Raw genomic sequence first — 288,358 nt, forward strand, 5'->3', positions numbered from 1 at the left:
TGGATTTCATGGAGACAAGATATGTTGGACATGGGCTTTTGTTTTATATAATAAATCTTCAATATCTAATCACATCCTCCGCTTTCTTGGATATTCCTTTCCACTTAACATATTTGGCGACAAGGGAAGAAATGATATAACAAAAAGAGCTCGTCGTCTATTGAACATCAGCATCAAAACTTACATTCTGTGGAGCGGGCACTTTGGAACCCGACTGTGCCGTTGTATGACCTGGAGAAGTGCTGGTTGGATCGGGTCATTCTCTGATGCACTGTTGGTGTGTCACATGCTCCTCTGGTCTTTCCATGACAGTTGGACCATACGTGAGTACATTTTGAAGCTGCCGGTGCTTTGGCAGTGCAAGGGTGTCCCATACACCCATTGTCGCTTTCCTTGAGCTTGGGGTTAATTGGAAGAGTGGTGATTCGCCGCAAGAGTGTCCGTTCTCTTACTGCCAATGCCAATGCGCATGACCACATTGCTGGTGCGAGACTGTCTTGAGCTGCCGAGCTAAGGGCCTGATTTATACTTTTTTAGGGCTGCAGTTGGGTCATTTTTTGACGCAAAAGTGGCACAAACTTACAAAATTAAATTTTATAGTGTAAGTTTGTGCCGCTTTTGCGTCAAAAAATGACTTAAATGCAGCACTAAAACAGTATAAATCAGGTCCTAAGGGCCATATTTGCAAGACTGTGTAAAGACACCCAGCGTGGCTTTTCATGGCCTTGTAGATATGGAGAAAGGAAACGCAGCGGCAGTCGCTGCGTTGCCGCACCCTCCCACAGGGAGACATGCCATGGGTGTTACGTGGGTATTCCCACGTAACACCCATGGCATTTGACACATTCTCAGATTTACAAGGTTTTGTAAACCTGTGAATGCGTCAAAGCCTATGCCTCCCAGGAGAGGCATAATGGAGACACAACAAGGAGTAATAAAATTATTTATTTTGTTTGGTCCTCTTTCTATGTGTGCAACATTCTGCAGCACACATAGAAAGAGGAAACACCTCCATTGATTGCTTTTGTGCAGAAAGGCGTCCCTTCCTGCACAAAAACAATCATCCCCGCAACGCAGGGTGCCTGCATTGGCACATGGCAGCCCATTGTGCGTCAGTGCAGGGACAAAGTCAGGAATGTGTTGTATCTTGTAGATAGTGCACATTTTTGCTATTTTGTTTTGACACAGTACAGCGCAGCAAGAAGGCTTAAAGCACTGCCCTGCGTCAAAACGTTGTAAATATGGCTAAAAGTAAGCATACCATTGTAGAGCCCTGAGCATGCGCTCATACATGGCAGCGTTTTTAGCTTTCCACATATGAAGAATGGTGACATGATCACGTTGTGCGCTTCTTGGCCATATTTATTTCGGTTAAACACCCATTGCACCCATTCCCACCAATCACTAATTGTAGGGAATAAAATTTGAAGGGACTGCCAGTTTTCATAGTGGGAAATACATTCTGACAAATAGCCTTGTCTTCTAATAATCTACTATTGAGCTTCCATAAGTCTTTCATATGCTGGGGGACTGCAGACACAGAAGAGCCAACCTTAATTAAATTATGATTAGAAAAGATAACTGGTATGGTGACAGATGAGGTGATCTGTCCTGAGGAATTGCTGAAAATGAAATCAATGCAGGACTTGGTAGAGGAGTTGGGACTAGACCAAGTGAATCTTGGGTCATTTGGGTGCAGAGCCATGGGGCATATTTATACTCTGTTTGCGCCGGATTTGCGTCATTTCTTTTTTTTAACACAAATCTGGCACAAACTTAACTACATATTTATATTTTGACGCAAGACATGTCTAGCACCCAAATATTGGAGTTATGGTCATTTTTTGCCTGCGGAAAACTACCTTGCGTCATTGAGATGCAAATTAGGCGCTCCCAGGCAAAAAAATGAGTCAAAGGCTCTAGCGCCTTATTTATCCTCCCGTGCAAAAATCACGCACGGGAGGAGGAGGTCCTTAAGTAATTGCGCTAAGCCTGCTTAGCACCATTATTTAACGCCTGGGTCAGGGCAGGCGTTAGGGGACCAGTGGACCTTTTTCCATGGACAGAGACCATTGGAACAGCCCACAGGTGCCCTTCTCTGCCCAAGCGACACCCCCACCAACCCGCACCCACACCTGGAAGAAACCTAAGGATGGGGGAACCCATCCCAGGTAAGTCCAGGTAAGTATTTTTTTTTTTTTTGCAAAGTGCCATAGGGGGATCTAACTTGGGCCTCCCTACATGGCACTGTGCCCAATGGCCATACCCAGGTGACTTAAGTCTTCTGGGCATGACCATTGGGCTGGGGGGCATGACTTCTGTCTTTACATAGACAGGAGTCATGTCCATGGGGGTTGTGTGTGGAAATAATGATGCTAATCAGGTTAGAGTCCTTTTTTTTTACTCTAACCTGACTAGCGCCATTCTTTCATGCACAACCTCCAGTTTCCCCTACGCCTCCCCCACTCGGTTAGCATCAATAATTTTGACGCTAACTGTGCCTTACCCCTGGCTAGCATCATAGCTTAAATATGACGCCTGGCTGGCGTCCAGGAATGGCGCTAGATGGCGGTATACTTTTTTACCCAAACCTGCGCTAACGCAGATTTGCGTCAAAAAGTATAAATCAGAGCCTAATGTATGTATGTTGTAAATTGAAATCAGTGATTAGATTTAAGAGGGTTCTTGAACTGCGATCTAAGCGAACAGTAGAATGAGAAACTCTGTCATTGGCATTGAGTAAACAGTTGAAATCCCCACCAATAAAAGCATTCTTGTTACACAGTAGAAGTTGGGGTAATACACTCAGATTATCATTTCTGTAAATAAGGGAAGTGGGGCAGTATACATTAACAAGGCATATGTCATGGCCATTCCATATGCCATCTACACACAACACTCTGTAGTGTATATCGATACCTGCTTTTTTAATCTAAATTGCAGCCAGACCAAACAGACTGACTGCAGCCCCATCTATCTTGCAAAAGTTTGTCGTTTGTACCTTTAGGGAGAGCACACTCCTGAGAAAAAGATAATATCAACAATCTGATGTTTTAGAAATCAAAAACTGAACCAAATTTAATAGCAGTGGCTAAACATCTAACATTGATGCTGCCTAAAAAGAGCATCCGGGAAAAGTAAAACACTATGGGGCATATTTACAAGCCCTTGGTGCCATTGGAGCTTCACTTTTTGCGGCTCTCCGGTGGCAAAATGTCCTGCACCATATTTACAAAGCGGCGTAAAGCCATGTTTTGTGGCATAATGCTGCCTTATAAATATGGGCCACCCCAACACTTTTTTCTGCGGCAAAGGAACGTGCAATGGGTGTTGCTGAGGACGTACCCGCGCAAAACCCATTGCTTTTTGACACTGCCCCAAATTTACAAGGAATTGTAATTCAGAGGTGGCGTTAGAGTGGCACAACAAGGAGAAATACTTTTATTTCTCCTTGTTTTTTGCTCTTTCTATGTGTGCTACATTTTGCAGCACACATAGAAGGAGCAAATAACCATTAGTGATTGTTTTTGTGCAGGGAGGTGTCCCTTCGTGCACAAAAACAATCACTCTCATAATGCAGGCACACATGCTCCATGGTGCAATGGTGCCTGGGTTGGGGGTAGGCAGCTAATTTAGGGCTGGCACAAGGGAGAACTCAGGGATGTGCCATATTCCTGTAAATATGGCGCATTGCTGGGTTCTGGAAATGATGCAGCTCGGTGCAACAAGGTTCCTTTCAGCACCGTGCTGCGCCAATTTCACAGCACCAGCCGGGCCCATATTAAAGGAATGGCTCAAGCCGAAGCTAAACTTGGGCTAGCGGCTTAAACAAAGATGCTAGCCAGGTGGGGTGGCAGTAAGGTAGGAGGAGGTTGTGCTTCAAAAAATTACTCTAGCCTGCTTGGAGGCAAAAAAATGGCTTTAAGCAGACTAGCAACATTTACTGGTGCACAACCACCAAAAACATGACTCCTTTCTTAGGAAAGGCAAGAGTCATGCCCACCAACCCAATGGGCAGCACAGGGGACAAGTGTCCCCAAGCCATGGCCAATGCACTCTGTGCCATGCAGGGTACCCCAAGTTAGGGCCCCCGATGGCACTTACATTTTATTTTAAAAACATGCTTACCTATACTTACCCTAGTCACTTGGGATTGTGTCCCCAATCCTCCGGTTTCCCTCTGGTGTGGGGGGGAGGGTGTGTGTTCCTGGGCTTGGGGAGGGCACCTGTGGACCCATTACATGGTGTTTAACCATGGAAATGGGTCCACCAGTCCCCTAATGCCTGGTCTGACCCAGGCATTAGATAACGGTGTAAAGCAAGATTTACACCATTATTTAGCCCATCCTCCCACCCGTGCGTCATTTTAGCACAGGGGATAAATATGGGGCGATGGGGATAGCACCATTTTTTAGATGGGAACACCTACCTAGCATCACATTGACACAAGGTAGATGCACGCATCCAAAAAAAGGTCCAAACTCCTATATTTTTTACCCTGCTTCTGCAGGCAGGTCGCTCCCCGCTCCGCCTTCTGCGCCACCTCCTTTCCCGTTTTCTTTTTGCATTTTTTCCCCGCCGCTGCGCCCCCTGTGGCCCCTCCCCCCTCCTCCTCACTGCTTCTTTTGTCTATTTCCCTGCCGCTGCGTCCCTTGCGGCCCCTCCCGCCTTCCCCTCCTCACCGCTTCTTTTGTCTATTTCCCTGCCGCTGCGTCCCCTGTGGCCCCTCCCGCCTCCCCCCTCCTTCTCACCGCTTCTTTTGTCTATTTCCCCACCGCTGCGTCCCCTGCGGCCCCATCCCCCAGCCCTCTCATTCGACAGGCCCTCCCGCCTCCCAGCTGCCACTCCCACCCTCCCCTCCTCTTATGGCAGCCGTGGCGCGTCCGCGCCAAAGGCAAGCCCTTCTGCACCCATCTGTGCCTGGACCACGCCCAGCGCCAGAACCCCTGGCCCTCTCAGACACACCTACTCCCCGCTCACCCTCCACTCTCTCAACCCAGGCCCCCGCCCCACATGCACCACATCTAGCCCCACACACACTCATGGCCCCTTCACCTGCCACACCTGCCACTTCTCCTGCTCGTCATCCCTCACACCACACACCAACCATGGTGACCCCACCTTCAACAAACACAACACCCCCAACACAAGACTCACCCACCCTGCCCCCACCAACCAACCCCGCAGCACAGCAGCCCACAACCAGAACACACCCCGCAACAACACCCTCACGCACCACACCAACGCCACCCACCACAACCACCTTAACTGCCTGCTCCTCAACATCCGCTCCCCTCACAAACATGCCATAGAACTCTGGGACCTCATCACATCACACTCACCTGACATCGCCTTCATCACGGAAATGTGAACCAACCACGCCTCAGAACCCGACATAGCCATAGCCACCCCCAAGGGATACAAACTCCAACACAAAGACCGCCTCAACAGGCCAGACGGTGGCATCGCCATCCTACACAGAGACACCATCAAGGTCACCACCAGCTCCCAAGACACTATCGACAACACTGAACACATCCACTTCCTCATCCACATTAACAACAACTCCACCCTCAGAGGTACACTAATCTACAGACCACCCGGACCATGCCCCGCCTTCTGCGACACCATCGCCGACAGCATCAGCTCGCACGCCCTCACCTCCACAGACTACATCATCCTCGGTGATTTAAACTTTCACTTAGAAAACCCACAAGACCACAACACTGCCTCCCTCATAGACAACCTCACCAACCTCGGACTCAAACAACTGGTCACCGCACCCACCCACTCAGCAGGACACACGCTCAACGCAATTTTCACCTCAAGCCAGCACATAGCCTACACCCACACCACCGAACTCCTCTGGACTGACCACTGCTGCGTCCACTTCTCCTTCACCAAACCCCCCACACACTACCATCAACACGCCACACCCTACCGCATGTGGGACAAGATCCCCACAGAACGACTAAACTCCCAACTGGCCCATAACCCCCTCCACACCAACGACCCCAACACAGGAGCACACAACCTCTCCAAATGGATCACTACCTGCGCAGACACACTAGCCCCCTCAGAAAACACATTGCCACCCGCAACCTCAAGAACCCCCCATGGTTCACCCCTGAACTCTAAGACTCCAAGCGCACATGCCGCCAAGCTGAGAAAATATGGAGACTAGGGGGCATACTGATACTCCATTTGTGCCGAATGTGCGTCAAAAATTTTGACGCACAATCAGCGCAAACGTTGCCCCATATTTAAACCCTGATGCCCGAGCCCGCAGACGGCAAAAATCCGCAATGTGCGTCATTTTCTGGATGCGGCAACCCGCCCTGCGTTAATGATATGCAGGGTAGGCGTTCCCGTCCAAAAAACGACACACACACCCGTGCGCCGTATTTATGCTTCCGGGCAGAAAGGACTCTCGGCCGGTAGGCGGAGCAAAAAAATTACGCAAAGCCCGATGTGCGTCAAAATTTAATGCCTGGGTCAGGGCAGGCGTTAAAATGGGGCAAACACACTTGTATTTAATCAGAACACACAGAACAAACAGCAGAGCAGCAGAGCAGCAACAGGGAGACATGGAGGTGATTTTTATTCAGCGTGCACGTAGACGCAGAGCCCTGCAGCAACAACAGCAGCTACAACAACAACAGCAGGGACCCCAAAAGCAGCGCAGAAGGCAGGAGAGGATATTCCGCCCAAGAACAACCCTGCATGGCCTCAGGGAACACGACATCATACAGAGGTACCGGTTGAACTGGCAGGCCATTCAGCAGCTGCTGAGAAATATTGAACAGCAGTTGGCCCCCACTTTGGTGACACCCCACACCATATCAACAGAAACAAAGCTGCTTGCCGTACTTCACCTGCTGGCAAGTGGCTCGTTTCAGACAACTGGTGCCCTGGTTGGTGGAATATCACAACCATCATTCTCTGCATTCCTGCCAAAAGTACTGGATGCCATCATTCGCCTGACACCCCGCCACATCGGCTTCCCTAACACACTGCAGAAGCAGCAGGAAACTAAACAGGGGTTCTACGCCATCAGTGGCTTCCCACACGTCCTTGGTGCAATCGACTGCACACACGTATGCCTTGTGCCACCTGCTGCAACAGAACACCTCTACCGCAATAGGAAGCACACACATTCAATCAACGTGCAGGCCATAGTCGATCACCAAGGATTGATCAGCAACATCGTGGCTAAATATCCTGGGAGTCACTCTACCATCAACCAACACTTCCAGGATGGACGGTACGGCAATGGACTACTTGTTGGTAAGGACAAAAATCAAACTTATATACACACTGCACAGCAACCCTCTAGGACAAACAACACCTACACCACAATAGCAACACCTAGCCAGGAACACACTGAGGTCCTCACATCACTAGCCATGTTTCTGAAGTCACCATTGAACCTGACACACATTGGAATTTACTCCACAGCTTAATGTGAAGACATTAATGAGTGTGGTTGCCTAAATGTCACCTTGCAAATTGGAAGTGTCACAATAACCTGTATATTAATACATTGCATAAGTCTTAAGGTATGGGATGTCCAGGGTACTTTCATATGAACGTGTTAACTACACTTTCATGTTTTAACTCTGCATGGAACTATCATCTCACCCCCAGTGAAGACACACGGACACGTGTATCACAAGTCACAATGCTAGGGAGGGCACACTGTTCTGAACATCCAAATACATACTGCTGACAAACGTTTAGCTAACAAACACTTGCTCAGCCAAGGAAAAAAATCAATGCAAAAGTTTTCTCCTACAAGTATAGGTTGTCACATTAGTACACAAAAGAGTCACAGACAACACAAGACAACTACTGCCATCAAAGGTCTGTACAAGAGTGCCTCCTACATCTAATTGATCCCATTCTGTGTTTCTCTTTCAGCTGATCAGGGGTATGGCATCCAGCCTTGGCTAATGACACCATTTGGGAACCCGACTACTGCTGCAGAGCGGGCATACAACGACGCCCATAAGAGGACACGCAGCATTGTTGAGCGGACCTTTGGGATCCTAAAGTCAAGGTTGCGCTGCCTTGACATCACTGGCGGTAGCCTACTATATTCCCCAGAGATGGTCTGTAGGATGATACTCACTTGTGCCATATTGCACAATATTTGTGTAAAAAGGAACATTCCCCTCCTTGAACCAGACCCAGACATGCCTGAAGACGACGAAGAGGAGGATGCTGGCCTGCAACAGGAGGGGGAACAACCAAACACGGCTGCTGGAGTGCATAGGCGCCAACAGCTTGTAAATAATTTCTTTTCATAATTTCTTATATCACCACTTATTGCACAATTGTAAATAAACACAGATAACAAACACCACATCATGCTTTGGCCTATTCATTTCTGCCCACATTTAGTTTGAATTTGCTGAAGAAGAATGTCGTCTCATTGAGCAATAATGACATAACACTCATCACACAAAAAATATACACCACAAATGTCTGCACAGAGGCTATGATGTTTCATGATACATTACCATCCACAGAGGCCAACAGGAGTACAAATGTGGCAATGACACATGCCTGATCCTGACACCTGAGACAGTCTCTCACTCAGCACAAAAATGTAGCTCATTTGAAAGTCTCATTACACGTGTTCAGTGACAGGGTGGGACCATCCATGTGTACGTGACCATGTCCTCAATGGCTTCTATCAATTTTTGATACAAACAATACCCAATTGGAACAAGATTAGCTGGCACTAACTCATGAGGAGACCTTGAAGTTACAGTGACAACATACACCCAGACAGTTGATAGTGGATCTACATTGGACCACACATATAAACATATGTCATCCAATCAACCAAATATTTGCAAGCAGCCGATCACAGTAGTGTCCCAGTTCAAACCTAGCAGGAAGAATGTAACATGCCACTAAACCAGGTAATGCATAAAGGGCCACATACATCAACAACCTATTTGTCATCAGCACATGAGGAACGCCGAGATTTAGCAAACATAGTCAGTGCAAAATGGTATGTCAGATTGCTCCAAATAATCAATAGGGCAAACATCAAATGGGCTAATGGGATGATTGAATGGCTAACAGTGATTCATACCCTATGGCCTTCCATGAGCCTGCTGCTGCAGGTTTAGCATAACAGAATACATGAAAGCCATGGATAAATTAGCAAATCTGGAAGGGCAAACCCTAGGGTGCTGGGGGCCTAAATCCACCTCTACCGCCCCCCAAATATACATTAATTATGTACATGTGAAGTAAACACATGCATAAGGCGCATGTGTGGCCTACATGTCAAAAGTCAAACACAAATAAGATACACAAAATCATTATTAGGACATGGTTAGCCCTATAAAAAGTGTAAGTGACTATTGCACTCCCTGTTTGGACTATAGATAAATGCATTACCGTGATAAATGTGGACACATTTTTGAGAAGGAATACATCCTGGTATCCCATTCATCATTTCAAAATAGCCATCAGCAATTACCCAAAATATGTGTACAAATATGGTTAATAAACATTTTGAGCAATCAGAAATATTACAGTGGGAATGCCTTCTATACATCCAATCAGGGACATGTGTCATAGCTAACCACAAATGTGTATCACATAGCACCGTTTGGTCATGACAAAGTTCCTTTCACAACTTGAAAAAATGAAGACATTTTTGTCAAAATGCGTCATATTTCCACGCATACAGCATGGGCGTCATAATTTTTTGACGTACAGGAGTGCACAGAATGCAGAGTCAAAAAATATTATATGAAAAATAATAAATTAATAAGCTACATTACATGTCCACCATATTGTCTATGAAGCGTCATATTTCCACGCATCCAGCATGGGCGTCATAATGTTTTGACACAGAGGCTATGATGTTTCATGATACATTACCATCCACAGAGGCCAACAGGAGTACAAATGTGGCAATGACACATGCCTGATCCTGACGCCTGAGACAGTCTCTCACTCAGCACAAAAATGTAGCTCATTTGAAAGTCTCATTACACGTGTTCAGTGACAGGGTGGGACCATCCATGTGTACGTGACCATGTCCTCAATGGCTTCTATCAATTTTTGATACAAACAATACCCAATTGGAACAAGATTAGCTGGCACTAACTCATGAGGAGACCTTGAAGTTACAGTGACAACATACACCCAGACAGTTGATAGTGGATCTACATTGGACCACACATATAAACATATGTCATCCAATCAACCAAATATTTGCAAGCAGCCGATCACAGTAGTGTCCCAGTTCAAACCTAGCAGGAAGAATGTAACATGCCACTAAACCAGGTAATGCATAAAGGGCCACATACATCAACAACCTATTTGTCATCAGCACATGAGGAACGCCGAGATTTAGCAAACATAGTCAGTGCAAAATGGTATGTCAGATTGCTCCAAATAATCAATAGGGCAAACATCAAATGGGCTAATGGGATGATTGAATGGCTAACAGTGATTCATACCCTATGGCCTTCCATGAGCCTGCTGCTGCAGGTTTAGCATAACAGAATACATGAAAGCCATGGATAAATTAGCAAATCTGGAAGGGCAAACCCTAGGGTGCTGGGGGCCTAAATCCACCTCTACCGCCCCCCAAATATACATTAATTATGTACATGTGAAGTAAACACATGCATAAGGCGCATGTGTGGCCTACATGTCAAAAGTCAAACACAAATAAGATACACAAAATCATTATTAGGACATGGTTAGCCCTATAAAAAGTGTAAGTGACTATTGCACTCCCTGTTTGGACTATAGATAAATGCATTACCGTGATAAATGTGGACACATTTTTGAGAAGGAATACATCCTGGTATCCCATTCATCATTTCAAAATAGCCATCAGCAATTACCCAAAATATGTGTACAAATATGGTTAATAAACATTTTGAGCAATCAGAAATATTACAGTGGGAATGCCTTCTATACATCCAATCAGGGACATGTGTCATAGCTAACCACAAATGTGTATCACATAGCACCGTTTGGTCATGACAAAGTTCCTTTCACAACTTGAAAAAATGAAGACATTTTTGTCAAAATGCGTCATATTTCCACACATACAGCATGGGCGTCATAATTTTTTGACGTACAGGAGTGCACAGAATGCAGAGTCAAAAAATATTATATGAAAAATAATAAATTAATAAGCTACATTACATGTCCACCATATTGTCTATGAAGCGTCATATTTCCACGCATCCAGCATGGGCGTCATAATGTTTTGACGTACAGGAGTGCACAGAATGCAGAGTCAAAAAATATTATATGAAAAAAAAAAAATTAATAAGCTACATTACATGTCCACCATATTGTCTATGAAGCGTCATATTTCCACGCATACAGCATGGGCGTCATAATTTTTTGACGTACAGGAGTGCACAGAATGCAAAGTCAAATATAATTTTCATATTTGGTTCTCATATTTGCCAGCAAATTACAATTCGACTCTAGAACTGTAAACTCAGCCTCACACAAATGTAAGGGAACAATGAAGAAATTAGTTTTGACTGTTATGCGTCAAAAAATATGACGCACAATCTGTATGCGTGAAAATATGACGCATAATGGAAAAATAAAAACGGCGGCCATTTTATGCAGGAAGTGATGTAATAGGATATCCTGTTTACATAATCTGTACTGTGAGTTTACTTTCACTTTCACTTTGCAGTCTCAGACTCTTCTAGACTGTGTGGCTGTGTGAAAAGTGTTGTCCTGTGTTTTACTGCTTTTGTGTCCTGTGTACCTTGTATATTGTGCTTTTGTGATCATAGTCTTGTTGTCTAATATTGTCTTAGTCTGTTTTGTATACTTTTTTCAAATCCAGTGTTTCTTTGTTTTGTCTGTGGGAGTCTGTTCTGGGTAGTTTAAATTTGGGGTTAGTTGGGCTATTTTTCATAAGTTTTCTTTTTCCTTCACTACTCTACCTTTCCCCATTTCCCACTTTTACTTTTTTGTCTAATTTTTCACCTTTCAAATTGTAAATATGTCAGGTAGGCCTCGGCTTGCCAGGATGGGTGTGGAGGAATTGGGGGGATTCATTTGGCTTGTTTGCCATTTCCTCCTACTCATGCTGGAGGCTGGGGGCCGTGTGATACAGGGGTATCACACAGAGGCACGTAAAGTCCAGTGGGGGAAGGTGCGGCATCACCTGGTCCGGGTCTATGGTAGCATTAGGAATGAGCATCAACTCAAGCACCGCTGGGCTGATCTGATATCCAGGGAGCAGGATCTGCTGGACCACCTGGGAATCAGGATTGGTGGCCATGTTGGTGAGTACAAATCAATTTCATGTGAATAATTGAAAGCTCTGTGGGGACATGTGATGATTGTTACCCAATCTGCTAGATAAGTAGCTGACTGTGTGTAATGCTAGGGAAACCTAATGTGTATTTGTTGCACAATGTGTAGGAAGACCAATGCTAGCAGTCAGATGGCTCATGTTTTCAACACATACCGGATGCCTGTAGCTGTATGTAATGTAGTGTTGCCTTTGTGTCAGACAAGCGACACGTTAATGCCTCTATTTGAACTCTACAGGTCATAACTGCCAGTGAAAAAGTGATGTTGAAACATCATACCTACATATGTAGACGCCATAGCTAGACAGAAATTTGTAAAACCATGATGATGCTATAAATGTGTGGTGCCTTTACGTCACATGAAGTTAGCTATGTTGTTCATATGTCACATGTGTGTCTGGTTGGTGTGTGTTGAAAATGTCCACATAGCCTGTTTGAGTTTGAGGGGTCATGCAGTCCTCAAGTAACCAGCTTTTGGATGTCTCTCTGGGATGCACATGATGAGATGAATGCAACCCGATATTGTTGGCGCATACTAATGGAGGTGTATCTTTGACACCACATGACTGTCCTGGCCACTGCATGTGTGTAGTAGGGTGTGTAACTGTAACAGGAGACTCATCCAATGTAAATGTTGATTAAAAATTTATCCATGCAGTATGAGCATGTGTGAAAGTGTATCATTACGCATGTCATATTCACACAGTGTCATAGTAACTGCAATTATTTGTCAGTGCACGGAGTCTGAGTATATTCTTCCTTTCATGCTTTACAGGTGGACCTGCACCGTACACCGTGGGAGAGGTGGCACATTTTGAGGACCCTGATACCTACAGTGAGTGTGGCCTGAGTGCTATATTTATTGTTTGCTAGTGATGCATGATGGACTACTGTGTGTTCAACAGAATGCAAGATTTGATGCGCTGCCCGTTCATTGGCATTGTTGCTTTAGTGGGATTTCAAATATCACTTCTGTTTCTGTAGACCAATACTTAGCCATCTTTCAGATTTAGGGGCTGTAGGTCATTCCAGTCGGCCCGCTGTGGGGAGTGGGATGAGTCATGTGGAATACACTGGTTAATGTAAGAGTTGCTCTGGGACTTGGCTTGGACTGAGTCTGCATATCAGACTGACATTCTCCCAGATAGCTTCGGCAAAAGGCTTGTATTAAATATGCAGCTTCCTAGTTGAGGATGGACTGTGTACACTGTAGGTTGGATCTTCCGGGGCAATGTACTTCCACAAGTTGAACTAGAAGTGTGTGGGACTAGAGTGCAATGGCCTAGGTGTTCATTCGACTCATGATCATGGGTGTTCTTGCTCCTCTCTGTGTGTGGTAAAATATGCCTCACTGGTAGTATGTGATGTTGGCCTGAGTCAGTGCATTTTGACATGTGTGGACCTTGGATAGGACAATGTTTGGCTGACTCCAAAGTGTTGCTAGCCCTTCATTGGTGTTGTGTATGGAGCCAAATACTTGTTGACCTTTCTATACAATCCTGGGTGTGCATTGAATCTGGGATTGTTGGTTGTTCTTCCCACCCCACCCTCAAAGACTGCCATGTGATTGGGAATAGGGTACCTAGGACTGTAGCAACCAGTATGTTACACATACTTGTGACCTTTTGCAACTTTGTTTAGAACCTAGTGTACACATTCGGTTATGTCCCATGGGTTCAATATTTGCAAACAAAAATTTACAAATGGCATTGAGTGAGGGTTGTGATAGTTATCACATAGAGTGACATATGTAGTGAAGTCAGTATGCGGAAGAGGTTCAGCCATAATGTCAGCTGCATTAGGCATTATTTGGATGAGAAGTTTAGGCTGATGTCACCCATCATGTAGAGACATGGATACGCTAGGTGTGAGATGGTTTTATGTATGCAGGCTTCACATGTACTTCCTCTGAGACTTTCAATGAACTATGTTGTGACAATTGCAGTAACAAATACAGTACCAATAATGTGCAAATTACCCATTGTGCTATTCCACCCAATGCATTTCCCATGGTAAATATTTGCCATATCTCTTCACAGCTGCAAACATGAGTGCCGCAGATAGACACCAGTTTGAGAGGCGTGCCATGCGATACCGGCACATCCTGCAGGTGCAGTCGGGGTACAGGAGGATGGCCCGCAAATACCAAGCAGATCGGGCCTCTGGGGCATGGTGGGCCTCACCACAGGGTGGCCCTACATTGCCCACAACAGCCACCACCACCACATCCACCAGGTCTCCACAAGTGGCCCCAGCAACGGCAGGGACAGTTGACCCTGCCTCGTCATCAAGACCTGGACCCAGCCATTTTCAACACCCAGGACAGTCCAGTGGGCATACAACTACTGGCACAAGGTCCACCTCGGCCAGCACACAGACTGCAGCAGACCCTCCTGTGGACCCAGCCGCATTCCTGGCATTAAGCCGTAAATTGGACAAAGTTTTTACAAAGGTGGACAAGCTAAGCCAGGATGTGGCATATATTAAGAAAAGGGTTCGGTCCATCAGGCGGACCCTACGGAGGGCCAACCTCTAGGACTTTTGCCATGTTTTACTTTTACCCCTCCCCTCTCTCCTCTTTCCTATTTTGTACTGATAGTTGGGTTTTGGGGATTAGTGTTAGGTTAGTATAGGTTGTTAGCTTAGTTAGTGTTAGGGAAGAGGGTGGGGGGTCCTTATTCTTTCTATTTTTCTTTTTTGTGTGGGTGGGTGGGTGGGGGTCAATGTTGGGATTCCTGTTTGTTTAAAAAATATATATATATATATATATGATTGTTTAGGATAGTATAGTATGTGTGTAGGTTAGTATGTGTTGTCCTGCATGTGTCCTGTCTCATAATGGTGGGTGGGGGGTTGATGTTTAGATTGTTTCGTTATATGTGTAGAGTAAGTTTAGCTTAGGTTAGTTAGGGACAGTTGTGGGTTAGTAGTAGTCAGGTTAGATTAGTGTAGGTATGACTTTTCCCTTAGTTGCCCCTTGTGTGAATAAATAGTAATAAATATATAGTTAACCCTTTGCATGATGCGTTAGGTGCTACTTTATCATGGCCTTGACATCAGTGTAGGTGAATGTTTTTCTATGACATTAGTGTCCTATGCTACCCACCACAGAAAATTGAGGTTTAACATGCCAGCTACCCGTGTGCTAACTTGGTAAGTATCCACCATTTGGGAGACCCACCATTGATAGTTTGCATCGATCACCAAGGTTTTGTGTTGATGAGTAGGTATTCTACATCACAAAGTGTGCTTCCAGACTTGTTATTGTGGGTAATTTAATAGGTCGGACTGCAGTGTGATGTTCAGGGAGATCTTTGTAGATGAGGTGTTGTTAACACTCTTGTCTTGTTGCCTTCATTGCTGACCTAGATCATGTGTGTAATAATTCAGCATGACTTTCCTTCATGGAAGTATACTCAGAAAGGGTGATTGATGCAGTGTTTTCTTTTTTTGTTTGCTTAGATCTTGCTGCATAATTTCATGTTTTAGTATTGCATGGTGCCTACATTTCTCAGCCACCATTAGTTGACTAGAATTGCTATAGATGGAGCATTATTCTGTCCAACACAGCATGATTGTGTGTGGTTTGTCCCTTCATCAGTTATTTTCCTCAGGATGGTAAGGCTATGATGCAATCATGGCCACTGCACAGATGTATCAGACTACATGATGTCAGGACAGTTGTATTGACAAGCTACATGGTTGCCACACAGGCACTTTAGAGTTATGTACTGCACAGTTGATGTGTGAAATAACACAGAGACATATTAGGTGTGCAAGTGCTATTTATTGATAGGTGCTGTAGTGCAAAATGTCCATTGTCCATGTTTGCTGAGTCCGTTCTGGTGCATTCTTACATGGTGATCCTACAGAAGGGGTGTGGATGATGCTCCTGACATGCTGGGGTGATGTCACAGACAGTGCAGAGGGACAGGAATTGGCAAATAGTAGGAGAGAGACATTCACTGGCAATGGTGACAAGTCATACAGTGGATTGCAGAACAGTCATTGAGTGTAGTTGTAGTGAGACTGGCATTTGACAAAACGTAGGACCTTGGTCAAAGTAGGTCATGGTGCAGGGACTAGTGCTTCCGGGTACTCTTCCGTGGGAATGTGATCTGTTCCATGTCTTCTTCTTCTGATGTGTGTGGTGCCTGGTTTGTCCTTGTTGTTGTTGGTTGTGAAGGGGCAACACACACCTCAGTGTTAGAAGACGTGGAGGCAGACATCCCAGGGGCTGCTCCCTGTGAGGTTATTAAGGGCAGTACTGCTGCAAGGAGGGCCTGCTGGTTTTTGAGAATAGCAGCCACATCACGATGGTAGGCAGTCAGGTCGGCCCTGAGGGGTTCAATGTTGCATTCGTGCACACGTTGACTGGATTGCAGTTGTAGGTGTTGTGTCAACTGGATTACAGCTGTGCTGATTTCCTTCTGTGTTTTCGCAAGTTCCTGCAAGAGAGATGTTAGGGCTTGCATAGCAGCTGCCTGATCTGCAAATGACGTCATGCACGAACGCACCCCCTCAAGGCTGGCTGCCATGTTTTGCATCCCCACCCGCACCTCCTTGGCCAGCTCCCGCTGTACACCAACTACAGTTCTTTCAAAGCTGGTGCCAGTGTCGTCAGAGTCCTCAGCTGTGTTGGAGCTGGCAGGTCTTACAATTGGGGTGGTGGGTGGTTCTTCTGTGATGGCTGCTTGTTCTGTGCTCCTCCTTGTGACTGAAGGTGGGGTCTGGAGGGTTTCAAGGACCTTTTGGATGGTCTCCTGGGAAATGTTTATGGACTCGTCATCCATGTCATCAGGGAAATCAGGGACAGGCATATCGGCAGGAGATCCATGTTCCTCTGCAATGAAACAGGGTACAATTAGTGTGTCTGTGTTGTGACAAATTTGCCATAACATGCAAGCCTTTTGATGACTTTACTTTGTGCTCTGGTTTGGTATTGGTATCTGCTGTCCTTCATATGGGCATTGTTATAGGCCTATGGCCCACCTGTGTGTCACATGTATGATATTGAGTTATCAGACTTGTCTGCCTAATCGCCTCTAGGTGTTGCTTTGTACCAATTTGGGAATAGCCATCTTTTTGTCCTACTCGTCCCTCCGTGTATATCTATTCTTATGGAGAGACATTTTGTTGCGTGGGCTCACATTATCCTAAATGAGACTACTGGATTTCTAGGCAGCAGGATAGCTAATGGTGTGGGGGACTGAGTCTGACCCACTTGTAAATAACTCTGTCACCCTAATTCTTTCTTTTTGCTCTGGCTAACTAGCAGTGCCTCATGTCTCCCACAGCAAAGACATGATTAGTCAGCCGAGCGCATGACATCTTTGGAACTTCTCAGGGAAGTCGTGGTCACTCAGATCCAAACCAATTCTCTCTTTTCCAGTATGATCTCATATACAAACGACAAAGACAGTATTTGTTTTATATGATGATTTCATAAAACAACTGACTTTTAGATAATTAGGTGTGAGCCGCAATAACCCAAACAATACAACATGGTAGAATTGAAATAGTCATCAGGAGAGTAAAACATTAGAACAAAGCTATCATGGTGCCTAACAGTTTCTACTCTCCCTCTGCTTGTTCTATTTAGAGCACAGCATGTTAAGCTTCTAGCTTGCCTGTCTGAATCACTGGGGAGACATCAGCTCTCATACCTGAGCAATTGCCTGTGATCTGGTTCAGCATCTGCAGCAAGGCAGGCAGCGTCTAGTTGTGGTTCTCTGTTCGGAAACTCCCTCTTGCGTGTATTGGGTCAAGGAAGTGATTTTATAACTAACATGTCATCGTGATCACAAAATGTCCCTACGCAGGAATGCCAAATCTAAACTCCTACCACGTCTATCGGCAATGTACCAGACTGTATCCTTGACTGAAGCACAGAGTGAATATGTTATGGAGAACTCCAGTGCTGAAGTAGGCAAAACAGTGTGAAATGAATAAAAAACAACACCATAGAACTGGCTATTTGCTAAATAACTGATACGAAGCCTAATAAAAACCATTTAGTGCAAAGTGCAGAGAGGCTCTAAGCTGTTAGCAAATGAATAAAATACATTCCGGGCAAAGTGCACAAAGGCCTAAAGCCTGAAGCTAATGCGCAAAGTATACGTAAAACTTACCACACTACACTTTCACTGGCTGTGGGTGTTGTGATTGCCCTGGCAGCACACTTGCCTCTCAGGACCTGCCCCAAACACTTTTTATTCACATTGACCTAAATGTAATTGTTATGTGGCATATCCTATGCATGCCAATGTTAGGATGTGGTATGGATGTAAACATTGTTGATGTTTCTAGATGATGTTGGGTAATGTGTGTTTAATTGGATTGCCCTGTTTATCGTATCAAAGTCCTATTTGGTTCTCAGACTGTGCAGGTGTGTTTCAGTGACCAGTTGCATGTGTCCCCTCCTCAATGTTTTTGTCTGAGCAGTATGACATTAGTGATGTTGCCTTGTTAGCCAGGCACGTGAGGGACCCTGACGTATGCAGCATGTGTGTGTCCTTAGTGCTGTGTGGCTCCTATTGCTGTTTACTTTGGCTGATGTATGTGTCAACTATGGGCATTGGCATTTGAGTGTACTGGTGCATTTGTCTTATTTCTAGAAATGGTTGCAGATGTCATCCTCACCCCCTAATTTAGGTATGTATGTTCCATGGGGAGGTTCCTGCCATTTGCTACTATAGCTGCACAGAGATCAGAGGTGTTATTGTCAACTGTTGTCGCAGTTACATTGCAGTTGTTGTTTTGGCTAATGGATTACTGATAGGGACCTAGTTGATGTAGGATACATTTTGACTGACGAGTGCCTGGATGTAAGTTTGACGTAGTGGCCTTCCCACCTGTCGCTGCTTTCCCTTGGCTCCATTGTTGTCATTACAGGATGGCCCCATGGGACTGTTGTTGGTGCTGTATTTTGTCGTGCCCCAGCTTCTGTCTGTGCTGGCCATGCCCCCCTGCCGTGCACCTTTACCCATGCCACTTCATATATATGCTGACTTACATGCATTGTGTAGTAGGTATTCCCCCCCCCCCGGTTGCAGTTATCATTATTGTATTATAATTCCCCATGCGACTTACCCTGCATGTGCGTTGTGTCGTGGTAGTCTGCGCTGTCCTGTCCTTGAATCCCTGTGACGATCTCCTCAGGGATGACGGCTGCAACCATCTCCTCCATGTGGTCCAGGGCCTCCTGGTGTGCTGGACTCCCCCCTCCAGTCTGCAGTGCTGCCTTCCTGTTCCTGGCCATTTTTTCTTTTGTCCTACGTTTGCAGTCATGCCAGCGTTTCTTACACTCGGTGACTGTTCTGCGTTCTTCAGCCACACTGTTGATCTTGTCCACAATTTTTTGCCATATGGCCTCTCTCCTACTGATTGGCAACTTAGAGGTGATGAACAGTTGGTGCTGGTGTTCCGTCACCTCTTTAACCATGATTTCCTGCTCCTCTGCACTGAAGCAACACTTTCTTTTTTTTCGATAAATGTCCTGGTTCCTGTATGGATATTCCTGGCTGGTTCCTGGTCTGCTGTCATCTTCCTGGGGTCTGTTGTGGCATCTGGGATCCATTTTGGCTCTCCTCTGCTGAAAGGGCGAATTTGACGCTATTGCGTAAAAAAAAAGGCGCTTTCCGGGTTGCGCTGTCGTAAATCGACCCACAGTCATTTGCGTCGCGTTAACGTTGGTTTCCTTTACGACTTGACGCCGCTGTGTGCGTCACGAAATAATGACTCCCACCTGTTGGTTGCGCAGCCGTGCGTCAAAGTATAAATTTGACGCCCGCACGGCGCATCGAAATGGCGTTAGCCGGCGTTAAAATTTTTGGCGCAAAGCTGCGCCAACGCAGCTTTGCGTCAAAAAGTATAAATATGGCCCTAGAACCTTCCACAACCAACTTTTCCACCCTCAAAATCACCATTCGCACCCATCACCAACTCATACGCACCGCCAAAAGAGATCACTACAAGACACGCCTTGACAACAACTCTCAAAACAGCAAAGAACTCTTCACCATCATCAATGAACTTGCCAAACCCAAAGCCAGCAACATAGACCCCACACACACACACAGCCCCTATGTGACGCCCTTTCCAACCACTTCCTCCACAAAATCCTGGACATCCACAACAGCTTCATACCACACACACCCACCACACATACCCCTCACTCACCCAACCCAACCCCCACTCAGGACCCCCCCAACACACTCTCCACATGGACCCCCACCACACACGAAGAAACCGAAAAAAACATGAACTTCATCCACTCCGGTTCCCCCTCCGACCCCTGTCCACACAGCATCTACAACAAAGCTAGCCCTACCATCGCCCCCATACTCTACAACATAATCAACTCCTCTTTCGACTCCGCCACCTACCCAGACCCCTGGAAGCACGCGGAAATCACTGCTCTCCTAAAAAAAAAACAAGCCGACCCAGAGATCCTCTCCAACTACCGCCCCATCTCCCTCCTCCCTTTCCCCGCCAAGGTTGCAGAGAAATTAGTCAACACCCGCCTATCCCACTTCCTCGAAGCAATTAACACTCTTGACCCCTCACAATCTGGGTTCCGCAAGAACCACAGCACTGAAACCGCCCTCATCGCATGCACTGATGATATCAGGACCAAAGTCGACAAAGGCGAGACCGTCACACTCATCCATCCTCTGCGCAGCCTTTGACACCGTCTGCCACCACACACTCCGCACACGCCTCCTCAACATATGAATTCACCACAAAGCCTTAGACTGGCTCACCTTCTTCCTCACCGACCGGACCCAGAGAGTCCGCCTTCCGCCCTTCCACTCCAACACTACCAAGATCACCTGCTGAGTTCCCCAAGGGTTCTCCCACAGCCCCACACTCTTCAACATCTACATGATCCCCCTAGCCAACATCCTCTGAGCACATGGAATCACTATCCTCTCCTATGCAGATGACACCCAACTCATCCTCACCCGCAACCCCACCACCGCCAAAACCAACCTACAAGCCGCTCTCCTCAACACCTCCAACTGGATGACCACTATCCACCTCAAAGAAAACCGAGATCATCATCTTCTGCCCCAACAAAACCACATGGGACGACTCCTGGTGGCCCACCGCCCTAGGACCGCACCCACCCCTGCAACCCACGCACACCACAACCTTGGCATCATCCTCGACCCCTCCCTCTCCATGACACAGCAAATCAATGCTCTAACCTCCTCCTGCATCCACACACTCCGCACTCTAAAAGAATCCTTCAAATGGATTCCCCCAGAAACCAGAAAGACAGCCACCCACGCACTCATCAGCAGCAGACTGGACTACGGTAACGCGCTCTATGCTGGCACCACATTCAAACTCAAACGCAAACTCCAGAGAATCGAGAACACAGCCGCATGCCTCGTCCTTGGCATCCCCTGCCACGAACCAATCTCACCACACCTCAAATCCTTTCACTGGCTCCCCATAGACAAGAGAATCACATTCAAGATCCTCATTCATGCACACAAATCCCTCCACAACACCCGCCCAACCTACCTCAATGAAAGAGTTAACTTCCAGACTCCCACATGCAACTTCTGATCAGCCAACCTCGCCTTAGCCACAGTCCCCCACATCCAATGCACCACCACAGGAGGCAAGTCTTTCTCCTACCTTACCCCCAAAACCTGGAACTCCCTCCCCACCGACCTTCGCAAAACCAAAGACCTACTGGTCTTCAGAAAGAACCTCAAGACATGGTTGTTCGATCAGTGACCCTCCCTGTCCCCCACCCCGTTTCCCCTTCCCCAGTGCCTTGAGACCCTCACGGGTGAGCAGCATGCTCTACAAATTTTTTGATTGATTGATATTTTGGCCCATATTTATACTTTTTGGCACAAAACTGCGCTAACGCAGTTTTGCGTCAAAAAAATTAGCGCCGGCTAACACCATTCTGAAGCGCCATGCGGGCGCCGTATTTAATCACTGACGTTAGCTGGCGTTAGCCGCCGGCGCTGCCTGGTGTGCGTGGAAAAAAACGACGTACACCAGGCAGCGCCGGCGTAGGGGGATATGGGGCTTGGGCGTCAAGAAATGGGGCAAGTCAGGTTGAGGCAAATTTTTCGCCTCAACCCGATTTGCGCCATTTTTTTTCACTCCCAAACCCTATAGAAATGACTCCTGTCTTAGCAAAGACAGGAGTCATGCCCCCTTGCCCAATGGCCATGCCCAGGGGACTTCTGTCCCCTGGGCATGGTCATTGGGCATAGTGGCATGTAGGGGGGCACAAATCAGGCCCCTCTATGCCACCAAAAAAAAAAACACTTACCTGAACTTACCTTAATGTCCCTGGGATGGGTCCCTCCAGCCTTGGGTGTCCTCCTGGGGTGGGCAAGGGTGACAGGGGGCGTCCCTGGGGGCATGGGAGGGCACCTCTGGGCTCCTTCAGAGCCCACAGGTCCCTTAACGCCTGCCTTTTGCAGGCGCTAAAAAACGGCGCAAAAGCGGCCATACGTCATTTTTTTTGACCCGCCCACTCCCGGGTGTGAATTTTGCCCGGGAGTATAAATCCGACGCACATGCCTCGGAGTCGATTTTTTAGACGTGAACGCCTACCTTGCATCTCATTAACGCAAAGTAGGTGTCCACGCTAAAAAATGACGCAAACTCCATGGACTTTGGCGCTAGACGCGGCTAACGCCAAAGTATAAATATGGAGTTAGTTTTGCGTCGAAATTGCGTCAAAAAAAACGACGCAATTCCGGCGCAAACGGAGTATAAATATGCCCCTTTGATGCTAGACGTGTCTAACATCGAAATATAAATATGGAGTTAAGTTTGCGTTGATTTTGCGTTAAAAAAATGACACAAAGGACCATATTTATACTTTTGGACGCACAACTGCGCCAACGCAATTGTGAGTAAAAATTTTTACCGCTGGCTAACGCCATTCCAATGCACCATGCAGGCGCCTTATTTATGGAATGACGTTAGCCGGCGCTGCGGACTGGTCTGCGTAAACAAAAAATGACTCACACCAGGCAGCACCGGCGTAGGGGAAAATGGGAGTTGTGCGTCACAAAATGGTGCAAGTCAGGTCTGAGGCAAAAATCAGGCCTCAAACTGGACTTGCGCCATTTTTTTTTACGCCCAACCTCCATTGACATGACTCCTGGCTTAGCAAAGACAGGAGTCATACCCCCTTGCCCAATGGCCATGTCCAGGGGGCTGATGTCCCCTGGGCATGGCCATTGGGCATAGTGGCATGTAGGGGGGCCCAAATCAGGCCCCCTATGCCACTTAAAAAAATACTTACCTGAACTTACCTTTACTTTCCTGGGATGCATCCCTCCATCCTTGGGTGTCCTCCTGGGGTGGGCAAGGGTGGTAGGTGATGTCCCTGGGGGCAGTGGAGAGCACCTCTGGGCTCCTACCATTCATATTGGGCATCAAATCACCAAACAGAACATAAATATGCCCCAAATTTATTTCAACTGAAGTACAAATATAGGACTTGTCACCATAGTTTTAAGTGAAATCTGTTCTAAAATATCCCACAAAACAGAGTTCACAGAATGTTTAGATTTTTTTATTTAAACCATGAAATAAGCCTTTGAAATCAAAGACTTTCCAAAAATTAGCCTTGACGATCACCGTCATTCATGTACATTCGCGCCAATCAAGTCATACACACGCGGTGGTCAATGGCTTTACAGCAATTGGGGTACCACCTAGAGAGGGTCGCATGCAATACTAAACCACTTTCTGGAAAGGGTGATTTTATGAGTCTTGCCATGAAAAAATGGAATGTGATTGAGAGTATGCTAAACATAGCCAAAGATTAAGAGTCATTTTTTCAGACTGCTATGCAACGAATATAATGCGAATGTGTTCTGAGCATGTAAATACTGTGCATAGGATTGTGGGTAGGTGGCACTGAACAAAGGACTGTGGGTAGGATGGCCCATATTCGCCCCTCTCCCCCCATTCTGAGCTTCTTTTAATGTTAATGCTAATCAAGGCGCTTAATATGCTGTATTGCTTTCGTGGAATTAGTAAATTAGGCTCCTGGGCCTTAGCTCTAGCCTGCAGTGTTGTATCAGGCTCTACGGACGTCTGGAAACGGTGCTCGATATTACACCCTTGCGCTGCACGTTGAAATGGCAAATCTGGTGACCCCGAGGATGCTGCACCGTTCAGACACTTGCTCAACATGGACACCTAGTGACAGGATGCAGTACTGCACCCTTGCGCTTGTTTCTCTACGTGGACACCTAGTAGCAAGGTGCGGCACTGCACCCTTGTGGTCTCTGCTCAGCAGGGTCATCTCGTGACAGAGTGTGGTACTGCAACCTTCTTTTAAAAGGACACATACACCCTGCGGTACTGCACCCTTGTAATGGTTGAGTTAGTGTCATTTTTTAACACCTATATTTTACGTTTAATCAGCTTTATTGGAGTAAAGTAGATTAAGTTAAACAACAATAATGGTAAGGTAGATATTGAAATACAGAAAATAATATATAAAAAAGGAAAGCTGTTTGCAATTTTATATAGCAAAGGGAAAGGAGAATAGCTGAGTGGAGCGAGGGATTGGACTCATAAACCAACAATTTGAGACTTAGGCCCAGATTTATACTCTTTGCAGCAAAATTGCGCAAACACAGTTTTGCGGCATAAAGTATAGCGCCGGCTTCCTTCATTCCAAAGCACCAGCTGGGTGCCAGATTTATGGAATGATGCAAGCTGGCGCTAAGCTTGGGCTACCGTCAGAAAAAAAATGACTCCAGCAGGGTGTAGGTGGCGGTAGGGGTGAAGAGGGTTTTGCATTAAAAAATTACGCTAGGCTGGTCAGGGGCTAAAAATTTGCAGTTAACCAGCGTAGCGTCATTTCCTGATACACAACCATCCTAACACATGACTCTTGTCTTAAGAAAGACAGGAGTCATGTTCACCACACCCATGGCCAGCACAGGGGTCCAGGGTCCCCTGGGCATGCCCACTGCACCCAGTGCCATGCAGGGGGCCTCTTGTTGGGCCCCCAGTGGCACTTTAAAACTAGAACAAAAATGCTTACCAATACTTACCCTACTTACCTGGGATGGGATCCCCCATCATCTGGTGCCTCTCTGGTGTGGGTGAGGGTGTTCCTGGGGCTTCGGGTGGGCACCTGTGGGCCCATTCCATGGTGTTTGACCATGGAAATGGGTCCATATGTCCCCTAAAGTATGGTCGGACCCAGGCATTATTTAGGCCTGCCTCCCACCTGTGCATCATTTTTGCACAGGAGGATAATTAAGGCGCCACAGGCTTAAAGTCATTTTTTGGACAGAACGCCTACCTTGCATTTCATTGACCCAAGGTGGGACCACGCATCCAAAAAATGACGTTAAACCCTATATTTTGATGCTAGATCGGTCTAGCACCAAATATAAATATGGAGTTAAGTTTGCACCTTTTTTGCATTAAAAAAATTACCCACAAACGGCACAGAGTATAAATATGCCCCTGATTACTGAAAAGTAAATAATATATGGGAAATACATATAGAAGACAATAAAAAAAAAAAAAGATTCTTAGTAAGTAAAAATGTCATAAAAAATCATAGAGTAAAAGCAGAGACTGTAATATCTTACGGAAGTTTAACATTTTCAGAATTAGAAGAGACAACTTGTTATTCGGCATGAGTAGCTAAGGCCCATATTTATACTTTTTGACGCTAAACTGCGCTAACGCAGTTTAGCGTCAAAAAGTTTTGCGCCGGCTAACGCCATTCTGAAGCGCCATGCGGGCGCCGTATTTATTGAATGGCGTTAGCCGGCGCAAGCAGACCGGCGCTGCCTGGTGTGCGCGAGAAAAACCACGTACACCAGGCAGCGCCGGCGTAGGGGGAAAATGGCGCATGGGCGTCTTAAAATGGGGCAAGTCAGGTTACGTCGAAAAAATCGTCTTAACCCGACTTGCGCCATTTTTTAACGACGCCCATCCCCCATCAACATGACTCCTATCATTGTAAAGATAGGAGTCATGCCCCCTTGCCCAATGGCCATGCCCAGGGGACTTCTGTCCCCTGGGCATGGTCATTGGGCATAGTGGCATGTAGGGGGGCACAAATCAGGCCCCCCTATGCCACAAAAAATCATTAAAAAAATAATAAAAAAATACTTACCTGAATGTCCCTGGGGTGGGTCCCTCCAGCCTTGGGTGTCCTCCTGGGGTGGGCAAGGGTGGCAGGGGGGGTCCCTGGGGGCAGGGGAGGGCACTCTGGGCTCATTTTGAGCCCACTTGTCCCTTAACGCCATGCCTGACCCAGGCGTTAAAAAGCGGCGCAAATGCGCCGTTTTTAGCCACGCCCACTCCCGGGCGTCTCTTTTGCCCGGGAGTATAAATACCACGTAAAGGCCTGGGAGTCATTTTTTAGACGGGAACGCCTCCCTTGCATATCATTAACGCAAGGAAGGGGTTCACGCTAAAAAATGACGCACATTCCGGGAACTTTGGCGCTATTCGCCTCTAACGCCATAGTATAAATATGGCGTTAGTTGGCGTTAGTTTAGCGTCGAATTTGCGTCGAAAAAAACGACGCAAATTCGGCGCAAACGGAGTATAAATACGGCCCTAAATGTTTCATTAAATGTAAACAATAGATGTCTCTGTTTACATATGGTTTACAAAAAGAGGCAAATGCAATATCTAGTCTAATATCAACAATTTACAGATCAGCATCAATAGTCATACAATGGATATCATTTACGAGGCCCTTTCGCCACCAGAGTGTCACTTTTAGCGATATTCTGGTGGCGCAATGCCCTGTGCATATTTACATGGTGGTGTTAAGCCACTTTTTGTGGCTTAACTCTACCTTGTTAATACAGCCCCTTAACATGCATCGCTTAGCCGCATATTTATATTTTATAAGCGCTGCATTTGCTTCATTTTTTTGATGCAAAAGCAGCCCAAACTTACAAAATCGAATTATATTTTGTAAGTTTACGTTGCTTTTGCGTCAAAAAATGATGCAAATGCGGTGCAAAAAGAGCATAAAAATGGGCTTTAGGGGCATATTTATACTCTGTTTGCACCGAATTTGCATAAAAAATGTTTATGGAAATTTGACGCAAACCCGACACCATATTTATACTTTGACCCCCAACCCTGCGAACGTCAAAATTCAGCAGTGTGCGTCATTTTCTGGATGCGTGAAACCGCCTTGCGTTAATGACATGCAAGGTAGGCGTTCCAGTCTAAAAAATGACTTCAAGGCCTGTGCACCTTAGTTATACTCCTGCGTCATTTTGATGCACCGGCGGGGGAAGGGCCTTAAAAAGTGGCGCCCAGCCTGATTTGCGCCATTTTTTTAACACCTGGTTGAGGGCAGGCGGTAAGGGACCTGTGGGCTCATTTCCATGGTCTCTGACCATGGATGTAGTCCACAGGTGCCCTTCCCTGCCCCCAGGAACACCCCCTGCCACCCTCGCCCACCCCTGGAGTACACCCATCCCAGGTCAGAGAGGTAAGTAGAGGTAAGTATTTTTTTTATGTGGCTAACTTGGGCCCCCCTACATGCCACTGTGCCCAGTCCCCTGGGCATGGCCATTGGGCAGGGGGCATGACTCTTGTCTTTGCTAGGACAGGAGTAATTTCAATGGGGGTTGTGCGTCCGGTTAGAGCCATGATTTTTGACTCAAACCTGACTTGCACCATTTTTTGACGCACAACCTCCATTCTTCCCTACGCCTGCGCAGCCCGGTTAGAGTAATTTTTTTTTACTCTCACCAGCCCGCAGCGTCGGCTACCGTCAAACCATAAATAAGGCGCCCGCCTGGTGCGTTGAAATGGCGTTAGCCGGCGATACATTTTTTGACGCAAACCAGTGCTGCTGTGCTTCAATAAGTATAAATATGGCCCTCAGTGTGAAAGGGGTGTGCAATGGGTGTTGCTGTGGGTGTTCCACCGCAACACCCTTTGCATTTTGATACTGCCCCAAATTTACGATAAATCGTAAACCTGAGGCAGCACCTAAATCACTAAATAATGATGATTTGCTATTTCTAAGTGTACTGTGATGCAAGGGTACCTGTGTTGAGTCCAGGCAGGTAATTTTAGCACCAGTGGAAACACATAGGTGTGCCATATTTGCGCAAATACAGTGCATCTCTGCTTTCCTGAAGTGATGCAGCACTGCGTTGCCAATTTTGGCGCATCGCCACACCACTTTCTTGTAAATGAGGCCCTATGTTTTTCCTTTATCATAGATTGAACAATATTCCCACCTCCATTGCTAAATTCTCTAACAAATCCTGTTGGTCCTGTAATCATTCTCATTGTGATTTGACACGTCTTCTTTTTTTGTGTCCACCTACCGTGTTTTTTTTAATATGCCTCACTGTTTGACATTCTTTCTCCATTGTTTCCAACAACAACTCAGGCACTTGCAGCTTGGATTTCATGGAGACAAGATATGTTGGACATGGGCTCTTGTTTTTGTATAATAAATCTTCAATATCTAATCACATCCTCTGCTTTCTTGGATATTCCTTTCCACGTAACATATTTGGCGACAAGGGAAGAAACTATATAAAAAAGAATCAGGAGCTCATCCTCTATTGAACATCAGCATCAAAACTTACCTTCTGTGGAGTGGCCACTTTGGAATCCGACTGTGCCTTTGTATGACCTGGAGGAGTGCTGGTTGGATCGGGTCACTCTCTGATGCACTGTTGGTGTGTCACATGCTCCTCTGGGCTTTCCATGACAGTGGGACCATACGTGAGTACATTTTGAAGCTGCCGGTGCTTTGGCAGTGCAAGGGTGTCCCATACACCCATTGTCGCTTTCCTTGAGCTTTGGGGATAGTTGGAAGAGTGGTGATTCGCCGCAAGAGTGTCCGTTCACTCACTGCCAATGCCAATGTGCATGACCACATTGCTGGTGCGAGACTGTCTTGAGCTGCCGAACTAAGGGCCTGATTTATACTTTTTTAGCGTTGCATTTGTGTAATTTTTTTACGCAAAAGTGGCGCAAACTTACAAAATTAAATTATATATTGTAAGTTGGTGCTGCTTTTGCATAAAAAAATTACTCAAATGCAGCGCTAAAAAAGTATAAATCAGGCCCTAAGGGCCATATTTGCAAGATCGTGTAAAGACACCCAGCGTGGGTTTTCATGGCCAGCGGCAGTCGCTGCATTGCCGCACCCTCCCACAGGGAGACATGCCATGGGTGTTACAGTGGGTATTCCCACGTAACACCCATGGCATTTGACACATTCTCAGATTTACAAGGTTTTGTAAACCTGTGAATGTGTCAAAGCCTATGCCCCCCCAGGAGAGGCATAAGGGAGACACAACAAGGAGTAATAAAATTATTTCTTTTGTTTGCTCCTCTTTCTATGTGTGCAACATTCTGCAGCACACATAGAAAGAGGAAACTCCTCCATTGAGGGAGAAGGAGGTCCTTAAGTAATTGCGCTAAGCCTGCTTAGCACCATTATTTAACGCCTGGGTCAGGGCAGGTGTTAAGGGACCAGTGGACCTTTTTCCATGGACAGAGACCATGGAAACAGCCCACAGGTGCCCTTCCCTCCCCCAGGGACCCTCCCACCCACCCGCACCCACACCTGGAAGACACCTAAGGATGGGGGTCCCATCCCAGGTAAGTCCAGGTAAGTATTTTTATTTTTTTTGCAAAGTGCCATAGGGGGATCTAACTTGGGCCCCCCCTACATGGCACTGTACCCAATGGCCATGCCCAGATGAATTAAGTCCCCTGGACATGGCCATTGGGCTGGGGGGCATGACTTCTGTCTTTACATAGACAGGAGTCATGTCCATGGGGGTTGCGTGTGGAAATAATGAAGCTAATCAGGTTAGAGTCCTTTTTTTTACTCTAACCTGACTAGCGCCATTCTTTCATGCACAACCTCCAGTTTCCCCTACGCCTCCCCCACTCAGTTAGCATCAATAATGTTGACGCTAACTGGGCCTAACCCCCGGCTAGCGTGATAGCTTAAATATGACGCCTGGCTGGCGTCCAGGAATGGCGCTAAACGGCGGTATACTTTTTGACGCAAACCTGTGCTAACGCAGATTTGTGTCAAAAAGTATAAATCAGAGCCTATGTATGTATCTTGTTAATTAAAATCAGTGATTAGCTTTAAGAGGGTTCTTGAACTGCGATCTAAGCAAACAGTAGAATGAGAAACTCTGTCATTGGCATGGAGTAAACAGTTGAAATCCCCACCAATAAAAGCATTCTTCTTACACAGTAGAAGTTGGGGCAATACACTCAGATTATCATTTCTATAACTAAGAGAAGTGGGGCAGTATACATTAACAAGGCATATGTCATGGCCATTCCACATGCCATTTACACACAACACTTTGCCTTTAACCACATGATTAACCTTCAGAATGGTTAAGGTGGAATCACAGAATAGTATACCGATACCTGCATTTCTATCTAAATTGCAGCCAGACCAAACAGACTGACCACAGCCCCATCTATCTTGCAAAATGTTGCCGTTTGTATCTTCAGGGAGAGCACACTCCTGTGAAAAATATAATATCAACAATCAGATGTTTTAGAAATCAAAAACTTAACCAAATTTAATAGCAGTGGTTAAACATCTAACATTGATGATGCCTAAAAAGAGCATCAGGGAAAACTAAAACACTATGGCCCATATTTATACTTTTATAGCTTCACATTTACGCCTCTTTTTGATGCAAAAACGGCGCAAACTTACAAAATACAATTGTATTTTGCAAGTATGCGCCGCTTTTGCGTCAAAACATTATGCAAGTGTGGCGTTAAAAAAGTATAAGCATGGGCCTATGTGGCATATTTACAAGCCCCTGGTGCCATTGGAGCTTCACTTTTTGCGGCTCTCCGGTGGCACAATGTCCTGAACCATATTTACAAAGCGGCGTTAAGCCACATTTTGTGGCTTAATGCTGCCTTATAAATATGGGCCACCCCAACACATTTTTCTGCGGCAAAGGAACATACAGTGGGTGTTGCTGATGACGTACCCACGCAAAACCCATTGCTTTTTGACACTGCCCCAAATTTACAAGGAAATGTAAATCAGGGGTGGTGTTAGAGTGGCACAACGAGGGGAAATACTTTTATTTCTCCTTGTTTTTTGCTCTTTCTATGTGTGCTACATTTTGCAGCTCACATAGAAGGAGCAAATCACCATCAATGATTGTTTTTGTGCAGGGAGGTGTCCCTTTGCGCACAAAAACAATAACTCTCATAATGCAGGCACACTTGCTCCATGGTGCAAGGGTGCCTGTGTTGGCGGTAGGCAGCTAATTTAGTGTTGGCACAAGGGAGAACTCAGGGATGTGCCATATTCTTGTAAATATAGCGCGTTGCTGGGTTCTGGAAATGATGCAGCTCTGTGCAACAAGGTTCCTTGCAGCACTGTTCTGCGCCATTTCCCTGTAAATATGCCCCTTTGTACATTATCAAATTTTGCGTGCGTCTAATTTCTTACTTTTCTTTTTAATCTTTTTCTTCTTTACTTGTATAAAGGTAGTCGCCATGTCCGGACCCCTAATGCCTGGTCTGACCCAGGCATTAGATAAGGGTGTAAAGAAAGATTTGCACCATTATTTAGCTCCTCCTCCCACCCGGCATCATTTTTACACGGGATAAAGATGTGGCTATGGGGATAGCACCATTTTTTAGATGGGAACGCCTACCTACCATCACATTGACCAAAGGTAGGTGCACACATCCCAAAAAAGGTGCAAACTCCTATATTTTGATCCTAGGCGAGTCTAATGTCAAAAGATAAATAAGGAGTTAGGTTTGCATTGAGTTTTGGGTAAAACACAAATGACACAAATTTGTCACAACTGAAGTATAAATATGGTCCTTGGTATGGTATATTTCATCTTTTGCAAAATGCCCCTCAGCATTGTGGCCCATATTTATACTTTTTGACGCTAAACTGCGCTAACGCAGTTTAGCGTCAAAAAGTTTTGCGCCGGCTAACGCCATTCTGAAGCGCCATGCGGGCGCCGTATTTATTGAATGGCGTTAGCCGGCGCAAGCAGACCGGCGCTGCCTGGTGTGCGCGAGAAAAACCACGTACACCAGGCAGCGCCGGCGTAGGGGGAAAATGGCGCATGGGCGTCTTAAAATGGGGCAAGTCAGGTTACGTCGAAAAAATCGTCTTAACCCGACTTGCGCCATTTTTTAACGACGCCCATCCCCCATCAACATGACTCCTATCATTGTAAAGATAGGAGTCATGCCCCCTTGCCCAATGGCCATGCCCAGGGGACTTCTGTCCCCTGGGCATGGTCATTGGGCATAGTGGCATGTAGGGGGGCACAAATCAGGCCCCCCTATGCCAAAAAAAATTATTAAAAAAAAATAAAAAAATACTTACCTGAATGTCCCTGGGGTGGGTCCCTCCAGCCTTGGGTGTCCTCCTGGGGTGGGCAAGGGTGGCAGGGGGGGTCCCTGGGGGCAGTGGAGGGCACTCTGGGCTCATTTTGAGCCCACTTGTCCCTTAACGCCATGCCTGACCCAGGCGTTAAAAAGCGGCGCAAATGCGCCGTTTTTAGCCACGCCCACTCCCGGGCGTCTCTTTTGCCCGGGAGTATAAATACCACGTAAAGGCCTGGGAGTCATTTTTTAGACGGGAACGCCTCCCTTGCATATCATTAACGCAAGGAAGGGGTTCACGCTAAAAAATGACGCACATTCCGGGAACTTTGGCGCTATTCGCCTCTAACGCCATAGTATAAATATGGCGTTAGTTGGCGTTAGTTTAGCGTCGAAAAAAACGACGCAAATTCGGCGCAAACGGAGTATAAATACGGCCCTGTATTTGGTATATATTCCAGTTCAATCTATTGCTAAACACACTTTTCGAGCTCTTCCACACAAAGGGGCATATTTATACTCCGTTTGCGCCGAATTTGCGTCGTTTTTTTAGACGCAAATTCGACGCAAAACTAACTCCATATTTATACTTTGGCGTTAGACGCGTCTAGCGCCAAAGTTCATGGAGTTTGCGTCATTTTTTGGCGTGAACACCTTCCTTGCGTTAATGAGATGCAAGGTAGGCGTTCCCGTCTAAAAAAATGACTCCGAGGCATATGCGTCGGATTTATACTCCCGGGCAAAAATGACGCCCGGGAGTGGGCGGGTCAAAAAACCCCGCATTTGCGCCTCTTTTTAACGCCTGGGTCAGGGCAGGCGTTAAGGGACCTGTGGGCTCAGAATGAGCCCAGAGGTGCCCTCCCCTGCCCCCAGGGACACCCCTGCCACCCTTGCCCACCCCAGGAGGATGCCCAAGGATGGAGGGACCCATCCCAGGGAAGAAAAGGTAAGTTGGGGTAAGTTTTTTTTTTTTTTTTTTTTTTGGTGGCATAGGGGGGCCTGATTTGTGGCCCCCTACATGCCACTATGCCCAATGACCATGCCCAGGGGACATAAGTCCCCTGGGCATGGCCATTGGGCAAGGGGGCATGACTCCTGTCTTTGCTAAGACAGGAGTCATGTTAATGGCGTCTGGGCGGCAAAAAAAAATGGCGCAAATCGGGTTGAGGCGATTTTTTTGCCTCAGCCTGACTTGCCCCATTTTTGGACGCCCAAACGCCATTTTTCCCTACGCCGGCGCTGCCTGATGTACGTCGTTTTTTTTTTACGCACACCAGGCAGCGCCGGTCGGCTAACGCCGGCTAACGCCATTCAATAAATACGGCGCCCGCATGGTGCTTCAGAATGGTGTTAGCCGGCGCTAATTTTTTTGACGCAAAACTGCGTTAGCGCAGTTTTGCGTAAAAAAGTATAAATACGGGCCTTATACTTTTTGACGCAAAACTGCGCTAACGCAGTTTTGCGTCAAAAAAATTAGCGCCGGCTAACGCCATTCTGAAGCGCCATGCGGGCGCCGTATTTATTCAATGACGTTAGCCGGCGTTGCCTGGTGTGCGTGGAAAAAAACGACGTACACCAGGCAGCGCCGGCGTAGGGGGAAAATGGAGTATGGGCGTCAAATCGCCTCAACCCGATTTGCGCCATTTTTTTTACGACGCCCAACCCCCATTGAAATGACTCCTGTCTTAGCAAAGACAGGAGTCATGCCCCCTTGCCCAATGGCCATGCCAAGGGGACTTCTGTCCCCTGGGCATGGTCAATGGGCTTAGTGGCATGTAGGGGGGCACAAATCAGGCCCCCCTATGCCACAAAAAAAATGAAAAAAAAATACTTACCTGAACTTACCTTAATGTCCCTGGTGTGGGTCCCTCCATCCTTGGGTGTCCTCCTGGGGTGGGCAAGGGGTGTCCCTGGGGGCAGGGGAGGACACCTCTGTGCTCATTCTGAGCCCACAGGTCTCTTAACGCCTGCCCTGACCCAAACGGAGTATAAATATGCCCCACAATTTCTCTATTTTAATCCTGAAACAAGTCTCTGAAACCAGAGACCTTCCAAAAATTAGCCTTGACGATCACCGCCATTCATTTCCATTCGAGCCAGTCAAGCCAAACACACGCGGTGGTCAACGGCTTTACAGCAACTGCAGGAACAGCGGGAGAGGGTCGCATGCAATGCTAAACCACTTTCTTGAAAGTGTGATTTTATGAGTCTTGTCAGAAAAAAATGGAATGTGATTGAGAGTATGCTAAACATGGACAGAGATTTAAAGCCGTTTTTCAGACTGCTATGCAACGAATATGAAGGGAATGTGTTCTGAGCATGTAAATACTGTACAAAGGATTGTGGGTAGGTGGCACTAAAAAAGGATTGTGGATAGGATGGCCCATATTTGTTCCCTTCCCTCCATTTCTTTTCAGGCGACGCTGGGCTTATTTCATGTTAATGCTAATCAAGGCGCTTAATAAATTGTATTGCTTTCGTGGGTTAATAAATTAAGGCCCGTATTTATACTCCGTTTGCGCCGAATTAGCGTCGTTTTTTTCGACGCAAATTCGGCGCAAAACGAACGCCATATTTATACTTTGGCGTTAGACGCGTCTAGCGCCAAAGTATGGGCAAATAGCATCATTTTTTTGCGTGAACGCCTTCCTTGCGTTAATGAGATGCAAGGAAGGCGTTCCCGTCTAAAAAAAGGACGGCGACGCAAATGCGTCGTATTTATACTCCCGGGCAAAAATCACGCCCGGGAGGTGGCGGGTCAAAAAAACCCGCATTTGCGCCACTATTTAACGCCTGGGTCAGGGTAGGCGTTAAGGGGCCTGTGGGCTCAAAATGAGCCCACAGGTGCCCTCCCCTGCCCCCAGGGACCCCCCCTGCCACCCCTGCCCACCCCAGGAGGACACCCAAGGATGGAGGGACCCACCTCAGGGACATTCAGGTAAGTTCAGGTAAGTCTAATTTTTTATATTTTTTAATTTTTTTTGGTGGCATAGGGGGGCCTTATTTGTGCCCCCCTACATGCCACTATGCCCAATGACCATGCCCAGGGGACATAAGTCCCCTGGGCATGGCCATTGGGCAAGGGGGCATGACTCCTGTCTTTACTAAGACAGGAGTCATTTAAATGGCGTCTGGGCGTCGAAAATAATGGCGCAAATCGGGTTGAGGCGATTTTTTTGCCTCAACCTGACTTGCCCCATTTTAAGACGCCTTAACGCCATTTTCCCCCTACGCCGGCGCTGCCTGGTCTACGTGTTTTTTTTCCACGCACACCAGGCAGCGCCGGTCTGCTAGCGCCGGCTAACGCCATTCCATAAATACGGCGCCCGCATGGTGCTTCAGAATGGCGTTAGACGGCGCAAAATTTTTTGACGCTAAACTGCGTTAGCGCAGTTTAGCGTCAAAAAGTATAAATATGGGCCTAAGTCCCCGGGCCTTAGCTCTAGCCTGTAGTGTTGCATCAGGGTCCACGGACGTCTGGAAACGGTTCTCGGTTTTACACCCTTGCGCTGCACGTTCAACAGGCAAATCTGGTAACCCCGAGGATGCTGCACCGTTCAGACGCTTGCTCAACGTGGACAAGTGCTACTGCACCCTGGTGGTGCGTCCTCCTGCTGGACACCTAGTGACAGGATGCGGTACTGCACCATGGTGCTGCTTGGTCACCTGGGACGCCTAGTGACAGGATGCGGTACTGCACCCTCGCGCTTGTTTCTCTACAGGGACACCTGTTGGTAAGGTGCGGCACTCCACCCTTGTGGCCTGCGCTCAACCGGATCTTCTCGTGATGGAGTGTGGTACTGCAACCTTCTGTTGAAGGGACACCTAGTGACACCCTGGGGTACTGCACCCTTGTAATGGTTGAGTTAGAGTAATTTTGTAATACTCATATTTTACGAGTTTTAATCAGCTTTATTGAGCGTAAAGTACGCTAAGTTAAACAACAATAATGGTAACGTAAGTATTGAAATCCAGAAAATAATGTATGAAAAAGTAAATCTGTTTGCAATTTTATATAGCAAAGGGAAAGGAGAATAGCTGAGTGGAGCGAGGGATGGGTCTCATATACCAACAATTTGAGACTGAGGCCCAGATTTATACTTTTTGAGGCAAAGTTGCACCATACGCAAAAAGTATAGCGTGGCGATAGGGGTGAAGGGGGTTTTGCCTAAAAAAATGATGCTAGACTGGTCAGAGGCAAAAAAAATTGCCATTAATCAGCCTAGGGTCATTTCCGGATGTACAACCATCCTAACACATGACTCCTGTCTTAGAAAAGACAGGAGTCATGTTCACCACTCCAATGGCCAGCACAGGGAACCAGGGTCCCTTGGGCATGGTCATTGCACCCAGTGCCATGCAGGGGGCACCTTGTTGGGCCCCCATTGACACTTTAAAACTAAAACAAAAATACTTACCAATACTTACGCTATTTACCTGGGAAGAGGTCCTTCATCCTCTGGTGTGGGTGGGGGTGTTCCTGGGGCTTGGGGTGGGCACTTGTGGGCCTATTCCATAGCGTTTGACCATGGAAATGGGTCCACAGGTCCCTAACGCCTAGTCAGACCCAGGCATTATTTAGGCCCGCCTCCCACCTGTGCACCATTTTTTGCATAAAGGATAAGTAAGGCGCTACAGGCTTAGAGTAATTTTTTGGACAGGAGCATCTACCTTGGATCTCATTGGCGCACAGTGGGTTCACACATTAAAAAAATGACGTTAACACCCATATTTGACGCTAGAGGGGTCTAGCGCCAAATATAAATATGGAGTTAAGTTTGTACCGTTTGATGCACAAACGGCGCATACAGAGTATAAATATCCCCCTGAGTATTAAAAAGTAAATAATATATGGGAAATAAATATAAAACATAACAAAAAAAGAATAATGATTCTTAGTAAGCAAAAATGTCATAAAAATTCATAGAATAAAAGCAGAGAATGTAATATCTTATGGAAGTTTAACATTTTCAGAATAAGAAGAGACAACTTGTTGTTCAGCATGAGTAGCTAAATAGTTCATTAAAAGTAAACTATAGAAGTCTCTGTTTACACATGGTTTACAGAAAGAGGCAAATGCAATATCTAGTCTAATATCAACAATTTCCAGATCAGCATCAGTAGTCATACAATGGGTATCATTTACAAGGCCCTTGGCCCACGAGACTGCCAATTTTAGCGATGTTTCGGTGGCGCAATGCCCTGCGCATATTAACATAATTTAGGCCCACATTTATATTTTTTTTGCGTCGCATTTGCATCTTTTTTTTTTACGCAAAAGCGGCAAAGACTTACAAAATACAATTATATTTTGTAAGTTTGCACCACTTTTGCATAAAAAAATATCGCAAATGCAGCACTAAAAAGTATAAATATGGGCCTTAGTGAGGAAGGGGCGTTCAATGGATGTTGCTGTGGGCATTTCACCACAGCACCCCTTGCATTTTGACACTGCCCCAGATTTAAGATAAATTATGAACCTGGGTAAGCATCAAAAACGAATGTACCTCAGGGGTGAGGTTAGATTGACACAGTGAGGAAAAATACTTTTATTTTTCTTTGTTTTTGCTTTTTCTATGTGTGCTGCATTCTGCAGCACACATAGAAAGAGCAAATCGCAGTCAGTGATTGTTTATGTGCAGGAAGGTATCCTTTCCTGTACTTAAACAATCACTAAATAATGATGATTTGCTGTTTCTACGTGTGCTCCATTCTGTAGCACACATAGAAGTAACAATCACCTTTATTGATTCCTTATGTGCTGGTAGGGACACCTTCCTGCTCATAAACAATAACTCCCTGAAACGCAGGTGCCCTTGTACTGTGGTGCAAGGGTACCTGCGTTGACTTCAGGCAGCTAAGTTTAGTGCCAGCAGAAACACATGGGTGTGCCATATTTGCGAAAATACAGCACATCCCTGCATTTCTGAAGTGACGCAGCACCACGTCACTTTCTGGTAAATAAGGTCCTATGTTTATCTTTTATCATAGACTGAACTATACTCCCACCTCCATTGCTAAATTATCTAACATGTATAACAAATCCTGTTGGTCCTGTAATCATTCTCATCATGATTTGAAGCATCTTTTTTTGTGTCCACCTACTGTGATTAATTTTAATATGCCTCACTGTTCGACTTTCTTTCTCCATGGTTTCCAGCAACAACTCAGGCAGTTGCAGCTTGGATTTCATGGAGGCAAGGTATGTTGGAATTGGGCTCCTGTTTTATATAATAAATCTTCAATATCTAATCACATCCTCTGCCTTCTTGGATATTCCTTTTCACATAACACATTTGATGACAAGGGAAGAAACGATATAAGAAAAATCAGGAGCTCATCGTCTATTGAACATCAGCATCAAAACTTAGTGACCACTTTGGAGCCCGACCGTGGCGTTGTATTACCTGGAGGAGTGCTGGTTGGATCGAGTTACTCTCTGATGCACTGTTGGTGTGTTGCATATTCCTCTGGTCTTTCCCTGACGGTGGGGCCACACATGAGTTAATTTTGTGACGCAATGTGAGGGTGTCCTGTACACCTATTGTCGCTTTCCTTGAGTTTTGGGAATAATTTGAAGAGTTGTGATTCACCGCGAGAGTGTCTGCAGCAAGAGTGTCCGTTCACTCACTGCAAATGCCGATGTGCATAACCACATTGCTGGTGTGAGACTGTCTTGACCTGCAGCACTAAGGCCCATATTTATACTTTTTGACGCTAAACTGCGCTAACGCAGTTTAGCGTCAAAAAGTTTTGCGCCGGCTAACGCCATTCTGAAGCGCCATGCGGGCGCCGTATTTATGGAATGGCGTTAGCCGGCGCAAGCAGACCGGCGCTGCCTGGTGTGCGCGAGAAAAACCACGTACACCAGGCAGCGCCGGCGTAGGGGGAAAATGGCGCATGGGCGTCTTAAAATGGGGCAAGTCAGGTTACGTCGAAAAAATCGTCGTAACCCGACTTGCGCCATTTATTTTCGACGCCCATCCCCCATCAACATGACTCCTATCATTGTAAAGATAGGAGTCATGCCCCCTTGCCCAATGGCCATGCCCAGGGGACTTCTGTCCCCTGGGCATGGTCATTGGGCATAGTGGCATGTAGGGGGGCACAAATCAGGCCCCCCTATGCCACAAAAAATTATTAAAAAAAAAAATATATATACTTACCTGAATGTCCCTGGGGTGGGTCCCTCCAGCCTTGGGTGTCCTCCTGGGGTGGGCAAGGGTGGCAGGGGGGGTCCCTGGGGGCAGGGGAGGGCACTGTGGGCTCATTTTGAGCCCACTTGTCCCTTAACGCCATGCCTGACCCAGGCGTTAAAAAGCGGCGCAAATGCGCCGTTTTTAGCCACGCCCACTCCCGGGCGTCTCTTTTGCCCGGGAGTATAAATACCACGTAAAGGCCTGGGAGTCATTTTTTAGACGGGAACGCCTCCCTTGCATATCATTAACGCAAGGAAGGGGTTCACGCTAAAAAATGACGCACATTCCTGGAACTTTGGCGCTATTCGCCTCTAACGCCATAGTATAAATATGGCGTTAGTTGGCGTTAGTTTAGCGTCGAATTTGCGTCGAAAAAAACGACGCAAATTCGGCGCAACCAGAGTATAAATACGGCCCTAAGGGCCATATTTGCAAAACCACCTAACGCCACTCTGCTTTGCTTTTCATTGCCTTGTTAATATGGAGTGAGAAAAATCAGCAAAAGTTGCTGGGTTGTCTCACCCTGCGACAGGGAGGCGTGCCATGGGTATTACAGTGGGCGTTCTCACGTAACACCCATGGCACTTGACACATTCTCAGAATTATAAGGTTTTGTAAACTTGTGAATGCGCAAAAAGCCTTTGCCTCCCAGGGAAGGCATAAAGGAGATGCAACGAGGAGTAATAACATTATTTCTCTCGTTTGTTCCTCTTTCTATGTGTGCAGCATTCTGCAGCACACATAGAAATAGGAAACGCCTCCATTGATTGTTTTTGTGCAGGAAGGTGTCCCTTCCTGCACAAAAACAATCATCACCGCAAAGCACACACCCTTGTACCATGGTGCAAGAGTGTCTGCATTGGACCATGGCAGCCCATTGTGCGGCAGCACAGGGACAAAGGCAAGAATGTGCCATGTCTTGTAGATACAGGATATTTCTGCCCTTTTCTTTTGACACAGGGCAGTGCAGCAAGAAGGTTTGAGGCGCTGTCCTAAGTCAAACGTCAAAACTTTGTAAATGTGGCCGTACATTAGCATACCATTGGTGAGCCCTGAGCATTCGCACATACAAAGCAGCCCATTTAGATCTCCGTATATGAAGATTGATGACATCACCACGTTGTGCGAATGGTGGCCATATTTAATTAGGTTAAACACCCATTGCACAACAATGGCAATTTCAAATACATGTCAGTGCGACATGTTAATTTTCAAAGACTCAGGGGCATATTTATACTCTGTTTGCACCGAATTAGTGTCATTTTATTTTACTCTAATTTGGTGCAAAACTAACTCCATATTTATACTTTGGTGCAAGACCCCTCTAGCACCAAATTTATGGAGTTAAAGTCATTTTTTGAAAGTGTAGTCCTACTTTGCCTTAATGAGATGCAAGGTAGGCGTTCCTGTGCAAAAAATGACTCTATGGCCTTAACGCCATATTTAGGGGCATATTTATACTCTGCAGCATATTTATACTCTGTTTGCACCGAATTAGTGTCATTTTTTTTTACTCTAATTTGGTGCAAAACTAACTCCATATTTATACTTTGGTGCTAGACCCATCTAGCACCAAGGCCCTGATTTAAACTTTTTTTGCACTGCATTAACGTCATTTTATGACACAAAAGTGGCGCAAACTTACAAAATATTGGCCCTTATTTATACTTTTTGCTGCAAAACTGCACTAACTCAGTTTTGCACCAAAAAGTTTAGCACCGGCTTGCACCATTTCTGTGCACCAGCCGGGCACCATATTTATGGAATGGTGCAAGCCGGTGCAAAGGGTAGGCTAGAGTTTTAAAAAATGACTTTAGTCGGATGGGGCTGGCAGTATAGAAGAAGAGGGTTTAGCACTAAAAAATGGCTTTAGGCAGGTTAGAGTAAAAAAAAATGACTCTAACCAGATTAGCGTCATTTTATGGAGCTAAACCTACCATGCCACATGACTCCTGCCTTAGAAAAGGCAGGAGTCATGCCCACCACCCCAGTGGCCAGCACAGAGGACAGGGGTCCCTGGGCATGGCCATTGCACCCGGTGCCATGTATGGGGGCCCATTTCAGGGCCCCCTATGGCACTTTCAAAAATAAAATGCACTTACCTGTACTTACCTGGGATGGGGTCCCCCATCCTTGCAGTCCCTCTAGTGTGGGTGGGGGTGCCCCTAGGGCCTAGGGAGGGCACCTCTGGGCTTATTCCATGGTGTTCCACCATGGAAATAGGGCCACAGGTCCCCTAACACCTGCCCTGACCCAGGTCTTAAAAAATGACCCCTCCTCCCTCCCTTGCACCATTTTTACATGGGAGTATAAATATGGTGTTAAGGCCATAGAGTAATTTTTTTGCACGGGAATGCCTACCTTGCATCTCATTAAGGCAAGGTAGGTTTCCACTTCCAAAAAATGACTTTAACTCCATAAATTTGGTGCTAGACGGGTCTAGCACCAAAGTATAAATATGGAGTTAGTTTTGCACTGAATTAGAGTTTTAAAAAAATGATGCTAATTCAGTGCAAACAGAGTATAAATATGCCCCTTAGCGTCAAAAAATGATGCTAATCTGGTCAGAATCATTTATTTTGACTCAAAACTGCCTAACATCATTTTTTTTTAAGCTAGCCTACCCTTTGCACCGGCTTGCACCATTCCATAAATATGGTGCCCAGCTGGTGCTAAAAAATGGTGCCAGCCAGTGCAAAACTTTTTGGGGCAAAACTGCCTTAGTGCAGTTTTGCACCAAAAAGTATAAATAAGGCCCTCAATGTTACTGTTCTTGTGAAGAACTTTAACAAATCGTAACCAAAATACCTGGGGAGTTTGCCTGAGTGTTTACAAAAAGATATTTAAGACTGATATTCTTTATACTGGTATTTGGAATTCGCTGGTTAACTACAGATATGTCAAGTATTCAACAATTTGTGCAAATGTAGCCATTTTTACAGAATCGGGGTAAACCACGAATTGTTTGGAATAAGTAGTTCAGGTCTTTCAAAAATTATTTAGTTGCCATAGACGCTGAAAAGTTCTCACTAAAACGGAAAGCAGCTATCCTTTTTTAGTAATGTAGGGTCTGAAGGTCAACACATTTTTGCTAACTTACCTGTTGTGAGACCAACTGAGGATATTGATGATTGTAATGAATATACTGAAGCAATTACAAGACTAAAAAATAAATTCACAGAACAACCAAGCATACACCTGGAAAGATGCAATAAAAAAAAAAAAAACAGACTCAAGAAGAATCTGTGGAAGAGTACTTTTCAGCACTCAGGAATTTAGCTGCAAACTGCAAATTTGGTGCTGCGATAGACATTTATACAGGGGTCAACTTGTTTATAGCAGCAACTCAAAGAAGATCCAAGAACTTTTACTCATCTGTCGAGATCCCACGTTATTTGAGGTCTTGGATTTGGCAAAAGCCATTGAACGGTCTATAGTTTCCAGCAAATGTATTGCTGGTGAAACCACATATCATGCTTTAAATGTTGTTCAGATTTCAGACACAGTTAGGCCCATATTTATATTTTTTTAGCGCCGCATTTGTGTAATTTTTTGACCCAAAAGCGGTGCAAACTTACAAAATACAATCATGGCCCATATTTATACCTTTTTTGCGAGCATTTGCATCACTTTTTGACGCAAAAGCAGCTCAAACTTACAAAATACAATTCTATTTTGTAAGTTTGCGCCGCTTTTGTGTGAAAAAGTGACGTGAATGCGACGCAAAAAAAGTATAAATGTGGGCCTATATTTTGTATGTTAGTGCCGCTTTGGCGTAAAAAAATGACGCAAATGCAGCGCTAAAAAAGTATAAATATGGGCCTTAATGCTTTATCTTCCAAGGATAAAAATTTCAAATTTTCGCAAAAGAGGTTGTGACATGTTGTTTCAGATGTGGGTCAAAAACTCATCTTGGCAGCAGCACATCATGTCTAGCTTTACGAAAAATGTAACAAATGTCACAAATTGGGACATTTTCAAGGTGTTTGCAAAAGTGTTAGGGGTAGTGTTCGAGTGATATCTGTGGACATTCATTCTGATTCAGAGGAATGTTCGCATGACTTATCGAAGGTTGTTCTTACTTTCCACATGGATGCCATTTTTTCAGCCCCCCCTGTCAGGGGAACGCCCCTCCTCGCATACATTATGTCTGGCGCAGCCATAATGTGGCGCAAGGGGTTACAAAGTGGCGCAATGCAGGCATTGCGCCACATTGTAAATCTGGCGCAGTGATGTTGGCCTCGTTGGGCCACATTAGTGTAAAAAATAATTATGCTAATGTGGTGCAAGGAGGCACTAGGCCCTCTTAAATCTGGGTCCAAATGTCATCCAACTATGGTGCAAATCTCATCATCCACTTTGCTTGAAACATTAGAGTCAGGGACAAATTCTGAACTTAATGAAACTACTTCATTGTGCAACTCAGATGAAATAATTGAAGAATGTGTGAACTAGAGAAGAATCTAGAAATGATGGAGTACATCTAAATATTTCTGTGCCATCAACATTTAAAGATTGCTATATGCACTGAACTGGTTGCATTATTTTGATTTCATTAGTTCTATAAACATATTTTAGGCCCTCATTTCAACTTTGGCCACCGCCAAGTTGAATAGTAGAGACATTTGAGTCTTTACTAACAATCTAACCAAAGATAAAGCTGACTTAAAGGAATTAACTGAACCAAGTCTACAGGAAAATGTTGGCAAAGGAATTGCTTCTGTGGGGAATTGGCTTGGCAACCTAGTTAAAGGGATATTAATGAAGATAATACAAGTGGTTCTGATTACTGTGACTTCTCTAATTGGGGTGTGGGGAATATGTAAATTGTATGATGCGATTAAAATGAAAAGATTGAAAAACGATAAGAGGAGGGAAGAAATTAGAATGGAAGAATTGTTTAGGGAAAATTCGAAGGGGAAAGGAATGAATACAAATATAAAGGAGACCAAATTTTGAAGAAAAATAAATATATAACAAAATAAATAAATTTATTTGGGGAAATGTAAGTGTGATGACATATTTAGTCATCAGAGGAGGGATTTTGAGCGCTGAGATTTCTACCAATAAACATTTCATGTATTCTGTATTTTGAATTTGCATAGAAAGAAAATAACGTGCAGCTTGAGAAATGTGCCCACTTGAATGGCAGTCATCTACGGTGTAATGTTTTATTAAAATCATATTAAATGTTTATTCAGAATGCATATGAATGTGAAAATGTAGTAATATGTTATACTTACAATGAAATGCTACGTATTTGTTTAAATCAACAGTAGGCCTCAAGTTAGCGAGGTTTAGGCCTCAGTATTTCACAGCCTTACATTGAAAATTGCAATGTCAATAAAATATGATCTCATGCTTGCTTAATAACAAAGATGCATTGTTCAACTCAGTGGTTTCCAAACTTTTTCATGCTGGGCCCTCACAGCGGGGGAAAAAAAAAAATCTTGCCCCTCCCCCCCAAGAATGTTTTACAATTACTCTTCTAAGTTGGCAATGGTTAAACAAGTTTAGACTTATTTAAACATTGCTTTTAGGTTCTGTTACCTTTTTAAAAATGCAACAAATTGTTTTCTACTTTAAGCAAAGCACTGTTAGCTGCATAATCCTTCTTTTGGCCAGAGCCTGGTGCCCCTCCCCCCTGGATCAATTGAGGCCCTCCAGTTTGAAGACAACCTGTTCTAACTGAAGGTTGACCAGAATTACAATAGTAGCAAAAATGTTTTTCCTGTCTTCACAAGAAACAGTTTTTTAGGAAATGTGTGTAAAACTTGAACATTCTCAAACTGTTACAAATGTTAATTCAAAGCGTAGGAGAAAGCAATGTTCCCGGGGAACTAACAATAGATGTACTGAAGGAAGGACAGAAGGATATAAAAGTTGCTTCTTGACAAGTTGAACGATGTGCGTAAAGAAGAGGTTTCAATCATCAATGTGTGAAAGACTGTTTAGTTATATCTTAGATTTGAAATATAAATGTTATTGGACTAATGGCTAGTGCATGATTCTTTGACCAATGACAATGTGGGACAACTTTAACATAACTGCACTGCACAAAGAGTTCGGGGTTATTATTACTTCGGTCTCACTCAGCACTTGATACTTCACATTTCTCATGCTTAAACTTGCGCTTATTTTTGCGCTCGGTGCTCAGAGCTTGGAGCACCTTTGCTGCCTTTCTAATGGTTCGGAGAACTTAGGGCCTGATTTATGAACACTTAGCACCACCTTTGCATCATTTTTTACGCAAAAGCAGCGCAAACACGAAATATAACTTTGTAAGTTTGCGCCGCTTCTGCGTAAAAAAAAAAAGACGCAAAGGTGGCGTTAACTTTTCACACATCAGGCCCTTAGAGTCTCCGATTCCCAACCATTTTCCCTTTCATGTCCCTATGCCAATGCTGATCGAACTGATGTCCACCCAATGAAGATTATCACAGCTTGCTGACCCATAAAAAAAGGTATATAGAATTGCAAATGCCCCTATTGTTGATTTGTCTTTTGTTTCTAGGTACCAACTGCTGCCTTTTGATAGAGCCATAGTTAGTAGTTTTCCAAATTTGTGTTGACTACATTCTTTTGCATGAAGTCCCAACATGCTGATAGTAATCTGACGTCAACTAAATTGCTAATTGATGTTACTCAATTTCTGAATTCCAATGTGTGTTATTATCATTGCGCAATTACTCTTATTGTTGATTTGTACTTTGGCTTTAGAAGGATTAGTTATTAACGCATTAGTTAAGATAAGATTCTTTAGAAGATTCGGTCAGCCAGTGTTGTTCTTATACTTATGTCATGTGGTTTTGAGACTAATTTACGTGATATTAGCATTGTTAATTTAGGGAAATATATTTTCTAACTGATACTAAAGGTGTGGTTATTCATGACCTAATAGGTCATGGTGTGTGAGAATTACTGACCCCAAAGAATTACTACTGCAGCTGCATCCTGGCACTGCCATTCCCCTCCTGGTTCTTCAGATGGCAGAAGATTCAAATCAGTAGCAGGTACATGTAAAGAGCTTTTGTAGGAGTCCCCTCTCCTCGTCTCCACAGCTCACAGCACTTGTACACACATTCTCCTTTACAGACACTCAAACCTTCACTGTACACATATTCTGCCACGCATAAACAAGCACATACACCAGTCAACGTGTGCACATACACACACAGCTATCACTCGCAGCTACGCCAAAACCACAGAAGTTACAGAGGTTCAAAGCGTCATACACAAATTGCACTTAGCATAATGATTCCACATTAAAGATTGATTTGGTCTGAAACAGAAGAGAAGGGGGCGTATCTATCATGGTTTTATGTCACCCTTGCACCATGCAAGTGGGCACAAGGGTGACACAAAACCTAAGTCAGATTTGTCCAGCCACGCAAGGACAACTTGTGTTGCCCTGAAGTGCTGTTTTTGATGTGTGTGTTAATTTGGCATAAAATAAATTTTTAGACGCTGAAATATTTCCTTCAGAATCAGTATTTTCATGCTATTTTGTTCCTTTAGGAATCTGTCTTTAGAACACCCATGACTCCAAAATGTTTGGCGATAATTTGCTTCTTTTCCACTGACAGTTTACTTCCAAAAACCTGGAGATCCTTCCATAGTTACCAATGCTGTTGGTTTTTACCCTAAATGAGGTATGAAGCTAATGTTGATCCCTGTTACCTATAGTTTTTGTGTGCTATTTTTGGAGATATTTTCTCTAGTGAGAGGCTGGAGTTAGCAACTTCTTTTTACTTCACTGACAAGATTTGGGGTAATTTAAGCTGGAGAAACTAGTTATATCATTAGTACTTGTGGAATTTATCTCAGCATACTCATGTTTATCAGAATTGCACTAAGAATATCAAATCTGTAGAACAACGTTTTATATCTTGGAAGTTCATGAAGTCATAGATTTTTAAAAACATTTTTTATTGATTTAGTTGTTGAACAAAAGATGAAGACCAGAAGGCCGAATAAACAATTAACAATAGAAAAGAAAACTACATAGAAAATCAAAACTGTTTCAAGTACAATTCCCTCTGGCCCCCAGTCCAGCAATTAGCTTGTAAGCAGTACATGGAACTGCATACGTTACTCAATAGCCCACAATCCCACAGTCCCCTCGGCAGCACTCACCCAGTGGATGTTCTAATATCGTAGTCCAGCAAAGAAACTAATGGGCAGATAGGTTCCAGTATGACACCTCGATAGTCTGCCCACACGTGACATATCTTGGGATGTTTCTGAGGGAAACCTGGTGCTTTATATACTGCCACCTCCAACCCCATGCAATAGTCCATCCCACTCTTCCATACCACCAAGGGGGGGGCTGAAGCTTTCCACTCCACCACTATGTCTTGTTTTGCTAAGGTGAGTCCTAAGTATAAGAGGGATAAGCAATACTTATTGGTGCCCAAATCATTGGTAAGAAGTAATAGGGTGCGTTTCGGCTCCATTGGGATTGACCAGGTGAGTACTTCACCCAGGGAGGCTATCACCCCACGCCAGTATCGCTGTAGAGCCGAGCAGCTCTATACCGTATGTATGAATGTGCCCTCTTCTGTGCCACACCAAAGACACATCAGGAGTGCCACCAAGCCCATGCGCCAGAGCCTATGCCACATGAAATAGATTCTGTGAAGATATTTAAGATGAATTAGCTGCAGACGGGCTGCTATTGCAGCCTCTCACGGTGGCCACAGTGCCTCTGTCCAGTTCTCATTTTCAAGGGTCCTCACACCTGTCTCCCACGCAGCCCTGAGAGCCTGAAAGGCATCTGGTTGATTGGATGTAAGTGTTTGGTATATCCGTGCAACTTTATAGTGGCCCAAGGCCCAGTTTACCCTCTAAGGGATTAAATTAAGGCAAATCCTCCACGTCTACTACATAGGGGCCAAGGAGTGGCGGAGCTGGAGATATCTGTGAAACTGATTGTGGTGAAGCTGATATTCTGCTTGTAAATCCTGATAGGACTTTAGGGTAGTCCCATTCATCACGTCTCCAAGTGTGGGGATCCCTATAAGACCCCACTGGCCGAAGTTCTCCAAGGAGGACACTTGCCACAAGGGCATCTGTTCTGTCAGTCTGTTCCACCACCCCATCTGGTGGAGGGAGAGGTTCCACAGTGTTAAGACCAACTTTATCGCCAACTTTATCGCCGGGGGAAGGGTCCTCTCATCGCCCCCTCTACATAAATAAGAAAGGATATGTACATGGCCCTGTAGTGCTTCCCTCTTATCTAGTTTCTAAGCACTAACATAACACAACAGAAATGCACTTCTGAGGTCAAAGAAGACTTTTATTGTTGTTAATTCTTCCCCAACCACAATATTTATGAATGACGAATTAGTAGCTTTCAAGTCCGCGTTAATCAAACAAAATATATCAGTTTGCAATATACACAGCAGGTTATATTTATAAGATATTGAATGCAAAGCAAAACAAATACTTCACCGTGTGGGAACTATCTACAGCTTCATCTTTCTAAGGTCTGCAAGCTGATGACCCCTGTCAGCCGCGAGAAAGAGAGATTCATCTACCCACACGGGATTGCTGGCAGCCTGCGCCAAGCTCCAGCACGAGGTCCGGCAGATTCGAATCTGACTCTCTGCAGCCTGTTACATTCGTTACAAAGGTGTGCCCCCTCCTCTCAGACCTGGGAAACTGAGCAAGCCTTTTGGAGACTGGCCAGGTCTCCAAGACTACTCCTGTTCCCAAGCTCAAGCGAAGAAAAAACAACACCCATGTACTCTCTCTTATCATGTCTAGTCTACTGTGAGAAAAACATCTTGGTTCTCTGGTGCAAAAATACAGATTGGAAAAATACAGCTTGGATTCTCAACTGCAAGATCTAACTCCACGTTAAAGGCAATAGGCAGCTAACCTAAGTATCAAATGCAATGTCAAGTTAAAGGCAATAGGCAGCTAACCTAAATATCAAATGCAATGTCTAGTGTCATGTCAAAGCCAATAGGCAGCTGAGCTGAATACAAAATGCAATGTCTTATATCATGTCAAAGCCCATAGGCAGCTGAGCTGAATACAAAATGCAATGTATAATATCATGTCAAAGCCAATAGGCAGCTGAGCTGAATATAAAATGCAATGTATAATACCATGTCAAAGCCAATAGGTAGCGGAGCTGAATACAAAATGTAATATATGATATCATGTCAAAGCCAATAGGCAGCGGAGCTGAATACAAAATGTAATATATGATATCATGTCAAAGCCAATAGGCAGCTGAGCTGAATATAAAATGCAATGTATAATATCATGTCAAAGCCAATAGGCAGCGGAGCTGAATACAAAATGTAATGTATAATATCATGTCAAAGCCAATAGGCAGCCAAGCTGAATACAAAATGCAATATACAATATCATGTCAAAGCCAATAGGCAGAATATCTAATAGCATGTCAAAGTCAATAGGCAGCTAAATTGAATACATCATGTCAAAGCCAATAGGAATGCAATGTCAAAGCCAATAGGCGGCTAGACTGGATACAGCATGTCAAAGACAATAGGCAGAATACAGAATGTAATGGCTAATGCAATGTCAAAGCCCATAGGCGGCTCAACTGAATACAGAAAGTAATGGCTAATGCAATGTCAAAGCCCATAGGCGGCTAAACTGAACAAAACATACCATGTGCTACTGGTGAACATTGAGCAACTAATATGCGCAGTGGTGAAACACGAAGTCATTGGTCAAAACAAACTTTATCAAATGGCAGTACATTCCGCCCTTTGACCAATGAATTTTTGTTTCACATATCTCCTGTTTCAAACAAAAACAAAAAACATCAGCACAAACAAAAAAAACATTATGATCAAAGCAATCCCTGTAAAGCAATAGAAGTGAATTAACACATTGATTTCATAACCTTTCACATCAGATACATCTATACAGAAAAGACTGGGCAATTTTTATACTCTGAATGAGTCTCTAATTCAACAGTGTTAGCAATTTGATGTGGCATGAGTTCTACTCATGTAAAGATGCACGGTCCACCTGAAAGGTTTGCTGGAAGGTAAGCAAAAGTCAGAGTTCCATACGAGAGGGGAAAAAAAAAAACACAGCTTAGTTCCAGTGGAAGAATGCAATCAAACAAGTTGAACTTGAACTGAAGGCGCAGTTTGCGCAAAATGGATCCATGGTGCTGGCACTTTACTCAGCCAGGTTCAGGTTGGGGATTCGGTCCCTTCCCCGACCCCACACGCACACACCGGAAGGGGGACCACACAGCACACTCAGGGACAGTGGCGAAACATGGTAGGATCTGCAAAAGAAACAAGTATGACTTTTCTTGCAAATAACATTTTTCATTTAAACTGCACCCTTCCTCTTTCTTTCCCTGTTTTATGATCAGCAGGACGTTTTTGGGGCCCTTTGTTACATTCGCTGCAGGTTCTGGAGGATCACTTGGGGCTTCAGCCCACACATCAGCACTGAGGTTTTTATCTGCTGCGCCACAGCTTCCCTTTTCTTGCACTGTCAGAAGGGCTGGGGCAGACTCATTCTTTACCAAACCTCCATTCACTGCACTTTTGTCAATTTGGGCCATTCTGTCTCCAATTTGTATGAATGAATCAGATTCTTTTCTAGGTATCAGCATAATTTCGATTTTTCCTTGGTAATTTGCAGCAATCACTCTCCCTAAAACCTGATCACTTTGCCATTCCTGCCCTGGTAACGTTCCTTTCCCCAACTGCTCTGTGACTGCTTGCATGACAGATTGCTTTTGTGCGTGCTGCACAGTTTTTATCAAATCTAGGGAAATGTGCATCTCTCTCATCTCTGCCCACCTGTAAGTGGCTTTTTCTCTCAGCTGTTCACATTTCTGGGGCACCCACTTAGCCATCCCCACTAAGGCAGAATTCTGGGTGTACACTTCTCTCTCTGAATTTTTCTCATTAACATCTGCAAGGTAATTGAACCAGTTAGGTACAAGCCATGTGGCTAAAACATTATCAAAGAACCAAAAATCAGCATAAAAATGACACATCTCACGTAGCTCTTGCTTTAAAATTTGACACACATTATACAACGCTGTTCCTTCTCCTGTGCCAGAAAGCAACATTTCAGTCAATGAATCATTAGTAAAACAAACATGCTTTTTATCTTCAGTAGACACGAATTCAAATGGTGCACACAACTTCATTGGTAATTCTTTTATCTGTGGTACTCTAGCCCTGTCTTGTAAGTACCAGATCCATTGTATGATTCTAGCTAGGGGCACTATTTTCTTTCCTTGTTCATGATTTACATGTACATAAGTATTTCCTTCTTGCACTGCGCAGAAACCTAAAGTCTGCATTATTTCATTTGCCAAATCACAAGCGCGCAGCTGCATATCATTTTTCACAGTGACCATATACAAAAGTGTTAGGATTTCACTCAAATGAGGGCTATTCTTTTTCCAAAAATCAAACAAGTTAATGAAACTCGGTGTCTCTTGCTCTAAAATCCTTCGTTTTACTTGTGCATTTTGCAACGGTAACTCGTAAATCACATTCTGGTCTCTCTCGTCCGTGTTATCAGTTAAGGAATGCATTTTGTCTGCAAAAAACCCTGGCTCGTACGAAAACTCAGTGCAGCTCGGAGCTGTCTTAACCCCCTCATTACTGGAATGGGACAAAAAAGATTCTTCAAAAACAGCCCTTTTATAACTTTCAGTCGGGCTAATTTGCTCACGTAAATTCCTATTTTCATGTTCCAACTTCCTACATTTCTCCTGCATTTCTCTGTAAGCAGATAAAGGTATCCAGACCTTTCTGTCATCATTACTTCCAAAACACACGTTTTCTACATCAGGCATTTTAGCTACACATGCATTTTCTTCTGTAATTCCCCAAACAGAAAACAATTCACAGTTTTTCTTAGCACCATCAGGCAGTTTATCAACACATGTCTCAGACATGGTCTGCCGTGCTACTGTGATTCCCCAAACAGAAACCAATTTCTGTAATTCTCCAAACAACAAAAACAATTACACTTTTAAAGTGTGCACTTAGAAATCTACCAACTCGTCAACACCCTCTTAATCACCTCTTAATGACCGACCCCACTCCTGGTACCAATTGTAGTGCTTCCCTCTTATCTAGTTTCTAAGCACTAACATAACACAACAGAAATGCACTTCTGAGGTCAAAGAAGACTTTTATTGTTGTTAATTCTTCCCCAACCACAATATTTATGAATGACGAATTAGTAGCTTTCAAGTCCGCGTTAATCAAACAAAATATATCAGTTTGCAATATACACAGCAGGTTATATTTATAAGATATTGAATGCAAAGCAAAACAAATACTTCACCGTGTGGGAACTATCTACAGCTTCATCTTTCTAAGGTCTGCAAGCTGATGACCCCTGTCAGCCGCGAGAAAGAGAGATTCATCTACCCACACGGGATTGCTGGCAGCCTGCGCCAAGCTCCAGCACGAGGTCCGGCAGATTCGAATCTGACTCTCTGCAGCCTGTTACATTCGTTACAAAGGTGTGCCCCCTCCTCTCAGACCTGGGAAACTGAGCAAGCCTTTTGGAGACTGGCCAGGTCTCCAAGACTACTCCTGTTCCCAAGCTCAAGCGAAGAAAAAACAACACCCATGTACTCTCTCTTATCATGTCTAGTCTACTGTGAGAAAAACATCTTGGTTCTCTGGTGCAAAAATACAGCTTGGAAAAATACAGCTTGGATTCTCAACTGCAAGATCTAACTCCACGTTAAAGGCAATAGGCAGCTAACCTAAGTATCAAATGCAATGTCAAGTTAAAGGCAATAGGCAGCTAACCTAAATATCAAATGCAATGTCTAGTGTCATGTCAAAGCCAATAGGCAGCTGAGCTGAATACAAAATGCAATGTCTTATATCATGTCAAAGCCCATAGGCAGCTGAGCTGAATACAAAATGCAATGTATAATATCATGTCAAAGCCAATAGGCAGCTGAGCTGAATATAAAATGCAATGTATAATACCATGTCAAAGCCAATAGGTAGCGGAGCTGAATACAAAATGTAATATATGATATCATGTCAAAGCCAATAGGCAGCGGAGCTGAATACAAAATGTAATATATGATATCATGTCAAAGCCAATAGGCAGCTGAGCTGAATATAAAATGCAATGTATAATATCATGTCAAAGCCAATAGGCAGCGGAGCTGAATACAAAATGTAATGTATAATATCATGTCAAAGCCAATAGGCAGCCAAGCTGAATACAAAATGCAATATACAATATCATGTCAAAGCCAATAGGCAGAATATCTAATAGCATGTCAAAGTCAATAGGCAGCTAAATTGAATACATCATGTCAAAGCCAATAGGAATGCAATGTCAAAGCCAATAGGCGGCTAGACTGGATACAGCATGTCAAAGCCAATAGGCAGAATACAGAATGTAATGGCTAATGCAATGTCAAAGCCCATAGGCGGCTCAACTGAATACAGAAAGTAATGGCTAATGCAATGTCAAAGCCCATAGGCGGCTAAACTGAACAAAACATACCATGTGCTACTGGTGAACATTGAGCAACTAATATGCGCAGTGGTGAAACACAAAGTCATTGGTCAAAACAAACTTTATCAAATGGCAGTACAGGCCCATGACCCATTTCTCCAATGTATATGCTGGTTCGCCTGGAGAGCCATACCACGAGTCATTTAGGGGCATATTTATACTATTCTTGTGCTGAATTTGCATCATAGTTTTTACACAAATTCAGCGCAAACTTAACTCCATTTGTATATTTTGACGCTAGACCCGTCTAGCGTCAAAATATTGGAGTTAAAGTCATTTTTTGGATGTGTGAAACCACCTTGTGTCAATGAGATGAAAGACAGGCGTTCCCGCCGAATAAATTTCTCAAAGTCCCTAGCGCCTTATTTATCCTTCCATGCAAAAAAGGTGCACGGGGGAAGGCGGGCCTAAATAATGGCACTAAGGCTGCTTAGCCCCATTATTTAATGCCTGGGTCAGGGCAGGCGTTAGGGGGCCTGTGGACCCATTTCCATGGTCAAACACCATTGAAAGAGCCCACAGGTGCCCACCCCAAGCCCCAGGACCACACCCACCCAGACCAGAGGGACACCAGTGGATGGGGCACCCCATCCCAGGTAAGTAGGGTAAGTAGAGGTAAGTATTTAAAAAATGTTATTAAAGTGCCATTGGGGGCCCTGAAATGGGTCCCCCTACATGGCACTGGGTGCAATGGCCATGCCCAGGGGACCCTTGTCCCCTGTGCTGGCCATTGGGGTGGCGGGCATGACTCCTGTCTTTTGTAAGACAGCAGTCATGTGGTACGGATGGTTTTGCTTCAGGAAATTATGCTAGGCTGGTTAAAGGCATTTTCTTTGCCTCTAACCAGCCTAGCGTCATTTTTTTGTGTGCAAAACCCCCTTCCTTCATACCGCTGGCCCCACCTGGCGAATGTCATTTTCCTAGACGCAAGCCCACCCTCGGCGCCAGCTTGCGGGATTCCATAAATATTGTGCCTGGCTGGCGTTCTGGAATGTCGCAAGCCGGCGCTATACTTTTTGACGCAAAACTGCACTACAGGTCACTGCACCATGTCACTGTAAGTCACCTCTATGGCAGGCCCTTCTAGCCCAGGGGGCAGGGTGCAAGTACCTGTGTGTGAGGGCATCCCTGCATGACCAGAGGTCCCCCACGAACTCCAGCTCCATTTACCTGGACTTTGTGAGTGCAGGGAAGCCATTTTTTTCGTGTACTGGACATAGGTCACTACTTATATCCAGCTACATAATGGCAACTCCTAACCTAGGCATGTTTGGTATCAAACATGTTGGAATCATACCCCAATACCTTTGCCAGTATTGGTTGTATGATTCCATGCATTCTGGGGGCTCCTTAGAAGACACCCAGCCCTTTCTTCTGTGGACTCTATGTCTTGCTGAGGGTCCCCTTAGGACTCCCCCTGTTGGGTGAGTCCTCCTGGACCTTGCTGGTCCCCAGCATCTCCACTTTTGCTTCACCGCAACTTCTGCCTTTGTCAAGGATTGTTAATGGCTTTTCCATGCCACTGACTGACTGCAATCATCCATCTGAAGTGGGACGTTGACTGCATCCTTGAGGAATTCTTCACCTCCTCCAGGGCTGCATTCCTGAACGTCTTTGTCCTACCATCGACCAACTCCTGTAACAACAGTTGGGTGGGTAGAGGCTCCTGTCCCCACCTGCCTCTTCTGTCACTTCTGGACTTGGTCCCCTTCTTCCACAGGTCTTCGTCTTCAGGAATCCACCACTGGTTTCTTGCAGTCTTGTCTGGGTGTAGCAATATTTTCTTTTTCTTCCTTTTGGTTGGTTTGAGGAAAGTACAGTAAATTACTGGTCGCTGGAGGGCACTGTAGTACTTACCTTTGAGGTTTCCTAGTTCCCCTAGGTACCCTCTACACACTCCACTTACCTAGGCAGGGGTCCTGCATTCTATTTGTTTGGTATATGGTTTGGGCTCCCCCTAGTGTTACTATTGTCTGTTGATATTTGCACTGTTTTCTATTGTTTTTTATGCCTATTTCTGATTACTAATATACATATCTAGTATGTTACTTACTTCCTATTGGAGGTTTACTTCTCTAGTACTTTTTGGTAATTGTGTCACTAAAATAAAGTACCTTTATTTTTGTAACAGGGAGGGCCTGATTACGACCTTGGTGGATGGGATACTCCATCACAAACGTGACAGATATCCTGCCTGCCATTTTACAAGTTCAATAGGATATAATGGAACTTGTAATACAGCGGACAGGATATCCGTCATGTTTGTGACAGAGTATCCCATCTGCCAAAGGCGTAATCAGGCCCTGAGTGTTTTCTTTTATGTGTGTAATTGCTATGTGACTACAGTGGTATTGCATGAGCTTTGCATGTCTCCTAGATAAGCTTTGGCTGCTCATCCACAGCTACCTCTAGAGTTTGGCTTCTAGACACTGCCTACATTTCACTGACAGGGGAACCCTGGACCTGGTATAAGGTGTAAGTACCATAGGTACACACCACACACCAGGCCAGCTTCCTACACTGCTGCACTGTCAAGTGGCTCTTCTGGGACACCTCTTGACTTTCTTTGGAGAGTGATCAGGGCTACAATGTGGACAGAATATCTCTGATGACAAACTCGTCCCTTTCCAGATGCCATTCAGCAGCACATGTTGTGTGATCCCTTTTTGATGCTGTAGAATTAGGGCCATAGTTATGAGGTAGTTGGGTCGCTTTTGCACCACACAACAGCGTGCAGGTGCAGAGCAACTACAAAATGCAATTTATCAAGCCATACAAGGCCACCTTGCTTGGCCCTGAGTGGCTTGATAAATGCAGAGTAACGCTCCAAGGAATCGTCCCATGAGTCGTGCCTGGGTGTTCCCATGCAACAACCATGGATTTTGATGCAGTCCCGGACTTACCATAAGTGGTAGACCTGGGAATGCACCAAAAGTGCTACTCCTCGATAGGTGATGCACAACAAGGGGAAATATTTATATTTCTCCTCTTTGTTTCCTCTTTCTATGTCTGCTGCATTCTACAACAGACATAGAAAGAGGAAAATGCCTAAGAGTATATTTTTGTGTCCCATGCTGCACAAAAACAATCCTGCTTTGAACGTAGGCACCCTTGCACCATAGAGCAAGGGTTCCTGCATTGGCACTGGGCAGCACATTGTGTGCCAGCAGTGGGAAAAGGCGGGAATGTGCTGTATTATTTTAAATTTGGCGCATTTCTGCCTTTTCTCTATCATGTAACATAGCAAGGTAACTTACTGGACTGCTCTGTGCTCCGTGACTTCGACATAAATATGCCCCTTAGTTATTTTTCCATGTGCTTTTCTGCCATGACCTTCTGTCTGAAATATGGCACAGGCCAATGAGCAAAGGCCAGGACCCCATGCAAATTATGTAGAACCTCTGAGTCTGTCAGAGAGGCTTCCATACTTTTACAGCCCAAATGTCATCCATTCAGCTGCATTCTGGATAGATTGGAATGCAACCAGAATTTTGGAAGCAGTACCCAAAAAGATGGCATTTCAGAAATGAGTGTATGAATGAATAAACACATTGAATACTGAGCTCCCATGCTTCATTGTCACAAAACAGACAGATTGATGGGTAGTGCAAAAATTATAACAGAAATTCTTTGGCACCACTGACCCTTGGCTAGGAAAACTGAGCACCAACCAAAACTCCCATGCTTCTCACCGCCAACAGAGGATTGGGTCAGGTTTCAAGAGAGTTCCTGTTTACATTTCCCATGTGTGTTACTTAACTTTGCATTCCACAAGATTATTGGATTTTTACAGGATGTTGTGTTAAAAAAATTCCATCCAGTGTATTACTCATATACATTGGATATTGTGAACTAGGGGCCAGATGTACGAACAGTCCATTTTGCGATTACCTAATTGCGTTTTTTTGTGAATCACAATTAGTTAATGGCAAAATAGAATGTACATGTGTTTTTTTGTCCCTTATTGTGCTCACAATTCATTTAAACTGCAATTTTGAAGGACACAATATGCGATTTCCTTAAGTGCGACCTCAGTTGCTAATTGTGATTACCAAACTGCAAATGTAATTGCAATTTGCGCCGTCCCCCCAAATACACAAAGGGGCATATTTATACTCTGTTTGCGCCGGAATTGCGTCGTTTTTTTTGACGCAATTTCGACGCAAAACTAACTCCATATTTATACTTTGGCGTTAGACGCGTCTAGCACCAAAGTCCATGGAGTTAGCGTCATTTTTTAGCGTGGACACCTACTTTGCGTTAATTATATGCAAGGTAGGCGTTCCCGTCTAAAAAATCGACTCCGAGGCATGTGCGTCGGATTTATACTCCCGGGCAAAATTCACGCCCGGGAGTGGGCGGGTCAAAAAAAATGACATACGGCCGCTTTTGCCCCGTTTTTTAGCGCCTGCAAAAGGCAGGCGTTAAGGGACCTGTGGGCTCTGAAGGAGCCCAGAGGTGCCCTCCCATGCCCCCAGGGACACCCCCTGTCACCCTTGCCCACCCCAGGAGGACACCCAAGGCTGGAGGGACCCATCCCAGGGACATTAGGTTAGTTCAGGTAAGTGTTTTTTTTGTTTGTTATGGCATAGGGGGGCCTGATTTGTGCCCCCCTACATGCCACTATGCCCAATGACCATGCCCAGGGGACAGAAGTCCCCTGGGCATGGCCATTGGGCAAGGGGGCATGACTTCTGTCTTTGCTAAGACAGGAGTCATTTCTATGGGGGTTGGGAGTGAGAAAAAAATGGCGCAAATCGGGTTGAGGCGAAAAAATTGCCTCAACCTGACTTGCCCCATTTCTTGACACCCAAGCCCCATATCCCCCTACGCCGGCGCTGCCTGGTGTACGTCGTTTTTTTCCACGCACACCAGGCAGCGCCGGCGGCTCACGCCGGCTAACGTCATTGATTAAATACGGCACCCGCATGGCGCTTCAGAATGGTGTTAGCCAGCGCTAATTTTTTGGACGCAAAACTGCGTTAGCGCAGTTTTGCGTCAAAAAGTATAAATATGGCCCAAAATCACTTTGTGGTTCAGGTGAATGACCTTCAAACTAAGAAGTACTACTCATTGCCAGCCAGTTAAGCATGCAGAGAAGAAGTGCTACAAACTGCTGGAGAAAGTTGTGTGTCTGGAGGCAAGGAGAACACAAGTCATAGTTATGGCATGCCGGCATGGTGATGAGAAGGCTGGCAAGGAAAAGAAAATTAAAATTTCCTGAAAAGAAGATAAAAATCCGTACAGAAGAATGCTGCAATAGCCATGACCAGCTCTTGGTAAGGCCTCCATGACTTTCTCTGAGGCCCACAAAAAGATCTGGCTGGACATGCACAAAACAAATGCAGTTGACCACACCAGAAGCGTCTTTTGCAACATGTTCTACCAACACGTTAGCCAAGATCTGTGTAACAATCATGACAACCAGTAGATGATACCAAAGTGTTTGGAGGTCTTGAAAGCTCCATGCTACAGGTTCAATGCCTGCAAAAAACAAATATAATTAGTCAACAGGAAGTTACAGACCATCATTTGGATTTACTAATGTGGCCAGACAATTGGCCGAAAATCAAAAGCAAATGGACATCAAGATTTACAGCATGACAGCTGCTCTTGAAAAATTGTATGTCCAACTAGCAGACACTGACACTAACCAAAAATGCAGAGAGAAACACAGTGCAACAAGAATGGACACTCTAAGCCATTCATTCGGCAGATTGTCAGACACAGCATCAACCCTGGGTAGGAGAACATTTAGGGGGTCATTCTGACCCTGGCGGTAAAAACCGCCAGGGCCAACGACCGCGGGAGCACCGCCAACAGGCTGGCGGTGCTCCCATGGGCATTCTGATCGCGGCGGTACAGCCGCGGTCAGAAACGGAAAACCGGCGGTGTACCGCCGGTTTCCGCTGCCCTGGGGAATCCTCCATGGCGGCGCAGCTTGCTGCGCCGCCATGGGGATTCCGAGCCCCATACCGCCATCCTGTTCCTGGCGGTTTTGGCCGCCAGGAAGAGAATGGCGGTATGGGGTGTCATGGGGCCCCTGGGGGACCCTGCAGTGCCCATGCCATCGGCATGGGCACTGCAGGGGCCCCCGTAACAGGGCCCCACAAAGATTTTCAGTGTCTGCCATGCAGACACTGAAAATCGCGACGGGTGCAACTGCACCTGTCGCACCCCTTCCACTCCGCCGGATCCATTCGGAGCCGGCATCCTCATGGAAGGGGGTTTCCCGCTGGGCTGGCGGGCGGCCTTCTGGCGGTCGCCCGCCAGCCCAGCGGGAAACTCAGAATAACCGTGGTGGTCTTTTGACCGCGCAGTGGTATTCTGCCGGCGGGACTTTGGCGGGCGGCCTCCGCCGCCCGCCAAAGTCAGAATGAGGGCCTTAATGTATAAGTGGAAATGGGCCACTTTAGTGATGATGTATGAAGGGGGTTGCAACAAATCATAACAGCTGTTGAGACAATGCAAACTGACCACATTGCAGGTGGCACAGCTGGTGAATGTCAGGAAAGCAAGGACCAATCTTTCATCAATGGCATGTCCACTACAGATGCCATGTCCCAGAGATGCAGCAGCAACCAGACACATGCTGAGACACATCATGAAAGTACACTATCAGGCAGCAGGGTAGAAAGCATTGATGTATTTTTTGGATGTTTATGGTGTTTGCTAATATTCATCTGATGAATTAACAAGCATAGCAGACGATGCTAATTCTTTCTTTTATTGCAATTGAACATAAATTCCAGACAATGAATGGAATTTGTTTTCAGGCATCAACACAGATTTGTGTTTTATTAACATGATCAAATACATTATGGGGGTCATTACAACATTGGCGGTAAAAGCCGCTTACCGCCGTGCAGAAGACCGCCAACAAACCGGCGCGGCCGCGAAATTCCGCCACACCTATTATGACCCACATCTCGAAATCCGACAAAATTCAGACACCCACACAACTCCGCCACACCAAAGGTCAGTGATAAACTGGAGAAAACAAAACCTCCACCGTCACGCCAACAGAAATACGCCCACGCTATCACGACACACGAATCCACGTGGCGGTCTTTCAACCGCGGTATTCCATTGGCGGTACACACCGCCGCGCTCAAAATACACACACTTCTACAAAACACTCCCACATTGGACAATTCCAAATACACACCTGATACACATATACACACCACTCCCACACACCCAATACAATATAAAACACACACCCACATCACCCACAAACCCCTACGACAACTATTACATAGACAAGGCCAGAGAGAGACACCACCATCCACAAACTAGCAGCCACAGGCACTCAAAACCATCACCCACACAACTTTCACGCACAAAACACTACACACCAATACATATCACCACACTTATCACCACACACACCACCCCACACATCACCCACACCACCCCCAATGGCACGGCAAAGACACCCCAGGTTCTCGGAGGAGGAACTCAAGGTCATGGTGGAGGAAATCATCCGGGTAGAGCCACAGCTCTTCGGAGCACAGGTGCAGCACACCTCAATTGCAAGGAAGATGGAGCTATGGTGAAGAATAGTCGACAGGGTCAACGCAGTGGGACAGCACCCAAGAAATCAGGACGACATCAGGAAGAGGTGGAACGACCTACAGGGGAAGGTGCGTTCCGTGGTCTCCAGACACCACCTGGCGGTACAGCGGACTGGCGGCGGACCTCCACCTCCTCCCCCACAACTAACAACATGGGAGGAGCAAGTCTTGGCGATTCTGCATCCTGAGGGCCTCACAGGAGTCGGTGGAGGAATGGACTCTGGTAAGTCAAAGCTTTAACCACCATATCCCCCACCCTACCTGCAGGCTATCACAGACACCCCCCCATCCCCTCCCCTATCACTCCAACTCCTCACAAATGTACCAATAACACAAACCACACATCCAAACACCAAGCCCTGCATGACACAACAAAGCATGGACACCCATCACTATAGCATGCCCACTGCACATACCCATAACACCCCCCTCAACTATCATCAAACAAGCCCCCACACAGGAATGCTAGCACTGGGGTACACGGTCACCCACCCATTGCACACCATCACACACACAGATGCAATAATCATGTTTTTCCACCCCTGCAGGACCCCTACCCAACGTCACCAGACAGGAGGGCCCAGACATCTCCACCCCACCCACAGAAGAGGCCCACAGTGATGACAGCAGCTCTGTCCTACTGGATCCAGATGACCAGTCCGGACCATTGTGGGCCTTGGGACAGTCGGTTCCCCTCACACAGGCACAGCCCACCACAGACCTTCCACCCTCTGCTAACACCAGCACAGCACCCACCCAGCGGGCCCATACCTCCGTCCCCAGGACACGTCAATCAGCTGTGTGTCCACCACTACAGGGAACCCAGGATAACCCACCACCCCAACAACAACAGGGATCTGAGGGCAGTGGGCACACAGTCCAGGGGATGGAGGCCCAGGAACACAGGGGAACTGGGATGGCTGCCGTGCGACAGGGGGCGGACAGGCCAAGGGAACCCACTCTCCACAAGGCCCTCTCCTCCATCATGGGAGCATACCACCACTCCCAGGAGACTATGGCAACGGTCCTGGCCAAGTTTCAGGAGACCCAGCGCATGCAGGAGGAACAGTATTTGGGCTTCAGGGAGGAACTCAGAACCATCAGCTCCGCCCTGGGCACCATCGTAGGGGTGCTGAAGGAAATACTTAACACCAGGAGGGACATTGTGGCACTCCAAGGGGCCCCTGACACTAGCCTGGACGATGAACTGCCCACCACCTCCGTCGGCGCTAATGGATAGGAGGCACCGCCACAGGATCACCACACCAGCACCCCACCCCCTACAGACGGAGAACCATCCAGCAAGCGTCCCTGAGATCCAGGAACAAGACAGAGCACGATGCCAAGACCCCCGCCAAGAAATTAGACCACCCTGATTGTCATCCTTCTGTCCCACTTTGTAACCCTGTCTATATTGGAACTGCCCCAGCTCCACTTCCTATGCCCATATGGGCAATGCACCTGCGAGACTAATAGACTGGACTCTGCCATGGACATTCCTCCACCATCCCCCCTCACCATTTTACAACCCCCTCCAATATTGAGCACTTCAATAAACACCCTTGAAGCACAAAACAATCTGGAGTCAGTCTGTGATTTCGAAATTGTGTATTAGCAATTATAGTGACAAAATGCTTTTTCAAATGTCATGTCAACATACCTATGTCACACAGCTTAAGTCCATGAGGAATCTAAGCAGATGACACACGTTGGAAACCACACCTGTGAAACCGAAAGGTAAAATGACAACTCAGTGACCATACACTGGGTGAAAACGACAGGCAGGATAGAGGTAGAAGTGTTAAAGTACTTGTAGTAGGCAGGAATGTTTTCTCACCTGTGTGTCACTGGAAATATTGCTGGATGAGTGAGTCCCTGTTGTCAATGACTTCTTCCTCTGCTTCCTCCTCATCACTGTCCACAGGCTCCACAGCTGCCACAACACCGCCATCTGGACCATCCTCCTGCAGAAAAGGCACCTGTTGTCGCAAAGCTAAGTTGTGAAGCATACAGCAGGCCACGATGATCTGGCACACCTTCTTTGGTGAGTAGAATAGGGATCCACCTGTCATATGCAGGCACCTGAACCTGGCCTTCAGGAGGCCGAAGGTGCGTTCGATCACCCTCCTAGTCCGCCCATGGGCCTCATTATAGCATTCCTCGGCCCTGGGATTCCTTACTGGGTCAGTAGCCATGACAGGTTGGGGTAACCAGAGTCCCCTAATAGCCACACCCGGTGCCTCTGGAGTTGACCCATCATATAAGGGATGCTGCTATTCCGCAGGATGTAGGCGTCATGCACTGAGCCAGGGAACATAGCATTTACCTGGGAGATGTACTGGTCTGCCAAACATACCATCTGTATATTCATGGAACGATAACTCTTCCGGTTCCTGTACACCTCTTCACTCCTGTGGGGGGGGGGGGCACCAAAGCTACATGGGTCCCATCAATGGCACCCATGATGTTGGGGATATGTCCCATGGCATAGAAGTCACCTTTCACTGTAGGCAAGTCCTCCACCTGAGGGAAAACGATATAGCGGCGCATGTGTTTCAGCAGGGCAGACAACACTCTGGACAACACGTTGGAAAACATAGGCTGGGACATCCCTGATGCCATGGCCACTGTTGTTTGAAATGACCCACTTGCAAGGAAATGGAGCACTGATAGCACCTGCACTTGAGGGGGGATTCCTGTGGGATGGCGGATTGCTGACATCAGGTCTGGCTCCAACTGGGTACACAGTTCCTGGATTGTGGCACGGTCAAACCTGTAGGTGATGATCAAACTTCTTTCCTCCATTGTCGACAGGTCCACCAGCGGTCGGTACACCGGAGGATTCTGCCATCTCCTCACATGTCCCAGCGGACGGTGCCTATGAAGGACAACAGCGACCACAGAGTCAAACAACTCAGAGGTATGTACCCACAGTCTACACAGAACACCATTCATACATAAAATGTGGCCTGTATTTGTGTTGTGAGACAAGGCCTAGGTATGTGTGATGCAGTTGGGGGACTTGGAGGATGATGGCCAAGAGGATCAGGACAAGAAAACTAGCGTGAGGAGGAGAAGAAGGATCAAGAGGATGAAGACCACTGACATCAGGACCAGGATGATCACAGCCTGGAGGTCCAGGGCACAGGGTTATGAGAAGGATGGCCGGGAAGATGAGCAAGAGGATGACCAGACGCAGGAGGACCAGATAAAGGAGGACCATGATAGGTTTGTGTAAAAGCATGAGGGTAAGCAGCATGAAAACCAAGAGGATCAGGACCAGATTCAGTAAGACAAAATCTAGGACAAGGGAACAGGAGAAGCAAGGAAGATGAGGGGTCTGTACCAAGACTACCAGGAGTACCAAAGCCAGGAGGAACAAAATCAGAGCAAAGAGGATTAGAAGGCTCAGCACCATGAGGACCATGAACAGGCTGAGGAGTGCTGGGGGACCACACCATAGGACCAGGGCCCAAAGTACCAGGTGAAGCCTAAACGCAGGACTTGGAGGTAGCAGGACCAGAGTGGATGGAAGATCAGGAGTACCAGGACAGCCAGGGCCAGGAAGACTAAGGGGACTGATCTGAATGTCCAGAATGACCAGGACCAAAACGACGAGGCTCAGAAGGACCCAAATCAAGGAGAACCAAGACCAAGAGTGCCCAGACCATTGGCTGCAGTGCCAAATGTGTTATACAATTCCTACGAGTTTTAGAGGATTGTGTGTGTAACAAGAGAACTTCATAATACAGAGACTTAGGGCCTCATTTACAAGAATCTGACGCATCGCCATTGATGCGTCAGATTTCTTGCGCTTCCCGGACTTGCCCTAACAACATTATGGATGCACAGTATTTACATTACAGAGCTCCATGGCGCACATTTTCACAGATGTGTCAGAAATTCTGATGCATCTGATGGCGCTAAACTCACGGATTGCTGGAGTAGCATTGTTAAACTGATGCAACTCCAGCAATACAAGGAGTCTCCCATAGGAAAATGCCCTGCATCAATTTTAAGCCTGCTCTGAGCAGGCAGTAAAATTTTTACGCATGGCTCTTCCTGTGGGAAGGCCTACCCCTCATTGATTATACCTGGCACAGGTATATTGTGATGCAGGCCTTTAAAAATTTATGCATTAGGCCCAATGCGTCAGTTTGTAAATATGGAGCAGTGCAGTGCGCTGCTAGCACCAACGCTGGGCCAAAACAAAAATGATGCAATAGTAGCTCAAAGGCCTTGTAAATGAGGCCCTTAGTCTACATATTTCATCAGTAAATGTTGGTTTGTTTTGACTAGCTCACAGTACCACATCCAAACCCCCAACTGCCCAGGGTAATACATGGGCCCATATTTATACTTTTTGACGCAACACTGCGCCAATGCAGTTTTGCGTCAAAAAAATTAGCGCCGGCTAACGCCATTCTGAAGCGCCATGCGGGCGCCGTATTTATTGAATGACGTTAGCCGGCGTTAGCCGCCGTCGCCGTCTGGTGTGCGTTAAAAAAAACGTTGTACACCAGGCAGCGCCGGCGTAGGGGGATATGGAGCTTGGGCGTCAAGAAATGGGGCAAGTCAGGTTGAGGCAATTTTTGCGCCTCAACCCGATTTGCGCCATTTTTTTTCACTCCCAACCCCCATAGAAATGCAAAGACAGGAGTCATGCCCCCTTGCCCAATGGCCATGCCCAGGGGACTTCTGTCCCCTGGGCATGGTCATTGGGCATAGTGGCATGTAGGGGGGCACAAATCAGGCCCCCCTATGCCACAAAAAAAAACAAAAAAAAAACACTTACCTGAACTTACCTTAATGTCCCTGGGATGGGTCCCTCCAGCCTTGGGTGTCCTCCTGGGGGGGGGCATGGGTGACAGGGGGTGGCTGATGAAGGGTAATACCCTGAAACCGGTCCCAGGATGCTTGTTTCCGGTCCAGGGAAGACCTGGCCTGGCAGTTCGGGCTGGACTCTTCCCATGAGGAACAGGGTCAAGACTGATTTGCATATGGCTGGGTCCAAACTGGGGTGGCACGGTGAGCAAAAGAACAATGGATTAAACCTAGATCTGTGACTGGGGGTGAGTGTTTGCACTGTCAGCACTCCGTCCATCATCCTTTTGTGTTGCTAAAGTTGCCCTAAGTGGGAAGGGTAGGCCCAGACATGGGTCCCTTGCTCACTGTGCCACTGGATTCAAGCTTGCCTGGCTGATGAAGGTTGATACTGTGGAACCAGTCCCAGGATGCTTGTTTCTGGTCTTGGCAAAAGCTGGTCTGGAATGTCCTCATGAGGGACAGGGTTAAGACTGATTTGCATATGGCTGGGTCCAAAGTGGGGTGACATGATGAGCAAAAGAACGATGGATTAAACCCAGATCTGTGGCTGGGGGTGAGTGTTTGCATTGTCATCACTCCGTCCATCATCCTTTTGTGTTGCTAAAGTTGCCCTAAGTGGGAAGGGTATGTCCAGACATGGGTCCCTTGCTCACTGTGCCACTGGATTCAAGCTAGCCTGGCTGATGAAGGGTGATACCTTGAAACCTGTTCCAGGAAAGAACCTGCGGCCATACTTTTTGTGCATAGGGGAAAATGGAGCTTGGGCGTCAAAAAATGGGGCAAGTAAGGTCTGAGGCAAAATATTGGCCTCAACCATTTGCGCCATTTTTTTGGACTCCCAACCCCCATTGAAATGTCTTCTGTCTTAGCACAGACAGGAGTCATGCCCCCTTGCCCAATGGCCATGCCCAGGGGACTTATGTCCCCTGGGCATGGTCATTGGGCATAGTGGCATGTAGGGGGGCACAAATCAGGCCCCCCTATGCCACAAAAAAAAAACTTACCTGAACTTACCTTAAGTTCCCTGGGATGGGTCCCTCCATCCTTGGGAGTCCTCCTGGGGTGGGCAAGGGTGGCAGTGGGTGTCCCTGGGGGCATGGGAGGGCACCTCTGGGCTCCTTCCGAGCCCCCAGGTCCCTTAACGCCTGCCCTGACCAGGCGTTAAAAAAATGACGCAAAATCGGCTGGACGTCATTTTTTCAGGCCCGCCCACTCCCGTGCGTCATTTTTGCACGGGAGTTTAAATAAGGCGCACATGCCTTAGAGTCATTTTTTAGAAGGGAACGCCTACCTTGCATATCATTAACGCAAGGTAGGTGTCCACGCTAAAAAATGACGCAAACTCCAAGATCTTTGGCGCTAGACGGGTCTAACGCCAAAGTATAAATATGGAGTTAGCTTTGCGTCGGATTTGCGTCGCAGTCCGTCCATCATCCTTTTGTGTTGCTAAAGTTGCCCTAAGCGGGAAGGGTAGGCCCAGACATAGGTCCCTTGCTCACTGTGCCACTGGACTCAAGCTAGCCTGGCTGATGAAGGTTGATACTGTGGAACCAGTCCAGGATGTTTGTTTCTGGTCTTGGCAAAAACTGGTCTGGAATGTCCTCATGAGGGGCAGGGTCAAGACTGATTTGCATATGGCTGGGTCCAAACTGGGCGGGCATGGTAAGCAAAAGAATGATGGATTAAACCCAGATTTGTGACTGGGGGTGAGTGTTTGCATTGTCATCACTCCATCCATCATCCTTTTGTGTTGCTTAAGTGGGAAGGGTATACTGAGACATGGGTCCTTGCTCACTGTGCCACTGGATTCAAACTAGCCTGGCTGATGAAGGGTGATACCCTGAAACCAGTCCCAGGATGCTTGTTTCTGGCCCAGGGAGGACCTGGCCTGGCAGTTCGGACTGGACTGTTCCCATGAGGAGCAGGGTCAACACTAATTTGCATATGGCTGGGTCCAAACTGGGGTGGCATGATGAGCAAAAGAACGATGGATTAAACCCAGATCTGTGACTGGGGGTGAGTGTTTGCATTGTCAGCACTCCATCCATCAACCTTTTGGGTTGCTAAAGTTGTCCTAAGTGGGTAGGCTATGCCCAGACGTGGGTCCCTTGCTCACTGTGCCACTGGATTTAAGCTAGCCTGGCTGATGAAGGATGATACCCTGACGCTGGTCCCAAGATGCTTGTTTCCAGTCCAGGGAGGACCTGTCCTGGTAGTTCGGGCTGGACTGTTCCCATGAGGAACAAGGTCAAGACTGATTTGCATATGGCTGGGTCCAAACTGGGGTGGCTCGGTGAGCAAAATAACATGGATTAAACCCAGATCTGTGACTGTGAGAGAGTGTTTGCATTGTCAGCACTCCATCCATCATCCTTTTGTGTTGCTAATGATGCACATTTCCAAACAGTAACCCTTCCTAGGTTCCAAATGAGGAGGTCTTCTCGCTTGACTGAATTTTTGAAAAACGTGTTAACCTTAATGGATGGATTAAATTTGTTCATCAACCCCTTTTCCTTGGATTCCTTATCTTCACTCAAACTCCAACACGCACCTTGGTATCCTTAACAACGATGCGATTGTCAAAATAATCCTTCCTTTTCAAGATTTTCTTCTTCTCTCTTTCCATCCATTTTATCATTTCCTCTATTCACCCCTTGAGCACCATGCAATCTCCCATGCCGTAACCATTAAACTACTCAGGATTCTTTTCCGAAATAACTGAATAGGAGTAACTCCTGTTGAAGAATGCAAAGTCATCCTGTATGTGCACACTTTTGCTTTGAGTTGTTCCACCCAATTCAAACCGTTAGCTAAGGAATCCTGAATGCTGTTCTTTTTTTATTTTGCAATTTTTTGCATATAAACAACAACCAAAAACTTTGCAGCAGCATATTAGACAATATTAGGATGTGGTTTAGCCACCCTAATCCCCTCAGGGGACTCACCAAGGCCCATTAAGCAAAGTCAAAGCATAACTTGGTCATATGGTTATATGGTTATCTCTGGCTGTAGCCCTCCGCTCTTACGGGCCTGGGTGGAGAGCACAAATCCCCTCTGTGTGCGTTCCACTGTCCCCAGATTCCAGTCCAATTTCTTCAGCATCCTCTGCTCGCGTAGACCACTCGTTCCGCCAGCATCCACCAGTCCACATCTAGTTTCCAGTCCGCCAGTGCCGGCGGGCGACTCGCTTTCCATACGTGGGCAATGTTACGTTTCGCTATTATTAGCCCCAGAGTCATCCATACCAGGCAGGTGAGATCCATTTCACCCCAGATGTTCAACAGGCAACACTTAGGGGAAAGCTCAACGACCTTCCCGTGCACAGTATTGAGACAAGACATCACTGCTTCCCAATAACTCTGTTTGACCGGGCAGCTCCATAACATATGATAAAAGGTCCCTCTCTGTCCACAATGTCAAGAGCAAAGGGGGGTCCCCACTCTGCCCATCTTTGCCAAGATCATGCAGGCATAATAGCTTTTGTGAAGGATTTTCAGCTGGACTAAGTAGAACACAGATCACACAGCCACCTCCCTCTGGGAAGCAAGAGCCTCCTGCCACTCCCCGTCATCAAATAGCCCAGGTCTCACATCCATTGGCTTCTCAAATTCCCCAAAATATCAGAGGCGTTATTAATGAGTTTCCAGTATGAAAGAGAGATGGCCTTCTTGGGAATGTATTCGGTTAGTAATTGCTCTTCGAGGGGGAGGACTCTGGGAGAGGATCACCCCTTTTGGAAGCACCATGTCCAGTGTGTGCAGATTTGTAGGTATGGGAATGTTTCTGTGGGTGCCAGTTGGTATTCTACCTGAAGATCCGAGAAAGAAAGGACTGTGTCATTCCTCAACAGGTCTTCCACCTTCGCTATTTCAATAGGGTCCCAGTTGTGAAAGCCCAGGTGCGTGGCCAATGTGCACAAGCTTGCAGTGTCCCACATTGGGGTGGGGTGGCGTGGCCTGCATAATCATGTTTTTCCAACCCAGTGAATGAAGTGGTTCATGCCAGATGGGGAGGGTTACCACTGTGGAAATGGGGAAGGTCTGGGGCTTCTTCCCTCCATACAGTGCCCAATGGAAGCCCTGAGGTTTCATGGCCTCGTGGTCTAGTCAGTAAGCCGGCTCAGTTTTGGGAAGATGGACCTAATGATTTATAGGTATCAATTGAACTGCTCGGTAATAGGCCCGCATGTCAGGCAACACAATGCCTCCATCGTACCAACTTCTTGTGAGCTTTTTGGTGGCTATGGGGCATATTTAGGGGCATATTTATACTCCGTTTGCGCCAAATTTGCGTCGTTTTTTTGCGACGCAAATTCGGCGCAAAACTAACGCCATATTTATACTTTGGCATTAGACGCGTCTAGCGCCAAAGTAGGAGTAAAGAGCGTCATTTTTTTGCGTGAACGCCTTCCTTGTGTTAATGAGATGCAAGGTAGGCGTTCCCGTCCCAAAAAATTTCTGCGACGCAAATGCGTCGTATTTATACTCCCGGGCAAAAATCACGCCCGGGAGTGGTCGGGTCAAAAAACCCCGCATTTGCGCCTCTTTTTAACGCCTGGGTCAGGGCAGGCGTTAAGGGACCTGTGGGCTCATAATGAGCCCACAGCTGCCCTCCCATGCCCCCAGGGACCCCCCCCTGCCACCCTTGCCCACCCCAGGAGGACACCCAAGGATGGAGGGACCCACCCCAGAGACATTCAGGTAAGTATAAATTTGTTTTTTTTTATATATTTTTTTTGGCATAGGGGGGCCTGATTTGTGCCCCCCTACATGCCACAATGCCCAATGACCATGCCCAGGGGACATAAGTCCCCTGGGCATGGCCATTGGGCAAGGGGGCATGACTCCTGTCTTTACTAAGACAGGAGTCATGTAAATGGCATCTGGGCGTCGTTAAAAATGGCGCAAATCGTGTGGAGGCGATTTTTTGCGTCAACCTGACTTGCACCATTTTTAAGACGCCCTAGCGCCATTTTTCCAAACGCCGGCGCTGCCTGGTGTACGTGGTTTTTTTCCACGCACACCAGGCAGCGCCGGTCTGGTTGCGCCGGTTAACGCCATTCAATAAATACGGCGCCCGCATGGCGCTTCAGAATGGCGTTAGCCGGCGCAAAATTTTTTGACGCTCAACTGCGTTAGTGCAGTTTAGCGTCAAAAAGTATAAATACGGGCCTTATACTCCGTTTGCGCCGAATTAGCGTCGTTTTTTTCGACGCAAATTCAGCACTAAACTAACGCCATATTTATACTTTGGCGTTAGACGCGTCTAGCGCCAAAGTATGAGGAAAGAGCGTCATTTTTTTGCGTGAACGCCTTCCTTGCGTTAATGAGATGCAAGGTAGGCGTTCCCGTCTAAAAAAATTACTGCGCCGCAAATGCGTCGTATTTATACTCCCGGGCAAAAATGACGCCCGGGAGTGGGCGGGGCAAAAAACCCCGCATTTGCACCGGATTTTAGCGCCTGGGTCAGGGCAGGCGTTAAGGGACCTGTGGGCTCAAAATGAGCCCACAGCTGCCCTCCCATGCCCCCAGGGACCCCCCCTGCCACCCTTGCCCACCCCAGGAGGACACCCAAGGATGGAGGGACCCACCACAGGGACATTCAGGTAAGTATAATTTTTTAATTTTTTTAATATTTTTTTTTGGCATAGGGGGGCCTGATTTGTGCCCCCCTACATGCCTCAATGCCCAATGACCATGCCCAGGGGACATAAGTCCCCTGGGCATGGCCATTGGGCAAGGGGGCATGACTCCTGTCTTTACTAAGACAGGAGTCATGTAAATGGCGTCTGGGCGTCGTTAAAAATGGCGCAAATCGGGTGGAGGCAATTTTTTGCGTCAACCTGACTTGCACCATTTTTAAGACGCCCTAGCGCCATTTTTCCCAACGCCGGCGCTGCCTGGTGTACGTGGTTTTTTTCCACGCACACCAGGCAGCGCCGGTCTGCTTGCGCCGGCTAACGCCATTCAATAAATACGGCGCCCGCATGGTGCTTCAGAATGGCGTTAGCCGGCGCAAAACTTTTTGACGCTAAACTGCGTTAGCGCAGTTTAGCGTCAAAAAGTATAAATACGGGTCTATATGTGCAGGGCCTGTGTCCCAGAGCAGGGTGCGAAGCACACAATCAATGTGTCATAAATAAGAGACAGAGACAGAGTAGGGTGTGGTCTGTAGAGCATACAAAAAGTGAGGCAGAGCCATCATTTTAAATAAGGCCGCCCTACCTAGCAAAGACAGTGGAAGGGAGCGCCATCATTCTGCATCTTTGTGTAGGCATATCTGCTGGGGTATGAAATTGTGGTTTTTAAATGTACTTGGGTCCATAGTGACATAGATGCCTAAGTATCGGAACCCCTCTGTGACTATTTGGGTGGAGAATCTGGCCAGCAGGCTCCGAGCCGCACTGCAGAGAAGGTAGGTCAAAGACTTATCCCAATTGATAGTGTAGCCTGAACAGTAGCTGAATTACTTTAGGACATGGAGTATTCTGTCAAGTGTGCATGTGGGGTCCGTTACATACAGTAAAATTTCATCCACACATAGGGATATCCTGTCCTCTCAGTCCTCTGCCCATCTAAGGCCTCGGATCAGGGGGTCACCGCATATTCAGACCACCAGCGGTTCCAGAGCTAGGGCTAGCCATGTCTCGTGCCTCGCTGCAATCAGAATGGCGTTGATGTACTTCTTTTTACTGTTACTTGAGCCAGGGGCTCCATGTATAGGAGGCACAGCCATTCTACAAAACGTGTCCCAAAGCCAAACCGCAGGAGAACCTCGAAGAGGTACGGCCACTCGATCATATCAAAGGCCATTCTTGCATCGAGGGAGAAGACCAGGGCGTTTTCACAGATTCGAGGCACCCAGCCCAGGACTTCGTAAAGATGACGCGAGTTAAGGGCTGTGCTTCATCCTGGCATAAAGCCAGACTGGTCTGGATGGACCAGAGAGGGGATTACCTTGACCAAGCGGGAGACCAACAGTTTAGCCAGGATTTTCACTTCTGCACTGAGGAGCGAGATTGGTCTATATGAAGTATGTAACTCAGGCGGTTTGCCATCTTTGAGTATGACCACTATGGAAGCCAGCCTCTGATCTCTGGGTAGAACTCCCTTATCGCGGCTTTTGAGGACCATCGTCAGGCAGAGTGGGGCAATCGTGGTAGTTGTGAGTTTGCATATTTCGATAGGGAGGCCATTGGGCCCTGGTGCCTTGCCAGGAGACAAGTCATGTATAGCTTGGGTTATTTCATCTGCTGTTATCTATCTGATATCTATTTGATCTGGTAGAGTTTTGTCTAGTTTAGTCAGGACTGGGAGTTCGATATCTGCCAGCAATTCCTAAGCCTTGAATGCTGTAGACTGCGAAGCAGGGGAATATACTTGCATGTAGTGGGGCGCAAATGCATCTGCGATCTGCCGCCCTCCTTTCACACGGTCCCTGCTGTAAGTCACGATTTCTTGGTACCCATCGATTTGCCCTTTCCTTGCCGTCTAACTAGGCCAGTAACTTTCCAGCCCTGTCACCTACTTCGTATAAGAGTTTTTGCTGCGCTATGTAGTGTGAGCGGGACGCGTCTGTCTCGACATCCCTAAACGCTTTCACGTTCAAGGCCAACTGATGGCGCACTGTCTCCTGTCCAGAGCCCATGTGCCTCTAGGAGTGACCTCTTATCTTTCTTGTTGCCTGCAATTAGTGAGATTCACTGACCTTTTATTACTGCCTTGTAGGCCTCCCATAGGGACATATTTATACTCCGTTTGCGCCAGAATTGCGTCGTTTTTTTTGGTGCAATTTCGACGCAAAACTAACTCCATATTTATACTTTGGCGTTAGACGCGTCTAGCGCCAAAGTCCATGGAGTTTGCGTCATTTTTTAGCGTGGACACCTACTTTGCGTTAATGAGATGCAAGGTAGGCGTTCACGTCTAAAAAATCGACTCCGAGGCATGTGCGTCGGATTTATACTCCCGGGCAAAATTCACGCCCGGGAGTGGGCGGGTCAAAAAAAATGACGTACGGCCGCTTTTGCGCCGTTTTTTAGCGCCTGCAAAAGGCAGGCATTAGGGGCCTGTGGGCTCTGAAGGAGCCCAGAGGTGCCCTCCCATGCCCCCAGGGACACCCCCTGTCACCCTTGCCCACCCCAGGAGGACACCCAAGGCTGGAGGGACCCATCCCATGGACATTAAGGTAAGTTCAGGTAAGTGTTTTTTTTGTGGCATAGGGGGGCCTGATTTGTGCCCCCCTACATGCCACTATGCCCAATGACCATGCCCAGGGGACAGAAGTCCCCTGGGCATGGCCATTGGGCAAGGGGGCATGACTCCTGTCTTTGCTAAGACAGGAGTAATTTCTATGAGGGTTGGGAGTGAAAAAAAATGGCGCAAATCGGGTTGAGGCGAAAAAATTGCCTCAACCTTACTTGCCCCATTTCTTGACGCACAAGCCCCATATCCCCCTACGCCGGTGCTGCCTGGTGTACGTCGTTTTTTTCCACGCACACCAGGCAGCGCCAGCGGCTAACGCCGGCTAACGTCATTGTGTAAATACGGCGCCCGCATGGCGCTTCAGAATGGCGTTAGCCGGCGCTAATTTTTTTTACGCAAAACTGCGTTAGCGCAGTTTTGCGTCAAAAAGTATAAATATGGCCCATAGTGTCTGTGCTGGCTCTACTGAGCCTGTGTTTTCTTCGAAGTAGTGCTTCGCTCTTAGACTTTCACGAATAATTGGAATTTGGAGGTAGCAGGGGTTGATTACCAGACAGCGCTGTTCCGAGGGAGGTGGGCCCCCATATGTCAGGCAGATCAGAAAGAGATCAGATATTCCACTCGCCAAGTAGTCGATCTTTTTGATACAAGGGGTCATGTGTGAAAGGACAAGGACATAGTCAATTCATGACACGCTTCTGTGACCCCCGGAATGGAATGTGTATTGCAGCTTGTGTGGATGGCAGATGCGCCACGCGTCTAGCAGCCCCATGACCCCCAGAAACTCCGACAAGGATTGGTGATGGGTACCCGGCCCCCGAGAGGGCCGACGTTCCCTAATCTCACAGTGCGTCATGTGAAGGTACCCTCCCAGCAACAGTTCCTCTTCTGGGAGTTCGAGTATAAGGGTGCTTAGTGTGGCAAAGGCAGTGTTGTGTAGCCTCGGAGGGATGTAAACTATATTAACCGTAGTGTTCTCCCATTGTTCTGAAACTGCTGCGTATCTCCCATCCTGGTCTGCCCAAGTGCTCTGAACCCTAAAGTGTGAGGTCTTTTGCATCAAAATACCCACTCCCCGGGAACCTGAGGTGTATCCTGCGTGCACTATCAGTTTACATCCCCAACGATCTAAGGCTCGATAGGTGTTACCTTGTAAGTGCGTCTCCTGTAAGGGCACGACATCTGGGGCATGCCTTTTTAGATATTGGAGTATCACTCCACTTTTTAGCTTGTCACCCAGAACGTTCACATTCCACAAGATTAACTTAATTTCTGGTGTGGACGATAGAGGAATCCATCACTCGGCGCATCCAAGCATCAGGAGGGGGCAGGTGCCCAGTCTCACTATACCTACCCCTAGGAAGAGCTGCATGTCGTATCCAATCGATTGTACTGCCTGCTGAATGTAATGATAACACTTTTCCTAACAAAACAAAACAACATTCAAACCCGACCCCCCTCCCTACCTACCTGCAAGGTGGATCTAAAACTACCCAACCCCCAAAGCTGCAGAGGTCCTTTTGCCCCAATCCAACATATTCAACTATTGGTGGCAGTTACCAATATTCAGAAGTCCCCAACTTATGCCTCTCGTAAGGAGTGCATTGGCCCTGCTTCCGCTGCTCCATTTGTGATAGCAGGATTGCCCAGTCCGGGTACTACCCAGTACCATCATGACAAACAGAGTGCTGTGAAGCTGTTAGGTTCAAGGGGTGCCGAGCCTTCCCATAGGGGCAGTCCCATGGGAGACCCCTTGTTCAACAGTAAAGGTCGTCGAGCCTCCCATTTCCTGTAGGACTTTTTAGGTCTCAGTCTGCTCTGTTGAGCCGCCCTGTTCTCTGGAATGTTCCTGACTTGTTAGATGATCAGGCCTATTTGTTCCTTGTCACCTTATTCCTGGGTGGGTCTTCTGTTGCAGCGTTCCTACAGTACGCCATCCCTCCAGCCAGTCGAGTGTCTTGTGGTTTCTCAAAGTACCATGTGTTACCCTCAGCCACCACTCGTAGTATGGCGGGGAACATCACAAAATATATTATGCCTCGATCTCGCAACACCTTCTTTACCTCCAAAAAGTTACACCGAAGTTTTTGTATGTGCATGGTGAAATCTGAAAAAAAGGTTATAGTTGCGTTTTCACACTGTACAGGAGTGGCACTGTGGGCTGTCTGCAGAATCACGGCACACGTCTCTGTCTCTGCAGTTCTTCCAACCAGGCCTGTAAGGTGGTAGTCAGGACATGCAATTCCCCCACCTGTGCCTGCAGCTTCTTCGTGTTGCCTTGAAGGGTGGAAGCTGATTCCTCTACATCTTTCACTCGCGTTGCCATATTTCGCAGGTCCGTCCTTAGCAGTGACACTTCAGTGGACACCGAGTCAATCCTTGTTTCCAGGGAAGTGCGAACCACCTGTATAGCCACCATGTCTTGTAACGTGTGGGACCCCCGCCTCAGGCAGAGGACAGTCCGGAGTAGTGGAGTCCAGCAATGTCCTTGCACCAGGGGCTTCTTTTGGGAGTGCATACTTGTCCAGTTTGGACTGGTGGACTGCGAGTCCTCCCTTGCCTCCAGTTATGGCCAGGCCACCAGTCGATGGGCACCGCAGGCCCCCTCCCCAGGGAGTAGTGGGACGATTGGGGGAGCGAGCAGTGCCGCAGTACTCACTGCCCCCCAACCTGGAGTTTTCCTAGGTACCCCCATCGGCCTGTCAGTTTCCCTGCCATGCCACTCGTCCCCACCTCTGAAATGGCGTATCCCGGTGCACCACCACAGTGTACTTTTGGCTCGGGTGGGGGGCCCACTCCGTCACACCAGCCGCTTCGCGCTCCTCTCCGGCACTCAATTCGAGGCAACAGGGCCTCCCAGGGCAACCATGTCTCTTTCTGCCACAGAGCGGCGCGGGGAGGGACCCTGGTTGGCCCTGAGCTCTCAGTCCATCGCCTCCTGGCGCCGCCCCCAGCTCACCACCACCCCCCGGGCCAATCGCCTGCCACGCACCCTGGTGCCAGGTGGAGGGGTGCTCGATTGTCCACGCGGGTCCATCTCGGGAGTACCCACCTTCTGGGTCTCTCCTGCCTGCAGTTGCCGGCTCTCGGCAGCACCCACAATCTGCTGCAACCCTCTGTTGATGGGCTGCTGCTCCTCTCTTTAGGCTCCTGTCTTGTGGCAGGCAGCGGCAGGCGTCCCACCCGCAGCACCTATCCAAAGTCGCACCAGAACCGCTCAGCAGGTCTCCAGGGCTATTTGGACTCAGTGATGAGCCCTTTTACCCATGAGCTAATCATGTTTCAGATGTTTTGAGGCTAAATGTTATGTGGGGGATCGGAGCCGCTCTAAGAAGCGGCCATCTTGTCCCGCTGAATGCTGTTCTTGATGACTTTGATGAAGCGCACAATCATGCCACTGGCCTCTGGATGAAGTAAGGCTGTTTTTTATGTCTTTTAACTCTTTCTTCCTAAAACGTCTCCTTGGTATTAGAAGTCAGTTGAACCCCATTATCTGTCAATAGCATGAAAGAGTAACCCTTTCTCCAAAATAGGTCTTCTAACAATTCTATCACATCACAGGGCATATTTAAGAGCCCCTAGCGCCACCAGAGTGTCACTTATTGTGACGCTCTGGTGGCGCAATGCCTTGTGCCGTATTTTCAAGGTGGGGTTAAGCGAGTTTTTGTGGCTTAACACCACCTTGTAAATACGGCCTCTTCACACACAGCCCTTTGTGTGGAAGGGGCATGCAGTGGGTGTTGCTGTGGGCACATTTTAGTAAATACGGTGCATCCCTGCATTTCTAAAGTAAGGCACACCGGCAGTGCCAATTTTAGTGTGCTTTTTAGTAAATCTGGCCCCAGGTGCCTTCACTGAATTTACAATTTTGAACTAGGGCTACCTGGAGATCATATCATTAACATGCAATGATAAATTTGTCCGTATTCAAAATCCTGGGGGGACCAATTATATCCAGTGCCACATCCACCCAAGGACCAGGCACCAATTCCCTGATCACCATGGGTTGCGTCGTATACTTCAAGATCTTATCACTTTTTGTATACTCAACACAATCCCTCACCACTCTTTCAATCAAAGGATCAATTCCAGGCCACCAGTAACTCTCCTAGACTCTTTCCTTTGTTTTGGTCAGGCGTGGATGTCTCTCACAAGCACATTAAATTAATCTGAACCTTACACTAGCAAGTGGTAACCGCCAACAGACAGGCGGGAGACAATGTACCGCCCACAGTATTACAACCCACCAATCCGCCAAACCATGACTAAACCATTTCTTACATGCCAAAATCCTCTCTTATCAGTACTCCCTTTGTTGTTTGCTGTCCATCCCTCCTTCAGCCTAAAATTGCTTCCAGCAAATCCTTATCATCTTCCTGCTCCCTTCTCTATTCATCTTCACAAATGATGCCACTCGAAATTAAACACACTTCCACACTCTGATCACCAAACTTATCTTCTAAAATCTCTGTACCCAAACCACCATTCCATGGATCCTCCACATACAACCTTGAACAACACTCAGTTATTGTATTCCTGGTACCTGTTAGATACAATACAACAAAATCAAACTCTTTTAGTGTCAAAACCCATCTCTGTATGCTACTTGAGATTGAATGCCTTTTGAATAAAAAATTCCTTTAATGGTTTATGATCTGTCTTGATTTCAAAGGAACTGATCCACACAAACTTCTTGAGTTTTCTCACTGACATGGCAATAGTCTCCTGCTCAATGACTAAATAATTGATTTCAGTCCTTTGCAATCCTCTTGAAATTAACAAAATGGTGTTCCATCTCCCAGCAGGTACTTGCACCAAAACTGAACCAAGTCCCTTTGCACTAGCATCTGTCCTCAATATGGTCTTAGCTCTTGGTTCAAAAGTGTTGGAACTTGAGGCTTCACACAAACGTGTCTTCACCTCCTCAAATTCTCTCTCACATTCCACTGACCACACATATACTGCCCCTTTCTTCAACAAGCTTCTCATACAACTGCATCTTTCTATAATACTCGGCTGCCCATAACAATTCTTAATGTTCATCCTTGTTGAACCGGATAGGCATTTCCATAATCACACTCACCATATCCTCCTTTGGTCAAATACCATCAGCTGTGATTAAATGACCAAGGTATTCTACTTTAGCCACACTGAATCTGCAGTTCTCTAGTTTAAGAGTCAACCCACTTTCACTAAGTTTCCCCAAGACTTCTCATAATCTAATGTCATGTTCCTCCTAACTCTTTCCAAACAAGACATCGTCATGATATAGCTTCACTTCCCTCTCAAAATGTGCTCCTTTGTCCTTTGGAACATTGCTGAGGCAGAAATGAATCCAAACGGCATGTGTAAGAATTTAAAAGCAAACAGCATCATGAAAGATGTTAGCTTCTGTGATTGAGGATGAAGCAATATCTTCAGACACCAGAGCTTCGGACACCAGACCCAGCCAAGCAACACCGAACCCACACCCCCTGCCATCACCCTCAACGCCTGGACCCACATCAACACTGAAGAGACCAAAACCACCATGAACTCTATCCACTCCGGCGCCCCCTCGGACTCCTGCCCTCACTTCATCTTCAATAAAGCCGACGACATCATCGCCCCGCACCTCCAGACCATCATCAACTCCTCTTTTTCATCTGCTACATTCCCCGAAAGCTGGAAACACGCCGAAGTCAACGCCCTACTAAAGAAACCTACGGCTGACCCAAGCGACCTGAAAAACCTCCGCCCCATCTCGCTCCTCCCCTTCCCTGCCAAGGTAATAGAGAAGACCGTCAACAAACAGCTTACCAACTTCCTGGAAGACAACAACCTTCTCGACCCTTCACAATCCGGATTCTGAACCAACCACAGCACTGAAACCGCCCTCATCTCAGTCACAGACGACATCAGAACCCTGATGGACAACGGTGAAACAGTCGCCCTCATCCTCCTCGACCTCTCGGCTGCCTTCGACACCGTCTGTCACCGCACCCTAATAACCTGCCTCCGCTCCACCGGGATCCAAGGCCAGGCCCTGGACTGGATCGCCTCCTTCCTCTCCAACCGCTCTCAAAGAGTCTACCTCCCACCTTTTCGCTCAGACCCCACCGAGATCATCTGCGGCGTCCCTCAAGGCTCCTCGCTCAACCCGACACTCTTCAATGTCTACATGAGCCCCCTCGCCGACATCGTACGCAAGCACAACATCATCATCACCTCCTACGCCGACGACACTCAACTTATACTTTCCCTCACCAAGGACCCCGCCAGCGCTAAGACCAACCTACAAGATGGCATGAAGGACGTCGCAGATTGGATGAGGCTCAGCCGTCTAAAACTGAACTCAGACAAAACGGAAGTCTCCATCCTCGGCAACACCCTGGCTGCATGGGACGACTCCTGGTGGCCCACGGCCCTTGGCACCGCACCGACCCCCTCAGACCACGCCCGCAACCTCGGCTTCATCTTGGACCCTCTTCTCACCATGACCAAACAAGTTGGCTCCCAGTCAGCAAAAGGATCACCTTCCGACTTCTCACCCACGCACACAAAGCCCTCCACGACAAGGGCCCTGAATACCTCAACCGACGCCTCAGCTTCTACGCCCCCACCCGTCTCCTCCGTTCCACCGGCCTCGCGCTCGCTGCCATCCCTCGCATCCGCCGCTCCACGGCGGGTGGGAGGTCTTTCTCCTACCTGGCAGCCAAGACCTGGAACACTCTCCCCACCAGCCTCAGGACCACCCAGGACCACTCCGCATTCCGGAGACTGCTCAAGACCTGGCTCTTCGAGCAGCAGTAACCCCCTTCCCCCTAGCGCCTTGAGACCCGCACGGGTGAGTAGTGCGCTTTATAAATGTTAATGATTTGATTTGATTTGATTTGAATATCTGCTGATACGCTGATATCAAGTCTAAGGATGAAAAATACTTTGCACCATCCAAACAACATAGGATCTCTGTTACATTAGGCAACGGATAATGATCCTCTATCACAGCTTTGTTTAACTCCCTCAAATCAACACACAGGTGGTCATTACAACCCTGGTGGTCGGTGTTAAAGTGGCGGTAAGACCGCCAACAGGCCGGCGGTAAAAAAAATTGAATTACAACCGTGGCGTAAACCGCCAACATACACAGCCACTTTAACACTCCGACCGCCACGGCGGTACAAACACCGCGGCGGTAACCGCCAACAGACAGGCGGGAGACTATGTACCGCCCACAGTATTACAACCCACCAATCCGCCACCTTTTCCGGGGCGGATTCACCGTGAACAAAAACACTGCGGAAACAGGACTTCGAAGGGAAAACGCTCACCTCTACACACCCCACGAGGAACCAGGACGCCATGGAACCCGAGCTCCAGATTCTGCCAGCCTTTATCTTCCTGCTCCTCTACCAGGAGCACGAAAGCCGGCGGCGAAGACAACAGTGAGTACTGCACCTACGACACAGGGGAGGGGGGAGGGAAAAGAGAGTGACACACACACGCAACACACAACACCCCCACCCCCACCCACTACAACACACACGCTAATACATATTGATACATCAGTTACACCCCCTAACCCCCCTTGGAAGAATGCAGGGACAAAAGGAAAGGAGTCAAAAAATTGTGATATATTCAATTACATACATCAAAAATATTTACAAATATATACATTTATACCATATACAATTATATACACCAAGAACACAAGTCCAAGGGAGTCCACCATCATAGTCCGAGGCTCACTGGACCCAAAAGGCATGGGCGAGGCCCAGACAAGATACCCGAACAAGATGGAGAGAACACTGCAAGGGCATCAGATAGAAGTAAAACAGGCACCTCAGGGGGAAGGGGGGGCACCTCAGCCGGTTGAGTGCATGACGCCAAATCCACGAGGGGGCCCCATGCCCACTGTTCAATCCTGGGGAGTGCAAAGCCACAGTCTCTCAAGTCTCTACAGTGGGTGGTTTGCCCACTGTTCAATCCTGGGGAGTGCAAAGCCACAGTCTCTCAAGTCTCTACAGTGGGTGGTTTGCCCACTGTTCAATCCTGGGGAGTGCAAAGCCACAGTCTCTCAAGTCTCTACAGTGGGTGGTTTGCCCACTGCTATATCCTGGGAAGTGCAAAGCCACAGTCTCTCAAGTCTCTACAGTGGGTGGTTTTCCCACTGTTCAATCCTGGGGAGTGCAAAGCCACAGTCTCTCAAGTGGATGTCAATCTCCACTGGTTCTGAAGGGGGCCTTGTGCCCAGAGTGCTTCATCCTGCCAAGGACTGAGGTAGTGGATGTCAATCTCCACTGGTTCTGGAGGGGGCCTTGTGCCCAGAGTGCTTCATCCTGCCAAGGACTGAGGTAGTGGATGACAATCTCCACTGGTTCTGGAGGGGGCATTGTGCCCAGAGTGCTTCATCCTGCTCGTGGCGGCCTCAGTAGCGTCAGAGCTTTTTGCGCTCATGGGCCTGCGGTGCTTGTGGCGGCAGTGTCCTTGGCAGCCGGGCTTGTGGCGGCGGTGTCCTTGGCAGCGGTGCTTGTGGCGGCGGTGTCCTTGGCAGTGGTGCTTGTGGCGGCTGTGTCCTTGGCAGGCAGTGGTGCTTGTGGTGGCGGTGTCCTTGGCAGCGGTGCTTGTGGCGGCGGTGTCCTTGGCAGCGGTTCAGCTACTGGCAGTCCTGTCTGTGGCAGTAGGGCTGATGGCGGTCACCTCCTGGGCAGCGGGGCTGCTGCTGGCGGTCCTGTCTGTGGCAGTGGGGCTGCTGGCGGTCGCCTCCTGGGCAGCGGGGCTGCTGCTGGCGGTCCTGTCTGGGGCACTGCGGCTGCTGGCGGTCGCCTCCTGGGCAGCGGGGCTGCTGCTGGCAGTCCTGTCTGGGGCAGTGTGGCTGCTGGCGGTCGCCTCCTGGGCAGCGGGGCTGATGGCGGTCTTGTCCGCCATGCTGATCTTCCCGGACTTGCCGGTTTTCTTGTGACCCTTCCCCACCTTGGATGGTGTTGCAGCTGTCTCCACAAACTCAACTGTACCCCTGGGAGCGGCTTTGGTGGCTGGTGTCTTTCCCCTCTCCTGCCGGGCACTGTCCAACTTTTGATACTTGACAGGTGGGGTACTCTGTGCTGTGGCTCCTTGCCACACTGCCTGCCCTGCTGCCTGGTGCACTCCATAATTCGGTGACTACTGGCACCACTGGTCCCGCTGATGTTGTGGCTGAGGTGCCAGGTTGGGACCTGGAGAGTCGGGCCCTAGGAGACTGATGGGGTGGGGGAGGTGAGGGAAAGAGGTCAAGGCTGGCCACGAAAAGTTTCTTCGGAACACTGGGACTGGTAGCTAGAGGGGGTTTGGGAGTGGAGGAAGAGGTTGTGGCCGTAGGAGGTGTACGTTTTCTGACTTTGGGTGAAGGTGCATGGGCTGGAGGCTGTCGTTAGGTGGATGGCTGTTGGGTGGGTGTGTGGATGCGTTTGTGTACCTTGGGAGGTGGCTTCACAGACACACAGGGAGAGGACACAGGGGATGTGTGAATGGTAGTTGGGGTGGTGACAGCACGTGAGCGGGGTGTGGTGGTCAGTGTGCTGCTGATGGACGTAGTGGCTGAAGATGTAGTGCATGCAGGTGAGAGTGGAGATGAGACAGGGAGGGAGGAGGGAGACGAGGAGGAGGGGGACACAGTGGAGGCAGTGGATGTTGGTGTATCTGCATGTGTATGATGCTTGCGTGAGTGCCTGTGGGATGTGTGGTGCTTATGATTGCCAGAGCTTCCTTTGTGTGTTGAGGTGTGTGCAAGCTGGTCTGATGGTGTGCTTGGGATAGGCTGGGGTACAGGGGTGTGGGTCTGGGTGGAGAAATTTGGAGGGGGGAGGCTAGAGACAGGGACAATGGCTGCCATCAGTGCTGAGGCCAGAGTCTGAAAGGCTCGCTGAAGGGCTGCCTGACCAGAATGAATGCCCTCCAGGAATGCATTGGTTTGTTGCAACTGCCTCCCTACACCCTGGATGGCATTCAAAATGGTAGACTGCCCAACAGTGAGGGACCTGAGGAGGTCAATGGCCTCCTCACTGAGGGCAGCAGGAGTGACTGGGGCAGGGGCTGAGGTGCCTGGGGCGAAGGTGATGCCCACCCTCCTGGGTGAGCGGGCACAGGCCAAAGGCTGAGGGACTGCTGGGAGGGCGGTGCTGGTAGGGGGGGTGGCGGCTGTACCTGTAGATGCGGGGGGGCACAGATGGGGCCGCCACCGTAAGGGAGCTCCCATCAGAGGAGGAGTCCGTATCGCTGGTGTCAGCTCCTGTCCCCGCCGTGGAGCTCCCCTCGCCCTCCATCCCACTGGTGAATTCGGAGTCCATAGTGTCGCCCTCCAGGGCCATGTGGAATACAGCTCCTTCCTGCTCCGGTGCCACTGCTCCTCTGCCTGATGATGCTAATGCACACAAGTACAGGAAGACCACAAAAAGGGGGGGGGGACAGAAGAAAGACATGTTGAGTGCATACAATACCGCTACCGTTGGCGGACACGACAGACACAGAAGCCCCCTGCACTACGCCGCGCACTTGGGGTCCACTATTCAATCCGTGGGACATGGCTTACAAGGCTATGGCCGATTTCTGCACACATGGATGTCACAGGAGCCTGACTAGGTGTAGTTGGCACTGTACCCAGGTGGGGTGGGGTGCCACAGGGACTGCCTGAAAAAAGGGGACTTAACTAGCAAACTCGGCCTGGCCTAGGGGAACCCACAGCCCACCTCCCCCACCCAGACATCTCCAATGTGCGCTGAATCAGCTGAATGAGAGTGTACTCACCCCCTTGTTGCTGCTGTGATGCCCTCAAGCGCCCATTCAACTCCGGGTACGCCACTGCCAGGATCCTGAACATCAGGGGGGTCATGGTGCGACGGGCACTCCTCCCACGTCGGGAGGCCATCCCCAGCTGGGCCTCCGCCGTCTTCTTGCTCGAGCTGCGAATGTCCTCCCATCTTTTCCAGCAGTGGGTGCTCCGTCTGTGGTAGACCCCCAGGGTCTGGACTTCCTTGACGATGGCACGCCAAATATCCTTCTTTTGGTGGGCGCTGACCTACAGGAATTGTACAGGGGAAAAAGAGAAGTAATTACCAACTGCACCATCACAGTCATTGGCCCGCATCCCTACCCTTGCCATGTGGCACATGCACTCACCGTCGTTTCATGCACGCCTCATTCTCCCCCCCATCTTTCATCCTCCCCACTCCACACAGGCATTGCCCATACAGCATGGTAACGGTGTACTTACCTGTTTGTCTGGAGGACCGTAGAGTAGCGTGTACTGGGGGAGGACCTCCTCCACGAGCTTCTCCAACTCCTCCATGCTGAAGGCATGGCCCTTTCCCAAGAATCACGAGCCATTGTCTCTTCCAGACTGAGGTCACAGCAGCACATGCAGTGTAGGTCCTCTCCTGTCGAAGATCAAGAATTGAGTGATTGAACAGTGAGAAAATGGCGGTCACGTCCGCGGCGGTGCGTACTGTCACCGCCGGCGTACATCGTAATTGGCTCCTGGGACCCATAGGGTCCAATGTTAACCAATGCAGAATTGTGGCGCGGTCTTTGACCGTCTACCGCAACGGTGTACAACGCCAGTGCAGTTACCTCATATCCTATTGTCCCACTTTACAGGTCAGGCTGCCACCATTTCAGGGGCCCACATGGCTTTGTTTTTTACTGCGTCACACATACGTAGGCCTTGGCTAAACACTCATACAGGCAAAATTTTGTTTATGAATAGTTTTCGGAGTAAGCTGTGTTTACGTACCTCAGAGTTGGTTGACTCTGTGCTCGCTGTTCTCCTCCATAGGCACCGTCCGCTGGGGCATGTGAGGAGATGGCGGCATCCTCCGGTATACAGACCGCTGGTGGACCTATCGACAATGGAGGAAAGACATGTGATCATCACCTACAGGCTTGATCGTGCCACAATCCAGGAACTGTGTGCCCAGTTGGAGCCAGACCTGATGTCAGCTATCCGCCATCCCACAGGAATCCCCCCTCAAGTGCAGGTGCTGTTAGTACTCCATTTCCTAGCAAGTGGGTATTTTCAAACAACAGTGGCCATAGCATCAGGGATGTCCCAGCCTATGTTTTCCAGTGTGTTGTCCAGAGTGTTGTCTGCCCTGCTGAAACACATGCGGAGCTACATCGTTTTCCCTCAGGTGGAGGATTTGCCTACAGTGAAAGGTGACTTCTATGCCCTGGGACATATCCCTAACATCATAGGTGTCATTGATGGGACACATGTGGCCTTGGTCCCCCCGCAGGAGTGAACAGGTGTACAGAAACCGGAAGAGTTACCATTCGATGAATGTGCAGATGGTGTGTTTGGCAGACCAGTACATCTCCCATGTTAATGCAAAATTCCATGGCTCAATGCATGACGCTTACATCCTGCGGAATAGCAGCATCCCTTATGTGAGGGGGCAACTACATGGCACCGGGTGTGGCTATTAGGTGAGCACCTGGACCCAAATCAGTGGGAATAGTTGTCTGGTTCTGGGGATGTCCCTAAGAGTTAGTGTGTGTCTAACAGTTGTCCCTCGCCATTTGCAGGTGACTTTGGTTACCCCAACCTGTCATGGATACTGACCCCAGTGAGGAATCCCAGGACAAGGGCAGAGGAATGCTACAATGAGGCCCATGGGTGAACTAGGAGGATTATAGAGCGGACCTTTGGCCTCCTGAAGGCCAGGTTCCGGTGCCTCCATATGACAGGTGGATCCCTATTCTACTCACCAAAGAAGGTGTGCCAGATCATCGTGGCCTGCTGTATGCTTCACAACTTGGCTTTGCGACATCAAGTGCCTTTTCTGCAGGAGGATGGTCCTGATGGAGGTGTTGTGGCAGCTGTGGAACCTGTGGACAGTGAAGACGAGGAAGCAGAAGAAGAGGACATCGACAACAGGAACTCGGTGATCCTGCAATACTTCCAGTGAGACACAGGTAAGAAGACAAACCTGCCTGCTACGTGTACTTTAAAACTACTACCTCTCTACTGTCTGTCCTTTTCTCCCAGTGTATAGTCACTGAGCTATCACTTTCCCTTACGATTTCACAGATGTGGGTCCCACTGTGTGACATCTGCTTTGTTTCCTCATGGACTAGAGCTGTGTGACATAGGTATGTTGACATTACATTTGAAAGAGCATTTTGTCACTGTAATTGCTAATACACTAATTCGAAATCACAGACAGACTCCAGATTGTTTTGTGCTTTAAGGGTGTTTATTTAAGTGCCCAATAATGGAGGGGGTTGTAAAATGGTGAGGGGTGATGGTGGAGGAATGTCCATGGCAGAGTCCAAGCTATTAGTCTCACAGGTAAATTGTCCAAAGTGGCATAGGAAGTGGAGCTGGGGCAGTTTGAGGATGGACAGGGTGACAAGGTGGGACAAAAGGATGACAATCAGGGTGGTCCTATTTCTTGGTGGGGGTCTTGGCATCATTCTCTGTCTTTGTCCTGGATCTCAGGGACCGTTTGCAGGGTGGTACTCCCTCTACAGTGGGTGGGGTGCTGGTGTGGTGGTCCTGTGGCGGTGCCTCCTGTCCACTAGCGCCGGCAGAGGTGGTGGGCAGTTCATCGTATAGGCTAGTGTCAGGGGCCCCTTGTTGTGCCACAGTGTCCCCTCCTGGTGTTGAGGACTTCCTTCAGCACCCCTACAATGGTGCACAGGGTGGAATTGATGGATTTGAGTTCCTCCCTGAAGCCCAAATACTGTTCCTCCTGCAGCTGCTGGGTCTCCTGAAACTTGGCCAGTACCGTTGCCATCATCTCCTGGGAATGATGGTAGGCTCCCATGATGTTGGAGAGGGCCTCGTGGAGAGTGGGTTCCCTGGGCCTGTCCTCCCCCTGTTGCACATCAGCCCTCCCAGTTCCCCTGTTTCCCTGGGCCTGTGTCCCCTGAATGGTGTGCCCACTGCCCCCAGGTCCCTGTTGTTGGGGTGGTGGGTTAGCCTGGGTTCCCTGTAGTGGTGGACACACTGCTGATTGACGTGTCCTGGGGACAGAGGTATGGGCCCGCTGGGTGGGTGCTGTGCTGGTGTTTCCAGAGGGGGGAAGCTCTGTGGTGGCCTGTGACTGTGTGAGGGGAACCCGAGTTCCCAGATGGGCCGGGCTGGTCGTCTAGATCCAGTTGGACAGAGCTGCTGTCATCACTGTGGGCCTCTTCTGTGGGTGGTGTGGACATGTCTGGGCCCTCCTGTCCGATGACGTTGGGTAGGGGTCCTGCAGGGGTGTAAAAGCATGATTATTGCATCTGTTTGTGCCATGGTGTGCAATGGGTGGTTGACCGTGTACCCCAGTGCTTGCATTCCTATGTGGGAACTTGTGTGATGATGGTTTAGGGGGGTGTATGGGTATCTATAGTGGACATGCTTTGGTGATGGGTGTCCATGCTTTGGTGTTGCATGCAGGGCTTGGTGTTGGGATGGGTGGTTTGTGATATTGGGACATTTGTGAGGAGTAGGAGTGATGGGGGTGAGGGTGAGGGTGGGGGTATGTGATGGCATGCAGGGAGGGTGGGGGATATAGTAGTGAAGATTTGACTTACCAGAGTCCATTCCTCCACCTACTCCTACGAGGCCCTCCGGGATGCAGAATAGCCAAGACCTGCTCCTCCCATGTTGTTAGTTGTGGGGGAGGAGGTGGGGGTCCGCCGCCAGTCCTCTGTACCACGATGTGGTGTCTTGAGACCATGGAACGCACCTTCCCCGGTAGGTCGTTCCACCTCTTCCGATGTCATCCCTATTTCTTGGGTGCTTTCCAACTGCATTGACCCTGTCCACGATTCTTTGCCATAGCTCCATCTTTCTAGCTATGGAGGTGTACTGCACCTGTGATCTGAATAGCTGTGGCTCTACCCAGATGATTTCCTCCACCGTGACCCTGAGCTCCTACTCAGAGAACCTGGGGTGTTTTTGCCGTGCCATGGGGTGGTGTGGGTGATGGGTGGGTTGGTGTGTGTTGTGATGTGTGGGGTGATATTTAGTGGTGTGTTGTGTGAGGTGCGTGGATGTTATGTGGGTGATGGTGCCTGTGGATGCTCGTTTGTAGATGGTGGTGTCTCTCTGTGGCCTTCAGTCGCAGTTGTTGTCGTAAGGGTTTGTGGGTGATGCGGGTGTGTGTTTTATATTGTATTGGGTGTGTGGGAGTGGTGTGTTTATGTGTATCAGGTGTGTGTATTTGGAATTGTCCAATTTGGATGTGTCTTGTAAGAGTGTGTATTTTGAGCGCGGCGGTGTGTACCACCAATGGAATACCGCGTGGATTCGTGGGTCGTGATAGTGTGGGCGTATTCCTGTCGGCGTGACGGTGGAGGTTTTGTTTTCGCCAGTTTATCACTGACCTTTGGTGTGGCGGACTTGTGTGGGTGTCTAAATTTTGGCGGATTCCGAGCTGTGGGTCATAATGACCGTGGCAGAATTCCGCACCCACGGCAGTGTGTTGGCGGTCTTTAGCACGGCGGTAAGCGGCTTTTACCGCCAATGTTGTAATGACCCCCACAGTCTCACATCACTGTTCGCTTTGCAAACCATCACCACCGGGGACAACCATTAAGTCACTTCTGTCTCCTGAATGATACCACTTTCTTGCAGTCTCTCAAGTTCTTTCATCTTTGCTTCCTGTTAGAAATGGGGTCTTTGGTTGACAGTCAGGTTACCCCCTGTTCAAGCAAGGACCCTCACTCTAGTCAGGGTAAAAGAGAATCACCCTCAGCTAACCCCTGCTTACCCCCTTGGTAGCTTGGCAGAGCAGTAGGCTTAACTTCAGAGCGCTAGGTGTAAAGTATTTGTACCAACACACACAGTAACTCAATGAAAACCCTACAAAATTACACAACACCATTTAAGAAAAATAGGGAATATTTATCTAAACAAAACAAGACCAAAACGACAAAAATCCGACATACACAAGTCAAGTTATGAATTTTTAAAGATTAAACTCAAAAATAGCGCTTAGAAACAAAAATGCGTCGATGAGATGTTAACACGGCGTCATGACGGAGTCGTTCCCAACAAGCCGACACCAGCGGCGCCGGACACGGAGTTGTGTAGACCCCCAAGTACAGTACCTTTGGTGAAGAGTGAAAACAAGCCGATGCGCGAAGTCGGGAATCGCGGCGTCTGTGAGAAACGTTGAATCCGTGCACTTCGAGCGGCGTTGGTCACGACGTGGTGCAGCGACTTCCACGGAGTCGCGGACTTCAGCGGGGCTGCTGCGGCGTCGGGCCTGTGAAGAGCGTCGCGTTCCAGCGAAGGTCACGGCGTCAGGTGCAGCCGGCGTTACCGGATTCAGCAGCAGCGTCGGTCCGAAGTCGTCCGAAGTCGATTTCCTTGGATTCCACCAGCTGTCCTTTCAAGGGCCCAGGGACTGGATAGGGCACCACCTGTCGGGGCAGGAGTCTCTCCAGAGACTCCAGGTGCTGGCAGAGAGAAGTCTTTGCTGTCCCTGAGACTTCAAACAACAGGAGGCAAGCTCTAACTCAAGCCCTTGGAGATTTCTTCACAAGATGGAAGGCACACAAAGTCCAGTGTTTGCCCTCTTACTCTGGCAGAAGCAGCACTGCAGGAAAGCTCCACAAAGCACAGTCACAGGCAGGGCAGCACTTCTTCCTCAGCTATCAGCTCTTCTCCAGGCAGAGGTTCCTCTTGGTTCCAGAAGTGTTTCTAAAGTCTGTAGATTTGGGTGCCCTTCTTATACTCATTTTAGACTTTGAAGTCACCTTTCTTCAAAGGGGACTCACACCTACTTGTGAAATCCTGCCTTGCCCAGGCAAGGCCTCAGACACACACCAGGGGGTCGGAGCCGGCATTCTCAGAGGCAGGCACAGTCCTTTCAGATGAGAGTGACCACTCCACCCCTCCCTCCTAGCAGAGATGGCTAATCAGGAAATGCAGGTTACACCCCAGCTCCCTTTGTGTCACTGTCTGGTGCGAGGTGAAAAACAACCCAACTGTCAAACTGACCCAGACAGGGAATCGACAACACGGCAGAGTCACAGAATGGTTTAAGCAAGAAAATGCTCACTTTCTAAAAGTGCCATTTTCAAACGCACAATCTTAAAATCAACTTTACTAAAAGATGTATTTTTTAATTGTGAGTTCAGGGACCCCAAACTCCACATGTCCATCTACTCTCTAGGGGAATCTACAGTTTAATCATATTTAAAGGTAGCCCCCATATTATCCTATGAGAGAGACAGGCCTTGCAACAGTGAAAAACGAAATTGGCAGTATTTCACTGTCAGGACATATAAACCACATTACTATATGTCCTACCTTATCCATACACTGCACCCTGCCCTTGGGGCTACCTAGGGCCTACCTTAGGGGTGCCTTACATGTAAGAAAAGGGAAGGTTTAGGCCTGGCAAGTGGGTACACTTGCCAAGTCGAATTTACAGTGTAAAAATACACTTACAGACACTGCAGTGGCAGGTCTGAGACATGATTACAGAGCTACTTATGTGGGTGGCACAACCAGTGCTGCAGGCCCACTAGTAGCATTTGATTTACAGGCCCTGGCACCTCTAGTGCACCTTACTAGGGACTTACTAGTAAATCAAATATGCCAATCATGGATAAACCAATTACATACAATTTACACGGAGAGCATATGCACTTTAGCACTGGTTAGCAGTGGGAAAGTGCTCAGAGTTCAAAAGCCAACAGCGACAGGTCAGAAAAAAATAGGAGGCAGGAGGTAAAAAGATTCAGGATGACACTGCATAAGCAAAAGTCCAACACTTCCCTTACCATAATGGGCACACTTCTCACCTTCCCCTCTTTGGGCAACACACCATGTTTAATTTTACATGAGGCACATTATTTTTCATGTGTCCCAGATCATTCCTGAGTACCTCAGGGAACTGTTTCTCATAACTAGTCTGAATTTGTGAGTTTTCCACTACCTCAGCAACCACTACACCTTCTTTTACCACCCCACTTTCTTTCAGCCTAACAGATGAATTTTCATTATGGTCAAGATACACTGCCAATTCTTTCTGATTATACCAGCTAATTAGTGAGTCACCTCTAACTGATATGTAGATGTTTCCGGGGATCAGCCTATCAGCCAACTCCATAGTGTCCTAAAAGTATCCCATCAACTTGATTAGTCTCCCACCATATTCCTTTGGCCGTGTATCTGTGTGTAACATTTTCCCCATTTGTTTCAAATTCCCTTCAAAAAATGTTTTGGGTACCAATGTTATTTTTGTATCCAAATCAAATAACATCAAATAACATTTTGGCAGCTGATCCATTTGTCTATACCAACTAATGGGGCCCTTTGCCTTGTCTTGGATTTGCAACACTACCTCATCAGATTCCTGATCAGAGTCACATTACCTCTCTCACTTTTTTCATGTTTCTAAAGAATTACAGCAAGATGAATAATGACCTTTCCTTCCCCAAGTCCTAGAAGTAGCTTTCCACCCAGGACATTCTTTGAAATTGGGCATATGCACCAAATTACCACACCTAAAACATTTGCCTTGGAATTTCCTTGCATTCTTTAATTCTTATTGTCGACCTAAAGTTGTTTAACAAATCAATCGGTTCCCTCAGGGGAAGCTATAACAAGACACCTTAGCTTCCTAGGCGAAACAAATACATGTGGTCACAAACAAATAGAAACAGACCAACTCTTTAATGGATACCCACAGACTAGTGTGGGCAATTCTGCACAGACAGACACATTCACATATGGTAAAAATATCCAAAATAATGATTATAGTATCAAAATCATAGACAGAGGTTCTATTTGTGGATGGCCCAGTGTTAGTGAATGGTGTGATGCTTGGTGGGCAAAGGGTGCAGTGATACATAGACAAGAAAACCAAAAATGGTGACCTAAAACTGCACACATTTGTGATATGCAGAGCTTTGTATTCGGTGTTCCACCTAAGGTAATCATTAATTAAAGTCAGCAATCAACACCTACAGTTGGCCCTACCCTGGTTGCATTACATACACACTATCACAATCCCATTTTTCGTCACACACTGTATGTTTCCGAATCACTTCTACACATGCTTGCAAATGATCACACAATTTTGCCATAGTTATGATCTCACTTAATGAGAGATTGTCTTTCTGCCACGTGGCCTCCCTAGCTTTTTCTAGAGCACAGTCCACCATGAATTGATCACGCGATCTCTCATCAGTTGCTGCACCAAATTGCAGGTGGATGCCAGTTTCCTTAATGCTGAAATATACTCCGCAAAAGACTCCCCCACCCGTTGCATTTTCCTCCCAAAGGGATAAAGTTCAAGTATGATACTCACTTTTGGCAGATAAGGTAGATCTTGCTTTTTCAGACATATTTCATATTCATTTAGACTGTTATCATCATCTGACGCAAGATCTGGCTGATATTAAAAAAACTTCATGCTCATCATGCAGACATGCTCTTCATGCAGCCAATGTGTGAGCAGCAACATTTTCCTTTCCACACCCAGGGCCAGATGTATCAAAGGGTTTTACCCATTCTGTGTCTATGGGAAAATGTGTTTGTACATATGGCCCTTAGTGAAGTACCACACAACCTAGCATAATGGTTAAAAACCTTCTGGTTAAATACCTCTGGAATGGTATTGTAGGTTTCATCAGGTGAGGAAAGAAAGAAAGGAGATGCAGATACATTCTGCATGATGCCTAAACAAGAGAACTATGAAATCTTAAGCTGAAAAAAATAGGGGGCACATTTATGAAAAGTGCATAGTGCAGCGCCACTTTCCTAGTGACACTTAGCACCCCCCTAACGCCACCATGTGTGAGCTGTATCTAAGATACAGTGCACCATGTCAGTAGTTAGGGAACTAACATCAGAATCTTTGACTCTAGTTCAGAGCTTTGCAGTATTAGCATACAAAATATTGACGCTAATCCTGCAAAGCCTATTGAGGCCCATTGTAAACGATGGTGGGTCTCCTTTTAATGCCTACTCTGAGCAGGCGTTAAAAGTGCTGAAATAAATGAAGGGTTACAAAGTGACACAATGCATGCATTGCGCCACACTGTAAATTTGGCGTGGTGATTTTGGCTTTGTTGGGCCACATTAGCGTAAAAAAAAAAAAATGACGCTAATGTGGCGCAAGTGGCTCCTAAATCTGCCCCTAGAACTTCCTGTGGAGATTACACACCAACATACCCAATAACCCTTCTTCCAGTATCCAATGTGATACTCCAATCCTTTTCACTGGTATCCAATAGCGTCAAACGTTTTGATGCTATTGTTCTAATACTGCCATGGTGCACCCTATTGAAAATGCGGCGCACACATGGTGGTGTTAGGGGTAGCAGGGGGGTCGCAAGAAAAGTGGTGCTGCATTGGATGCAGAGCCACTTTTCTTGAATTCGGCCCATGGATTCCTGATGCTGGAAAAGAAGTATTGAGGGAGATTGTGAAAGAGAGGCCCTCAATGGCCTCCAAACTAGGGCCCATATTTATACTCAGTTTGTGCTGAATTAGCGTCATTTTTTTCACGCTAATTCAGTCCAAACCTAACTCCAAATTAATACTTTGGCACTAGACACCTCTAGGTCCAAAGTAATGGAGTTAACGTTGTTTTCTGGACATGAAAACCTACCTTGCGTCAAAGAGATGCAAGGTAGGCATTCCCGTCCAGAAAAGGACGATATGGCCTTAGTGCCATATTTATGCCCAGTGCTAAAATCCAGCACGGGGGCCCTAAATAATGGCGCTAAGTTTGCTTAGAGCCATTATTTAACGCCTGGGTATGGGCAGGCGTTAGGGGATCTGTAGGCATATTTCCATGGTCAGAGCCCACATTTGCCCTTCCCTGGCCCTAGGGACACCCCCACCCACACCAGAGGGACACCACAGGATGGGGGACCCATCCCCGGTAAGTCCTGGTAAGTATTTGTTTTTTCTTTTCACGCCCCGGGCCATGACTTGGGGCTCCCTGCATGGCACTGGCCCTAATGGCCATGCCCAAGGGCCATTTGTCCCCTTGGCATGGTCATTAGGGTGGTGGGCATGGCTCCTGTCTTTAGTAAGACAGGAGCCATGTCCATGGGGGTTGTGCACCAGAAAATGGCGCTACACTGCTTAGAGGCATTTTTTTGCCTCTAAACAGTGTAGCGCCAAAATTCGGCACACAAGCTCCAGTTTCCCCTATGCCTCCCACCCTGTTTGCGTCCTTTACAAGGATGCTAACAGGGCATTAGCACCGGCTAGTGCCATTCCATAAATATGGCGCCCGGCCGACGTCTTGGGATGGCGCTAGCCGACGTTATACTTTTTCATGCAAAACTGTGCTAACGCAGTTTTGTGTGAAAAAAGTATAAATCTGCACCTAGGAGTCTGGAAAATGGAACAATGATAGGAGTCTCTGTGCATTATTGCCAGCCCCCTGCCCTGCTTATCTGACTAATCTATATGCTGGATTCTAAAGCCTGCGGTATAGCAAGAGCTATATCAGGGACGGAGCAAGCCGAGAGCCATGTTTCTGTCAGAAAAAGTAAGTCACATTTATTTTCCATTAGTAGCTTATTAATTTCAAATAAATGTTTGGGACGAGAGCAGCAGTTAATTAGAGTAACTGAGAACCTAGGGCCTGTCAGAGCCATCTGTGAGGGGGGGGGGGGTACAAATGAGGATCATAATAAGCAAACTCCTGAGGCTCCATTGGTGAGTTCAAAACAAAGTCATATTTATGACAAGATGTATATGCTGCCCCATAAAATATACTCTCTAAGTTAAATTTCTCATAGCAATCACTCAAGATGGACATACACCAGCAAAGGGGTCCGAGTGCTGACCTTCCAGACAGTTTGGCTATTGCTGGACGTGATCTGGACCGGACGGGCTTGCCTAAGGCGTGACTTTGGTGCACCAATGGTACGCCCGCTGTGCGTCTGCTGTAGGTCTGCACCCTCACCTGCTATCTATGGTGAAAAGCTCCCACACTTCCAACCACCAGAGTGTGACCTGCCCAAAATGGCATGTCTGTGGTGAAAATTAATATAACAAAAAAAGTCACCCCTTAATACTGCACAAGTCGCACAAACAGATTTTTAGCTACTAACCAAACCGGTAGCCCGTTCAAAATCTGTGCCCAAAAGATTCAACAGTGCGAGTTTCACCAGAGTGCAAAATGTGGCAAATTTAAAAGCAGTGAAAAAAGTGAAAACACAACCTGTCACACATCCCTGTGTGCCAGGTTCCCTACCACTGCATGCAATATTTGTAAGTCACTCACCTAGAGAAGGCCCCTCGTCCTAGGGCAGGGTGCATTATATCATAAGTGAGGGCATATCTGCTTGAGCAGTTATGCCCCTGCTATCTCTTTGTTGATTCTTAGACATAGTAAGTGAACAGGGAAACCATTTTGAGCACATATATTGGACACTGGTTATTACGAGTCCTCCAGTTACATGATGGCTTCACTGAAAATAACATTTTTGGTATCAACCATCATGTATTAATAAACCCTCCCTGAATCCAGTGATGGATTTATTAATTCATGCACTCACAGGGCACCTTAGAGGTGGCCCCTGAATACCTACCCGACTGCTAGTGTGTTAACCGAGAGGTCTAAACCAGTACAGCCACCCTATATGGATTTCTGACCTCCTGAGGTGAGAGCTAGCATTCTTGTATGCCAGGAAAAAAAGCCTACTCTGGGCGGAGGTGTTATCACCTTTTCCAGACAAGACGGAGGGAAGCTTCAAAGGCCTAGTCCCCTTTGTAATGCGACCCTGGTCTCTCCAGATGGGAGCAGACCTACCCCCTGCCCAAATCGCCCTTTTTGACAGCAAGACAGGCGGGAAAAATAGTAAGATTAGGAGCTATGCCCACATCATACCAATCGCACCCCTAAGGTGGATAAGTTGATGCGGACACCACTTTTCAAATTACTCCATCTTGTGTTGAACAGAATTGGTGTAGTCTCTCTAAAGTTAGGCAACCCATTGGCTGCTACCTTGCACTCCCTTTAATGCCCCTAAATTGAGTATGTAGGTGGCATCCCCAAACCTATGAACTCAGATTCAATGAACCAAGAGAAGAAGGACAAAAAAGATTTACTTCCTGCTGAGAACAGAAGAAGAGCTGTGGACATTTTGGCATGAAAACCTGCACAGTGCCTTGTCCTACGAGCTGGGGAATAGCCCAAGCCTCATGTAGCCTTCCAGCACTTCATAACCACTGCCAGTCTCCCTTGGAGTAGAGGAGCGACTTCCCTGCAGTCCGCAGGCACCAACAAACAGAGTCCGGTCCACCGCCCTACAACTCCTCGGCCTCGAATGATGCCACAGATGACCAGGTAACTACTGGAAATGTTGTGCACTCTGTCTACTGTTTAGCCAGCTACCAGGTGAATGATTAAGTTTCCTTTGAAGTTATTTGCAAGGCCACAAGCAATACAGTACATCATTTCTGCTATTTAGAAAGCTGTCAGATAACTATTGAAATTTCTTTGCTATGTTCCAGGGTACTGGTCAAACGATATCTAATTTTTGCTAATTAGCCAGCAGCCACATAAATAATTGATTATTTGCTGTTTGCATGGATACTGGGTTAATTTTTCATGTCTGCTGTATTACTGTAGCTGTTTAATGAGTGAAAGTTTTTGTTTGCTTGACTGCTATTTAGTTAGTGGCCATATAAATAGTGAAGTTTCCTTGTTATTTGCATGTTGGCCAGCCAAACAGTGCAGAAAAACTATTAATCCAGTAGCCGGGTAAACAGTTACGTTTTTCTTCTATTTGCATGACTACCAGCCGAACCGTGCAAAATCACTATTGTTTAACCACCGGGCAGCTAAATAGTTAAGTTTTACTGCTGTTTGCATGCCCACCAATGAACGGTGCAAAACCTCTACTATTTATCGAGCAGCCAGGTAAATTGTCAAGTTTCCCTGCTATTTGCACATCCACTAGCTGAACAGTGCGGAATCTCTACTATTTAACCACTGGCCATGTAAATAGTGACGTTTCTCTGCTATTTTGAAGGCTGCTGGCCAAATAGTTAATAATGCCTACTATTGAACCAGTGGGTGAGTAAATAGCAGAAAAGATTAACTTTTTACCCGATGGCAGGATAAGTAGCTGCTACCTAAAAACTAACATTGTTACTAAGTCAATGGGTGACATCATTATTGAGCTGATGTGTGAACTCCACAGATTCAGGCCTCAGAGTCTGGACATTTGCCATAACAACAACATACGGGTGCAGTTGGTAACCTCTACCCCCAAGCTCGATCTCAAGAAGTTCCTGAGACCTGCCTTCCCCTTCACTCCTGCCCTCCCCAATCATAGCGTTGTGCCCCAGTAAGAGAACTCCCTCTTGTGATAGCTCACAATGACACACAGGCTAAGTAGGTAAGAGACAAAACCAAATGTTAGTATCATTACTTACATGCTGCAAGAAACAATTGAGACCATAACATATGATGATTCAACATCCGTCCCTGTCCAGTTTTCCAATTTGAGTGTGATAGCCTTCAGCAGCTCAGAAAAGGGATTTAGTTTGCTTTCTAATAGGTTATGGAGCTTATAAAGCATCTCAACCAGGTCCGATTAATAATGCAAATCCATCCTGGCCTGCATCACAGTGCTACTATGGATTATGCTCACCTTTGTATACACAGGTGTTTTCCTGCGCTTTTCCGCTGGGCCCACCCAAGGGGATTGCAAAGTGCTTTGGAGAATACAATTGGAGGGAGATAACTCCTCACTAGGCTGGGGCAAAGGCACAGATACTTCAGGAATTGCTTGAACTGCACTCACAATTGACAAATAGGGAGGGAGGTTATTGTTGTGGCAATCACCCATGCGAGGCAGAAAGAAGTCTCCTGTGGAAAGAAAGCCATCTCTCAGCAAGCTTGATTTCTTTAGATATGACCCCCTCAACTTTCACCTAAAAACCATCAATTGTTGAGCCTTGCAGAGGCTAGATAGGTGCAGGCTTGTGCTTCCCCACTCTTCACAGAGGTAAAAAGGAAAGAGCCTCTAAAATAAGGTGTCAACCACAAAAAGTGTAATGAGAACATTTGGTTATGCAAGATAATCAGGAGCCAAGAAGGGTGGGCCAGCCTCTACCTGGCGATGAAAGGCAAAGACAGGCCCTCCCTTGGCCCAGACATGTCCTGTGCCGGGGACACAGTGTTAGCACTTCATGTGGTTGTCTGGCACAATGATAAGGCCCCCGCCTCCAGAGACACACCAGGGATTGTGGGCTTTGGACTCTTGCCCTCTGAAGAAGCTTCACATTGAGGCTTTATCTCAAGTATTAGAAGTGTAATTACAACAGTTGCTCGTGTGAAAGGGTTGCATGCTGTTTTGTCCCAAATAAAACATTGTGGATGGGAAGTAACCACGTTGTTTGTTTCTCGCTCTCTTTCTTCTCTCGGAGGAAAATACTCCACAATTGAAAGAGAAATGTTAGCTTGTGCATGGGGTATGGAGAAATGTAGGTAATATGTGTGGGGTTTAGAATTTTTCGTTTGCTCTGATCGTAAGCCTCTTACTTAGAATTCACACATTCTTCAGGAACTGTATGTTTATATGTATGTATATATGTATTTATGTAGGCATTATGAAAATATATGTGTTTCTTCAGTGAGAGGCTAGGGTCCAGGGTGAAACCAAGTAACTTGGCATTCTGTGAAAGTTGAGTTTCGAAGCTGTCAATGTTAATTTCATTGTGGCAAGTTTGTACTGTATCTTGATTAATGTCCTTAGGGAATTACTGGATTCTTCCTTAGTTGGGTTGACCTTTTGGTAGGAGCTGGACATCCAGGTCTGGTTGATGTGCAAGCAGTGTTGAGGAGCATGATGTCTGAAGCAGAGGATAATTTCAAGTAGAATTGTTTATCATTGACTTATTGATGCATCTTGATGCAGTTATCTGTGAGTACAGCACCAAACATTTTCATGTATAGGCCAAAGATGAAAGGAGACGGTATGGAGCCCTTGGCAACTCCACATACCATAGAGATTTTTGTTACCTGGACATGCCCATGTGAACAAACAGGTTTCGATTGGAAAGGTAGGTGGAGAACTAGCCAAGGACATTGCCGACGAATCCCATTTGAGACTACAGGTATAGATGCAGTGGCATGTTTGACTGCATCAAAGGTAGCTGAAAGGTCCAGCGATATCAAGAGACAGGGAGCATTTTTATCTGTGGTCAAGAGGTATCATCTGTGTTACACATTTCAGTGCTGCAGCATGATCCGAAATCAGACTGGTAGAGGTGTTGCTCAGCATTGATGTGGTCTTAGACTTAAACATACACTGCTTTTCCAAAGATCTTGCTGATGAATGGGTTGTTTGTGATGGAACGGTACTTGGTTCGGTCACCAGGGTGTAATGGATGTTTCCTTAGGAGTGGGAAAATGTGTCATGTTTGTTTTTATGTTTATATTGTGTTTGCATTTTTATTTTTTTGCTCTTCCCATGTCCAATCATGAGGATGATGGACATGTGCAGTATATGTGTGGTGTCATCGGAATTCTGTAATGGAATGTTGAGAGGAGTTCGCACAAAGTTGAGGGTAGATCTGGAGATGTCAGCAGCTCTCCAATAACTGGGGTTGCTCCTTTGCAGATTGCTTAAAGTGTTTATTCTGAACCTCGATGAGTCTAAATACTATGCAGCATATTTATCAAGGGTTCACAAACTCACTCAGCAAACACGCCACTGAGCTTTAGGACCTCATCACCACCCTCAACCCCAACATTACCTTCACCACCAAGATCTGACTCACCCCATGTGTGCTCCCGACATCGCCACAGCTGACATATACAAGATTACACACCGAGATTGCAGCAATAAACCCCTGAATGTTTCCATCATTCACAGAAAAAACATCAACTGCACCACAGAGGGAGAAGGCACCATCCACACCATCCACACCATAGAACACCTCAACTTCGAACAGATGGAAAATCCACCATCAGAGGCACCTTCTGTGGGGAAATTGGTACCCTGTTGCAGTACCCTCCACACTTTTTGCTTGGTTTCTGGATGCAACTTGGATTGGGGTGCAGTGGGATCCTGCTAACCAGGTCCTCAGTGCCAGTGTTCTTTCGCTAAAGTTGCAAAGGTATTGATACAATTGGCAACACCTTTAGCTGCCACTATGCGTCCTTAGAAAATGGTACTTCAGTACCCAGGGAATGGGGTACTAAGGGTATGCCCCTGAGGGCAGCAGCACAGATTGTGCCACCCTCATGGGCCATGCATCCACATGCACCCAGCATTGCCATTGCAGGCTGAGTGTCCTGGTGCAATCCTAAAATACAAAATCGACATAGCACACAGCCTGTGTGCCCTGTCCACTACACACTGCATGCAATATAGGTAAGTCACCCCGTTGGCAGGCCTTCCAGCCCTAAGGCAGGGTGCACTATACTATATGTGAGGGCATACATGTATGAGCAATATGCCCCTACTGTATCCTTGCCAAACCTGGGACATAGTAAGTGAAGAGAGCAGCCATTTGGAATGTATTTGTGGACAATGGTCAGAATGAGTTTCACAGCTACATGATGGCTACTCTGAACCCTGGGCTGTTTGATATAAAACAACTCAAAATGATAAATCAAATTGGTACCGGTATTGGATTGTTAGACCTGACAGCCTTAGGGTAGTCACCCCTAACTTTTTGCCTGCCTCCCTCCACTTTTTGGACACTGTTTTTGCTGGTTTTTAGACTCTACGCACTTTACCACTGCTAACCAGTGCTAAAGTGCATATGCTCTCTCCCTTAAAACATGGTAACCTTGAATCATACCTGATTGGACTATTAATTTACTTATAAGTTCCTAGTAAGGTGCACTTTATATGCATAGGGCTGGTAAATTAAATGCTACTAGTGGGCCAGCAGCACTGGTTGTGCCACCCACTTAAGTAGCCCCTTTTACTTGCCTCAGGCCTGCCATTGCAAGGCCTGTGTGTGCAGTTTCACTGCCACCTCGACTTGGCATTTAAAAGTACTTGTCAAGCCTAGAACTCCCCTTTTTCTACATATAAGTCACCCTTAATGTGTGCCCTAGGTAACCCCTAGAGCCGGGTGCTGTGTAGGTAAAAGGCAGGACATGTACCGGTGTAGTTATATGTCCTGGTAGTGTAAAACAACTAAATTCGTTTTTACACTACTGTGAGGCCTGCTCCCTTCATAGGCTAACATTGGGGCTTCCCTCATACCCTGTTGAAGTGGCAGCTGCTGATCTGAAAGGAGCAGGAAGGTCATATTTAGTATGGCCAGAATGGTAATACAAAATCCTGCTGACTGGTGAAGTCGGATTTAATATTACTATTCTAGAAATGCCACTTTTAGAAAGTGAGCCTTTCTTTGCACTTAAATCCTTCTGTGCCTTACAATCCACGTCTGGCTGGGCTTGGTTGACAGCTCCTTGTGCATTCACTCAGACACACCCCAAACACAGGGTACTCAGCCTCACTTGCATACATCTGCATTTTGAATGGGTCTTCCTGGGCTGGGAGGGTGGAGGGCCTGCTCTCACACAAAGGACTGCCACACCCCCTACTGGGACCCTGGCAGACAGGATTGAACTGAAAGGGGACCTGGTGCACTTCTTAGCCACTCTTTGAATTCTCCCCCACTTCAAAGGCACCTTTGGGTATAAAGCAGGGCCTCTGCCCTACCTCATCAGACACTTGCTGGAGAAGAAACCTGAACCAGAAACAATATCCTGCCAAGAAGAACTGCCTGGCTGCTCATAGGACTCACCTGTCTGCTTTCTACAAAGGACTGCTGCCTTGCTGTTGGCCTGCTGCCTTGCTGAACTCTTGTCTGGCTGTGAAAGTGCTCTCCAAGGGCTTGGATAGAGCTTGCCTCCTGTTCCCTGAAGTCTCAGGACCAAAAAGACTTCTCTTTTTCACTTGGACGCTCCGTGCGCCGAAAATTTCGACGCACAGCTTGTTCCGCGGCGAGAAAAACGCCGCACACCGACGCTGATCGACGCGACGCTCTTGGGACGACCGGAAATCCGACGCACGGCTTCGCAAGGACAACGCCGCCCGACCTCTAGAGGAGAAATCGACGCGATGCCTGCCGTGAGATCGTAATTTCGACGCGCAGCCCCGCAGAACGACGCGCAGCCGGAAAACAAGCAGGAAAATCCACGCACAGACCCAGGACATCTGGTAATCCCCGCGATCCACAGAAAGAGACTGTCCGCGTGCCGGAAAACGACGCACGACTCCCCCGTGTGGAAAATAACGACGCAAGTCCGTGTGTGCTGAGGAGAAATCGACGCACACACACCCTTTTTCCACGCACCTCTTCCTTTGTGGCCCTCTGAGGAGATTTTTCCACTCCAAACCAGGTACTTGTGCTTGAAAGAGACTTTGTTTATATTCTAAAGACTTAAAACACTTTATATCACTTTTCAGTGATATCTCTACAATTTCCCATTGCAACTTTATTCTTTTGACCTACAATTATCCTGATAAATATTCTATATTTTTTTCTAAACACTGTGTGGTGTATTTTTGTGGTGCTATATGGTGGTATTGTATGATTTACTGCACAAATACTTTACACATTGCCTTCTAAGTTAAGCCTGACTGCTCGTGCCAAGCTACCAGAGGGTGGGCACAGGATAATCTTGGATTGCGTGTGACTTACCCTGACTAGAGTGAGGGCTTTTGCTTGGACAGGGGGTAACCTGACTGCCAACCAAAAACCCAATTTCTAACATTGGTGATCAGCGGTGAGGATAGGACTTGTATTTGTGCAGTGACATACAGTAGCTAAGTATTTCACTACCTACCCACAGTTGAAGGTCAACTTGGTTTTTATCTCTTTTTGCAAATCCGTTTTGTCTCCTGACAATTTTCAAAAACTAAATCCTCACCCAACATGTCTCTGACTGGGTCTCAGACAGGGGACTTTGACCTAGTCCAGTTGGATACATATACGGTCAAACAATTAAGAGGATTCTGCAGGGCATTGAGGGTACCCACCCAAGGGGCCTCCAGAAAGGAGGACTTTCAAGTGGCGCTGAGGGCCTTGGCAGAAGCCCATTTAGAGGATGATGAGGAAGAGGATCCAGAAAATGGCCCCTCAGAGGAATTTTCACTATCTGTGGATGGTGTTACCACTGCAATTGTGCCCCCTTCCAGACCAGGGAGCAGTGTCTCTGTGCAAAGCCTGACCGCAGAGGAAAGGAGAGAAGAAAGGGAGTTCCAATTGCAAATGGCAAAACTGAAAATTGAGGCTCAACAGGAGGAGAGAAGGGCAGAAAGAGAAGCCAAGCAAGCTGAGGCTGAAAGAGCAGCCAAACAAATTGAAGCCGAAAGAGAAACCAAACAGGTGGAGGCTGAGAGAGCTTTGGCTGAAAAGAAACTATTGTTGGCTCATGAACTGAGTCTCAAGGAGCTGGAGATCAAGGCAAGACAGTCTGAATCCAGCAATAATGGTGGCAGCATACTGACAGGACCTGCTGCAGAAAAGAAGGTTTGTATACCCAAAAATGTGGTGCCCAGTTTTGTGGTGGGAGATGACATAGATAAATGGCTAGCTGCTTATGAAGTTGCACTAAGGGCTCATGAGGTTCCTGAAGGGCAATGGGGGGTAGCTATGTGGGGTTATGTACCGCCATTGGGGAGGGATACACTCCTCACATTGGATCAACCTGATCAAAACACACACCCACTTCAGAAAGCCACTTTACTTGCCAAGTTTGGGCTGACCCCTGAGGGATACCGTCAGAGGTTCAGGGACAGCACCAAACAAACCACACAAACATGGGTAGATTTCTTTGACTTCTCCAGTAAGGCACTGAATGGATGGGTGCGGGGCAACAAAGTAGCTGATTATAAAGGTTTATATGACTTGATTCTAAGAGAGCATATGCTTAATACTACTTATACAGAGTTGCGCCAGCACTTAGTGGATAGCAAGCTGACTGATCCCAGGAAGCTTGCTGAGGAGGCGGACCTCTGGGTTAGCACCAGAGTGTCCAAGAAGGTACCTGGGGGGGACTCCCACAAAGGTGGTCAGGGTTCCCAACAGAAGAAAGAGGGGGGAGATAAACTTGCAGATAAGGAACTCTCCAAAGGCCCCCAAAAGAATTCCCAGGGAGGGGGTGGCAACCCTTCCTTTTCCAAATTTGGGAAAAAGCCAGGGACACATGACAGGTCAGGGAAATCTAACCCCAAATGCATGGAGTGTTACCAGTATGGTCACTATAAAGGCAATCCCCAGTGCCCCAAGAGGGCACCGTCCACTACCGGACAGGCACCTGGGTTGACTAGTGTAGCGCTCGGGGGGGAGATGGACCCAGATAGCTTTGGGGAACAGGTAGAGATTTCCCTAGTGTCCCTGGGAGAAGGAGAAATGGTGCCCAAGGTCCACATGCCCAAAAATACTTCCAAGTACCGGCAGTGGGTCACCATTGATGGGCAGAAGGTGGAGGCTCTGCGTGACACAGGAGCCAGTATGACTACTATCAAGAGTCAGCTGGTGTCAGCAGAGCAGATAGTACCTAATACATTCCACCAGGTCATAGTCGCTGTCAATCGCGAGAGTCACCTACCGGTGGCTCTGGTTCCCTTTGAGTGGGGGGGGGGTCTCTGGTACTCTGAAAGTAGCTGTGAGTCCTGCCATGCCTGTAGATTGTCTGTTAGGCAATGATCTTGAGCATACTGCTTGGAAAGAAGTGGAGCTCAAGTCTCACCTGGAGATGTTAGGGTTACCTGAGTGGGTCTGCATGACCACACGGTCCATGGCTGACCGAGAGGGAAGTCAAGGGCGTCTGGAGCCTGGAACGATGGTCCAGAGAGCTGCCAAGAGGAGGGACCTGGGTCGCGGGAAACCGGCCCCAGAAGTTCCCGCAGTGGCTGACGGGGCTCCTGAGGAGGAGGCTCCCGAGCCAACTGGGGAAGACATTGCCACCCTAGGTGACTTACCTGAGCTTGCTGGCTGGCAAGTTGAGGGTGGACCCACCAGGGAGGAATTCTGCAAGGCGCAGAAAGAATGTCCCACTCTAGAAGGTCTGAGGAAACAAGCCTCTAACCAGGTGGCAGGTGACACCTCTGGCGATCACCACCTATATTGGGAGAATGATCTCCTCTACAGTGAGCTTAAGGTTCCGGCCTTTGGGGCAGCACGTACGCTGGTGGTCCCCCAATGTTACCGAACCTTCCTACTGGGTCTGGCTCACGACATTCCCCTGGCAGGACATTTGGGGCAAGGCAAGACCTTTGACAGGCTTGTCACCCACTTTTATTGGCCCAAAATGAGGACACACTCAGATAAATTCTGCAGATCTTGTCCTACCTGCCAGGCCAGTGGTAAAGCAGGAAAAAGGGTTAAAAGCCCCCTGATTCCACTTCCTGTCGTTGGCACCCCCTTTGAACGGGTGGGCATCGACATTGTTGGTCCCTTGGACCCCAAAACTGCCTTAGGCAACAGGTTCATCCTGGTTTTGGTGGACCATGCCACCCGTTACCCAGAGGCAATCCCTCTGAGGACCGTAACTGCACCGGTGGTGACCAGAACTCTGATGGGGATATTTACCCGTGTGGGATTCCCCAAGGAGATAGTGTCTGACAGAGGCACTAACTTCATGTCTGCATACATGAAGTCTCTGTGGGATGCGTATGGTGTAACCTACAAGTTCACCACACCCTATCACCCCCAGTCTAATGGTCTTGTGGAGAGATTCAACAAGACCCTGAAAGGCATGATCGGTGGCCTCCCTGAGGTCATGAGGCGTAAGTGCGACGTCCTCTTACCATGCCTTCTCTTTGCTTACAGAGAGGTCCCCCAGAGGGGGGTAGGGTTCAGTCCCTTTGAGCTTCTCTATGGGTACCCTGTCAGGGGACCCTTAAGCATTGTCAAGGAGGGATTGGAGAAAGCTCCCAAGGCACCCCCTCAGGACATGGTCAGCTACATGTTGGCCCTCCGCACCCAGATGACCCGCTTCTGGAAAGAGGCCCAAAGTAACCTTGAGGCCAGTCAAGAGGTAATGAAACACTGGTATGACCAGAAGGCCACCCTGGTAGAGTTTCAACCTGGAGACAAAGGGGGTCATTCTGACCCTGGCGGTAAATACCGCCAGGGCGGAGGTTGGCGTAGCACCGCCAACAGGCTGGCGGTGCACCGCCGGGCATTCTGACCGCAGCGGTACAGCCGCGGCCAGAAGCGGAAAGCCGGCGGTGTACCGCCGACTTTCCGCTGCCCATGGGAATCTGCCGCCATGGGGATTCTGACACCGCATACCGCCATCCTGTTCCTGGCGGTTTGCCCGCCAGGAACAGGATGGCGGTATGGGGTGCCGTGGGGCCCCTGGGGGCCCCTGCAGTGCCCATGCCAATGGCATGGGCACTGCAGGGGCCCCCGTAAGAGGGCCCCACAAAGAATTTCAGTGTCTGCTTTGCAGACACTGAAATTCGCGACGGGTGCAACTGCACCCGTCGCACCTTCCCACTCCGCCGGCTCCATTCTGAGTCGGCGTCCTCGTGGGAAGGGTGTTTCCCGCTGGGCTGGCGGGCGGACTTTCGGCGGTCGCCCGCCAGCCCAGTGGGAAACCCAGAATGACCGCCGCGGTCTTTTGACCGCGGTACGGTCTTCTGGCGGTTCCCGCTTGGCGGGCGGCAAGCTTAGAATCACCCCCAAAGTGTGGGTAATGGAGCCAGTAGAGCCTAGAGCTCTCCAGGACCGCTGGTCTGGCCCATTTGAAATCAAGGAGCGGAAAGGGGAGGCCACTTACCTAGTGGACCTCCAAACCCCTAGGAATCCCCTAAGGGTGCTCCATGTGAACCGACTAAAGGCTCATTTTGAGAGGTCGGAGATCAACATGCTTCTGGTCACAGATGAAGGAATGGAAGAGGAGAGTGAACCTCTCCCCGACCTCCTCTCTGCCCAAGAAGGGGATGGGTCAGTAAGCGGGGTCATTCTTCTGACTCCATGACTCTAAACCAGAAAGGAGACTGCTATGACCTGTTGGAGCAGTTCTCCCCCCTGTTCTCCCTTACTCCTGGACTGACCCACCTCTGTGTTCATGATATTGACACCAGTGACAGTCTCCCTGTGAAGAACAAAATTTACAGGTTGTCGGATAAGGTGAAGGCCAGCATCAAGGAGGAGGTCTCCAAGATGTTGACTCTAGGGGTCATCGAGAAATCCAGTAGTCCCTGGGCCAGCCCAGTGGTGTTGGTCCCTAAGGCTACTGCCCCAGGTGCGAAGCCAGAACTCAGGTTCTGTGTGGACTACCGGGGTCTCAACTCAGTCACACGGACTGATGCTCACCCCATCCCCCGAGCTGATGAGCTCGTTGACAGGCTAGGTGCTGCCAAGTTCCTGAGTACGTTTGATCTTACTTCAGGGTACTGGCAGATCACCCTGACTGAGGGGGCTAAGGAAAGATCCGCATTTTCAACCCCTGATGGCCATTACCAGTTCCGGGTGATGCCGTTTGGATTGAAAAATGCCCCTGCTACCTTCCAACGGTTGGTTAACGGGGTCCTAGCTGGCAAGGATGCCTTCTGTGCAGCCTACCTGGATGACATAGCTGTCTACAGTTCCAGCTGGGAGGAACACCTGCTTCACCTCAAGGAGGTGCTTCAGGCCCTGCAACAGGCAGGCCTGACCATCAAGGCTAGTAAGTGCCAGATTGGGCAGGGTTCCGTGGTGTACTTGGGACACCTAGTGGGTGGTGGCAAGGTGCAGCCACTCCAGGCCAAGATTGAAACTATCAAGGCCTGGCAACCACCGCGAACGCAGACTGAGGTGAGAGCCTTTTTGGGCCTCACCGGATACTACCGCAGATTTGTCAAGGGCTATGGTACCATTGTATCACCCTTGAGAGAACTCACGTCCAAGAAACAACCTAGGTTGGTGAATTGGACAGAGGCTTGTCAGAAAGCCTTTGACGCCCTGAAGGAAGCCATGTGCACGGCCCCCGTGCTCCAGGCCCCTGACTACTCCCAGGAATTTATCGTGCAGACAGACGCTTCAGAGCATGGCATAGGGGCAGTCCTAGCACAGCTAAATGAGGAGGGCCGAGATCAACCGGTAGTCTTTATTAGCAGAAGGCTATTACCACGGGAACAGAGGTGGAGTGCTATTGAGAGAGAAGCTTTTGCTGTGGTCTGGGCACTGAAGAAGCTAAGACCCTACCTGTTTGGGGCTCACTTCCGGGTTCAGACAGACCACAGGCCCCTCAGATGGCTCATGCAGATGAGGGGTGAGAATCCAAAACTCTTGAGGTGGTCCATTTCCCTACAGGGGATGGACTTTACGGTGGAACATCGCCCAGGGGTTGACCACGCCAATGCTGATGGTCTCTCCAGGTACTTCCGCCTTAGCGATGAGAGCTCCCAGGAGGTCGGGTAGCTCTCCCCACTTTCAGCTAGGGGGGACACATGTTAGACCTGACAGCCTCAGGGTAGTCACCCCTAACTTTTTGCCTGCCTCCCTCCACTTTTTGGACACCGTTTTTGCTGGTTTTTAGACTCTGCGCACTTTACCACGGCTAACCAGTGCTAAAGTGCATATGCTCTCTCCCTTAAAACATGGTAACCTTGAATCATACCTGATTGGACTATTAATTTACTTATAAGTCCCTAGTAAGGTGCACTTTATGTGCATAGGGCTGGTAAATTAAGGGGCATATTTATACTCCGTTTGCGCCGAATTAGCGTCGTTTTTTTCGACGCAAATTCGGCGCAAAACCAATGCCATATTTATACTTTGGCGTTAGACGCGTCTAGCGCCAAAGTATGAGGAAAGAGCGTCATTTTTTTGCGTGAACGCCTTCCTTGCGTTAATGAGATGCAAGGTAGGCGTTCCCGTCCAAAAAAATGACTGCGACGCAAATGCGTCGTATTTATACTCCCGGGCAAAAATCACCGCATTTGCGCCGCTTTTTAACGCCTGGGTCAGGGCAGGCGTTAAGGGACCTGTGGGCTCAAAATGAGCCCACAGCTGCCCTCCCATGCCCCCAGGGACCCCTTGCCCACCCCAGGAGGACACCCAAGGATGGAGGGACCCACCCCAGGGACATTCAGGTAAGTTCAGGTAAGTATGAATATTTTTATTTTTATATTTTTTTTGTGGCATAGGGGGGCCTGATTTGTGCCCCCCTACATGCCACAATGCCCAATGACCATGCCCAGGGGACAGAAGTCCCCTGGGCATGGCCATTGGGCAAGGGGGCATGACTCCTGTCTTTACTAAGACAGGAGTCATGTAAATGGCGTCTGGGCGTCGTTAAAAATGGTGCAAATCGGGTGGAGGCGATTTTTTAGCGTCAACCTGACTTGCACCATTTTTAAGACGCCCTAACGCCATTTTTCCCTACGCCGGCGCTGCCTGGTGTACGTGGTTTTTTTCCACGCACACCAGGCAGCGCCGGTCTGCTTGCGTCGGCTAACGCCATTCAATAAATACGGCGCCCGCATGGCGCTTCAGAATGGCGTTAGCCGGCGCAAAAATTTTTGACGCTAAACTGCGTTAGCGCAGTTTAGCGTCAAAAAGTATAAATACGGGCCTAAATGCTACTAGTGGGCCAGCAGCACTGGTTGTGCCACCCACTTAAGTAGCCCCTTTTCCTTGCCTCAGGCCTGCCATTGCAAGGCCTGTGTGTGCAGTTTCACTGCCACCTCGACTTGGCATTTAAAAGTACTTGCCAAGCCTAGAACTCCCCTTTTTCTACATATAAGTCACCCTTAATGTGTGCCCTAGGTAACCCCTAGAGCCGGGTGCTGTGTAGGTAAAAGGCAGGACATGTACCGGTGTAGTTATATGTCCTGGTAGTGTAAAACTCCTAAATTCGTTTTTACACTACTGTGAGGCCTGCTCCCTTCATAGGCTAACATTGGGGCTGCCCTCATACCCTGTTGAAGTGGCAGCTGCTGATCTGAAAGGAGCAGGAAGGTCATATTTAGTATGGCCAGAATGGTAATACAAAATCCTGCTGACTGGTGAAGTCGGATTTAATATTACTATTCTAGAAATGCCACTTTTAGAAAGTGAGCATTTCTTTGCACTTAAATCCTTCTGTGCCTTACAATCCACGTCTGGCTGGGCTTGGTTGACAGCTCCTTGTGCATTCACTCAGACACACCCCAAACACAGGGTACTCAGGCTCACTTGCATACATCTGCATTTTGAATGGGTCTTCCTGGGCTGGGAGGGTGGAGGGCCTGCTCTCACACAAAGGACTGCCACACCCCCTACTGGGGCCCTGGCAGACAGGATTGAACTAAAAGGGGACCTGGTGCACTTCTTAGCCACTCTTTGAAGTCTCCCCCACTTCAAAGGCACCTTTGGGTATAAAACAGGGCCTCTGCCCTACCTCATCAGACACTTGCTGGAGAAGAAACCTGAACCAGAAACTACATCCTGCCAAGAAGAACTGCCTGGCTGCTCAAAGGACTCACCTGTCTGCTTTCTACAAAGGACTGCTGCCTTGCTGTTGGCCTGCTGCCTTGCTGAACTCTTGTCTGGCTGTGAAAGTGCTCTCCAAGGGCTTGGATAGAGCTTGCCTCCCGTTCCCTGAAGTCTCAGGACCAAAAAGACTTCTCTTTTTCACTTGGACGCTCCGTGCGCCGAAAATTTCGACGCACAGCTTGTTCTGCGGCGAGAAAAACGCCGCACACCGACGCTGATCGACGCGACGCTCTTGGGATGACCGGAAATCCGACGCACGGCTTCGCAAGGACAACACCGCCCGACCTCTAGAGGAGAAATCGACGCGACGCCTGCCGTGAGATCGTAATTTCGACGCGCAGCCCCGCAGAACGACGCGCAGCCGGAAAACAAGCAGGAAAATCCACGCACAGACCCGGGACATCTGGTAATCCCCGCGATCCACAGAAAGAGACTGTCCGCGCGCCGGAAAACGACGCACGACTCCCCTGCGTGGAAAATAACGATGCAAGTCCATGTGTGCTGAGGAGAAATCGACGCACACACACCCTTTTTCCACGCACCTCTTCCTTTGTGGCCCTCTGAGGAGATTTTTCCACTCCAAACCAGGTACTTGTGCTTGAAAGAGACTTTGTTTATATTCTAAAGACTTAAGACACTTTATATCACTTTTCAGTGATATCTCTACAATTTCCCATTGCAACTTTATTCTTTTGACCTACAATTATCCTGATAAATATTCTATATTTTTCTAAACACTGTGTGGTGTATTTTTGTGGTGCTATATGGTGGTATTGTATGATTTATTGCACAAATACTTTACACATTGCCTTCTAAGTTAAGCCTGACTGCTCGTGCCAAGCTACCAGAGGGTGGGCACAGGATAATCTTGGATTGTGTGTGACTTACCCTGACTAGAGTGAGGGCTTTTGCTTGGACAGGGGGTAACCTGACTGCCAACCAAAAACCCCATTTCTAACATGGATGTATTGCAAAATATATCCTGGGGCCACCTTTGAGATGACCCCTGCAAGTCTAACTAACCCTGGCATGGTTGTTGGCCAGTCGCAACCAGCCTGCCACCACCAGACAAGAGTCTGGAATCCTGGGGGGGAGAGATCCTGCTCTCTGGGTCACAGAACAAAGCCTTTCCTGGGTGAAGGTGTAACACCTCCCTCCTCAGGAATGTGCACTGTCCTTCTAGCGAGCTTCAAAGGGCTTCCTTAACCCACAAGCCTGCTATTAGCATGAGATGGCCGTCTCTGTTGCAAACCCACACATTATTTTGGAGCAACAGCAGGAAAACACACAAAGGACAGGAAGAGTGGTCAGCCCCAACTTGCACCGCCCCTAAGGTGTTGCATGCAAGGTGACCCCTCCATTTCATTTTCCTCCATCTTGCATAGAAGGAGAATAGCCTATCAAGTGTAGGGAAGCGACCTCTGCCCACAGGAAGTGGTCACTTAGTCGGTGTAGACACCCTAAAAACTAGGTACTCCCCTAAACACTCACTAAGTACAGTATTTAGTGAGCATCCCTAGACCTACAGATCAGATTCTAATGATACAAGAAGGCCAGCAACAAAGAAAACCCAAGGCTCAAGAGCTGAAGTCCTGCTGCGCCAAGAAAAAGGTGCCAAACACTGCCTACTGCACAATCGCCGCTAAGAGGTTGCTCTTGACATCGGACAGACTCTACAAACCCCTAAAGAACCTCCACTCTTAAAAAATTGCCAAAGATCTCCATCCAGAGTGAAGGCATCACTCTCCTGCACCAAAGATCAGAAAGCCAGTGAAGTCCAGTTCACTGATAGGCTGCTGACCAAGGAACCAGACACTGCAGCCAGATCAAATTTCACCCAAAAGACGTTGAGGATAAAACCTACAAGTGTGCTAAGTTTGGTGGCACTGCAACTAGGTACTGGTCACCTAACAACAGACAACAAGAAGGACAGTCCACAGTGGACTGAAAAGGGAGCTGGAGGAGGCCCCAGCTAACCAGGACCCCAGTGATTATGCTCTCTCCTTTAAACTTGGTTGCTGGTACCTTTTTCACCCCATATTTGGCATACTGGTACCCCCATGTAAGTCCCTAGTATATAGTTCCTAGGCACCCAGGGTACTGGGGTACCAGAGGATCCCTATGTGCTGCAGCAGTTATTCTGCCGCCAAAGGGTTCTGCAGGCCTGCCATTACAGTCTGCGTGAAATGGGTGCATGCACCTGTTTTCACTACAGGTCACTGCACCAGGTCACTGTAAGTCACCCCTATGAAAGGTCCTCTAAGCCCAGAGGGCAGGGTGCAGGTACCTGTGTGTGAGAGCACCCCTGCACCCCTGTACTAGCAGAGGTGCCCCCACAAACTCCAGTTCTATTTTACTGGACTTTGTGAGTGTGGTACGCCATTTTACGCACGTACTGGACATAGGTCACTACCTATGTCCAGCTACATAATGGTAACTCCGAACCTGGGCATTTTTGGAATCAAACATGTCAGAATCATACCCCAATACTGTTGCAAGTATTGGCAGTATGATACCATGCACTCTGGGGGCTCCTTGTACGACCCCCAGCATTGCTACCACCAGTCTTATGTGGTTTTCTGGGCAGCCCAAGCTGCTGCCACCCCTTAGAGAGGTTTCTGCTCTCCTGCTGCTTGATCTGATCAAGCCTAGGAAGGCAGAAAAAAGGGTTTCCTTTGGGAGAAGGAGGTAACACCCTCTCCCTTTGGAAATAGGTGTGACTGGCTTTTGATGACCTTGGTCTGAAATAATTTATGCAAATCCGAAGTATTTTTGTAAATTGGTCTCGAGTTATTCTTTTGAGTGTGTCTTGCTTTATTGATCCTGTGAGTACAACAAATGCTTTGCACTTTTACAAGATTAGCCTAATGGCTCGACCAACCCACCATAAAAATTAGAGCATTAGGTGGTATAGTTTTTACCTTTGTAAATCAATGTGTGGTTGCAGAGGCGGGCGCAGCAAATCTCGAGGCAAGAGGCGGGCAGGGGGGTGGGACAGGGTTAGGAGGGGTAATGAAAAAATAATTTTAAAAAAACGTACCTATTTCCGTCACCGCCGCCTGCTGCATTGCTCCTCTGCTCTTCTTCTGGTGTCACAGACCTCAGTGGAACACTAGAACAGTCTCTCCAGAAATCCTGGCACCGCTCTCACGCTATTCAGCATTCTGTACATCATCTGTTCTTTTTGCTTTTGTCACCCTAAGTGGGAAGGGTATGCCCAGATGTCGGGTCCGTGTTTACTACGCCACTTGATTCAAGCTAGCCTGGCTGATGAACAATGGATTAAACCCATATCTTTGTGACTGAGGGTGAATGTTTGCATTGTTTAGCATTCTGTCCATCATCTGTTCTTTTTGCTTTTGTTGCCCTAAGTGGGAAGGGCATACCCAGTTGTGCGTCCCGTGCTCACTGTGCCACTGGATTCAAGCTAGCCTGGCTGATGAAGGATGAAATCCTGAAAGTGGTCCAGTGTGCTTGTTGCTGGCCCAGGGAGGACCTGGTTTGGCGGTTCAGGCTGGACAGTTCCCATAGGGAACAGGGCCAAGACTAATTTGCATAAGGCTGGGTACAAGCTAGGGTGGCATGGTGGGCAAATAAACAATTGATTAAACACAGATCTTTGTGAATGAGGGTGAATGTTTCCATTGTTAGGTATTCCGTCCGTCATCTGTTCTTTTTGCTTTTGTTGCCCTAAGTGGGAAGGGTATACCCAGATGGGGGTCCCATGCCCACTGCCCACTGGACTCAAGCTAGCCTGGTTGATATGCTGAAACAAGTCCAAGAATTTTTGTTTCTGATCCAGGAAGATCTTGGCTTGGCAGTTCAAGCTGGACTGTTCCTAGGGGGAACAGGATCAAGACTGATTTGTACATGGCTGGATCCAAACTTGGGTGGCATGGTGGGTGAAAAAATAATGGGTTAAACCCAGTTCTTTGTGACTAGGGGGGTGAATGTTTCCATTATTCAGCATTCTGTCCATCATCTGTTCTTTTTGCATTTGTTGCTGTAAGTGGGAAAGGTATTCCCAGACATAGGTCCCTTGATCACTGTGCCACTGGATTGAAGCTAGCCTGGCTGATGAAGGGTGGTACCTTGATTCTGGTTTCAGGACGCATGTTTCCAATGCAGGGAGGACCCGGATTGGAAGTTCAGGCTGGATTGTTCCAATGGGAAACAGGGTCAAGACTGATTTGTATATGGCTGAATCCAAACTGGGGTGGCGTGGTGGGTAAAAAAGCAATGGATTAAACCCAGATCTTTGTGACTGAGGGTGAATGTTCCCATTGTTAGGTATTCCGTCCATCATCTGTTCTTTTTGCTTTTGTCGCCCTAAGTGGGAAGGGCATACCCAGACGTGGGTCATGTGCTCGCTGCGCTACTGGACTCCAGCTAGCCTGGTTGATGAAGGGTGATATGCTGAAACTAGTCCCAGGATGCTTGTTTCTGGTCCAGGGAGTACTTGACTTGGCAGTGAAGGCTGGACTGTTCCAATGGGCAACAGGGTCAAGACTGACTTGCATATGACTGGATACAAACTGGTGAGGTGTGGTGGGCAGAAAAACAATGGATTATACCCAGATCTTTGTGACTGAGGGTGAATGTTTCCATTGTTAGGTATTCCGTCCATCAGCTGTTCTTTTTTTGCTTTTGCTGCCCTAAGTGGGAAGGGTATACCCAGATGGGGGTCCCAGGCTCACTGCCCAATGGACTCAAGCTAGGTTGGTTGATGAAGGGTGATATGCTGAAACCAGTCTAAGAATGTTTGTTTCTGATCCCGGGAGAACTTGGCTTGGCAGTTTGGGCTGGACTGTTCCCAGGGGCAACAGGATCAAGACTGATTTGCATATGGCTGGATCCAAACTGGGGTGGCATGGAGGGCAAAAAAACAATGGATTAAACCCAGATCTTTGTGACTGGGGGTGAATGTTTGCATTGTTCAGCATTCTGTCCCTCATCTGTTCTTTTTGCTTTTGTTGCCCTTAGTGGGAAGGGTATGCCCAAACATGGGTTCCGTGCTCCCTGCACCTCTGGAATCAAGCTATACCTGCCTGATGAAGGGTAATACCCTAAAAAGGTTCCAGGATGCTTGTTTCCAGTCTAGGGAGGGCCTGGCTAGGCAATTCAGTCTGGACTATTCCCCTGGGGAACGGGTTCAAAACTGATTTGTATATGGCTAAGTCCTAACTGGGGTTCAGTTGTGGGCAAAAACAACAAAGGATTAAACCATATCTTTATGACTCAGGGTGAATGTTTGCATTGTTCATCATTCTGTCCCTCATCTGTTCTTTTTGCTTATGCTAACCCTAGCATGAAAGCAGCGCCACAATTGGTCTGACTGGCTTGTTCTTCCACTCAGACATTACATGTGAGTCTATGGAGTTTCTCCAGCCCGGCTGTGGTACACAGCCGGGTTGGAGAATCCTAAGGCCCATATTGATACTTTTTGCAGTTTTGCGTCCAAAAGTATAGCACCGGCTTGCGACATTCCAGAGCGCCAGCCGGGTGCCAAATTAGTGGAAGCTTGTGCAAAGGGTGGCCTAACCTCAGAAAAAAATTACGTGAGCCGGGTGCGGGTGGCGGTATGGGGGAAGGGGGGTTTGCACCAAAAAATAACATTAGGCTGGTTATAGACAAATAAAATGCCTCTAACTAGCCTAGCATCATTTCCTGACGCAAAACGATCCATACCACATGACTCCTGTCTTATAAAAAACAGGAGTCATGCCCACCACCCCAATGGCCAGCACAAGGGACAAGGGTCCCTTGGACCTGGCCATTGCACCCAGTGCCATGTAGGGGGGGCCGCAAAGGGCACTTTCAAATTGTTAAAAAATGCTTACCTCTACTTACCTGGGATGGGGTCCCCTATCCTCTGGTGTCCCTCTGGTGTGGGTGGGGTGTTCCTGGGGCTTTGGGTGGGCACCTGTGGGCTCTTTCCATGGTGTTTGACCATGGAAATGGGTCCACAGGTCCCCTAATGCCTGCCCTGACCCAGGTGTGAAATAATGGCGCTAAGCAGGCTTAGCGCCATTATTTAGGCCCGCCGCCCCGTGCACCATTTTTGCACGGGAGGATAAATAAGGCGCTAGGGGCTCAGAGTCATTTTGTGGACGGGAACACCTACCTTGCATCTCATTGACGTAAGGTAGGTTCACACATCCAAAAAATGACTTTAACTCCAATATTTTTACGCTAGACGGGTCTAGCATCAAAATATAAATATGGAGTTAAGTTTGCACTCAATTAGCGTAAAACAAATGATGCAATTTCAGCACAAAGAGTATAAATACGGGCCTAAGTGTGCATAGGATTCACATGCGCACTTAGGGGCAAATTTATTACTTCTTGTGCACCTTACCACCCCTCTGATGCCAAAATACGGTGCACCATGGTGGTAGTCAGGGTTGCTAGTGTCATAATGTTTTACGCTAATCCTGCAAAGCACCCGGAGGCCAATTGAAAGCTATGGGAACCTCCCTTTAACACCTGCTGTTAGCAGGCGTTAAAGCAGCAGATAAAAATGACAAAAAGACATCTCTTAGATTTTCTTGCACCAGTTTTTCGCCCCCCCCCCAGTGCCGGAATTCCCTGTTTGCATACATTATGCCTGGCGCAGGCATAATGTGGCGCAAGGGGTTACAAAGTGGTGCAATGCAAGAATTGTGCCACTTTGTAAATATGATGTTGGGAAAATGCCTCTTTAGCTCTGTCTTAGCATAAAACAAATGACGCTATGGAGGTGCTAAATTGGCGCTAGGGGCTCATAAATATGCCCCTTGCTGTCTCAGCCGTGGGATAAAGACTTTGCATTGTGGATACCACTTTGTTAATTTGTAAGCACACGAATAACTCTTTAAATTGTCTTTAGCTTAACTGCATTTTTCTCAGTTGGCTAAAATGTTTTGCAAATTTTTAAAATAATTGTTAGGGCCCTGGTTAGGTCAATGCAACAATAGTTAAAAGTCCTTACTTTAGTTGGCCTTATCCAAAAAGGGGTTCCAGATGTATAAAAAGTCCAGGCTTTAGTAAAGTTACCATGACAGAGGCCATATTTGTGGAAGGTTTTTGCCACTTTAGCGTAATTTATTTTGACGCTAAAACAGTGCTAACCTAACTCCATATTTATATTTTGATGCTAAACCCTTATAGCGTCAAAATATTGGAGTAGTATCTCGCACATTTCCTCTCTGGTAATGTGTCTTTTTTTCCTGTTCAACATTTCTCCACTTTGCTCCTGAGACCAAGGAGCCTGCGCCTGGAGAGATCTTGCAGGCCCTTCACATCAGCACAGCAATCAGAGGTGACATGCACAGACATATAGGCCCGTATTTATACTTTTTGACGCTCAACTGCGCTAACGCAGTTGAGCGTCAAAAATTTTTGCGCCGGCTAAAGCCATTCTGAAGCGCCATGCGGGCGCCGTATTTATTGAATGGCGTTAGCCGGCGCAAGCAGACCGGCGCTGCCTGGTGTGCGTGGAAAAAACCCACATACACCAGGCAGCGCCGGCGTAGGGAAAAATGGCGTTAGGGCGTCTTAAAAATGGTGCAAGTCAGGTTGACGCAAAAAATCGCCTCCACCCGATTTGCGCCATTTTTAACGACGCCCAGACGCCATTTACATGACTCCTGTCTTAGTAAAGACAGGAGTCATGCCCCCTTGCCCAATGGCCATGCCCAGGGGACTTATGTCCCCTGGGCATGGTCATTGGGCATTGAGGCATGTAGGGGGGCACAAATCAGGCCCCCCTATGCCAAAAAAAAAATATAAAAAAAAATATATATATACTTACCTGAACTTACCTGAATGTCCCTGGGGTGGGTCCCTCCATCCTTGGGTCTCCTCCTGGGGTGGGCAAGGGTGGCAGGGGGGGTCCCTGGGGGCATGGGAGGACAGCTGTGGGCTCATTTTGAGCCCACAGGTCCCTTAACGCCTGCCCTGACCCAGGTGTTAAAAAGAGGCGCAAATGCAGGGTTTTTTGCCCCGCCCACTCCCGGGCGTGATTTTTGCCCGGGAGTATAAATACGACGCATTTGCGGCGCAGTCATTTTTTTGGACGGGAACGCCTTCCTTGCATCTCATTAACGCAAGGAAGGCGTTCACGCAAAAAAATGACGCTCTTTACTCATACTTTGGCGCTAGACGCGTCTAACGCCAAAGTATAAATATGGCGTTAGTTTTGCGCCGAATTTGCGTCGAAAAAAACGACGCTAATTCGGCGCAAACGGAGTATAAATATGCCCCTGAATATGGTTTTTAAATGCCGCTGTTTCGTGTGAGTTGTAATGTCCTTTTATCAGTTTCTAAAGGTTCAGGGTAACGAATCTGCTGGGGGATTCTAAGTTCAATTCCACATTTTAGAAAGACACTTTTCTCTTTAAAAACCCTATTAGCAAACTGAGATGCAACCCAGGTTACCATGATGGATTCTCGGGTGGAACTACTTCCTATTTCAGCCCCAGTAAGGAATTCCATATAATCAATATCTACTAATTGGATAGTCTCCAGCGAATTGCTCCCAAAAGTTTTAAAATATTATCACAATTTAGTATATCGTGTGGGCCCCTAGTTTGATTCTGTGGTGAAAAAAAATATCTTATTCCCAGCCCCAGAGCAGTCCCGCTGGCAAAAGTTCTGTTATGGTATCCTGGCTGACTTCGCACAAGTGACTATGCTGGGATTTATTTAAGTTAAGTGGGGTCCTCTCCCAGTTAGACCGTGCTTCTGGGATTTGGGGCCATATTTATACTCCGTTTGCGCCGAAATTGCGTCGTTTTTTTTGACGCAATTTCGACGCAAAACTAACGCCAACTAACGCCATATTTATACTATGGCGTTAGAGGCGAATAGCGCCAAAGTTCCCGGAATGTGCGTCATTTTTTAGCGTGAACCCCTTCCTTGCGTTAATGATATGCAAGGGAGGCGTTCCCGTCTAAAAAATGACTCCCAGGACTTTACGTGGTATTTATACTCCCGGGCAAAAGAGACGCCCGGGAGTTGGCGTGGCTAAAAACGGCGCATTTGCGCCACTTTTTAACGCCTGCTCAGGGCAGGCGTTAAGGGGCCTGTGGGCTCAAAATGAGCCCACAGGTGCCCTCCCATGCCCCCAGGGACCCCCCCTGCCACCCTTGCCCACCCCAGGAGGACCCCCAAGGATGGAGGGACCCACCCCAGGGACATTCAGGTAAGTTCAGGTAAGTTTTATTTTTTATTTTTTATATTTTATTTTGGTGGCATAGGGGGGCCTTATTTGTGCCCCCCTACATGCCACTATGCCCAATGACCATGCCCAGGGGACAGAAGTCCCCTGGGCATGGCCATTGGGCAAGGGGGCATGACTCCTATCTTTCCAATGATAGGAGTCATGTTGATGGGGGATGGGCGTCGTTAAAAAATGGCGCAAGTCGGGTTAAGACGATTTTTTCGACGTAACCTGACTTGCCCCATTTTAAGACACCCATGCGCCATTTTCCCCCTACGCCGGCGCTGTCTGGTCTACGTGGTTTCTTCCCACGCAAACCAGGCAGCGCCGGTCTGATTGCGCCGTCTAACGCCATTCCATAAACACGGCGCCCGCATGGCGCTTCAGAATGGCGTTAGACGGCGCAAAACTTTTTGACGCTAAACTGCGTTAGCGCAGTTTAGCGTCAAAAAGTATAAATATGGGCCTTGATTTGAGCTTATATCTGTACTAACTGATTTTGGGAGGTCTGTAAAAGGCCCTGGGTACTCGGCCTTTTTATATAATCCCTGCCCTGTGTGGGATATCTGCCTGCTAATTAAGTCATGACTTCTTGTTTCAATGGCCTTTGCTGTTAGAGCTACATTTGGTTGGACTTTGGGTATATAAATCAATTAATCACAAGACAGGGTGCCTATATAAAAGTTTGGAAACAGGTTCAACAAACAAAGGGGAGTGAGTGAAGTCAAGCACTCTGGCAGGAGCTGAGTTCGAACTCAAACTCTCCATCCCGGGTATATTTAGACCAAGCCTTAGACAATCTGGGAGCAAAGTCTTTGTGGGACGAGAACCTATCTCCCAATACTTACATTTTTTTTATTAATCGTATTATTAAGAAAAAGTCCTTGGCTATGGACAAGGGTCTTCCAGCTGACCAATCGCAATTCTGGGTTATAATAAATGAATATAAAACTATGAAACATCAGCAGTACCTGGAGTCAGGATGTTAAAAAAAAAGTAAAAGATATATTCATTAAGTATTGATTTGGCCTTCTCTCAGGAGGTTCTACTATTCCCCCATGGCAACGTTTTAGTTCAGACACCATGGAATGGGCAAAAAGATGCCCACCCCAACCCCCAGCAACATCACCACCCATACCACAGGGACACTACAGGAGGGCGGAGCCCATCCCAGGTAAGCTGCAGGTATGTGTGTGTGTGGTGTGCCACTGGGGGCCCCTTACACGTGGCCCCGTGCATGGCATATGGTATGGTGAGCATGTCCTGGGGACATTGGCCCCCTGTGGTGGGCATTGGGGTGGTGGTAATGACTAAACTTAGACAGGAGTCATTTTTTGGCTGCTTGTGCGTCAAAAAATGACTCTAGTTGACTTGCTGCAATATTTTTGCCGTAAACCATTCTAGCATCATTTTTGACCCAAAAGCGCCATTTCCCCTAATGCCATTCTGGCCTGTCCTTAGCGCCATCCTGCATCATTTTTTAAATATGGAGCATGGATGGTGTTATGGAATGGTATTAGCTCGTGTTAGAGCAATTGTGCAACATTTACTTAAGTATGGGCCTTAGGTGGCACAACATGAGAAAGACCACTCCCCAGAAGAAGTAGATGGTGAAGCTTCTGGTAGAGAGGACAATGCTCTGGACAATGGGGGGGAAGGTAGCTCCTCCGTCCCAAGTTTAAGAGCCTCCTCAGAGGAGGTTGTAGCTCTAGACAAATTATTCCAAAGGTTGGCCTTAGAGGCTCAACGTATGGAAATAGAAATTAGAAGAAGAGAGCTGGGCATAGCACTCATCTCTGGTGGCAGCATACTAACAAATAGGGAGGAAGAGAGACCTTTAAACCAAAGATTCCCAATATGAGTTGTCCCCACTACCAAGAAGTAGATGATATCCAGAAATGGTTCATTACCTTTGAAAGATCCTGCATTGGGAGGGATGTCCAAAAAAAGCACAGGAGCACTATATTGTGGGAATTATTCTCAGGAAAGTGCAGGGACAGACTCCTGACACTGAGAAAAACAGATGCTAAATCCTATGACCTCATGAACGGTACCCTGATTGAGGGTTTTGAATTTACCACTGAGGAATACTGCATAAAATGCAGATGGACTCAAAAATCCCAGAGTCAGACCTGGGTGGAATTTGTGGACTTCTCATTAAAGATGCAAGGTAGTTGGCTAGAGGGCAACAAAGTACATGATTATGAAGGGCTGTATAATTGATGATGAAAGAACACCTCTTGAGTAATTGTATACATGAAAAGTTACACCAGTACCTAGTAGACTTGGGTCCAGTCTCCCCCCAATAGTTTGGGTAGAAGGCTGATCATTGGGTGAGCACTAGGATGTCCAAAACCAGATCTGGAGGGGGTGAACAAAAGAAAGAGTCAGGGACCCCCCACCCTTCCGCAGCAAAAAAGATGGCTCACCTTAGAAATAAAGAAAAGGAGACTTTAGGCCCCCAAAAATCTGTCCAGGAGGGTAGACCCAATGACACCTCACAACACATAGGTTGGTACTAGGGTAAAAAATGGGATGCCACTAAGGCATGGTGCCACAAGTGGCAAAAGACAGGACACCACACCAAGGACACTTCTTGTCCCAAAAGCAAACCCACTAGTAAGCCCACAGGGTTAGGCAGTGCAGCCATTAGGGATGACTCTTCAGATGAAGAGGTCCTCATAGCCTTTAACTGGAAAATGGGCCCCAGAGGTGAATTGTAGATTTCAGAGGGGAGTAGACTCTTCCACCACCTACAAGGGAGTGGAATCCCAGCCACTGCCCTGAGGGACACTTGTGCTAGTCACACAAGTTGTGCATGACAGGTTGGTGCTTTCAAACCAATATGTCCCAGGAGAAACTGCCAGGATAAGGGTTTTCCCAGGGAAAGTCACTAATAGGCAAGTAACTGTAGTGCCTTTAAAGATAGATGGGTCCCTTAGCTGGAGATGGGTGGTAGTCAGTAAAGACCTCCCCCTTGACTGTCTCCTTGGAAATGATCTCCCAGAGGCGGAGCCCAAAGGAGGGACTGGTCCAGTGCCAGTCCTCTTCCACGGATTATGGGGGTGCTGCCCCTGCGATGAGTGTAAGTAGGCCCCAGAAGAATACGAAGAAGCAAAAGAAATGGAAAGGTGGGCAACTTTTAACTAAGGCACAAGAGAACAAAGGAGTTTCTGCTCCGTTAGGGTAGAAATCCACTGCTGGATCTGGTGATGCCCAGTTTGACCCCCAAGAAGTCCTGACTAGTCAGGCAACTGTTCAGCCTGAGTTGGTGGATCCTCAGCTGACAGGATACTAACAAATAGGTAGGAAGAAAGACCTTTCAACCTAAGACTCCCAAAATGAGTTATCCCCACTACCAAGAAGGAGATGATATCTAGAAATGGTTCTTTCCCTTTGAAAGAGCCTGCATTGGGAGGGAAATCTAAACGAAGCACAGGAGCACTGTATTATGGGAATTATTCTCAGGAAAGTGCAAGGACAGGTTCCTGACACTGAGAGAAACAGATGTAAAATCGTATGACCTCATGACTGGTACCCTGATTGAGGGATTTGGATTTACCACTGAGGAATACTGCATAAAATTAAGGGAGACTAAAAAATCCCAGAGTCAGACCTAGGAGGAATTTGTGGACTTATCAGTAATGATGTGAGGTGATTGGTTAGAGGGCAATAAGTTACATGATTATGAAGGGCTGTATAATTTGATGATGAAAGAACACCTCTTGAGTAATTGTGTACCTGAAAAGTTGAACCAGTACCTAGTAGACTTGGGGGTCATTCTTTCCCCACTAGTTTGGGAGGAAAGCTGATCATTGGTTGAGAACTAGGGTATCCAGGACCAGAACTGGAGGGTTGACCAAAATAAATAGTCAGGGACCCTCCCCCCCCAAAGAGAAAATGATGGATCACCCTAGAAATAAAGGAAAGGAGATTTTAGGCCCCCACAAATCTGTCCAGGAGGATGGACCCAAAGCAGCTCACAAAACATAGGGGGGTAGCAGGGTAAATACTAGGATGCCACTAAGGCCTGGTGCCACAACACAGCAAAAGACAAGACACCACACCAAGGTATTTCTTGTCCTAAAAACAAACCCACTAGTATGCTCCCAGTGGCAGGCAGTGCAGCCATTGGGGATGAATCCTCAGATGGAGAGGTCCTCATAACCTTTAACTAGAAAGTGGCCCCATCAAGTGAGTTTCAGAGGGGAGTAGACACTTCCACCACCTACTGGTGAATGAAATCCCAGCCACTGCCCTGAGGGGCACCTGTGCCAGTCACACAATTGTGCATTACAGGCTGGTGCTCTCCAACTAATATATCCCAGGAGAAATTGCCAGGGTAAGGGTTATCCCAGGGAAATTCACTGACACGCCAGTAACTGTAGTGCCCATAGAGATAGATGGGCCCCTTAGCTGGAGAAGACCTCCCACTTGACTGTTTCCTTGGAAATTACCACCCAGAGGTGGATCAGAGCCCAAAGGAGGAACTGGTCCAGTGCCATTTCTCTTCCAAGGATTCTGGAGGTGCTGCCCCTGCAGTGAGTGAATGTAAGCCCAGAAGAAAAATCAAAAGAAACAGAACAGTGGGCAACCTTAAACAAGAGAACAAATTAGTTTTTGTTTCATTAGGGAGGAACTCCACTGTTGGAACTGGTGAAGCCCAGTTTGACCCCCAAGAAGTCCTGACTAGTCAGGCAACTGTTCAGCCTGAGTTAGTGGATCCTCAGCTGGCAGGAAAGAGAGTGGAAGAAAGGTGTTCTCTGTAGGATGTAGTGACCCCCCACTCCTTCACAGCAGGCTGGCCCCCTGAACCCAAAGAAGCCTGCAAGTTAGCCCTGTCCCCTGTGCGTGTGGAGCTAAATGTATGGTTCTGGGCACTGACAGCTGTCAGTGGCCTGTGATGGGTGTTAGCCTTTATTATTGCACTGTCCTTGGCATGGCGGTCTGACCCTCATACCAAATAGTAAGCTAGGCCCCCTACCCTGTTGGTCATGGGGTAGTTAACTCAAGTTATGGGTGACCTCTTTGGGTAAGCTAGCAGTCGCCCTGGCTGAGATAGGAACAGGAGAGGTGAACACCTCTGACCCCAAGACAGAAGGGAAAAGTGCAGACACTGGTGGTACAGGTGTACGACATTTCAGATTGTGTGCTATAGCTATTGAGGTGGGTCAGATTCACAGAGAGAATGACCTGGACAGTAGGATGTGAAGCAGAGTAGGCCCTGCAACTCACCAGTCTGTTTCAGTTTTTTTCCTCGCCTGACAGACTAGAAAGCCTCTCCTAGATATTGGCTGAGTTTCCTGGCCTAGGGGCAGGGGGAGCTGTGTGGGAAACTGGCGCCGTATCATCCCCCACTTTTTCCCTGGTTCCTTGATGCAACTTGGACTGGAGTGCACTGGGATCCTGCTAACCAAGTCACCAGTGCCAGTGTTCTTTCCCTAAAATTGCAAAGGTATTGATACAATTGGCAACACCTTTTTAGCTGCTATTATAAGTCCCTAGTAAATGGTACTTAGGTACCCAGGGCATGGGATAGTAAGGGTAGGCCCCTGAGGTGTGCCACCCTCATGGGCCATGAATCCAGATGCACCCAGCACTGCCTTTACAGGCTGAAGCCCAGATTTATGGGGCATATTTATATTCCGTCTGCGCCGATTGTGCGTCATAAAGTTTGACACACAATCAGTGCAAACATTGCCCCGTATTTAAACTTTGACGCCCGAGCCCGTGGACGACAAAATTCTGCTGTGTGCGTCATTTTTTGGATGCGGCAACCCGCCTTGCGTTAATAATATGCAAGGTAGGCGTTCCCGTCCCAAAAATGGCTTAAACGTCCGTGGGTCGTATTTATGCTTTCGGGCAAAAATGACGCACGGCCGGGAGGAGGAGCCAGAAAATGACGCACAGCCCGATTTGCATCAAAAATTAACGTCTGGGTCAGGGCAGGCGTTAAAATGGGGCAAACACACCTGTATTTAATCAGAACACACAGAACAAACAGCAGAGCAGCAGAGCAGCAACAGGGAGACATGGAGGTGATACTAATCCAGCGTGCACGCAGACGCAGAGCCCAGCAGCAACAACAGCAGCAACAACAACACCAGCAGGGACCCCAAAGGCAGCGCAGAAGGCAGGAGAGGATATTCCACCCAAGAACAACGCTTCAGGGCCTCAGGGAACACAACATCATACAGAGGTACCGGTTGAACTGGCAGGCCATTCAGCAGCTGCTGCGAAACATTGAACATCAGTTGGCCCCCACTTTGGTGACACCCCGCACCATCCCAACAGAAACAAAGCTGCTTGACATATTTCATATGCTGGCAAATGGCTCTTTTCAAACAACTGGTGCCCTGGTTGGCAGAATATCACAACCATCATTCTCCTCCTTTTTGCCCAAAGTACTGGACGCCATCACTCGACTGACACCCCGCCACATCTGTTTCCCTAACACACTGCAGAAGCAGCAGGAAACTAAACAGAGGTTCTACGCAATCAGTGGCTTCCCACACGTCCTTGGTGCAATCGACTGCACACATGTACGCCTTGTGCCACCTGCTGCAACTGAACACCTCTACTGCAACAGGAAGCACACACATTCCATCAACGTGCAGGCCATTGTCGATCACCGGAGATTGATCACCAACATCGTGGCTAAATATCCTGGGAGTGTACGTGACTCATACATCTTCCGTCACTACACCATCAATGAACACTTCCAGGATGGACGCTATGGCAATGGACTACTTGTTGGTAAGTACAAAAACCTACTTATATACACACTGCACAACAACCATCTAGAACACACAACACATACACCACAACAGCAACATTACGACAGGAACACACTGAGGTCGTGACATCGCTAGCCATGTTTCTTAAGTCACCATTGAACCTGTCACACATCGGAATTTACAGTACAGCCTAATGTGAAGACGTCAATGAGTGTGGTTGCCGAAATGTCACCTTGCAAATTGTAAGTGTCAGGGTGACCTTTACATTAACACATTGCCTAAGTCTAAAGGTATGGGATGTCCAGGGTACTTTGATATGAACGTGTTAACGACACTTTCAATTTTAACTGTGCATGGAACTATCATCTCCCCCCCAGTGAAGACACACGGACACCTGTATCGCAAGTCACAATGCTAGGGATGGCACACTGTACTGCAAATCCCAAAACATACTGCTGACAAACGGTTAGCAGACAAACACTTGTTCAGCCAAGGAAACAACACAATGCAGATGGTATAGCCTACAAGCATAGGATGTCACATTAGTAAACAAAAGCGTCACAGACAACACAAGACAACTACTGCCATTAAAGGTCTTTTCAATAGTGGCAGCTACATCAACATGATCCCATTCATTTTCTCTTGCAGCTGATCAGGGGTATGGCATCCAGCCATGGACTATGACACCATTTGGCAACCCGAGTACAGCTGCAGAGCGTGCATACAACGAGGCCCATAGGAGGCCACGCAGCATTGTCGAGCGGACCTTCGGCATCCTCAAGTCAAGGTTCCGCTGCCTCGACATTACTGGTGGTAGCCTCCTATATTCCCCCGAGATGGTCTGTAGGATCATCCTCACATGTGCAATATTGCACAACATTTGCATCAGAAGAAACATTCCCCTCCTGGAACCAGAGCCACACATGCCTGAAGAGGAGGAAGAGGAGGATGCTAGCCTGCAACAGGAGGGGGAACTACAGAACACAGCTGCTGGTATACGCAGGCGGCAACAGATTGTAAATAATTTCTTCTGAATATGTTCACCTTCACCACTTTAGTTAACTAATTTAAATAAACACCTATTATAATCACCATATCATGGTCTGGATATTACTTTTTACACACCTTCATCTCTACTTATAATAAGAGTGTTACCTCATGGAGCATTGCTGAGATACTGAGTAGGACACGGAACATCCCAGAGCTTAGGTGATGCCTAACATACAATGGTCACATACACACACACTCTTAATGACATATATGTCATGTACATATCTCCTTTGAAGGCCAATAGCAGACAGTAGGCACATTTCAGTTATCTAATGCACAGTTGATATGTCACATTACCCAGAGACAGATTTGTTGTGTAAGTGCTATTTATTGAAAAGTGCTGTAGTGCTATATGTACATTGTCCATGATTGTGAGTCCATTATAGTGACATCTTACATTGTGATCCAACACAAGGGGTTACCAAAATGCTTTGGTCATGCTGGGGTTGCTGTTTCAGACAGTGCAGAGGGACAGACTTAGCCAATGAGTAGGAGAGAGACAATCACTGGGCTGGGTGACAAGATATACAGTGGTAGCAGAACAGTGCTTGAGTGCAGTTGTTGTAAGACTGTCATGTTTCAAAACGCAGGACTTTGGTAATAGTTGGCCATGTGGCAGGGACTAGTGCTTCCGGGTCATTTTCCTTGTGAATGTGATCTGTTCCATGTCTTCTTCTTCTGATGTGTGTGTTGCCTGCTTTGTCCTTGTTGTTGTTGGTTGTGAAGGGGCAACACACACCTCAGTGTTAGAAGACGTGGAGTCAGACATCCCGGTCGCTGCTCCCTGTGAAGGTCTTAAGGGCAGTACTGCTGCAAGGAGGGTCTGCTGGTTCTTGAGAATAGCAGCCACATCACGATGGTAGGCAGCCAGGTCGGCCCTGAGGGGTTCAATTTTGCATTCGTGCACGCGTTGACAGGATTGCTGTTATAGGTTTTGGGTCAACTGTTTTACAGCTGTGCTGATTTCCTTCTGGGTTTTCTGCAGTTCCTGCAAGATAGATGTTAGGGCTTGCATAGCTGCTGCCTGATCTGCAGATGACATCATGCACAAACGCATCCCCTCAAGGCTGGCTGCCATATTTTGCATCCCCACCCGCACCTCCTTGGCCAGCTCCCGCTGTACTCCAACTACAGTTCTCTCAAAGCTGGTGCCAGTGTCGTCTGAGTCCTCAGCTGTATTGGAGCTGGCAGGTCTTACAATTGGGGTGGTGGGTGATTCCTCTGCGATGGCTGCTTGTTCTGTGCTCCTCCTTGTGACTGAAGGTGGGGTCTGGAGGGTTTCAAGGACCTTTTGGATAGTCTCCTGGGGAATGTTTATCGTCTCGTCATCCATGTCATCAGGGAAATCTGGGACAGGCATATCGGCAGGAGATCCATCTTCCTCTGCAATGAAACAGGGTACAATTAATGTGTCTGTGTTGTGACAATTTTGACGTGACGTGCCTGCCTTTTGATGAATTCACTTTGTGATCTTGTTTTGTATTAATATCTGCAGTCCTTCAGATGGACATTGTTTCAGGCCTATGGCCCACCTGTGTGTCACATGTATGTTATTGAGTTATCAGACTTGTCAGCCTCATCGCCTCTAGGTGTGGGTTTATGCCAAATAGAGAATTGCCACCTTCTTGTCCTACTCGACCCTCCGTGTATATCCATTCTCATGGTGAGACCTTTCACTGGCTGTGGGTGTTCTGATGGCCCTGGCAGCACACTTAACAATCTGGACCTGCCCCAATCCCTGATCATTCACATCAACTTAAATGTAATTGACATGTTGCATATCCTATGCATGGCAATGTTATGATCTGATATGGATGTTGACATTGTTAATGGGTCCTGCTGATGTTGGGTAATGTGTGTTATATTGGATTGCCCTGATAGTCGTATCAGTGTCCTATTTCGTCCTCTGACTGTTCAGGTGTATTTCAGTGACCAGTTACATGTGTCCCCTCCTCAATGCTGTTGTCTGAGCAGTATGACATTTGGGATGTTGCCTTGTTACCCAGGCACAGGATGGACCCTGACATATGCAGCATGGGTGTGTCCTTAGTGCTGTGTCGCTCCTATTGTTGTTTACTTTGGCTGATGTTTGTGACAACTATGGGCATTGACATTTGAGTGTACTGGGGCTTTTGTCTTGTTTCAGGGGATTGTTGCAGATGTCATCCTCACCCCCTAATTTAGGTGTGTATGTTCCATGGGGAGGTTACTGGCATTGGCTACTTGAGCTGCACACAGATCAGAGGTGGTAGTGGCAACTGTTGTTGCAGTTACATTGCAGTTGTCGGTTTGGCTAGAGGATTGCTAATAGGGCCCTAGTTAATGTAGGAGGTATGTTGGCTGACGAGTGCCAGGATGTAAGTTTGACGTAGTGGCCTTCCCTCCTGTCGTAGCTTTCCCATTGCTCCATCGTTGGCATGACAGCATGCCCCCATGGGACAGTTGTTGGTGTTGTGTAACGGTGTGCCCCAGGTCTTCTCAGAACGGGCCTTACTCCCAGGCCGTGCCCCTTTACCCATGCCACTCCATGTATTAGATGACTTCCATGCATTTAGTGGTCGGTATCCCCCCCATGCTCACAGTTGACATTATTGCATTATAATTCCCCATGCGACTTTCCCTGCATGTGCGTGGTCTCCTGGTAGTCTGTGCTGTCCTGTCCTTGAATCCCTGTGAAGATCTCCTTAGGGATGACAGCTGCGACCATCTCCTCCATGTGGTCCAGGGCCTCCTCGTGTGCTGGACTCCCCCCTCCAGTCTGCAGTGCTGCCTTCCTGTTCCTGGCCATCTTTTCCTTGGTCCTGCGTTTGCAGTCATGCCAGTGTTTCTTGCACTCGATGAGAGTTCTGCGTACTTCAGCCACACTGTTAATCTTGTCGACAATTTGTTGCCAAATAGCCTCTCTCCTACTGATTGGCAACTTTGATGTGGCAAACAGTTGGTTCTGGTGTTCCGTCACCTCTTTAACCAGGATTTCCTGCTCCTCTGCACTGAAGCGACACTTTCTTTTCTTCTTAAAAGTGTCCTGGTTCTTGTGTGGGTCCTCCTGGCTGGTTCCTGGTCTGCTGTCATCTTCCTGGGGTCTGTAGTGGCATCTGGGATCCATTTTGGCTCTCCTCTGGTGAAATGGCTGTGTTCGCTGTGTTTTTTGACGCTACTGAGTAAAAAAAAACGGCGCATATCCGGTTTGCGGTGTCGTAAATCGACCCACAGTCATTTCCGCAGCGTTAACGTTGTTTTCCTTTACGACTTGACGCCGTGGTGTGCATCAAAAATAATGACTCCCACCTGTTGTTTGCGCCGCCGTGCGTCAAAGTATAAATCTGACGCCCGCACAGCGCACCAAAATGGCGTTAGCCGGCGGTAATATTTTTGACGCAAAACTGCACCAGCGCAGTTTTGCGTCAAAAAGTATAAATATGGGCCTATATTTTTTGTGCACCGCATTTGCACCATTTTTTGACTCAAAAGCGGTGCAAACTTACAAAATATAATTGTATTTTGTAAATGTGTGCTGCTTTTGCGTCAAAAGATGACGCAAATGCGGCACAAAAAATGTAAAGATCTGGGCCTGAGTGTCCTGGTACAATCCTAAAATGCGAACTCAACATGGCACACAGGCTGCGTGCCCTGCCCACTACACACTGCATGCAATATAGGTAAGTCACCCCCTCTGGCAGGCTTTCCAACCCTAAAGCAGGTTTCACTATACTATATGTGTGAGCTTAAATGCTTGAACAATATGCCTGTACTGTGTCCTTGCCAAACCTGGGACATAGGAAGTGAACAGAGCAGCCATTTGGAATGCATGTGCTAGACACTGGTCAGTACAAGTTTAACAGCTACATGATGGCTACTCTGATCCTTGGGTTGTTTGGTATCTAGGAGCTCAGAATGATAAATCCAAACTGGTACCAGTATGGGATTTATTGCAAGATGTACCCAGGGGCCACCATAGAAGTGACCTTTGCAAATCTAACTAACCCTGGCATGGTTGTTGGCCGGTCAGAACCAGCCCGCCACCACCAGACAAGATTCTGGAACACTGGGGTGAGAGATCCTGCTCTGTGGGTCCCAGAGCAAAGCCTTTCCCGGGTGGAGGTGTACCACCTCCCTCCTCAGGAATGTGCACTGCTCTGCTAGTGAGCTTCAAAGGGCTTACCGGCCTTGAAACTCAAACCCCCAAGCCTGCTGCTAGCAGCAGATGGCCGCCCCGGTTGCAAACCCCTACTTTTGGCAGAAGAAACGGTGGGAAAACCCACAAAGGACAGTAGGAGTGGTCAGCCCCAGTTTGCACCCCCTTAAGGTGTTGAATGGGAGTTGACCCCTCCATTTCATTTTCCTTCATCTTGCATGGAAGAAAAATAGACTATCAGATGTAGGGAAGTGACCTCTGCCCTCAGGAAGTGGTCACTTAGTGGGTGTAGCCACCATAAGTTGATGACCCATTGGTCACTACTAGATACTCCCCTAAACGCCCAGTAATTAAAGTATTTATTGAGCACCCCTAGACCTATAGATCAAATTCTAAGGACACAAGAAGACCAGCAACAAAGAAGACCCAAGGCTCGAAAACTGAAGTCCTGCTGCACCAAGAAAAAGGTGCCAAACCCTGCCTGCTGCACCCAGGACTCCACAATCGCCACTGAGGGGTTGCACACACACACCGGACAGACTCTACAATCCACCAGAGGACCTCCAATCTTTGAAAAACACTGAAGATCTACCTCCAGAGTGAAGGCATCACACTCCTGTAAACAGAACCCAAGAACCAGTTATGTCCAGTTCACTGACCAGCTGCTGACCAAGGAACCGAACGCCACAGCCAGACCAAAATCCACCCAAGGGACCGTGAGGACAAAACCTACAAGTGTGTCACGTTCAGTGGCACATCAACGTCCAGTGGCTGAAACACGCAATATCACTAGGTACTGACCACCCAACATCGGATGACCAGAAGGGCAATCCACTCCGGACTGCAAAAGGACCAGGAGGAAGCCACACTTGAGGGACTTCAGAAAACAACAGGACCTCCCATAGGAGTGCCCCTTCTGACCTGCAAGCGACCTACCTCCTGCTTCCAAGGGCACCTTTGCGTACAGCTCCCTGCTCACCGATTCACTCTGCACACAGCTGCCCTGTGCCCTGCACCGAAAATCCAGGTGTGTTCTAAAGGTACCTCACCCCTTGCGACCTCGACACTCCAAGGCGACCCACCACCTGTGCAGTGCATTTCTGAGTGGTACCCTGCAGTTGCCTTGCACCAGCTCCAAAGACCTTCTCTAGCTTCTCCTGCCAAAACCGGGAACCGGCCGAACTTCTCCAGCTGGTCCATAGGGCCCACTGACAACCTCGACCTACCTGCAAAATGAGACATTGTTAAACGCTTTGCCTGATTTTATATGCATTTTAAAAATATGTCTACATTGATTCCTATGGTATGTAATTACCCACAGAACTAAGACATTTTCCCCCCAAAAAACTTCAAAAATACTTAACCAATTTTGATCATATTGGTCTTAAAAATGTTATAAGAATCTGAAGTATTTTTGTATTTGTCTCAAGTTATTTTTTTTGAGTGTGTGTCTTGCTTTATTGATACTGTGAGTACAACAAATGTTTTGCACTTCTCTTAGATGTGCCTAACTGCTCGACTAAGCTTCCATAAAAATAAGAGCATTAGGTGATCTTGTTTTTACCTCTGTAAACCAACGTGTGGTTTCCTGGACCCTCTGCACACTGTACCTGGTTTTGTACACTAGAGAGCCAGCCTCCTACACCTTTGTGTATAGACCACCTGGGCTTTGCCTCAGCTTCTGCAACGTCATCACCGACTTCCCCTCCCCTCTCACCATAAACTTCAAGGACTACATCTTCCTTTGAGATATCAATTTTCACCTTGATGAAATCAACAACGCCAACACTACTAGCCTCCACAACAGCATGAATAACATCAGACTTACTCAACTCGTCACTGACCCTTCCCATAGCACAGGACACAAGCTAGACCTCATACCCACTTTCAGCAACAGGGTCAAGTACAGCCACGTCAACAAACTCACCTGTACTAACAACTCCATTGTCCACTTCAAAATCTCCAGCCCCCGCAACTCCACCGCTGAGCCGCCCAACACTCCCCTCCGCAGATAGAGGAAAGTATCATATAGCCAATGGGCTGAGGCCCTAAAAGAAACCCTGGCTTAACACTGCATCAACCCTGGACCATGCTGTCAAAAACTGCAACTCCTCGATTACCACCTGTGCCAACATCGTCACCCCCATCATGATTTGCAGATACAGGAGATCCAACAAGTAGGCAAGATGGTACAGCAAGGAACTGGGAACAGCAAACTGCCACTGCAAGTAACTGGAAAGAACATGGCGCACAATCAATGACTCCTCAGACAGGACCATCTTCAAGACCTCCCTCAACTTCTACAAAGAGGAATGCTCTAGCCAACCTCACCAAGTCCAGCTCCAACCACAACAAATAGCTCATTATCATTAGAGAGTTTGCCAAGCTTGCATCCACAGGAAACAGCATCACCCCTCCAAAGAACTATGTGACAGACTCACTGACTTTTTCCACAAAAAGACCACCCCCATCTACAAGAACTTTGAATCCCAGCCTAAGCTCTCAAACGTCTTCATGCAGTCACCAAATCAACACAGACCACCGGCTTACCTCATGTGACCAGCTCAAGGAAGATGACTCTTGACCTAGCTTCTGCAATACTGACGCCTTCTTTTTTTTTACCTTTTGCCCAACTCAGTCAGTGACCTGTTGCCCGTGATCCACATTCTTTTTGCCCTGTTTGTCCTTTGTGTCTTTAGCCCGCATGTGTTTCGCCCAGCACATGTTCATCCCTGATTGGCTAATCAGAGAAGTCTGCTGAAGTTCTGTATTGTATTTGTGGAGTGTTTAGTTCTGTTAATGTTAGTTTGACTGAACCTATTTCGTCGCCTTGGTCAACCCTTGCTGATACTGTGGGCCTTATTTATACTTTTTGGTGCAAAACTGCACTAAGGCAGTTTTGCCCCAAAAAGTTTTGCACCGGCTTGCACCATTTTTTAGCACCAGCTGGGCACCATATTTATGGAATGGTGCAAGCCGGTGCAAAGGGTAGGCTAGCTTAAAAAAAAATGACGTTAGGCAGTTTTGAGTCAAAATAAATGATTCTGACCAGATTAACATAATTTTTTGATGCTAAGGGGCATATTTATACTCTGTTTGCACTGAATTAGTGTCATTTTTTTTTACTCTAATTCAGTGCAAAACTAACTCCATATTTATACTTTGGTGCTAGACCCGTCTAGCACCACATTTATGGAGTTAAAGTCATTTTTTGGAAGTGGAAACCTACCTTGCCTTAATGAGATGCAAGGTAGGCGTTCCCGTGCAAAAAAATGACTCTAAAACCCCTTAACTTTATTCCCCGACTGAAGTTTTTCCTATATGGCCAAATTGATCATACTTTGTAGTTGAATTGCCTGGTATTGAAGTTTGTTGCCTAGTTTTCCACACAATTATACAGGATCCAAAGATCCATTGACTTCATCTAGCATTGATTTCTGTGAAGGAAGAAAATGATCCAGCAACTTTGATCCTCCTCGACCTCTCAGCAGCTTTCAATACCGTGTCTCATCACACCCTGATCAAAAGACTGCGTCACATTGGTATCCAGGGAAATGCCCTCAAGTAGATTGCCTCTTTCTTCACTGGAAGAACACAGAAGATTTGCCTACCACCGTACGCCTCCGAACCAAGGACATCATCTGCAGTGTTCCTCAAGGCTTCTCCTTCAGTCCTACCCTTTTTGGCAACTACATGATCCCGTTGGCCAACATCAAAAGAGCCCACTGACTAAATATATCCTTCGCAGACAACACCCAGCTCATCGTTTAACTCTCAGAAGACTCCGCCAACACGATAATCAACTTCCACAGGTACATGACAAGAGTCGGCTACTGGATGAAGGACACCCTCCTGAAACTGAACACAGAGAAAACTGAAGTGCTGATCTTAAGCAACAACACCACCCCTTCGAATGACTCCTGGTGACCCTCGCAATTAGAATCATTACCCAAACTGACCAACCACGCCAGAAACCTCAGCATAATCCTGTACAGCATACTAACCATGAAGATGCAGAGCAATGCTGTCTCCCCTGCTTGGTTTCTCACACTTCACATGTTAGAAAAAATCTTCAGATGGCTCCCCCTGAACACCAGATGTACCGTCACTCAGGCCCTAATCACCAGCTGTCTAAACCATGGCAAAACCCTCTACTCTGGGATCTCTACAAACCTTCTGCAAAGATTCCAGGCAATACAGAAATCCACTGCCAGATTCACCCTTGACATACCCTGGCGGACCCACATCATCCCCTACCTCAGAAAACTCCAATGGCTCCCTATACAGAAGAAATACAATTTCAAGCTGATGGTTCACACCTACAAAGCACTGCACAACCAAGGACCAGCCTATATCAACCTGCCTGAACTTCCACCCACCTTAAATTCTCTCCCATGGTTTATACCAAAGATTGATAAACTTCCAGTGTTCTTCCTGTGAGAGATGGATGTATGAGTATTAATAGTGTTTTGTGCTTGCATCGATTTTAGCCTGAAGACTGCGGTAAAGTGTGATATTGTGAACTGTTTTGCAGATTCGTTGTATTTGTGTGATTGTTGCGCTTGTTGCTAGAAAATGTCCATGGTTGTTGTTGTTGTTGACGGGTCAGTCATGGCGTAAGATCCCGGGATAACACACAAGTGTAGAAGACACTTGGTTAATTTATTGTCTGCAGTGAGGTGCTTGTCCTGAGACATTGTTAACAGTGCTAATTGTTTACCTTGAGTGAGTGTGGATTGTGGTTGGTGTTAAGTGAATCTGGATGGCCCATGGGGGATCTGTATAAACCAGAGTGAAGTTTGCTGGTCAAGTTCCACTCGTTGTGTAATTGTGAAAGCTATAGTCAGAAAGCTTGTCTCCGTACAGCTTTGAAGTGTTTGAGTTGCTATCTTGTATTGTGCAGACAGGTTGTTAGTTTATTTTTCTTGCAGTATTTTGCATTATGTGTGTGTGAGTGATTGTGTGAGAGACAATTGCAAAATGAATGCGTTGTTGAAAGAAGTGAGTGTGACATCATTGTATGCTGCTCTGATATAGGTCGGTTGGTGTGAAGCTGTGCTGGTATTGGTGGACAGTGCTGCGTTGTTGTTGATTGAGAACATTGAGAGAAAAGGATTGTGAGATTGAAGCTACTTGATGACTCGAACATAAAGTTATTATGATTGAAAATGAAGTTTTTTAAATTGCTAAAAGTGCATTAAAGAAAGGTGTGTTTATTCCAGTTAGAAAGAGTACAGAGTTCCTACCTTAAGGTACCTAAGGTCTTTATGTAGCATATAAAAAAGGTTTTCATGTATGTTTGTGGGTGACACAATGGTGCAAGATTACTGAGAAGGAAGATGCATTAGCATTTCCCCGTTATGTAACTTTTAATTTAAGAATTCTAGACAACCTCTGGCGAGTGCTTTACGAGATGAAACCGCCTCCCAGACCCACATAATTTGAGGCGGGTATTTGAGAACACATAGCAAGACAGAAAGTGAAAAACAAGTAAGACAATAGAGTACAGAAAGCATTAAAGACAATTACTGAGGCACAATGGGATGAAGAGCAGACAGCATGGAGAACAAATGTAATTGAAGGAGTTAGAATGTATCCTGCTATTTCTAGTGATGATGGAGAAAGTACTAAAACTAAGACCAAGAAAAATACAGGAAAAGCAAAGCAGACAGCAAATACTGAAGGTAAAAAGACAGTGGCATACAAGAGTGATTCACAAGATGAGCTTATAAATCTGAATTTGTTGAATTGTCCTCCTCAGTACCATTCAGTTTACGTAGGAGCAAGAAGTGAAGCTGCACAAATTGTAACCTCGAGAATGCCTACTGCTCCAGTTGCATACACCTTGAATCAGATAGTGCCAGGTACACCTGCAAATTCAGTGACACAGATTCCTGAAGTGAATCAACCATTTCAGAGCTTTTTACACAGTTCAGGCTCTACCAACTCGTACTGTGAATCAAATTGTGTCAAAGTCTAATGTAGACAGTCGGTGCAGCCATCTTATGTGAATTCAAAAATCAAGTTGCCAAGGCCCAACTCTCTCTTCCTTTTAGAATGCCCTTTTTGATGTTGTCCTGGGTAATCAGATGGGGTATGGGCCAATATTGTTCTTAGTCATAGTCTTGGGGTTATGAAAGATTGAAAACCCAGTGGAAGAATTCACATTTTTTATTGATTGCAAATTCAAACAAAGTTCCTAGACATTTGATCCGAGAGCCTTGAAGTCCAAGGTTATTTACTGATGTCCATTTCAAACAATTTCTTATGTGAATCCGTCTGTGCCAAATTGTATTCCGAATCAACCTATGCAAATGTTTAGACAAGGTCAGTCCATACCATATGTTTCACCAGCCCAAACAGGACAGAGCTCCCTGTCTTAACAGGACAGAGTGTAGAAAAGACAAATCCTCAGAATCAGACAAATCATATTCGTCTAGTTGCATTAACAGTTCCAGTGACTATAGTTCCCGTTAATCCCTTATATGCCCCAGGTATGTCTCGAAGCAATGCACATTCATTAAATATCCCAACAGTTTATGTTACACCAGTTACATCCATTGGGGTGTCACTAGTTGGTATGCAGGGATCAGTATATTCTAACAACTCAGAGATGGAAAGAACAGGTTGTCTACTGAGTATGTTAACTCCTGCCAAATTGCAGACCCAACCCCATTGACAAGTCAGACAGGATTTACCACTGAGCCTCACCTTGTTTTGTGCCTAGACCAAAGCAGATCCCAAACATTATTTGCAGTATTCCATAAGGAGGAGTACCCTTTAACACGCCAGAGGACATGTTTATTTTTAGTATCCCAAATCAGCAGACATTAGGGGCCAGATGTAGCAAAAATAAAAATTGCGACTCGCATTTTGCGAGTTGATGCGACTCGCAAAATGCGAGTCGCAAAGTGGAATGCCAGAAAAAAAGCGATCTGATTTTGCGACTCGCAGCCGGACTCGCAACGCTGTGTGCGAGTCTGCAGTTTGCGAGGTCGCTGTTTGCGAGTGTGCAAAAACGAACTCGCAATTAGCGAGTGGGTGTCGCAAATTGCGAATACCTTCAAAATTGCTTGCAGATGCAGCAGAACACTCCAGAAAGCATACCAGAACACCCTGGAAACACTTCCTGGCACATGATGATGACATCACAGCCAGGAAGTTAACAAATACACTTGGGAGGAGGGCTCAACAGTGAGCAGTGTCTCTGCCACTCACAGTAGCGTGCTGAGGAGTGGTAGGCACAGCACCATGGACGCAGCAGGGACCAGCCAGGCTGGCAGGAGGGGCAGGAGATCATAGATAACAGCCAGGACAGATTCATGTGGCACATGGCGTTAATGTGCCACATGACTGGTTGGCATTTTCCTGCCCATGGACAATTTCAACTTGTATATAGTTTCTTCATGACATTAATAAAACAGTTATTTTTGTTCCACTTAACAAATGGTTAATAGGAGAGTATGGTGGGAGTTGACACGTACCGTCCAGAATATTGCGTTGCAATGTGGTCCCGTCTCAGTCTGCCTTGATTAGCTAGACTCCTATCCCCATGATGGCGATGTGGTTGTTCTTGCTCTTCATCATCAGGATCTGGGTCTGCAGGGGTGAGAGGTAGCCCACGTCGGGTGGCTATGTTGTGGAGGATGGCGCATGCGACCACAATTTTGAATGCGGTAATGGGGGTGTATTGGAGGGCGCCTCCGCTGCGGTGGAGGCATCGGAATCTTGCCTTCAGGAGTCCGAAGGTGCGCTCTATGAGGTTCCTGGTCCTCTTATGCGCACTGTTGTATTGCCTCTCTGAATCATTGCTGGGTGTTAAAAATGGAGTCATGATCCATGGCCTTAGAGCATATGCACTGTCACCTGTTGGGCACAAAAGTACACTGTTAGGAAGTCCAGATAGTCGTGCACAGTGACCTGTGTGTATGTCTGCAAGGTGTATGCAGCTCTACCTAGGAGGTATCCGTCTCCAAACTCCCCACGTTCCAGGCGTTGATGTATCCCACTATGTCTAAAAATGTATGAGTCATGGGTACTGCCTGGAAACTTAGCTACGATGTCCGTGATGACGTAATGGGCATCACAAACAACCTGTAAGTTGAGTGAGTGGGTACACTTTCTGTTGCGGAAAATATGTTCCAGATTAGCGGGGGCATATTTGAATGTGTGTCCCATCTACACATCCAATTACATGGGGGAAGTGGGCAATGCGGTAAAAGTCCAGCTTCGTGCTGTTAATTTCTGCCTCATTCCTTGGTAAGTATATGTACTGAGACCTGTGCGCTACTAAGGCATCTAGGAATGCCCTGAGGAACCTTGACACTGCACTTTGGGATACCCCACCTGCCACGGCAATGACCCCCTGATAGCTCCCTGAGGCCAAGAGGTGCAGTGCGCATAGTACTTGCACATGCGTAGGGATGGCGCAGCCACGCAGAGTCTTGTGTTCTAGCTGTGGTTTTAGTAAATCTATGAATTCTAGAATGGCAGCGCTGCTAAGGCGGTATTTATCATAGATCTCCTCTTCAGTATGCTGGAAAAGGGTCTGCCTTGTTCTATATATCTTCTCCTGTCTGTGGCCCCTCCTCCTCCTCTGCTGGGCTGCGTAGACTCTCCTCCTCACTGCTATCAGGTATATGTCCGCCATCTTGAGTGACCCAGATGCCTTCTGGGTCTCCTTTTATACTTTGGTAATGGTTACCACCTGCTCTGAGTTAGTGGTAAATGCGACTTGCAAACTGGGCTTTTTGCGACTAGTCGCAATTTGCTAGTTGCAATTGCATAAGGTTTGCGACTCGCAAATTGCGACTTGCAATTTGCGGGTCGCAAAATGGGGTCGCAACGGATACGACTCGCAAAAGGGTCCCATCGCTTTTTGCGAGTCGGAAATGGGCTTTTTGCATCCCATTTCCGATTTTGCACTGTCGCAAATTGCGAATCGGCCCGTTTGCGAGTCGCAAACGTTTGCTACATCTGGCCCTAGGTCCGTTAAGAGCAGCATTGTCGCAGAATACTTCTGTAAGCTTGAGAGGTTTTTCTACACAGCAGCAAAATGATTGGCTGAATAACTTAAGTCCTGAAAGTGCAACAGGCATAATAATAGTTATGGGAGAACAGAAGAGATCCCAGAGAGAGCTAGATAATTGAATGTGCCCAGACTGAAATCAAATTAAAGGAAATTATATTAAGAACATTAGGCACAGCCCAATTGAAAAGGTATATGGGAGACGAACTGTGGTTCACGTGCAAAGACATTACACAACTTGCAGGTCAGGCTAATGAAAGATTAGCTGAAGTAGTTGAGAAATACGATTTTGATTTGGAGAAATTGAGGCCCATATTTATACTGTTTGATGCAAACCTGCCTGGACCACGCTCAGCGCCAGGACCCCTGGCTCTTCCACCCCATGAAAATACACCACCACTGATCTCCGAGCCCCGGACCCTGAACGCACCAACAACCACTGCTGCCGCTCATCCCCGCATACTACCAGAGGACCCTTTCTCCTGATGACACTGCCCCCTCACCTTCAGCAACAAAACTAAACACGTACCCGACACATCAACCGAGACCACCACAACACAACTCCAGTGCATACTGCTCAGTGCACGTTCACTAGTTAAACATGCCACTGAGGTCTGAGACACAATCTCCTCCTTCACCCCAGATGTCATCTTCCTCACAGAAACCTGGCTCAACCCCACCTCCACACCAGACATCGGCACTTCCATCCCCAAAGGTTATTAGATAACACACCAAGACCGAACCAACAAGCATGGAGGTAGAATCGCCATCATCTAAGGGACACCATCCACTGCACAACATCCGCTGATGATCCCACACCAGTAATGAAACACCTCAACTTGCAACACAGACAGAAGAAGCACCATCAGAGGAACCCTTGCCAATAGACCACCAGGATCATGCCCCAGCCTCTGCAATGCCATCCCAGAACTCATCGGCCCGGAAGCAATTGATTCTGAGCACTACCTATTCCTAGGGGACCACCTTGATGACTCCAGCGAGTCCAACTTTGCTGACCTCCTGAAAAGCTTGAGCAACATCAGCCTCAAGCAGCTCATCACTGACCCTACCCACATTGCAGGACACATGCTCTACCCCATCTTTATCTCCAGTGTCAGAGTCAAGTAAATCTACACTACACCACTGACCTGGTCTGACAACTATAGCTTACACTTCGTCATCTCTGGTTCCATATAGCCTGGCACCGTGCCTCCCCGACCAATGCAAAGAAACTGAAAAACACTCTCCGCTCCCACCTCCCAGACTCTACACACGACCCTGAACAAGTAGGAAAGAGCTTCTCCCAGTGGATCACAGAATGCGCCGACGCCATCCCCCCGCAAAGACAGCCAAGGTCAAAGAATGAAGCAAAATGGCAAGCTGGTTCACTGAGGAACTGTACTCCTCCAAATGCAACTGCCAACAATTTGAAAGGAAGTAGCACATCAGCGAAAAAACAGTAGACCTCGCCACCATTAGGACCGCCCTCAGCTAACAAAACTGCCCACTGAAAGAAATCAAGTAGAACACACTAGCAGACCGCATCAAAGCCAACACAAACTATAGCAAAGAGCTCTTCGCTATTGTGAAGGAGATCACTAATCCCGCAACCACCAAGAATGACATCAGATCCTCCAAGGAACTGTGCAACAAACCTCGCGGACTTCTTCCATGACAAGATCTCGGCTATCTATGAAACATGTGAACGCCAACCCTCTGCTGCAGACCGCATCAACCAGCTCACATGCACAATCACGAACCCCAAACACCTTCTCACCCACTGGGAACTCTTCATCATGCCAGACACTATCTCCATCCTGAACTCCGTACACTCAGGAGCACCCGCGGCCCCTTGTCCCCACCATGGCTTCAACCTAAGAAGCAAGAAAATCGGCAATGATCTCCACCGTGTTTGATACCGTCTCCCACCACATCCTGATCAACAGACTCTACCACGTGGGGATTCAAGGAAACACCCTCAAATGGATCGCCTCGTACCTCACTGGCAGAACCCAAAGGATCAGTCTCCCACCGTTCACCTCGGAGCCCAAGAACATCATGTTGGGAGTCCCCCAAAGATTGTCCCTCAGCCCGACCTTGTTCAACATCTATGTGACCCCCCTGGCCATCACGTCAGATCATACAAACTCAAAATCATCTCTTACTCTGATGACACACAGCTCATCTTTTCACTGTCCGAAGATCCCTACACCACAAAGGATAACTTCCACAGATGCATGATGGAAGTAGCGGATTGGGTGAAGGACAATTGCCTCAAACTCAACACTGAAAAAACAGAAGTCCTCATCTTGAGGAACCTCACCATAGACTGGCACAGGGTGTCCAACAGACTAGGCCCGCAACCTCTGCATTATCCTGGATAGCAAACTATCCATGAAGAAACAAGTCGACGCAGTCTCATCTGTCTGGTTCCACACCCTTTGCATGATCCGCAACATATTCTGGTGGCTCCCAGCAGACACCAGAAGGACTGTCACGCAGGCCTTCATCACCAGCAGACTGGTCTACAGAAACGCCCTCTACATAGGAATCACAACATGACTCCTGAAGAGACTCCAGACAATACAGAATTCAGCAGCAAGACCTGTACTCGACCTCCCCAGAAGGACCCACATAATACCCTATCTCAAAAAAACTACACTGGCTCCCAATTCAGAAGAGATGCCAGTTCAAGATACTGACCCAGGCCTACAAGGCCCTGCACAATAAAGGACCAGCATACATCAGCAAATGCCTCACTTTCCACCAACCAACCAGACACCTATGATCAGCTTCCCTCTCCTTGGCAGACACCCCACGAATCAGTTGAGCCAACAGTGGAAGACGCTCCTTCTCACACCCGGCAGCCAAGTCATGGAATAACCTCCCCCTTCAACTCAGGACAGCACTGTCACTCCAGCGATTCAGAAGGTAACTAAAGACCTGGATGTTCAAATTATCATTCCTCCACGCAGCAGCATACAGCTCCAGCACCTCAAGACCCTCACAGGTTATTGGCCACACTCATCAGATTCCTTTGGAATGCGTGAAAACACCCCAACCAACACCAATGGAACCCTCCTTTCATGCAATGTTACGCGTGAAAGTGGTCCATATTTCCAAGGCCAGGAAAAGCCATGCAGGGTGGCTTTGTGTGGCCTTGTAAATATGGGCTGGCATGCTGTGCCACCAGAGTGTCAAAAAAACGATACTCCAGTGGCGCAGTGTGCTGTAGTGCCTCGTAAATGAGGCCCAAAGTGTCTCCGAAAGGCATTGATTGGCCAAGGATTGGCAGGATGACACAAGAATCGAAGGAGCTGATTCATGCCTACTATGAGAGATTGTTGCAAGCCTTCAAGCATTTCAGTGGTACTGAAACCATAGAAGTAAAAAATATGGGTCATTTTGTGATCAGATTTGTGGAGGGTTTGAAACCAGAAATAAGTGAAATGATTCAGCAACATTTTATTTGTTAGAAGAACAAACCGATTGATGAAATCCTGCGGTGTGCAAAATAATGCAGCGATGAGTTGGAATTGAAGCAGAAAAAGTTGAAAGATAAGGTTATGGTTATGCAATTGAAAGCTCCACAGAAAGTTAATTAAAGCCTGTATATGATGGTGAACACTAGTGGAGTGCAACCAGTAGAACAGCAGGGAACGCCTATGATCCAGTCTAGATGTAGAGGACGTAGTGTTCAGGTAGATCAGGCTGGTGTTTTCAATGTTCAGGCTTTGCAGAGGACAAATCTGTGTCATGCATGCAGACATTTGGCCCACTGGAGAAGGGAGTGTCCCCTTGATAATCAGGTAAAGAATAATGGAGTTGCTCAAGACCAAGACAATAATCACATTCAAATTCAGACAGTTGAAAGACCCTGAATACAGAATGTAAATATGCCTCAAGGTCAGCAGCTGCAGATACCGCCAGCTCTGATGACTCAGCAATAAATGGTTGTTCCCCAACAGAATCTAAATCAACTTGCAAGTAGAAAAGTGAATCAGCTAGCATCTCAGTTTCCCCTAATGGATCTGAGTGATGAGGAATTCTTAGAAATTCTTTAAGCAGATAGCTCACTTGACAAGGATTGCATGCTAGGTGCATCCTTAGGAGTAGGTCAATGTGTTTTTTGTGTAAATGCTGGTGTAATGGGTCAATGTTAGAAATGGGGTCTTTGGTTGGCAGTCGGGTTACCCCTTGTCCAAGCAAGGACCCTCACTCTAGTCAGGGTAAAGGAGAATCACCCTTGGTTAACCCCCGCTCACCCCCTTGCTAGCTTTGCACGATCAGGCAGGCTTAACTTCAGAAGCAATGTGCAAAGCATTTGTACCAACACACACAGTAACTCAGTGAAAACACTACAAAATGACACAACACAAGTTTAGAAAAATAGGTAATAGTTATCTAAACAAAACAAGACCAAAATGACAAAAATACAACATACAAAAGTCAAGTTATGAATTTTCAATGGAATAAGAGTCTTAGGCCCTCATTATAACATTGGCGGTATATACCGGCTGCCACTGCGGTGACGGCCGCCAAAAGACCGTCCCCGCAGCTGCCAGCCATCAGCTATATTATGACCACAGCCGGATTTCCGCCAGAAGGATAGTGGAAATCCGCCTGTGGTCATGCTGAAGGATGGCGGTAAGGTGGCGGTGCTGCCACACCAGTAGACCGCTGCAGACCGTATCATGACCCATGATACAGCCTGGAGGTGTTCTGCTGGCGGGCGCTGCTGCTGGCAGTAGCGCCACGTCCTGTCTCCTTCCGGAGGACCCCCTCACAAAAGATAAGTCGGGTGCTCTGACAGGGGAGAGGGGTGTTGTGTGTGTGGAGGTGTGTGTGCATGTCTGTGAGTGCGTGAATGCGGGTGTGTGTTGCAACACACATGTGTATGTGTGTGCATGTATGGATGTGTGAGCGCCTGTATGTTGTGATGTGTGAATGCATGTGTGTTTGTATGTATGTAAGTGTGTGTGGATGTGTGTGTGAATGGATGTCTACATGCATGGTTGAATGAGGGAATGAGTGTGTGAATGAATGTGCATGTGTGAAGCGGGGTCTGGAGAGGGAGGGGGGGATGGGGGGCAACCAGGGGAGGGAGAGGGGGTGGGGAAGACCCCTATCAATGACAGGGAAGGGATTCTCTGTCACTGATAGGGCCCACCAACATGGTTTCGTGACGGTGAAGAAGCCCCAAAAACCATGGCAGTAGGCGGGGTCATGATTCCGCAGGCAGCCTAGTGACGGCCGCCGAGCTGGAAAATGAAGTCTCCAGCCCGGCGGTCGCTACCGCCATGATGGATGGTGTGGTACATTGGCAGTTTGGCTTCAGCCAAACCGCCAATGTCATAATATGGGGAAAAGTACCACCAGCCTGTTGGCAGTACTTTTCTCCATTTTACCGCCATCCCCCTGTGTCATAACGACCCCCTTAATCCTTAGAAAACAGTGAGAATGTTGTTGTTACACAAAGTACCTGTTTGGCGTATAAAATAAGCTGCACGGGCGAACGTGCATCGGGAAAGGGAAGCGATGCGTCGATTACTTACTCACAAGTGAGGCTCTGTGTAATTTCCTTCTGCAGTCAGGTCGGCGATGAGTCGTTTTTCTCCCGCAAGAGAGTGATGCGTTGATTTCCGGACAGGGCACCTCGGATCCACGTAGATTTGGGTTGACGTGGACACGAGGAATGATGCATGGAAAATCTGGTCTCACTGTATCAGAAAACGGCTCCACGTAGGATTTGCTTCGTTAGCAGCCTCCGTTAGAGGGTGTTGTGTGTCGTTTCTCCAGCCGTGTTGCATTGATCTTCAAGTCGCGATGGAGGTGGAGCGTTGATTTCAGCCATGAAGCCTGCGGTATGTTGTTTATCAGCTGTGTCACGGAAGGTGAGTAGAACATTTCCCTGTACAGCGGTCTGTGTGTGGATTTTCAGTTCTTTAATGACAACTTCACCTTTCAAGGGCCCAGGAACTGGAGAGGACACCACTTGGCAGGGCAGGAGTCTGAGCAGAGAGTCCATCTGCTGTCAAGGGAAGTTTTTTGTGGCCCTGAGACTTCAGCAAGAGGAGGCAAGTTCAGTTCAAGCCCTTGGAGATTCTTCTCAAGCAGGAATGCACACCAAAGTCAAGTCTTTGTCCCCTTTCACAGGCAGAAGCAGCAACTGCAGGATTACCCAACAAACCACAGTCACAGGCGGGGGCAGCACTTCTCAGCTCTTCAGCTCTTCTCCTTGGCAGAGGTTTCTCTTGATTCCAGAAGTGATCAAATTTTCAGGGGGTTTGGGGGCTCTTCTTATACTCCTTTCTGCCTTTCGAGGTAGGCTACTTCAAAGAGAAGTCTCTATTGTTTTCAAGATCATGCCTTGCCCAGGCCAGGCCACAGACACACACCAGGGGGTTGGAGACTGCATTGTGTGAGGGTAGGCACAGCCTTTTCAGGTGTAAGTGACCACTCCTCCCCCTCCCTCCCAGAACAGATGGCTCATCAGGATATGCAGGCAACGCCCCAGCTCCCTTTGTGTCACTGTCTAGAGGAGAGGTGCAAACAGCCCAACTGTCAAACTGACCCAGACAGGGAATCCACAAACAAGCATAGTCACATAATGGTTTAAGCAAGAAAATGCCTACTTTCTAAAAGTGGCATGTTCCAACAAACAATCTAAAAACAAACTTTACTAAAAGATGTATTTTTAAATTGTGAGTCCAGAGACTCTGAACTCCATATTTCTATCTGCTTCCAAAGGGAATCTGCACTTTAATAATATTTAAAGGCAGCCCCCATGTTAACCAATGAGAGAGATAGGCCTTGCAACACTGAAAAACGATTTTGGCAGTATTTCACTGTTATGACTTGTAAACACATAGGTACATATTACATCTTTTACATACACTGCACCCAGCCCATGGGGCTACCTAGGGCCTACCTTAAGGGTGCCTTACATATATAAAAAGGGAAGGTTTAGGCCTGGCAAGTGGGTACACTTGCCATGTCAAATTGGCAGTTTAAAACTGCACACACAGACACTGCAGTGGCAGGTCTGAGCCATGTTTAAAGGGCTACTAATGTGGGTGGCACAACCAGTGTTGCAGGCCCACTAGTAGCATTAGATTTACAGGCCCGGGCACCTCGAGTGCACTGTACTAGGGATTTATTAGTAAATCAAATATGCCAATCATGGAAAGTCAATTACATATACATTTTACATAGCAGAACTTGCACTTTAGCAGTGGATAGCAGTGGTAAAGTGCCCAGAGTAACAAAAACAGCAAAAACAGAGTCCAGCATACATCAACAACCTGGGAAACAGAGGCAAAACGTAAGGGGAGACCATGCCAAGGATGCCACGTCTAACACCATGTGTCATTCCTGGTTGACACTTGGGCTACACGCTCCAATGTCAGAACACCAGAAGAACCGAATTTGCCCCTTACTGGGAAAATATTCCAGGTTATTGGAGTTGCAAATAAAGAACTAACCAACCGAGTAATAGAATCTGTCCCTGTAAAAAATAGGTTCATTTGGAGATGAGCACCAATTTGTGGTCTGTGACTCAAGTCCTGTAGGTTTGCTTGGACGTGACCTACTGTGTGAGCTAAATTGTTATATTAGCGGCATATTACATATCACAAGGAATTGCAACATGGACAAATGGTGAGGATGCCATGTAACAAATTGTAAAGCAGTACCCATGTGTTACGTTGTACCCAATGTTGACATGTAATGATTTTCCCAAAGATTTAAAAGATACAATGACATCTGAATTTTGTGATTTTTCAGGAAAAGAGATAGGACTCTTTAAAGGAGTTTAGCTGGTAAAGATAACCAAACTCAGTGTATCTCAAGATTCCTCCATTTAACATAACCCCCAAAGACAATTGCTTACACCCCCAATAAACAGCTTAATTGAACAAGGTATCCTTAAGGAGATAATGGGAAGTCCATGTAACTCTCTCATTCTAGGACTGCTGAAGCCCAGTGGAAAGTACTGCATAGTCAAGGACATGAGAAAAGCAAATTAACTTGTTGTCCCATGTTGTCCCGTGGTACTGAGTCCTGCAGTGATTTTATTCCAAATTTCATGTGAAGCAAAATGGTTCACCATGATTGATCTGTGCCAAGCATTTTTCTCCATACCATTCCATGAGGAAAACCATTTTCTCTTTGCTTTCAGATTCATCAGTCGTGTTTTGGCATGGGGCGAGTTCCACAAGGGTATACTGAGAGTCCTTTGATTTTTAACCAGGAATTGGAAAAGAAACTGGAGTCAATTAAAATGTCCTATCATTCAGCCTTAGTCCAGGATACTGATGACCTGCTTGTGGCATCAAACACTCAAGAAGCATACAGGGGAGGCACAATTGCTCCCTTGAATCATTTAGGAGAAAATGGACATAAAGGCCCTCATTCTGACCTTGGCGGGCGGCGGAGGCCGCCCGCCAAAGTCCCGCCGTCAGGTTACCGTTCCGCGGTCGAAAGACCGCGGCGGTAATTCTGACTTTCCCGCTGGGCTGGCGGGCGGCCGGTCGCCTTCAGGCCGCCCGCCAGCCCAGCGGGAAAGAGGCTTCCACGATGAAGCCGGCTCAGAATCGAGCCGGCGGAGTGGAAGCTGTGCGACGGGTGCAGTTGCACCCGTTGCGTATTTCACTGTCTGCGCAGCAGACAGTGAAATACATTTAAGGGCCCTCTTACGGGGGCCCCTGCAATGCCCATGCCAGTGGCATGGGCACTGCAGGGGCCCCCAGGGGCCCCGCGACCCCCCCTACCGCCATCCGGTTCCCGGCGGTCGGACCGCCGGGATCTGGATGGCGGTAGGGGGGGTCGGAATCCCCTCGGCGGCGCAGCAAGCTGCGCCGCCTTGGAGGATTCAATGGGGCGGCGGTACACTGGCGGGAGACCGCCAGTGGTGCCGGTCCGACCGCCGCGGTCGGAATCCCCATTGGAGCACCGCCGGCCTGTCGGCGGTGCTCCCGCGGTCCTCCGCCCTGGCGGTCTTTGACCGCCAGGGTCAGAATGACCGCCAAAGTGTGCTGAGCAAAACTGCAATATTGCAAGAAAGAAGTCATTTACTTAGGTCCCCACATTGAAAAAGGTGTGCAGAAGGTGTCGCAAGAATCAATTGCAGGAATTATGAAAATGAATCCCCCTGTGACTCAGGAAGAAGTCAGAATGTTCCTGGGAATTGTTGGCTAATGTCCCTATTGTATCACAAACGTTTCCTTTTTGGCAAAGCCTTTACAGAGGCTGACACACATATGTGTCTGATTTGGTACCATTGGATGACAACTACATATATGCCTTCACCGAACTGATAGAAAGCCTATGTTACACCCCAGCTCTGTGAATGCTTGATTATAACAAATGCTTTTCTTTGTTTTGCTGTGAGAAGGATGGATGTGCTCTCTCAGTTTTGACTCAGTTGCATGGAAATGCAAACAAGCCTGTTGCCTACTTTTCTGTCACAACTAATCTGGTGGCTTCTGTGCTGCCTGGTTGTTTGAAGGTTGGTTGCAGCTCTAGGCTCCAGCATTGAACAGTGCGAAGGCATTGTTATGGGTTACCCTAAGAATGTTTGTGTTCTCAATTCCATGAAAATATTGCTAACCTGAACCAAAATACAGTACATGTTTAACCCGTTATGAGCAGGTGCATGTTTAACCCGTTATGAGCAGGTCCTTCTTCCAGCAACAAATGTCAGTCTTAATAGATGTGCCATTTTGAATCCTGCAACTCTGTTGCCTAACTCTATCGAAAATGTCAATGAATGTGTGGATGATGTTAAGCATGACTGTGCTGATGTTACTGAATTTTGCACCAAACCAAGACCTGATATTTAAGACATTCCCCTAATTGAAAATGACTGTGTCATGTTTGTCAATGGCTTCTGGTTGGTAGACAGAGATGATAACCTGAGAGCTGGTTATGCAGTTTGCACAGCCTCATGTGTGTGAAGCCTCCTGGCTGAGGAGTGTTTACCGCCCACAAAGGGCTGGTCCAAACAAAAAGTACCGTTCAGCAGCAGCAGTGGGCTACATATTCACTGTGCTGCTTTTCCTGCTGCAATGTGTCCCTTCAGATGAATCTTCAAGGAATGAAAAAGTTGCTAGCTTGCACTCCACGAATTTTCAATTCTATGAAGCACAAGGAGGCAAGGATTATGCTTCTCTTTCTTTACTACTCTTTTTATAGCAGCCAATAAAAATAGTTCAAACATATAAAATTAGCATAAAACATATTGGCTATATATCCCATTATGCTCTTGGTCAAACCACCAATCCTGTATGAGCTAACCCCTCAAATACCCAAGACCCCCCCATAACTTCCTCTTTCTTTGCAGGGACACAGACCAGAAACTTTTTCAAACACAACTGTAAGCACTGGATATATAATGTTGAAACTGACTAACTTCCACAGAACAAAGAAGGTCTTGCTGAAGCGAACACGAACCAGGACCATTATGTTCATGTGAGAAATCCTGGAAATCTCTGCTTATTCTGGTGTTTGGTCAGCACCTAAACAAAGATAGGATGTAACTAAGCATGAAGATGCCAATTAATTTCATCATGGGTGCACAAATTCAGGGCCTTATTTATACTTTTTGGTGCAAAACTGCACTAAGGCAGTTTTGCCCCAAAAAGTTTTGCACCGGCTTGCACCATTTTTTAGCACCAGCTGGGCACCATATTTATGGAATGGTGCAAGCCGGTGCAAAGGGTAGGCTAGCTTAAAAAAAAATGACGTTAGGCAGTTTTGAGTCAAAATAAATGATTCTGACCAGATTAACATCATTTTTTGACGCTAAGGGGCATATTTATACTCTGTTTGCACTGAATTAGCGTCATTTGTTTTTACTCTAATTCAGTGCAAAACTAACTCCATATTTATACTTTGGTGCTAGACCCGTCTAGCACCAGATTTATGGAGTTAAAGTCATTTTTTGGAAGTGGAAACCTACCTTGCCTTAATGAGATGCAAGGTAGGCGTTCCCGTGCAAAAAAATGACTCTATGGCCTTAACACCATATTTATACTCCCATGTAAAAATGGTGCAAGGGAGGGAGGAGGGGTCAAAAAATGGGGCAAAGCTTGCTTTGCCCCATTTTTTAAGACCTGGGTCAGGGCAGGTGTTAGGGGACCTGTGGCCCTATTCCATGGTGGAACACCATGGAATAAGCCCAGAGGTGCCCTCCCTAGGCCCTAGGGGCACCCCCATCCACACTAGAGGGACTGCGAGGATGGGGGTCCCCATCCCAGGTAAGTACAGGTAAGTGCATTTTATTTTTGAAAGTGCCATAGGGGGCCCTGAAATGGGCCCCCATACATGGCACCGGGTGCAATGGCCATGCCCAGGGGAACCCTGTCCTCTTTGCTGGCCACTGGGGTGGTGGGCATGACTCCTGCCTTTTCTAAGTCATGTGGCATGGTAGGTTTAGCACCATAAAATTACGCTAATCTGGTTAGAGTCATTTTTTTTTACTCTAACCTGCCTAAAGCCATTTTTTGGTGCTAAACCCTCTTCTTCCATACTGCCAGCCCCACCCGACTAAAGTCATTTTTTAAAACTCTAGCCTACCCTTTGCACCGGCTTGCACCATTCCATAAATATGGTGCCCGGCTGGTGCACAGAAATGGTGCAAGCCGGTGCTAAACTTTTTGGTGCAAAACTGAGTTAGTTCAGTTTTTCAGCAAAAAGTATAAATAAGGGCCAATATTTTGTAAGTTTGCGCCACTTTTGTGTCATAAAATGACGTTAATGTGGTGCAAAAAAAGTTTAAATCAGGGCCTTGGTGCTAGATGGGTCTAGCACCAAAGTATAAATATGGAGTTAGTTTTGCACCGAATAAGAGTAAAAAAAAGATGACACTAATTCGGTGCAAACAGAGTATAAATATGCCGCAGAGTATAAATATGCCCCTAAATATGGCGTTAAGGCCATAGAGTCATTTTTTGCACGGGAACGCCTACCTTGCATCTCATTAAGGCAAAGTAGGTCTCCACTTTCAAAAAATGACTTTAACTCCAGAAATTAGGGGGCATATTTATACTCCGTTTGCGCCGAATTAGCGTCGTTTTTTTCGACGCAAATTCGGCGCAAAACTAACGCCATATTTATACTTTGGCGTTAGACGCGTCTAGCGCCAAAGTATGAGTAAAGAGCGTCATTTTTTTGAGTGAACGCCTTCCTTGCGTTAATGAGATGCAAGGAAGGCGTTCCCGTCTAAAAAAATGACGGCGACGCAAATGCGTCGTATTTATACTCCCGGGCAAAAATCACGCCCGGGAGGTGGCGGGTCAAAAAACCCCGCATTTGCGCCACTATTTAACGCCTGGGTCAGGGTAGGCGTTAAGGGGCCTGTGGGCTCAAAATGAGCCCACAGGTGCCCTCCCCTGCCCCCAGGGACACCCCCTGCCTCCCCTGCCCACCCCAGGAGGACACCCAAGGATGGAGGGACCCACCCCAGGGACATTCAGGTAAGTTCAGGTAAGTATAATTTTTTATATTTGTTAATTTTTTTTGTGTGGCATAGGGGGGCCTTATTTGTGCCCCCCTACATGCCACTATGCCCAATGACCATGCCCAGGGGACATAAGTCCCCTGGGCATGGCCATTGGGCAAGGGGGCATGACTCCTGTCTTTACTAAGACAGGAGTCATTTAAATGGCGTCTGGGCTTCGAAAATAATGGCGCAAATCGGGTTGAGGCGATTTTTTTGCCTCAACCTGACTTGCCCCATTTTAAGACGCCCTAACGCCATTTTCCCCCTACGCCGGCGCTGCCTGGTCTACGTGGTTTTTTTCCACGCACACCAGGCAGCGCCGGTCTGCTTGCGCCGGCTAACGCCATTCCATAAATACGGCGCCCGCATGGCGCTTCAGAATGGCGTTAGACGGCGCTAAATGTTTTGACGCTAAACTGCGTTAGCGCAGTTTAGCGTCAAAAAGTATAAATATGGGCCTAGGTGCTAGAGGGGTCTAGCACCAAAGTATAAATATGGAGTTAGTTTTGCACTGAAATAGAGTAAAAAAAAATGACACTAATTCGGTCCAAACAGAGTATAAATATGCCCCTCAGTATCAACATAGTAAGAAGAAACCTGAAACAATTAAGCAAGAAGATACTTAACCCCTTCGCTGCCAGGCCTTTTCCCCCTCCTGTGCCAAGCCTTTTTTCGGCTATTTAGGGCAGTTCGCGCTTAGGTCCTCATAACTTTTTGTTCACATAAGCTAACCCATGCCAAATTTGCGTCCTTCTTTTCCAACATCCTAGGGATTCTAGAGGTACCCAGACTTTGTGGGTTCCCCTCAAGGAGACCAAGAAATTAGCCAAAATACAGTGAAAAGTTTTTTGTTTTTTTTTAAATGGGAAAAAAGGGCTGCAGAAGGCAGCTTGTGGTTTTTTCCCATGAAAATTGCATCAACAAAGGGTTTGCGGTGGCAAGATCACCATCTTGCCAGTTTTCAGGAACAGGCAGACTTGAATTGGAAAACCCAATTTTTCAATAAAATTTTGACATTTTACTAGGACATACCCCATTTTTACTATTTTTTGTGCTTTCAGCCTCCTTCCAGTTAGTGACCAAAATGGGTGAGAAACCAATGCTGAATCCCAGAAAGCTAGTCATTTCTGAAAAGTAGACACAATTCTGAATTCAGCAAGGGGTCATTTGTTTAGATCCCACAAGCGTTTCCTACAGAAAATAACAGCTGAAATAAAAATAATATTGAAATTGAGGTGAAAAAAACCCAGCCATTTTTCTCCACGTTTTACTCTGTAACTTTTTCCTGCGATGTCAGATTTTTTAAAGCAATATACCGTTACGTCAGCTGGTCCCTTCTGGTTGCGGGGATATATAGGGCTTGTAGGTTCATCAAGAACTCTAGGTACCCAGAGCCAATAAATGAGCTGCACCTTGCAATGGGTTTTTATTCTATACTGGGTATACAGCAATTCATTTGCTGAAATGTAAAAAGTGAAAAATAGGTATCAAGAAAACCTTTGTATTTCCAAAATGGCCACAAGATAAGGTGTTGAGAAGCAGTGGTTATTTGCACATGCCTGAATTCCGGGGTGCCCATACTACCATGTGAATTACAGGGCATTTCTCAAATAGACGTCTTTTTTACACACTGCCTTACATTTGAAAGGAAAAAATGTAGAGAAGGACCAGGGGCAATAACACTTGTTTTGCTATTCTGTGTTCCCCCAAGTCTCCCGGTAAAAATGGTACCTCACTTGTGTGGGTAGGCCTAGCGCCCACAATAGGAAATGGCTCAAAACACAACGTGGACACATCAAATTTTTTCACAGAAAACAGAGGTGTTTTTTTACAAAGTGCCTACCTGTGGATTTTGGCCTCTAGCTCAGCCGGCACCTGGGGAAACCTAGCAAACCAGCGCATTTTTGAAAACTAGACACCTAGGGGAATCCAAGATGGGGTGACTTGTGGGGCTCTGACCAGGTTCTGTTACCCAGAATCCTTTGCAAACCTCAAAATTTGACCAAATAAACACCTTTTCCTCTCATTTCGGTGACAGAAAGTTCTGGAATCTGAGAGGCTCCACAAATTTCCTTCCACCCAGCGTTCCCCCAAGTCTCCCGATAAAATGGTACCTCCCTTGTATGGGTAGGTCTAGCGCCCACGAAAGGAAATGGCCCAAAACACAACGTGGGCACATCACATTTTTTCACCGAAAACAGAGGTGTTTTTTACAAAGTGTCTACCTGTGGATTTTGGCCTCTAGCTCAGCCGGCACCTGGGGAAACCTAGCAAACCAGCACATTTTTGAAAACTAGACACCTAGGGGAATCCAAGATGGGGTGACTTGTGGGGCTCTGACCAGGTTCTGTAAGCCAGAATCCTTTGCAAACCTCAAAATTTGACCAAAAAAACACCTTTTCCTCTCATAACGGTGACAGAAAGTTCTGGAATCTGGGAGGAGCCACAAATTTCCTTCCACCCAGCATTCCCCCAAGTTTCCCGATAAAAATGGTACCTCACTTGTGTGGGTAGGCCTAGCGCCCACGAAAGGAAATGGCTCAAAACACAACGTGGACACATCAAAATTATTAAATACAAAACTACCTGTTTTTGCAGGGGGCACCAGCGTTTTTGGTCCTGGGCTCAGCAGCCTTCTAGGGAAACCTACCAAACCCAGACATTTCTGAAAACTAGGCACCCGAGGGAGTCCAGTGAGGTGTGACTTGCATGGATCCCCCAATGGTTTCTTACCCAGAATCCTCAGCAAACCTCAAATTTAGCTAAAAAATCACATTTTTCCCACATTTCCGTGTGGGATCACCGCACTGGGACACATTTCATACCACCCAATGTTCCCCTCAGTCTCCCGGTAAAAATGATACCTCATTTGTGTAGGTGGGCCAAGTGCTTGTGAAAGGGAAGAGCCAAAAACATGTCGATATTGAGTACTGAAGAGGAACAAAGGGGGTCCAAAAGGGCAATTTGCAAAAAAACATTTTTAGGCTGACAAGTGCAGCAGAATTTTTATCGGTATAGATGAGATAATGCTGGGTGGTAGGAATTTTGTGGATTCCTGCAGATTTCGGAAGGTTCCATCACAAAAACGTGGGAAAAATGTGTGATTTCCAGCAAAGTTGGAGGTTTGCAGGGGATTGTGGGTACAAAAATGGTGTGGGGTGCATGTGAAACACACCACCCTGGAATCACCCAGATGTTTAGTTTTCAGATGTGTCTAGGTCTTGTGGATTTTTCTACATGGCAGCGTCCCAAAGTCCATAAAGTGCAGCCCTCACCATTCCAAGTGGGACAATTTTGAGAGTAAGCCAAGTTCTCATGGCCCAAATGTAAAACTAAAACCAAAAATAATCAGAGTGCAGGGGAGAGCTGAAAGACTGTTACCCCCTTCAGTTGAGGTGGGGGTGTAACCAGGCCCATACTGGTTGGTAGCCACCACCCCAATATTTTTAGTTTTTTAAAACTCGCTGGCATCTAGTAGACTTTCTGTCCCCCGGGGTGTGGATCAGTGGTAATTGCCCCATCTGTCCACTAGTGGGCAGAACAACTTTGGCTCCATTTATTTGGGGTGGGGGTATGGCCATACCCCCACCCTCTTATTTTTGGAAAAAAAACTTCCCTGGCCTCTAGTGGGCTTTCTGCCCCCCCCCCCCCTTGTGGCAGATGGGCCTTCCAAAAATAGGCCCATCTGCCCCCGATGGGGGGCAGATATGGCCAACAGTAATGTGCCCCCATAGGGAGCGACCCTTACCCAAGGGGCTGCCTCCCTAAAGAAAACACACGCATACACACACACCAATCCCTGGTGCCTAAGTGGTTTCTGCCCCCATGGGGACAGATTGGCCTAACAAAAATTGGCCGATCTGCCCCCAAGGGGGGCAGAAATGGTCTAAATACAATTTGCCCCCCAGGGGAGCGACCCTTGCCTAATGGGTCGCAGCCCATCTCTAAAAAAAAAAAACTAAAAAAATTTTTTTTTTTTTTGCCCTGGGGCCTATAGGTTTCAGCCCCCCGGGTGCAGATCGGCCTAATAACAATAGGCCGATCTGCCCCCAGGGGGGTCAGAAATGGCCTAAAATAAATTTGCCCCCCCACACCCCAGGGAGCGACCCTTGCCTACAGGGTCGCTCCCCTTGCGTGACATTGGCGCAAAAAATAAGATCCCCGGTGCCTAGTTGTTTCTGCCCCCCTTGGGGGGCAGACTGACCTAAAATCGGCCAATCTGCCCCCAAGGGGGGCAGACATGGTCTAAATACAATTTGCCCCCCCAGGGGAGCGACCCTTGCCTAACGGGTCGCTCCCCATCTCTAAAAAAACAAACACATTTTTTTTAAAAAATTAGCCCTGGCGCCTAGAGGTTTCTGCCCTCCCTGGGGGCATATCGGCCTAATAACAATAGGCTGATCTGCCCCCAGGGGGGTCAGAAATGGCCTAAAATAAATTTGCCCCCCCCACCCCCCGGAGCGACCCTTGCCTACGGGGTTGCTCCCCTTGCGTGACATTGGCGCAAAAAAACAAATCCCTGGTGCCTAGTTGTTTCTGCTCCCAAGGGGGCAGATTGACCTAAAATCGGTCAAAATGGTCTAAATACAATTTGACCACTAGGGGAGTGACCCTTGCCTAATAGGTCGTTCCCCATCTCTAAAACAAAAACAAAAAACACACAAAAAAAATTTGCCCTGACACCTAGAGGTTTCTGCCCCCCCGGGGCAGATCGGCCTAATAATAATAGGCCGATCTGCCCGGGGGGGCAGAAAAGGCCTTTAAAAAAAATGCCCCTCCTGGGAGCGACCCTTGCCCAAGGGGTCGCTCCCTTATGCCTATTTCCTAATAAAAAGTAAATCCCTGGTGTCTAGTGGGCGTTTTAGCAGCCGGATTGCTTTGAGACTTCAAAGGAAAGGAAATTCATTTCCTTCCCTTTGAAGCCTTTCCCGCCTCCTCTGATGGGAGGAGGTCTCTGTGATTGTCAGCGCGCGAACGCGTGCTGACGTCACAGGGGGTGGGGTGTCGGGGGTGGAAGGGCAAGGGATTCCCTTTCCATCCACGACCGGGGGGTGTGGGTGGGGGGCCCATGGGGGAGCGCTAGCGCTCCCCCCGGTTTCCGGGTGCAGGACGAGATCACCTCGTCCAAGGCACCCAATAGGTTAATATAAACAATTATAGTTATATCATCTATCATTAATACCATAAATCACAGAACTCTGTGTCCTTAATAGAACTGAAATTCTTGGCACGTGAGCTAGCAAATTGTTCATTCTGTGTCAGGACAGGAGGCTCAGATTATGCTAGTTTAAAGCAGATTAATTACCACAGATGCCACATCCACCACCAGTTTATATTGGAATCATTAAAAAGTTTAATCTGATGACCAATCGGCTGTTTTTTATTATATCCTGAAGAGAAGTACCAAGAGTTAAAAATTTGGAAGACATCTCACCCTTTACTCAGTGTGTTCCAAACATTTGAGTATCAATAGCAGCTTCCTTCATAACTTCTCTAAATCACATAGCTATAATGGCTGATGAAACAGGTTTGAAAGATTTTGGAAAGCAATCAATACCAGTACACTCGGATCATTTCTTATTGACTGGATTCATAAGCTTTCAAACATTTAACTACACATAATTGTTCATTAAATGGAAAAGCAGGATAATCAATACTCTTGGGAAATGTTTTAGTACGTCTGGTTATGGAAAAAGAAACTCCCTCTAGGGTAAATACTCTACAAGTGTAACCTACCTGCACAACCAAAATTATTTACTGACCTGTAGGATAATCCTTCTGATGCCTTAAGTGACAGAAAATTCACAATGTCTGCTTCCACAGGATCCATGTGCTGTTCCAAGCACCAACCCATCCAGCATCTAAAGGCTGAAGCATATTGTTTCTTGGAAGAGGGGCCCATGCTTGCCTAATGAATTTTGCAGCAGTCTACGAAATTCCTGGCAAACACCACTGTTGCCTCACAGCCTTCAGGCCATCAGGGATAGCTGTTCCGATAGTACCATCGGATGAAGTTCACCCAGAGGTCCCCTGAGCATGTCCTGACTCCAAGGAAGAAGAAGAGGACAATTGCGTGCCAATAACAACAGAATTGGAATCCAGGATTGTGCTTTTCAAACCGGTGTGACGAGAACCACTTCTGTTTTTTGGCACTTCACCTGCGTTGCCACCCTCGGAATCATGACAAAGGCGGGAAGGCATAATTCAGAACTCTTGATCATACCTGAAGAAAGGCATCCAACGATGTCGCACCTGGATCTAGTCTCCATCTGAAGAACCTCCCCAGCTGGTGGTTCTACCAAAACGCAAACAGGTTGATTCTGCAAGGCCTCCAAGTGCCCTGACTTAATTTGAACAACCATGGGTGCAACTTCCAATCCCTGGGATCCCTCAGATACCTCGAATTCCAGTCCGCGATCATGTTGGACTGTCCTGGAATGTATTCCGCTACTACAGAAATCCTGTGATTCTGGCACAAATGCCAAAACCCTCTGGCCATTTCTGCCAGGAGTTTGTATTTGGTACCCCCCCAGCTTGTTGATGTATCGAACCGCTGCGATATTGTCCATCCTCAGCAGAATGCAACAAGACACCTTTCTTGGGGACCCCACTTGAATAGTGAAGGATCCTGCAAGTAGTTCTAGACATTTGGGCCCGTATTTATACTTTTTTTGCGCCGCATTTGCGTCGTTTTTTGACGCAAAAACGGCGCGAACTTGCAAAATACCATTGTATTTTGTAGGTTTGCGCCGTTTTGCGTCAAAAAGAGGCGCAAATGCGGCGCTAAAAAAAGTATAAATACGGGCCTTGATATGCATATCTAGTTCTTGAAGGAACCATATGCCTCATGTAGATACACCTCCACACTGTGTGCCCCAACCCCAGCAGCTGGCATCGGACTATTAGATGACCTCCAGCTGAGATCCGAATATTGCCTTGCCATTCCACACATCGACGTGTCCCGGCCACCATTTCAGTTCTGCCTGGACTTCTGCAGATAGAGGAACGTGTTTGGTGTAAGCCAATCCTTTCTGGAAATGTTGAATTTTCAGCCTCTGCAAGGCTCTGTAATACAGAGGACCGGCAAACACTGCTTGAATGAATGAAGCCAGAAGGTCCACCAACCTCACCATCAGTCGCAAAGACACCATCTGCTTGGATAGGGCCAGCTTCAATTCCTCCTTGATGTCTCAGAGTTAGGACTTGGGAAGTAAGAGTATCGCTCTCTCGGAATCCACTAAAATTCCTAAAAACTCCATAGACCAAGATGGGACTAGACTTGACTTGACTTGTCTTTGTTGATCACGAACCCTAAATCCTGTAATGGGTTCGCTGGCATTTGGAGGTGATCGATCACCATCTTGCGAGACCGCACCATGATCAAGATGTTGCCCAAGTAGAAGATCAGGTGTATCCCTTTTTCTCTTAGGTAATCTATCACCGGCTTCCTGACTTGGTGAACCACTTTTACCTCCATTGAAACTGTAGGAAACGTCTGTGTGGAAGGAAAATGGGAATAGTCAGGTAAGCGTCTTTGAGGTACAAACAAACCATCCAATTGCCTTCCTGGAGAAGATCTTGCAGAAGATGGATTCCCTCCAACTTGAAGTGCCTGTAACAATCCAGAAATTTGAGTCACACAAGTTCAACACTAGCCTGTGACCTCCTTCTTTCTTTTGCACTAAAAAGATGTTGCTGCAGAAACCGTGAGGATGATGTTTGTAATTTGCCACTACACGTTTCCTCAGAAGGTCTTCTATTTCTGAGCTTATAAAAAAGATGCCTCTTGTTGGGAAAAAAAACAGCAGTCTTGGGGGACAGAGTCTGATAAAACTCCAGATGAAAGCCCTAAACAGTCTGAAGAACCCACACATCATGTGACAGCAACCTCCAGTTGTGAACAAACAACTTGACTCTACCTCCCAGAGGAACTAATGACAGGTCGTAGAGGCTTACTTGAGGAGGTGCCGATATGGTAATTTCCCCTCAAGCCTCTGCTGGATCTTGGTTTGATGAATCGAGCTTGAGAGAAGAAAGAGGTTCCTTCTCTAGTGGAATCCTCGAATCCTCCCCATTGATGTCCTTACAATCCTCTCTGGGTGCCTTGGAATGACTGACCGCCTGACGAGCAGCCCCTACCTCACCCAGCCCTGGAAAAAAAGGTTTGTCTAAAACACCTTTTTAAGGGATGTTTGGGCCTGTTGACATATTTACCTATGTCCTTCACAAACTTCCCCCCAAAGAGGAGACTGTCTGCGAAGGGTCCCGCTTCAGCAGATGCCAAATCCATGATTTTGGAATCTATCCTCATAAGGATGGAATTCCGCCGCTTTGTTGAGATGGCACAATTGGCATTACCCAGGAGGCAAATTGCCCGCTGGGACCATCCAGCCAGAATATCAGGACCAATAGCCTCTCCTTTCTCTTTGGCTTTTAGGGTCATCTCTAAAGATTTTTGCCAGCGGACCCACTACATCCAGTAGTTTTTCTTGGCATGCCCTCCATGCCTTGTTCATATCCTTTTTTGGGTCCCTGGCATATTTAGTTAAGAATGTTTTATACTGGGATTAAACTCTTGAGTGAGCGCCACCTTCTCAGGCAAATCAGGTCTGGAGCATTCCGCCCTGAGATGGTTATGCACTTCCTTGTCAAATGTCTTATGTAGTGTATTGTGGAGATAGACCACCACTGCTCGCTCTGGGGCACAGTCTGAGGACCTCGGGTGGACAATGTCCTCTGGGTTAAAAGTGAACCGGGTTGTAAGAGAAAGGAAGCAGCTCAGGGAAGATTGCCTCTTATGTTTGTGACGAAGAGAGTGTTCTTCCTCGGAATTTCCAGACCCAGAAGAATTGGAATCAGACTCAGAACTTGAGAAGGGACAGCTGTGCTTGGACTTGGATGTGCAGTATTCATGATCCTCCGGGGTATTTTGTGCCAAGGAGGAGAAGACTTCCTCATGTGGCCAGCCCCTTGATTTATCTTTGTGCTTATGTGGCACCTCAGAAAGCTCTTCAGAAGATTTAGAGGATGAAAATGTACTGCAACCTCGTCTTTCAGCATATTGCTGTAGCTGGGTGGCGATGGGTGTTAATACTGCAGCCAAAGCCTTATTTATAGAGTGTTGGACGGAGGCGTCCAAGGCCTCAAGGATATCCTCCCCTGCATTCTGTCCCAGCTCTTCATGAGGAAATGCATTGCAGTACTCAGCCTCCTCAAAGGACTCTCTATCTGCCATTAAGGCAGAGGAACTAAGGACCAAGAAGCACTTGGAATCAGGAGGGAGCTGCCCCAAGGTGCAATCAACAAAGTGAGAAGAGGTACTACTCAGCCCAGAAACCAGTGTGACACTGTATGCTCCCCAGGAGTGTTCTGTGCTAGGATTATTGCAGCCCACGCCTACTCTGGGGCCCAGGGTGTCAAGGGGAGCTTGGAAAAATAAAGTGAATGTGCACCCAGCTCAAAATATGTTAAATACCAGCCCAATTTATTGCATCCTCTGGCCAAGGTGTCTGCTTTGCGCTCAAAAGAAACCGACGAGCTAGCGTTGCCTAACGAAACTGACACTGGCTGTCAAAGTCAATAACAGACTAGTGATTATCCCAGTTCTACCAAAAGAGCCTAAAAGTGCCACGCACGTGGTCCGTCGCTCCCAATAATCGGGCCCAATCGGGTTAGGCACCGCTGCGGCCGAAATGGCCAGCATGACGCACAACCGTCACACGAGTGAATGAAGGAAGAAGGGATTATTTCCTCCACCGCGACTCAGTGTGGAACTCAACGCGCCCGATTCGCACGTGAGGAGACAGCACGAGTAACCAGAGAGCAGAAAAAAGGCGACTGCGCTCTCCAAATGTACTCATGTACCTCACCATACCAAGAATAACACACACAGCCCAAAATGCAGAGTTACATGAGCGAATGATAAATTAAACATGAGCAACGAACACTGTTTATCTTCATGCATGAGCAGCAAAGAAAGAGGAAGTTATATGGGTGTCTTGGGTATTTGAGGGGTTAGCTCGTACAGGATTGTTGGTGTGACCAAAAGCATAATGGGAAATGTAGTTAATATGTTTTATGCTAATGTTATGTGTTCAAACTACTTTTATTGGCTGCTGTAAAAAGAGTAGTAAAGAAAGAGAAGCATAATCTGAGCTGCCGGTCCTGATATAGAATTCAATCCTTTATCCGGCGATCTGCATGAAGTATCAGGAGAAAGGCACAAGTAAGGAATAACAGAATGCTAAGGAGCCCCCCTGCGTAACCTTCCCATGTTCTCCTTAGCGTACCAGGGCATGCAAGGGAGATCCCTAGTGTAGTGTAAATGGAATGCATGGTGACAGAGTCTGTGGTGAAACAGCCTGCAGTGCCATGCAGTGGACCAGGATACTCAGGCTGTTGCAGGGGAATAGGATATACAGCCTTCTGATCGAACACTGCGGAAGTGTTTCCCGACACCCGACAGAAAGACTGATTTATCCCAGCATGAAATCATCATGGGGAGAGCCTGCAAATGCACTTGCGAACACTACAGATAACTTGGTGTGTCTATTCAAGTTGGAGAAGCGATTGTACATTTTTTTGACTCTCCGGTGGAGCAGTCTGCCAGCCCATATTTACAAGGTCATGCAAAGCCACCTTTCGTGGCTTTTTATGGCCTTGTAAATGGGGGCCCCTTTCACGCATAAATATCCATGAAAGGGGCGTTCTATTGGTGTTGCTGTGGGTGTTCCCACGCATCACCCATGGAACCCAAAGGAATTTGACGTATTCCCCGATTTAAATGTCTTGGAATGCGTCAGATTCCAACGCCACCTCAGACGTGTCACAGAAGTGACGCAACAGGGAGAAATATCTTTATTTAGCTACATTGTTTGCTATTTCTATGTGTGCTGGAGCACACATAGAAAGAGGAAAATGCCTCTCTTGATTGTTTTTGTGCAGGAAGGTGTCCCTTGCACCATGGCGCAAGGGTGCCTGTGTTGACACATATGGCAGCAATTTGTGCGCCAGTACAAGGGGAGAGGATAGGAATGCATCATATCTTGTGGCTTCAACACATTTCTGCCCCTCCCCAGTGGCGCAGAATAGGCAGCAAGACACTTGCTGCACTGCTCTGTGCCACAAGGCTTGTAAATAAGCCCCCATGGATGCTAGAGATTGTTACATGTGCACACTGTTGTCTTGTCAGTGAGTGAGGGAATCACCTACCGTAGTTTGCCCCTAACCTATGTAATTTCTTGTAGCCTGTTACTAACAGTTTTGTATCCGCAGGAGTATTATCAGTATTGTTTCTATGACCTTGTGTTTTTGATTGCCCCAATCATGAAACATTCATGCAACTTTGCAAAGAAGAAAAACATTGACACAGAGGGGTGTTTCTTGAGGCTACATTGACATTTGGTACAATTTATACCCACAAAATTAATTTGACTCATATTCTTATGCCGGTAGAGAAAAAGTTAATTGGACAAGTTGAAGAAAGGAGAAGAGCTATGAAGACTAAAATAGAAAAGTTAATAGTTTTACAAAATTGGGGAAAAGATGAAAGACATTCATTAGCTGAAATCAAGGATTCCTGGCTTTTGATTAGCAGCATATTGGGATATTATGTGTATATAGACCTTGATGAAAGACTGACACACTTTTTGTAGGGACCAGTGAATGCAGACGTGTTTTTGTTTAAGAGTTTTTGGACATTTTACCTGGGAGTAGTTTTTCCAAAAATGTACCATGTGGGCCATTTTAAATATCCCATCTGGGATGAGAAATCAACACCAGAATCAAGAGAGGTGCTAGTGCTGCAGAGATTGCTGGAGATATTTTTGGTGCAATAATTCCATCAGTAGGTGTGATCTTAAATGATCTTAAGATAAGGAAGTTTTCAACAACAGTAGATAAATTATCTACATACAGCGCAGGTACCATTTTATTAATGGGCACAGAAATGGGTACTGCAAGATCAGTGGTTTTCCAAAATTGCCTTGCTCTAGACATTCTGCTTGCAAAGGAGGGTGGGGTTTGCAAAACACTGCAAGCTCAACAAGGTTTCCCATTCCTGATAATAGTAAGGAGATAATGAAGTGCATTGGAAATATGACAAACTTGAGAGAGGACCTGAAGGAGTGACAGGTGCTGGGAAAAAAATAGCTAATGGTTTCTCAGCAGTTGGAAGGTGGTCTGGAAATCTAGTGAGAGAAATTGTTGGAACCATTTTGAGACCCATATTGATGATGGCTTTGTGTGCCCTAGTTGCAGTTGGTCTTTTCAAATTGTTTAAGAAACTAAGGGCCATATTTATACTTTTTGACGCAAAACTGCGCTAACGCAGTTTTGCGCCAAAATAATTAGCGCCGGCTAACGCCATTCTGAAGCGCCATGCAGGCGCCGTATTTATTGAATGGCGTTAGCCGGCGTTAGCCGACCGGCGCTGCCAGGTGTGCGTGAAAAAAAACGACGTACACCAGGCAGCGCCGGCGTAGGGAAAAATGGCGTTTGGGCGTCCCAAAATGGGGCAAGTCAGGCTGAGGCAAAAAAATCGTCTTAACCCGATTTGCGCCATTTGTTTTGGGCGCCCAGACGCCATTAACATGACTCCTGTCTTAGCAAAGACAGGAGTCATGCCCCCTTGCCCAATGGCCATGCCCAGGTGACTTATGTCCCCTGGGCATGGTCATTGGGCATAGTGGCATGTAGGGGGGCACAAATCAGGCCCCCCTATGCCACAAAAAAAATAAAAAAAAATACTTACCAAAACTTACCTTTTCTTCCCTGGGATGGGTCCCTCCATCCTTGGGTGTCCTCCTGGGGTGGGCTAGGGTGGCAGGGGGTGTCCCTGGGGGCAGGGGAGGGCACCTCTGGGCTCATTCTGAGCCCACAGGTCCCTTAACGCCTGCCCTGACCCATGAGCGAATGATAAATTAAACATGAGCAACGAACACTGTTTATCTTCATGCATGAGCAGCAAAGAAAGAGGAAGTTATATGGGTGTCTTGGGTATTTGAGGGGTTAGCTCGTACAGGATTGTTGGTGTGACCAAAAGCATAATGGGAAATGTAGTTAATATGTTTTATGCTAATGTTATGTGTTCAAACTACTTTTATTGGCTGCTGTAAAAAGAGTAGTAAAGAAAGAGAAGCATAATCTGAGCTGCCGGTCCTGATATAGAATTCAATCCTTTATCCGGCGATCTGCATGAAGTATCAGGAGAAAGGCACAAGTAAGGAATAACAGAATGCTAAGGAGCCCCCCTGCGTAACCTTCCCATGTTCTCCTTAGCGTACCAGGGCATGCAAGGGAGATCCCTAGTGTAGTGTAAATGGAATGCATGGTGACAGAGTCTGTGGTGAAACAGCCTGCAGTGCCATGCAGTGGACCAGGATACTCAGGCTGTTGCAGGGGAATAGGATATACAGCCTTCTGATCGAACACTGCGGAAGTGTTTCCCGACACCCGACAGAAAGACTGATTTATCCCAGCATGAAATCATCATGGGGAGAGCCTGACATAAGTCCCCTGGGCATGGCCATTGGGCAAGGGGGCATGACTCCTGTCTTTGCTAAGACAGGAGTCATGTCAATGGAGGTTGGGTGTCAAAAGAAATGGCGCAAATCAGGTTGAGGCCTGAATTTTGCCTCAGACCTGACTTGCCACATTTTTTGACGCCCAACCTCCATTTTTCCCTACGCCGGCGCTGCCTGGTGTGAGTCATTTTTTTTGACGCACACCAGTCCGCAGCGCCGGCTAACGTCATTCAATAAATAAGGCGCCCGCATGGTCCTTTGGAATGGCGTTAGCCGGCGGTAACATTTTTGACGCACAACTGCGTTGGCGCAGTTGTGCGTCAAAAAGTATAAATATATGCCTAAGGGCCAGATGTAGCAAGCATTGTGCATGGTGCAAACTGTGAAAATCGCAGTTTGTGCCATGCAAAATGCCCATCGCGATGCACATTCACAATTTGCGAGTCGGTACCGACTCGCAAATTGTGAATGCGACTCGCAATTAGGAATGGGTGTCCCCTTCCCATTTGTGACTCACATCGCTATGCTAAATTGCTTTGTGTTCGCAAAAGGGAAGGGGTCCCCATGGAAGGGTAGCATATACTATAGTAACATCCAGCAGTTAGAGGAGTTCAGAAGATCATACCTGGGCCGGCCTCAGAAATTCTGAGATGTCTCATTGAAAATGAGAGTTGGATTATGTGTGATGGCTTGATTCGGCAACAGAGAGAAGACTGATGTAGCAGAAATGTTAGTATTGTCCCTATGTCAAAGTGATCATCCATATGTGACAGTTTATGCGTTATAAATCAAAGCACTAATAGTTTGATTGTAACGTGATGCACTGAAAAGCCATGCTAGTGTGCATTCACCATAGACTAGCTATCAGAAACCTTTGTGGTTTAGAGATTAAATTACGTTAGAAAAATTAATCTGTGATTATGTTATATTTTCTAGTCTAAACTAATATTCTGCATTAAAACAATGTTAGATTTCTGTTTAAAAGTGTTGTAAATGTATATGCATAAATAGAGAAATGTAGTTCCACACAATGTTTATAGAAATGCATTAACAGTTATTTTTCATTTAAAGGTATTGTAACATGAATGCTTATAGAAGTTTATTAATGTTTAAATTGTAACATGAGTGCTAAATGTTTTACGTCTATGATTTAATGTACTGTTTAATTAACTTGCATTAGCCTAAGTGAGGCCTGTTAGACTCTCTATTTGTGACTGTGCAGAAAATGTCAAGTCATCTTGCTAACGTGTACCTTTCTTCCAGATCTCCTTCCCATGAGAATTCTAGCTTGGTGATAAATGTCTAGTGTTTTACACATAGTCATCCTTGAGGATGGAACATTTAGGACTGTGGATTGACAATTTATACAAATGTTGCAGTCTTGCATGGAAGAGTACAGATGCACACTGTTCTCATGACAAACCTGGGAAACCACACCAATGTTTCAAGTTGGAGTTGCATGATAGATTTCTATTGATTGTTACCCTATACTGTCAGGTGGACTGATGAACTGACAAATCATCTTGCCCTATGAACTTTAATATATCAATCCCCAGCTGCAGTATGGTCAGAATCAAAGGAAGAAGGACCCGATGCAGGGTTGGACCATTATTTCCCAGCTATTTGCCCCATCCCATATTGCTTGCTGAGCCCCTTGGACTTTGAGAGGTATTGTCCTCTCTGCCCGTGCCTCTTTGAAATGCCTTTCTGAGACTTAGAGTTTCTTCCCTAACTCAAACAAGAAGACTCCTGCCCGAGCTTCTGAAATGCTGACGCCTCTTTTTTTTTTTACCTTTTGCCTATCTCAGTCAGGAACTTGTTGCTCAAGATTACCTTTTTTAAAATTATTTTTGCCCTTTTTGTCCTTTTTGTCTTTTGCCTGCATGTGTTTCACCCATCACGTGCTAGTCCCTGCTTGGCTAATCTGTAGGGTCTTCCTTGTTTAAAGTATGTTGAACCTTGATGGTTTGAATTGCCTTAATGCTTATCAAAACTGAGCATCGCTTGTTTTCCATTCATCAGATAATTCTGCTGATGTCCTTTACTGTATTTGTTTAATGTTTAGTGCTGTTAATATTAGTTTGCCCAAACCTATTTCATCGCCTTGGTCAACCTTTGATGATCCTTTATAACTTTGTCTTAAGAATTGTGCACATGACTTTGAGTTTAAGGCCCATATGTATACTTTTTTAGCGCAGCATTTGCATTATTAACGCAAAAGAGGTGCAAACTTACAAAAAATGATGCAAATGCGGTGCTAAAAAAGTATAAATATGGGCCTACGCTTGTAATAAAATTACTCAACTTTATTCCAGATTGGAGTTTTCCTTGTATGGCCAAACTGGTCATACTGTGTAGTTGAGTTGGCTGGCAAAGAAATTTGTTGTCTGGTTTTCCACACCCTTATTCAGGGTCCGAAGATCCATTGACCTCGTCGGACATTGATTCCTGTGAAGGAAAAAAATGCTCCAGCAGAACTGATCCTCCTCGACCTCTCATCAGCCTTTAACACCAGATCAGATCACTCCTTGATCAAAAGACTGCATCACATTGATATCCAAGAAAATGCCCTCAAGTGGATCGCCTCTTTCTTTACCAGAAGAGTACAGAAGATCCATCTACCACCGTTCACCTCCAAACCCAAGGACATCATCTACAGTGTTCCTCAAGGCTTCTCCCTCAGTCCTACCTTTTTCAACTCCTACATGATCCCCTAGGCTAACATAATTAGAGTCCAACAACTAAGGCCCAGATTTATACTCTGTTTGCGCTGAATTAGCGTCATTGTTTTATTGCTAACTCAGCACACACCTAACTCCAAATGTATACTTTGGCGCTAGACCTGTCTAGCGCCAAATGTTTGGAGTTAAAGTCATTTCTTGCTAGCGTGAAACTACCTTGCATCAATGAGATGCAAAGTAGGTGTTCCTGGGCAAAAAATGACTCAAAGGCCCAGACGCCTTATTTATCCTCCTGTGCAAAAATGGTGCACGGGAGGGAGGCGGGCCTAAATAATGGCACTAAACTTGCTTAGCACAATTATTTAAAGTCTGGGTCAGGGCAGGTGTTAGGGGACCTGTGGGCCTATTTCCATGGTGAAACACCATGGAATAAGTCCACAGGTGCTCTCCCCAGGCCCCAGGGACACTCCCACCCACACCAGAGGGACAGCGAAGGATGGGGGCCCATCCTAGGTAAGTGCAGGTAAGTAGAGGTAAGTAATTTTGATTTTTCTTTAAAGTGCCATAGTTAGCACTGAGTGCAGAGGCCATGTCCAGGGGACCCTAGTCCCTTGTGCTGGCCACTGGGGTGGTGGGCATGATTCCTGTCTTTTACAAAACAGGAGTCATGTGGTATGGTAGGTTTAGCATCAAGAAATGACGCTAACGTCATTTTTTTTGTGCAAAAATCCCTTCTCCCATACCGCCGCCCCACCCAGCTAACATAATTTTCCATGACGTTAGCCCACCCTTTGCGCTGGATTGCCTCATTCCATAAATAAGACATCCAGCCGGTGTCTTGGTATGGTGCTAGCCTGCGGTAAATATTTTCACATTAAACTGCGTTAGTGCAGTTTTTTGTGAAAAAGTGTAAGTATGGGCCTAGATATCATATCCTACGCAGACGACAAAAGACTCAACTTCTACATAACAAGAGGCGCCAAACTGATGAAGGGCAAACTCCTGAAGCTCAACACGGACAAAACTGAAGTGCTGGTCTTCTTCAGCAACAAGACTTGGAATGACTCCTGGGGGCTTTTACATCTAGGACCATCACCCAAACCGACAGACCATGCCAGAAACCTTGGCATAATCCTGGACAGCAAACTGACCATGAAGTTCCAAATCAACCCATTCTCCTTTGCATGCTTAATCACACTTTGCATGTTACGAAAAGACTTCAAATTGCTCCCCTCTGAACGGCAGACATACCGTCACTCAGGCCCTAACCACCAGCTGTCTAAACTATGGCAAAGCCCTCTACTCTGACATCCCTACACACCTTCTGCAACAACTCGAGACCATACAGAACTCCACTGCCAGACTCATTCTAGACCTACCCATGCATATCCACACCACCCTTTACTTCAGAAAACTCCAATGGATCCCTATACAGAAGTGATGCCATTTCTAACTGATGGCCCACACCTACAAAGCACTGCAGAACCAAGGACCAGCCTACAATAACCACTGCCTTAACTTCCAGCAACCTATCAGACAACTACTCTTTGCCTCCCTCTCACTTGCCCACATGCTTCCGCATTCACCAAAGCAACAGCGGAGTACTCTCCTTCTTCTACGTCTCAGCGAAAACGTGGAACGACCTCCCCCTGCAGCTATGGACCTCGACCACCTCTCGACTGAAATTATGGAGAGCACTCAAGAGCTGGCTGTTCAACTTAGTCAACTGAACCCTTGTGACCCTCAAGCACCTGGATACCCTTTTGGGTGATTAGTTGCACTATAAAAATACATCTTCTGATTTATTGATTGATTGAAGGGTGATGTGCTGCTTTGTGCTACGCAAGAGGGCACAAGGGGACTGTTAGAAATGGGGTATTTGGTTGACAGTCAGGTTACCCCCTGTTCAAGCAAGAACCCTCACTCTAGTCAGGGTAAACAAGAATCACCCTCAGCTAACCCCTGCTTACCCCCTTGGTAGCTTGGCAGAGCAGTAGGCTTAACTTCAGAGAGCTAAGTGTAAAGTATATGGGGCATATTTATACTCTGTTTGCGCCGAATTTGCGTCGTTTATTTCGACGCAAATTAGACACAAAACTAACTCCATATTTATACTTTGGCGTTAGACGCGTCTAGCGCCAAAGTTCATGGAGTTAGCGTCATTTTTTTGCGTGAACACCTTCCTTGCGTTAATGATATGCAAGGTAGGCGTTCCCGTCTTAAAAAATGACTGCGATGCATATGCGTCGTATTTATACTCCCGGGCAAAAATGATGCCCGTGAGTGGGCGGGACTAAAAAACCCGCATTTGCGCCGGATTTTAGCGCCTGGGTCAGGGCAGGCGTTAAGGGACCTGTGGGCTCAGAATGAGCCCAGAGGTGCCCTCCCAAGCCCCCAGGGACACCCCCTGCCACCCTTGCCCACCCCAGGAGGACACCCAAGGATGGAGGGACCCATCCCAGGGAAGAAAAGGTAAGTTGTGGTAAGTATTTTTATTAATTTTTTTTTGGGCATAGGGGGGCCTGATTTGTGCCCCCCTACATGCCACTATGCCCAATGACCATGCCCAGGGGACAGAAGTCCCCTGGGCATGGCCATTGGGCAAGGGGGCATGACTCCTGTCTTTGCTAAGACAGGAGTCATGTTAATGGCGTCTGGGCGCCCAAAAAAAATGGCGCAAATCGGGTTAAGACGATTTTTTTGCCTCAGCCTGACTTGCCCCATTTTTGGACGCCCAAACGCCATTTTTCCCTACGCCGGCGCTGCCTGGTGTACGTGTTTTTTTTTCACGCACATCAGGCAGCACCGGTCGGCTAACGCCGGCTAACGCCATTCAATAAATACGGCGCCCGCATGGTGCTTCAGAATGGCGTCAGCCGGCGCTCATTTTTTTGGCGCAAAACTGCGTTAGCGCAGTTTTGCATCAAAAAGTATAAATATGGGCCTATGTACTAACACACACAGTAACTTAATGAAACACTACAAAATGACACAGCACAGGTTTAGAAAAATAGGAAATATTTATCTAAACAAAACAGACCAAAACAACAAAAATCCACAATACACAAGTCACGTTATCAATTAAAAATCACAAAGAGTCTTTGAGTAGTTTTAAACACACACTAACACTGTTAGCATGAAAATGTACCTTGAGTGCATCAAAAAGGACCCCGCACGGGCGAGTGTTCGTCAAAAAGGGCTTGCGATGCGTTGATTTCACTCATGAGCGAGACCTTGCGTCGTTTCTCCTTTCGTCGGGGGGCGTTGCTTCTTCTCTCCGCAGGAGAGCAATGCGTTGATCCGGTCAGCACTCTCGGGTCCGGGCAGGGCTTGAGTTGTTTTTACACGCCCAGCGGTACTTGCATTGGAAATCCAGCCGCACAATGATCTAAAAACCATGCAGCGCAGGTTTCGATCTTCGAGTCTCCGTCAGCGATGCTGCTCGTCATTTCTCCAGCTCCATGCGTTGATTCTTCGGTCACGTTTCTGGCGAGCGTCGATTTTCAGCTGCGGAGCCGGAGACACGTTGTTTCTTCAGCTGCAGATTGGAGTCACGCCGATCTTTTCCCCGCACGGCGCTCTGTGTGTGGATTTCCTCCTCTTAGGCTGCCAGCTTCTCCTTTCAGGGTCCCAGGAACTGGATGGGCACCACAGGGCAGAATAGGAGTCTCTCCAGAGACTCCAGGTGCTGGCAGAGAGAAGTCTTTGCTGTCCCTGAGACTTCAAACAACAGGAGGCAAGCCCTTGGAGATCTTCACAAGATGGAAGGCACACAGGGGCATATTTATACTCTGTTTGCACCAAATTAGTGTCATTTTTTTTAACTCTAATTCGGTGCAAAACTAACTCCATATTTATACTTTGGTGCTAGACCCATCTAGCACCAAGGCCCTGATTTAAACTTTTTTGCACTGCATTAACGTCATTTTATGACGCAAAAGTGGCGCAAACTTACAAAATATTGGCCCTTATTTATACTTTTTGCTGCAAAACTGCACTAACTCAGTTTTGCACCAAAAAGTTTAGCACCGGCTTGCACCATTTCTGTGCACCACCCGGGCACCATATTTATGGAATGGTGCAAGCCGGTGCAAAGGGAAGGCTAGAGTTTAAAAAAAATGACTTTAGTCGGGTGGAGCTGGCAGTATAGAAGAAGAGGGTTTAGCACCAGAAAATGGCTTTAGGCAGGTTAGAGTAAAAAACATGACTCTAACCAGATTAGCATAATTTTATGGTGCTAAACCTACCATGCCACATGACTCCTGCCTTAGAAAAGGCAGGAGTCATGCCCACCACCCTAGTGGCCAGCACAGAGGACCGGGGTCCCCTGGGCATGGCCATTGCACCCTGTGCCATGTATAGGGACCCATTTCAGGGCCCCCTATGGCACTTTCAAAAATAAAATGCACTTACCTGTACTTACCTGGGATGGGGTCCCCCATCCTCGCAGTCCCTCTAGTGTGGGTGGGGGTGCCCCTAGGGCCTAGGTAGGGCACCTCAGGGCTCATTCCATGGTGTTCCACCATGGAAATAGGGCCACAGGTCCCCTAAGGCCTGCCCAGACCCAGGTCTTAAAAAATGGGGCAAAGCAAGCTTTGCCCCATTTTTTGACCCCTCCTCCCTCCCTTGCACCATTTTTACATGGGAGTATAAATATGGTGTTAAGGCCATAGAGTCATGTTTTTGCACGGGAACGCCTACCTTGCATCTCATTAAGGCAAGGTAGGTTTCCACTTCCAAAAAATGACTTTAACTCCATAAATATGGTGCTAGACGGGTCTAGCACCAAAGTATAAATATGGAGTTAGTTTTGCACTGAATTAAAATTTAAAAAAATGACGCTAATTCAGTGGAAACAGAGTATAAATATGCCCCTTAGCGTCAAAAAATGATGCTAATCTGGTCAGAATAATTTATTTTGACTCAAAACTGCCTAACTTAATTTTTTTTTAAGCTAGCCTACCCTTTGCACCGGCTTGCACCATTCCATAAATATGGTGCCCAGCTGGTGCTAAAATATGGTGCAAGCCGGTGCAAAACTTTTTGGGGCAAAACTGCCTTAGTGCAGTTTTGCACCAAAAAGTATAAATAAGGCCCACAAAGTCCAGTCTTTGCCCTCTTACTCTGGGAAGCAGCAACTGCAGGATAGCTCCACAAAACACAGGCAGGGCAGTTCTTCTTCCTCGGCTCTTCAGCTCTTCTCCAGGCAGAGGTTCCTCTTGATTTCCAGTAGTGTTCTAAAGTCTGTGGTTTTGGGTGCCCTTCTTATACCCAATTTCTAGTTTGAAGTAGGCCTACTACAAAGTAAAGTCTCTTTTAAATGTGAAATCCTGCCTTGCCCAGGTTTGGCCCCCGACACTCACCAGAGGGTTGGAGACTGCATTGTGTGAGGACAGGCACAGACCTTTCAGGTGTCAGTGACCACTCCTCCCCTTCCTCCTAGCACAGATGGCTCATCAGGAAATGCAGACTACACTCCAGCTCCCTGTGTGTCACTGTCTAGTGTGAGGTGCAACCAGCCCAACTTTCAAACTGACCCAGACTGGGAATCCACAAGCAGGCAGAGTCACAGAAATGGTATAAGCAAGAGAATGCTGACTTTCTAAAAGTGCCATTTTCAAACACACAGGTGGTCATTCCAACCTTGGCGTTAAAAGGCGCATACCGCTGTCAGAAGACCGCCAACATACCGCCGCTGCCGCGGTAAACCGCCACGGTCATTCTGACCCACAACACGCAAACCGCCAAAATACAGACATCCACAAAAGTCCGCCACACCAAAGGCCAGCGAGAAACTGGCGAAAACCAAACCGACACCGTCACGGCAACAGAAATACGCCCACACTATCACGACACATGAATCCACGCGGCGGTCTTTCAACCGCGGTATTCTATTGGCGGTACACACCGCCGCGCTCAAAATACACACACACTTACAAAACACACCCACATTGGACAATTCTAAACACACACACCTGATACACATACAAACACCACTCCCACACACCCAATTAAATATAAAACACACACCCACATCACCCACAAACCTCCACTCCTAGAGAATCGGGACCACGCACAGAGAAATAGAGATCCGAGCACCCAGACGCGCATATTACCATCACCCAGCAATATTACCACGCACTTCACACAACACACCAATACACATCACCACACTTAGCACCACACAATCCACCCCACACATCACCCACACCACCCCATGGCACCGCAAAGACACCCCAGGTTTTCTGAGGATTAACTCAGGGTCATGGTGGAGGAAATCGTACGGGTAGAGCCACAGCTCTTCGGAACACAGGTGCAGCACACCTCCATTGCCAGGAAGATGGAGCTATGGAGCAGAATAGTCGACAGGGTCAACGCTGAGGGACAGCACCCAAGAAATAGGGATGACATCAGGAAGCGGTGGAACGACCTACGGGGGAAGGTGCGTTCAACGGTATCCAGGTTCAGCGGACTGGCGGCGGACCACCACCTCCTCCAGCCCCAGAATTTACAACATGGGAGGAGCAGGTCTTGGCGATCCTGCATCCTGAGGGCCTCGCAGGAGTATCTGGAGGAATGGACTCTGGTAAGTCTCATCTTCACTACTTCATCCTCTCCACCCCACCAGCATGCCAACTCATACCCCCACCCTCACCCTCACCCCCATCACACCTACTTCTTGCAAATGTCTCACCATCACAACCCACCCATCCCAACCCCAAGCCCTGCATGCGACCACAAAGCATGGACACCCATCACCAAAGCATGCCCACTGCACATCCCCATCCCCCACCCCAAACCACCGTCACAAAAGCCCCCACACAGGAATGCAAGCACTGGGGTACACGGGCACCCACCCATTGCACACTATGGCACACACAGATGCAATAATCATGGTTTTATACCCCTGCAGGACCCGAACGCCACGTCACCGCGCAGGAGGGTCCACAAATGTCCACTCCACCCCCAGAAGAGGCCCACAGTGATGACAGCACCTCTGTCGACCTGGATCTAGATGACCAGCCCGGCCCATCGGGGACCTCGGGACAGTCGGTTCCCCTCACACAGTTACAGACCACAGCAGACCTTCCCCCCTCTGGGAACACCAGCACAGCACCCACCCAGCGGGGCCATCCCTCTGTCCCCAGGACACATCAATCAGCGGTGTGTCCACCACTACAGGGCACCCAGGTTAACCCACCACCCCAACAAAAACAGGGACCTGGGGGCAGTGGTAGTGTGCACACGGTCCAGGGGACACAGGCCCAGGGAAACAGGATAACTGAGAGGGCTGCTGTGCGACAGGGGGGGGACAGGCCCAGGGAACCCACTCTCCACGAGGCCCTCACCTCCATCATGGGAGCCTACCATCATTCCCAGGAGACGATGGCGACGGTACTCGCACCTTTGTAGGGGCTCTGAATCTGGTAGTCACCACATTGCGGGACACTGTGGCACCACAAAGGGCCCCTGACACTAGCATGGACCAAGAACTGCCTACCACCTCTGCCGGCGCTAGTGGACAGGAGGCCCCGCCACAGGACCAACAGGCCACCAGCACCCCACCCCCTGCAGAAGGAGAACCACCCCGCAAGCGGTCCCTGAGATCCAGGAAGAAGACAGAGTAAGATGCCAAGACCCCCGCCAGGAAAAGATACCTCCCTGATTGTCATCCCACTGTCCCACATTGTCACCCTGTCCATCCTTAAACTGCCCCTGCTCCACTTTCCACAGGCATTTGGACAATGCACCTGTGATACAAATAGTCTGGACTCTGCCATGGACATTCCTCCACCATCACCCCTCACCGATTTGCAACCACCCACCAATATGGAGCACTGTAATAAACACAGTTATTGCACAAAACAATCAGGAGTCTGGCTGTGATTTTGAACAAATGTATTAGACATTACCGTGCCAAAATGCTTATTTACATTGTGATGCCAACATACCAATGTCACACAGCTGTAGTCCATGGGGAAACAAAGCAGATGTCACACAATGGGGCCGACATCTCTGAAATCGGAAGGGAAAGTCACAACTCAGTTACCATACACTGGGTGAAAAGGACAGACAGTAGAGAGGTAGTAGTGTTTAAGTATATGTAAAATGCCCGTGTGTATTCTTATCTGTGTGTCATTGGAAATACTGCTGTATTACTGTGTTCCTGTTGTCTATGTCGTCTTCTTCGGCTTCCTCGTCTTCACTCTCCACAGGCTCCACAGCTGCTACAACACCACCATCTGGACCATCCTCCTGCAGAAAAGGCACCTGTCGTCGCAAAGCCAGGTTGTGAAGCATACAGCAGGCCACGATGATCTGGCACACCTTCTTTGGTGAGTAGAATAGGGATCCACCTGTCATATGGAGGCACCTGAACCTGGCCTTCAGGAGGCCGAAGGTCCGCTCGATCACCCTCCTAGTTCGCCCATGGGCCTCATTGTACCGTTCCTCTGCCCTTGTCCTGGGATTCCTCACTGGGGTCAGTACCCATGACAGGTTGGGGTAACCAGAGTCACCAATTAGCCACACACGGTGCCTCTGGAGTTGACCCATCACGTAAGGGATGCTGCTATTCTGCATGATGTACGCGTCATGCACTGAGCCAGGGAACTTGCCATTAACATGGGAGATGTACTGGTCTGCCAAACACACCATCTGCACATTCATCGAATGATAACTCTTCCTGTTTCTGTACACCTGTTCACTCCTGTGGGGGGGTACCAAAGCCACATGGGTCCCAGCAATGGCACCTATGATGTTGGGGATATGTCCAAGGGCATAGAAATCACCCTTCACTGTAGGCAAATCCCCCACCTCAGGGAAAACGATGTAGCTGCGCATGTGTTTCAGCAGGGCAGACAACACTCTGGACAACACCTTGGAAAACATAGGCTGGGACATCCCTGATGATATGGCCACTGTTGTTTGAAATGACCCACTTGCTAGGAAATGGAGCACTGACAGCTCCTGCACTAGAGGAGGGATCCCTGTGGGTTGGCGGATTGGTGACATCAGGTCTGGCTCCAGCTGGGCACACAGTTCATGAATAGTGGCTCGGTCAAGCCTGTATGTCAGTATGACATGTCTTTCCTCCATTGTCGACAGGTCAAACAGCGGTCTGTACACCGGAGGATTCCTCCATCTCCTCGCATGTCCCAGCGGATGGTGCCTATGAAGGACAACAGCGAGCACAGAGTCAATCAACCCACAGGTACGTCACCACAGCTTGCACATAACACGATTCTCAATCCATTGAATGGTTTGTATGAGTGTCGATGCAAGGCCTAGGTATGTGTGAAGCAGTAAAAAGTAAGCCATGTGGGCCCCTGAAATGGCGGCTGCCTGACCTGTAAAGTGCGACAATGGGATGTGAGGTAAATGCGCTGGCGTGGCACACCGTGGCGGTAGGCGGTCAAAGACCGTGGCGCAAAGCAGCATTGGTTAACATTGAACCCTATGGGTCTTAGGAGCCAATGACGATGTGCGCCGGCGGTCGCGGTACGCACCGCCGCGGTATGCACCGCCGCGGCCGTGACTGCCATTTTCTAACTGTTTAATCACTCGATACCTGATCTTCGACAGGAGAGGACCTACACTGCAAGTGCTGCTGTGACCTCGGTCTGGAAGAGACAATGGCTCATGCCACTGGGGAAAGGGCCCCTGCCTTCACTGCTCAGGAGTTGGATAAACTTGTGGATGGGGTCCTTCCCCAGTACGCGCTACTCTACGGTCCTCCAGACAAACAGGTAAATACACTGGGAGCATGATTTATGGGCTATGCCTGTGTTGAGTGGGGTGGATGAAAGATGGTGGGGAGGGGAGCGATTGAGGCATGCATCAAACGACGGTGAGAGCATGTGCCACATGCAAAGGGTAGGGATGGGGGGCCACTCACATTGAGGGTTCAGAAGGTGATGACTATTCTTCTCCCCCCGTACATTTCACATAGGTCAGCGCCCACCAGAAAATCGATATTTGGCGTGCCATCGCCAAGGACGTCCGGACCCTGGGGGTCCACCACAGACGGGGCACCCACTGCCGGAAGAGATGGGAGGACATCCGCCGCTGGAGCAGGAAGACGGCGGAGGCTCAGCTGGGGATGGCCTCCCAACGTGGGAGGGGTGCCAGTCGGACTTTGACCCCCCTGATGTCCCGGATCCTGGCGGTGGCCTACCCCGATTTGGATGGGCGTGTGAGGACATCACAGCAGACACAAGGGGGTGAGTACACTCTCATTCTGCTGACTTTGCGCGCAGTGGAGGTGTCTGGGTGGGGGAGGAGGGCTGTGGGTATCCCTAGGCCAGGGCGATTTCTGTAGGCTAGGCCCCTCCATAAGGCATGGCCCTGTGCCCCCGCCCCCCACCTCTGTAGGGTGCCAAGTACAGCTATTCATGGCCCTGTGTCATCTATGTGTGCAGATGTCGTCCATAGACTTGTAGGCCATGTCCCATGGATTGAGTAGTCGACCCCAAGTGCGCGGCGTAGTGCAGGGGGCTTCTGTGTCTGTCCTGTCCGCCAACGGTGTCGCCAATGCATGCACTCAACATGTCTTTATTCCCCCCCCACCTTTTTTGTGGTCTTCCTGTTCATGTGTGCATTAGCATCATCAGGCGGAGGAGAAGTGGCATCGGAGCACGAGGGAGCTGCACCCCACATGGCCATGGAGGGCCATGCAACGGACTCCGAATTCACCAGTGGGACGGAGGGCGAGGTGAGCTCCACAGCGGGGACTCGGGCAGACATCAGTGACACCGACTCGTCTTCTGAAGGGAGCTCCCTTGTGGTGGCGGCAACATCTGTGCCCCCCGCAACAACAGGTACAGCCGCCACCCACCGCACCAGCACCGCCCTCCCAGCAGCCCCTCAGCGTTTGGCCCGTACCCGCTCACCCAGGAAGGTGGGCATCTCCTTCGCCCCAGGCACCTCAGGTCCTGCCCCAGTCACCCCTGCTGCCCTCAGTGAGGAGGTCATTGACCTCCTGAGGACGCTCACTGTTGGGCAGTCCACCATTTTGAATGCCATCCAGGGTGTAGAAAGGGAGGTGCACCAGTGTAATGCATACCTGGAGGGCATTCATTCTGGTCAGGCTGCCCTTCAGTGATCGTTCCAGACTCTGGCCTCAGCACTGATGGCAGCCATTGTCCCTGTCTCTAGCCTCCCCCCTCCAACTTCCTCCACCCATACCCTATCACCTGTACCTCTGCCTATCCCAGACACACCATCAGACCAGCCTGCACACACCTAAACACCCAAGGGAAGCTCAGCCAGACATAAGCACCACACATCACACAGGCATTCACACAAGCAACATCCACATACAGACATACCAACACCCACTGCCTCCACTGTGTCCCCCTCCTCCTCGTCTCCCTCCTCCCTCCCTGTCACGTCTCCACTCACACCTGCATGCACAACATCTTCAGCCACTACGTCCCTCAGCAGCACACACACCAGAACCCTCCGCACACGTGCAGTCACCACCCCCACTGCCATTTACACGTCCCCTGTGTCCTCTCCCAGTGTGTCTGTGACCTCCTCTTCCAAGATACACAAACGCAGGCAGCCACCCACCCAACAGCCATCCACCTCACGACAGCCTCCAGCCCAAGCACCTGCAGCCAAAGACACCAGACTTACAACTCCTACAGCCACACCCTCTTCCTCCACTCCCATACCCACTACACCTACCCGTCCCACTGCTCCTAAAAAGCTTTTCCTGTCCAAACTCAACCTCTTTCCACCAACTCCCCCACCCCGTCCATGTCATAGGACTACAGTCAGCACCTCAGCCACGACAAAACCGGCCCCTGTCATCACAGTCTGCCATGGACTGTGGAGTGCCCCACCCTCCAGGGCAGCTAGTTTGGTGCGAAGCCAAGGCACGGGCAGCCCACCCCCGGAGAAACATCCCAAGATAGGCAGTAGCCGGCGCGAGAGGGTGAAAACACCAGGGACTAAAACCCCTACCATGGCTCCTGCAGGAAGTGTAGAGACAGCTGGCACACCGCCCAAGGTGGGGAAGGGCCACAGGCGATCAGGGAAGGCTGGGAAGGGCAGCACGCCCGACAACACCGCCATCAGCCCAGCTGGCCAGGAGGGCCCCGCCAGCCCCATCCCAGGTGGGCAGGAGGCCACCAACAGCCCCGGCACAGCTGCCCAGGAGGGCCCCGCCAGCCACAGGACAGATGGGCAGGAGGACCCCGCCAGCCACAGGACAGGTGGCAAATGACCTCCCCGCCATGGCCAGAACCGCTGAACTGGGCCCTTTATCTCAAGCACTGCTGAACTGGGCCCTTCATCTCAAGTACCGCTGAACTGGGCATACCGTCTCAAGCACCGCTGAACTGGGCCCTTCATCTCAAGCACCGCTGCACTGGGCCCTTCATCTCAAGTACCGCTGAACTGAGCACCGCTGTCTCAAGTACCACTGAAGTGGGCACCGCCGTCTCAAGTACCGCTGAACTGGGCCCTTCATCTCAAGCACCGCTGCACTGGGCCCTTCATCTCAAGCACCGCTGCACTGGGCCCTTCATCTCATGCACCGCTGGCCCATGAGCGGCAGGGGCTGGCCCCCATCTGTGTCGGGCAGGGCTGCACGAGGCACTCTGGGCACCATGCCCCCTCCAGAACCAGTGGAGACTGTTATCCACTTGTGAGACTGTGGCTTTGCACTCCCCAGGATGTAACAGTGGGCAAACCACCCACTGTAGAGACTTGAGAGACTGTGGCTTTGCACTCCCCAGGATGGTACAGTGGGCAAACCACCCACTGTCTGGACTTGTGAGACTGTGGCTTTGCACTCCCCAGGATGTAACAGTGGGCAGCCCACCCACTGTCTGGACTTGTGAGACTGTGGCTTTGCACTCCCCAGGATTGAACAGTGGCCATGGAGGCCCCTCGTGGATCTGGCGTCGTGCACTCATCTGGCTGAGGTGCCCCCCCTACCCTTCCCCCTGAGGTGCCTGTAGTTTTGCTATCTGATGCCCCTGCAGTGCTCTCTCCGTTGGAGTCAGGTATCCTGTGTGGGCTTTGCCCATGTGATTTGGGCCCAGTGGTCCACGAACAATGCCTGCTACAATGCTCGGACTTGTACATTTATGTATATAAGAGTTTTTGATGTGTATATATATTTTTTGGGCAGTAATACAATATATTCCAATGTTTAGAATCATTTCCTTTTGTATTTGCATTCTTCTGGGGGATTTGGGGGGTGTAACTCTGATGTGTTGCTATGCATTGATGTGTGTGTTGTAGTGGGTGAGGGTGAGGGTGGGTGTGTCGCGTATGTGTGTACCCGTAATATTTTCCCCTCCCCCTCCCCTGTGTCGTAGGTGCAGTACTCACCGTTGTCTTCTGCGCCGGCGTTCGTGCTCCTGGTAGAGGAGCAGGAAGTCTATCGCTGGGAGTATGTGGAGTTCGGGTTCCATGCTGTCCTGATTCCTCGTGGGGTGTATGGAGGTGAGCGTTTTCCCTGCGAAATGGCTGTTTCCGCTGTGTTTTTATCGGCGGGGCTACCGCCCCGGAAAAGGTGGCAGATTGGTAGGTTGTGATACAGTGGGCGGTACATTGTCTCCCGCCTGTCTGTTGGCGGTGACCGCCGTGCTGTTTGTTTGTACCGCTGTGGCGAGCGGTATGTTAATGTGGTGGTCTCTGTTGGCGGTTTCCACCAGGGTCGGAATTAAAAAAAATTTCCCACCAGACTGTTGGCGGTTTTGCCGCCGCTTTAACACCGACCGCCAAGTTTGGAATGACCACCACAGTCTTAAAATCAACTTTAAAAAAAGATGTCAGAGACCCCAAACTCCACATATCCATCCGCTCCCAAAGGGAACCTACACTTTAATCAGATTTAAAGGTAGCCCCCATGGTAATGTATGAGAGGAACAGGCCTTGCAACAGTGAAAAACGAATTTAGCTATATTTCACTGTCAGGACATATAAAACACATTACTACATGTCCTACCTTAACCATACACTGCACCCTGCCCGTGGGGCTACCTAGGGCCTACCTTAGGGGTATTACAGTTACAGTTAAAAACTGCACACACAGACACTGCAGTGGCAGGTTTGAGACATGATTACAGAACTACTTATGTGGGTGGCACAACCAGTGCTGCAGGCCCACTTAGTAGTATTTGATTTACAGGCCCTGGGCACGTATAGTGCACTGTACTAGGGACTTACTAATAAATCAAGGGGCATATTTATACTCTGTTTGCACCGAATTAGTGTCTTTTTTTTTTACTCTAATTCGGTGCAAAACTAACTCCATATTTATACTTTGGTGCTAGATCCCTCTAGCACCAAATTTATGGAGTTAAAGTCATTTTTTGAAAGTGGAGACCTACTTTGCCTTAATGAGATGCAAGGTCGGCGTTCCCGTGCAAAAAATCACTCTATGGCCTTAACCCCATATTTAGGGGCATATTTATACTCTGCGGCATATTTATACTCTGTTTGCACCGAATTAGTGTCATTTTTTTTTACTCTAATTCGGTGCAAAACTAACTCCATATTTATACTTTGGTGCTAGACCCATCTAGCACCAAGGCCCTGATTTAAACTTTTTTAGCACCGCATTAACGTCATTTTATGACGCAAAAGTGGCACAAACTTACAAAATATTGGCCCTTATTTATACTTTTTGCTGCAAAACTGCACTAACTCAGTTTTGCACCAAAAAGTTTAGCACCGGCTTGCACCATTTCTGTGCACCAGCCGGGCACCATATTTATGGAATGGTGCAAGCCGGTGCAAAGGGTAGGCTAGAGTTTTAAAAAATTACTTTAATCTGGTGGGGCTGGCAGTATAGAAGAAGAGGGTTTAGCACCAAAAAATGGCTTTAGGCAGGTTAGAGTAAAAAAAAATTACTCTAACCAGATTAGCGTCATTTTATGGTGCTAAACATACCATGCCACATGACTCCTGCCTTAGAAAAGGCAGGAGTCATGCCCACCACCCCAGTGGCCAACACAGAGGACAGGGGTCCCCTGGGCATGGCCATTGCACCCTGTGCCATGTATGGGGGCCCATTTCAGGGCCCCCTATGGCACTTTCAAAAATAAAATTCCTGTACTTACCTGGGATGGGGTCCCCCATCCTCGCAGTCCCTCTAGTGAGGGTGGGGGTGCCCCTAGGGCCTAGGGAGGGCACCTCTGGGCTTATTCCATGGTGTTCCACTATGGAAATAGGGCCACAGGTCCCCTAACGCCTGACCTGACCCAGGTCTTAAAAAATGGGGCAAAGCAAGCTTTGCCCCATTTTTTGACCCCTCCTCCCTCCCTTGCACCATTTTTACATGGGAGTATAAATATGGTGTTAAGGCCATAGAGTCATTTTTTTGCACGGGAACGCCTACCTTGCATCTCAATAAGGCAAGGTAGGTTTCCACTTCCAAAAAATGACTTTAACTCCATAAATTTGGTGCTAGACGGGTCTAGCACCAAAGTATAAATATGGAGTTAGTTTTGCACTGAATTAGAGTTAAAAAAAAATGACGCAAATTCAGTGCAAACAGAGTATAAATATGCCCCTTAGCGTCTAAAAATGGTGCTAATCTGGTCAGAATCATTTATTTTGACTCAAAACTGCCTAACGTCATTTTTTTTTAAGCTAGCCTACCCTTTGCACCGGCTTGCACCATTCCATAAATATGGTGCCCAGCTGGTGCTAAAAAATGGTGCAAGCCGGTGCAAAACTTTTTGGGGCAAAACTGCCTTAGTGCAGTTTTGCACCAAAAAGTATAAATAAGGCCCCAAATATGCCAATCATGGATAAACCAATTACATACACATTTTATAAAGGAGCACTTGCACTTTAGCAATGGTTAGCAGTGGTAAAGTGCCCAGAGTAACAAAAACAGCAAAATCAGAGTCCAGCACACATCAACTGTAAGAGGCTGGACTCGCTTATAGGGGGTACCAATGGTACTTACACCTTGTGCCAGGTCCAGTTATCCCTTATTAGTAGAGTAGTAGTGTTCTAGCAGCTTAGGCTGATAGAGGTAGCTATAGAAGAGCAGCCAAGGCTGAACTAGGAGACATGCAAAGCTCATGCAATACCACTCATACAATATAGGCACTATGGGCCTGATTCTGACCCTGGCGGCCGGTGACCGCCAGGGTCACCGGCCACGGGAGCACCGCCGACAGACCGGCGGTGCTCCGAAGGGCATTCTGACCGTGGCGGTTCAGCCGCGGTCAGAAAGGGTAAACCGGCGGTCACCCGCCGGTTTACCGCTGCCCTTCTGAATCCTCCATGGCCGCCGCCATGGGGATTCAGACACCCCCTACCGCCATCCTGTTCATGGCGGGAAACCCGCCATGAACAGGATGGCGGTAGGGGGTGCCGCGGGCCCCTGGGGGCCCCTGCAGTGCCCATGCCAATGGCATGGGCACTGCAGGGGCCCCCGTAAGAGGGCCCCGCAAAGTATTTCAGTGTCTGCTATGCAGACACTGAAATACGCGACGGGTGCCACTGCACCCGTCGCACCTTCCCACTACGCCGGCTCAATTCTGAGCCGGCGTCCTCGTGGGAAGGTTGATTTGCCCTGGGCTGGCGGGCGGCCTTTTGGCGGCCGCCCGCCAGCCCAGGGCAAATCTCAGAATCACCGCAGCGGTCTTTCGACCGCGGTGCGGTGTTCTGACGGGGTTACTTTGGCGGGCGGCCTCAGCCGCCCGCCAAAGTAAGAATGACCCCCTATATCATAAGAAAGACAATACTCATTGTTACTCAAAATAAAGTTAATGTGCCAAAAAGATCTCAGAGGATATACTCCCTTAGGAGGTAAGTAAAATACACAAAATATACACAACAAACCAAATCAGGTAAGTAAAACAGTCAGAAAGTAGTGCCAACACTGTAGAATACAATAGGATGCAATAGGCCTAGGGGCAACACAAACCATATACTAAGAAAGTGGAATGCGAACCACGAATGGACCCCTAGGCTAGTGTAGTGTGTAGAGGGTCGCTGGGAGTGTAAGAAAACACTAAAGGTGTAAAAGATACCTCACCCCGAGACCCTGGAAAGTAGGAGTAAAGTACTACTATTTCCCCAGAAGCACACTAAAGTTGTGATAAGGGATTTAGCAAAGACCACAACAGACTGCAAAGCACTGAAGACGGATTCCTGGACCTGAGGACCTGCAAAGGAAGGGGACCAAGTCCAAGAGTTGCGAAAGTGTCCAGGGGGGGCAGGAGCCCACTAAACCGCAGATGAAGGTGCAAAATGGCTGCCTCCAGTTGGAAGAAGCTGAAGATTCTGCAACAACAAAAGTAAGTAGGAAGTTCTTCTTCATGCAGAAGATGTCCAATGGAGGATGCAGAAGTGTTTCCTTGGCAAAATACTGCAAACAAGCCTTGCTAGCTGCAATAGTCGTGATTGGAGAAAAAGGGTGCTGCCTGGGCCCAGGAAGGACCAGGATGTCGCCACCTGGGAGAGGAGACAGAGGGGGCCCTCAGCAACGTAGAGTGCCCACACACAAGCAGGAAGCACCCGCAGGAAGTCCTTGAACATGGATTCAAGAAGTCGGAACACAGCTGTAATCTCAACACTACAAAAGGAGGTCCCACAACACCGGAGATCAACTCAGGGAGCTGAGCATCGCAAGACAGAGTGCTGGGGACCTAGGCTCAGCTGTGCATGCAGGATTTATTGGAAATGTGCACAGAACCCCTTGTAGCTGCAGTACACGCAGTGCACAGGATTACTGTCTGGAGAGGGGAGGAAAGGACTTACCTCCTCCAAATTTGGACCGTTGGACCACTGGACAGTCTGGGTCACTTAGGTCCACCACCTATGTTCCAGGGGCCACGCTTGTCAGGATGACAAGGGTCCCAGAGTACAGTTGAAGCTGAAGTTTGGTGCCTGCTGAGGCAGGGGAGAATTGAGTTGACCCACTGGAGATTTCTTTGTGGCTTCCACGGCAGGGTGAAGGCAGGCAGACCCCAGAGCATGCACCACCAGGAAACAGTCAAGAATGCCGGCAGGATTAGACTCTACAATGTCACTGGTAGTCTTCTGGCTATTTTGTTGCAGTTTTGTAGGCATCCTGGAGCAGTCAGCGGTCGATCCTGACTGCTCCAGGTTGGTAAGGAAAGTACCATCTTGCCTGGCATGTTACCCCCATTTTTACATGTTTGTCAGTTTGTTTTTGCCTGTCTCACTATGATCCTGCTAGCCAGTGTAGTGACTAACTGTGTCACTGAGGCTCTGCTAACCAGAACCTCAGTGCTTATGCTCTCTCTGCCTTTAAATTTGTCACTATAGGCTAGTGACCATTTTTACCAATTTCAATTGGCATACTGGAACACCCTTATAATTCCCTAGTACATGGTACCTAGATACTCAGGGTATTGGGGTTCCAAGAGATCCCTATGGGCTGCAGCATTTCTTTTGCCACCCATAGGGAGCTCAGACAAACCTTTACACAGGACTGCCACTGCAGCCTGAGTGAAATAACGTCCATGTTATTTCACAGCCATTTTACACTGCACTCAAGTAGCTTATAAGTCACATATATGTCTAACCCTCACCTAGTGAAGGTTAGGTGCAAGGTTACTAAGTGTGAGGGCACCCTGGCACTAGCAAAGGTGCCCCCACATCATTCAGGGCCATTTTCCTGATCTATGTGAGTGCGGTGACACCAATACATGCGTGCACTACATATAGGTCATTACCTATATGTAGCTTCACAATGGTAACTCCGGATATGGCCATGCAACGTGTCTAAGATCATGGAATTGTCCCCCCCATTCCAAATCTGGTATTGGGGAGCCAATTCCATGCATCTCCGGGGATCCACTATGGACGCCGGGCACTGCCAAACCAGCTTTCTGAGGTTTTCTCTGCAGCTACTGCTGCTGCCAACCCACAGACAGGATTCTGCCCTCCTGGGGTCTGGGCAGCCCAGTCCCAGGAAGGCAGAACAAAGAATTTCCTCTGAGAGACGGTGTTACACCCTCTCCCTTTGGAAATAGGTGTTAAGGGCTGGGGAAGGGGTGGCCTCCCCCAGCCTCTGGAAATGCGTTGGAGGGCACAGATGGTGCCCTCCTTGCATAAGCCAGTGTACACCGGTTCAGGGATCCCCCAGCCCCTGCTCTGGCGCAAAACTGAACAAAGGAAAGGGGAGTGACCACTCCCCTGTCCACCACCACCCCAGGGGTGGTGCCCAGAGCTGCTCCAGTGTGTCCCAGACCTCTGCCATCTTGAATGCAGAGGTGTGAGGGCACAATGGAGGCCTCCGAGTGGCCAGTGCCAGTAGGTGACATCAGAGACCCCTCCTGATAGGTGCTTACCTGGTTAGGTGGCCAATCCTCCTCTGAGGGCTATTTAGGCTCTCTCCTATGGGCTTCTCTTCAGATAATGAATGCAAGAGCTCACCAGAGTTTCTCTGCATTTCTCTCTTCGACTTCTGCCAAGGATCGACCGCTGACTGCTCCAGGACGCCTACAAAACCGCAACAAAGTAGCAAGACGACTACCAGCAACATTGTACCATTGGACCATGCTTGTCGAGATGAGAGGGTAGCCAGAGGACTGGTGTAACAGAAGTTTGGTGCCTGCGTTAGCGGGGGAAGATTCCGTCGACCCACGGGAGATTTCAGTGCAGGGTGAAGGCAGGCAGCCCCCAGAGTATGCACCACCAGGAAACAGTTGAGAAAGCCGGCAGGATTAGGCACTACAATGTTGCTGGTAGTCTTCTGGCTACTATGTTGCAGTTTTGCAAACGTCCTGGAGCAGTCAGCGATCGATCCTTGGCAGAAGTCGAAGAGAGAAGTGCAGAGGAGTCCTGCTGAATTCTTGCAAGTCGTCTGAGGAAAAGCCACTGAAGAGACCCTAAATAGCCCTCAGAGGAGGATTGGGCACCTAGTAAGGTAAGCACCTATTAGAAGGGGTCTCTGACATCACCTGCTGGCACTGGCCACTCAGAGGCCTCCGGAGTGCCCTGACACCTCTGGAAACAAGATGGCAGAGGTCTGGGACACACTAGAGGACCTCTGGGCACCACTACCTGGGGTGTTGATGGACAGGGGAGTGGTCACTCCCTTTTCCTTTGTCCAGTTTTGCGCCAGAGCAGGGACTGGGGGTTCCCTAAACTGGGGTAGACTGGCTTATGTAAGGAGGGCACCATCTGTGCCCGTCAAAGCATTTCCACATTCTGGGAGAGGCTTCTCCTTCCAGCCTTTAACACATATTTCCAAAGAGAGAGGGTGTAACACTCTGCTCTCAGAGGAAATGCTTTGTTCTGCCTTCCTGACTGGGGTGCCCAGACCGCAGAAGGGCAGAACCCTGTCTGTGGGGAGGCAGCAGCGGTAGCTATAGAGAAAACCCCAGAGAGCTGGTTTGGCAGTACCCGGGGTCCATAGTGGAGCCCCGGGGATGCATGGAATTGGCTCTCCAATACCAGATTTGGAATAAGGGGACAATTCCATGATCTTAGACATGTTACATGGCCATATCTGGAGTTACCATTGTGAAGCTGCATATAGGTATTGACCTATATGTAGCGCGCGTGTGTAATGGTGTCCCCGCACTCACAAAGTTCAGGAAAATGGCCCTGAACGATATGGGGCCACCTTTGCTAGTGCAAGGGTGCCCTCCCACTTAGTAACTTTGCACCCACCCTTTAGCAAGTGAAGGTTAGATGGCGTATAAGTCACTTAGTGCAGTGAAAATGACTGTGAAAAAACGTGTGCGTTATTTCACTCAGGCTGCAGTGGCAGTCCTGTGTAAAGGTTTGTCTGAGCTCCCTGTGGGTGGCAAAAGAAATGCTGCAGCCCATAGGGACCTCTTGGATCCCCAATACCCTGGGTACCTAGGTACCATATACTAGGGAATAATAAGGGAGTTCCAGAATGCCAATTGAAATTGGTAAAAGTGGTCACTAGCCTTTAGTGACAAAGATAAAGGCAGAGAGAGCATAAGCACTGAGGTTCTGGTTAGCAGAGCCTCTGTGACACAATCAGTCACTACACAGGTATACACATTCAGGCCACGAGCTATAAGCACTGGGGTCCTGGCTAGCAGGATCCCAGTGAGACAGGCAAAAACAAACTGACATACATGTAAAAATGTGGGTAACATGCCAGGCAAGATGGTACTTTCTTACCTCAACAACCTGGGGAATAGAGGCAAAAAGTTAAGGGAGACTACGCCAAGGATGAAAAGTCTGACATGGACGTAAAACCTTTAATGTGATTTACCAGGCCATGCAACGTAACCTTGGTAAATATGGAGTAATGGAAGGCAGTGCAAGTTCCTACCTTGTGTTACTTTTCCCAGATTTACCAGTACCGGTTAGACATGGCAATGCATCAGAATGCTGCATCTTCCCAAGTGAAGTATAATGAGGAAAAATATCTTATTTTTTCCTAGTTTTTTATTCTTTGTATGTGTGCTGCATTCTGCAGCACACGTAAAGAGTGTGAAAAGCCTCAGAGGGTTGCTTTTGTGCAGGAAGGTGACTCTTCCTTCACAAAAATAATCCTGCCTAGTTTGTGCGCCAGCGCAGGCAGAGATCAGGAATGCTTCAAATCTTGATAGATACAACGCATTCCTGCCCTCTCCCTTTCACGCAGTGCAGCAAGGTGTTCTGCTCTGCTGTATTGCCTGAACTAATGAAAATTAGAACACAGGAATGTTGGGAGCTCTAATAAAAACAATTGAGTACTGCAGGTTTCTAATAGACGGTAGAAGCCCGGAGCACCAACATTCCAATGTCTTTGTTCATAACTGATGCAGTGAACAAAGGACTCACAGAGCCTGGGGGGATTTAAAACCCCTCGAGCTCCGTGAGGCCTTTGTTTTATTTCTTAGAACATTCTGCCCTCTAGTAACAGAATGTTCTAAGAGCCTTATAGCCCTGGATACAAAGGCTTTACTGTCCTTTCAAGTCCAGCTCCTGCTAGCGCAGGTGTATTAATGAAAGGTTTAACGAGTGTTCATGTATTCTGAATAAGGGGTTTGTGTTGAAAATATAATAATGTTGAAAAATAATACACACATTCAAAAATGTGATTACCATGAGTGGCTGCCAATGTTCACAAAGTGTACTTACTAGTAGTTAATATTGTGAAATGTTGAATATATGTTTTTCTAATGCAGTAATATGTCATATTAAAGGTTATGTGGTATGTCCTAGTTTTATTAATTGTAGACTTTAACGTATCAAAGGTCTTGGCCTAGTTGCCAGGCCTCATATCAAAGCTGTATTCCTTAACATTTAATAAATGGCTGTCCTAGTGAGTTAAACTGTGATTTTTTTATTTTTTGCATTGTTTAAATGTGCTCATAGCTGAGAATCCTTTCCCATGAGAACCGAATGCTAGAAGATGCTGTTCTTGCTAATGTAACATTTTGTGTGTAATGTGTGTGAGACTGACATTCTCAGGAGAACAATGGAGATACTGACTGGAGTGGAAGCTGCAACAATATTGTTTCCTGACAAGCTGGTTGATGAGGACATTGCAGGGCAACCAATCAAAGACATGTGAACGGAGTAATGGTAGAATCCATAGATTTGGAATTTTAGTTTTATTGGACTGAGTGTGAACATGCGATTAATTGACCAATGGGGATTTGGGAAGTAGTTTTACTAGTTTCGATTTATCGACTCTGCTCTGAGAGAAGCTATCATCATTGCCCATTTTGTTGCTGGCCGAAAGGTCAATATTTTCTTGTGTGTCCTGACAACAAAGACTTAGGGGTTCATTATGACCCTGGAGGTCCTGCACCGCCACGCCGGCGGTGGTGGCCAGACCGCCGACAGCGTGGCGATGCAGGACTACCACATTTTGTCATTGATAGTGAACTGGCTGTATTGCAGCCAGTTCACCACCTGTGCCACCAGGGTTGTAGGACTGCCTGGCCGAAGGTAGACCATTTTCGACCCGACGGTCCACCAAACAGTGCCTGCGGTATTATGTGCATCCTTATTGTCAGGGATTCCATGGCGGCAGCCCCGCCATGGAATCCCTGGCAGTAATGATCCTGGGGAAAGGAATGCTAATTCCTGTCCCCACTGCAGGACTCACCAACCCCCTCCTCCATGTAGTACCCTCCCCCACCCTGACCCCATCTGAAGCCCCCAGGCCATGAATCCCCCCACCCGATCCCCAGTTTAACACCCCTGATCCCCATTTAAACACCCCCCACCCCTGCATACACACATTCACACACGCACACATAAACTTGCATGCACACGCACACAAACACACACGACACCCCTCTGCCCCCTCCATTTACACAAACACACCCCCCCCATTCACACACACAACACTCAATACTCCCCCTACCCCTCCCCTGTCGGTCAATCACCTTACCTGGTGGTTGCGGTGGTGGTCCAGGAGGGAACGGGGTCCATGGCTCTTGCTCTGCCACCAGCACCCAGCCAACACAACACCGCCACGCCTACTACTAAGTTGTAATAGGCGAAGCAGTGTTGTGTTGACGTGGCGGTGCCAGCAGAGCAACCTCCACTGCACCGCCAACCACCAGTATGGCTGCTGGCGGCTCTCTGCCCAAATTATGGCGGAGAGCCACCAGCAGTCCTAATATGGCGGTCTTGTGACTGGCGGGACTTTAGCAGTCTACGTTGTAGACCGCCGAAGTCAAAATGAGGTCCTTAGGGGCATATTTATACTCCGTTTGCGCCGAATTTGCGTCGTTTTTTTCGACGCAAATTCGGCGCAAAACTAACGCCATATTTATACTTTGGCGTTAGACGCGTCTAGCGCCAAAGTATGAGGAATGAGCGTAATTTTTTTGCGTGAACGCCTTCCTTGCGTTAATGAGATGCAAGGTAGGCGTTCCCGTCTAGAAAAATGACTGCGACGCAAATGCGTCGTATTTATACTCCCGGGCAAAAATCACGCCCGGGAGTGGGCGGGGCAAAAAACCCCGCATTTGCGCCTCTTTTTAACGCCTGGGTCAGGGCAGGCGTTAAGGGACCTGTGGGCTCAAAATGAGCCCACAGCTGCCCTCCCATGCCCCCAGGGGCCCCCCCTGCCACCCTTGCCCACCCCAGGAGGGCACCCAAGGCTGGAGGGACCCACCCCAGGGACATTCAGGTAAGTTCAGGTAAGTATAATTTTTTTTTTTTATATATTTTTTTTGGCATAGGGGGGCCTGATTTGTGCCCCCCTACATGCCACAATGCCCAATGACCATGCCCAGGGGACAGAAGTCCCCTGGGCATGGCCATTGGGCAAGGGGGCATGACTCCTGTCTTTACTAAGACAGGAGTCATGTAAATGGCGTCTGGGCGTCGTTAAAAATGGCGCAAATCGGGTGGAGGTGATTTTTTGCGTCAACCTGACTTGCACCATTTTTAAGACGCCCTAGCGCCATTTTTCCCAACGCCGGCGCTGCCTGGTGTACGTGGTTTTTTTCCACGCACACCAGGCAGCGCCGGTCTGCTTGCGCCGGCTAACGCCATTCAATAAATACGGCGCCCGCATGGCGCTTCAGAATGGCGTTAGCCGGCGCTAAAAATTTTGACGCTAAACTGCGTTAGCGCAGTTTAGCGTCAAAAAGTATAAATACGGGCCTTAGTGTTTCAGAACTTTGATGCTGAATCCTGATGCCTTGCTGGTCGACTGATGTCCTGATGACGAAGACTGAGGGGGTCATTCTGACCGCGGCGGACGGCGGTCGCCGCCCGCCACGCGGTTCCCGCCGAAAGACCGCGGCGGTCATTCTGGCTTTCCCACTGGGCTGGCGGGCGACCGCCGAAAGTCCGCCCGCCAGCCCAGCGGGAAACACCCTTCCCACGAGGACGCCGGCTCAGAATTGAGCCGGCGGTGTGGGAAGGTGCGATGGGTGCAGTTGCACCCGTCGCGAATTTCAGTGTCTGCTAGGCAGACACTGAAATTCTTTTTGGGGCCCTCTTACGGGGGCCCCTGCAGTGCCCATGCCATTGGAATGGGCACTGCAGGGGCCCCCAGGGGCCCCGCGGCACCCCCTACCGCCATCCTGTTCCCGGCGGGAGAACCGCCAGGAACTGGATGGCGGTAGGGGGTGTCAGAATCCGCCGCCATGGAGGATTCTCAAGGGCAGCGGAAAGTCGGCGGGACACCGCCGACTTTCCGTTTCTGGCCGCGGCTGAACCGCCACGGTCAGAATGTCCAGCGGTGCACCGCCAGCCTGTTGGCGGTGCTACCGCCGACCTCCGCCATGGCGGTAATTACCGCCAGGGTCAGAATGACCCCCTGACTCTGCTTGCTGATCTGCACTGAAGATAGGTATTATGAATTAGACTATTGATTATTATGCATATTTGCTTTCCTTTCTAGGGACCAACTGCACTGTTTTGATGGAGCCATAATTAGATGTTTTTTTCCAAAATTGATGTACTAAATTGTTTTGCATGAAGCCCAACATGCTGATGCTAATCTGGTGTTAGTTTAGGATCCTCACTAATGAAATTGTGCTGATAGGGAATAATGCTTCATCTGCTGAATTCGAATGTATATAATCACTTTGACACAGTTGATTTTCCTATTAATTTGTACCGTAACCTTAGAATGAGTTGTAGTTCAAGCTTTGATTAGATTACGTTTCTTCCACTGCTTTGGACAGCCAGCATTGTTTCTGTATGTGTTTCACTTGATATTGAGATTAATCTACATGACCTTAGCATTGTTAATATAGGGAAATAAATATTTTAACTTTTACTAAAAGGTGTGGTTATTCATGACTCAAAGGTCATGGTGCGTAACAATTACTGTCTCCATTGATTATTACTGTTATTGATTGTTGTTTATTATTGATCTTGTGTATTGATTATTGATTATTGCTTTGAATGTACTGGAGCTATGGTAAGAACATCTTGACTGTGAGTCACAAGGTTCATCGACCTATTCGCACTCCCTTATAAGTTTACTTTTTAAGGTCAGACGCGCTAATAGAGATGGTAGCAGAAGTAATGGTTAGTCTTCTTAAGAGCTTATCATAGACGTCCGGTACAGAGTAACAGGTGTTACCAGTGTTGGTAAAGAGAGGTGAAGGTTGTCTCCTTAAGAGCCCATGATAGATGTCCAGAGATAGTAACAGAGGTGAAGGTTCATTATTCTTGAGATTTGGATTTTATTTTTCAATGATGCTAATTAGAGAGAAAATGATATTCCCATCAGCCCGAAAATGACTTTCCCAGAACCCTGGATCGTGCTAATGGTTGTTTGAGGGTGTTCTTGGTGTTCTAGTTACAGTGTGAATGAAGTAGGTTGCACTTGCACAGCTTATGCAAATCGCAGGTGAATTGTGAGGTTTGTGAGGGTTTAGGGAGTTTGCGTACTCCAAATGAAGTTGTAGAAGGAGTGTGCATACTCTGCAGTGTAGGGAAGTCGTCAAACTTCTAATGTGTGTGGTGCTTTTTGCACAAAAATTGTCAACATGAATGCGGAGTATATTGGAAAGTGTATGAGACACTTGGGGCAATATTTATACTTTTTGACGCAAAACTGCACAGACGCAGTTTTGCGTCAAAATTTTTACCGCCGGCTAACGCCATTTCCCCGCACTGTGCGGGCATCAAATTTATACTTTGAAACACGGCGGCACAAACCACTGGCGTGAGTCATTTTCTTACGCATATCAATGCGTCCCATCGTAAAGAAAAACTACGTTAACGCTGAAAAAATGACTGTGAGCTAGTTTAAGACGTTGCAAACCGGATATGCGCCGTTTTTTTATGCAAGTGCATCAAAAAGCAGCACAAACACAGTAAAATGTGCTAAGGAGAGTCAAAATGGATCCCAGATGCCTGCACAGACCCCAAGAAGATGACAACAGACCAGGAACCATCCAGGAAGACCCACTGAACACCCAGGACAGGGAGAAGAAAAGAAAGTGTCGCTTCAGTGCAGAGGAACACGAAATTCTGGTGAAAGAGGTGACGGAACACCAGTTGCCAATTAGTAGGAGAGATGTAATATGGCAACAAATTGGTAACAAGATCAACAGTGTGGCAGAAGTACAAAGAACAGTCATCGAGTGCAAGAAACACTGGCATGACTGCAAGCGCAGGACCAAGGAAAAGATGGCAAGGAACAGGAAGGCAGCAATGCAGACTGGAGGTGGGAGTCCTGCACCGCAGGAGTCCCTGGACCACATGGAGGAGATGGTCGCAGCAGTCATTCCTTAGGAGATCGTCACAGGGATTCAAGGGCAGGACAGCGCAGACTACCAGGAGACAACACACATGCAGGGTAGGTCGCATGGGGAACTAAAATGCACAAATGTTAACTGCAACCAGGTGGGGGGACATACCTACTACACAATGCATGTAAGTTATGATATTCAGGGTGTGGCATGGGTAAAGGGGCACGGCATGGGCTGTACAGAGGAAACCTGGTGCACAGTACTACACAACACCAACAACCTTTGCATGGGGATATGCTGCCATGCCAAGGATGTTGGAAAGGTAAAGCTAGGCCAGGAGGGTACGGTACAATGTAAAACTGGCAGCCCGTCACACGTCAGCCAGTATTCTCCCTACATGAACTAGGGCCCAATTAACAACCTCTGGCCATATCTGCAAGTGGACTATAACTTTGACAACATTTGCCATTACCACCTCTGCTGTGTGTGCAGGTCAAGTAGCTAATGGCAGTAACGTCCCCATGGATCAAACACACACAAGTTAGAGGGTTCAGGATGACAACGTTATCAATCCCCTCAAATCACTACAAATGTCCCAAACCTGTCAAATGTGAATGTCCATAGTTGCTACAAACATCAGCCATTGTTGTAAACATTAGGAGGTACACAACACTAATGCTATACCCATGCTGCATATGTCATACTGCTCAGACAACAGCATTGAGGGGGAGGACATATGTAACTGGTTATAGAAATACACCCGCACAGTCACAGGAGGAAATGGAACGCTGCTAGGACAATCTGTGCAATCCAATGTAGCACACATATCCCAACATCAGCAGTACACACCACCAATGCTGACATCCGTATCGTGCCATACCAATGCTAAGCATAGTATATGCTAGATCTCAGCAACATATAGGTGGATGTGAAAGATCAGAGACTGGGGCAGTTCTAGAATGTTAAGTGTGGTGCTAATGGCATCAGAACACCCACAGCCAGTGAAAGGCCTCACAATGAGAATGGAAATAGACCGAGAGTTGAGTAGGACAAGAAGGTGGCAAATCACAATTTGGCCTGAACCAACACCTAGAGGATGTGATGCTGACAAGTCCACAAGACAGGAACTATGAACAGGAACCAAGATCACAATGTGAAAATAATCGGAAGGCAGGCATGTCACATTACAAATGCCACAACACAGACACACTAATTGTACCATATCTCATTGCAGAGGACGATGGCTCTCCTGCGGATGTGCCTGTCCTGGACTTCCCTGATGACATGGATGACGAGATGACAAACATCAGCCAGCAGACCCTCCAAGATGTCCTTGGAACCCTCCAGACCCCACCTTCAGTCACAAGGAGGAGCACAGAACTAGCAGCCATCACAGAGGACCCACCCACCACCCCAATAGTACGACCTGCCAGCTCCAACACAGCTGACGACACTGGCACCAGCTTTGAGAGAACTGTAGTTGGAGTACAGCGGAAGCTGGCCAATGAGGTGAGGTGGGAATGCAAAATATGGCAGCCAGCCTAGAAGGGGTGCGTTTGTGCATGATGTCAACTGCAGAACAGGCAGCAGCCATGCAAGGGCTAACATCTATCTTGCAGGAACAGGAAAAAAGGTTGAAGGAAATCAGCACAGCTGTAAGAGAGTTGACACAGCACCTACAACAACAATCCTGTCAACGTGTGCACGAATGCAACATTGAACCCCTCAGGGCTGACCTGGCTGCCTACCACAGTGATGTGGCTGCTATACTTAAGAACCAGCAGCTCCTCCTTGCTGCAATACTGCCCTTCATAGCCCCACAGTTGGCAGCTACCGGGATGTCTGACTCCACGTCTTCAAACACTGAGGTGTGTGTTGCCCCTACACAACCACCACCACCAAGGGCAGAGGAGACTACACACACAGCAGAAGATGAAGACGTGAAACAGATCACCTTCACCCGTAAGAGTACCCAGTAGCATTAGTCCCTGCCACATGGCCACCTATTGCCAAGGTCCTGTGCTTTGTAACATGCCAGTCTTGCAACAAATGGACTCAAGCACTGTTCTTCAGCCCACTGTTTATCTTGTCACCCTGCCCTGTGATTGTCTCTCTCTAACTCATAGGCAAATCCTGTCCCTCTGCACTGTCTGACACTTCATCCCAGCATGTCCAATGACATGTCCTTTTGCACATGTGTGGGATCACAATGGAAGATGTCACACTAATGGACTCACAATCATGGACTATGTACAGATATAGCACTACAGCACTTTCAAATAAATAGCACTTACACAACAACTTGGTCTCTGTGTAATGTGACACATCAACCATGAGGGAGATCAGTGATGTTTACCTCCGGTCAATGATTATTGATTGTCAATACACCTGACCTGAAAGAATGTTGGCTGATAACTATGCACAGTGCTCTGGATTGTACCATCATCTGCCCTTCCTGAGGGTTATTTCTGAGGAAAATAGAAACTATACACCATAATGCTGTATTGGACAGAATACTGCCTCCTCAAGGGATGACTAAGCCAGAAAATAGTGCCTTCAAATGTTTGCTCCAAGCCAAAACTAACTTATGTGTCATTTGTCCCAGTTTTTAACTAACACACAACATACAGCATGAAGGGATGTGTATGAGTTTCCATACAAATAAGTCACCAGGCTGAACATAGTATCAAATGATAGGTGTGAGTTATGTATACCATACTACATGATGTCTGACTCCACGTCTGACTCACATGTTTGAAGACGTGGAGTCTACCACTCACCTTATAAGGCTTTGCTTGGACATCAGGCTGCAGGCAGACTTAACACAGTGTCCTCAATAACAAATCTGGTTGCAAAGTAAGTGAGAATGAATACATACTTCACAAATCAACAACACTTTGGGATCCTTAGTAACCTTGAGTGGTGGGAGCAATGGATGGCAGAATCTTAGCAAAGTAGCTTTGGTGTACCTGCCAATGTAACAGCTCAGTCGGGATTAGGTTGCAGCATGGGACACAAAAGCTAATACAAAAGAGGCACTGTTCACTCATGGAAAGGCCCTGATCTACAAGCATTTGACACATACTGTAAAGGGTTACCTAGATATTTATTAAACAGTCAAAACAGAAGCTAAAACCAGGGGAAATACCTTACCTCACCTAAACTACTTGAACTACACACGTTACCCACAACTGTCCCTAACTAACTTAAGCTAAACTTACTTATCACATTTAACAAAACGATCTAAACATCAGTCCCCGCCCCCCTTATAAGACGGGAGACATGGAGGACAACAGATACTAACCTAAATACATACTATCTTATACTAAACAAAGATATATATATATATTTTTTTATTTTTTTATTTTTTTTATATATGTATATTTTTTTTCATAAATAATTTTTATTGGTTTTAGAGAAAACAAAATGGAATACATAAATGCAAATACATACATAGATAACATGGCTCCACTAACCTGAATACTTCCATCTTCAATAAAAATTGGCTGAATGATAAAGTAACTAAAGCACGGTTCCCTGAACACATGGGGGCATATTTATACTCCGTTTGCGCCAGAATTGCGTCGGTTTTTTTGACGCAATTTCGACGCAAAACTAACTCCATATTTATACTTTGGCGTTAGACGCGTCTAGCGCCAAAGTCTATGGAGTTAGCGTCATTTTTTAGCGTGGACACCTACTTTGCGTTAATTATATGCAAGGTAGGCATTCCCGTCTAAAAAATCGACTCCGAGACATGTGCGTCGGATTTATACTCCCGGGCAAAAATCACGCCCGGGAGTGGGAGGGTAAAAAAAAATGACGTACGGCCGCTTTTGCGCCGTTTTTTAGCACCTGCAAAAGGCAGGCGTTAAGGGACCTGTGGGCTCTGAAGGAGCCCAGAGGTGCCCTCCCATGCCCCCAGGGACACCCCCTGTCACCCTTGCCCACCCCAGGAGGACACCCAAGGCTGGAGGGACCCATCCCAGGGACATTAAGGTAAGTTCAGGTAAGTTTAAAAAAAAAAAAAAATTGTGGCATAGGGGGGCCTGATTTGTGCCCCCCTACATGCCACTATGCCCAATGACCATGCCCAGGGGACATAAATCCCTGGGCATGGCCATTGGGCAAGGGGGCATGACTCCTGTCTTTGCTAAGACAGGAGTCATTTCTATGGGGGTTGGGAGTCGTAAAAAATGGCGCAAATCGGGTTGAGGCGAAAAAATTGCCTCAACCTGACTTGCCCCATTTCTTGACGCCCAAGCTCCATTTTCCCCTACGCCGGCGCTGCCTGGTGTACGTCGTTTTTTTTAACGCACACCAGACGGCACCGGCGGCTAACGCCGGCTAATGTCATTCAATAAATACGGCGCCCGCATGGCGCTTCAGGATGGCGTTAGCCGGCGCTAATTTTTTTGACGCAAAACTGCGTTAGCGCAGTTTTGCGTCAAAAAGTATAAATATGGGCCATGATGTTGTGACTCTGAACAGTCCCCTTCCCCCACTTACCGCAGGCCCTGTCGAGGAGCGAGGTGCCTTCTTGAGAGTTCAATTATCGCAAACAGGCTAGCTAGTCAGTGTGTTCTCCCATTTCCCCCAAACTCTGTTGTGTTTGTTAGGGCATCCTCTCGCTTCATAGACTAGTTTTTCGCATTGTGCACACCAGTCTACGCCTCGCCTCCATTTGGCGATGGCCGGGGCTCTCTCAGATTTCCACTCTGTCATAATGTCTCTTTTTGCCACAAGGCACACCACTCCAAGAAAGGTCCGGTCTGCTCTTTTCAACCCTGTCTCCCCGGTGGCCCCCAGCAGGATCGATACAGGTGACATCTCCACTACAGTTTGTAAGACCTCTGAGATCTCCTCTACAATCATTCCCCAGTGGCGCTCTATAGTTGGGCAGGACCAGACCATGTGAAAGAAGTCAGCTTCTGGGTGTGAGCATCAGTGACAATTTGCTGTGGGTCGGAGACCGGCCTGGAAGAGCCTTTTAGGGGTAAGGTATGCTGTATGCGTATAAAGGGTTTGCAGCAGTTGGAATCGAGATGTTATGGCCGCTAACCGGGGGGCCATTAATATTTCCCTCCAATTTGTATCCTCGATGGGGCCAATCCACCCTTCCCATCTTTGACGGAGTCCCTCGAGGGGGGGGAATGTATTAGCGAGGATGGAGCGATATATTTGGGAGATTTCCCCCATGCCCAGGTTTCCCATCAGAACCTTCGCTTCCAGAGGGCTGTGTTCAGGAATATTGTCCCCTGGTCGTATGTGTATTAGCAGGGCGTGTCTGAGTTGTAGGTACTTATGGAATTGGGTACTGTTCAATGAGTAAATTCCTTGGAGCTCCTCAAAGGATCGCATATGTGACCCGCCCCAGATGTCCCCGAGGGTGGATATCCCGATGTTATCTCATTTCCGGAAGCCTTCCAGTGCGGAGACCTCACCCAGCCGCTTCCCCCGCCAAAGAGGGGTCTGTTGAGTGAGGCGGTTCCACCAACCCGTTATCCTCTGGGCCGCCCGCCACCCCAAGAGAATCACTCTGGTCACCTCTGGGATATTTTGCAGGATCAAGCCCCCATATAGTGCATTAAAAATTATGTTATAACCCATTACTTGGAGTTCTAATCTGTACGTTGGGTCTGTCCATCCTCCAGCCAGCCAATCGTTAACCACTAGTAAGTGCATTGCCAAATAGTAAAAGTAGATGTTAGACATCCCTAGCCCCCCGTCGTTGACATCCCTCTGGCATGTGGCGAAGGATATTTGGGGCCAGGAGCCGTGCCACAAAAATTGTCACGCTGTTGCCTCCACATCTTTGAACCATTTCCAGGAGACCGGGAGTGGGAAGTTCTGTAATTGGTAAAGAAATCTGGGGAGTATCATCATTTTATATCGTGCTATTCTGCCCAATAGATTGAGAGGTAAATTCCGCCAGCGTGTGAGATCTTTCTTGGTGCTCTTAATGAGTGGGGCGACATTTAGTTCCCATGCAAGTTCAGGTAACATAGCTATATGGACACCTAAGTATTTAAAACTATTTCGACGGATCGGGATGTTTAGTTGCCAGTCGACACAGTCTCTGGAGGGGTGCGAAGGGACCAGTAGGGATTTGCTCGGATTCAAAGTCAGACCAGAGGCCTGAGAGAACAGGTCTAGAAGTTGCAAGATTCGGGTGCCACTTGTGGCCAGGTTAGAAAAGTATATGAGGACGTCGTCCACGTACAAGGCTACCTGCTCTTCTGGGCCCGCGGGCCTCGACCAGCCCTCTAACAGGGGTTTTCCCTCAACAGCTTCGCCAGTGGTTCAATCGCCAGAGCAAACAGCAACGGGGACAGTGGGCATCCCTGCCGAGTACCACGACGAATAGGGAATGGTTCGGATGCTACCCCGTTCACTTGACTGCGTGCGGTTGGGTTGGAGTAGAGAAGCCTGACAAGGCCACGGAATTTGGGTCCGATTCCATTATGTCTAAGGACTTGTTCCAGGTAGGACCAGTCCACAGTATCAAAGGCCTTTTCAAAGTCGAGTAGGAGAAGGGCCAAAGGGGACCGAGTCAGAATGTTGCGGTGCGTCAGTGCGACGTTCAACTGTGTAATGCAGTGTCTGGTGCTACGCGACGACATAAATCCACACTGGTCTTGGTGTACCAGCGAGGGGATCGCCTCCTTCAACCTGGTCGCGAGTGCAGTTGATAACACCTTAATCTCGGTGTTCAGGAGTGAGATGGGTCTATACGCCGAGCAGTTACGTGACGGCGGTTGGGTCTTCGGGATTAATACTATTGTAGCTTGATCGATCCCAGCAGGGAAACAGCCAGACTTCTCAGCTTCGTTATACATGCTAAGCAGGTGGGGGTCCAGAATGTCTCCACATCTGTTGTAAAGTTCCGACTGGAAGCCGTCTGGGCTGGGCGTTTTGCCCGAGGACAGGCTGGATATTGCTGCCGTAATCTCGGCCAGCGTTAAGGGTTCATCCAGGTTTTCCTTGGTCGCTGGTGATATCTTAGGAAGGGCAATGTCGTTCAAAAGGGGAGACTCCATCTCAGCCGGTGGTCGTGGGCCTTCCACGTATAATTGTGCGTAGTAGGAGGCTATTTTTATATTTTTTAAAACACCAAAACCCCAACATTGGCCCCCACCCACCCACACACCTAATAAAAAACAGATGAAAAAAGTATGAAACCACCACACCCCACCCACTACCACTAACTAAACTAACAACCTATACTAACCTAACACTAAGCCCCCTAAACCCACTAAGTTAAAGAACCAGGAAAGAGGAGAGAGGGAAGGGAATCATGTCAGAGTTGAAGCCTACAAGTTGGCCCTCCTCAGAGTCCTTTTAATGGCACGCACCCTCCGGTTGACTTGTGCCACTTCCTGCTGCAGTCTGGTCATTTTCCGTAGGACACGGTCCAAGTTCCTTTGCATCTGAGCAAAAGCTGCAGGGTCTATGGCTGCAGCAGGGATGGTCTGGGTGCCAGTTGATGACGTTTGGGCCCTTGTCGGTGCCATGTCCCTAGGCTGAGGTGCAGGTGATGCTGTCACTGGTCCTGGAGCTGTTGCTGTAGATGGTCCAGCAAAGGTCCCAGCTGCTTTTGGGGCCACCCGGGTGGTAGTGTTGGTGCTGGTGGTGGTAGCTATGGTGGACACGGAAGGGCCCCGTGTGCAAATGCCTTCCACACTCCAGAGGCTCTCTCATGGTGATATCATCTTGCCATGTTGTGGTACCCAGACTCCACATCCAGAATGTGGCGGTAACGCATTGCCCTGCGTTCAAACTCTCAAAGCTGGATGGGAGTCATATTAGCTGCTGTTAAGACAAATAGAAAACCAAAATATGGGTACTGCATTGTGTTAAATGGGTCAAAAAGTAAATCAGACAATACATTTAATGTACCTGTAGCAGCCCATATCATCATACAGATCACTGATAGTCCCTGAGTAAGTACATGGCAAGCCAGCCTACAAATGTCCTATCATCAAATAGCACATCCAAGCCCTACAAGGTGGGTAACAACTGGAATGACTTTGGCATCATAGTTCTGCCAGTTGTCAGCTACAAATCATGCTGCATATCTTCCACCACTGACAGGCCAACACATTTATATGTTCTGGATAGCAATCTAGGGCCACAAGATCTGCAAGTTCTAAATGGACTTGCCAGTATAGAATGCATGTTGCAATCATGAGTGGGTATCCTAGGTTTGGACAAGTGAATTACTGATTTCCATGTCTGTGTACCAAACTTGGATCATCAGTCCTAGGTACACTATTCACAACCCTACGCCTGTGTCTGAGGGGTGATGGACATGCAAATATTCATTTCTAACAACAAGGACACCCAGGAAGCTTTGGAAAGCTGTACATGGGTTTGGCCAACACACCACAGGTAAGGAGGAAGTCCAAATAGGGTACACCCCAACCTTGGTCAATCCCATCAACACTTATCTTTGGAAATGCAGACCATTGTCTACATCATTCTATACCAGTAAGCCATGACTTACAACAAACAGATAGATGCAAGCACACTTCTGGCCATGAGCTCCATGCACACCTAGGCCATTGTACTCAAGTGCCTCATACTCGTAGAACAACATGTGGAGCTACATGCTGCTAGGAAGTTAAACATACAGTCCAACATGTTCATTAGTGATTATGGAAGCTGAAGTCTGTGGGTAAGACTTGGCATCTCTATTATGTGAAGATCAGGGTCTGACTTGCTGCCTAATTAACTAATATGGTACACTGCCACATTTTCTGATTTCAAGTTTTATCCACATAACTCATCGCTTTTCACATTGCCGTGCCTACAGGACTGACCTAGGATCCCAAAATATGCCAATGGGACAAGGATTGCCCAACTCAAACATAGTGATATAATGATACGCCACTCAAGGAACAAAACAGATGATTGACCAGCGCATCACACCTTGCTATGTGTCCAACACACAGGAGTCAATCAAACATCATCAGCAAACACAACACAGAACAGAAATATCAACACTTGCTGGAGATGTCTGGGTCCGCAAATCGAGCCACCTCTCCAATATTGTTAGGTGCAGGTCCACCTGTAAGGCATGGGAGGGAGAAATGTGCTCAATGTCTGTGCACTGTACAACACTTCAAAATACAAATACTATGTGTAATATTAACTCAGAAAGTAAAGTCTCTCAGACATGATGATACTGCATCCTACATACCACTGCAAACATGTACAGACCCGGGGACTCCAGTGAGTGATACACACATATCCGCACACATGCAGTGGCCCTAACTATCATGTGTTGGCAAACATGTTCATTCATTGGTGAGCAGACAAAATCATGGAGTGTATTCCTCTCATCATGTGTATCCATGAGAGACATCCAAAGCCACTTTCTGTGAGGACTGCAATACCAGTCACCCAGACATTGTGACGACTAAGACCAATTTTAGACACACATGTACAATGTACAGAGGGCCAGGGACAGTTGTTAGCCCTCAATTTGTATCATTTTCTTCATTTTATGTGCCACAGCTATAGTGAGTTGCACCAACCATAGAGATATGAACCTGTGTGCATACCTTATGCCAGCCATCCCAATTGAAAAGTGACACTGCAAACTCAAAATATCAGTCTAAGATGTTACTTGTTACGTATGTGTCAGAATCCAGTTCAGACATGTATCCAAAAACAATTGAGGGACACAATATTTCACACCTGAAACATATGTTTGAACCACATTGCCATCATCAATTGACGTGAAGCCAGCACTAATTTTCAGGCTCATGTTGTGTTTAGAAAGTTAGTTTATCTGTTGCGTCAACAAATGACAGTAATGTGTAGGAAAGTTGTATACCTCACAGGCAACTGTGGCTCATATCTATACTTAATTTGCACCGCATTTGTGTTGCTGTTTGACACAAAGGCTGCGCAATCTTCCAAAATACAATTGTATTTTGTAAGTTTGCACCGCTCTTGCTTCAAAACAGGTCGCAATTGCGGTGCTAACAAAGTAGAAATATGGCTCTGTATGTTTCACTAGCAATCCACATGTTCAAAAACATTGCCGGCAGAATATGAACAATTCAGCTTCTATCATTACAGAGCATTTAAACGTGCACATTCCTCTGATTTGTACTCACCAACAGGGCCGCCAATTACAATCTCCAGGTGGTCCAGCAGATCTTGCTCCCTGGCAACAAGGTCGCCCAGTGGTGCTTCAGCTGGTGGTCATTTCACGGTGTGTTGTATATTCTCTGCAGATGTTACAACACCTTTGCCCACCGGAGCCTCCTTGCCTCTGTGTGATAGCCTTGGATCACCTGACCACCTGCCTCTATCATCAGGGTTAGGAAGTGGCACACCAGCCAAATAAACCCACCCAGCTCCTCCTCTCCCATCCTGCCAAGACAAGGCCTACCCAACATTATAGTACCAAAAGTAAAGAGGGGATAAAGGGAAACAAAGGAGAATAGAGGGAAAGTAGGACAGGAAAATGCAAAAAAACTACAAATACAGACCAAAGATACCCAAACTACCACTACCCACAACAGACTCCCAACACAACAAAGACAAATGTTGACAACACAACTGACCACAAAAACACTCAGACAGGATACCACAGACAGTTATTATACACAAAAAGACAATTGAAAGACCACACTGGAGACAAAATCACAACATCTACAGAGAGACAAGTCTAAACACAGCCACACAGTCTGGAAATATCACAGACTGCAAAGTGAAAGTGAAACTACACCCACTGTACCAAATCTGTAAACACGATATCCTACAACATCACTTCCTGCCTCAAATGTGGTGCGTTTTTATTGTTATGCGTCAAAATATTATGACGCTTACAGTCTGTGCGTCATATTTTTTTTACGCACATGCTTAGAAATAACCCCACATCCATAATTGGAAATATGTCTCATACCTAACCAATTTCTGGGGATACAGTATGGGAATTACCGCTCAGGGCCAATGGATGTTTCGTGGCAATGTGCGTCATATTTCAACGCATGTGTATCATTTTTGATGCATGTGCATCATTTTTTGACGCGTATGCACCAAAATTTCTGACTTTAACAGGGTTTGAGTCATTTCTCATTTGTAATAGTACAGGACAGTTGTGACAATACAGAGTTAGGCTGATTGCATCCAAATTGGGCATTACTGTGTATGGGCACATGTGACCGATCATACAACTGCGGACCATGATCCTCTAGTTGTTGTACCGGATTGCACTCTTCACTGACGCAATAGATAGCCAAACGTGTGGTATACAATTAGGTATTACCCAGTTTGGGCAAGTTTTGCATCAAAAGAGGATAGCAAGGCAACACAAATCTATACAGTAACTCTATGCCTAGGGGTCAATGGTTGTGATTTGCCTACTACTATTGTTGTCCCACTGTGTGACCATCAGAAGATGCGTTTTTGCAAATCTGCTTGTATGCATGTGGAGTCAATGTGTCCAACCCTCAGATGCTAGTCAGTGTGGAAATGAGAGAGGACATGTGTTAGTCATACACGTAGCAACAACTGCTGTGTGCACTTCCAAGATTTTTGGGAACATAAGCACCACCAAGTACAAAGCATGCTCAGGATTGATGGCAGACGGTTGTTCATGGCAAAGTTCCAAAACTTAGCCATCACATGTCCTGGAATATTGGATGCTACTTCCTAGGCACTTGTTTGTTTACCCACCATGAGTCAGGCATGGGATAATGCTATGTGGGTACCGTGTTTGTGAAACCGTGTCCAGAATATAATACATAATTGGACTGTTACGCCACAGTTGGAGTCATATAACTGATTCATGTCTCTCCTGTGGCAGTGGAGGACCAGCAGACCAAGCAGCACGTGTTCACATATTTCCAGTGGTAAAAGGCACAGAGGTGTCTGGTTCATGTGTGTGGGCCAGTGTTTAGCCTGTTTCATTATTGGGGTTTATGTTGTCACAGTTACGTGCGGGTCTAGTCATGCGTCTGTGGAGCCATTTCCGGTATCTACCAAATATCCTTCACAGATCAATAGAAGGAAAGCCAATGAGGAATTGAGAACACACATGGGGATGGTCCTGCTCCATCACTGCAGACGTGTTATGAGACTGTCAACAGGGCAACCTTGGTGCACTGACCAAGGTGCTGTGTCAGGATTCCTATACTGGCAGGTGTCCTCCCAACATTTGTACACAGGTTGGCCTCTAAAATTCCCACTGCATCTGGGAACATCATTGCCTCTGTGCTGATTATTCTCACAGCTATTCACCACACAAGCCCCATCAAGATGTTGGGAGCAATGTGCATCTGCGTGTGGACTGTCAGGGTCCTAACATGTGTAGACATTTCATGCACATTATCTGACGTTGTTTGTTGTGCTGGAAGCACCATACCCAATGCATGCATACAGCCATGGTACACTGTCACTATTTGTCACTCATGCATACATGAAACCCAAACAAGGGATAGACCAAAATTGGTCTATTTGGAGACAAGTTCCCCCCCATGGTACGATAAGTCAACTGATTATGCTATACAATGTATTTGAGTATGCATTGTAGAACCACCTGACACAATACCCCAGGAGGAATGTGAGGGTTGGGAAAGCAACTATGATACAAATGTAGCCACAAGGAACCTTTAGGGTAACGCAAAGACAGGAGCCAGTCAGGCTAACAGGATGTAGGGGCAATCAGGATCCAAACATTTGACAAGGTAAATACACAGTGGTCCGAATGAGACTAGTCAAAGGTGGAACAACACTGTGTTTCTCCTGTGTGTTGGAATGTAACACATTAACCCAAGGGCTGTGTTACACAGCTGATTTGTACAGCAATGCCTAACAGTGTTACAGATAAAATGGCAGCTTCTATGCTGTTCCAGGCAGCTGCAAGGGCAGTGCATGTTCAAATGGCTGGTCTCCATGGAGGTGCTAACAGGTGTGTGCAGCATCAGTCTCTCACAAGTCCTGTAGGTGAGATTCAAGTTCAAAGGGCCAACAGTAACTTTCACATGGGAAGCAATGTACAGGTGATTACAGGTCCTACAGACTACGACCCAGTGCATTATTTAACCGGACGTCCATGCAGACAGAAGTACAATGACTATGGCATACCATACTAAAGAGGGAGGCACACTGGATCAACATTGTGAGTCTGGGTGTGTGTAGAGGAGGGATTATCTGGGGACACATATTCCCATTCCAGGGACCTCTGAAGAAGGGTGGGCTGAGACTGGGAACATGTGTGTCGCTGGACTTAGGACATGGGCTGCCATGTGCAGGGGATGTCATGTGAGCAATGCTAGTCATACCTGGGGCACTTGTGCTATCTATTTGCTACTTATATGGAAATCTTGTCACACATAGTCCTTGCAAAGATATGTGATGTAAAACTTACTGCTGTCAAGGGTCTGGTCATACCTTCTTGTCACCAGTGCAATAGCACATCCACTGCCTCATGTATGAAGCATTTGTTTCCCTTATTGACTGATGGTGTCTTAGTTGTGTGCCATATGCTGCGATGAACCATGTAGCTAACATGTAGGTGTGAAATAGGTGTGTTCCTCTGGTATTGCCCTTCAAATGTGAAATGTACATGATATATGTCATTTACAGTGTGTGTGAATGTGGCTGTAGATTCATATGCATCACAATAGATTTGGAATTTTGTGTGTCCTAATCTGTATTTCAGCAATGCTCCATGAGGCTACACTTAGATTCTGATAGTTAGAGATAATGTAATGCAAAAATGATTACCCAGACCATGATATGTTGAATAGAATAGGTGTTTATTGACATATGGTAAAACAGTGGTGATGGTGAATAGAGTCAAAAGAAATTGTGGACAATATGTTGGCGCCGACGCAATCCTGCAGGTGTGTTTGGATGGTCCCCCTCATGTTGATGGACAGCATACTCCTCTTCCTCCCCTTCAGGCATTTGTGGGTCGGGTTCATATAGGGGTATGTTCCTTCTTACACAAATGTTGTGCAGGACGGCATAGGGCAAAATTATTTTGCACACCATTTCTGGTGAGTATAGGAGGCTGCCTCCATGTCGAGGCATCTGAATCTAGACTTCAGGATGCCAAAGGTCCTCTCGACTATGGTGCGTGTCCTCCTACGTGCCTCATTAAAGGCACGCTCTGCTGCAGTGCCTGGGTTTGCAAATGGGGTCATGATCCACGGCTGGATCCGATACCCCTGATCAGCTTAAAGAGAATATGAGTGGGAACATGTTGATGTAGCTTGCAACATGATTATCACTTTACATGGCAGTTGCTCTATTCTGTTGTCTGTGACTCATCTGTGTTTGTGTTATTGTGTAGAATACTAGGCTTCTAGGATGTACCATCAGCATTGGGTTGTTTCCTTAGCTGAACCGGTGTTTGGCTGTTGACCGGATGTCAGCAGTATTTTGGTAGAGTTGCAGTACAGTGTATACTCCCTTGCATTGTGTCATGTGAAATAGGTGTCCCTGTGTCTTACCTGGGGTTGAGATGGTACTTCCATACACTGAATCAATTCCACAGTGGTGGTAACACTGTTGCATCTATATACCCTGGACATCCCATCCAATTTCACATATGCACTAGAATTATTTAAACATCAGTGAGACCCTTATAATTGGCAAGGGGACAATGTGCAACACATCTCCGTACGTTGTCAGCACTGACGTATTAACAATTGACTATGCACTAATTTCACATGTGTGACAAGTTCACTGCAGACCTATTTCTCTGCCCTTGCCAAGTCGATTCAGGTTGTAACGTGTACCTATACTACTGCACATGTTCTAGTTCAGCTGGCTAACTTGGTTGTTAGGTTGTCATTTTGAGTTTCAGAAGGTCCGCATGCCTGTACATCTGTTGTGTGTGTGTGTTAATTTGTCACAATGCGTATGTGTAGGAATGTGCACTTTCAATATTGTCCCATGAAGATGTGTTCTTCGCACAGTCCACTTGCTTATTGGTAGTGGGCAATGTCACCCCAGGAGTGATGTGAGATGTTGGTACTGCCTCAATGCTTCCATGTCCCATTCATTAGAGCCATCATCATCATGCTATGTGTGTCATGGTGTTTGACCTGCAGCAAAACACATTACACACCGCTTACACAGTACGTATTGTTTGGAAGGGTGTTTGATTGAGTGTTATTGTTGTAATATTGAAAGATTAATCTTCCAAATTGTACTGCCAGTTGGGGCCATGTCTTTGTCATTGTTTTTTTTTAATTGTCCCCTTGTGTCTATGGAGTTGCATCTGTTGTTATTTGGGACTGTCATTTGTCCCTAGGTGTGTATCCCATTGGGTGTGGATCTCAAACATGCCTACCGGTGTCCCTACCTCATTGTCTTCCTGTCCACGTGTCAATGTCATGGTGTATGTGTTGTGTGTCCTAGAGGGTTGCTGTGCAGTGTGTATATAACTGGGTTTCTGTACTTACCAACAAGTAGTCCATTTCCATATTGTCCATCCTGGAAGTGTTGATTGATGGTGCAGTGACGGAAGATGAATGAATCATGTACACTCCCAGGATACTTTGCCACAATGTTGGTGATCAATCCCCGGTGATCCACAATGGCCTGCACATTGATGGAGTGTGTGTGTTTTCTGTTGCAGTATAGATGTTCGGTTGCAGCAGGTGGCACAAGGCGTACATGTGTGCAGTCAATGGCACCATGGACTTGTGGGAAGCCGTTAATTTGGTAAAACCCCTGTTTTGTCTCCTGCTGCTTCTGCTGTTTGTTGGGGAAGAAGATGTGGTGGGGTGTGAGGGAGATGATAGTATCCAGTACCTTGGGTAGGAAGGCGGAGAATGATGGCTGTGAGATCCCTGCAACTAGAGCACCAGTGGTTTGAAAGGAGCCACTTGCCAACATGTGTAGTACAGCTTGGTTTCTGGTGGAATGGTGTGGGGTGTCTGCAAGCTGGGTGCCAACTGTGGCTCAATGTTGTGCAGCAGCTGTTGAATGGCTTGCCAGTTGAGCCTGTACCTATAAATGATGTCTTGTTGACGGAGTCCCATAAGGGTTGTCCTGGTGTGGAATATCCTCTCCTGCCTTCTGCGTTGCCTTTGGGGTCCCTGCTGGTGTTGTGGAAGCTGCTGTTGTTGGTCCTGTGCTCTGCGTCTGCATGCATGCTGGATGAAAAGCACCTCCATGTCTTCCTTTTGGAGCTCTGCTGTTGCTTCTGTGTGTTTTCCTTAAGTACAGGTGTGGTTAGCCCATTTTAACGCCTGCCCTAACCCAGGCGTTATTTTTTTACGCAAATTGGGCTGTGCATCATTTTCCAACTCCGCGACCTGGCCGTGCGTAATTTTTAGCGCAGTAGCATAAATAAGGCGCACAGGAGTTTGTCATTTTTTGGATGGGAATGCCTACCTTGCATGTCATTAACGCAAGGCGGTTTCGCGCATCCAGAGAATGACGCACACGGAGGAATTTTGGCGTTCGCGGGCTCGTGCATCAAAGTTTAAATATGGTGCACGGTTTGCGCCGATTGTGCATCAAAAATATGCCCCTTGGTTTTATGTTGGAATCTGTCTGGTTTAGTAGGTTGATCGGGCGTGGTCAACAAGTCAGAGTGTGACTCAAAGGGCCATATTTATACTCCTTTTGCGCCGAAATTGCGTCGTTTTTTTTGACGCAATTTCGACGCAAAACTAACGCCAACTAACGCCATATTTATACTATGGCGTTAGAGGCGAATAGCGCCAAAGTTCCCGGAATGTGCGTCATTTTTTAGCGTGAACCCCTTCCTTGCGTTAATGATATGCAAGGGAGGCGTTCCCGTCTAAAAAATGACTCCCAGGCCTTTACGTGGTATTTATACTCCCGGGCAAAAGAGACGCCCGGGAGTTGGCGTGGCAAAAAACGGTGCATTTGCGCCACTTTTTAACGCCTGCTCAGGGCAGGCGTTAAGGGGCCTGTGGGCTCAAAATGAGCCCACAGGTGCCCTCCCATGCCCCCAGGGACCCCCCCTGCCACCCTTGCCCACCCCAGGAGGACCCCCAAGGATGGATGGACCCACCCCAGGGACATTCAGGTAAGTTCAGGTAAGTTTTATTTTTTATTTTTTATATTTTATTTTGGTGGCATAGGGGGGCCTTATTTGTGCCCCCCTACATGCCACTATGCCCAATGACCATGCCCAGGGGACAGAAGTCCCCTGGGCATGGCCATTGGGCAAGGGGGCATGACTCCTATCTTTACAATGATAGGAGTCATGTTGATGGGGGATGGGCGTCGTTAAAAAATGGCGCAAGTCGGGTTAAGACGATTTTTTCGACGTAACCTGACTTGCCCCATTTTAAGACGCCCATGCGCCATTTTCCCCCTACGCCGGCGCTGTCTGGTCTACGTGGTTTTTTCCCACGCAAACCAGGCAGCGCCGGTCTGATTGCGCCGTCTAACGCCATTCCATAAATACGGCGCCCGCATGGCGCTTCAGAATGGCGTTAGACGGCGCAAAACTTTTTGACGCTAAACTGCGTTAGCGCAGTTTAGCGTCAAAAAGTATAAATATGGGCCAAAGTGAGTGAAAGGAAAATTTTGACTGAGATTTGGCAAGTCCTATGTGCACCCATTGATGAGTGAACAGACCCATTGATCAGTTGAGCGTAAAATTTGCGGGCCGAATTTTGCTTGCGAAGCTGGGAGACCGAGAAAGAAGGAGTATAGCGAGAGCCGTCAGTGAAAAATCCGTAAAGTTTCTGAACCGATTGTGTTACCTTTCCTGTAGTAAACCAGCAGATTTGGTTTTTGGTTTTTGATTTGTGCTCGCAATTTTTGCATTCGTTTGGGTGAATCGGGGATTGGGAGGACAAGCCGCAAGACTTTGTCAGTCGCAGTACGTGCGAGTATGACATCACTGGAACTGCGCTGGGATAGGTCGGATAGTGAGAAGGGTAGCACACGGATTGGCAGCCATACGTGAGAGGCAATGGTTGAGAAAGTAGGCAAAAGAAATCTTGGGATTAAAAGTCACTTCCTGATTTGATTTTGAATAACAAAAAGGTCGAAAAGATTACATTTTTCAAAGCTTTAAAGAGTGCCTTATGGGGAGACAGGTGTATTACAATGAGTATAGGTAAGGCTACACTGCCAGAAGGTACACCAGCTTACATTGTAATGGAAGAGAAGGGTGTCGCGCCATGTCTTTGGCTAAAGCAATGGTGCACATTGACGGAAGGATGGGAACTTAGCATTTCCTACAAAATGGATGTTCAATTTGAAGGTTTTGGAGCATTTAAGGATGGTGCTATATGAATCGAAGCCCCTTCCGAGACCAGCACAGTTTGAGGAATTAGCGATTTGGGAGCTGGTAGCCAGACAGCAACAGCAAAAGAAATTCGAGAGGAGAATGAGAAAGGCAGAAAATACTTTAACAGAGGCTAGATAGGACAGTGAACAGAGAGTTTGGAGGATGGAGACTTTGCACGGAATTAGGTTGTTGCTGACAATTACAACTAACAGAAGTCCGTCCGAAAATAGGGAGACTAGAAAGTCTTCAACAGTGGAGGAGGAATCGGATGATGATGAGTTTATTACACAGTTATTGAGAAATCTCCCACCACCATATACAGCACATAAGAGTGGTCCAAGTACCAGTGCTAATCCGACAGCCCCGACACAGGTTAATGGGACAATGAGTCCAATGCAGGTTAATGCTAGCCTGACACAGAATGAGATGGAGAGTGCTTTTAATTTGCCTACTACTCCTGTAGAGCAAACTCAGATGCAACCGCCACAGGTTCAGAGAATTTATCCTGATGTGCCCATAATGGAAACGACTTCGAACTTAGTGGTGCCTACGGAACCGGTTTACCCTAGACCGATGTTGGTTCAGACTGAACCAATTCAACTTTTACTGCTCCAAGTGCAGCCACAGGTAATGCCAATATTCACTTCAGTAACAGGGACACAGTTAGATAGGATTCCGATGATGAATCAGAATATGGGAGTTACTCTCCCACAGAGCGTAATTGCCAGACCAACCCCAGATGCTATAGCATTACCTACTACTGTGGTCCAGCCGTACCCTTGTTTGCACAGAAGGAACCTACCATGGGTGAACAGGGAGTAATGTCCCAGAGTACAATAAGGGGAGGGCATAATGAAAATGCTCGAGTAGTCTCTCCTGTGGGACAGACTTTTGACGGATCAAGATCATTGTTAGAACTTAGTCCATTTGTGGCACTTCCAGATATAATAGCAGGGTCAAACGTTAGCCAGAGTTTGAAATTGTTGACACCGCAGACCCCGAATGCAGTTGCACAGTAGGTGCCACCAGTCCAAGCAAGGAATATTTTGCTGCAAGGATTGACAGCTCAGCAGTTGACTGAATAGTTAGACAAGCTAAATACCCCACAGAGTGCTCATAAGGGAGAGGAGTGTTTGAATTATGCTTGGCTAAGCATGGGAGCGGGTGAACTCATTGAGGGAACTATGGGAGTGAACAGGTTCGAATCCTACACAGAGGCAGAATTGAGATATTTGAGCCCTAAAATTAGGAGGGAAGCGAGCAATGTGCAGCAGAAATTAGTAGACCTGGCAGAGAAGTACGGCATAGAAATAGAGAAAACAAAGCATTTGAAAAGGAGTTCCATATTAGACTTTGAAACAAAAGATTTTGAATATACGAGATCTGCTGGAATGAAGGCACATCTTAAGGAATTGCTTCAAAGTGCCCAGACCTAGGGAGCATTAGACAAATGGGAAGGCAGATGAGTAAAGAAAAGAGACAAGACAAAAAGGGATTCTGTGGAGCTGACTACAAATGTGTAGCAGGATAAAGATCCAGTGAAAACGTTGCCAATGAGAGATATTCCAGGGAGAAATTTTGTTCATGTCCTGCATAGCAGAGGTGACATTCTACTGTTTACAAATGATTATCCAAAATTGAGAGAGAAGCGCGTAGAGTGGTATCAGCAGACAGACAGATTTGTGAAACTCGTGAAGTGCCTGTGGGAAGACTTGAACAAATTACTAGAGACAGTGGTTTCAGCTGATCTGTGGACTGAGTGTAAGAGGAGTGTAGATTGGCCAACAAGTGAACCGGAGAGAGACAAGAATACAGGTGCACCATCTCCCGAGGTAATGAAATATTACTATAAGGTGATAGAATTTTTGAAAACGAGAATTTTGTCCAAGAATATTGCTAGGCAGAGGATTGACAGAACAGCCCAGGAAGCAAAGAAGTTGATACATGCATATAATGAGAGATTGTTGCAGCCTTTCGAGCATTACAGTGGTACAGAAACAATTGAGGCGAAAGACATGTTCCATTTTGTGTTCAGATTTGCGGAAGGGTTGAGACCTGAGATTAGCCAGATGATTAAGAGTCATTTGATTTGCTGGCAAGCAAAGCCGATTGATGAGGTGTTGCAGTATGCGAAATACTGTAGTGATGAGATTGAGTTGAAGCAGAAAAAGTTGAAAGAAAAGGCGATGGTGATACAGATTAAAGCAGCGCAAACGGGAGTGCATTTTTCAGCAGCATTTACCACGGCAGCAGCAGGGAAACATGATGTTTCAGCCCCAGATGAGAGGTAAAGGTCGTGGAGGTAATGTGAATCGTGGTCCAGACCTAGGTACTCTAGGGGTTCAGAATGATGTGCAGGGAATGAAGAAGTTGTTGCCTTGTCACGTTTGCAGAGCCGTTGGACATTGGAAACTGGAGTGTCCACTGATGGTGCAGGAAGGTGTTGTTCAGCAGAGTAATGACCTCACTTCATTCCAGAATGTGAAAGAACTGAGAGTGAGAGATCCTAATCCAAATTTTCAGAATAATGTGAATCAAATGCAGAATTTTTAACCCATGCAGCAAGTGCAAATGCTACCTGTTCAAATGACACAGTTGCAGCCAATGGAAGAGCAGGTTACTCTGGTACCTAGACAGCAAATTCAAATACCTCAAGCCCCATTGCTACAGCAACAGATGATACTTTCTCAACAGGTCACAGGTCAGAGGCTTAACCAAAGTAATAACACAGTGCACCAATTCCTGTTACACAGTGAGAATGGAATAAATGATGATTGGATGAGCGACAGTTTGGATGAGGAGCCATGTGTGCTTGCAACTTCCTTAGAAGTGGATCAAAGAGGTCCCTATGTGAAGGGAAAGGTTATGGGTCACAGAGTTTTATTTTTCGTTGACACAGGAGCTACACGCTCTACAGTGAGAAGTGCAGAAGTTCCAAATTTGCCCTTTTCAGGTAGAACAGTTCAGATTGTAGGAGTGGCGAATCAGTATTTGACCAACCCCATTACAGAACCAGTTAAGGTTAAAATTGGCAACTTTCAGGGATTGCACAAATTCGTACTCTGCAATTCAAGTCCGGTAACGCTACTGGGAAGAGACTTGCTGTAAAAAACGAAATGTTCGATAACTTGTTCAAATGATGGAATTGAGATTCATACTAATAGTGATGATGAAGATGACCAAGCCCCAGAGATAGAGGGTAAGGCTACAAATGAGGAATACCCTCTGATTACATTTTTCTCGATGTTCACTGTGAAAGAGCTTCATCCTGATTTGCAGGGAACGATTAAGGAGAGAGTGTGGGATCTGACAGGAAAATAAGTAATTCTGATAAAGGGAATTGAACGAGTTGAAGTTACTGTGAAGCCAAATGCACTTTTTCCTCAGCTTCCTCAGTACCACATGCCTTATGAAGGTTGCCCAGATAATTGCAGACTTTGCAAAGCAAGGGGTTTTGAAGGAGGTATTGAACAGTCCGTCTAATTCTCTGATAATGGGTTTGCAAAAGCCCTGTGGGAAAGTTCGAATTGTTCAGGATTTGAGAAAAATAAATGAGATTGTGGTCAAATGTTGTCCCATGGTGCCAAATCCAGCTGTGATAATGTTTCAGATTCCATGTGATGCTGAGTGGTTCACTGTCACTGATTTGTCACAAGCCTTCTTTTCTGTGCCTCTTCATGAGGACAGCCAATTTCCTTTTTGTTTCGAATTTCTGGATCAATTTTATTGCTGGTGCAAAATACCTCAAGGGTTTTCAGAGTCACCTTCCATATTCAACCAGATCTTGAAGAAGAATCTGGAGTTGTTGGAATTGCCTTTCCAATCGACCTTCATGCAGTACATTGATGACTTGCTGATTGCGTCCAAAACAAGAGACAAGTGCAAGTATGATACGATTGCCCTGTTGAACCTTTTGGGAAAGAATGGTCATAAAGTGTCTGCGCTTAAATTGCAGTACTGTAAAGAAATGTAGTAAAATACTTGGGTCACCAGATTGAGAAGGGTTCAAGAAAGATATCCTGAGAAAGAATTACAGCCATTTTGCAGATATATCCCCTGACCACACAGAGAGATGTCAGGATGTTTTTAGGGATTGAAGGCTACTGTCGCCAATGGATTCCAAATTTTTCAGTCATTTAGAGACCATTGCAGAAGCTGACTCACAAGGAAGTCACTGACACTATAGTGTTAGACAAGGCTGGAATAAAAGCGTTCACTGAATTGAAAGAGAGTCTGTGCAAGGCTCCAGCGTTGGGTATGCCTGATTACACCAAACCGTTCACATTGTTTTGCCATGAGCATGGCATGATGCATGTTCTTTGCCTGTCTTGAGACAGGTCTACAGAGGTGTAAACCACCCAGTAGCATATTTTTCAGCTATTTTGGACACAGTTGCAGCAGCCTTACCAGGTTGTTTGCGCGCAGTTGCAGCAGTCGATAAAAGCCTTACACAGAGTGAAGGCATTGTGATGGGACATCCCCTGACTTTAATGGCCCCTTACTCTATTGAGATTCTACTTACAAGGACGAAAACCCAATACTTAACTGGTGCAAGATTGACTAGATATGAAACAAGTATTCTAGGGTCACCAAATGTGTCATTGAAAAGATGTACAGTGCTGAACCCGGCAACCTTACTCCCAAATGAAAATGTCTACATTGAGCAAGTGGAAAATGTTGAACATGATTGTCTTGAAGTAACTGACTTGTGCACGAAACCGAGACCTGACATTAGAGACACCCGATTGGAAGAAAATGACCAAATTATCTTTGTTGATGGTTCTTGTCTGAGAGGCAATACAAGGACATTGAGAGCAGGATATGCTGTGTGCACAATTACTGGTATTTTAGAAGCTTCTTGGCTTTGAGGAGTGTATTCTGCTCAACTAGCGGAACTGGTAGCCCTTACTAGAGCATGCCATGTTTCTGCTCAGCTGAAAGTTACAATCTATGCGGATAGCCAGTATGGATTTGGAATAGTCCATGATTTTGGCCATTTTTGGTCACAGAGAGGTTTCATGACCTCTTCTGGTTCACCAGTGAGAAATGGTGAGAGAATTAAAGAATTGTTACATGCTATTCAAATGCCTGAAAAGATTGTTGTGATGAAATGCAGTGCACATCTGAAGTCGCAGGACTTTGTATCATTGGGAAATAGATAGGCGGATCAAGTCGCAAGGTTTTGCACATTATACTGTATATCATTCAAAGACAAGTGGGAACTGTTATCTGAAGAAGATGAAACCTGTACACGCTATGCATTGAACGTAATTGACACCATGGAGGAATTGAAGATATTGCAGAATAATGCAGACAGGAAGGAAAAACATTCATGGAGTAAAATGAAATGCGTGCAAAGACAAGATGAATTGTGGGTTTCAGAAGAGGGTCAATTGGTTTTGCCAAATAGTCTGCTGTCTCAAATGGGCAGGTACTATCATGGTCAAGCACATATTGGGAGGGATGCAATGCTTCGATTGTTCAAACATGATTCGTTCATCCCAAGGTTTAGAAAGGTTGCTGAAGCAGTTTGCCATTGTTGTGTCATTTGCCAACAATTGAATGTGGGGAAAGGGACAGTGGTTAATTTGAGCCACAATGGAAGAGCGGGAGGTCCATTCAGCAGAATGCAGATGGATTTTATTGAGATGCCTTTGTGTGGAGGTTTGAGATATGTATTGGTGATTGTTTGTATCTTTAGACAATGGATTGAAGTGTACACTACGCTAATAAATTATAGTCTTACAGTAGCAAAACTACTGCTTAGAGAACTGATACCACATTTCGGGTTTACGATTTCTTTAGAATCAGATAGGGCAAGTCACTTCAACAATGAAGTAATTAAATTACTGTGTGCAGCATTGAACATTGAGCAGAAGTTGCATTGTAGTTACCGCCCTGAAACATCAGGACTAGTGGAACAGATGAATGGTACCTTGAGGTCAAGAGTTGCAAAGATGTGTGCGTCCATGAATTTGAAATGTCCTGACGCATTGCCTTTAGTCGTGATGTGAATGAGAAACACACCCGACAGGAAGACAGGAATTTTCGGCGCATGAAATCCTTATGGGTCAAGCCATGAGGTTGCCAAGGGTGCCTGCAAATTCACTTGTCAACATTACAGATGATATGGTGTTGGACTACTGTAAAGGTATGGCTGATGTGGTTCGCTCCTTCTATGAGCAGGTTGAAGCCACCACACTGCCACCAATCCATGACCCAGGGCACAATCTGAGAGCTGTAGACTGGGTTGTGGTCCAGAAACACATGAGGAAAACGTGTTTGGAGCCTCGTTGGAAGGGACCGTATAAGGTAGTTGTGACAACTACCACAGCTGGGAAGTGCACTGGTATTCCGAAATGGATTCATGCAAGTCATATGAAGAAAGTGGCATGTCCACTGGATCATGAGGAAGAAGAGTTGTTAAGAGTACCAATACCAGCAAAACAAGTCTCAGGGCCGGTAAGAGAACAAAGGGAAACTGAGACCGGATCTGAGCTAGATGAGGACGGTTCAGTCACTTCTGTGAGAGACGAAGGAGTAGACCTCCAGGAGGGTGACGGAGAGTGTATCTCAATTGAGGCTGCAGGAGAGCCTAGTCAGAGGAGGGCTTTCCCAGAAGCAGACGATCTTGAGAGACAAACAGAGCAATTCCCAGACCCAGAGGGGAAAGGAGTTGAAGTGGATCAAAGTCACTGTGATCTGACTCCTCCTGAAATTACTGCAGGTCCGTCAAGAGAACACACCGCAGAACAAGGAGAAGGGTCAACTTTGACTCTGAAGAGGACACTGACAAAAGGTCCACTGAAAGGAGATAAGTGGCCAGAGTCGCAAGTAGAAAGAAAAAAGGAAGTGGTCGTTGAGGCAACAATTGAGGAAGAACTAGATACAACAAGGAGAGAAGATCTGAATGCTGATCAAAAGTTTAAAAGAAATAGAATAGCAAGTCAAAGTTACGCAGGTCCTAAATGGGCGTACGCAACTACAAGTGAGTGGCAGCAAGAGTTTTTGTCTTGTTGTTTTGATAGAGACAATCCGGGTCAGTATTTTGGCACTTGAAGGAAGCTGATGAACTGAACTGTTGAAACAATCTGAGAGAAAACTTTTGAGAAAAAGAGACGGTTGAAAGTAAGCGGAAGAGACATTGATAACCTGATTTGACTTTTGAAAATTGATTTTGACAAGCTGCTTACCCATTTTAACAAAGGATCCTGGAAGTGAGACTGAAAGCTGTAAATAACTGCTGAAAGAAGAATTGTTATTTTTTTATTTTTGCTGCAGTTTTCATAAATTGTTTTCTGCTTTCTGATTCTTTACAGATCATGAGTCACATTAGCCAGCAGGGTAGGAATGATAGGCGCTGTAAATATAGGAGTATTGGTTTGGCGATTATGTGTGGGGTATTGTTTGTGGTGTTGATTGTGGGTATGTCTGTTCTTGATAAGAGTGAAGCCAACCATACTTCTGCTTTTGAAACAACTAATGCACTAACAGCAATAGAGAGGTTCAGGTTAGATGAGAAGTATTTGCATGAGAAAACTAATGCGCAAGGAGAACTTTCTTCATTAGTCTTGTATCGCTTGCTGAGCGAGTATGTTGAGACAATGGATTCAAGGAATTGTTATGTGTGTACGCAGATTCCTTCATCAGTTGAGGAAGGAGTTACGTACCATAGCTTGCCTTTAACATATGGAGTCTAATACTAACAAGATTTTGGAACCAGGAGTACATTCAGGGGCATATTTATACTCTGTTTGCACCGAATTAGTGTCATTTTTTTTTACTCTAATTCGGTGCAAAACTAACTCCATATTTATACTTTGGTGCTAGACCCCTCTAGCACCAAATTTATGGAGTTAAAGTCATTTTTTGAAAGTGGAGACCTACTTTGCCTTAATGAGATGCAAGGTAGGCGTTCCCGTGCAAAAAATGCAAAACGTTTTGGTGCAAAACTGCCTTAGTGCAGTTTTGCACCAAAAAGTATAAATAAGGCCCTCAGTACTTTTACTCAAACTATGATATGGTGTTCTCGTTTGTCCCGATAATTAGGTATTAGAGTAGAGTAGCTAGGGATAATGACATAGTAATAGAGGTTTCTTTCAAACCTACATTGACGTTTGGCATAGCTTACGCACACAGGACTAATCTGACATGATTGCTTACACCTTTAAAGAAAAGCTTCTTAGATCACACAGATGACAGGCGAAAAGCACTGAAGAAGAAGTTAGAAAAAGGCTTACAGAAAAGGACTTACAGGAATGATTATGCTTATAGTGCAATTAAAACGTAAGGGAAATTAGCTTTAGATGCGCAACAAGTAGGGAAACTTTGTATATAGAGGCCTAAATCACACACTGACACTTTGGTGGTCATAATGAACACAGCGGGAATCCCTGCCGGGTTCATGCTGGCTGTCTGAACACAGACCGCCAGCCAGTTGAAGACCCCACCGGCCGTATTACCAACATTCCTCTGGGCCGGTGGGCGGAATGCTGGGCCTGGACATTGCCGACGGCACCACATGGAGCCGTCGTCAATGCCGCAGTGCGGTGGGTGCAGCAACACTCATCGCGCATATCACTGCCCGTAAATCAGGCAGTGACCTGCACTAAGGGGCTGTGCACGGGGACCCCTGCACTGCCCAAGCCCCTGAGTACCCCTTCCGCCAGCCTTTCCCTGGCGGGGGAAACCGCCAGGGAAAGGCTGGAGGAACACGGGTTCTTTATCAGGAGGGCAGCACTGCTTGCAGCGCTACCATGTCGGATAGAGTACTTCGCCATTGTCAGGCTGCCTGGTGGCGGTAGCCAGGTGATGGCGGAGGGCCGCCTGTGGCGGTCCCCCCTGTGTTCGTAATACGGCGGTCCAAGCCCCTGCTAACGCGTCCGTCTATGTTAATTTATACACATCAGGACTCGTTTTAGGTCGATGAATCTTTGGGCCCAGTGGTGAGACTCCGTAGGACAAGATAACCAATGAATAAGTCAATCAATATGTCAATAACATTGTCAAAAGTTAGCATCAAAATATATTTCACTTCAATCATTAATAAACCCTCGGCGCAATCATGACCTTTCAGTCACGAATAACCACACCTAAATAGAGATTTTAGTGAATTTTATTCCCTATTGATTACAATCTAATAGTAAGTGCATTAGTCTCAAAACCAAGAAGCATACGAACATAATCACAAGGTGACAACTACGATAAGTTTTCAATAATGCAAAGATCAGGAACATAACATAGTTATGTCAATAAGAACAGATCGCAATACATAATACCTCCTAGAGGTCTCAGTTCAGCATAGCACTACGTCAGTCACGTCAGTTCCGTCAGTCTAATGAATACCTCATCTAACCTCGAATTAGCATTAACATGTGGGGCTTCATGTAAAACAATTTAGAACATCAATTTGGAAAACTTCTAGCTAAGATCTCTAATCAAAAACATACAGCAGTTGGTACCTAGAAAGAAAAGGCAAAATAGATTTCATTAGTAATATTATTACCCTCCTCTGGATAGGTCAGCATACAGGATCAGTCTTCGTCTTCAGGACATCAGTTAGATCACCGTCAGTCTATGGCAAGGGACACTCTCCCCTTAAGGAGGAAAGTGTAATGGGCAGTCTATGGGCAAAGATTATTGTCTAGTCTCAAGTCATCAAATAGAGTGACAGAGTTTCTGGATGCAATCGATATCATTCCCTACCTAATGCGTCTTGTCTCCTGTGTCATGGGTTTTTATCCCTTTTTCCAAAATACATTCCCCCAAAATTCTATTGGTCAGTCACTACACCCCACTATTGGTAACCAATCAAATTATACATTAAGTAATGAATTTGTCATTTCATGATATCTTCCTAAATCCTAATTGGTCTTCATAATTGACGTTTTTCTTAGGTGGCATATCCGGGGTTATTTCATCTCCTTGGCACACATCTCGGGTCAAGAGTTCTCTTCTCCTCGCTTTATTGTCCTTGAAAGTGTCCATGTTTGTTTCAAAGTCACATAATTTATACTAAAAGCTACTAGCTTGCGGATGGGAGAGTTGGGCATTGTAACTAATAAGTGAGGAAAAAGAACAATCACTGGGTCATGGTCTTTTGCAAGTCAGCACACTGGAGAAACAGAAAAATACGCTTTAATATGAGAGTTTCACAGCTAATTCGCGACTCATGCTAACTTAAGATGTACGAGTTCTAATGAATGCGGTTTTATACGTGATAATGCACACAATTATAAATGATTATTTCTTCTAGTTGACATTAGTTTACACAGGTGAATAATTCTCCACGTTATTAATAAATTTCAATTATTAATGCAGCATTGTTAAACATAAGCATTTCACATCTATAACATGTAATATTTTAAACTACGCTCTCTCAGTCCCTCCTCTGATGACGTTCGTCATCACACAATCTTTTGATCTTTTAATTTTTCACCTTGCGCATGATACGCATTTCAACATCTTGCCCTTTATGTGAGCTTTCCCATATTTCATTGAACATTTTCTCTCTTTCACTTTCTTCATTTTGTCTGGCTCTTTTTGACAAATTTCTTTTTATTTTGTCATTAATTTTGCATGCCCCCCATAATCCTAATAGACAATTCAAAACAATTAATAGTCCTACCATAATTTTTGCAAGTACCCCATTCAAATGTTGGTAAACCAGCTTCCCACTCGGGCAATTCCTTTTCCAAATTTTTCCCAAACCCCAGGTTCTTTTAGATCCTTCAATTCTGTACTATCTCTAGTAAGTTTAGTAAACATGCTTCTAATTTTCTTACTGTTGTCAGGTATGAATGAACAGCAATGACGTTCATTAAGCATTTTGCACACACCTCCACTCTTTGCTAAAAGAATGTCTAAAGCAAGCCGGTTTTGAAGAGGCATAGCTCTTTCTGCAGCAAGTTCAGTAGCCATCAGAAGTATTGCTCCTGTAAAATTTGTCAGCATGTTATCCACAATAGTAGACAACTTTTGAATTTTCATGGAATTTAAGATAACCCCCACTGATGGGATTATAGCTCCAAATATGTCACCAATGACAGCCGCCACTGATTCTCGCTTTTGTCTAGTATGTTGTATTTCAGACGTTTTAGGTATTTGTTTCAAGTCATCAATCTGGTATATCTTTGGGAATACTATTCCCAAATAACATGTCCCATACCATCCCTTAGGGAGACGGTAATATGCATTTAACCCACAGATGTAATAGATTCCAGGAATCGCTGGGTCTTGTCCATTTAACATAAAGGTCCATTTACTCTGAAACAGAAACACATGTCTACATTCACTCGTACCTACAAATAGATTGTCTTGATCAGACTTCAGCCTATATATACACAGTCTACCTACATGTAATGCATCTAAAGCTAATTTGCCTTGTGTTTTAATTGCTGTGTAAGCATAATCATTTGCGTAAGTACGTTTTTCTAAGCCTTTTTCTAACCTTTCCTTTAATGCTTTGCGTCTATCATCTGTGTGATCTAAAAAGCTTTTCTCTACAGAAGACAGTAAGCAAGTCAGATTATTGCGATGTGCATAAGCAGTTCCAAATGTAAGTGTTGGTTCAAAGAATCCTCTAACTATTTTAATATCATGTTCTTTAGCTAACTTATTTAAGAATTCAATCACAGGTACAAAAGAAAACACAACATCCAAATTTGAATAAACGTATTGCACATGCTCTTGATTATAAAATCTTGTTAATAGCAAGCTACAGCTAATCCCATAAGTAAGAGGGAGGCTATGATAAGTAACTCCCTCCTGTACAGATGAAGGAATTTTAGTGCACACATAACAATCTTTCGCATCCATAGTTTCCACATACTCATTTAGTAAGCGATAGAAGACATTAGTAGAAAGTTCCCCTTTTGTATTAGTTCCCTCATGCAGATGTCTGGCATCTTGCTCAAATTTCTCCCACGGTGATAGTTTACTAGCAGTAGTAGTCTCAGGTTTTGAAGTTGCATTAATAGTTTCACTCTCTCTCCACGGCATTCCTACAATCACTCCCACAATCATTATTGCACATACAACACTCACCATAATCCTAACCAACCACACACCTTACTTCCTTTACTACTATAAGCCATGTTTGTATAGAATCAGAATAGCAGATCAACAATCAACTCAAGAAGGCAAACTCTTTCTGCATAATTTTACAGCGTCTTCACTCACTCCAGGACCCTTTTAGTCAATTCAGGTTAGCAGCTTGTCGTAATTAGGTTTCTTGAAGTCAAATCCGGGTTTAGTGTCACTTTTCCAGTGGTTTTCTAAAGTCTCTTTTTCTTTTCAGCTTTTACGATATTAATTTTTATCAAAATTTTCTCGTAGATTACCTTCAGGTACCGTAGTATTGGCCTGGCACTTCTCGATCACAGCAGAATGCTAAGAATTCTTGTTGCCATTCAGAGGTTGTAGCAGATGCTGTAGGAAAGTACCATCTTGCCTGGCATGTTACCCCCATTTTTCACTGTATATATGTTGTTTTAGTTGTATGTGTCACTGGGACCCTGGTAACCCAGGGCCCCAGTGCTCATAAGTGTGCCTGAATGTGTTACCTGTGTAGTGACTAACTGTCTCACTGAGGCTCTGCTAATCAGAACCTCAGTGGTTATGCTCTCTCATTTCTTTCCAAATTGTCACTAACAGGCTAGTGACCATTTTTACCAATTTACATTGGCTTACTGGAACACCCTTATAATTCCCTAGTATATGGTACTGAGGTACCCAGGGTATTGGGGTTCCAGGAGATCCCTATGGGCTGCAGCATTTCTTTTGCCACCCATAGGGAGCTCTGACAATTCTTACACAGGCCTGCCACTGCAGCCTGAGTGAAATAACGTCCACGTTATTTCACAGCCATTTTACACTGCACTTAAGTAACTTATAAGTCACCTATATGTCTAACCTTTACCTGGTAAAGGTTAGGTGCAAAGTTACTTAGTGTGAGGGCACCCTGGCACTAGCCAAGGTGCCCCCACATTGTTCAGAGCCAATTCCCTGAACTTTGTGAGTGCGGGGACACCATTACACGCGTGCACTACATATAGGTCACTACCTATATGTAGCTTCACAATGGTAACTCCGAATATGGCCATGTAACATGTCTATGATCATGGAATTGCCCCCTCTATGCCATCCTGGCATAGTTGGCACAATCCCATGATCCCAGTGGTTTGTAGCACAGACCCTGGTACTGCCAAACTGCCCTTCCTGGGGTTTCACTGCAGCAGCTGCTGCTGCCAACCCCTCAGACAGGCAGCTGCCCTCCTGGGGTCCAGCCAGGCCTGGCCCAGGATGGCAGAACAAAGAACTTCCTCTGAGAGAGGATGTGACACCCTCTCCCTTTGGAAAATGGTGTGAAGGCAGGGGAGGAGTAGCCTCCCCCAGCCTCTGGAAATGCTTTGTTGGGCACAGAGGTGCCCAATTCTGCATAAGCCAGTGTACACCGGTTCAGGGGACCCCTTAGCCCTGCTCTGGCGCGAAACTGGACAAAGGAAAGGGGAGTGACCACTCCCCTGACCTGCACCTCCCCTGGGAGGTGTCCAGAGCTCCTCCAGTGTGCCATCTTGGAAACAGAGGTGCTGCTGGCACACTGGACTGCTCTGAGTGGCCAGTGCCACCAGGTGATGTCAGAGACTCCTTGTGATAGGCTCCTTCAGGTGTTGCTAGCCTATCCTCTCTCCTAGGTAGCCAAACCCTCTTTTCTGGCTATTTAGGGTCTCTGCCTCTGGGGAAACTTTAGATAACGAATGCAAGAGCTCATCCGAGTTCCTCTGCATCTCTCTCTTCACCTTCTGATAAGGAATCGACTGCTGACCGTGCTGGAAGCCTGCAAACCTGCAACATAGTAGCAAAGACGACTACTGCAACTCTGTAACGCTGATCCTGCCGCCTTCTCGACTGTTTTCCTGCGTGTGCATGCTGTGGGGGTAGTCTGCCTCCTCTCTGCACCAGAAGCTCCGAAGAAATCTCCTGTGGGTCGACGGAATCTTCCCCCTGCAACCGCAGGCACCAAAAAGCTGCATTACCGGTCCCTTGGGTCTCCTCTCAGCACGACGAGCAAGGTCCCTCGAATCCAGCGACTCTGTCCAAGTGACCCCCACAGTCCAGTGACTCTTCAGTCCAAGTTTGGTGGAGGTAAGTCCTTGCCTCACCTCGCTGGGCTGCATTGCTGGGAACCGCGACTTTGCAGCTACTCCGGCCCCTGTGCACTTCCGGCGGAAATCCTTTGTGCACAGCCAAGCCTGGGTCCACGGCACTCTAACCTGCATTGCACGACTTTCTAAGTTGGTCTCCGGCGACGTGGGACTCCTTTGTGCAACTTCGGCGAGCACCGTTTCACGCATCCTCGTAGTGCCTGTTTCTGGCACTTCTCCGGGAGCTACCTGCTTCAGTGAGAGCTCTTTGTCTTGCTTGACGTCCACTCTCTCTTCAGGTCCAATTTGCGACCTCCTGGTCCCTCCTGGGCCCCAGCAGCATCCAAAAACGCCAAACGCACGATTTGCGACTAGCAAGGCTTGTTGGCATCCTTTCGGCGGGAAAACACTTCTGCACAACTCTCCAAGGCGAGAGGGATCCGTCCACCAAAGGGGAAGTCTCTAGCCCTTTTTGTTCCTGCAGAAACCTCAGCTTCTTCTGTCCAGTAGAAGCTTCTTTGCACCCGCAGCTGGCATTTCCTGGGCATCTGCCCATCTCCGACTTGCTTGTGACTTTTGGACTTGGTCCCCTTGTTCCACAGGTACCCTAGATTGGAAATCCACAGTTGTTGCATTGCTGGTTTGTGTCTTTCCTGCATTATTCCTCTAACACGACTTCTTTGTCCTTAGGGGAACTTTAGTGCACTTTGCACTCACTTTTCAGGGTCTTGGGGAGGGTTATTTTTCTAACTCTCACTATTTTCTAATAGTCCCAGCGACCCTCTACAAGGTCACATAGGTTTGGGGTCCATTCGTGGTTCGCATTCCACTTTTGGAGTATATGGTTTGTGTTGCCCCTATCCCTATGTTTCCCCATTGCATCCTATTGTAACTATACATTGTTTGCACTGTTTTCTAAGACTATACTGCATATTTTTGCTATTGTGTATATATATCTTGTGTATATTTCCTATCCTCTCACTGAGGGTACACTCTAAGATACTTTGGCATATTGTCATAAAAATAAAGTACCTTTATTTTTAGTATAACTGTGTATTGTGTTTTCTTATGATATTGTGCATATGACACTAGGTGGTACTGTAGTAGCTTCACACGTCTCCTAGTTCAGCCTAAGCTGCTCTGCTAAGCTACCATTATCTATCAGCCTAAGCTGCTAGACACCCTATACACTAATAAGGGATAACTGGGCCTGGTGCAAGGTGCAAGTACCCCTTGGTACTCACTACAAGCCAGTCCAGCCTCCTACAGATGCCCATTCAGGACCTGTGTATCTTCGGTTCGCTATTCTCTTTCTTTTTAATCTTCGTTCACCTTGTTGCTCTCCTTCACTCAGATCATCTCCCTGTGAAGTATCGCTTTCTTCTATTATTGTCTTGTTTGCTATTTCCCTTATTCTGAAATGTGGCTTGTCTGGCCAATTATCACCTCTGTGTGTTTTGTTTCAGTGTTTTCCTTCAGGACGCTGAACAGCACCCTCCTCTTGTGATATGGTGTTTTCTCTTGATGGACTTGCAACTGGTTCAACTGCTCTCTCTCTGCCGTCTTCCGGTTCTACAGTGTACTCAGGCTCTGAATTGTATTCGTCTACTTCTGGGAGAACCTCTCCTTGTCTTAGTTCTCCTGCTGCCTCAACTGAGATAGGTTCTCTGTCACCTCTTTCGAACTCACTGTCAGCTTGAGGGACAAGGCTGTTCTCAGTGGGCTCTCCCGCAGTCTCAGATCTTTCTTGACTGATTTCTGTCTCTGAGACCTCTCCTCCTGAAGTTGCTGTACCGGAATCTTCAAGTTCCTCTTCAACAGGACATGTTACCCTCTTTGTGTGACTGGCATGTATCCAGTTGGGAACCCCGGCACACTTCACAGCAGTAGTGGTAGTCAGTATTACTTGATATGGCCCCTTCCAACGTGGCTCAAGACGCGATTTCCTCACGTGCTTCTTGACAACCACCCAATCGCCAGCTTGCAAAGAATGTCCTGGTTCACCGATTGGCGGCAATGTGTTAGCTTCCACCTGGTGAGAGAAAGAGCGAATCACGTCAGCCAAACCTTTGCAGTAATCCAACACCATATCATCTGTAATATTCACTAGTGCATTTGCAGGTACCACTGGTAACCTCATTGCTCTACCCATGAGGATTTCATGGGGAGACAGTCCCGTTTTCTTATCTGGCGTGTTTCTCATAGACATCAGTACTAAAGGTAACGCATCTGGCCACTTCATGTTTGTTGCTGCACACATTTTTGCTATTCTCGATTTTAAGGTACCATTCATCTGTTCAACTAGTCCTGATGCTTTAGGGTGATAGCTACAGTGCAACTTCTGCTCAATGTTGATTGCTGCACACAGAAGTTTGATCACCTAATTGTCGAAGTGTCTTCCCCTATCTGATTCTATAGAAACCGGAAACCCGAATCTTGGTATTAACTCTCTGAGTAGTAGTTTTGCAACTGTAAGACTGTCATTCCTACGTGTGGGGTATGCCTCAATCCAATGAATGAATACACACACAATCACCAACACGTACTTCAATCCTCCACAAACAGGCATTTCAATGAAATCCATTTGCATTTTGTTAAATGGACCTCCAGCTCTTCCAATGTGGCTCAAAGTTACCACTGTTCCTTTTCCAGCATTCATCTGCTGACAGATGACGCACCTGTGACAAGTAATTTCTGCAGCATGTCTGAATTTTGGATTGAACCAATCAATTTTAAAAGACCTGATCATGGCATCTCTTCCTAAATGTGCCTGCCCATGATATAATCGGGCAAATTGTGACAGAAGACTATTTGGCAAAACCAGCTTTCCTTCCTCTGAAACCCACATATCATCTGCTCTTTGTACACACTGCATTTTCTGCCAGGAACGTTTTTCTTCTTTGCTAGCACGACTTTGTAATGTCTTTAATTTGTCTAAGGTATCAACCACTCGTAATGCTAGACTCAAGGTTGTGTCGTTCTCAGGTTGTGGTAATAATTCCCACTGCTCTTTAAATGATATACAGTTTAATGCACAAAATCTTGCAACTTGATCTGCGTAACCATTCCCCATTGACACAAAGTCTTGTGATCTAGTGTGAGCACTGCACTTCACCACGGCAATTTCAAGAGGTAACTGAATCGCATGTAACAAATCTCTTATTTGTTCTCCATTTTTCACTGGTGAACCAGAGGAAGTCATGAAACCCCTCTGCGACCAGAGTTGGCCAAAATCGTGTACAATTCCAAATCCATATCTGCTGTCAGTATAGATTGCGACTTTCAAATTCACAGCAGCATGGCAGGCTTTTGTAAGAGCTATTAATTCTGCCACCTGTGCAGAAAACACTTTCTCAAGCCAAGAGGCCTCGACTATGCCAGATATAGTACATACTGCGTAACCAGCTCTCAATGCTCCTGTTGAATCTCTTAGACAGGACCCATCAACGAACATAATGCAGTCGTTTTCTTTTAACTGGGTATCCTGTATGTCTGGGCGAGGTTTGGTACAGAGCTCGGTCACCTCAAGACAATCATGCTCAAATTCTTCCCCATCTTTGATTTCTGTATTCTCATTGGGAAGTAGAGTTGCCGGGTTCAGCACAGTGCAGCTTTTTAATGTAACATTTGGTGACCCCAAAATAATTGTCTCATATTTGGTAAGTCGTGCATTTGTCATGTGTTGCGTCTTAGTTCGGGTCAGCAGAATTTCGACAGAATGTGGAACCAATACTGTCAAAGGGTATCCCATGACTATGCCCTCACATTGTGAAAGGCTTTGACCAACTGCTGCGACTGCTCGCAAACAACCCGGTAAGACTGCTGCAACAGGGTCCAAAGTAGCTGAAAAATACGCTACAGGGCGATTTGCATCTCCGTGGACCTGTGTTAAAACAGACAAAGAACAAGCATCACGTTCATGACAGAACAACAGAAAAGGTTTCTCATAATCGGGCATTCCCAGTGCTGGAGCCCTGCACATGCACTCCTTCAGCTCTAAAAATGACTCAAGCTTTTCTTTTGTCAAAGTGATTGTGTATGGTTCATCTTTGACCTCTTTTCCTGTCAATTTTATTAAGGGTTTTGAGATGATCGAGAAATTGGGTATCCACTGGCGACAGTAACCCACCATTCCCAAAAACATTCTGACATCTCTCTTTGTTGTTGGGGGATTCATTTGTAAAACAGCTGTTATTCTTTCTTTTGAAATTCTTCTGGACCCTTTCTCAATCAGATGCCCCAAATATTTAACTTCTTTCTGACAGTATTGCAACTTCTTAGGTGACACTTTATGTCCATTCTTTCCCAAATGATTCAACAATGCAATGGTATCGTGCTTACAGATGTCTCTGGTTTTGGATGCAATCAATAAATCATCAATGTACTGCACAAGAGTCGAATTAAAAGGCAGTACAAGAGGTTCCAAATCCTTCTTCAATATCTGATTGAAGATGGATGGTGACTCAGAAAACCCCTGAGGAATTCTGCACCAACTGTACACCTTATCCAGGAATTTGAAACTGAACAAAAATTGGCTATCTTCGTGCAGAGGTATTGAGAAAAATGCTTGTGATAGGTCTACTACAGTAAACCATTCAGCATCACAAGGAACCTGGAACATTATTACCGCTGGGTTAGGTACCACAGGGCAGCATTTTATCACAATTTCATTTATTTTTCTCAAATCCTGCACAATTCGAACCTTTCCACAGGGCTTCTTTAAACCCATAATAGGTGAGTTACACGGACTGCTCAAAACTTCTTTCAAAACTCCCTGTCTGAGAAAATCTGCAATTATCTGTGTCACTTCAATGAGGACATCCTGAGTCATGTGGTATTGTGGTACTTGTGGGAACACTGCATTTGGCTTTATTTGCACCTTGACTGGCCCTACTCCCTTGATTAATCCAACCTCTTTTCCAGTCAAGTCCCACACTTTCTCTGTTACAGACCCTTGCAGATCGGCAGGTAGATCGATTAAAGTAAATACTGGGAATAGAGTAATTAGAGGGTAATCTTCATTCGTCTCTCCTCCTTCTATGAATTGACCCTCATCTCCTTCATCGTCACTGTTTGTCTGAACTTCTATTCCATCGTTGGAACAGGTAATCGAACATTTGGTCTTACATAGTAAGTCCCTTCCTAGTAAGGACACTGGACTTGAATCGCATACAACAAACCTATGCAGGCCTTGGAACTTTCCAATTTCAACCTGTACTGGGTCAGTGATTGGATTTGTCAGATACTGATTAGCCACACCAACCACTCGTATGGTGCGCCCTGAAAGAGGTAATCTCGGTACTTCTACACTGCGAACTGTAGAGCGTGTAGCTCCTGTGTCAACTAAAAATGAAACCTTATAGCCCATTACTTTTCCCTCTACATATGGGCCTCTCTGATCTACCTCTAAAGAGGCTGCAAGCCTGCACTCTTCACTATCTGAGCTGTCGTCTGACCATTCTTCATTCATATCACTTTCACCTCGTAATGGGAATTGTTGTACAGTGTTGTTTTGGTTTGTTACCTGGCCTGTGACCTGCTGAGGAAGCGTCACCTGTCGCTGTCCCATCGGAGCTAGGGGTAACTGCATTTGCTGTCTCGGCACCATAGTGATCTGCTGTTGCATTGGTTGTACTGACACTGTTTGGAAACGCAGCATTTGCATTTGCTGCATGGGTTGTACCCCTGGCATTTGCACCAAATTATTCTGGAAGTTCGGGTTCTGGTGTCTCATTCTTGGACCTCGTGGATTTTGCAGTGTACCAACATTAATGCTCTGCTGAACTGTACCATCCTGCACCACATTCGGACAATCCCGTTTCCAATGTCCCATGCCCCCGCACGCATGACATGGTGACATCCTTTTCACTACCTGCCCGTCATTTTGAATGACAACATTATTCATATCCGAATTACGGCTCACAAAACCTCGACCTCTACCTCTCGGCTGTGCCTGAAACACACCGTTCATTTGCGGTTGTTGTTGTATCATCTGCTGAACACCACCTCCCTGAATTCCCGCTTGTGCAGCTCCTTTCTACATCACCATCACTTTCTCCTTCAACTTTTTCTGCTTCAACTCAATTTCATCACTACAGTATTTCGCATATTGTAACACCTCATCAATCGGTTTAGCTTGCCAACAGATCAAATGATTCTTAATCATCTGGCTGACCTCCGGTCTCAGCCCTTCGACAAACCTAAACACAAGATGATTCATGTCCTTCGGTTCGATTGTCTCAGTACCACTGTAATGTTTGAATGCTTTCAACAATCTCTCGTAATATGCATGTATTGATTCTTTGACCTCTTGCGAAGTCCGGTCGATTTTCGGCCAATCAGTCACCTTCGGCGACACCTTTTGTTTCAAAAACTCAATAACTTTATGATAATATTTCATCACCTCTTCAGAAGGTGCTCCAGTCACCTTGTCCCTTGCCGGCTCCTTCGTGGGCCAATCTACCCCTCTCTTGCACTCGAGCCACAAGTCTGGCGGAACAATGATCTCAAATAAGGTATTCAAGTCTTCCCAAAGTCACTTCGCAAGCTTCACGAATCTATCTGTCTGTTGATACCATTCGATCGGTTTCTCTCTTAACCTAGGGTAATCATTCGTAAAGGACAAAATGTCTCCCCTTGACCAAGGCACACGCACTAAGATACCACCAGCTGTTTCTCTCATGGGTAGGATTTTTACCGTGTCTAAATTGGGTGTAGCTGTTACTTCATTAGACCCTGGGCCATCTCCTTTTTCCTTATTTCTTTTCTTTGCCCACCGGCCTTTCCATTTCTCTAGTGCTCCCCAAATTTGTACACTTTGCAACAATTCTTTCAGGTGTGTCTTCATGCCTGCAGATCTCATGTGTTCAAAATCTTTAGTGTCAAAATCTAACCTGTAGCTCCTTTTCAAATGTTTCGTGTTGCCAATATCAATATTGTATTTGTCTGCCAAATTCGTTAATCTCTGGTGTACTTTTCCTACCTCTTTGGTAATCTTAGGGCATAAGTACCTCAATTCTGCCTCAGTGTATGATTCCAACCTATTCACTCCCATAGTTCCTTCCACCAATTCAGCAGCTTCTGTCCCTAATCGTACGATATTCAGATATTCATCTTGTCTTTCCTTTTCAGGATCGATTGTGGTCACTGTAGTCTTTTGTGAAGCACAAGTTTTCTCTAACCACTCATTTAACTGTTGTACCGTAAACCCCTGCAGTGAAATGTTCCCTGCATGTATCATTGGAGTGTGAGAGGTATTCGTGCTCATAGTTTGGGGAGTCAAGACTCCCAACCCTGCTTGCCACATTGCTTCAAGAGGTGCCCCTATTGGACTAAGGTCCATTAAGGGTCTCTGTTGTTCATATACCTGTCCTTCTTGGGCCATTATCTGTGGAGTTCTAATAGGCCCTCCTCTTATCGCTTCATGAGTCATAACTCCCTGTTCACATGTCCCTGTTTTTTCTTGTGCATATAACGGCACCGGGGGACCGACAGTAATAGGTAGTGATATAGCGGCAGGTGTCTGACCTGGTCCCAAGCTTCTGGGAGCTGCAACACCATAGGTCTGTTCTAATGTACCTGGTACAGGTACTAACGGAGGTCCTGCTACAGGGTTATACCCAGGTATCAGCTGTGGCGGTTGAGACACTAGCTTTGGGGTTGACTCAATCTGAATCAGCCTTGGCTTTGTGTATATCGGGTCTGGCGGCACCACCAAGTTTGTAGTAGTCTCAAGCACTGGAACATCAGGATAAATTCTTTTATTCTGCGGTGGAGGCTGCAACTGTATCAGTGAGTCTGGTGCAGTGGGTACACTGTCACCATTCTGTATCAAGGCTGTACCGCTAGTCTGTACCGTATCAGTAACTCCCTTCTCTTGCGTCTGGTTCCCATGATCCAAGCTAGTACTCGGAACACTGTCGCTCACTGCATACGGTGGTGGACGATCATGCAACAATCTATCCATAAACGCCTCATCATCTGAATCATCCTCTTCTTCCCAGGACCTTTTGTTCTCTTTAATTTTTCCTGAATCCTTGTCGGTTTTACAAAAAGCTTTCTTTCCCTGTGTCTCTTCTCCCTGTGTTATTGCTGGAAACAGCTTTAACCCATCTACTATTCCTCATCTCCACATTTTATTCTCACTGTCCCATCTAGCCTCTGCATAGGATTTTTCTGCTCTTGTCAATCTTCTGTGGAACCTTTCTTGCCTATGTTTAAGAGCCATCAGGTCCCAAATCGCCCAAGCCTCGTATTGTGCCGGTCTCGGAGGTGGTTTCTGCGTACTTTACATCCACCTCAAATTTTCTAATACCTTTGGATTGAATGTCCCATGTTCCGGAAACGCTAGACACCCCTCTTTCTCTGTTAATTTGCGCCATTGTTTCATCCATAAACAAGGTGCAACACCCTTATCCTCCATAACTGTATAAGCTGGAGTACCTTCAGGTGGTGTAGGTTCCCCATCGGTTGCTACAATATATACATCTCCTTTCAAAGCGCTTTTGAATGCCTTAACAAAATTCATTTTGCAATTCTTTTATTTCGTATTCAATCAGAATAACGGCTTAATTCCCAGGACACTCTTCACCTACCCTTTTCTCAACCTATTGCCTTTCACGGACGGCAGCCAATCCGTGCGCGACCCCTCTCGGCATCTGACCTATCTCAGCGCGGCACCACTGACGTCACACTCACACATACTGCGGCTGACAAAGTCTTGCGGCTTGTCTACACCTCACTAACTCCTTACAATTCATACAAACTAATGCGAAATATTGCAAGCACCTTAAATGGCAACATAAATCTGCCGGTTTACTACAGGAAAGGGTAACACATTCGCTTCAGAACTTTACAGAGATTTCACTTGAAGCCTCGGCCGCTACTTTCTCCTTCTCAGTTCCCACATACGCAAGCAGAATTCGACCTGCAAATCCTACTCTCGACTTGTCAATGACTCCTTCTAGTGCACTTTAGAACTCGTCAAATCTCCATCAAAGGTTTCACACATGCATTATAACTCGAACTTGACTTGTCAACCACGCCCGATTGACCTATTAAACCACACAGATTACAACATAAACCATATTTATCAACATACTCCGGAGACTTAGACCTCAATAGGTCCGTATACAACAACCAACCACGTGGATAATTTTGAGCAATAAGCGCTACATTCACATGAAGTACGCCGACTTCCCTACTCTCATACTGTGGAGTACGCCCACTCCTTCTAATTAACACTTAATTTGTCCTAGACACACGCAAATTTTTCACAACCACCTGCAAAATGCATAAGATTTAATAAGCGCAAAGACCCTAACCACACATACTATGGCGCCGAGAACATTCCCAACTCATTCAGGCAGGCTCCGAGATCCCAGGAAAGCCATGGCGAACCTAGCCACTCATCGTCTCACCAAATTTCATTATCACAGAAAACAAATTTAACAATGAAAACTCCGTCCTAGGGCCCCCAAGGGCCAAACCATCCTCTGCTACCAGAACTGCTAACGCGTCCGTCTATGTTAATTTATACACATCAGGACTCGTTTTAGGTCGATGAATCTTTGGGCCCAGTGGTGAGACTCCGTAGGACAAGATAACCAATGAATAAGTCAATCAATATGTCAATAACATTGTCAAAAGTTAGCATCAAAATATATTTCACTTCAGTCATTAATAAACCCTCGGCGCAATCATGGCCTTTCAGTCACGAATAACCACACCTTAATAGAGATTTTAGTGAATTTTATTCCCTATTGATTACAATCTAATAGTAAGTGCATTAGTCTCAAAACCAAGAAGCATACGAACATAATCACAAGGTGACAACTACGATAAGTTTTCAATAATGCAAAGATCAGGAACATAAGATAGTTATGTCAATAAGAACAGATCGCAATACATAATACCTCCTAGAGGTCTCAGTTCAGCATAGCACTACGTCAGTCACGTCAGTTCCGTCAGTCTAATGAATACCTCATCTAACCTCGAATTAGCATTAACTAGTGGGGCTTCATGTAAAACAATTTAGAACATCAATTTGGAAAACTTCTAGCTAAGATCTCTAATCAAAAACATACAGCAGTTGGTAATTAGAAAGAAAAGGCAAAATAGATTTCATTAGTAATATTATTACCCTCCTCTGGATAGGTCAGCATACAGGATCAGTCTTCGTCTTCAGGACATCAGTTAGATCACCGTCAGTCTATCTAAGTAAAGGCAAGGGACACTCTCCCCTTGAGGAAGAAAGTGTAATGGGCAGTCTATGGGCAAAGATTATTGTCTATTCTCAAGTCACCAAATAGAGTGACAGAGTTTCTGGATGCAATCGATATCATTCCCTACCTAATGCGTCTTGTCTCCTGTGTCATGGGTTTTTATCGCTTTTTCCAAAATACATTCCCCCAAAATTCTATTGGTCAGTCACTACAGCCCACTATTGGTAACCAATCAAATTATACATTAAGTAATGCATTTGTCATTTCATGATATCTTCCTAAATCCTAATTGGTCTTCATAATTGACGTTTTTCGTAAGTGGCATATCTGGGGTTATTTCATCTCCTTGGCACACATCTCGGGTCAAGAGTTCTCTTCTCCTCGCTTTATTGTCCTCGAAAGTGTCAATGTTTGTTTCGAAGTCACATAATTTATACTAAAAGCTACTAGCATGCGGATGGGAGAGTTGGGCATTGTAACTAATAAGTGAGGAAAAAGAACAATCGCTGGGTCATGGTCTTTTGCAAGTCAGCACACTGGAGAAACAGAAAAATACGCTTTAATATGAGAGTTTCACAGCTAATTCGCGACTCATGCTAACTTAAGATGTACGAGTTCTAATGAATGCGGTTTTATACGTGATAATGCACACAAATATAAATGATTATTTATTCTAGTTGACATTAGTTTACACAGGTGAATAATTCTCCACGTTATTAATACATTTCAATTATTAATGCAGCATTGTTAAACATAAGCATTTCACATCTATAACATGTAATATTTTAAACTACGCTCTCTCACCCCCATGGCGGTAATTTCCGCCACCGCTAGCATGGCGGTCCGGACTGCTATGTTCATAATGACCCCCTTTATTTGTCGGAACGGGTGAATGTAAGCATGTGTTTTTTTTTCAGAGTAAATGGATATTTATGTTGAATGGACAGGACCCGGCGATTCCCGGAATTTATTATATTTTTGGTCTTACGCCCTCATTACAACATTGGCGGTCTTTAAAAAAAAAAGCCGAAGCCGCGGGCTCCACTATACCGCCATTGTGGCTCCCTATTTTGACATTTCCGCTGGGCCTGCGGAAAAGTCACATCAAGATTGCCTCTGGCTCATAATAGAGCCGGCGGCAATGTTGATGTGCAATTATGTAAAATATGTAAATACGAGGTCTATAAGAATATAAATTAAAATATTAATGAATCACGTATAATACAATAAGGAGTAAAATTAAGAAAACGGTCATTTGGGAGTGCTAGGTGCCACTTTCCTTATGTCTGCTTCTAAGGGCCATATTTAAGAGCCCCTCCTGCTGCTGCTATAGTGACATTTTATGACTAAGGCTGCACTAAAGTGACATTTTTACAACGTGGTGCAATGCACTCATTGCCATTTCGTAAAACTTTGTGCCACCTTATGCCTGTGCCAGGCATAATGTATGCAATGGAGGCGTTCCCCCGTTAGGGAGGCAAAAAAAATGGCACAAGGAAAACTAAGAGATTTTGTTGTTCTTTTTTTTGTTGCACTTTTAATGCCTGTTCAGAGCAGGCGTTAAAAGCGGGCATACCATTATTTATAATGGGCCCCTATGTACTCTGCAGGAGTAGCGCCAAACTCTTAGAGGTACTTCTGCAGAGTACTTCAATAGCGTAAATAAATTACTCTATACCACCTACCCTGCGCCATGGTGCACCGTATTTTAAATACAGGGCCCATATATTGGCTGTAGGAGGGCACTAAGGGGAACAAGAAAAGTGGTGCTGCACTGTGTGCAGCGCCACATTTCTTAAATATGCCTAATGAAGGGAAGATTTAAGAGCCCCTAGAGCCTCCGTGTGCAACATTAGCGTAATTTTTTTTTACGCTAATGTGGCCCAACAAGGTCAAAATTCTTGAGCCATATTTACAAAATGGTGCAATGCATGCATTGCACCACTTTCTAACCCCTTGCGCTACATTATGCCGGCGCCAAGGGGCATTTCCCATTTATGGTGCCAGAAAAAATGGCACAAAGAAATCTAAGAGATTTTCTTCGCGACTTGCTCAGAGTAGGCATTAAAAGGAGGCTCCTATTGGTTTCAATGGATCACTGGGTGCTTTCCAGGATCAGCAGCAGTATCTTTTACGCTAATCCTCCAAAGCGCCAAACTAGCGTAAACAATTCTGAGGCTAGTTCCCTAACTATCGCCATCGTGCGCCACTTTTCTTGTGCCCCTTAGCGGCTCGCTAATGCCTACGTGAGTGCACACTATTTAAAATATGGCACACCATGGTGTAAGGTGTAGGAAAGTGCCATCTTTCTTGGCATGTTACCCCCATTTTTACATGTATGTCAGTATGTCTTTGCCTGTCTCACTGGGATCCTGCTAGCCAGGACCCCAGTGCTCATAGTTTGTAGCCTGAATGTGTATACCTGTGTAGTGCCTAACTGTGTCACTGAGGCTCTGCTAATCAGAACCTCAGTGCTCATGCTCTCTCTGCCTTTAAGTTTGTCACTATAGGCTAGTGACCACTTTTACCAATTTCAATTAGCATACTGGAACACCCTTATAATTCCCTAGTATATGGTACCTAGGTACCTAGGGTATTGGAGTTCCAGGAGATCCCTATGGGTTGCAGCATTTCCTTTGCCACCCATAGGGAGCTCAGACAAATCTTTACACAGGACTACCATTGCAGCCTAAGTGAAATAACACACACGTTATTTCACAGCCATTTTCACTGAACTTAAGTAACTTATAAGTCATATATATGTCTAACCTTCACTTGCTGAAGGTTCGGTGCAAAGTTACTAAGTGTGAGGGCACCCTTGCACTAGGAAAGGTGCCCCCACATAGTTCATGGCCATTTCCCCGGACTTTGTGAGTGCGGGGACACCATCACATGCGTGCATTACATATAGGGGGTGATTCCTACCCTGGCGGTCGGTGATAAAGCGGCGGCCAACCTGCCAACAGGCAGGCGGTCAAAAAAATGGTATTCTGACCCTGGCGGGAACCGCCAACACAGCCCGCCACTTTAACACTCCGACCGCCACGGCGGGACAGACAAACAGCGCGGCGGTCACCGCCAACAGGCAGGCGGCAGATAATGTACCGCCCACCCTATCACAACTCACCAATCCACCACCTTTTCCGGGGCGGGAGCCCCGCCGATAAAAACACGGCGGACACAGACTACGAACGGGAAAACGCTCACCTCTATACACTCCACGAGGAAGGAGGACAGCATGGAGCCCGAATTACACATCCTACCAGCTATTGTCTACCTGCTCATCTACCACGAGTACGAACGCCGGCGCAGATGACAACGGTGAGTACTGCACCTACGACACAGGGGAGGGGGGAGGAGGAAAGGTTACGGGCACACACATATGCGACCCCCCCCCCCAACTATCTACACACCAATGCAGAGCAACAAGTCACAGTGACACCCCCCAAACCCCCCAGAAAAATGCAAAGACATAATTAAATTGAGATTTAACATTTATGTATAAAATAGGTACATTGAAGTCATGGTAAATTAGCAATATGAAATATAAAAAATAAAGAAAGAACATTGCGAAATCTATAAATATAGGCAATAAGTCCTGCACAGTCAGTTAAATTTCCATTGTCCGTGGGCCAATGTGTACTAACACATGGGCAAAGCCCACGCAGGAGACCGGATACCATCGGAGAGAACACTGCAGGGGCATCAGATGAGAAAACTACAGGCACCTCAGGGGGAAGGGAAGGGGGGACGCCTCAGCCACAGGAGTCCACAACGCCAGATCCACGAGGGGCCTCCATGCCCACCGTACCATCCTGGGGAGTGCAAAGCCACAGTCTCTCAAGTCTCTACAGTGGGAGGGTTGCCCACTGTGCCATCCTGGGGAGTGCAAAGCCACAGTCTCTCAAGTCTATACAGTGGGAGGGTTGCCCACTGTGCCATCCTGGGGAGTGCAAAGCCACAGTCTCTCAAGTCTATACAGTGGGAGGGTTGCCCACTGTGCCATCCTGGGGAGTGCAAAGCCACAGTCTCTCAAGTCTATACAGTGGGAGGGTTGCCCACTGTGCCATCCTGGGGAGTGCAAAGCCACAGTCTCTCAAGTCTATACAGTGGGAGGGTTGCCCACTGTGCCATCCTGGGGAGCGCAAAGCCACAGTCCATCAGATGGATAACCGACCCCACTGGTATTGGAGGAGGCATGGTGCCCAGAGTGCTGCGTGAACACCAGCTCGACACAGAACCGGCACTGTCAATGGGCCAGCGGTGCTTGAGATGGCGGGGCCCAGCGGAGCGGTGCTTGAGACGGCGGGGCCCAGCAGAGCGGTGCTTGACAGGAAGGGCCCAGCGGAGCGGTGCTTGAGACGGCGGGGCCCAGCAGAGCGGTGCTTGACAGGAAGGGCCCAGCGGAGCGGTGCTTGACATGAAGGGCCCAGCGGAGCGGTGCTTGAGACGGCGGGGCCCAGCGGAGCGGTGCTTGACAGGAAGGGCCCAGCGGAGCGGTGCTTGAGACGGCGGGGCCCAGCGGAGCGGTGCTTGACAGGAAGGGCCCAGCGGAGCGGTGCTTGACATGAAGGGCCCAGCGGAGCGGTGCTTGAGACGGCGGGGCCCAGCGGAGCGGTGCTTGACAGGAAGGGCCCAGCGGAGCGGTGCTTGAGACGGCGGGGCCCAGCAGAGCGGTGCTTGACAGGAAGGGCCCAGCGGAGCGGTGCTTGAGACGGCGGGGCCCAGCAGAGCGGTGCTTGACAGGAAGGGCCCAGCGGAGCGGTGCTTGACATGAAGGGCCCAGCGGAGCGGTGCTTGAGACGGCGGGGCCCAGCAGAGCGGTGCTTGACAGGAAGGGCCCAGCGGAGCGGTGCTTGACATGAAGGGCCCAGCGGAGCGGTGCTTGAGACGGCGGGGCCCAGCGGAGCGGTGCTTGACAGGAAGGGCCCAGCGGAGCGGTGCTTGAGACGGCGGGGCCCAGCGGAGCGGTGCTTGACAGGAAGGGCCCAGCGGAGCGGTGCTTGACATGAAGGGCCCAGCGGAGCGGTGCTTGAGACGGCGGGGCCCAGCGGAGCGGTGCTTGACAGGAAGGGCCCAGCGGAGCGGTGCTTGAGACGGCGGGGCCCAGCAGAGCGGTGCTTGACAGGAAGGGCCCAGCGGAGCGGTGCTTGAGACGGCGGGGCCCAGCAGAGCGGTGCTTGACAGGAAGGGCCCAGCGGAGCGGTGCTTGACATGAAGGGCCCAGCGGAGCGGTGCTTGAGATGGCGGGGCCCAGCGGAGCGGTGCTTGACAGGAAGGGCCCAGCGGAGCGGTGCTTGAGACGGCGGGGCCCAGCGGAGCGGTGCTTGACAGGAAGGGCCCAGCGGAGCGGTGCTTGAGACGGCGGGGCCCAGCAAAGCGGTGCCTTTTCACGGCGGGGCCCTGTTCAGCGGTGCCTTTTCACGGCGGGCCCTGTTCAGCGGTGCCTTTTCACGGCGGGGCCCTGTTCAGCGGTGCCTTTTCACGGCGGGGCCCTGTTCAGTGGTGCCTTTTTACGGCGGGCCCTGTTCAGCGGTGCCTGTCTCGGCGGGGCCCTGTTCAGCAGTGCCTGTCTTGGCGGGGCCCTGCTCAGCGGTGCCTTTTCACGGCGGGCCCTGTTCAGCGGTGCCTGTCTTGGCGGGGCTCTGTTCAGCGGTGCCTGTCTTGGCGGGGCCCTGTTCAGCGGTGCCATTTCACGGCGGGGCCCTGTTCATCAGTGCCTGTCCTGTCTTTCTAGGGAGCCAGACCTGGCCAAGACTCTCCGCTTAGTCGCCCTCCGACCTTGCGGTTGCTGGCCCCTACTGTGATGGAGTCTTGGGCCCGTGGGTGTCGTCCGTCACACCCGGTATGGGGCTGGTGGGGCCCTCCTGGTCCGCTCGCCTGCTGGCTGACTTCTCCGCCCTGCTGCCCTTGCCCTCCTTCGATGAAGCTCTCTGGCCCTTGCCTCCCTTTGATGTTGTGGCAGGTGACGGGCCAAGGCTACGGTCCTTGGTGGCAGCCGTCTCAGCCTTCTCGCGCCGGCCCTTAGTTTTTCTGGTTCTCTTCCCAGGGGGTGGGCTGGCTGTCCCCTTGCTGCTGGCCGATGTTCCTGCCCTAGTAAAAGGTGGACTCCAATACCCGTGCACTATGGTCATACTTGATGCAGGGCTGGTGGTGGCTGAGGTGCTCTTAGGACTCTTACCCAATGGAGGGGGTGGGTCAGGTGAATCAAAGAGGTTAAGTTTTGAGAGGAAAAGTTTTTTAGGAGCAATGGGAAGGGTAGGTGCAGTGGGAATGGGAGTGGAGGAAGAGGATGTGGTTGTAGGAGAGTCAAGTGTGCTGTCTTTGGGTGCAGGTGCTTGTGACGGAGGCTGTCGTGAGGTGGATGGCTGTTGGGTGGGTGGCTGTCTGCGTTTGTGTGGTTTGAAAGAGGGGGTGACAGACACACTGGGAGAGGACACAGGGGACGTGTAAATGGCAGTGGGGGTGTGGACTGCACGTGTGCGGACTGTACTGGATGGTGTGCTGGTGATGGAAGTACTGGCTGATGGTGGTGTGCATGCAGGTGTGAGTGGAGACGTCACAGGGAGGGAGGAGGGAGACGAGGAGAAGGGGGACACAGGGGTGGTAGTGACTGTTGCCATGTCTGCATCTGGATGTTGTTTGGGTGAATGCTTGTGGGATCTGTGGTGCTTATGTCTGGATGAGCTGCACTTGGGTGTTGAGGTGTGTGCAGGCTGGTCTGATGGTGTGGATGGGATAGGCAGAGGAACAGGAGACTGGGACTGGGTGGAGGCAGTTAGAAGAGGGAGGCTGGAAACAGGGACAATGGCTGCCGTCAGTGCTGAGGCCAGAGCGTTGAACGATCGCTGATGGGCAGCCTGACCCGAATGAATGCCCTCCAGGTATGCATTGCTCCGATGCACCTCCCTCTCTACACCCTGGATGGCATTCAAAAGGGTAGACTGCCCAACAATGATGGTCCTCAGGAGGTCAATGACCTCCTCACTGAGGGCAGCAGGGGTAACTGGGGCAGGGCCTGAGGTGCCTGGGGCGAAGGAGATGCCCGCCTTCCTGGGTGAGCGGGCACGGAGCGTAGGCTGAGGGGCTGCTGGGAGGGCGGGGCTGGTGCACTGGGTGGTGGCTGTACCTGTTGTGGCGGTGGGCACGGATGTTGCCGCCACCGCAAGGGAGCTCCCTTCCGAGGACGTGTCGGTGTCGCTGACGTCTCCACGGGTCCCCGTGGTGGAGCTCCCCTCGCCCTCCGTCTCACTGGTGTACTCGGAGTCTGTTGCATGGCCCTCCGGGGCCATGTGAGTTGCAGCTCCCTCGTGCGCTGATGCCAATTCTCCTCCGCCTGATGATGCTAATGCACACATGCACAGGAAGAAAAAGAAAATGGGTGGGGGAGAAATAAAGACAGGTTGAGTGCATGCATTGGCAACACTGTTGTCGGAGAGGACAGACACAGAAGCCCCCTGCACTACGCCGCGCAATCGGGGTACACTACTCAGTACTTGTGACTAGGCCTACAGGTCTATGGACAACATATGCACACATGGGTGATGCAGGACCATGGATAGCTGTACTTGGCACCCTACAGAGGTGGGGGGCGGGGCACAGGGCCATGCCTAACGGAGGGGACTAGCCTACAGAAAGCGCCCTGGCCTAGAGTTACCCACAGCCCTCCTCCCCAACCCAGACACCTCCACTGCGCGCAAAGATAGCAGAATGTGCTGATACTCACCCCCTTGTGTCTGCTGTGATGTCCTCACGCGCCCATCCAAATCGGGGTAGGCCACCGCCAGGATCCGGGTCATCAGGGGGGTCAAGGTACGACTGGCACCCCTCCTACGTTGGGAGGCCATCCCCAGCAGAGACTCGGCGGTCTTCCTGGTCCCGCGGCGGATGCCCTCCCACCTCTTTCGGCAGTGGGTGCCCCGTCTGTTGTGGACCCCCAGGGCCCGGACGTCCTTGGCGATGGCACGCCAAATGTCGACCTTCTGATGGGCGCTGACCTATTTGACATGTACAGGGTGGGAAAGGAAATATCATCACTTTTCTGCATGGTAGATGTGAGTGTCCCCCCCTCCCCAACCTTGCCATGTGGCACATGTTCTCATCTGTCGTGCGTTGCACTCCTCATTTGCTCCCCTCCCCACCATCTTACATCCACCCCACTCAACACAGGCATAGCCCATTCAACGTGCACCCAGTGTACTTACCTGTTGGTCTGGAGGACCGTAGAGTAGCGCATACTGGGGGAGGACCCCATCAACAAGTTTCTCCAACTCTTCTGAAGTGAAGGCAGGGGCCCTTTCCCCAGTCGCAGCAGCCATTGTATCTCCCAGACCGAGGTCACAGCAGCACTTGCAGTATAGGTCCTCTCCTGTGGATGATCAGGTCTCGAGTGATTAATCAGATAGAAAATGGCGGTCACGCCCGCGGCAGTGCGTACCGCGACCGCCGGCGCACATCGTCATTGGCTCCTGAAACCCATAGGGTTCAATGTTAACCAATGCGGCTTCGCACCGCGGTCTTCGACCGCCTACCGCCACGGTGTGCCACGCCAGCGCATTGACCTCACATCCCATTGTCACACTTCACAGGTCAGGCAGCTGCCATTTCAAAGGCCCACATGGCTTAATTTCTACTGCGTCACACAGGCCTAGGCCGTGCATTGCCACTCATTCACGCCTTTCACTGCATTGCGATTCATTTACTGTGCAAGCTGTGTGAACGAACCTGTGGGTTGCTTGACTCTGTACTCCATGTTGTCCTTCCTAGGCACCGTCCGCTGGGACTTGCGAGGAGAAGGATGAATCCTCCCGTGTACCGACCGCTGGTGGACCTGTCGACAATGGAAGAACGACATATTATACTTCGATACAGACTTGACAGAGCCACTATACATGAACTGTGTGCCCAGCTGGAGCCAGACCTGATGTCCCCCATCCGCCAACCCACAGGGATTCCCCCTCTGGTGCAGGTTCTGTCAGTACTCCATTTTTTAGCAAGTGGGTCTTTTCCGACAACAGTGGCCATGTCATCAGGGATGTCTCAGCCTATGTTTTCTAAGGTTTTGTCCAGAGTGTTGTCTGCCCTGATGAAATACATGCGGAGCTACATTGTTTTCCCTGAGGAGGATGATTTGGCTACAGTGAAGGGTGATTTCTATGCCCTTGGACATATCCCAAACATCATTGGTGCCATTGATGGGACCCATGTGGCTTTGGTTCCCCCCAAAGACAGTGAGCAGGTGTACAGGAACAGAAAAAGTTATCATTCGATGAATGTCCAGGTGGTCTGTTTGGCTGACCAGTACATCTCCCATGTAAATGCCAAGTTCCCTGGGTCAGTGCATGACGCGTATGTTATGCGAAATAGCAGCATCCCTTATGTGATGGAACAGCTACAGAGACACCGTGTGTGGTTATTAGGTGACTCTGGGTACCCCAACCTGTCATGGCTACTGACCCCAGTGAGGAATCCCCGGACCAGGGCAGAGGAACGGTACAATGAGGCCCATGGCCGAACTAGGAGGATCATAGAAAGGACCTTCGGGCTCCTGAAGGCCAGGTTTAGGTGCCTGCATATGACCGGTGGATCCCTAATGTACTCACCAAAGAAGGTGTGCCATATCATCGTGGCCTGCTGTATGCTTCACAATCTTGCTTTGCGACACCAGGTGCCTTTTGTGCAAGAGGATGGTCCAGATGGTGGTGTTGTAGCAGCTGTGGAGCCTGTGGAGAGTGAAGAGGAGGAAGACGACGGGGACGACACGGACAACAGGGATACAGTCATACAACAATATTTTCAGTAGCACACAGGTAAGAATCACCCACGCCATTTCACATTTACTTCAGGCCTCCTGCATCTCTACTTTCTGTGTTTCCCCCCATTTCCTTTTAACTGAATTGTGACTTTCCCTTCCCTTTTCAGAGCTGTATGACCAACTGCGTGACTTCTGCTTTGTTTGCTCATGGACTACAGCCTATTGTCATTGGTATGTTGTCATCACAATGTAACAGAACATAATTGCACCGTTATGTGTAATACATATTTGAAAAATACAAGCAGACTCCTGTTATTGTAAGTGCAATAAGTGATTTATTTCAAGTGCTACATATAGGTACATGATAGTAAAACGGTGATGGGTGGGGGTGGAGTAATGTCCATGGCAGAGTCCAGTTCTCAGTTTCACTGGTGCATTGTCCATATGCCTGTGGAAGGATGGAGCAGGGGCTGTTTAAGGTTGGACAGGGTGACAATGTGGGCCAGTGGGATGACATCAGGGGGTATCTTATGCTGGCGGGGGTCTTGCAATCCTACTCTGTCTTCTTGTGTGATCTCAGGTTCCGCTTGCGGGGTGGTTGTTCTTCAGCAGGAGGTGGGGTTCTGGTGGCCTGTCGTTGTGTGGGGGCCTCCTGTCCACTAGCACCGGCGGACGTGGTAGGCTGTTCGTGGTCCAGGCTAGTGACAGGGGCCCTTTGGGGTGCCACATGGTCCCGTAATGTGGTGACTATCTGGTTAAGAGCCAGGACTATGGTCCCCATTGCGGAACCAATGTTCCTCAGTTCCTCTCTGAACCCCATGTACCGTTCCTCCTGCTGTGCCTGGATCTCCTGGAACCTGGCCAGTACCGTCGCCATCGTCTCCTGGGAGTGGTGGTATGCTCCCATGATGGTGGTGAGGGCCTCTTGGAAAGTGGGTTCCCTGGGCCTGTCCCTCCCCTGTCGCACAGCAGCCCTCCCAGTTCCCCTGTTTCCCTGGGCCTCTGTCCCATGGACGGTGTGCCCACTACCACTGCCCCCAGGTCCCTGTTGTTGTTGGGATGGTGGGTCAACCTGGGTGCCCTGTAGTGGCGGACACACCGCTGATTGACGTGTCCTGGAGACAGAGGCATGGGCCCGCTGGGTGGGAGCTGTGCTGGTGTTCCCAGAGGGGGTTAGGTCTGCTGTAGCCTGTGGCTGTGTGTGGGGAACCGACTGTCCAGAGGTCCCCGATGGTCCAGGCTGGTCATCTGGGTCCAGGGAGACAGAGCTGCTGTCATCGCTGGGGGCCTCTTCTGGGGGTGGGATGGACATCTCTGTACCCTCCGTGGCGGTGTGGTGGCGTTCGGGTCCTGCAGGGGTATAAGGGTATGGTTATTGCTTCTGTGTGTGGCATTTCGTGTGATGGGTGGGTGTCCGTGTACCCAAGTGCAGGCATTCCGTTGTCTGGGCTTTTGTGAGGGTGGCTTGTGGGGGTGATGTGTGTGTGCGGTGGGCATGCTTTGGTGATGGGTGTTCATGCTTTGTGGTCGCATGCAGGTCTAGGTGTTGGGATGGGTGGGTTGTGATGGTGGGACATTTGCAAGGAGTTGGTGTGATGGGGGTGGGGGTGAGGGTGGGGGTATGTGCTGGCATGCAGGTGGGGTGAGGGTGGGAAGTAGTAGTTGGAATTGACTTACCAGAGTCCATTCCTCCAGATACTCCTGCGAGGCCGTCAGGATGCAGGATGTGCAAGACTTCCTCCTCCCATGCTGTGAATTCAGGGGGAGTAGGTGGGGGTCCGCCGCCAGTCTCCTGCACCGCAATGTTGTGCCTTGATACCATGGAACGCACCTTCCCCCGTAGGTCGTTCCAGCGCTTCCCGATGTCCTCCCGATTGCGTGGATGCTGTCCCACCGCGTTGACCCTGTCGACTATCCTTTGCCATAGCTCCATCTTCCTAGCAATTGTGGTGTGCTGCACCTGTGCCCCGAATAGCTGGGGCTCTACACATACTATTTCCTCCACCATGACCCTGAGTTCTGCGTCAGAGAACCTGGGGTGTATTTGGGGTGCCATGGGGTGGTGTGGATGAGGTGAGGGAAGTTGTATGTGTTGTGGAGTGTAATGTGTGTGGTGGTATATGTTGTTTTGTGCGTGGTAATTGTGTGGGTGATGTTGTGATTTGCCTCTGTGTGATGGTCTACTCTAAGCAGTGCTGTCTCTCTCTGTCCTTCAGTCGCAATTGTGGTCGTAGGGGTTTGTGGGTGATGTGGGTGTGTGTTTTATATTGTATTGGGTGTGTGGGAGTGGTGTGTGTATGTGTCTCAGGTGTGTGTATTTCAAATTGTCCAATGTGCTTGAGTTTTGTACGGGTGTGTGTATTTTGACCACGGCGGTGTGTACCGCCAATGGAATACCGCGGTTGTAAGACCGCCGCGTGGATTCGTGGGTCGTAATGGCATGGGCGTATTTCTGTTGGCGTGGCGGTGGAGGTTTGGTCATCGCCATTTTTTCGCTGACCTTTGCTGTGGCGGACTTTTGTGGTTGTCGGGTTTTTGGAGGTTTTCAGGTAGCGGGTCAGAATGACCGTGGCGGTTTACCGCGGCCGCGGCGGTGTAATGGCGGTCTTCTGACCGGCGGTAAGCGCCTTTTACCGCCGAGGTCAGAATGACCCCCATAGTGCTCCACCATGGACCCCAAGTACTGCCAAACCAGCTCTGGTTCTGCCCTCCTGGGGTCTGGGCAGCCCAGTCCCAGGAAGGCAGAACAAAGCATTTCCTCTGAGAGCAGGGTGTTACACCCTCTCTCTTTGGAAATAGGTGTTAAAGGCTGGGGGGGGGTAGCCTCTCCCAGCCTCTGGAAATGCTTTGAAGAGCACAGATGGTGCCCTCCTTACATAAGCCAGTCTACACCGGTTTAGTGAACCCCCAGTCCCTGCTCTGGCACGAAACTGGACAAAGAAAACGGGATTGACCACTCCCCTGTCCATCACCACCCCAGGGGTGGTGCCCAGAGATCCTCCAGTGTGTCCCAGACCTCTGCCATCTTCTTTCCAGAGGTGTGACGGCACTCTTGAGACCTCTGAGTGGCCAGTGCCAGCAGGTGACGTCAGAGACCCCTCCTGATAGGTGCTTACCTGGCTAGGTGGCCAATCCTCCTCTGAGGGCTATTTAGGGTCTCTCCAGTGGGCTTTTCCTCAGATAACGACTTGCAAGAATCCAGCAGGACTCCTCTGCACTTCTCTCTTCAACTTCTGCCAAGGATCGACTGCTGACTGCTCTAGGACGCCTGCAAAACTGCAACAAAGTAGCCAAAAGACTACCAGCGACATTGTAGCGGCTCATCCTGCTGGCTTTCTCGACTGTTTCCTGGTGGTGCATGCTCTGGGGGATACCTGCCTTCACCCTGCACTGGAAGCCACGAAGAAATCTCCTGTGGGTCAAACGGAATCTTCACGCTACTCCAGCAGGCACCAAACTTCAGCTTCCTGATGAGCGTGGCCCCTGGAACACAGGTGCTGCACCCAAGTGACCCAGACTGACCAGTGGTCCAACTGTCCAAATTTGGAGGAGGTAAGTCCTTGACTCCCTTCTCCAGACAGTAATCCTGTGCACCGCGTGATCTTCAGATATAAGGGCTTCTGTGCACATTTCCAAGAAATCCTGCATGCACACCCGAGCCTAGGTTCCCAGCACTCTGTCCTGTGATTCTTAGCTCCCTGAGTTGATATCCGGTGTCGTGGGACCTTTCTTTCCAGTATTAAAATGACCGCCATGTTCAGACTTCTTGAACCCATGTTCAAGGACTCCTGTGGGTACTTCCTTCCTGTCCAAGGGCTCTCTACGTTGGAGAGGGCCTCCTCTGTGTGCTCTCCCAAGTGGCGACATCCTGTTTCTTCCTGGGCCCAGGCAGCACCCTTTTTCTTCAACCACGACTCTTTCAGCTAGAAAGGCTTGTTTGCAGTATTTTGCCAAGGAAACAACTCTGCTTCTGCCAGCACGCCGTGGGACATCTTCTGCATAAAGAAGAACTTCCTACCTCCTTTCGTTGTTGCAAAACCTGCAGCTTCTTCCAACCGGAGGCAGCCATTTTGCACCTTCATCCGGGTTTTAGTGGGCTCCTGCCCCGCTGGACACTTTAACTACTCTTGGACATGGTCCCCTTCCTTTTCAGGTCTTCAGGTCCAGGATTCCGTCTTCAGTACTTTGCAATCTGTTTGTGGTCCTTGCAAAATCCCTTATCACGACTTTAGTGTGTTTCTGGGGAAATAGTAGTACTTTACTCCTACTTTCCAGGGTCTTGGGGTGAGGTATCCTTTACACCCTTAGTGTTTTCTTACACTCCCAGCAACCCTCTACACATTACACTAGCCTAGGGGTCCCTTTGTGGTTCGCATTCCACTTTCTTAGTGTATGGGTTTTGTTGCCCCTAGGCCTATTGCATCCTATTGTAGTCTACAGTGTTTGCACTACTTTCTGACTGTTTTACTTACCTGATTTGGTTTGTTGTGTATATTTTGTGTATGTTTCTCACCTCCTAAGGGAGTATATCCTCTGAGATATTTTTGGCATATTGTTACTGAAATAAAGTACCTTTATTTTTTAGTAACTATGGGCCAGATGTAGGCAGGTCCTAGATTGCGACTCGGAAATTGCGAGTCTGTCCGACTTGCAATTTCCGAGTCGCAATCTCGGATGCAGAACGGTGTCTCTGACACCGTCTGCGACTCACTATGGTTGCAAAGACCAACCTTATCAATATTCATGAGGTGGGTCGCATTTTACGACCCCATAGCGAGTCCCTGCACTCACAGGGATGGTGGCCTGCTGAAGTCAGCAGACCTCCATGTCTGTGACTGCTTTTTAAATAAAGAAGTTTTTTTTTTCATTTTGCAGCCCATTTTCCTTAACGGAAAACGAGTTGCAAAATGAAAAAAATACCGAAGCGATTTGGTTTAGTTTTTTAAGGGTAGGCAGTGGTCCATAGGACCACTGCCTGCTCTGAAAAAAATGTTTTCTCGACATTCACAAAGGATGGGACCCCTTCCCTTTTGGGAATGAGTTACCACCAGTGTGACACTGGTGGCAACTGCGAGTTGCTTTGCGACCGCATTCGCGGTCACAAAGCAATTCTGAATTGCGATGCGAGGCGCAAATAAGAAGAGAACACCCCTTCCTATTTGCAAGTCGCATTCCCAAATTGCGAGTCGGTACCGACTCGCAATTTGGGAATGAGCATCACGTTAGGCCGTTTGCATGGCACAAACTGCAATTTTCGCAGTTTGCGACATGCAAATGTCTTGCTACTTCTGGCCCTAAGAGTATTGTCTTTCTTATGATATAGAACCTATATTATATAAGTGGTATTGCAAGAGCTTTGCATGTTTCCTAGTTCAGCCTTGGCTGCTCTGCTATAGCTACCTCTATCAGCCTAAGCTGCTAGAACACTACTACACTCTACTAATAAGGTATAAGTGGGCCTGGCACAAGGTGTAAGTACCATTGGTACCCACTATAAGCCAGGACAGCCTCCTACATTGGTGGTGCAGCAGTGGGATACGTACTTGTAACTGTTTTACCACCTTGTCATTGGTGCTTTTCATAAGTATGGTACAGTTGGTCCCTCAAAGGCAGTGGGCAGCTATATTGTGGCTTTCACTGGCAAAGGTACGGACAGACTCCTTACTGTCAGAGAGAGTGATGCCAACAATTACAAAGTTTTGAAGGATGCACTCTTAGATGGATTTGGCTTAACCACTGAACAATACAGGATAAAGTTTGGAGATACCAGAAAAGAGTCCTCTCAAGACTGTACAGACTTTGGAGACTGTTCAGTGAAGGCCTTGGAGGGATGGTTACATGGCAGTAAGGTGACTGACTATGAAAGCCTGTATAATCTAATTTTGAGAGAGCGTATTTTGAATAATTGTGTGTCTGACTTGTTGCATTAGTACTTGGTAGACTCAGATATGACCTCTCCCCAAGAATTGGGAAAGAAGACAGACAAATGGGTCAGAACAAGAGTGAGCAGAAAAGCTCATACAGTAAGTGACAAGGATGGCAAGACGAAGGATGGTAAGTCTCATAACAAGGGTGGGGACAAAGAAAAAAATAATTCTGAGTCTTCCTCAGGCCCACAAAAATCCTCTGGTGAGGGGTGGGTCCAAATCCTCTCCACACAATCAAAAGAAGCCATGGTGTTATTTATGTGAAAGTAAAGGCCATTGAGCAAATGATCGCACTTGTCCAAAGAAAAACATCAAGGCTCCCACTACCACAACCCCAACTGCGTCAACTAGTACCCCTAGTAATAGCAGTGGTGGTGGTAAGAACACCACAAATAGCAGGTCAAAGGGTATTGCTGGGCTCACCATTGGTAAAGTAGTGGGGGTTGGTCTAGTTAGGGAGATCACAGAGGCTGTTTTAGTCTCTGATGGTGGTATTGATTTTGCCACCTTGGTTGCTTGTCCCCTTAATATGGATAAGTACAAGCAACTACCCCTAATAAATGGTGTTGAGGTTGAGACCTACAGGGACACAGGAGCCAGTGTCACCATGGAGATAGAGAAACTGGTTGCCCCTGAACAATACCTACTTGGTCAGCAGTACCAAGTGACTGATGCTCATAACAACACTCTTAGCCACCCCATTGCTGTTGTGAATCTCAACTGGGGGGGGGGAGGGGTTACTGGCCCAAAGAAAGTTGTGGTAGCCACTGATTTACCTGTAGACTGCTTACTAGGAAATCATTTGGAAACATGAGCTTGGGCTGAAGTGGTGTTGGAGGCTCTATGCAGCAATTCTGGGTATTCCAGGGCATATCTGTGCTCTCACAAGGGCTCAGGCCCAGAAGAAAGGAGGACAGGGAAACTTGGATCCTGGAAAAATGGACCAAGTGCTCCCAACAGCTAGGGGTAGAAAGGGTAAATACTTGCCCACTATCCCTCCCTCTCCAGAAGATTCCCCTTTTGGGGAAGACGAATCCTCTCCCTGTGCAGAACCTACACCAGATGAGCTAGCAGCAGACACTGCTGAGCTTTTGGGTGCAGGGGGGGGCCTGCTAGGGAAGAGCTGAGTGTGGCACAGCAGACCTGTCCCACACTAGAGGGTTTAAGACAGAAAGCCGTCAAACAGCAAAATGGTCATGTCACTGATACCCACAAAGTCTATTGGGAAGACAACCTTGTCTATACTGAGGCAAGGGACCCTAAACCTGGAGCTGCCAGGAGATTGGTCATCCCTTTGCAGCATAGGGAGTTTCTTCTGACTTTGGTTCATGGCATTTCTTTGGCTGGGCATTTGGGCCAAAGTAAAACATGGGACAGACTTGTTCCATTGTTTCACTGGCCTCACATGTCAGAGAATGCCATGGAGTTCTGTCGCTCCTGTGTGACCTGCCAAGCCAGTGGCAAGACTGGTGGCACATCTAAGGCCCCCTTAATTCCACTTCCAGCAAATTTCCGCAGCATTTACCACAGCAGCAGCAGGGAAACATGATATTTCAGCCCCCAGATGAGAGGTAAAAGTTGTGGAGGTAATGTGAATCGTGGTCCAGACCTAGGTACTCTAGGGGTTCAGAATTATGTGCAGGGAATGAAGAAGCTGCTGTCATGTCACGTTTGCACAGCCGTTGGACATTGGAAACTGGAGTGTCCACTGATGGTGCAGGAAGGTGTTGTTCAGCAGAGTAATGACCTCACTTCATTCCAGAACGTGAAAGAACTGAGAGTGAGAGATCCTAATCCGAATTTTCAGAATAATGTGAATCAAATGCAGAATTTTCAACCCATGCAGCAGGTGCAAATGCCACCTGTTCAAATGACACAGTTCCAGCCAATGGAATAGCAGGTTACTATGGTACCTAGACAGCAAATTCAAATACCTCAAGCTCCATTGGAACAGCAACAGATGATACTTTCTCAACAGGTCACAGGTCAGAGGCTTAACCAAAGTAATAACACAGTGCACCAATTCCTGTTACACAGTGAGAATGGAATAAATGATGATTGGATGAGCGACAGTTTGGATGAGGAGCCATGTGTGCTTGCAACTTCCTTAGAAGTGGATCAAAGAGGTCCCTATGTAAAGGGAAAGGTTATGGGTCACAGAGTTTCATTCTTCGTTGACACGGGAGCTACACGCTCTACAGTGAGAAGTGCAGAAGTTCCAAATTAGCCCCTTTCAGGTAGAACAGTTCAGATTGTAGGAGTGACGAATCAGTATTTGACCAACTCGATTACAGAACCAGTTAAGGTTAAAATTGGCAACTTTAAGGATTTCACAAGTTCGTAGTCTGCAATTCAAGTCCGGTATCGATACTGCGAAGAGACTTGCTGTATAAAATGAAATGTTTGATAACTTGTTCAAATGATGGAATTGAGATTCATACAAATAGTGATGATGAAGATGACCAAGCCCCAGAGATAGAGGGTAAGACTACAAATGAGGAATAACCTCTGATTTAATTTTTCTCGATGTTCACTGTGAAAGAGCTTCATCCTGATTTGCAGGGAATGGTTAAGGAGAGAGTGTGGGATCTGACAGGAAAATAAATAATTCTGATAAAGGGAATTGAGTGAGTTGAAGTTACTGTGAAGCCAAATGCAGTTTTTCCTCAACTTCTGCAGTACCACATGCCGCAAGATGTCTTTATGAAGGTTGACCAGATAATTGCAGACTTTGTAAAGCAAGGGGTTTTGAATGAAGTATTGAACAGTCCATGTAATTCACCGATAATGGGTTTGCAAAAGCCCTGTGGGGAAGTTCAAATTGTTCAGGATTTGAGAAAAATAAATGAGATTGTGGTAAAATGTTGTCCAATGGTGCCAAATCCAGCTGTGATAATGTTTCAGGTTCCATGTGATGCTGAGTGGTTCACTGTCATTGATTTGTCACAAGCCTTCTTTTTCTGTGCCTCTTCATGAGGATAGCCAATTTCCCTTTTGTTTAGAATTTCTGGATCAATTTTATTGCTGGTGCAAAATTCCTCAAGGGTTTTCAGAGTCACCTTCCATATTCAATCAGATCTTGAAGAAGAATCTGGAGTTGTTGGAATTGCCTTTCCAATTGATCTTCATGCAGTACATTGATGACTTGCTGATTGCGTCCAAAACAAGAGACGAGTGCAAGTATGATACGATTGCCCTGTTGAACCTTTTGGGAAAGAATGGTCATAAAGTGTCTCCGCTTAAATTGCAGTACTGTAAAGAAATATAGTAAAATACTTGGGTCACCAGATTGAGAAAGGTTCAAGAAAGATATCCAGAGAAAGAATTACAGCCATATTGCAGATAAATTCCCTGACCACACAGAGAGATGTCAAGATGTTTTTAGGGATGGTAGGCTACTGTCGCCAATAGATTCCAAATTTTTCAGTCATTTGGAGACCATTGCAGAAGCTGACTCACAAGGAAGTCACTGACCCTATAGTGTTAGATAAGGCTGGAATAAAAGCGTCACTGAATTGAGAGAGAGTCTGTGCAAGGCTCCAGCGTTGGGTATGCCTGATTACACCAAACCGTTCACATTGTTTTGCCATGAGCATGATGCATGTTCTTTGTCTGTCTTGACACAGGTCCACGGAGGTGTAAACCACCCAGTAGCATATTTTTCAGCTACTTTGGACACAGTTGCAGCAACTTTACAAGGTTGTTTGCGCGCAGTTGCAGCAGTCGATAAAATCCTTACACAGTGTGAAGGCATTGTGATGGGATATCCCCTGACTGTAATGGTCCCTCACTCTATTAAGATTCTACTTACAAGGACGAAAACCCAAAAGTTGACTGGTGCAAGATTGACTAGATATAAAAAGGATTATTCTAGGGTCACCAAATGTGTCATTGAAAAGATGTACAGTGCTGAACCCGGCAACCTTACTCCCAAATGAAAATGTCTAAATTGAGCAAGTGGAAAATGTTGAACATGATTGTCTTGAAGTAACTGACTTGTGCACAAAACCGAGACCTGATATTAGAGACACCCGTTTGGAAGAAAATGACCAAATTATCTTTGTTGATGGTTCTTGTATGAGAGGCAATACAGGGACATTGAGAGCAGGATATGCTGTGTGCACACAATTACTGGTATTTTAGAAGCTTCTTGGCTTCGAGGAGTGTATTCTGCTCAACTAGCGGAACTGGTAGCCCTTACTAGAGCGTGCCATGTTTCTGCTCAGCTGAAAGTTACAATCTATGCGGATAGCCAGTATGGATTTGGAATAGTCCATGATTTTGGCCAGTTGTGGTCACAGAGAGGTTTCATGACCTCTTCTGGTTCACAAGTGTGAAATGGTGAGAGAATTAAAGAATTGTTACATGCTATTCAAATGCCTGAAAAGATTGTTGTGGTGAAATGCAGTGTATATCTGAAGTGTCAGGACTTTGTATCATTGGGAAATAGATATGCGGATCAAGTCGCAAGGTTTTGCACATTGAACTGTATATCATTCAAAGACAAGTGGGAACTGTTATCTGAAGAAGATGAAACCTGTACAAGCTATGCCTTGAAAGTAATTGACACCTGCAGAATAATGCTGACAGGGAGGAAAAACATTCATGGAGTAAAATGAAATGCGTGCAAAGACAAGATGAATTGTGGGTTTCAGAACAGGGTCAATTGGTTTTGCCAAATAGTCTGCTGTCTCAAATTGCTAGGTACTATCATGGGCTAGCACATATTGGGAAGGATGCAATGATTCGATTGTTCAAACATGATTCGTTCAACCCAAGGTTTAGACAGGTTGCTGAAGCAGTTTGCCATTGTTGTGTCATTTGCCAACAATTGAACGTGGGGAAAGGGACAGTGGTTAATTTGAGCCACATTGGAAGAGCGGGAGGTCCATTCAGAAGAATGCAGATGGATTTTATTGAGATGCCTGTGTGTGGAGGTTTGAGATATGTGTTGGTGATTGTTTGCATCTTTAGCCAATGGATTAAAGTTTACACTGCACAAATAAATTATAATCTTACAGCAGCGAAACTACTGCTTAGAGAACTGATACCGCATTTCAGGTTTCCGATTTCTTTAGAATCAGATAGGGCAAGTCACTTCAACAATGAAGTAATTAAATTACTGTGTGCAGCATTGAGCATTGAGCAGAAGTTGCATTGTAGTTACTGCCCTGAAGCATCAGGACTAGTGGAACAGATGAATGGTACCTTGAGGTCAAGAGTTGCAAAGATGTGTGCATCCATGAATTTGAAATGTCCTGACGCATTGCCTTTAGTCTTGATGTCAATCAGAAACACATCTGACAGGAAGACAGGATTGTCAGCGTAAGAAATCCTTATGGGTCGAGCCATGAGGTTGCCAGCGGTGCCTGCAAATGCACTTGTCAACATTACATATGATATGGTGTTGGACTACTGTAAAGGTCTGGTTGATGTGGTTTGTTCTTTCTATGAGCAGGTTGAAGCCACCACACTGCCACCGATCCATGACCCAGGGCACAATCTGAGAACTGCAGACTGGGTTGTGGTCCAGAAACACGTGAGGAAAATGTGTTTGGAGCCTTGTTGGAAGGGACTGTATCAGGTAGTTGTGACAACTACCACAGCTGTGAAGTGAGCTGGTATTCCGAACTCGATTCATGCAAGTCATACAAAGAAAGTGGCATGTCCACTGGATCTTGAGGAAGAAGAGTTGTTGAGAGTACCAATACCAGCAAAACAAGTCTCAGGGCTGGAAAGAGAACAAAGGGAAACTGAGACCAGATCTGAGCTAGATGAGGACGGTTCAGTCACTTCTGTGAAAGACGAAGGAGTAGACCTCCAGGAGGGTGAGGGAGAGCGTATCTCAATTGAGGCTGTAGGAGAGCCTAGTCAGAGGAGGGCTTTCCCAGAAGCAGACAATCTTGAGAGACAAACAGAGCAATTCCCAGACCCAGAGGGGAAAGGAGTTGAAGTGGATCAAAGTCACTGTGATCTGACTCCTCCTGAAACGATTGCAGGTCCTTCAAGAGAACACACCGCAGAACAAGGAGAAGGATCAAGTTCAACTCTGAGGAGGACACTGACAAAAGGTCTATTGAAAGGAGATAAGTGGCCGGAGTCGCAAGTAGAAAAAATAAAGGAAGTGGTTGTTGAGGCAACAATTGAGGAAGAACTAGATAAAACAAGGAGAGAAGATCTGAGTAAAGGAGAATTGAATGCTGATCAAAAGTTTCAAAGAAAGAGAATAGCAAGTCAAAGTTGCGCAGGTCCTAAATGGGCGTATGCAACTACAAGTGAGTAGCAGCAAGAGTTTTTGTCTTTTTGTTTTGATAGAGACATTCCGGGACAGTATTTTAGCACTTGAAGGAAGCTGATGAACTGAACTGTTGAAACAATCTTAGAGAAAAGCTTTGAGAAAAAGAAACGGTTGAAAGTAAGCGGAAGAGACATTGATAAGCTGATTTGACTTTTGAAACCTGATTTTGACAAGCTGCTTACCGATTTTGACAAGGGATCCTGGAAGTGAGACTGAAAGCTGTAAATAACTGCTGAAAGAAGAATTGTCTATTTTTGATTTTTGCTGCAGTTTTCCTAAATTTTCTTCTGCATTCTGATTCTTTACAGATCATGAGTAACATTAGCCAGCGGGTTGGAATAATAGGCACTGTAAATATATGAGTATTGTTTTGGTGATTATGTGTGGGATATTGTTTGTGGTGTTGATTGTGGATATGTCTGTTCTTGATAAGAGTGAAGCCAACCATACTTCTGCTTTTGAAACACCTACTGCACTAACGGCAATAGAGAGGTTTAGGTTAGATGAGAAGCATTTTCATGAGAATACTAATGCGCAATGAGAACTTTCTTCATTTGTCTTGTATCGCTTGCTGAGTATGTTGAGACAATGGATGCAAGGAATTGTTATGTGTGTACGCAGATTCCTTCATCAGTTGATAAAGGAGTTACGTACCATAGCTTGCCTTTAACATATGGAATAAGTTGTAGTCTGCTACTAACAAGATTTTATAACCAGGAGTACATTCAATACTCTTACTCAAACTATGATATGGTGCTTTCGTTTGTCCCGATAATTAGGTATTGGAGTAGAGTAGCTAGAAATAATGACATAGTAATAGAGGTTTCTTTGAACCTACATTGACGTTTGGCACAGCTTACGCACACAGGAATAATCTCACATGATTGCTTACACCTTTAGAGAAAAGCTTCTTAGATCACACAGATGACAGGTGAAAAGCACTGAAGAAGAAGTTAGAAAAAGCTTAGAGAAAAGGACTTACAGGAATGATTATGTTTATAGTGCATTTTAAAATACAAGGGAAAATAGCTTTAGATGTGCAACATGTAGGGAAACTTTGGCCCATATTTATACTTTTTGACGCTAAACTGCGCTAACGCAGTTTAGCGTCAAAAAGTTTTGCGCCGTCTAACGCCATTCTGAAGCGCCATGCGGGCGCCGTATTTATGGAATGGCGTTAGACGGCGCAATCAGACCGGCGCTGCCTGGTTTGCGTGGGAAAAAACCACGTAGACCAGACAGCGCCGGCGTAGGGGGAAAATGGCGTATGGGCGTCTTAAAATGGGGCAAGTCAGGTTACGTCGAAAAAATCGTCTTAACCCGACTTGCGCCATTTATTTTCGACGCCCATCCCCCATCAACATGACTCCTATCATTGTAAAGATAGGAGTCATGCCCCCTTGCCCAATGGCCATGCCCAGGGGACTTCTGTCCCCTGGGCATGGTCATTGGGCATAGTGGCATGTAGGGGGGCACAAATCAGGCCCCCCTATGCCACAAAAAATTATAAAAAAAAAAAAAAAAAATACTTACCTGAACTTACCTGGGGTGGGTCCCTCTAGTCTTGGGTGTCCTCCTGGGGTGGGCAAGGGTGGCAGGGGGGGTCCCTGGGGGCAGGGGAGGGCACTGTGGGCTCATTTTGAGCCCACTTGTCCCTTAACGCCATGCCTGACCCAGGCGTTAAAAAGCGGCGCAAATGCGCCGTTTTTAGCCACGCCCACTCCCGGGCGTCTCTTTTGCCCGGGAGTATAAATACCACGTAAAGGCCTGGGAGTCATTTTTTAGACGGGAACGCCTCCCTTGCATATCATTAACGCAAGGAAGGGGTTCACGCTAAAAAATGACGCACATTCCGGGAACTTTGGCGCTATTCGCCTCTAACGCCATAGTATAAATATGGCGTTAGTTTGCGTTAGTTTTGCGTCGAAATTGCGTAAAAAAAAACGACGCAATTTCGGCGCAAACGGAGTATAAATATGCCCCTTTGTATATAGAGGCCTAAATCACACACTGACACTTTGGTGGTCATAATGAACACGACGGCAATCATCGTGCATATCACTGCTCGTAAATCAGGCAGTGACCTGCACTAAGGGGCTGTGCACGGGGACCCCTGCACTGCCCAAGCCCCTGAGTTCCCCTTCTGCAAGCCTTTTCCTGGCGGGGGAAACCGTCAGGGAAAGGCTGGAGGAACACAGGTTCTTTATCAGGAGGGCAGCGCTGCTTGCAGCGCTGCTTGCAGCGCTACCCTGTCGGATAGATTACTCCGCCATCCTCAGGCTGTCTGGTGGCGGTAGCCTGGCGGTGGCGGAGGGCCACCTGTGGCGGTTTCCCCTGTGTTCGTAATATGGCGGTCCAGGCCGCCATGGCGGTAATTTCCGCCACCGCCGGCATGGTGGTCTGAACTGCTATTTTCATAATTACCCCCTTTATTTGTGGGAACGAGTGAATGTAAGCATGTGTTCTTGTTTCAGAGTAAATGGACATTTATGTTGAATGAACAGGACCCGGCGATTCCCGGAATTTATTATATTTGTGGTCTTACGCCCTCATTACAACTTCGGCGGTCTTTCAAAAAGACCGTCGAAGACGCGGGCTCCACTATACCGCCAGTGCTGGCGGTATTTGTGGCTCCCTATTTTGACATTTCCACTGGGCCTGCGGAAAAGTCACATCAACATTGCCGCTGGCTCATAATAGAGCCAGCGGCAATGTTGATGTGCAATTATGTAAAATATGTAAATACGAAGATCTGTAAGAATATAACTTAAAATATTAATGAATCACGTATAATACAATAAGGAGTAAAATTAAGAAAACGGTTGTTTGGGAGTGCTAGGTGGCCAATTTCCTTATGTCGGCTTCTAAGGGCCAGATTTAAGAGCCCCTACAGCTGCCGCTATAGTGACTTTTTATGACTAAGGCTGCACTAAAGTGACATTTTTACAACGTGGCGCAATGCACTCATTGCCACTTCGTAAAACTTTGCGCCACATTATGCCTGTGCCAGGCATAATGTATGCAATGGAGGCGTTCCCTGTTAGGGAGGCAGAAAAAATGGCACAAGGAAAACTAAGAGATTTTCTTGCACTTTTTTTTGTTGCACTTTTAACACCTGCTCAGAGCAGGCATTAAAAGCGGGCATACCATTATTTATAATGGGCCCCCATGTACTCTGCAGGAGTAGCGCCAAACTCTTGGAGGTACGTCCCAGAGTACTTCAATAGCATTAAAAAATGACTCTATACCCCCTACCCTGCGCCATGTGCGCCGTATTTTAAATACAGAACCCACATATTGGCTGTAGGAGGGCATGAAGGTACAAGAAAAGTGGCGCTGCACTGTGTGCAGCGCCACTTTTCATAAATATGCCCAATGTAGGGAAGATTTAAGAGCCCCTAGAGCCTCCGTGCGCCACATTAGCAAACTTTTTTTTTTTACGCTAATGTGGCCCAACAAGGTGAAAATTCCTGAGCCATATTTATAAAGTGGTGCAAGACATCTTCTGCATGAAGAAGAACTTCCTACCTCCTTTCGTTGTTGCAAAACCTGCAGCTTCTTCCAACTGGAGGCAGCCATTTTGCACCTTCATCCGGGTTTTAGTGGGCTCCTGCCCCCCCTGGACACTTTAGCTACTCTTGGACTTGGTCCCCTTCCTTTGCAGGTCTTCAGGTCCAGGAATCCATCTTCAGTACTTTGCAGTCTGTTGTGGTCCTTGCAAAATCCCTTTTCACGACTTTAGTGTGTTTCTGGGGAAATAGTAATACTTTACTCCTACTTTCCAGGGTCTTGGGGTGAGGTATCTTTTACACCCTTAGTGTTTTCTTACACTCCCAGTGACCCTCTGCACACTACATTAGCCTAGGGGTCCATTCGTGGTTCGCATTCCACTTTCTTAGTATATGGTTTTTGTTGCCCCTAGGCCTATTGCATCCTATTGTAGTCTACAGTGTTTGCACTTCTTTCTGACTGTTTTACTTACCTGATTTGGTTTGTTGTGTATATTTTGTGTATGTTACTTACCTCCTAAAGGAGTATATCCTCTGAGATATTTTTGGCATATTGTCACTAAAATAAAGTACCTTTATTTTTAGTAACTATGAGAATTGTCTTTCTTCTGATATAGTACCTATATGATAAAAGTGGTATTGCATGAGCTTTGCATGTCTCCTAGTTCAGCCTTGGCTGCTCTGCTATAGCTACCTCTATCAGTCTAAGCTGCTAGAACACTACCACACCCTACTAATAAGGGATAACTGGACCTGGCACAAGTTGTAAGTACCATTGGTACCCACTATAAGCCAGGCCAGCCTCCTACACAAGGTAGGGGGCAATAGCGTATTCTGACGCTATTGATGTACTCAGCAGAAGTGGGCTAGATAACCTTGAACAGTACATAGGGGCCACTGTATTGAATGGCACGCCCCCTTTTTAACACCTACTCTGAGCAGGCGTTAAAAATGCCCCAAAAAATGGTACAAGTAAATCTCTTAAATTTCTTTGCACCATTTTTTTGGCTCCCCTATTAGGGGAACATCTCCCTTGCATACATTATGGCTGGTGCAGGCACAATGTGGTTCAAGGGTTTACAAAGTGATGCACTGCATGCATGTAAATATGGTGCGTGTAAAAAGCCACTTTAGTGCCACCTTAGTGTAAAAAAAATGCTGCTATGATGGCGCTAAGGTGGCGCTAGTGCCTCTAAATCAGGCTCTAAATTGTAATTACTATTCTTGTCTTAGTCATCAAAGATATTTACTTATGCTGTGGGTTTTTATTTGTATTTGGAGTTCTTTCAGGAAGTTTATTTCACAGGTTGATTGGAACTGGTAGCCCCAAGCACACCTTCAAATGTCAGAGGTAAAGGAAAAACAAGCATTGGCAAAGCCATTAGGTCTTGCCTATGCAAGAGTTATTGCACCAGGCTCCCCTAAATCAGGTGAGCCACACATATGGCAGGTCATGCTGGGCTGAGTGCCTGGGTGAAGGTGAAGGCAACCCAGCAACAAGAACTTACCTGATTGGTGGACGGCCAGCGCTGCACCAGGGGGGTGCGCAAACATATTGTGTGCGTCCTCCCCACCCATATAAGGGGCCACAGGATGGCTAGTGGGTCTGCTTATCAATCTTGTTGACCCACAAAGGATAAAACAAAGTGTGTTTTTCTTTTGTCTCTCTTTCTTACAGGTTGACAGGCTCCAGAAATGCTGATTACATGCTCCGCTTTGAGGTCTGCAAGTAGGGGGAGCGTTTTCAACGGTCCAGTTGTGCCCTGCCTATGAGCTGCACAAGTTTGAGCATTAGCTCACCTGGCCCGAGTTTTACTCAGTGGCGGCTCCAGCAGGGGCCCTGGTGCTGTAGGTGAGAGGGAAGTGATTTTAGGGGGTGCAGCTGAATTTTGGGCTGTGTCACCCTGGCGGTCTTAGTTGTTGTGTTTCGTATAGGGACAAGGCAGCGTAAGTATAGGGCTGTCAAGCAGGTCTGCAGGTATTTGTGACAATGGTATTTTGGGAGCACTGGCTGCTTTCTTGAGTGCCCTACGAAACAGAACTGCTTTGGGTGTGTCCAGAACTAAGGGACATACTTATAATGCCCTAGCGCAACCTTGCGCCACATTAATGTCATTATATTTTACGTTAATGTGGCCCAACGAGGCCGAAATCCCCGCGCTGTACTTACAGGGTGGCGCAATGCATGCATTGCGTTACTTTGTAACACTTTGTGCTACATTATGCCTGTACCAGGCATAATGTCTGCAGAGAGGGCATTCCCCATTTAGGGGAGCCAGAAAAATGGCATAAGGAAATCTATAAGATGCCATTTTTACTGCACTTTTAATGCCTGCTCAGGAGCAGGCGTTAAAAGGGACGTCCATTCTTTAGAGTGGGGCCCTATGCATTTTGGTGCTACTCCTGCAGAGTACATCACTATCGTCATGAGAAATTTCGCTATTGCTCCCTACTCTGCGCCATAGTGCGCTCTATTTTAAATATGGCACACACATGGTGGCAGTAGGGGGGTGCTAAGGAGTGAAGGGAAAGTGGTGCAGCACTCGGTGCAGCACTACTTTCCATAAATCTGCCTTGAAGTTAGAAAAGAACAAGTGATAGGCAGAATGCTGATCAATGTCAATTATTCACCCCCACTACAAAGATCTGGGTCTAAAAAACTCCATTTTTTTGCTACCCATGCCATTCCAGTTGGGATTGAGCCATTTACAAATCAGTCCAGTCTGAACTGGTAGGGCAGGTCTTCCCGGGACTGGACATAAGCATCCTGGAATTACTTTCAGATTCTCACCCTTCATCAGCCAGACTAGGTTGTCTCCAGTGGCATGTGGAGCACGGGACCCACATGCGGGCATACCCGTCCCACTTAGGGCAACAAATGCAAAAAGAACAAGGGATGGACGGAATGCTGAACATTCAAGCATTCACCCCAGTACAGAGATCTGCTCCTAAATCAATTGTTTTTTGTTACCCATGCCACTCCAGTTGGGACCCTGCCATGCGCAAATCAGTCAGATAGTCTGGCTGATGAGGGGTGATACCCCAAAATAGGTCCCAGGAGGCTTGTTTCTGGTTTGGGGAGGACCTGGCTTGGCAGTTTGAGCTGGACTGTTCCCATCAGGAACAGGGTCAAGACTGATTTGCATATGGCTGGGTCCAAACTGGGGTGGTGTGGTGGGCAAATTAACAATGGATTAAACCCAGATCTTTGTGACTGGGGGTGAATGTTTGCATTGTTCATCATTCTGCCCATCATCTGTTCTTTTTGCTTCATAACTAAGGCCCTGATTTTAGAGGGAGTAGTGCCTCCTTGCTCCACATTACCGTCATTTTGTTTTATGTTAATGGGGCCCAACGAGGCCAGATTGGCTGCACCATATTTACAAAGTGGTGAAATGCATGGTAAAAGTAGAAAGGAGCTATAGGGGTGGACAGCCGGTGTCCCGGAGATGCAAGGGAGTCAGGAAGCTGGCCATTTGGTAGCAGCACCAATGGGTCTGCCCCCGGCCCCAGGTTCTTCTGTGTAGAGAACAGGTCAGTCCCCTAGCGAGACAGGAACGGTCCAATCCATAGTGGTCACACTGGTGGGTACGATGCTGGTTGCTGATAATCCAGGCCAGAGTGAAGCACAGGGTATTTCAACAGCATTAGTGGGGTCAGCAGCTGCTGGTGGCATTGCACAGAATGTTGATTCAGATACGGCCATAGGGGTGACCTCCGCAGGAGGGTCGGCTCAGCAGAATCTGGTTGCTAACTTAGCATTTGTGTTGCTGTGGCTCTCAGAGGTAGGAATGCTCTCCTGCCCTACTGGGGGCAGCATGGCAGGGGTAGGTGAGAATGATGTTTTAGAGAGGGTGAGACACTTAGGGGCATATTTATACTCCGTTTGCGCCGAAATTGCGTCGTTTTTTTTTACGCAATTTCGACGCAAAACTAACTCCATATTTATACTTTGGCGTTAGACGCGTCTAGCGCCAAAGTCCATGGAGTTAGCGTCATTTTTTTGCGTGGATACCTACTTTGCGTTAATTATATGCAAGGTAGGCGTTCCCGTCTAAAAAATCGACTCCGAGGCATGTGCGTGGGATTTACACGCCCGGGAGTGGGCGGGTCAAAAAAAATGACGTACGGCCGCTTTTGCGCCGTTTTTTAGCGCCTGCAAAAGGCAGGCATTAAGGGACCTGTGGGCTCTGAAGGAGCCCAGAGGTGCCACCCCATGCCCCCAGGGACACCCCCTGTCACCCATGCCCACCCCAGGAGGACACCCAAGGCTGGAGGGACCTATCCCAGGGACATTAAGGTAAGTTCAGGTAAGTGTTTTTAAAAAAAAAAAAAATTGTGGCATAGGGGGGCCTGATTTGTGCCCCCCTACATGCCACTATGCCCAATGACCATGCCCAGGGGACAGAAGTCCCCTGGGCATGGCCATTGGGCAAGGGGCCATGACTCCTGTCTTTGCTAAGACAGGAGTCATTTCTATGGGGGTTGGGAGTGAAAAAAAATGGCGCAAATCGGGTTGAGGTGAAAAAATTGCCTCAACCTGACTTGCCCCATTTCTTGACGCCCAAGCTCCATCTCCCCCTACGCCGGCGCTGCCTGGTGTACGTCGGTTTTTTTAACGCACACCAGACGGCGCCGCCGGCTAACGCCGGCTAACGTCATTCAATAAATACGGCGCCCGCATGGCGCTTCAGAATGGCGTTAGCCGGCGCTAATTTTTTTGACGCAAAACTGCGTTGGCGCAGTTTTGCGTCAAAAAGTATAAATATGGGCCTTAGTGGATCACCTGGGTAATGTGAAGAGCAGTGAAGGATGACAGGTGGTGACTGAACTGAGGCTCACCGGGGGCGCCAGGGAGCCTCCTCCACTACCAGTGCAGCCCTGGCAGGGAATCAGGCACAGCAGGCTTCGGGGATTCTGGCACAGGTAGCGGAGCAAACTCCAGTCCTGCCTGGTACCTCATTGAGTGCCAGCACTCCTAGGGTGATGTCTTCCCCTGCTCAGGGAATAACAACTTTAGGTACTGGACCCTCGTTACAGCCTACAGATGTGGACACAATTTGCTCTGAACATGAGCAACTGAGTTTGCATGTGTTAATGGAGGAGAAGGAAAAAATGTGTAAGGCGGTGTATGCTGATTTTTCTTTATCATCAGTAGATAAGTCTGAGAAAGAAGAGGCTAAGGGGCATATTTACAAGCCCCTAGTGCCTAGTTGCGCCACATTGGCGTCATTTATTTTTACGCTAATGTGGTGCAAGGAGGCAATTTCTGCTGCACCCGATTTACAAAGTGGCACAATGCATACATTGCTCCACTCTGCCCCCTCTTGCGCCACACTATGCCTGTGGCATGCGAGGGGGGCTTTCAGACGTTGAGGCCTCCAAAAATGGCACAGTGAAATCTACAATATTTCATTGCACCATTTTTGGCATAATTTTTAATGCCTGCTCAAAGCACGCATTAAAATGTCGCATCCATAGAAACCTACGGGCCTCCCTGCGCTTTGCTGCCCTAGCATCAACATTTTTGACGCTCTTGTAGCAAAGCACCACAATAACGTCAACATTTTTGACACTATTGGCCTAACAACCGCCATGGTGCACCCTATTGTAAATACTGCTCACACATGGTGTTGTTGGGTGGGGCAGGGTGAGGCAAGGAAAGTGGCTCATCATTACTGATGCACCACTTTCTTGTAAATATGCTCCTAGGCGTTGTAAGGATGTTCACACCTTAGGGACTGTGGAAAAGTTGACGAGACTCTTGTGAATTAGATCAGGGGTTTTTCGGTCAATCAGACCAATATGGTAGAGCATTTTAATGATCTGGGGGCACAGTTGACTTATTATCAGAACAGGATTGTGGGGGCTCATAACGAGTATGGTGGGTCAGCTTGGAAAGACTATGATAAGGAGTTCAGGAGGATTAAACCCAGCAGGCCCACCCTGGGATGGGATCAGACTGATATCATCACATGGTTGCATTATATGAAGCGTCCAGATGGTAGGAGCAGACACCCCTTTTGGGTGGGGACAGGGTCTGCTGGTGGCTCGGCAAGGGGAACAAGGAAGGGGGCTTGTTGGAATTTCAACCGAAGTACCTGCACCCGACCCCCAGGAACTTGCAGATTCAAGCAGTGTTGTTTAGTCTATGGTTAGGCGTCCCATCCGGATGCTAGATTTTTCAAAACGTCCAGAGACAAGGGCACTTTCTAACCTTAGAATGCGTTGTAGTTCAAGCTTTGATTAGATTACGTTTCTTCTGCCACTTTGGACATCCAGTAATGTTTCTGTATGTGTTTCATTTGATTTTGAGATTAGCATTGTTAATATAGGGAAATAAATATTCTAACTTTTACTAAAAGCTGTGGTTATTCATGACTGAAAGCTCATGGTGCATGCCAATTACTGACTCCATTGATTATTACTGTTATTGATTGTTGTTGATTATTGATATTGTGTATTGATTATTGATCTGCATGTACTGGAGCTATAGCACGAACATCTTAATTGCGAGTCAAAAGGTTCATCAACATATTCGTGTCCCCTTGGAAGTTTACTTATTAAGGTCAGACGTGCTAACACTCCCTAGTTAAAGGCCCTCGCCTTTAACACTGGAGCGGGCCTTTAATGGCCGGCATAGCTCCCTACGGCGGGCTGTAAGGCTATAATACGGCCCTGTTCCAGGAACATGTGTAAGGGAGCACTGCAAGGTCCCATAGGTTTAGTCATACATGCTGGTAACGCGTCTCTTTATGATAATTTATTTCACATCAGGACTCGTTTTAGGCCAATGAATCTTTTGACCCAGTTGAGAGACACCGTAGGATGAGATAGCTAATCAATATATCAATCAATACATCAATAATGTCATCAATATTTATCACAACAATGCATTTCACTTTAGTCAAAGTCATTATTTAATTCAAAACGCTACCATGACCTTTCAGCCATGAATAACCACAACAGTTTAATTAGAATTTTATGAGTTTTATTCCCTATTAGTTACAATCTAAGATCAAATGCGTTGATCTCAAAACCAAGAAACATAATAGCATAGTCACAATATTGCAGCTTTGATAAGATTTCATTAGAGCAAGAATCACAAACATCAGAACATAACACGGCGTAAACATAGATCAAGTTTAGCAGAGTGTCAATAACGCGCTAGCTCAATAAAGCATAGTCTCGGTCTTTTGTCTATTTGCGTCAGTTTTGGTGATCACCTGTCCTAACCCCTTATTGGCATTAGCATGTTGGGCTTCATGCAAAACAATTTAGAACACCAGTTTAGAAAACATCCAGCTATGGTCTCTGTCAAAAGCAAGCAGTTGGTACCTAGAAAGGAAAAACAAACAGACAAATTACAAATGCATTGTCATAATTACACTCCAAGGATTAGGTCAGCGCATAGTCAAATCGCCAACAGTCAGGACTCAGCTCTAGGGCAAAAAGGGCACTTCCCTCATAAGGAGGAAAAGTGTGAATGGGCAGTCTAAGGGCAAGGATGGTTTTAATAAAATCTCAAGTCACCAAACAGAGTGACAGAGTTTCTGGATAAAATCAATAGCATTCCCTAACCCACCTAAATGACCTCTCTGTGACATGGGTTTTTATCCCTTTTTTGTAGTACATTCCCCCAAAATTCTATTGGACATTCGCTATACCCCACTATCCTTAACCTATCAAATTTGACATTAGGTAATCCTAATCTTCACCCCATATTGGTTTACAAGTCTTTGATTGGTCTTCGTAATTGACGTCTTCAGAGGTGGCACGTCCGGTGTGACTTCATCCCTTGGTAATTCTTTGCACATCTTTTGGTCAGCAGTTCCATTGTCTTCTCTGGTTTGAATGACCTTGTACATTACATTAATCTACACTGTTTCAATTCATTTATAACATTTACCCTGCAAACAAGAAAAATATGCCTGGGAACGGATCTAGCATAGTTACATTTGTCTTCTAATTTAAAGAAAAAGAACATGTAAGGACGTGTCCCTTTGAGAGTCAGCACACTGTAAAACAGAAAAATGCATTTAAAATGAGAGCCAGGCAGCTAAGCTTCGGCTCATGTTAACTTAAGGCCTATGAGGTTTTCAATACAGATTTAATAACGCAAATGTTAGTATAAGCTCATTTGAACGTAACATAAACATTTTGATCATCATTATTAGTTTGCGTATACATTGGTGGCCACTCATCGTGGTCACAATTCAAGTGCACGTTTAAGCAAAATCGCTATTACTATAGTTTCTATGCGGCATCATCACACAGTAATTCATAAACATTTCATGCTGATATAGATTATATAAACTACGCTCTCTCAGTCCCTCCTCTGATGACGCTCGTCATCACACAAACCTTTCACTTAATTTTTCACTTTAAGCATAATGAACATTTCAACATCTTGGGCCAGATGTACCAAAAATCCAAATTGCGACTTACAATTTGCGAGTCCCTGCGACTCGCAAATTGCAAGTCGCAATTTGGAATGCAGAAAGGTGTCTCAGACACCTTCTGGAACTCGCAATGGGGTCGCAAAGACCCACCTCATTAATATTAATGAGGTGGGTCGCAGTTTGCGACCCCATTGCGAGTAGGGGCACTCACGGGGATGGTGGCCTGCTGGAGACAGCAGACCACCATGTCCGTGACTGCTTTTTAAATAAAGCAGTTTTTTTTTTCTAAGTGCAGCCCGTTTTCCTTAAAGGAAAACGAGCTGCACTTTGAAAAAAAAAACGAAACCTTTTGTTTCTGATTTTTTCAGGGCAGGTAGTGGTCCCTTGGACCACTGCCTGCTCTGAAAAGTTTTTTTTTTTTGTCCAGTCACAAAGGGGAAGGGGCCCCATGGGGACCCCTTCCCGTTTGCGACTGGGTTACCATCCACTTCAAGGGGATGGTAACTGCGATTCCATTTGCGACCGCTTTCGCGGTCTCAAATGGAATTGCATAGCATTGCGAGTCGCAAATAGGAAGGGAACACCCCTTCCTATTTGCGAGTCGGAAATGCATTTTGCGAGTCGATTCCGACTCGCAAAATGCATTTCTACATAGCAAAGAGGCATTTGCACCTCGCAAACGGCGATTTTCGCTATTTGCGAGGCTCAATCTCCTTGCTACATCTGGCCCCCTTGTCCCTTATGTGAACTTTCCCAAATTTCGTTGAACATTTTCTCCCTTTCACTTTCTTCATTTTTCCCGGTTCTCTTTGTCCAATTTCTTTTAATTTTATCATTAATTTGCATGCTCCCCATAATCCTAATAGACAGGCCAGAACAATTAATAGACCCCCTAATATTTTTGCAAGTTCCCCATTCCAAATATTGCTAAACCAACTCCCTACTTTGGCAATTCCTTTTCCAAATTTCTCCCACACTCCTTTAACCCCTTCGCTGCCAGGCCTTTTCCCCCTCCTGTGCCAGGCCTTTTTTTGCCTATTTGGGGCAGTTCGCGCTTAGGCCCTCATAACTTTTTGTCCACATAAGCTAACCAAGCCAAATTTGCGTCCTTTTTTTCCAACATCCTAGGGATTCTAGAGGTACCCAGACTTTGTGGGTTCCCCTGAAGGAGGCCAAGAAATTGGCCAAAATACAGTGAAAATTTCGTTTTTTTCAAAAAAATTGGAAAAAGTGGCTGCAGAAGAAGGCTTGTGGTTTTTCCCCTGAAAATGGCATCAACAAAGGGTTTGCGGTGCTAAACTCAGCAGCTTCCCAGCTTTCAGGAACAGGCAGACTTGAATCAGAAAACCCAATTTTTCAACACAATTTTGGCATTTTACTGGGGCATACCCCATTTGTGCAATTTTTTGTGCTTTCAGCCTCCTTCCAGTCAGTGACAGGAATGGTCATGAAACCAATGCTGGATCCCAGAAACCTAAACATTTCTGAAAAGTAGACAAAATTCTGAATTCAGCAAGGGGTCATTTGTGTAGATCCTACAAGGGTTTCCTACAGAAAATAACAGCTGAAAAAGAAAAATATTGAAATTGAGGTGAAAAAACCATCAATTTTTCTCTACGTTTTACTCTGTAACTTTTCCCTGCAATGTCAGATTATCGAAAGCAATATACCGTTACGTCTGCTGGACTCCTCTGGTTGCGGGGATATATAGGGTTTGTAGGTTCATCAAGAACCCGAGGAACCCAGAGCCAATAAATGAGCTGCACCCTGCAGTGCGTTTTCATTCTATACCGGGTATACAGCAATTCATTTGCTGAAATATAAGGAGTAAAAAATTGCTATCAAGAAAACCTTTGCATTTCCAAAAAGGGCACAAGATAAGGTGTTGAGGAGCAGTGGTTATTTGCACATCTCTGAATTCCGGGGTGACCATAGTAGCACGTGAATTACAGGGAATTTCTCAAATAGATGTCTTTTTTTCACACACTCCTATATTTGGAAGGAAAAAATGTAGAGAAAGACAAGGGGCAATAGTACTTGTTTTGCTAATCTATGTTCCCCCAAGTCTCCCGATAAAAATGGTACCTCACTTGTGTGGGTAGGCCTAGCGCCCGCGACAGGATATGCCCCAAAACACAACGTGGACACATCACAGAAAACAGAGCTGTTTTTAGCAAAGTGACTACCTGTAGATTTTGGCCTCTAGCTCAGCCGCCACCTAGGGAAACCTACCAAACCTGTGCATTTCTGGAAACTAGAGACCTAGGGGAATCCAAGGAGGGGTGACTTGTGTGGCTCGGACCAGGTTCTGTTACCCAGAATCCTTTGCAAACCTCAAAATTTGGCTAAAAAAACACATGTTCCTCACATTTCTGTGGCAGAAAGTTCTGGAATCTGAGAGGAGCCACAAATTTCCTTCCACCCAGCGTTCCCTCACGTCTCCCGATAAAAATGATACCTCACTTGTGTGGGTAGGCCTAGCACCCGCGACAGGTTATGCCCCAAAACACAACGTGAACACATCACAGAAAACAGAGCTGTTTTTAGCAAAGTGACTACCTGTAGATTTTGGCCTCTAGCTCAGCCGCCACCTAGGGAAACCTACCAAACCTGTGCATTTCTGAAAACTAGAGACCTAGGGGAATCCAAGGAGGGGTGACTTGTGTGGCTCGGACCAGGTTCTGTTACCCAGAATCCTTTGCAAACCTCAAAATTTGGCTAAAAAAACACATGTTCCTCACATTTCTGTGGCAGAAAGTTCTGGAATCTGAGAGGAGCCACAAATTTCCTTCCACCCAGCGTTCCCCCAAGTCTCCCGATAAAAATGACACCTCACTTGCGTGGGTAGGACTAGCGCCCACGAAAGGAAAGGGCCCAAAACACAACGTGGACACATCACATTTTTTTATAAAAAGCAGTGCCTACCTGTGGATTTTGGCCTGTAGCTCAGCCCGCACCTGGGGAAACCTAGCAAACCAGCGCATTTTTGAAAACTAGAAACCCAGGGGAATCCAAGATGGGGTGACTTGCGGGGCTCTGACCAGGTTATGTTACCCAGAATCCTTTGCAAACATCAAAATGTGGCCCAAAAAACACTTTTTCCTCTCATTTCGGTGACAGAAAGTTCTGGAATCTGAGAGGAGCCACAAATTTCCTTCCACCCAGCGTTCCCCTAAGTCTCTCGATAAAAATGGTGCCTCACTTCTGTGGGTAGGCCTAGCGCCCACGAAAGGAAATGGCCCAAAACACAACATGGACACAACATATTTTTTCACAGAAAACAGAGGTGTTTTTTGCAAGGTGCCTACCTGTGGAGTTTGGCCTGTAGCTCAGCCGGCCCCAGGGGGGGGGGGCAGAAATGGCCTAAAATAAATTTCTTCCCCCCAACCCCCACCCCCCCCCCCGGAGCGACCCTTGCCTACGGGGTCGCTCCCCCTGCGTGACATTGGCGCCAAAAAACAAATCCCAGGTGCCTAGTGGTTTCTGCCCCCTTGGGGGCAGATTGACCTAAAATCGGCCAATCTGCCCCCAAGGGGGGGCAGAAATGGCCTAAATACAAGTTGCCCCCCAGGGGAGCGACCCTTGCCTGATGGGTCGCTCCCCATCTCGAAAAAAACAAACAAACAAAAAAAAAACACAAAAAAAAAAATTGCCCTGGTGCCCTGAGGGTTCTGCCCCCCTCTGGGGGCAGTTCGGCCTGATAATAGGCCGATCTGCCCCTAGGGAGGGCAGAAATGGCCTAAAATAAATTTGACCCCCCAACCCCCACCCCCCCCCCGGGAGCGACCCTTGCCTACGGGGTCGCTCCCCCTGCGTGACATTGGCGCCAAAAAACAAATCCCAGGTGCCTAGTGGTTTCTACCCCCTTGGGGGCAGATTGACCTAAAATCGGCCAATCTGCCCCCAAGGGGGGCAGAAATGGCCTAAATACAATTTGCCCCCCAGGGGAGCGACCCTTTCCTGATGGGTCGCTCCCCATCTCGAAAAAAAAAAAAAAAAAAAAAAAAAAACACACAAAAAAATGTGCCCTGGTGCCTAGAGGGTTCTGCCCCCCCCTGGGGGCAGTTTGGCCTAATAATAGGCCGATCTGCCCCCAGGGGGGGCAGAAATGGCCTAAAATAAATTTGAACCCCCAACCCCCACCCCCCCCCCGGGAGCGACCCTTGCCTACGGGGTCGCTCCCCCTGCGTGACATTGGCGACAAAAAACAAATCCCAGGTGCCTAGTGGTTTCTGCCCCCTTGGGGGCAGATTGACCTAAAATCGGCCAATCTGCCCCCAAGGGGGGCAGAAATGGCCTAAATACAAGTTGCCCCCCAGGGGAGCGACCCTTGCCTGATGGGTCGCTCCCCATCTCGAAAAAAACAAACAAACAAAAAAAAAACACAAAAAAACAAATTGCCCTGGTGCCCTGAGGGTTCTGCCCTCCTCTGGGGGCAGTTCGGCCTGATAATAGGCCGATCTGCCCCTAGGGAGGGCAGAAATGGCCTAAAATAAATTTGACCCCCCCAACCCCCACCACCCCCCCGGGAGCGACCCTTGCCTACGGGGTCGCTCCCCCTGCGTGACATTGGCGACAAAAAACAAATCCCAGGTGCCTAGTGGTTTCTGCCCCCTTGGGGGCAGATTGACCTAAAATCGGCCAATCTGCCCCCAAGGGGGGCAGAAATGGCCTAAATACAAGTTGCCCCCCAGGGGAGCGACCCTTGCCTGATTGGGTCGCTCCCCATCTCCAAAAAAAAAAAAAAAAAAAAAAAAAACACAAAAAAAAATATTTGCCCTGGTGCCCTGAGGGTTCTGCCCCCCTCTGGGGGCAGTTCGGCCTGATAATAGGCCGATCTGCCCCTAGGGGGGGCAGAAATGGCCTAAAATAAATTTGACCCCCCCAACACCCACCCCCCCCCCCCCCGGGAGCGACCCTTGCCTACGGGGTCGCTCCCCCTGCGTGACATTGGCGCCAAAAAACAAATCCCCGGTGCCTAGTGGTTTCTGCCCCCTTGGGACCTGGATCCCCAATCGGTGGCAATGTGTTAGCTTCTACCTGGTGAGAGAAAGAGCGAATCACATCAGCCAAGCCTTTGCAATAGTCCAACACCATATCATCCGTGATATTCACTAGAGCGTTTGCAGGTACTGCGGGCAACCTCATGGCTCTTCCCATTAAGATCTCGTGTGGTGAGAGTCCTGTCTTCTTATCAGGGGTGTTCCTCATTGACATCAGCACTAAGGGCAATGCATCTGGCCATTTCATATTGATAGCTGCGCACATTTTTGCCATTCTTGATTTCAAGGTACCATTAATTTGTTCTACTAGTCCTGAGGCTTCAGGGCGGTAGCTACAATGCAGCTTCTGTTCAATGTCTAATGCAGCACACAGGGGCTTAATCACCTCATTGTCGAAGTGTCTGCCCCTATCTGATTCTATAGAGACCGGAAACCAGAACCTGGGTATTAGTTTCCTAAGTAGCAGCTCTGCAACTGTGAGACTGTCATTTCTACGTCTGGGGTAAGCTTCAATCAAGTGACTGAAAACACACACAATCACCAACACATACTTCAATCCTCCACAAACAGGCATTTCAATGAAATCCATTTGCATCTTGCTAAATGGACCACCAGCTCTCCCTATGTGGCTCAAAGTTACCACAGTCCCCTTTCCAGCATTCATCTGCTGACAGATGATGCACCTGTAACAGGTAACCTCTGAGGCTTGTCTGAACTTTGGGTTAAACCAATCGATTTTGAATGAGCTGATCACTGCATCTCTCCCAAGGTGAGCCTGTCCATGGTAGAGCCTAGCGAATTGGGACAGAAGACTGTTTGGCAAAACTAATTTCCCCTCCTCTGAGAACCACAAGTCGTCAGCCCTCTGTGCACATTGCATTCTTTGCCAGGAGTGTTTTTTCTCTTTGCTAGCACGACCCTGCAGTGTTTTTAGCTCATCTAGGGGATCGACCACCCTTAATGCAAGGTTTAAGCATGTGTCATTTTAAGTTTGCGGTAACAATTCCCACTGATCCTTGAATGATATACAGTTCAATGCGCAAAACCTTGCAACTTGATCTGCATAGCCGTTTCCCATGGACACAAAGTCTTGTGACTTAACGTGAGCATTGTATTTCACCACGGCAATTTCAAGAGGTAACTGAATTGCATGTAACAAATCCTTAATTTGTTCACCATTTTTCACAGGAGAACCAGAAGAGGTCATGAAACCTCTCTGCGACCACAATTGGCCAAAATCATGTACAATTCCAAATCCGTACCTGCTGTCAGTATAGATGGTGACTCTCAGATTTTCAGCTGCGTGGCATGCCTTAGTAAGGGCAATTAGATCTGACACTTGTGCGGAATACACTTTCTCGAGCTAGGAAGCTTCGATGATACCAGCTATGGTACATACAGCATAACCAGCTCTCAGTGTTCTGACTGAATCTCTCAAACAAGACCCATCAACAAACATAATGCAGTCATTTTCTTTTAACTGTGTATCTTGAATATCAGGTCGTGGCTTGGTACATAGTTCTGTTACCTCAAGACAATCATGCTCAACTTCCTCTTCATTATTATCTTCAGTATTCTCAGCAGGAAGTAGAGTTGCTGGGTTCAACACAGTACATCGTTTCAGTAAAACATTAGGTGACCCCAGTTTAATTGTCTCATATTTGGTAAGACGAGCATTTGTCATGTGCCGAGTTTTGGTTCGAGTCAACAAAATTTAAACTGAATGCGGAACCATTACTGTTAGGGGATATCCCATTACTATGCCTTCACACTGCGTGAGGCTCTGACCAACTTCTGCAACTGCGCGCAAACAACCCGGTAAGGCTGCTGCGACAGGGTCCAAGGTAGCTGAAAAATATGCTACAGGGCGACTTGCACCTCCATGGACCTGTGTTAAGACAAAGAACAAGCATCAAGTTCATGACAAAACAGTAGAAAAGGCTTCGTGTAATCAGGCATACCCAAAGCTGGTGCCCTACACATGCACTCTCTCAATTCCATGAATGACTCAAGCTCTTCCTTGGACAAAGCTAGAGTATACGGTTCATCTTTAATCTCTTTACCTGTCAATTTTATGAATGGTTTTGAGATAATCGGGAAGCTGGGTATCCACTGACGACAGTAGCCCACCATTCCCAAAAACATCCTGACATCTCTTTTTGTTGTTGGGGGTTCATCTGCAAAATGGCTGTTATTCTTTCTTTCGATATTCTCCTGGACCCTCTTTCAATCAAGTGTCCTAAGTACTTCACTTCTTTCTGGCAGTACTGCAGCTTTTTGGGTGACACTTTATGTCCATTCTTTCCCATAGGATTCACTAAGGCAATTGTGTCATACTCACAGTTATCCCTTGTCTTAGATGCAATCAGCAAGTCGTCGATGTACTGCACTAGAGTTGAATTAAAAGGCAATACTAAGGATTCTAAGTCCCTTTTCAATATCTGATTGAAGATGGACGGTGACTCAGAAAACCCTTGAGGAATTCTGCACCAACTGTACACCTTCTCCAGGAATTTGAAACTGAATAAAAACTGGCTGTCCTCGTGAAGAGGTATCGAAAAGAAAGCTTGTGACAGGTCTACAACGGTGAACCATTCAGCATCACACAGGACCTGAAACATAATCACTGCTGGATTGGGCACTATGGGGCAACATTTTACCACAATCTCATTTATTTTTCTCAAATCCTACACGATTCGAACCTTCCCACAGGGCTTTTTCAGACCCATTATCGGTGAATTACATGGACTGCTCAACACTTCCTTCAGGACTCCCTGTTTCACAAAGTCTGCAATTATTTGTGACACTTAAATAAGAACATCTTGTGCCATGTGTTATTTCGGCACCTGGGGAAACACTGCATTTGGTCTCACTTGTACTTTAACTGGTTCTACTCCTTTTATCAATCCCACTTCTTTTCCTGTCAGATCCCACACTTTCTCTGTCACCGTTCCCTGTAACTCGGCAGGTAGGTCAATTACTGTAAGCATCGGGAACAATGTAATCAAAGGGTAATCTTCATTTGTAGTTCCTGTCTCTAACTCTGAGAACTGACCATCATCCCCTTCATCATCACTGTTTGTCTGCACTTCGATTCCATCACTGGAACAGGTAATCAAACATTTTCTCTTGCACAGTAAGTCTCTTCCCAGTAGGGATACCGGACTCGAATCACAGACTACAAACTTACGCAGTCCCTGGAAGTTGCCGTTCTCAACCTGCACTGGATCTGTAATCGGATTTGTCAGGTACTGGTTTGCTACTCCGACCACCCTTATAGTACGCCCTGAAAGTGATAATTTCGGAACCTCTGCACTTCTGACTGTAGAGCGTGTAGCTCCGGTATCAACCAAGAATGAAACCTTGTGACCCATTACCTTTCCCTCTACATAGGGTCCCCTCTGATCTACCTCTAAGGATGCTGCAAGCCTGCACTCTTTGCTATCTGGGCTGTCATCCGACCACTCCTCATTCATTCCATCTTCACCACGCAATGGGAATTGCTGTACTGTATTATTTTGACTCATCACCTGACCTGTGACCTGCTGAGGAAGCATCACCTGTTGCTGTCCCATCTGAGCCATTGGTAATTGCATTTGCTGTCTAGGTACCATGGGAACCTGCTGTTGTACTTGCTGCATTTGCACTGGTTGAACGCCCGGCATTTGCATTTGCTGCATGGGCTGTAACCCTTGCATCTGAATCATGTTATTTTGGAAGTTCGGGTTTTGATTTCTCAATTTTGGACCTTTCATATTTTGCAATGTACCGACATAAGTGTTTTGTTGAACGACACCATCCTGCACCACATTTGGGCATTCCGCTTCCAATGCCCCACGCCCCCGCACGCGTGACATGGTGACATCTTTTTCATCCCTTGCACATCGTTTTGGACCACAACAGTATTTAATTCTGGACCGCGATTCACAAAACCTCGACATCGACCTCTCAGTTGCGCCTGAAACACACCATTCACTTGCGGTTGCTGCTGTATCATCTGTTGAACTCCATTTCCCTGTATTCCTGCCTGTGCAGCCCTTATCTGCATCACCATCACTTTCTCCTTCAACTTTTTCTGCTTCAGCTCAATTTCGTCGCTGCAGTACTTCGCATACTGCAACACCTCATCAATCGGCTTTGCTTGCCAACAAATCAAATGATTCTTAAACATCTGGCTAACCTCTGGTCTCAGCCCTTCGACAAATCTGAACACGAGATGGTTCATGTCTTTCGTCTCAATGGTCTCAGTACCACTGTAATGTTTGAATGCCTTTAACAACCTCTCATAGTAAGCATGTATTGATTCCTTAACCTCCTGTGAGGTCCGGTCGATTTTCTGCCAGTCAGTCACCTTCGGCGACACTTTCTGCTTCAAAAACTCAATCACTTTATGATACTACTTCATCACCTCCTCAGAGGGAGCTCCGGTCACTTTATCCCTTGCCGGCTCCTTCATCGGCCAGTCTACCCCTCTCTTGCACTCGAGCCACAAATCAGGCGGAACAATGATCTCAAACAAGGTATTCAAGCCTTCCCAGAGACATTTTGCAAGCTTCACAAACCTATCTGTTTGTTGATACCACTCGATCGGTTTCTCCCTCAACCTGGGATAGTCATTTGTAAAAGATAGGATGTCTCCTCTGGACCACGGCACATGAATTAAAACTCCACCAGCTGTTTCTCTCATCGGTAGTATTTTTACCGATTCCGTATCAGGTGAAGCTTTAGCCAGACTTGACCCTGGACTATCACCTTTCTCCTTATCTCTTTTCTTTGCCCATCTGCCTTCCCATTTCTCTAACGCTCCCCAAATCTGCGCACTCTGCAGTATTTCTTTTAAATGCGTTTTCATTCCAGCAGACCTCATGTGCTCAAAGTCCTTTGGGTCAAATTCTACCTTGTAACTTCTTTTCAAATGTTTAGTGTTCTCGATATCAATGTTGTATTTGTCTGCCAGGTTTGTTATTCTCTGGTGCACCTTGCCTACCTCTTTAGTAATCTTGGGGCACAGATACCTCAATTCTGCTTCTGTGTATGACTCTAATCTGTTTACCCCCATTGTTCCGTCCACTAGTTCGGCAGCTTCCACACCTAGTCTTACAAAATTCAGATACTCATCTTTCTCTACCCTTTCAGGCTCTACTGCAGTCACTGTAGTCTTCTGTGAAGCATAGGTCTTTTCTAACCACTCATTCAACTGTTGTACTGTAAAACCTTGCAATGAAATGTTCCCTGCATGCATCATTGGTGATTGTGGAGCATTCGTATTTATCGTCTGTGGGGTTAACACCCCTAGCCCTGCCTGTCGCATTGCCTCCAATGGTGTTTCAACTGGGCTAAGTTCTATCGAAGACCTTGGTTTCTCAACCGCTTGTTCTCCTGGGGCCAATAACTGATGGGTTTTTAAGGACCCTCCTCCTACCACATCTTGGGCCATTACTCCCTGATCACATACACCAGATTTACCTTGTGCACACAATGGCACCAGTGGACCGACAGTAATTGGTAACGATATTGCAGCAGTTTCTGGTATCAGTTGTGGCTGGGGCAGCAATTGCGGAGTTGACTCAATCTGCACTAACCTCGATTTTGTATATATCGGGTCTGGCGGCACTATCAGATTTGTAGTAGTCTTGAGTACCGGGACGTTTGGATAGGTTCTCTGTATCTGCGGGGGAGGTTGCAACTGTATCTGCATGTCTGGCGCAGTGCGTACACTGACGCCATTCTGTATTGAAGCCGTATCACTAGTCTGTACCGTATCAGTAACTCCCTTCTCCTGCGTCTGGTTCCCAGGACCTACGCTAGTGCTTGGGACATTGTTGCTCACCGCATAAGGTGGCGGGCGATCGTGTAATATCCGATCCATGAATCCTCCATCATCTGAGTCGTCTTCCTCTTCCCAAGATCTCTTAGTTTCTTTAGGCTTACTAGAGTCTTTATCTGTTTTACAGGTGGCTTTCTTTCCCTGCACCTCTTCTCCCTGTGTTACTGCTGGGAACAATTTCAATCCATCAACTATTCCCCATCTCCACATTTTGTTCTCGTTATCCCACCTAGTTTCTGCATAAGTCTTTTCTGCTCTTTTTATTCTTCTTTGGAACTTTTCTTGTCTATGTTTAAGGGCCATTAAATCCCAAATCGCTAAAGCCTCATACTGAGCTGGCCTCGGAGGTGGCTTTTGTGTACTTAACATCCACCTTAAATTCTCTAGCACCTTCGTATTGAACGTCCAATGTTCTGGGAACGCTAGACTTCCCTCTTTCTCGGTTAATTTGCGCCACTGTTTCATCCATAAACAAGCGGCGACACCTTTTTCTTCTATAACTATGTAAGCTGGAGTACCCTCAGGCGGTGTAGGCTCCCCTTCACTCGCCATAATGTATGTGTCTCCTTTCAGAGCACTCTTAAAAGCCTTGACAAAATTCATCTTTGCGTTTTCTCTTATTTGTATTTAATCAGAAAGTGACTTTAATTCCCAGGACACTCTTCACCCACCTCTCTCAACCTATTGCCCCTCACAGACGGCAGCCAATCCATGCGCGACCCCTCTCGACAACTGACCTATCTCAGCGCGGCACCACTGACGTCACACTCACACACTGCAGCTGACAAAGTCTTGCGACTCGTCCGCCCCTCACTGGATTCACACCAAACTAATGCAAAATTACTGCGAGCACCTTTAACAACAACACAAATCTGCCGGTTTACTACAGGAAGGGTAACACATTTGCTTCAGAATTTTACAGAGATTTCACTTGAAGCCTCGGCTGCTACTCTCTCCTTTTCAATTCCCGCATACGCAAGCAGAATTCGACCCGCAAATCCTACTCTCGACTTGTCAATGGTTCGTCCTAGTGCACTTTAGAACTTGCCAAATCTCCATCGAAGGTTTCACACATACGTTTCGACTCAAACTCGACTTGTCAACCATGCCCGATTGACCTATTAAACCGCACAGATTACAACATAAACCCAAGTGTCTCCTACACTTGTCAATATACTCCGAAGTCTTAGACTACGACGGGTCCGTACATGAACAACCAACCACGTGGATAATTTTGAGCACAAAGCGCCACACTCACATGAAGTACGCCGACTTCCCTACTCTCATACCCCGGAGTACGCCGACTCCGGAAAACAACATTTACCAGGCCTAAATACACACAGATTTTGCAATCATCTGCAAAAAGGCATAAGCTGAGCAAGCGCAAAACCCTATACCATACACGCTTTGACACCGAGAACATTCCCAACTCACTTAGGCAGGCTCCGAGATCCCGGGAAAGTCATGGTGAATTTAGAAACACATCATACCTCCAATTTGCATTATCTCAGAAAAACAATTTAAACAATGATTCTCCGTCCTAGGGCCCCAAAGGGCCAAACCGTCGCTCTGCTACCAGAACTGGTAACGCGTACCTTTATGATAATTTATTTCACATCAGGACTCGTTTTAGGCCAATGAATCTTTTGACCCAGTTGAGAGACACCGTAGGACGAGATAGCTAATCAATATATCAATCAATACATCAATAATGTCATCAATATTTATCACGACAATGCATTTCACTTTAGTCAAAGTCATTAATTAATTCAAAACGCGACCATGACCTTTCAGCCATGAATAACCATACCAGTTCAATTAGAAATGTATGAGTTTTATTCCCTATTAGTTAAAATTTTAAGATCAAATGCGTTAATCTCAAAACCAAGAAACATAATAGCATAGTCACAATATGGCAGCTTTGATAAGATTTCATTAGAGCAAGAATCACAAACATCAGAACATAACACAATGTAAACATAGATCAAGTTTAGCAGAGTGTCAATAACGCGTCAGTTCAACAAAGCATAGTCTCGGTCTTTTGTCTATTTGCGTCAGTTTTGGTGAACACCTGTCCTAACCACTGATTGGCATTAGCATGTTGGGCTTCATGCAAAACAATTTAGAACACCAATTTAGAAAATATCTAGCTATGGTCTCTGTCAAAAGCAAGCAGTTGGTACCTAGAAAGGAAAAGCAAACAAACAAATTACAAATGCATTGTCATAATTACCCTCCAAGGATTAGGTCAGCGCATAGGATCTGTGGTTCTAAAAATTCTGGACCCATGTAATTTACTTTGCCACAGCAGTACGATTTTAGTATCAAAAGACCGATAATGACTAGTACACTAAGCATGAGCATTTTCGCTCAATTCCAGCAGCGTTTTCACCTCGAAATCGCCATTTTCGTCCTGCACTCGTGGCTCCCATTTTATACACGGCAGCCATTTTTAAAAGTTGCCCTCACATAGGCTTATAATACAGTCAGATTTGATTCCAAGGACACGTACACCTTGATTGACTTTTCTCTGACCTGGGCAAGCTGGAACCATTGCCTCAGGCCAAACCTGTTTGGTCAGTCCCTCTCCCAGTGGCCGAATCAGGTAGCATCAAGGCACACCATGCCATA

This window comes from Pleurodeles waltl, chromosome 4_2 (assembly GCF_031143425.1).
Source record: "Pleurodeles waltl isolate 20211129_DDA chromosome 4_2, aPleWal1.hap1.20221129, whole genome shotgun sequence".
Classification (NCBI taxonomy): domain Eukaryota; kingdom Metazoa; phylum Chordata; class Amphibia; order Caudata; family Salamandridae; genus Pleurodeles; species Pleurodeles waltl.